Source organism: Hemibagrus wyckioides, linkage group LG03 (assembly GCF_019097595.1).
Source record: "Hemibagrus wyckioides isolate EC202008001 linkage group LG03, SWU_Hwy_1.0, whole genome shotgun sequence".
Taxonomy (NCBI): domain Eukaryota; kingdom Metazoa; phylum Chordata; class Actinopteri; order Siluriformes; family Bagridae; genus Hemibagrus; species Hemibagrus wyckioides.
In genome coordinates this window covers 28,796,256-29,084,613 of record NC_080712.1, presented here as the reverse complement: position 1 = coordinate 29,084,613, position 288,358 = coordinate 28,796,256, and the positions used below count along the sequence as shown (strand labels likewise).

At 40.4% G+C, this 288,358-nt stretch overlaps 13 protein-coding genes and 1 pseudogene across 20 annotated transcripts; 6 read left to right on the top strand and 8 right to left on the bottom strand.

Moving 5' to 3' along the window:
• Positions 1 to 7,334: 7,334 nt before the first annotated feature.
• Positions 7,335 to 8,707, top strand: LOC131351096 (cystatin-like; annotated as a pseudogene).
• Positions 8,708 to 10,125: 1,418 nt separating this feature from the next.
• LOC131351345 (cystatin-like) lies at positions 10,126 to 11,871 on the top strand. The gene is made up of 3 exons (XM_058386749.1): positions 10,126 to 10,435; positions 11,151 to 11,261; positions 11,391 to 11,871. The coding sequence occupies exons 1-3, from the start codon at positions 10,235 to 10,237 to the stop codon at positions 11,466 to 11,468; spliced, it is 390 nt and encodes a 129-aa protein (XP_058242732.1). The 5' UTR covers positions 10,126 to 10,234; the 3' UTR covers positions 11,469 to 11,871.
• A 1,935-nt stretch (positions 11,872 to 13,806) lies between these two features.
• On the top strand, positions 13,807 to 15,308 carry LOC131351371 (cystatin-like). Its single transcript, XM_058386792.1, has 3 exons — positions 13,807 to 14,101; positions 14,752 to 14,862; positions 14,992 to 15,308. Exons 1-3 carry the CDS (start codon positions 13,901 to 13,903, stop codon positions 15,067 to 15,069), a joined length of 390 nt encoding a protein of 129 aa, XP_058242775.1. The 5' UTR covers positions 13,807 to 13,900; the 3' UTR covers positions 15,070 to 15,308.
• Positions 15,309 to 18,351: 3,043 nt separating this feature from the next.
• si:dkey-76k16.6 (uncharacterized protein LOC566817 homolog) lies at positions 18,352 to 22,370 on the bottom strand. The gene is given in 6 exon segments (XM_058386818.1): positions 18,352 to 19,755; positions 19,758 to 20,089; positions 20,375 to 20,498; positions 21,475 to 21,583; positions 21,672 to 21,782; positions 22,201 to 22,370. Coding segments are annotated over 6 exon segments (807 nt in total). The 5' UTR covers positions 22,276 to 22,370; the 3' UTR covers positions 18,352 to 19,699.
• Positions 22,371 to 26,857: 4,487 nt separating this feature from the next.
• On the bottom strand, positions 26,858 to 37,447 carry LOC131351336 (glycine N-acyltransferase-like protein 3). Its single transcript, XM_058386738.1, has 5 exons — positions 36,607 to 37,447; positions 29,664 to 29,786; positions 29,460 to 29,568; positions 29,244 to 29,367; positions 26,858 to 28,719 (listed from the first exon to the last, which is right to left on the bottom strand). The coding sequence occupies exons 1-5, from the start codon at positions 36,772 to 36,774 to the stop codon at positions 28,377 to 28,379; spliced, it is 867 nt and encodes a 288-aa protein (XP_058242721.1). The 5' UTR covers positions 36,775 to 37,447; the 3' UTR covers positions 26,858 to 28,376.
• Positions 37,448 to 38,562: 1,115 nt separating this feature from the next.
• psap (prosaposin) lies at positions 38,563 to 48,530 on the bottom strand. 2 transcript variants are annotated; one of them, XM_058385666.1, is made up of 14 exons: positions 48,371 to 48,530; positions 44,703 to 44,836; positions 44,549 to 44,623; positions 44,223 to 44,348; positions 43,675 to 43,869; positions 43,447 to 43,590; positions 43,303 to 43,359; positions 41,688 to 41,840; positions 41,047 to 41,139; positions 40,733 to 40,916; positions 40,430 to 40,593; positions 40,138 to 40,218; positions 39,911 to 40,018; positions 38,563 to 39,379 (listed from the first exon to the last, which is right to left on the bottom strand). In XM_058385666.1, the coding sequence occupies exons 1-14, from the start codon at positions 48,399 to 48,401 to the stop codon at positions 39,344 to 39,346; spliced, it is 1,581 nt and encodes a 526-aa protein (XP_058241649.1). In that variant the 5' UTR covers positions 48,402 to 48,530; the 3' UTR covers positions 38,563 to 39,343. The 2 variants fall into 2 exon arrangements, with proteins under 2 accessions (XP_058241649.1, XP_058241648.1); XM_058385665.1 differs by lacking the exon at positions 48,371 to 48,530 and having other exon boundaries at positions 44,703 to 44,870.
• Positions 48,531 to 50,335: 1,805 nt separating this feature from the next.
• mrps6 (mitochondrial ribosomal protein S6) lies at positions 50,336 to 52,858 on the bottom strand. The gene is made up of 2 exons (XM_058378968.1): positions 52,338 to 52,858; positions 50,336 to 50,750 (listed from the first exon to the last, which is right to left on the bottom strand). The coding sequence occupies exon 1, from the start codon at positions 52,697 to 52,699 to the stop codon at positions 52,340 to 52,342; it is 360 nt and encodes a 119-aa protein (XP_058234951.1). The 5' UTR covers positions 52,700 to 52,858; the 3' UTR covers positions 50,336 to 50,750; positions 52,338 to 52,339.
• Positions 52,859 to 53,696: 838 nt separating this feature from the next.
• On the top strand, positions 53,697 to 63,002 carry nolc1 (nucleolar and coiled-body phosphoprotein 1). Of its 2 annotated transcripts, none has more exons than XM_058385873.1 (14): positions 53,697 to 53,854; positions 54,960 to 55,015; positions 55,133 to 55,287; positions 57,260 to 57,378; positions 57,472 to 57,592; positions 58,357 to 58,475; positions 58,661 to 58,796; positions 58,883 to 59,002; positions 59,142 to 59,207; positions 59,293 to 59,817; positions 60,023 to 60,853; positions 61,388 to 61,524; positions 62,041 to 62,124; positions 62,207 to 63,002. In XM_058385873.1, exons 1-14 carry the CDS (start codon positions 53,747 to 53,749, stop codon positions 62,363 to 62,365), a joined length of 2,736 nt encoding a protein of 911 aa, XP_058241856.1. In that variant the 5' UTR covers positions 53,697 to 53,746; the 3' UTR covers positions 62,366 to 63,002. The 2 variants fall into 2 exon arrangements, with proteins under 2 accessions (XP_058241856.1, XP_058241857.1); XM_058385874.1 differs by having other exon boundaries at positions 62,064 to 62,124; positions 62,207 to 62,345.
• A 1,291-nt stretch (positions 63,003 to 64,293) lies between these two features.
• On the bottom strand, positions 64,294 to 103,674 carry micu1 (mitochondrial calcium uptake 1). Its single transcript, XM_058385875.1, has 12 exons — positions 103,474 to 103,674; positions 95,146 to 95,310; positions 94,228 to 94,414; positions 89,958 to 90,120; positions 86,573 to 86,616; positions 75,917 to 76,031; positions 73,977 to 74,059; positions 72,226 to 72,426; positions 70,209 to 70,346; positions 68,851 to 68,959; positions 65,869 to 65,958; positions 64,294 to 65,787 (listed from the first exon to the last, which is right to left on the bottom strand). The coding sequence occupies exons 2-12, from the start codon at positions 95,307 to 95,309 to the stop codon at positions 65,624 to 65,626; spliced, it is 1,458 nt and encodes a 485-aa protein (XP_058241858.1). The 5' UTR covers position 95,310; positions 103,474 to 103,674; the 3' UTR covers positions 64,294 to 65,623.
• An 8,602-nt stretch (positions 103,675 to 112,276) lies between these two features.
• Positions 112,277 to 170,340, top strand: mcu (mitochondrial calcium uniporter). The gene is made up of 9 exons (XM_058378787.1): positions 112,277 to 112,459; positions 136,135 to 136,245; positions 160,801 to 160,864; positions 164,307 to 164,477; positions 165,040 to 165,144; positions 165,241 to 165,401; positions 165,909 to 166,112; positions 166,718 to 166,834; positions 167,001 to 170,340. Exons 1-9 carry the CDS (start codon positions 112,349 to 112,351, stop codon positions 167,079 to 167,081), a joined length of 1,125 nt encoding a protein of 374 aa, XP_058234770.1. The 5' UTR covers positions 112,277 to 112,348; the 3' UTR covers positions 167,082 to 170,340.
• Positions 170,341 to 171,299: 959 nt separating this feature from the next.
• Positions 171,300 to 178,781, top strand: oit3 (oncoprotein induced transcript 3). 2 transcript variants are annotated; one of them, XM_058378753.1, is made up of 9 exons: positions 171,300 to 171,701; positions 173,493 to 173,867; positions 173,961 to 174,074; positions 174,634 to 174,756; positions 174,831 to 174,953; positions 175,397 to 175,557; positions 176,075 to 176,487; positions 177,073 to 177,172; positions 178,147 to 178,781. In XM_058378753.1, exons 1-9 carry the CDS (start codon positions 171,626 to 171,628, stop codon positions 178,303 to 178,305), a joined length of 1,644 nt encoding a protein of 547 aa, XP_058234736.1. In that variant the 5' UTR covers positions 171,300 to 171,625; the 3' UTR covers positions 178,306 to 178,781. The 2 variants fall into 2 exon arrangements, with proteins under 2 accessions (XP_058234736.1, XP_058234745.1); XM_058378762.1 differs by having other exon boundaries at positions 171,302 to 171,701; positions 173,422 to 173,867.
• A 1,336-nt stretch (positions 178,782 to 180,117) lies between these two features.
• On the bottom strand, positions 180,118 to 182,958 carry pla2g12b (phospholipase A2, group XIIB). 2 transcript variants are annotated; one of them, XM_058378806.1, is made up of 4 exons: positions 182,583 to 182,958; positions 181,894 to 181,970; positions 181,070 to 181,235; positions 180,118 to 180,804 (listed from the first exon to the last, which is right to left on the bottom strand). In XM_058378806.1, exons 1-4 carry the CDS (start codon positions 182,911 to 182,913, stop codon positions 180,686 to 180,688), a joined length of 693 nt encoding a protein of 230 aa, XP_058234789.1. In that variant the 5' UTR covers positions 182,914 to 182,958; the 3' UTR covers positions 180,118 to 180,685. The 2 variants fall into 2 exon arrangements, with proteins under 2 accessions (XP_058234789.1, XP_058234781.1); XM_058378798.1 differs by having other exon boundaries at positions 181,882 to 181,970; positions 182,583 to 182,955.
• A 167-nt stretch (positions 182,959 to 183,125) lies between these two features.
• Positions 183,126 to 191,930, bottom strand: LOC131345731 (uncharacterized protein C6orf118-like). Its single transcript, XM_058378775.1, has 11 exons — positions 190,540 to 191,930; positions 190,283 to 190,386; positions 189,568 to 190,175; positions 188,723 to 188,845; positions 188,447 to 188,506; positions 187,869 to 187,981; positions 187,733 to 187,791; positions 187,218 to 187,426; positions 187,079 to 187,132; positions 184,962 to 185,023; positions 183,126 to 184,838 (listed from the first exon to the last, which is right to left on the bottom strand). Exons 3-11 carry the CDS (start codon positions 190,165 to 190,167, stop codon positions 184,793 to 184,795), a joined length of 1,326 nt encoding a protein of 441 aa, XP_058234758.1. The 5' UTR covers positions 190,168 to 190,175; positions 190,283 to 190,386; positions 190,540 to 191,930; the 3' UTR covers positions 183,126 to 184,792.
• Positions 191,931 to 197,719: 5,789 nt separating this feature from the next.
• On the bottom strand, positions 197,720 to 282,657 carry pde10a (phosphodiesterase 10A). 4 transcript variants are annotated; one of them, XM_058385353.1, is made up of 22 exons: positions 282,214 to 282,657; positions 229,529 to 229,660; positions 219,769 to 219,797; positions 218,586 to 218,709; positions 216,198 to 216,247; positions 215,468 to 215,608; positions 213,755 to 213,910; positions 212,605 to 212,655; positions 212,038 to 212,096; positions 211,042 to 211,093; positions 209,980 to 210,122; positions 209,119 to 209,211; positions 208,580 to 208,766; positions 207,159 to 207,301; positions 206,150 to 206,233; positions 205,037 to 205,187; positions 204,793 to 204,948; positions 203,389 to 203,561; positions 203,180 to 203,291; positions 202,985 to 203,065; positions 202,757 to 202,845; positions 197,720 to 200,530 (listed from the first exon to the last, which is right to left on the bottom strand). In XM_058385353.1, exons 1-22 carry the CDS (start codon positions 282,479 to 282,481, stop codon positions 200,410 to 200,412), a joined length of 2,595 nt encoding a protein of 864 aa, XP_058241336.1. In that variant the 5' UTR covers positions 282,482 to 282,657; the 3' UTR covers positions 197,720 to 200,409. The 4 variants fall into 4 exon arrangements, with proteins under 4 accessions (XP_058241336.1, XP_058241337.1, XP_058241339.1 ...); XM_058385354.1 differs by lacking the exon at positions 282,214 to 282,657 and adding an exon at positions 254,090 to 254,990 and having other exon boundaries at positions 197,721 to 200,530; positions 218,586 to 218,706; XM_058385356.1 differs by lacking the exons at positions 229,529 to 229,660; positions 282,214 to 282,657 and adding an exon at positions 254,090 to 254,991 and having other exon boundaries at positions 197,721 to 200,530.
• Positions 282,658 to 288,358: the final 5,701 nt, after the last annotated feature.

Here is a 288,358-nt window from a genome sequence, read left to right as displayed (position 1 = left end):
GATATATTAGGCAGCAAGTCAACATTTTGTCCTCAAAGTTGATGTGTTAGAAGCAGGAAAAATGTGCAAGCGTAAGAATTTGAGAGAGTTTCACGAGGGCCAATTTGTGATGGCTAGACCACTGGAACAGAGAATCTCCAAAACTGCAGCTCTTCTGGGGTGTTCCCAGTCTGCAGTGGTCAGTATCTATCAAAAGTATCCTTTAAGTCCTTTGGAGGCCCCAACTCACAACTTTCAAAGTTTTAAGGGACCTGCTGCTAACATCTTGGTGCCAGATACCACAGCACAACTTCAGGGATCAAGTGGAGTCCATATTAGGTCATAATGTTATGCCTGATCTTTTTTTTTTTTTAAATCTGTACTCTTTACTACTTAAATCCATTACAGTTATAATGTACTTGTGTTGGTTAAACTGTTTTTATATACTCTGAATATATATATATATATATATATATATATATATATATATATATATATATTAAGTGTTGCCAATTAAGTGTTGGAGGTTTCATGGCTAAATTTGACCAGCCTGGTGGCCAATCTTCATTGATTGCACATTCCACCAGTAAGAGCAGAGTGTGAAGGTTTAATTAGCAGAGTAATAGCACAGTTTTGCTTAAAATATTGCAATGCACACAACATTATGGGAGACATATCAGAGTTCAAAAGAGGACAAATTGTTGGTGCACGTCTCGCTGGCGCATCTGTGACTAAGACAGCAAGTCTTTGTGATATATCAAGAGCCACGGTATCCAGGGTAATGTCAGCATACCACCAAGAAGGACGAACCACATCCAACAGGAGTAACTGTGGATGCAAGAGGAAGCTGTCTGAAAGGGATGTAAGGGTGCTAACCCGGATTGTATCCAAAAAACATAAAACCACAGCTGCAGAATTAAATGTGCATCTCAACTCTCCTGTTTCCACCGAAACTGTCCGTCGGGAGCTCCACAGGGTCAATGTACATGGCCGGGCTGCTATAGCCAAACCTTTGGTCACTCGTGTGTATCGTCTCCAGGTCACTTGCTCATGGGGTCCGTTGCATCCTTCTCAAAAACTCAATTAACTATTACACAGCTCACAACTGAGCTATCACTACTTATAGTCATTTCATTATACCTCAGCCAACATGCTGTAACTCATGGAGCCAGGCTCCAGGATGTCTGATGGCTCTGGATAACCAATGACCCCCCCCAACGAGACTGGAGACAAAGGAGGAATCCTGCCTCCATGATTGTTGGAGTTCTGCAGACCATCAGCCCAGCCTCACACCCCTGGAACTTCCCATCAACTTGTGACCTTAACATGCAAATCACCCTGCGCCTAGCAGTTTTACTGCCTTTAAAAGTCAACAAGAATTCCCTAATCTAAACCAAATCAATGCCTTGACTGGGGGATGACCAAAGTTCTGACTGAAGACACACACACACACACACACCCACACACACACATGTACATACACACACACACACACACATACACACACAAACACACACCCAAAGCGTCTGGAAACGCTCATCCTGACCCCCACACGCACACACATAAGGAGAGTTCCTTGATTCAAGTTTCAATAAAACAATAGTAAAACCCTACCTGACCCATGCCTAACACACCTGTATATGTATTCCCCTTTTTGCCTTTATATTTTTATGGTTGTATCACCACTCATGACCTGTTGTTCTGTGTTTTCATGAAATAGAACATGTTTTATAAGATAAGCATGTATGTTTAATTGCTTATACCCAGTTTCCTTTCCTCCCATACTGTCTCTTTCGTGTCTACTATCAAAATGATCCGCTTTTACTTTTATAAGCAATAGTGTATGCCATGTGGTCATCCAAGTACATAATATGAGCCTACGTTACTTTAATTGAATCTTTATCCATTCCTGACTTCACCATAAAGTATGCAAATGAGTGACCAAGCGGAGACAAAGAAACTTTTCAATCCAAAAGTTTCAGGTATTGGATTGGTCACTCTGAAAAACTGGGCACGACCAAGGGATCAATAAAAACCCTAAGCACCCATCTATCGTGGCTTTTTTGTCCAGCTTTTTGGCTTTTTGTCCAGCCTTTTGGCTTTTTGCTCAGCTTTTTGCTCTGCTCAGCTCGGCTTGGCTCCACGGGGGCCAACCCCATCTCCGCTCTGCGGTCGGGAGGGGCCCCCGTGCGCCTTTTCTTCCCAGCACAACCTCTTCTATCGTCGCCCAACTCGACTCCGATCTTTCTTCGGGACAAGACTTTCAGTTTCTTCTGAGACTTTGCCGGCAGCTTCAACTGAAGAACTTTTGTTTGCACCACCGAAACCTTTTTCGTTCCAGCAGGATCTCTTGCTTACTCCGAGGACTTTGAATCCCCGAACCTCCTTGAATCCACTACATCAGGACTCTTATCAACGAACCAATGCAAGTAAAAGTTAATAATTATTTTAGATCGGCAATTTTAAGCTGAAGCCCCTTTATTAAGGCGAATCCTAATTACCTTGACGATTCTCAAGGTCTCATTCTCTTGGTCACGTGGTAACCAAAACTCGATCTGAAACTTGCCATATTTGATCTCTTCTCTGTTTCCTTATCTCTCTCTCTCACTCTCTCTCTCTCATTCTGATTTCCTCCGTATTCCCTTCCTTAATCTCAATCTCTCTTTGCCTACTTATCCCCTCTCCATAATCCTTATCCTGTCTTTTATGTATGTGTCGTAGTTAGTATGTGTTGTGTGTTTTTGTTTTATTAAATGCATTTTATTCACGAGTGATTGTCTCTGTACTTTGCTCCCTGAACATTGCTCTTGCTACATGCTAAATTACAGCTAGTACTTTATAAAGCAGTTATTCTTTCTTGGCCAGGAAGATTTCCCTGGAATTAATGCATAATTATACTGTCTGTTCGCTGGACAAACAAATCAAATAATTGTGTTATTGATTCTCTGACAGTTAGTTCTAAAACCCCAATCTGAATATTTATAATTAATTATAACCAGTTATAATTACACTTAAATATTTAAATTTTGAGCTAAATTCGCTACACGTGCCAATGCCAAACGTCGGTTTCAATGGTGCCAGCAGCGAAAATCTTGGGCTGTGGTCCACCTTCACTGTCTTTCCCACATCCGGGAGAGTTACGGTCAGGAGAAGCCCCAAAGAAGCATACCACCCAGACTGTTGCATGCCCAGAGCGAAGCATGGGGGTGGATCAGTGATGGTTTGGGCTGCAATATCATGGCATTCCCTAGGCCCAATACTTGTGCTAGATGGGCGCGTCACTGCCAAGGCCTACCGAACCATTCTGGAGGACCATGTGCACCCAATGGTTCAAACATTGTATCCTGAAGGCGGTGCCGTGTGCGGAAGAATGGGTCGCTCTCAGGAGCTCAGTGAATTCCAGCGTGGAACTGTGATAGGATGCCACCTGTGCAACAAATCCAGTCGTGAAATTTCCTCGCTCCTCAGTCAACTGTCAGCTGTATTATAAGAACGTGGAAGTGTTTGGGAACGACAGCAACTCATCGACAAAGTGGTAGGCCACGTAAACTGACGGAGCGGGGTCAGCGGATGCTGAGGCACATAGTGCGAAGAGGTCGCCAACTTTCTGCAGAGTCAATCGCTACAGACCTCCAAACTTCATGTGGCCTTCAGATTAGCTCAAGAACAGTGCGCAGAGAGCTTCATGAAATGGGTTTCCATGGCCGAGCAGCTGCATCCAAGCCATACATCACCAAGTGCAATGCAAAGCGTCGGATGCAGTGGTGTAAAGCACGCCGCCACTGGACTCTAGAGCAGTGGAGACGCGTTCTCTGGAGTGACGAATCGCGCTTCTCCATCTGGCAATCTGATGGACGAATCTGGGTTTGGCGGTTGCCAGGAGAACGGTACTTGTCTGACTGCATTGTGCCAAGTGTAAAGTTTGGTGGAGGGGGGATTATGGTGTGGGGTTGTTTTTCAGGAGCTGGGCTTGGCCCCTTAGTTCCAGTGAAAGGAACTCTGAATGCTTCAGCATACCAAGACATTTTGGACAATTCCATGCTCCCAACTTTGTGGGAACAGTTTGGAGCTCAACCCAGTAGAACACCTTTGGGATGAATTAGAGCGGAGACTGAGAGCCAGGCCTTCTCGTCCAACATCAGTGTGTGACCTCACAAATGCGCTTCTGGAAGAATGGTCAAAAATTCCCATAAACACACTCCTAAACCTTGTGGACAGCCTTCCCAGAAGAGTTGAAGCTGTTATACCGATGTCATATTGAACCCTATGGATTAGGAATGGGATGTCACTTAAGCTCATATTCGAGTCAAGGCAGGTGAGCGAATACTTTTGGCAATATAGTGTATCTATACACTCCTCACAAAAAGTTAAGGATATTGGGCTTTTGGGTGAAATTTCAGGATGCACCTAAAATGCACTATAACCTTTACAGGTGAACTTAATTTGACCTTCTCTACACTTTTGAATGCACATGTCCAACTGTTCAGTGTTTCAGTACCTTTTGCATAACTTGCTGTTCTCTAACAAGGTGCTTAACGGCAAAATTCAATTCAAACTGGTGTTTGATCCATGAATTGACCAATAAATTTTCTGGTTCAATTAGAATTGGTATTTAAACAGTCCTCTTCATCATGCTGTTCACATTTTGACATCATGAGACCAAGACAACACCTAACAATTGATCAACAGTACCTTGCCATTGCGATGCTTCAAACAGGATGTTCTCAGAGGGAAGTGGCCACTGAGCTTAGAGTGTCACAGAGTGTCATCAGCAGGTTGCGACAGAGATACATAGAGACTGGAAGAGTTACAGAAAGGCATAGAAGTGGACATCCTTTGGCCACATCCCATGTTGATGACCGCTTCATTGTGAATAGTGCCCTGCGGAACTGGATGATGAATGCCACTCAACTCCAGGCACATTTAAGGGAGGTGAGAGGCACCCAAGTGTCACGTCAGACCATTCGAAACCGTTTACATCAGCGTGGTCTGCGTGCTAGATGACCTGCAAGGGTACCTGACCACACCAGCAGGCACAGGAGTCGGTCCAGGGAGCATTTACGCTGGACGAGGGACTAGTGGGCCTCAGTGCTGTTCTCTGATGAAAGTTGATTCATGTTGAGCAGAAATGATGGACGCCAACGATGTTGGAGATGTCAAGGAGAGCGCTATGCATCAGCCACTGTTGTGGTGGTGTTACAGTCTGGGCAGGTGTGTCTACTCAATACAGAACTGCCCTACATCTTGTGAATGGTACAGTGACAAGCCAGTACTACCTGAATAACATCATTAATCCAGTCATTGTGCCCCTGCATGAACAACACAGGCCTAATTTCATCTTCATGGACGACAATGCTCCAGCTCATCGAGGTCGCATCATTAGGGAACGGCTGCTGGAGGCTGGGGTACCTCAAATGGAGTGGCCTGCACTTTCTCCAGACCTGAATCCCATAGAAAACCTATGGGATCAGCTGAGTCGCAGTGTAGAGGCTCGTAACCCTGCACCCAGGAACCTCAATGACCTGAGGGCCGCCCTTGAAGAAGAGTGGAATGCCATGCCTCAGCAGACAATAAGTCGACTCGTGAACAGCATGAGACGTCATTGTCAAGCTGTAATTGATGGTCAAGGGCACATGACAGATTATTGAGACACTGACATTTTTTGTTGTGGTATACCCACCACTGTTGTTTGCTTTTGTTTCAATAAATTGTTTGAGATGAGGAAATCACCATTGCATGCTTCTACTTAAATGCCCTACTTTCATGATATAATATCACTGTAGGGTGAACTTTTTACATTTTCCATAAATTTGTGAGTAGTGTAAATATATATATATATATATATATATATATATATATATATATATATATATATGAAACGAATGATATATTCACCTCATTTCTTGTCACTTGACTGGACACATGCAAGTTTCAGGGCAGGTTTCAACAGAAGTTGAATTCAACAGAACCCATTTTTAATAGTAAATATTTAATTAAATATTACATTGGGGTGTGGAAAGTACTTTCAGTAAACATGAAAATCCTGCTTAAATGTTTCATCACAAAAAAAGCTGCTCAAGGTGTTAAAGGTCTGTTGAATGTGGGTCACAGTGAAGAACACATGGCATTGTACAATGTTTGACTGATATAGTTGCTGACTAATGGAGAGGTCTTGTAAATCTCTTATAGTGCTGCAACATGTACTGCATCTCATCCAGGTTGCTGTGGAGATGAAGTCTGTCCTGGGAGAAGTTGGGAATATATGCTTAGTTGGATACCAGTCCATCACAGGGTGCCATGAACAAATATTAACACACTCATTCATACCTAGGGGCAAAATTTAGTAAAGCCAGTCAACCTACTAGTATTATTCTAAGAGGCAAAACAGGGAAAGCTGACAAACCAATTCTCACATAGAGATAAAAATAATTAAAATATAGTAGCTGTATATATTTTACTTTCTTGTCCATTTGTCCCAAAAGGAGGCATCAATCTATTATGAGTAATTAAATATAATTATATTGCCCATGTCTCTGACCCATGGCCCTGACTAGATATTAAAAATCACCAGGTCTGATAAAGAACTGGCTGTGCAGCATTTATCCCTTAGATTATTAACTTTTATCATATTCAAACAGGGCCCGTTAATCATTATGGCCTAAACACAAAAATCAAGATGGAAGCACACAGATGGTCATCGATTTTTCTCTGTTCTCCAGACATGCTCCTCCAACTACAATCAGTATTGTCTTATAAAAATTCACAGTGTCTCAAGACAACTGCACTTTCATATCACAGGATAAGCTCAAAGCTTTACAATCATGTTTATAAAGGGTGTAGCCTCAATCTTGGCAGTCTGCTTGGCCGTGACAAACTCTGCCCCTCTTGGAGCCCCAATGGATGCAGACATAAACAGCCCAGAAGTCCAAAATGCCCTTTGGTGTGCAGTCATTCAGCAGAACTCAGAGAGCGACAGCATTTACATCAGACAAGTTGTTAAAGTGATCAAGGCCCAGATGCAGGTAAGATATTTTACTGATATTTTATAACTTTACACAGAGAAACTTCAGTTTCCAAGGTTATTAATACAGCCATTAAATGCTATGCCTACACATAACTTAAATCTAAATTTGACCTCAGTAACCAAAAGGAAACCTGCTGGATGTGTGATAATTGAGTCAGCTAAGGATTTCAGACTAAGTACACCTTTGCATGTATCAGACATCAGTTTTCACCAAGACAAATGAACTATTGGCCAAAGTGTGGTTTCACATCCAAACATGTGGCTCAAACACGGAACTCCTGATACAAACAGACACACACCCTTTGTTTTGCTGACACACCCGTCCCACTACCTCCAATATTTAACCTTGGATCGTTTACGGGTTCCCCAGAGGATTGTATTTTCATACCTCGATAATCATGATTGTAAAGGTTGTAGCATCACTCTTCGCAGTCTTTCTGGCTGTGGAGAGCTTGGACCTTGTCGGATCGCCGGTGGATGCGGACATAAATAGCCCGGAAGTCCAGGATGCTCTGCGATTCGCAGTCGCTCAGTACAACGTGGCGAGCAAGAGCATTTACACCAGCCGAGTTGTTAAGGTGATCAGTGTCCAGACACAGGTAAGATATTTCATCAGGTACTCAAATTTACAAAGGTACTGATACAAATAAAATCTGTGTGTGTGTGTGTGTGAGTGAGTGAGAGATAGAGAGACATCTGATGCAGCTATTAGGTGTGTGATGAATACACCAAATACACACGTAGTTGGGCACATACTAGGTTCCAGTTATTGTCATGGTATGTGTATATTGGGCCAAAATGCCCAGCTGTACATTTTATACTGTTTGGTATCTGGAACAAATCTGGGCCTAAAATGCCCCCATACATAACCTTTCTAATTTTGGACCAGCTGTGGTCCAGTTATAAGTTCATGTAATGTTGAATACACAGTCTCATTAAAGGTGAGTTAAGGTTATTAAGGTTGTTAAGTATTCTGATAGCAGGTATCAATCCTGTGTTTGGTTTACTATCAGTGTCAGGTTTTGGATGTTCACCCCATTTTCATGTAGGTTTCCTCCATGTACTCTGGGTTTCTTCCCTCCTTTTACCTCCCAATGTGGTGATGGGTGCCTCTAAAAGGTTCTAATGAGTTCCAGCCCTTGTGTTTGTATTTTTTCTAAAGTTTTTTTTTTCATCCTTTAGGTTGTTCCTGGTATGAAATGCATCTTCAACGTTGAGATGGCCGAGACTACCTGTAAAAAAACCTGAACCAGAACCTGAAACTACATGTACCATCAATCCAGACGCTAACATTGCACAAGTTGGTTACATAAATATCTATGATTCATGTACCTGTTATAAATATAAATATATATTTGTTTTCTCATGCATCCTAACTTTTCTGCCTCTTTTTCACTTCTTTCAAGCCCCGTGAATGCAAGCTGGTAGTGTGGAGTCAGCCTTGGGTGAACTGCATGACACTGACTGAGAATACCTGCACATAAAGATCACATACAATCAAAACCATTGAGCTAGTTTAAGAGATTTAAAAAATATATATAAGTGCTTTAATAATTAGGCTGCATTTTGAGATATATATGTATATGTAGGGTTATTTCTTGAACATATTCTATCAACTGACACCAATAACCTAGGCTTTGAGATTAGAAAAGGATGGTTCTAGGAGAAGAAATGTAACAGAACTTATTAAATTGTGTGTACTACTGGATATCATTTACTGAAATCATTATAATAAAGTTTTTTTCTGAATGCTTTCTGAATGGCATGAGGAATGTTGTTTTCTCCTTTCTACTACAACTGTGCAGAGAGGTTAGTTATTGGCTGCAGCTGGAACGTCCAGTTATAAGTGCTGATAGAGATCATTCCAGAGATTCTCTATTAATGAGCATGTAACAGATAGAAGAACTGGGACATTGTGAGCTGTCGGGAATTGTGCATAGACTGTGCAAGACATGTAGCCATGCACTGTGCAGTATCTGTCAAAAGTGTCCTTTAAGTCCTGTAAGTATCCTTTAAGTCCTAAACTTACAGGATTTAAAGGATCTGCTGCTAACATCTTTGGTGCCATGTAGTGGAGTCAGTGCTTTGATGGGTCAGAGCTGTTTAGTCAGCAAAAGGGAGACCAACACAATATTAGGCAGGTGGTCATTATGTTATGCCTGATCCGTGTATTATTTTTCTACTCTGTATTCTCTTATGCTTAAACCTTATACAGTTACAATGTATTGATGTTGGTTTGATTTCCCTTTGAACTAAGATAAAGATATAAGATAAAGATAAAGAGTCTTTATTGTCATTGTAGTGATACAACGAAATTTGATTGGGGTGTGTAAAATTTACATTATAAAAATATAAAAGATATAAAATAAAAATATCAAAAATATTATTTAAAAAATATACTATATAAGAATAAAAAATATACAGAGAAATACAGAAGATGAACAAATACAGAGTGAGTGAGTGAGTGAGTGAGTGAGTGAGTGAGTGAGTGAATAAATACAGTGGGACATGAATAGTAGTGCAAAAACAGTTACAGTGCAAACAGGTATTAATGAGGGGAAGTATTGCACAGATTATAATAACAGTAGTACAGTTCTGGTTGTAAAGTGTTTAGCAGCTACTTGGTGGAGAAGGGGGGTGGTTAACATCTTAACTATAAGCCATTATATTTCTGTGTGTGTGTTGGGGGGGGCTTGGTGATGCAGGTTCCTTAGTCTGTTTGTGCATGTCTTTATTGTCCTGTATCTTTTGCCCGATGGGAGGGGCACAAACAGTCTGTGTACTGGGTGGGTTGGGTCCCTGATGTTGCTAGCCCTTTTGTGTAGGCGGCTAGATTGGGAAACTTGGTTCCTACACAGTGGCAGAGAATTCTCTCTATTGTACTCCTGTAGAAATTTACTAGGAGCTGAGAGGGTACTTGGGATTTGCTGAGTTTTCTTAGGAAGAAGAACCTTTGTTGAGCTTTCTTCACTTCATATATATATATATATATATATATATATATATATATATATATATATATATATATATATGCACACACATAGAGGGGGGGGATTTGTTTCACCACTATGACTGACAGAGCACATCTGACGCTATTTAGTGTCTTGTCACGTGACTGGACACACGCCCCGCCCACTAAGTCAGCTCTGTTTATGTAACGGTGTTTTCCTCTGTACTGTTCAGATCTGCGGCGGTTCCGCAAATCTCAGAGCTAGGATCTGAAATAAAAACATGTTTCTGAAGGTTGTAGCTCCACTTCTGGCGGTCTTCATGACCGTAACCAGTCTCGGCTTAACAGGAGGGCCGATCGATGCGGACGTGAACAGTGATGATGTCCAGAATGCCCTGAATTTCGCCGTCACTCAGCACAACAAAGCGAGCAACGACTTGTACCTGAGTCAGGTTTCGAAGGTGATCAAGGCACAGAAGCAGGTAGGAAAACTTTAAAAATGACCAAAATCACAACAAAATATGGAGTGGTTAAAAGTTTCACAAGCCTACACTCTGCAGGCCTAGTGAAAAAATGGGCCTGCTATTCCAGATGTTGTATACGTTTTTGCTATCTATCTATCTATCTATCTATCTATCTATCTATCTATCTATCTATCTATCTATCTATCTATCTATCTATCTATCTATCTATTTCCGGATGTTGTCTATGTTTATATGAATATATTTTGTTTAACATAGTCATCAAAATGATCAAAATGACATCCACACCATACAGTGTATCAATTGTTTACAATTAATATTAGTTATCATTTTTAAAAAATTCCAGTTTACATGGCCATACACCAAGAAATGCAAAAAGAGAGAGAAGGGAGGGATTAACAGAATGACTCTTGGTCTCAGCAATTCTGCCTTACTAAATTATAGTCTTACGAAATAATAGTCCACTTGTTTTTCTCCAGGAACCTTTTTGTTTGCAATAATGTCCACCTAGTATACCCCTGTCTTTTAGTCTTTAAAACAAACCTGGGATATAGTTCTTCTTTAGTCTAGAAATAAAATGTGCCACAAAAAAATGTAGACACATAACACAGCTTTTCCTGCATGATTAATACTCATGGTGTGGTTCTTCTTTTTTTTCTCCCCACCCAGTAACACATGTTTAATTACATTTACTTCATCTTCTCGCACACAAAAGGTTGTTTCTGGTGTGAACTATATTTTCACCGTTGAGATGGCTAGGACGTCCTGCAAAAAAGGTGGTATTGAGAAGGTGTGTGACGTCCATCCAGACCCAAATGTTGCAAACGTAAGTACAGTATTATTATAATTCACCTTAACACAATGCTGACTCCATGTCCTTTCTTCCTGTTGATCACTATGTATATTGCTGACATTCAATCAAGCTAACTTTCATACCTTTGCGTCTTCCCTAAAGCCTCGTGTGTGCAACCTGAAGGTGTGGAATCAGCCCTGGACAAGCACTATCCGAATTGTGGAGAACACCTGCCTGTAGAAATCCAGTCACACACCGCCCAGATTTGGTTTGGCATTCCTTAGAACCTGGAGAAACATGTGCTGTCAATTCGGATCCAGCCATCGCACAGATTAATTATACAAAACTCTCTAATTAATTTAGATATTTAATACTGGTTATATAAAATACTTTTTCTTTGCATGCTAACTCCTTTTTTGTCACTTTCCTCAAGCCTCATGAGTGCAAACTTATAGTGTTGAGTCAGCCTTGGTTGTAAGGCATGATTTTAATTGAGAATACCTGCTAAAAGAGATCATACTTGAAAAATAGAGACCACATCTTATCCTTTATCCCAGACTTTGTCGAGAGATTTAATTTAAAAGTGTGCCTTATTGCTCAGGCTGTATTTGTAGATGCTAATAAAAGGCTGCTTAGAATGTGAGTTGTGAATTTATTTGAGTTGTTTTTCATACATTTTTATACTGTAAAACTCATCAGCCTAATACAATGGTCTAACAGTACGGAACACAGCAGGTTCATTTACACCTCAACTGATAAAGACTTGTAATAATACAATGGTCTAACAGTACGGAACACAGCAGGTTCATTTACACCTCAACTGATAAAGACTTGATGAACAAATGTTTCTGTCCTTTACGTTTCATGTATATGGCTAAACAATTATAATAGGCAATAACTAATTACAGTGGAGTGGAGAAAAGGAGCTCCATCACAACAATATGCTCAGTATGCACAGTTAAAAATACTATGAACATTTTTTTTATTTAATTTCTAAAAAATCCTGGACAATCCATTGTATGTTATCTAAGCTGGCAGACTAGAGAAGAAGGCCCTCAAGCTGCCTAAACCTCAAGTTTCATTTTCAGAAATGAGAAAGTCGACTCATCTTTGTTGGAAAAAAAGTCTCAGAGCAGAGCTAAGCCACATCAAGACATAACCATTATGGTAAAGGTTTTCTTTACTGCTGCATGTAGCAGCATGATATCTTCCTAAAGTGCTGAATCGGTTGTTCACTGTAGCATGAGGAATGTTGTTTTCTCCTTTCTACTACAGCTGTGCAGAGAGGTATAAATAATTGACTGCAGCTGGAACATACAGTTATAAGTGCTGATGGAGATCATTCCAGAGATTCTCTATTAATGAGCATGTAACAGATAAAATAAACAAAATGGGAGCAGAATGAAAAGTGCTTCATCTATCTGTTCATTCAGCCTATTACATACAGAGTGGAGACACATCCCCCACCATATTATTTATGGTCTATTTCCTGGATAGAAATCTATATTTTATTGTGAATGTAAGCCACTTGCAAAATTGAAATCTTGGGTTTTTTGTTTAATTATCATTATTTTATTTATTTATTTATTTATTACGTTTCTGCATACTTAGTATTTATCTGATTACTTACCATTTGTTTTTCTACTCTGTATTCTTTACTGCTTAAATCCAATACAGTTATAATGTATAACATATTGTATGTATACACAGATCAGGCATAACATTATGAGCACTGTCCGGTGACGTGAATAACACTTATGATCTCCTCATCATGGCACCTGTTAGTGGGTGGGATATATTAGGCAGCAAGTCAACATTTTGTCCTCAAAGTTGATGTGTTAGAAGCAGGACGAGGGCTAAATTGTGATGGTTAAACGACTGGATCAGAGCATCTCCAAAACTGCAGCTCTTGTGGTCTGTAGTGGTCAGTACCTATCAAAAGTGGTCCAAGGAAGGAACAGTGGTGAACCGGCGACAGGGTCATGGGCGGTCGAGGCTCACGGATGCATGGGGAGCGAAGGCTGGTCCATGTGATCCGATCCAACAGACGAGCTACTGTTGCTCAAACTGCAAAAGAGGTTAATGCTGGTTCTAATAGAAAGGTGTCAGAATACACAGTGCATCGCAGTTTGTTTTGTATGGGGCTGCATAGCTGCAGACCAGTCAGGGTGAGCATGCTGACCCCTGTGCACTGCCGAAACACTGGGCATATGAGCATGAGAACTGGACCACGGAGCAATGAAAGAAGATGGCCTGGTCTGATGAATCACGTTTTCTTTTACATCACGTGGATGGCCGGGTAGGAGTGGTTTGTTTAGCACAAAGTTTGAGGTGTTATCTTGGCCTCCAAATTCCCCAGATCTCAATCCAATCGCGAGCATCTGTGGGATGTGCTGGACAAACAAGTCAGATCCATAGAGGCCCCGCCTCGCAGGATTTAAAGGATCTGGTGCTAACATTCAGGGATCTAGTGGAGTCTATATATATATATATATCGACATAGATATGGCATCCGGCCCCAATATGTATAACGCTAGGTCATTTCTTGTCACGTGACTGGACACACGCCCCGCCCACTAAGTCAGCTCTGTTTATGTAACGGTGTTTTCCTCTGTACTGTTCAGATCTGCGGCGGTTTCGAAGAGCTCAGAGCTAGGATCTGAAATAAAAACATGTTTCTGAAGGTTGTAGCTCCACTTCTGGCGGTCTTCATGACCGTAACCAGTAACATGATAACAGGAGGCTGGAGGGATGCGGACGTGAACAGTGATGATGTCCAGAATGCCCTGAATTTCGCCGTCACTGAGCACAACAAAGCGAGCAACGACTTGTACCTGAGTCAGGTTTCGAAGGTGATCAAGGCACAGAAGCAGGTAGGAAAACTTTACCAATGATGACAATCACAACAAAATATTCAGGGGTCCAAGAAATTTGGAGTGGTTAAAAGTTTCATAGGCCTACATTCCGTAGAAAGAACCAACAAGTATTGCAGACTGCATGTTTTGCATCATTTGCATCAGCATCATCGTTTTCTATCTATCTATCTATCTATCTATCTATCTATCTATCTATCTATCTATCTATCTATCTATCTATCTATCAGATGTCTATATGTTTTAGATATATTTTGTTTAAAATAGTCATCAGTTTAGTGCAAAATGACACATCATATAGTGCATTAATAATTAATATTAGTTATAATCACAAAATTACAGTTTTAATGCCATACACCAAAAAATGAAAAGAAAAGAGAGAGAGAGATGAGGGATTAACAGAATGATTCTTAATCTGGGTAACTCTGCCTTACGAAATACTAGTCCACTTGTTTTTTTCCAGGAAATTTTTTCCCCCTAGTGTACCCCTTTCCTTTAGCCTTTACAAGAAACCCTGGGTATAATGAATAGCAGGCTCTAGAAGTAAAATGTGGCACAAAAAAACCCCAGCTCCTCCTGCATGTGGTTCTTTTTTTCTCCTCACCCAGTAACACATGATTAATTACACTTCATCTTCTCATACGCTATAGGTTGTTTCTGGTATGAACTATTTATTCACCATTGAGATGGCCAGGACGTCCTGCAAAAAAGGTGGTATTGAGAAGGTGTGTGGAGTCCATCCAGACCCAAATGTTGCAAAGGTAAGTTAGTATTATTATAAATTCACCTAAACACAATGCTCTTTCTCTGTCCTTTCTTTAAGCTCTTAACTATGTATATTGCTGACATTTAAGCAAGCTAACTTTCATACCTTTACGTCTCTCCTAAAGCCCCGTGTATGCCGCCTGATGGTGTGGAATCAGCCCTGGACAAACACCATCAAACTTTTGCAGAATACCTGCAAGTAGAAGTCCAATCACAGATTTGGTGTGGCCTTCTGAGCAACTGCAATAACTGGTTTCTCCTACAGAAATATTTTAACTTGCATGAACATGTTTAACTCTTCTAATCATTAGTTTACATGTAGTGTCTAGTTGTCAGCATATTACTATAAGAATGCTTCACAAGCTTAAGCAATAATGTTCAAATGTATGAACTTTTTGTATACTTTTAAAAGATGAATGAAAATAAAATTTGTGCAAGAGTACGCTTACGTTTTAATTGCATCAAAAATGTGTGCTGCATTAATTCATCCATCCATTCTCTACACCACTTTTACTGGGTCATAGGGAACCTGGAACCTCTCCCACAATCACACACACTGATTCACACACTCCGGACAATTTACAGATGCCAAATCAGTCTATAATGCATTTTCTTTGGACTGGGGAGAAAACAGTAGGAGGCTCGGGGAGAGCATACACATGGCGGAGACGGGGATCCAGCCCCAAAACCTGGAGGTGTGAGGCTAATGTGCTAACCACCAAGCCACTGGTCCTCCTCCCCCTACTGCATTTATGTTTAAATGTCATGCATACCATTCTCATATATGTAATGTTTCATCAGTGAATCTACATTTGGTCAGTTTCATAGTAGCAAGTAAAACTACCCCACTCCAGCTTACCTTGCCTTAGATATGCCCTTCCTTAAGAAAATATACTTGCCAATACAATAATTTGAAGAAATTATGCTGTTTAAATTTGCATGTTGTCTGGGGCATGTCAATTAGAAGAGTAAATGGTACACGTGATTTCTGAGAGAGGCATTTCCACAAAAAAAACACACCACCCAGTTGTTTTGATTCTGTACTTGTAACTAGATTTTTTAAAAAAGGTAAAATCCCAGGATTGTCCTGAGATCCTAATTTTGCTGCTTATAGCTTATAGGTCTGTGTTTCCCTATTTGTACACGATATACTGCATATATAGTAAACCAGGCCTGGAAATTCAGTAAGAACGAAACAACCCCAGCAACTTCCTTTTCCCAGCTTCTAAAAAAGAAAGACTTTTGTTCGAGCTACTTCCACATCACTGCTGTGCAGATGTTGTAACTACTGTGTGATTTTGTCAAAGCCCTATATTTTAAAAGAATATGCATTCTAAGTGCAAATAAGACAATTTTGGATTAAAATTAGGACATGAGGGTTCCTTATCCTTTCACGGGTGTCAAAGATATTGGAACAATACGGTTCTGTTAATGTGGTGTTTTTAACATTGACATGAATATGTATGGAAAACAAAATATTTATACAGCCACTCTGTATGCGTCTAGTCCCTATGTTTTCAGAATTTTTGACATTGAAACTATTAAAAACTAAAAAAAAAAAAAAAACTAGTAATTTTTGATTCTATACATCCCACTCCCAAGCTCCCAGTGTTCTGAGGTTCCAGTGTAACCCCCGGCTCTACCCCTGGTTGGAGTCTCGTCGCTTGGTGGTGCTCACTGATGCTGTGGATGGATCTGTGTGGACAGCCTGTGACAGACCAGGAGACAGCCGTGTACAGAGCCACTTTAACACCTTCACGGATCTGCCATTACATCTGTCAGCTTGTGACAACAAGGAATTAGCGCCGATAATGAACTCAGAAACTACATTGACCTAATAGTTCCTCATGGGTCCTTGATTGCTGTTGTAGAAAAGACATTATTTAGTTACATTTACATTGTTTTCTGTCCAGTGTCACCCAAATGAGGATGGGTTCCCTTGTGAGCCTGGTTCCTCTCAAGGTTTCTTTCTCATATCATCACAGGGAGTTTTTCCACAGTCGCTGCAAGTTTCTCATTAGAGATAAAATAGAGATAAAATAGTTTAGTAAGTTTAATTTAATTTTAATTTAAGTTTAATTTAATTTTTAAATAGTTTAATTTAATATTTTTTTTCTCCTTTATCTGTTTCTCTATTTTTGTAAAGGTGCTTTGAGACAATGTCCATTGTAAAAAGCGCTATACAAATAAATTGAATGGAATTGAACTGAATTGAATTCTGGATCAGTTGTTTCGTCAAACACAATGTTGTACCTCATATGTTCAAATTTATTAGGGTTCTGCAGAATGAGGCGCAGCTGAATGCGCTTGTTATTTTACTACCATTCAGATAAGAAAAAAAAAAATCTCTGCTTTGGTTTAAAGCATATCTAAGTGCAGAGCAAAGTATTCCACCCCATGACTCACAGTCAGGCCACTTTAAGGGTAAGAAAGCAAAACGAAATGTTACATTACAAAGCTAATGCACTAATATCTCAACATATAGCTTGTTTGTCAATGCATTATGTTTAAATGTCATCTCCTTGCCTTCGCTAAGTACGTTATCCTCCCTGATGGTATCGCTTGCGTCAGTAAACATGTGCTATAGGCCTTTGCGATGACTAAAGAGGAACTGAGGCAAAATCCAGCATCTGATGACTCAGGAGCTACATTCTCAATGTGTGGTTACATTGCTTCATAGCTATCCTTTAAGTAGTTCATACAAACAGCAAAGTCATAGATCAGTGATAAAATACAGGTTCCACGCCCTCTAACATCCTCATTTATTGCAGTGTGAGCAAACATTTCACCAAGCCCTCAATCTAACCTTTTAAAAAATGTGCATATTAGGTGTATAACAATCACACCGTTTGGATCAATGCTTCTATTTATTTAAAAAGGTATAGATTGAGGCAACAGCCATAATTTGATTATCAATTATAACTGATCCTACATCTATTATCATCAGAAAAGACAATATTGCGCAGCTGGTTTTATTGTTATAGCTGAACAATGTATATCTCTAATGTATATGCTGTGTTCCTCTCACCCAGTGTAAATGGTATAATGTTTGTTTATCCAAAAAGCAGAAAATTACTCTTTATCTGGGTTTATGGGTAGTTTATGATTATTAGAGATATGTATTGTGTTTATTGTCTTTGGTACAAAGTAGCCAGAAACCCATTTTAGATTTGCCATTTAAAAGTGTATAAAAGTGCTGAGCAAGGACTGTCTGAAGAAAGCAGAGTGTGACTTTACTTTCTCTAGAGACATTACTTTTCTCATTCCCAACAGGTCATTAAGTCACATTAACCAATGTTTTCACTCACATGACTAAAAACAGTACTCTTTTGAAAGGGAAAAAAAAGATTAAACAGTTAAAAAGTTTCAGAAACAATAATTTTCCTCATACTCGCCAATACCTGGGTGTAAGAGCACCGGAAAGACCCAAAATTGGCACCACATTACAGAAAAGCTGAATTAAATATGAAATACAGTGGGGGAAATACTTCCACGTTGTTTAATTAAACACAGACCAAATGTAGCAATTCACTTGAAATTTTGACCAGACATTGATATTAATTCAATAAATCTACACAGATAGAAAATCATAATCCATAAAAAGTTATATTTAATAAAAAAAAAAAAAAGTATTGAACACACTAAGAAAAATCAGTGCACCAAGACAAAGAACGGCAGCAGCTGATTTCACTAAGCAGTTCTACATCCTACCTATGGAAACTAGAATCAGCTAAGGTTAATGCATCTCAAGATCTTTGCAAAAAGATCGTTGCGCTACATAACAGCAGCACTGGTTACAGACGGATTTCACAACTCCTGTAAGCATCTTCAGGGCCATTAACCACAAGTGGAAGAAGCATCATGCTACCATGAACTGACCAGGCACAGGAGCTTCTGATCAGGGAGTCAGAAGAGTAGCTCGAGAGCCAAGAAAAGAGCTCCAGACAGACTTGAAGGAAGCCGGTACAGGTCACAGGGAAAATAACAGGTGACTGACTCCACCACCACGGCCTCCATGTACACTCAAAGGCTCCATTCCCCCAGAGATTCACAGGCTTTTAAAAAATGTTTTGTAGTTGCAAGCTTCACTATGCCTTTTCTTCAATAATGGAGCATTTTGGTATGAAAAATTTCATGTGAACTGCTTCACAGGAACTGTGTTTAATAAAAAAAAAAATGCTAACGTTTTGAATCGCCTCATTTACAGTGGGGGGAATGAGTAATAGCTCATGGTTTGACATACAAATAGAGAACAAAAAAAATACAGTAGGCTACTAAGAAAAATGTCTTACAAATATTGTAATGGTGCTTTGAAAATTTTTACATAAAATCCTATAAAGTGTCTTGGTGACTCTCAGACAGAAATCCCTTGTGCCTTCCCTGAAAATCATGATGGAATATCAGAAGGGCATGTGTCAACTTGAACACTAGGGAGTATAAGACAGATCACATCTCTTTTTGAGACGTACCAGTAGCAGGAACTCTAAACATGGACAAAATACACTTGCTGTCCACCTGCTCGTTTATACCGTTCTCAGCCAATCATGTGGCATCAGAACAATGTTTAAAATCATGCAGGTCCATATCAAGAGCTTCGGGTAATGTTCAAACCAAACATCCGAATAAAGAAACTGTGTGATCTCTGTGACTTCAACTGTTTGGGTGAGTCTGTGCCCACAGTGTCCTGCCCTCTCGAGGACAATGGGCGCAGCCTTTCTAGAACAATTTCTCACTGATTAACAAAATAATTATGGGATTAATGTGATATCACCAAATAATCATCCAACAAATAATCAGAAGGAATAAATGAACTTGTTTGTATTATTTTACTGTTCACATATAAACCATGTAGCCCTGCAAGATGGATCTGCTGTGAAACCTAAACTGGAAAAGACTCTGTAGGACGCTTGGTTATTCAACTCAATGAAGCAGAACACTGGGTAGCCCTCAGAATGCAGTTTCTTTGCCAATGTCACGACCAGAGCTTTGGCGTATCCTTTCTGTCTGTACTCTGGCATTGTGTACAACATTCCCATCGCACCGGAAGCATAGGTCAAGATCCAGGACACTGGTTGACCCTCTGAGTCCAGCACGCAACACGAAGGATAATTCATGATCATTTCCCTAACATACCGGTCACTAAAATCACCACAGCCGAACTTCCAGGTGCTATTGACCAGAGCGACGTGCGACTCGTTGAGCGAGGACACTCGTAAGGGTGACCTGCAGATGGAAAATAATGCTGTAATGTTCATTTCAAAGTCTCTTAATATTAAAGTATTTGAATTTTTTTTTATTTATATATATTTATAGAGTATCATTTAATTTGTTGCCCAGATGTTGCAGTATAAATGTAAATCTAATAGTAATAACTAATAAATCTTTTGTATTTGTGAAACCCAGAATGAACATATGACTATAAACTGAGTTTAAATGACTCGTAGGTTAAAATACTGACTAGTTTTAGAGTTAACTATAAACAGAGACGCGTAATGGTAGATCCGTCACCTTTCCGTCGTAAGTTTCGAAGGATCTTGGAGCATCATCGTGTGGCACACATGGTTTCGAATATTTGGCACCCCTCTGTTCACAGCTATACTTCTTATCAGCTCCACATGGCACACGTCCAGACCTGAACAGATTTGTTTTGTTTGCAATATTATTATTAGATCAATATATTAGACCAATAAAAGGATGTATGTATGGACAGGGAACAAAATAAGCTTGTTCTAATTCACCACTCCTAATTACCAGGGGCAGTGTGGAACACATGCTGAGATCTTCCAGCATGATGCAGATAAATCCCTTGATGCAGATAAAATCCTTGATCTATTTGATGTGTTGTGTTGTGTCACTATGCCCTGAAGTAAGGCAAACTACACCGATCAGGAATAACATTATGACCACTGACAGGTGACGTGAATAACACTGATTATCTCCTGATCATGGCACCTGTTAGTGGGTGAGATATATTAGGCAGCAAGTGAACATTTTGTCCTCAAAGTTGATGTGTCTGAAACAGGAAAAATGGGCAAGTGGTCAGTATCTATCAAAAGTGTCCTATGTCTTGTAAGTCCTATAAGCAACTTACAGGACTTAAAGGATCTGCTGCTAACATCTTGGTGCCAGATACCACAGCACACCTTCAGGGATCTTGTAGCGTCCATACCTCGACAGGTCAGGACTGTTTTGGTGGCAAAAGGGGGACCAACATGATTAGGCAGGTGGTCATAATATTATGCATGATCTGTGTATAAGGTGGTTAATTGAAACCTCCCTCCAGGTAATGGTATAATTTGGCCAGGATTTGGACCAGCTTGGTTATACTCATAGTCCGTGATCTTTTCTAACTGATTCATGCTGTGGTCATTCTTTAGGTATGCCACCAATTAGCCTGCAGATAGGATGGTGCAGGCTTTGGTCACTACAGTGTCCTGAGCGTCCACAGAGTGGTGCAAAAAACCTAAGTGAGTGGCAGTTGTGTGGCATGTTGAAGAAAGAGAAAAATTCTAGTATGAGCTACAGCTGCATACTGTACCATAACTACCATTCTGGTAGCCCAATATGTTAGGAAACTTAAAATATAATAAAATAAGTCAAATGAATACTTAGACAGAAGTACTGCTTCCAGTCAAAAATGTCCGCACTGAGCAGTACGCTCCTGAGAGATGTTTCATCCTTGGTAAAAACACACATGTCTTTGAAAAGGTCTCCTTTCTGCATGTGAGAGAAACAGATCAGTACGGAAAAACTTAACAGTAGCTACCTCGCTGATACTTTATACTAAAGCTACGTCGTGAGATACCTCAAGCAGTTGTGGTCTGATGAATAGCACGTTAAAATCTGGCCAGCGGTCCACCAGCACGTCTTTGGGATCACCTTCTATTCGATTCATCATAAAAACAAAGCCATATACCTAAAGACATGATATCACAGTGATTTACACAAAACAAAACTTCAAAAAGGCTTCAGAATACTGGGATTAGTAGGATTTTGTATTGGAAGAGCAAAGAATTCACTTTGTCACTCTGTCTTTTGGCATTTATTCATTTCTCCTCTTTAGGTTCAAAGTCCATCTTTTACAAGGTTTTAAAAGGTTTATTCCTGTGCTTCCTGTTCACAGATATATATCACAGTCCAGCTCTAGTTAATGAGTCACAAAAGCCAGTATAGATTCCTTATGAATATGAATGACAGATTTAATTTAAATCATATTTTTCCCTTTCTCTCTTTCCACTTTATCTGTCCGACTGATGCAAGTTCCCAAAACACAGATTTTCATCATCCACTAAGTAAGAGACATTTATAGCGTACTAACGGTGCTGTATACAGACCTGCTGTGACTGGGGAAAGTAATGCCTGAGAACTTCCTCAGCTTTCTTCAGCTCCTCCTTGCCTAGCACCTTCATAGCTGCACCTAATTCAGTCACAAACAAAACCTAATTCAGTTGAAGATCCACTCACTCCTCTGAATCGACGTTTATAACCTCAGGCAGTGAATGAGCAATCTGATAGGTCGAAAGTTCCAGGCTACTTTTGGCGCAGCTTATCTTAGGTCATTCGGCCTTTTCCCAAGTCCAGCCTACTTTTTTTAAATACTTATTCAGCATAGTTTTTAGTAGATATACAGGAACATTGTGTGACACAGAGAGCTTACTACAGCAATGCAAGTGTTTTTTTGCATCAAGGGACTGTTTTATAACAAGGTGTACAAAAGCAATTTGGTTATGTAGCCTGTTGGGACTGTAGAGCTTTTTATTTCTGAACTTGTCATTAGGGTTCACTGAGATTTATAGAAGTCTTCATGAAACCTTAACAAGCTTAATTAAATTTAATCCAAGTAAGACAGATCCTAAACTGGTAAAGAGTCTGTAGGATAACGCCAGAAAACATACACAAAGCAAATGTTAGGTTGATGCAGTGTTTAAGCATGATGCCTACACAGAGATAAACAGCCTTCTAGTTGTCTAATAAGTGGTTCAAATATGTTAAACTTTGCTCCAATGACTTATACATTAATGAAGGCAATATATATTAATTAATTAAATAATTAATATAGTTTTGCAGGTTATTTTTTTATAACCGATGGTCTCAAGGAGAAAGTTCTCATTTCAGAAACATTTCATACAAGTCATCATAAGCATTTATTTTATGTCTGTTGACATGAAGTCTAAACACAGTTGCCTCCACTGAAGCAATCAATAATCAAATTTACTACAACACTGACCAGTAATCAGTCAAATGTACAACCACTTACCAATATTTATCCTGGACAAGACGAGCACCTGATGAAAAAGGGGGATTTGTAGAACAGGAAAGAGATTGATGAGGTCCAATTCAAGAATGACTGCAGGCAGATGACAGCAACAAAGACAGTAAGAAATATATTGCCTTAATTGAAAGTAAAATCATCTGAAGCATCTCGATGTAGGTTGTAAACTACAATCAAATGGCTATATTAAATAAATAAATGGCTAATCAAGTGCCTCACCTGGTAGAACTTGTACAACATACTGTTATTCAGGCAGTCAAGCTTTAGTTCCAGCTTAGGCCCTTTGCTGCAAATCATCCCATCTCTCTCCACTGTGTTTTTACTGCCACTGTCCAAAAAAGCAAAAATGCCAAAAATTTTTATATATTTGGCCTCATGTGATTGGAGCATTCTTAACGAGTCTCATTAACACTCAGCAGATTGTCAGTTAACAGCCGCCACTGAGTGTGATTCTTCTCCATTCACCGGGTGGGAAACAACCTCAACTAGCACTTTAAAAGATAATAGAGTATTTCACCTAACATTTCCTTAAATGAACTCAGGCTTTAATGAGCCTTAAACGATAGATATCTACAAGATATGTTTGGAACCATCTCCAAAACACTTAAATCAACAACGTGGTTCATTTCTGTGAAGCCTTCAATGAAGTACAAGTTGCAGCAACAAAAATAAACCGGGGCAATATCAGAGCCAAATAAACACAACATAAACACAAAACCACAAAACAACCACAAACACCCAAACAATTACAGCCTATAATCATTTTAATTGGATATAGCATATTAATTATCAGATTCAACCCATATTTAAACATATTTTAATTTGAAATCACCCTAATTTAACAAACACATTCCATATTTTTAACACCTTGTTTCTGTAGAAATGAAGGTATGTTTTTGCTGAATGGTGAAAGGTTTTATATCGTAAATTTAAATAAACATATCAGCAAAATCTGTAATTTAGACAGGGTAATACCTTTGATTTTAGGGTAATTACTTGTTTATGAAGTTATGGCATTTTACCATTAATTTTATCAAAATTTTCTATTTTCACAGTAACAATGTGTATTTTTTACATATTAGGACCGTAAAAATGAAAGTACATACTGTTTCTTTATTTACGGTAATTTGATGTATGTACTACGGTGATATACTATTTTTGACTTTACAGTCTTTTACTGTTGCTATTTCACAGTATTTTACTGTAATTTCCATGTACATTTTTTACAGTGTAGACTTTAAATTATTTTGATATTTGGGTCATTTTTACCAAACACAAAAAGAATTTAACAGCCATTTACTAGAAAAAAAAGCAACAAATGTCACATTTTAACAACTCAACAGCTTATAGGGCTAGGCAAGTTAAACTATAGCTTGTTTGGTTTGCATATAATCTGTTAACATCCTAACGGTAAATGAGTTACCATTCTGTAGTAAGGTTAGATGGATTCTGCAGTTTTATCATGGAGTACACATGATCTTCGCTCAGTGGCTCCCCTCTGGTCACTGCTACAAGCTTTAGCATCTACTCATAGCACAGGTCAATACCTGAACAGATGTTTGTAGAGTTAAATTAACTTATTATTTAATTTGGAGGAGAAATCTTTATAAAAGTGAATGTACATGCCTAGAAGGAGGGGCATATTTGTGATGTTAATTATTAAGAGGCTTGTGCCATCATGAGAAGTTCTGATTTGTGCTGATCTGTTCCATCGGAGTTGTTTCATCAAGGTTGGATTACTCTGTACTTTGGTCAGCACTTTGTCTGTTAATTCAGCACAGAATATAAAACATTTAATCAGTTAAATATTGAAGCTGTCTTGGGTAAACCTTCTGCCGTTTTGGTCAGATGAGCAACACACTGATATATGGCCACTGGTCCACCAGAACATCTATGGGCTCAGTTTCTGTTATTAGTTATACAAATATATCCATATATCTGAAGACTAAAAAAACTAAATATATGTTGGTGTGCATCAAAGGTGATTTGGTCTTGATTAGGCCAAGGTGCTCAGGACCTCCTGTCCTCTCCCTGGAGAGGAACTGCTACAATCTATGTGTGATCAGGGCAGAAGATCTAGGGTATAACATATTTTTTGTCACAAGAGCTCTGAAAGGAGAGGGATTCTCTGAGAACAGTTCAAATTTCCAACCCTTTAAAAAAATTAGCTTTGTGCTTTCCAGCGAATTCCTTCCAGGGCACTATCAATGTATTGTGTAAATAGTTCTCCCTACCACTTCTCTCATATCTCTTCTCAACAGCAGTCTGAGGAAGTGAGATAGAAACTTCCCAAAGCCGCTTTCCAAAACCTAAAAGAAGGCCTGTCTGCATAGCTGGTACTCTGGAACCCGAACTCTAGCCACTTCCAGGCTGACACTGAAACTGGAGGTGAGGAGCACACAGTTCTTGACATCAGCCACAGATCTCCTACAGTGTGTGGACACGACAGTGGACTGGTGGTACTAATGTAAGAATTGAATGAAAGAGATTCTATGTTTTGTTAATAATATTTTGTATTTATGAATGGATTTTTTTATTTTTACTGGGAAGATTGTAAGGGACTTTTTTTTGGCTGAAATATATTGAGCAGTGATATATATATATATATATATATATATATATATATATATATATATGTAATTAGGGTAGAAGAGAAAAATAAAAAAAGAGAGAAAAAGCTATGAATGAAGAGCTCATCATGGAGTCCATGTTTTATTATTGTTATTAAGCCCCATGAACACCCACAACACAACTATCACACTAGCAATAAAGTGGACAATACAGGATCTCTCGTACAACCCAAAAGAATGACCCTTTTTCCTTGCAATGGAGCTTTCACCCTACCAGTGAATGGCTAAAAATAATTACTGGATGACAAGAAGACGATGGTTCACGTCAGAGTTTAAGCATTCAGCCCCATACTGTACCTCATACTAACAGAAACCTTCCTTTCTTCATAAAATATCTCACTGTACAATTTGTTTTATTTGTTATGAACTTCCACCCTGTAGCTTAACCGAGTCTTTAACACTGCAGAACCATGTGGAATAATCTCTTCAAATGGTTTATAAAAGACAAGCAATAGTTTTTTTTTTTTTGTTGTTGCTGTGTCCAAAAATCTTCACAGTCAGTTACTAGTGAAGGATTCGAACATGGGTGTAAATGACCACACAGTCTCTGTTGAATGTCTTTCTGCGGAAACCGGTCAAGGTTCTATGTTGATCCCTACAGCTGTGTTTGCCTATCAGACATGCTTCCAGGCAGAACTGAATCTGGAAGCTTTAATAGTATTACAATAAGACATTACATTACTCAAAGCCTTTGACTGTAGATGAGTCTTTTATAGCACTGATCTCTGAAATATGATTTCTGCAAGCTGACATTGGGCAACGGTTTATGATCTGTAATATGTATGAGATGGAAAATTGGGTAAAACCAGTTTATTTCAGCCTAACGAGTTTTCTTTCACAACCTGAGTTCATTTTGGTTCAAACAGCCAGAGATGAACTTTGTACAGTTCTTTCATTCAGCAGTGTTTTACTTTTCACAGTTCAGTTACAGCTCATGCTGCTCCAGTATGTGTTGGTCTAATAATGAATGAATGAGTGAGTGAATAAAGGAAGGAATTAAACTGTTTATTTACACGAAGGGGGTTAGAGAAATGATCAGTTCATCGCCTGTGCTGTTTGCAGACCTGCTGTGCCTGAGGACAGGAATATCTGAGCTCTTCCTCTGCTTTCTTCAGCTCCTCCTTGTTCAACAGCTTCATGGCTTTTCACAGCTCCTTCATTCACAAACAATAAAACACTGAGTTTAAGGTTTAACTCGTTCTTTCAAGACAAAGCGTTTGAGATTTCAAAGAATAAACATGCTGTTGTTATTATCTGCAGTTTCATATCGGCACATTCGTTATTTCACGCCTCTGTCACTAGGTGGTGTTTTTCCTTTATTTCTAGAACGAGTTGGTTGTGAATGTTTGTAGGATTAACAGTGGATATAATAAGTCTACAAACCAGTTAAAATGACAGGTTTTAAGCATAATCATAAATACATATGATGTCTTTTTGTGTATAGATAAGGGGGAGAAAACACATGGTGGTGTGGTGTTAAAAGGAAAAGATCCATGAAGATGTGGTGTGATGGTCTAACATGGAGTGTAGTGACTGTTATTAACCTAAAGTGTATTATTTTACTATAACAGCACTGGGAAGGCACAGAGTGGGACTGTGAAGACTACATCTGTAGGGGTTGAGAGCTTTTACAGGCTAAAACTAATCAGCTACTGGCTATCTTTGAGCTGATTAAGTTGAATGAATTATTTACTTCCAGAATCTCCAGAACATTAGAGAAGATACAACGAGTTACAATACAAGAGCTGATCTGCAGCATTACATAACTTTACCACACCTTCAGTTTTCAGTATTGCTGTGTGTTTGTGTGTGTCTTGTCTGGTGTAGTCATAGGACACAGGAATTGGTTGATGCAGATCCTACATCAATAGCATCATCTGACTGGTGTGAAAAGTGAGATCAACTAGCAAGAAAACTGCAATAAGGCAGCAAGAAGGAGGTTGTGCTCCAAATCCCAGCTTCACTACCATGAGAAAGAGGGAAATGTATACCTTTGATAGAGATATCATGATTTGGATGGATGTTTGGTGTGAATTTAGTTTGCTAATCTACTGGAACAGCAAAAACACTTTTTTCTGGATAATCTGTAAGGCTGAGTTTAGTGATGAATTTGTTTAAGTGATAGATATTATTTGGTATGTATAACGTTTCCGCTATATATATAGATTGCATGTCCTTGTCCACAAAAAAATATCACATCAAGTTAAGTGAGCTGCAGGGGGATCATTTAATTTGCCTGGTTAGCTTACAGGCCACACATTTGCAACGTAATATAGGTTTGTCATGGTTTTATTATTTTACATAATGCAAAAACAAACAAAATAGTACTTCAACAGAATAATTCCCAAAGAAAACCAAGAAAATTCAATAAACAATTACATAAAAAAACACCACAAGACTACATGGAGATACATACTGATATGATAAAGGGGAACTAGACAGCCAACCAGTCATTTATAAGTCAAATGGATGAGATATTGGATCTGTGCTAACATTTAACACCACCTTCAATCATGCAATCATGACAGCCAAGTTCCTTGTCCTGTAGTACTTATGGAGTCAGACAATTAAAATAAATACAAGCATAAGACAGATCCTTAGTGAAGCCTTAACTGGTTAAGAGCCTGTAGGATGCTTGGTTCCCCTCCTCAAAGAAGCAGTAGACAGGGTAGCCCTCTGAATGCAGTTTCTTTGCTAATATGGTGGACAGGGCTTTGGCATAGCCTTTCTGTCTGTACTCTGGCAGTGTGTACATTACACCCATTGTACAGGAAGGATAAGTCAAGAGACATGACACAGGCCGACCCTCTGAGTCCAACACGCAACATGAAGGGAAATTCCTGATCATGCCCCTGATCAGGGGCTCAGTGAGTTCACTCATGCCCACCTTCCATTTGCTGTTAATCAGAGCAGCATGAGACTCCTTGACTGATGACGCCTGAAATGATAATCTGTAGAAAATAAAGGAGAGTTTGGTTCTTCTCACAACTTCGCCAGAAGGTGCTGATTAAATTTATATAACAACCGGCTCAGACAGTAGTACAAAGCTGGAAGTGTCTTAAGGTGCTGGTTCAAACAGGATACCATTTATACAGTAATAGCAAATTCTAAGGGGCTTGCATGGTGGACGCTCCACATAATCCAAGACGCAGGATCAAAATATTTTAACTATACCATAATGGCATTATAGGAAAAAGAAAGTACACCCTACTTCATTTCAAACTGAGTTGGGTTATAAGGCTATCTCCAAACACACATGTACTTTCTTTTCCCCATGAACATGTGACCCAAATAAAATGACCTACACATAGGACATAAATAGGCGAACGCTATTGGTAGCTGTATGATGATTTTAGGCTGCAGCTTTTAAAAAAAGCCCTGTTGAAGCAGGGAAGGCACTTTACTGTGTGAAATTCTTTACATTGTACATCTGGAAGGCTTTTTCTTCCAGTTGCGATGACAGTAAACCACTTACCTCTCAGCTGTAAGCTTAGATGGATCCTGCAATCTCATTAAGTGGCAGAAATATGTTTTGGTATTAGGTACACCTTTGTTCGCTGCTACAGCCTTTATGATTGGCTCATGCTGCAGTTCAACACCTAGACAGATATATTACAGGTTGCAGGGTTACTCAATGCTTCCCAGGTTGGGGATCTTTGTACTGGTGTAATGCGAAATCCAAAATTAATACTTAAAGTGAAGTTCTGTTTCCAGTCATGAACGTCTGTCCCGGTTAGTATGTTCCTGAGACGTGATTCGTCTTTGGTAAAAATGCTTACATATTTTAAAGTGTCTGCTTTCTGTATTTGAAAGAAACAGTTTGATTATTAAGAGTGTGTCTGTTACTCTAACACAGATTGTTATATTTAAGCCCCAATCAATCCATGCCAGTCACCTTGTGTAATACCTCCTGCTGTCCTGGTTTTACAAGCACCACACGGAAATCCGGCCACTGGTCCACCAACACCTCTCTGCGGTTACCTTCTACTCGATTAATAAGACAAACATATCCATACACCTGAAGACACAAAGTAAAAAATAAATTAACTACATAAATTTTAATTCTTTTACAAAACATATATACAGTTGTGCTCAAAATTATTCATACCCCTTGGACAAATCAATACGTTTTAATTTTTTCTCATCTATAAAAACTACTTTGGCGAAACTTCCATTGTATTCAATATATATATTAGCTGCTATGCACAACCCCACATATGTGTTAGCTAAACTTAATTTGTATACCAATAGATATGGCCAGAGATTCTCTTTTGAGCCTGTTCAAAAAGATCTGCTGCGATACAAACAACCCCCGTATCACCACCAAAGCTCTGATAGACACCCTCAACCAAGCAGGGGAGACGGTATCAAGATCCACCGTTCAGCGAATTCTGCATTAAGGTGGTCTCCATGGACATGTTTGGCGTAAGAAAGGAGAAGCCTTCAATCCTAAGAATACCATCCCAACGGTCAAGCATGGCGTTGGTCACATCATGCTATGGGGATGCTTCTCTGCCAGTGGTACAGGTAACCTTGTTAAGACAGATGGTATCATGAAAATGGAGGACTATGTCAAGATTCTTGATGAAAACCTGGTGGCGTCAGCACACAAGCACAACCCGCCAGAGAACTGGACCTACCAGCAGGATAATGACCCAAAGCATACGGCGCGAGTGGTCAAGCAATGTTTCAGGGACAACAACATAAATGTTCTGGCGTGGCCAAGTCAGAGCCCTGACCTGAACCCAACTGAGAATTTGTGGAGAGAGTTGAAGATCCAGGTCAGGGCTAGGAAGCCTTCCAATCTCTAACAACTGGAGGCTTTTGCGAAGGAAGAGTGGGGAAACATTCTGCAGCAGACCTGTAGAAATCTTGTGGACACCTACAAGAAGTGTTTGCAGGCCGTCATTAAGAACAAAGTCTTTTCTATTGATTATTGAAACATTGTAATATAAAGGGTATGAATAATTCTGAACATGGTGATTTTTGAATATCTGTTAATAAAAACCCATGAAATGTCATATTTCTTGAAACATCACATGCTGTTATTTCTTCAGTTGTTTGTCACATATTAAATATATGAAAGTATTATAAAATTCCAACTCAAAAACACTATAAAAATACCAAGGGTATGAATAATTTGAGCACAACTGTATGTATAACTCTTGTACATGAATCAGATTTAAGTAAATAAATCGCTGCCTGTTTTCTATATTTTCCTAAATTTTCAGCTGTATCTCTCTTCCCAAACAGACCTTTCTCTGACACTTCAGTCTCTACATTCTAATGAGAAAACACCTTTTGCACAACAATGAATGCCAGAAAATCCTCAAAGATTATTCTACAGACACTGAATTATGCAATGTAGTATGGTTTACAGACCTCTCGTGACTGGGGAAAGTAGCGTCTGAGTGCTTCCTCAAACTATTCATGATTCTGCTCCTGCAGCTAAAATAAAATAAACAAGTTTTGCTTGATTTGCAAAATATATGTACACGTTGTAACTGTGACAACTTCTTGTGCAACATAGCTAGGAGGTTAACATCCTCTGTTAACGTTCATGACAGCATGATCAGAAAAAAAAAAACTAAAGACCTGTAGCACTGACTTCATCACACCTTGATGAAGTTCCTCTAAAGACTTACCTTAGGTCACTTCGGTGTACAGAGAGGAGGTGAAACAGCCAGGTATCAACCTGTCTCTGAACATTGACAAGAGATGCTTTTTGTCTTCAGGAGAGGACAGAGTGACCATTCTCCACTGTACCTCTACAGATCCTACTTGGAGATCATCAAGAGCACCGAATTCCTTGGTTTTCAACTGGCAGAGAACCTCACCTGGTCCCTCAACACCAGCTCCGTCATCAGACACCATCTACCTCGCCCTTACCTCATTATGTTCTACAGGACCATCCTGACCATCGAGAGCATCTTGGGCAGCTGCATCAGTACCTGGTTTGGGAATTGCATCGTTTCTGACCCTACAGCGAATAGTGAGGACAGCTGAGAAGAGTCCTCAGACATTTAATTGTAGAGAATTTCTTGTATTTCTAAAAGTCTAATATGGGGGAAAATGGACACACTGTCCACTTTCAGCACACTGTTTCTCTGGCTTTATATAAAAGAAATCTTACTTCTCTTGTTTCATTGTTGAGTCTTCCACAACTGTACTAGCGGCATCTATATAATCGGTGTCTTATATCTTGTAAATTTAATTTTTTATCTTTTAAATTGAGAGAGAGAGAGAGAGAGAGAGAAAGAGAGAGACTGACTTTTAACATCTCTTTAATTACCAAAAGTTAAAAAACACCATTTGTGCAAATTAAAATCAATGCCAAGATGTAAGTAGGTGAATATATAAATATTAAAGGAATTTATATGTAAAGAAAGTAAAAGAGAAAGAAGGAAGGAGAGAAAGAAAGGGGGAAAAGGAACGTAAGGAAGGTACAGAAAAGAGAGAAAAAAGAAAGAAGGATTAAGAAAGTCAGAACTTAATATCATAGTGACAATTCCAAAAAATGAACACAAACCAAAAACCAGTCTTGTTCCACACAGAACTCATCATTAAACGGAAGAGAACAGAAAACCATCATCCTCCTCCTCCTCACAGTGTGAGTGTTTTATCTCTACCTGTACTTAAAGGTCTCATTGTTCATAATCAGCCTTTAAACCATCTATCCTTTAGCTAAACACTTAAAAAGGATTTTGCACTCAGAACAAAAAAAAAAAAAGTGTCTCCAGTTCTTTGAGGATGTTGGAACACGGTCTCTAGGAGCGCAGATAAAACTGCACACTTGCAACTCTTAGGAAAAAGTCCTTGACTGATGCATTCATGAAGAGTGATCACTTTCAGTGACATGTTCTTATAGAGTCCAACAGGAACTCTATTTATTCCTGACGTTTCAGCTGGAGAAGGTTTCATCACAGCAGCAGTCACTATTTACTAAATTCCTTTGGGGTTAAACAAAACATTAATAGACCAACTCATCATTTTAATCATACACTAGACTTAGTTATATCACATGGGACTGATGTTTCTGATATAACCGTTCTACCTCAAAGCGATGACACCACAGACCATCACCTCTTAGTGTACACTCTACCTGTAGAACATATTAGACACGTCTCTCCACATTATAAACTTGGTAGAACTATAACTCCGACCACTATAGACAGATTTACAAGCAGTCTGCCAGATCTGTCTCAACTTCTTACTAGACCCCTAAACGCAGATGATCTAGATGAAGTAACCAACAGCATAGGCACTATTCTCACCAGCACACTAGACACTGTTGCCCCCATCCCACTGTTGCCCTGCAAAAAAGGTCAGAGATAAACCACCTGCACCATGGTCAGTACTGGGTAGGTTACTTTGGAAATGTAATAGGTTACAGATTACGAGTTACTCTGTTTAAAATGTAATAAGTAGTGTAACTTTTCAATTCCTTTATAAAAGTAAAGTAACTGATTACATTTGATTACTTTTAAGTTTCTAACGGATATTGTCAACGAAATCATTTCCAAACATTTATCCCAGGCAGGGTTAACCTTACAGTAGAACTCAACTCTGTTTACTGTTAGAATTTTAAATGTTTCATCACTTGAATTAAGATTATATTAATTTAATTTTAAGCACAGCCACCACAAAACCAGACTTCAGAACAAAAATGGTTTAATACTGTTTTAGGAATCAAATCTTTGCATAGCTATGACAGGACACACTGGCAAGTAACAATGCCTTGAAAAAAAAAAACAATCTGAAGAGAGTTATCATAATGTTCATAATCATAAAGTTATATTACATCTGACATTACCAACACATTTTCAAGGAGGAAAAGTGTGAGCTATATATTTTCTGTCAAAGGGTTCATAAATAGAAGTGTGCCTGGTAAAGGCAGCTAGCAGCAGGGACGATTTTAGGATTTTCATTTAAGGGGGGCTCAGCCCCCAATGAGCTAATTTGTTCTGAATGTTATGAAAACAGGTCTTGAGTACACTATGGGCTTGATGAACGCGCAGGCGCCTTTTAGTGGATTTTTTCCACACAGCAGCTACAGTAAACCGACTGACCACTCCGTCACTTTTTATTATCAGAATGAATATATTCAGAAATGAGTAATATATCATTCCAAACTAAAGTGTCTGTTTTTATTTCTGTACACTCACAATAATGACAAAAATTTTACATTTTAAATATATTATAAAATAAAGAAAGGCTAGGTTACATACATTATTTTTAAATTTCCAGGACTGAAATGCATTTTTATCACTCGCCATGGTGGCAACTCTCAGACAGTGTAGTAGCCTAAAGCTTTCCGAGGCAATGTGGATTAACGTGATTGGCAGACGTGCCGCAAATTCAAACCAGAGAACCAATCAAAATCATCAGAATAGTACTGCTTTAACAAACTCTAACAACAAATTAATATTTATTCAACATATACTAGTTTTTTTTAAAGAAAATATTCAGATGTAACTCTATTTGTAATCTTTAACATTTTCATAAGTAACTGTAATTTAATTATATATTTTTCTAAGTAACTGTAACGAGTTACTGTTACATTTATTTTGTAATTAAGTTACGTAACGCCGTTACATGTAACTAGTTACTCCCCAACACTGACCATGGTACAATAGTCATACTCATACTGCGCAACCTGTAACCTCAAGAGAAAGTGGAGAAAAACCAAATTAGAAGTTTTTAGAATTGCGTATAAAGACAGTTTGTCCAATTATAGACAGGCTCTAAAAGCTGCTAGGGCTGAGCATCTGAGCCAACTGATAGAAATAAACTAGAACAATCCCAGACTCTTATTTAGTACAGTGGCTAGACTAACAAAACATCAGATTCTGGAGAGAGTATTTCAGCACAGTTTAGTAGTGAGGACTTTTATGAATTTCTTCACTAAAGAAATTGAGAGTATCAGGAACAAAATATTGGATGTTCAACCTTTGACGGCATCCGGTGATCCAGACCACCCTATAGCGCCACATTTAAAGCTACAATGCTTTACCAGCATAGGGCAGGAAGAGCTATTTAAACTTATCACCACGGCTAAACCGACAACGTGTTTGTTAGATCCAATTCCAACTAGATTGCTGAAAGAAGTGATACATGCAGCTGGAGAGCCTCTTCTCAATATTATTAACTCCTCGTTATATCTAGGTCATGTCCCAAAATCTCTCAAGTTAGCAGTTATTAAGCCTCTTCTTAAGAAACCGAAACTAGACCCTGATGAAATATCAAATTACAGACCGATCTCAAACCTTCCATTTATATCAAAAATATTAGATGTCAGCCCAATTACGCTTACGTACAAGGCTCTAAATGGTTTAGCTCCCACCTATCTATCCAGTCTTCTAACATGTTACAATCCACCACGCGCTTCAAGATCACAAAATTCCGTACTTCTAGAAGTTCCCAGAATATCAAAGTCCACAAAAGGGGGCAGAGCGTTTTCGTATTTAGCTCCTAAACTTTGGAATAGTCCTCCTGACAGTGTTCAGGGCTCAGACACAGTCTCCCAGTTTAAACGTAAGACGTATCTCTTTAGCCTGGCATACATTTAATACATCCCATAACCTTGTGCCCCAGTACATCTGATTAAATGCACATTATCTAGTGCTCATCTAGTATTGCTAATATTATGAACAGCAGCTACGCTAATGCTGTTCCATTGTTTCCCTTCTTCTACCCATCCTGAGGCATACAGAGACTGTGCCGGCTCCAGTGGCATCCGGAGATGGACCAGCTCCAGCCGGGTTCTGCTTTGTGAGAATTGGGGTATTCAAAGCAGCGCTGTGGACAACAACATTACATTACATTACATTCTACACATGCTGTATCTGCATCACACAGTTGTCACCCAAATGAGGATGGGTTCCCTTTTGAGTCTGGTTCCTCTCAAGCTTTCTTCCTCATACCATCTAAGGGAGTTTTTCCTTGCCACAGACGCCTCAGTCACCTCAGGCTTGCTCACTTGGGATAACATCTAGGACTGTCTGTCTGTTTATATGTTTGTTCTTTTCTTATGTTGTTTCTCATGTAAAGCTGCTTTGAGACAATGGTCTTTGTTAAAAGCGCTATACAAAAATAAATTGAATTGATATTGAATTGAACTACATCTACGATGAGTTCCACCTCCATGGAGTCGCTCTGCTCTGTGGTCAGACCAGGGAAACCCTGCAGGAGTTCACTTCTGCACCATTCCCCTGAGTTTTCAGCAGTGTCGAGGGCAGAGTAAAAATCCACAGCCAATCTACACATCTCCACAAGGTCAGAGGTCATATGTTCTTTTCTGTCCCTTAGACTTGTAGGTCTGTTTCTTTCCATACAGCTTTACGCTCCATCCATATCTCTTTATCTAAGGTCCATATGACAATAAGGAATATGAAGATGAAAAGTGATCCAGGAACAACAGCAGTGTTCTCATGTGTCTCAGTTTCTCATGTTCTGAGATAAATAAAACCAGTCCAAATGTACAGCAGAAATCAAACCGGCGCTAACTTTCAGCCAGGCGTACATCTCCATGAGAAATAGAGAGAGAAACAAGAGACAGTGTAGAAAGGAAAACACAGATATAGACCAACAGTCTTACTTTGTTTTCCTTCTCTTTAGCCTTTCTTCATGAGACAGTTTACCTTGTTGACTGATTGCGATGATGTACTTTTTAAGACGAGAGCGCTTCTGCTGTGAAAGTTGTTTATAATTACACACTTTTTGTGCTCGCATCACAGAAGAAACAAACTTATCGAGCTCAGGAAAGTAATCAGCAACTTCTACACCTGCTTTTCCATTTGTTTCAGCAAGAAAAAAAATTCTTCCCCATCCTCACTCACCTCCTCCTGTCCCTTCACCTCCTCATTCACCTGCACAGTACTCCTTCCTTCTTTATCTTCATTGGTTCCATTTACCTGCATAGAAGCTTCTCCTTCTTTGTCCTCAGTATTATGGTCAGTCTTATTTATATTAACGTTAGAGACAGACGTGCGAGGGTCAATATTCATGTCTCGAAAAGCGTTTATGGCCTTAAATCACCGCATTCAAAACACCGGAGATTTCATGTAGGAATTATTCCTACATGAATTAATAGGAAGGATACTTCTAGTGTGCGCGCTGGTGAGTGTAGACCTGCCGTCTAAAAGACAGGACATGTTTAAGCGCAGTGTTTTTTAACTGGGCTTGCGATCTTTCTGAAGCGCTTTAATTCCTTAGTGATGGCGTCGTTAGGGACAAAAAGGCGGAACATTAGAGACGGTGATTCTGGTGGCTGGGGCGGACAGAGGGGTCACAGTCACATGACCTCCTCTTACCCATATTCCGTTCACAGCCAACTGATTAACCAGCGATTCACTTTTTAGAAAAACAACAATCGCCTTATTCATGCGCGAGGCCGACAGACTGCTGCCGAACCCCACCTGGTCTCCTACAACCTCCAGCAGCTCCTCCACCGCGACACCGGGCTCCGGTACACACCTACACCCGTTACGGAGGGAGAGAGGCGGCGTTCCCTGAGCGGGGGGCAGCCGCCATACCGGCGTCTACTGCACCGCGTGACACGCCGAGAAACTCTTACACACACACACACACACACACACACACACACACACACACACACACACAGAACTCTCATCAAAAAACGACTAAAGAGAGAAAACCACTAAAGAAAGCACAGTTTTCTCCACTCACTCGTGCCGAAGCACCTCACACACACTCACTCACTCCCAGCATGCAACAGAGAGAGAATGAGAGTGAAAAAGAGAGAGAGAATGAGAGTGAAAAAGAGAGAGAGAATGAGAGTGAAAAAGAGAGAGAGAGAGAGAGAGAATGAGAGTGAAAGAGAGAGAGAGAGAGAATGAGAGTGAAAGAAAGAGAGAGAGAACACGAGCGAGAGAGAGATTCAATCATTGCCCAACCCCACAGCGACATCTGCTGGTCATGAGCTGAACTCAACGTAAGAAACTAAATTCCTTTTTCATCTTTTTTTTTGTTAGTATATTTTATTGTAACAGCGTGCTTTTACACTGCTTTTATGCCATAATTCAACCTTTATAACCATAATTCAGTTAGACTTTATGAAGCTTTATAGCGCAAGCCAGCCATTTTTAAAACTCAGAAACAAGCTAACCAAGCTAAAGCCTGTGATGGCGTGAATGATTATCTTCTCAAAACAGCGATTAAAATGGTCACTAATATAGATATTAACCACACCATGTCTCGGTGTTCACTGTTTTAAAGCCAATACTATTATAAAATTATTTAAAAACAAAAGAGGGACTTCAATCGTTTATGATAATGAACAGTCACGATTAGCTCAAATTTGAGGCATTGAACTTTATCCATCAACTTGAACAGAGATCTTTAGTTTCTTTTATTTCTCTCAATAAAAAGTATCAGCTGTGTTATAGGACTTAATAATGGTCATTTATCGTACTAATCCAGTCTGTATAATCCAGCCTTGTATTATTTTTGTCTTATTTTGAGCAAGTCATGAGTGTTTAAGCAGAATTGTTAAAGAAACTCCAGAGTTTTTATTCAAAAAGGACAAAACTGTTCCTTAAGGTCAAAGAATCCACACTGTATTTATAACATATGACTTCTTATAGCACTATATTGTATGATAATGAGCTAAAAATGAGCAGATTTCAGATGTAGTACAGTGAGAAGAGCCTGCAGATCACCTACAACACATCAGATACACCAAGCCTACAGGTTACGTAAATACACACTTCTCGCACTGCTGAACGTTTTAAGAACATTTTAACAGCATATATCTTTAAAATGACCACACCAGATAGATTTAGGACTGTTTAATTTCCACAGAAAAAAAAAAATTCAAACAAAATAGTTCAGTGTTAAGAGTGAAGCACAATACAGCTTAGAATCACTTGCTCAAGAAACCCAAAAAGGGGGGAAAAAATAAACAAAAAGCCACGGACACAAAGTGGATGTGAGGTCACATGAAATTCAGTATCTTCCATCTGATATGAACATGTACACCATTACAAAATGCTGCTAAATTGCAAACTTCCATTATTAATGAACACATTTGTCAGTAAAAACCATATCAGAACGCTCCTAAAATCATCTTCTCACTGGCCTTGTGCCTATAGCAGTTGCAGGAGCAGGGTTTCCTTTTAGTTAAGGGAGTTAAAACTGTTCATTCAGAGGAGTCAGACTTCCTCTTTGCTCAAGGCACAACCTCGTCTTTCATGACCACCTACAATTACACAATTAATCAGAAGATCAAAGTAATTTAAAGGGGGAAAAACCACAGTAAACATCAACATTTCAAGTTCAGTAAAAAAAAAAAAATTCAATAAAATAAACCTTCCCATTAGTCAAATTCACTCACTCATCTCCCATCCACCTCCTGCATAGTACTTTAACGCTCCCTTAAATGGTAACTTTAATCCTGTCCAGATCGCAAAAAATTGCTTAATTAGGTTTGATCACACTACTGAAATCTCCTTTAAAACAAAACAAGAGGAAGGGTTGATTTTTGGAATAAAAACAGACAACGCTACAGAAATTCTCCTTTAGTTCCTCAAGTCAGTTTGTGCACTTCACTCCTCTCTAACTCCAAACATGGCGTCTGCAGTGATTCACCGCCTAAAAAAAAAACACACACACCCGATATGGTAATCAGTTTCATTGTGTGATATGCTTTTGTTTACACTCACCATCCACTTAAACAAGTCCACCTGCTCATTTATGCAATGACCCAATCAGCCAATCACACAGCAGTAGCACAAGGCTTATTAAATATTCATTTAATAAATCATCCATATTAAGGCCAAGATCTTCGGTTCAGGTTCACATGGAGATGCTTTTCTGCTCATTATGGTTGTAAAGAGTGATAAATGAGTAGTGATTATATCCTTGGCTAACCGCATTAATGAGTAGGTGTACAGGTGTTCCTATTAAAGTGGACAGCAGATGTAGCAGTGTTTAAAGGTTTATTACACTTTACAAAGTACAAGCTGCTTTTTATAATGAATAGCCTACATCATTATTCAGAGTCTACCCAGACATAAAGAGATTGCATTAGACTAATTGTATTGTATTTTATCAGACCATACACTAATCAAACAGTCGAGAGCACAGGGTGTGTGTGTGTGTGTGTGTGTGTAGGATACTCACGTTACAGCGGGTGGCAGTATCCATGTTCTTGCACCAGAAGGCTGGGCCCCAGCTGCACTGCTCGACACCCAACAGCATCCGCAGTACTCCAGGGCACGCACCCAGCTTCTACATCAATACAACACACAAAAACACACTCAGAGCAAGCCCTCCGTTTTATTCTCCAACAGCTAAAAGACGACCAAAATCTTTCCTGTAGAGAATGCATGAGTGACAGGTGATCTTACCATGCAGACAAATTCAGGGTCCAGAGCCTGGAGCAGGAGCTGGACAATGAGAGGCTCATACTGGTCAATGAGCTGGTCACACTACACAGAGGAAGAGTCATTTAATGCAACTCAGAGCTTCAGGCTTATACTTGCTAAAGATATCATATTCTACAACACTGAACCTCATCAGACTACATCAAAATGTTTACAGAAGGACTTTTACTGAACACAGTGTGTGTGTTATATTTCATGATCTGTCTACACGCATCTATGAAATAATCTACCAAGGACTTTGCTTTATCCAACACACCTGAGTTTTGTATTCTTCAGGCAGGAAGTTGCAGACTTTCTTCACAGCCTCCTCGATCTGTGCCTCTGTGGCGTTCTTCTCTAGGATGCCATCTATATAACGCACGGCCATCTTGCACACATCACAGAATCCGCCAGCCTCGAACTCTGCCTTCTCCATCACAGCTAAAACACACATGTACACGGCAAGTCAAAAGGAGAGAAAACGGTTAAAATCAAAAACCTTCTCTGTTGTAGAAGTTGTAGCTGGAATCATAGGGCAGGAAGGAAAAGAAGCTTTTTACACATTTATGTAGAAACTTACGGATGAAGGCGCGACTTGCGTCCTTGCACAGGCCCAGAATGCTGCAGACAGTCTTGGGATCAGCTTCCTGAAGCAGCAGTTCAATGATTGCCTGGCCATAGGTCTCAATCAGGTCCTTGCACTGAGCAGAGAGGGTGGAGGGCAGGATGCTGCACACTTTCTCCACAGCTTGCACCACTTCAGACTGGAGGATCACAGTTAAACCCCAGAACATTAATAGGAAATAAAAGTTTTAGTGGAATGGACAGCAAATTATTCCAGAAAAACAATGAAATGCAACATTAAGCCAAATATGACAATGAGAAATTTCATACCTCAGTGGTCTGGTACTGGATTATGCGTTCAAGCTCTTTCATCACATACTCACAGATGGCACATTGTGGGGAGTCACGGGCACGCACCATCTTCTGCAGAACCATACAGAAACAAAATCAACATGCAAATTTCACTGTGGATAACAAACTACATCTAGAGTCTAAAGCAGGGATGAAAGTGTAGAGAAAAATAAAAACAAATTTAAAACTATGCAGTCCAACAGGGTGTGGGAATCACTGTGGGCAGCATTTAAGAGTGAACTGCTACATACATCATGTATTTTTCCTTGGCTTTGACAGACATGCTAAAAAAAACCCAACAACTATAATTGTAGGAATGTAAACATTTAAAAGCATGCAAAAGAATGACAAATTGGGTGATAAAGGGTCTTAAAGATTTATACTGGAATCATACTCCCGATATTTTTTTAAATTTTATATGCCCCAGAAACAAACTATGATTAATTTGCTTTATAATGTCCGGCCAAATATTAAATACTGCAAGGGCACCACATTCCAAAGCCCTATAACCCTGTTTCATATCACAGATCCATCAGTGCGCCCGTTACTGCACTTCCACATTTGACTGGAGTCTGTAGCATGACGGATATCTGTAGTAGAAGACACACTCGCCACTTTACCTTGGCAGGATTGATAGAGGAAGGCTTGACCAATTTAGTGGCAGGGAAGGTCTTTTTTGCAGGAATGGATTTAGCAGGAACAAGGTTCAGCAAGGGCACAGATTCAGGGGTGGCGTCACAGAACCCAGCACGGCAGCAGATGTCTTTGGCTTGCTAGAGGAGAAGCAGAGAGATCATGGATGAGAACGGTTAAGGAGGAGAACTCATGCACATTATGTTAAACAAGTATCTAGAAAAGGCTAGAAAAATGGTTCTGTTTGGTAAGATCAGGATGCGACTTAACCACAAAACTAGATCACCAGTTTAGTCCAAATACCTTGAGTTAAAGCTAATATTCATTAAATGTGGTGAACTCAAACACACTTCTTGAACCACAAGCTAAACTTCCTGTTTTTGAGCATGTCAGATCGAACACAGATAAACAGACTTAAACAGCAAGAACTTTGCTCAATATTTCAGCCTGCAGTCCTACTGTACCAGAGCATACAAATAAATTTGAACTGCTTGCTGTCGAGAATCTTTATTTCACAACAAACCCACGTTTGCTTAAATGCCTCGTGCATACTCCTAACACCTCAACCATCAATATCCTAGCATGATGTTAGAACTATATTAGGACCGAACTGCATCCAAACCAAATATCCAGCTGCATTATTGAAAGCAATCATGCAGGTTCTTCCAAGTTAGATCATGCAGCACTGTTTACAGCCTCCAGTGGAACTAGATAAACATGCAGTATACATGGGATATTTGTAATAGGTTATGTGAAATGGGGAAACAATATAATGTGTTTTCTAGTGGTAAAAAATACAGGAAGCCCAACTCCAGTCTCAGAGCCACATTTAACTGCTTTCAAAACAAGTAGTGACATTTAGGGATTTTGTTTCGTTAATGGAAAACATGGCATACTGCTGCCAAATTTGTGAATTTTATTTTGCACAAAATCTAAATATAGTTGTTTCCCGTTTCAATTCTGAGAACTAAATCAACCAGAACTTGAGTTGAGCCACCCAGTGTTTTCTTTAAAGAAAAAAAATGTTAAGAGTAATGGAAGCAACACGATAAAAAGTTAAGGGAGGTGTTATATATCTTGGGAAAGATTTATGGCTGTAGCAGGGGAGGTGAAGGCATCAGTCAGGTGGGACTATAAAAAAAAAAAAAAAAAAAAAACCAACAGTGAGTTCATATGGCAAGTCTACAAACATCACGGGTTAGCAGGTCAGCCACAGGCATGTAGCTCAACAAGAACAAAAAAAGAGAAACTAGCATGAAACTAGCAGAATGCTAGAGACCTACCTTTTCCTGTAGGCCAAAGAGAAAGCAGAGAGAGAGAGAGAGAGAGAGAGAGAGAGAGAGAGAGAGAGAGAGAAGGAAGGCAAATGAATGGGGGAATAAAATAAAGAGAAAAGTGATTAGAAAGACATGGCCAACAGACAAGCTGAGTGGCTGTAAGACTAGACATGGGCTTATCAGGAGTTCCAGTCTGGTTCAGTGTACAGCCTGAACTCTATATTTTAGACTTGCAACAAAAAAAGAAGTTGTATTATACAATACAAAGATAGATCTTGCGTTAAAGTTAAAATGAATCTGGGTGGAGGGAAGAAGGGGGGCTCACCATGGACATAAGCTGCTGGAAGATGAGAGGTGCGTACTGGCTGACGTACTGCTTGCACTGTGGAAAAGATAAACAACATTGATGGCATGTAAATAATCGTGACCTAGTTAGATATGAAATTTGAGAAACTAGTACTAAACTTACAATATCAGCAATACCAGGCCCCAGCAGGTCACACTGGCTTTCAATCTGTTCAATCATGGAGCTGATGAAGGTGGAGTTTTTCTTGGCTGCATCTTGAGTGTCGGTGATGAACTTGATGCAGTCCTCACACACTTGGCTATCCTCCTGCAGAAACACACACTGATTAGCTGTAATGATCCATACAACACAAAAAGCCCACAGGCTACAGACTGAGGAGAGCGAGCAGACCTTGGCACTGGTCTCCTTCTCCTTATTGAAATTCTCCCCGGGGTAAAGGAGCTGAGGGATGTTCAGGAGTAAAGGACTAATTCTCTGGGTCAGATCCATTTCAGGAATCTCATTGGACATGAGCTGAGCTTTGGCAAAAACCTCCTGCTGGGTTACACACAGGCCAAGAGCACTACATAACACTTCTGGGTTGTCCTGAAAAGAAAGAACAGAAGGATAGAAAGTGTAAAACCTTAAACACAACCTTTTAAAAATCATTCAAGTACACATGAAAGAGGAACATGCAAATTGGCTCATTAGGGAAGAGGAACAAAGAGCAGCTTGTTCCTCTGTCCGTCACAAAGCCATCTAATGTTCAAGAGTTTTCACTTCTCCAAATCTGAAAGAAGCCCCGGGTTAGGAAGCACGTTGAAATCGGAGGGTTTTAATAAATATTAATGGCAACTCCATCATTAGATATACAGTTCAGGCTGGATGGCAAAGCAAAAATTAGAGCCTTGAGATTAACCCATGCTGGATTGCAGTTGCTGTCATCTAGTCCAACTTACCAGCTCTCCTTTAATAATATCAACAAGGACGGGGAAGTAATTGTCCACAATTTCCTTGCACTGACTTGACAGGCCTTCATCAGGAACCAACTGGCACACTTTCTCAAGATAGCTCAGGACCTCAGCCTACAGACACAGGCACAGGCACAAGGAAGAAAAAAAAAAAAAGAGCTTAAAGACCATTAAAGATTTTCTTTATACATAGATTGTCATCAGAACACACAGATTTTGTATTCAATCAATTAATTTTGATTTTATTTGATTATCCTGTTTCAATCAAATGTACATCATGTATGGCATAATTTGTCATCTCTCCATCAGCTCACCTGTGTTGAATTGTCCTTCAGCAGTTTGTCCACCACAGCCACCACCTCTTTGCACAGGTCACATGGCACAGTTTTCTAGAAACAAAAAATAATTCAGAATCGGACAAATACAAGCAGGTGGTGATGGGCCATAACGAAAAAACAAAAAACTGACCACGTGAGGCTGGTTCCAGACGTTCTGTTGGCAGTGGGAGACGGCACCACAAATCGAAGCAGTCTTGGCGTTTTGGCACCAGTACGGGGGTCCACGAGCACACTGCTCAGTTCCCAGCAGAGGGGTGGCCACAGCTGAAACAGAAATCACCATCAGTTTCGTTAGCATATTTCACAGGGCTATCAATTTGTGTTCATCATCCTGATCCAAACAGTTTCAGGTAGTCAGGCTTCCTTTTGTTTTCATGTCACGGCATGCCTGAGGGCTCTGAACAATCAGTATAAAAAAAATGTCAGTATATTATTACTGACGAAATCTTTTCTGAAAGCAGTTAAGAGGTTTATCCATGTAATAGTCAGATGGCAGAAAAGGAGAAATACAAATACAGTAAGTTTTTTAGGGAAGAGCATTTATAAGGAACTTTTAATTCTGTTCTGTGTAACTGTGGCCTCAAAATTCCACTCATGACCTACAAACGCGTGTCTAGTTAGCAATCTATTACAACCACTCACTCTTACCCGCTCAACAATACAATTTCCTTAAGGTCACATCATAGATCTACAGAAAGAAAAAAGAAAAAAAAAAAAACGAATAAAGTGCCATGATTAATTATAGCTCAGTAAGGGAACATCCCCTTGGGCAAACATCACATGACACGAGACTGTTAACAGGGGAAAAAAGGGGCTTTTTAAGCAATCGACAGTCTCCAGATAAGCTTCAGTTTATTCTTGAGACTGCATCAGCTTAACCCTTCACCTAATCATTAAACATAACAGTGGAAAAGAAGGGAGATTTTGAAAGCAATATCAAAACACAAATCTAAAATAATAAAACTAAAAGATTCTAGCACAACTCTGTCCGTCTGTGAGAGTCACATGGCATGCAACTCATCAGCATGACTAAACATCTCATGCAGGATGAGCAACAGCAATCACAAAGCTGACATTTCAAAAAGCTTTCTTCTAATCTGTTTGTCGTTTCTTTTTTTCCGCACACATCCGCACTTTCACTCACTGCTGCAGTACGTCTTTGCAAATGGGATAAAGCCGTGTTGTTGCTCAAGAACAGAAGAAAAGCTGTGGGCTGTAGACACTGATTCAGCTAAGAATCTCAAAAGCTCTAAAAGCCCCACATTTTAGAATCATGAAAATGGACATTAATGGTATATTTTGTTGAATATATATAGTTGACTGACCCCTATAATTCATTTCATTTAGCTACATTATACACTGATCAGGCATAACATTATGACCACCTGCCTAATATTGTGTTGGTCCCCCTTTTGCTGCCAAAATAGCCCAGACTCTCCAAAGCATGGAGTCCACAAGATCCCTGAAGGTGTGCTGTGGTATCTGGTACGAAGATGTTAGTGGTAGATCCTTTAAGTCTTGTAAGTTACTCCATGGGCCCCACCTCACAAATTACAAGACCTGACTACCACAAGAGCTGCAGTTTTGGAGATGCTCTGATCCAGTCATCTAGCCATCACAATTTGGCCCTGGTCAAACTCACTCAAATCCTTACGCTTGCCCATTTTTCCTGCTTCTAACATCAACTTTGAGGACAAAGTGTTCACTTGCTGCCTAATATATCCCACCCACTAACAGGTACCATGATGAGGAGATAATCAGTCTTATTCACTTCACCTGTCACTGCTCATAACGTTATGCCTGATTGGTGTATTGTCTGGCAATGAAATATTGCGAATTGACTTTAGTGAGCAAAAACAAGATTTGCAACAAGATGAAATTTCACCACCAACCTGTTTTTTTGGGGAGTTTTTTTTTTTTTGCACTGCCTGCTTGGGCAGGAGGAAAGGGTTCACTAGACACCATTTACATTTTTCAAAAAAAAAAAAAACAACCCTTCCACTTATAAGGCAAACCACATTTATTAAAAAAAAAAAAAAGAAGCACCAATTCGTGTGTGCAAATCACTGGAGAAAGAAAGAGGAGAAAAAAAAAAAAAAAATTCAAGGATCAAGGGAGAAAACCAAAATAGCCTCCAACTTCATCCATGCACTCCTTTTACCACACGAGAATGACTGACCAACAGATCTTCTGGAAAACAAACAGCACAACTGCAGCAATTATGAAACACTATAATAATATAACAATACATGAAATTGTCAGCACTTTGACACCTTAGATTGATCTCGAACACGCTAGTCAATCTTTAACGCTGCACAATTTAGTCATGAGACAAATGAGTTTATAGACACAGATAAACAGCATGTTGGTAATCCCTTATTGACCACTAAACCTATTTAGCAAAAGCACAACAACACAGGCCATCATATCATATAGATCACACCACCAGTCATACTGCACACAATGACTACACCAAGAGGAAACCTGGCCTTGTCTAATCTAATGGGGTCAAGTATTCACAAACACATCTGCCTTTCAAAAGGCCACCGAATAAAGCTTGCCAAGTTGTACGACTGTGGGCCGAGTTCTCGCACCAGACACAAACAACCTTCCTCTTTATATAGATCACATGTCAGAAAAGCTGCAAAAGGTTTTTTTCCCCCCCTCACCTCTCAACTAGTGCACTTACTGATGACTCAAAGCTGAAGTGAAAACTGTGGTTGCAATGAAAAGGACAAACTGAGAGCCAAGAAAAAAAAAAAGAGGATGTGGCACTAATGGACTAGGTACAAATGTGTTACCTCTTCAAACGCAAATCACATCCAGGCTGCATGATTTATCTCCGTGTGCCATGCTAGTGTGTGTATATTAAAAACAACAACAGCTCAGGATAGCATTAACACACAGACACCTGATTATGTTCACTCCCAAGGCGCTATTAATGAAAAGCATGTTGTATATTGAACCTCTTTCAGTTACAGGAAACAAGGGGCTCTCTTATCTCTTAAGCTTTAATGTTGTTCCCTCACTTGCTTCTTTTGTGTTCCTTTTCCTGTTAAAAAAAAAAACCCACCACATAACTCTTTCCAGAAAACTGACTAAAAACAAAACACCGGTCATGGGAAACTCCGTCCACAAACAAACATCATGTCCATCCCTGCATGACTTTCTTTAATAAAGAACACACACCTGCACCATAGAAGGGACCTAAGGGTTACTATATTAAAAGATATCATATCTGAACAGGTGTGTGGACATAAACCTGTGCTTTGGATCAGAGCTGGAACTAGTCTCAGTGAAATGAATCACAGTCTGCTGACCAATCAGGACAGGAGGAAGCCAGGAGTGGTCAATATGTTGAGTCACGAGGAGAGGATGGCGATGAGGAGAAATATCAGTTTCACAAGCGGTCTATACTGTACATGTAAACACAATATACGAATTTATTAGGTTTCATAGCCTTTAAATCTTTCTGGGTTGGAAAATTAAAAGGAAGCGACGAAAAAAAAATGGCTGACTAAATGAATAACGTCACCCTTATCTTAAATCAGGTTTATACACCGGTTTAATACATGGTCGTTAATAATTTAACAAGAAATTAAACCTAACATCCAAACAAGACCAGGTGAAAATGAAATGTCTAGCAGTTTTTACAAGGTTTAAATAAAACACCCAAACTCGGTTACAGCGTCGTTCAAGTTGTTTACGCTCCGCCATGTTATAGCTAGCGGCTAATCAACTGCGCGTTACACAACAGCGTCACACAAAAAAATATACGGGAAATATGAATATTTTTACCCGTGGAGATGAAAAGAAGTGTCAGAAGCATGGTGAGATCTCCTCTGAGCTCCTTTTTTTTTGTAGCTGTATGGTTGTCTGAACTTTGTCTCAGGCAGTGTTTCCCTGGCCCTTCCTAGCTGCTGCACTGCGGTACACTGACACCAGCGCGAGCTTAAAACACTGCCCCGGTCAGGTGACTCGCCCTATCACGTGAGCTAGCCTGTGAGCTAGTTTCACTGAAGGATAAAAACACCTCATTAAAATATTTGTTTTAATCACGCTTAATGTGAAAGCACCCCAAGAGTTCTTTGTCATTTTGCTTTCTTAATAATTATTAAGAGTATTATTTCATTATGCTCAGTCAATTAGCAAATACTGTATGCCTGTTCTGTTAGCTGCTCTGAGGTAAAAAAGTTCCACAGAGGGGGAAAAAAATATTAAATATTAAATAAAATAAGAGTTAAATCAGCTTTATAGATATTATTTGATCAACTTAAGTGTAAAAGCACCCTGATAGTTTAAGAGTTTTATTCATTAAGAGTTTATTTAGTTAATGGAGTTCCTAACGCCTCTTTCTCTAAGGTCCTGAACTTAATCTCTGCAGGTTTCACACACTCTTAGACAAAACCCAACTTCATGGAATCAGAAACAGAGTGGATTTAAAGTCAAAAGTGTACATCGGTCATGTGTTTATTTATTTTCAATTACTAGCTGGTAATAAGGAATCATTTGCTGGTATGAAAATCAAGTGATTTCTGGGATTTTGTATGAGAAGCAGAAATAGTAGAGTACTGGAAAAAAAATTTCACAGAGCAGTCAAGAGGGAAAAAAAATAGCTTAATCGAGTTAAATCAGCTTTATAGATATTAGTTTGATCAAAAGCTGGGTGTGAAAGCACACTGATAGTTTAAGTGTTTTATTCATTAAGAGTTGATTTAGTTAATGGAGTTCCAGACGCCTCTTTCTCTGAGGTCCAGGAAAAATCTCTGCATGTTTCACACACTCTTAGACAAACCCAACTTCATGGAAATCAGACTCGCTTATTTGTGTGAAAAAGTGGATTTGTTGAGTGTAAAAACACTCCCGAGAAGTTATTTGAGTAATGACGTTTCAGGAAGCAAAAATATCTGATCCTCTGAGGTCCAGAAAAAATTCACCTAGGCACAGATTAATCATTATGGATGAACTTAATCGAGTTAAACTGGCTTAACAGATACATTTGTTTGATCAAGTTGATGTGTGAAAGCACCCTGATTGCTGAAGAGGTTTTATTTACAATTCTTGTATTGAGAATGTATTATTTAGTTAATAATGCTTCAGTTAGTAAGCAAACATGTCTCCTTCGCTGGCTCTTCCCAAGTCTTGGATTAAATCTTAAATACAATTATTAAGAGCAAAATAAGACCCGTTAGAAATGCAGTGAATCTGATGTGAAGTAATTGAGACAAAAAGAAAAGGGTTTGACAAAAAGGGTTAAACATAAATTATACTCAGGTGATCATGGACAACTGCAATTAAGTGTTTTATTTTTTAAAATTCGAAAGGTTTCTGCAAATAATTTCTCTCACACCGCAATCCTTTCTCCATGATGTTTTGGAAAAACATGAGTGTGTGTCACAGGAAGGCATGCAGCACACTAGGGAGTATATGGCACATTGCAGCTTAAGACACACTTGATCAGTCACTTAGTTACACACACACACCTTGTCATGTCCACCATCATACAATTCCAAGTGAACTAGTTATTATAAGAATGCTAACATATTGGAACAGGCATTGTAAATTGAATTACTGGCAGAGTTGCTACTCTCAGAGCTGCTGATAATAGAGAATAAATAAAAAAACCTTCTGCCTGAATCAGAATTGAGAACATCACTGTAGTATAAACTTATTTACTTCTAACTGGAGTGAAAGCGTACAATAATCTACTGTTAAACAACATTTTTCTTCACAATGATGTATTATAGAGAACAAGGCTTCTACTTCCCTTGAAAAGATTTATTTTCAGAGTTTATAAGAATCTAAACATTTAACTTGCATTTTAACACATTAAAGAGTTATCTTTTCCATCACACACGTGATTTAATCAGATCTATGATTAGAGTTGATGGCATTACTGAGTAAGTAAACATTCAACCCTAATCTCAACTCAAACTCTCAATTCTTTATTACAGTTCAACTATACTTGGGCTTAACGGCTTTTGTTTTATTTCTTCAATATTCAAGGTTTTATTTTGTAGAATTGTCGAATCCTGTGTCAGGGGTTAAAAAAAAAAAAAAAAAAAAGTGTTGACAGATTAACAAAGATTCATTTATTCATTTTTTTCATAATAAACTCTCACATGAACACGGTTGAAATTCAGGAAAAAACCAGCAGTGCATCCTCTTTCATAAAGACCTGAGGGGGGAAGAGAAAGAAGAAATTTCAATACACTGATCACAATTCTTGTTAAGTCACTGATCATGTGTTATCCAATATGATCCATCAGTTGCAAGACTAATGGCCTAATAGTTTTGATTAGAGAACACCTAAGAGAACGTCTTGTTAGGGGCCATGTACACAGACACATCAGTATAATAAAGAGCTTCTAGACAATTAAGGATTATACACGCATATGTTCTCAATGCATTATGGGTAACAGAGTACAGAATGCTAACAGTGATCTCTGATATTGCTTTGTCAACAATTTAGCATATCTAATAATGCAGATTTACATGTGATAGAGTGGATTTAAGGTCAAAAGTGTAAATCGGTCATGTGTTCATTCATTTTTAATTACTATCTGGTAATTAGGAATAATTTACAGGTATGACCATCAAGTGAAGCGGGATTACTGGGATTTTGTATGAGAGGCGCAAATAGTAGAGTACTGATTACAAGCAATTGATCCTAGGCAACAGCATTTAACTCTACACTTCCAAGCATTTAATCTGTATTTTTTTTTTTCCATTTCTATTCTTAATTCAGCAGTGAGACTGAGTACTAGAGCCAAGCACACAGCCAGTGGCAGAGCCAAGAGGTGTCCAAGGGTGGCTTTGGTCTTCCCATAGAGGTAATTGAGCAATTTGAATTGTACGCAACACACACCACCACATTTACAGTGAACATGTGATTCCCAGCAACCTGACATACTTGCAAAGGAGACAGTCAAGTAGCTCAGTGTTAGCACACTGAATTAACTAGTCAGTCCAATCCTGCAGTTAAAATCTGCCCAACTGACCACAAATCATCTATGCAGCCAAACTAATGTTATCTGTTTCCAGATCATTGTGATTAAGAATAACATAGTACTTGTAAGTACCCAAAAAGTGGACAATTTTCAGTGGTAATGCAGTGTTTAACAATGCAGCAATGTCAATCTTCTGAGAAGAGAAATCAATACATTTTACATTTCTGGCATTTGGCAGACGCCCTTATCGAGAGTAACTTACATTTTATCTCATTTAATACAACTGAGGGATAAGGGCCTTGCACAGGGACCCAGGGACCTTAACCACTAGGCTACCACATCTCCACATCATAAATTTAGGTAAAAGATCTGTGGACTTCCATTAAAGAGATAAAAAGTAGGTGTGAGGCAGTAGATCTGCTAGCGAATCCACCTACATGCATGCACCTACATATAAGTGGGAAGAAAACCAGCAAACCCTAATGCCCGGACTTTTACCAATTAATTTTCAATAAGAGAAATGCAAAGGAGTGGTTGCTATAGAAACTACAAAGCATTAGACAAGTGAATGAATGAGAACCAATTCATCACCTTCTGAATCAAGAAATCAGAAGCACTATATTTATATGTGTAGTATTCTATATTTATTTATATGTATTTACATGGGGGCTAATGAGCTGATGCCACACTAGATCCACCTGAGCCTAAAGACAATACTGTCTACTCGTATCCTTGACCAAATTTTTCGATTTCATGAGTTGTAATTATTCCACACGTGGTGTAGCATGAGGTACATGGTCGTTGTAAAGCCTCACGTTTACGTAGAAGTCGTCTTGTTTGTCTGAGAAGGTGATACACCGCAGCACGGGGCTTTAGGAGGCTCTGGGTCTTTCTTTAAGACGGTCTGCCGCACCACGTCCACATCTCTCTCCAGGTGATTGAGTAAAGCAGTCAGAATGGACGGAGAGGCGTGAAAGTCGATGAGGAAGTATCCTCCGCGTGTGTGCGGCTGGTTGTGTTTGCTGATCTTGTACGGTAGCCTTCTCTCGCCGAGGTTCTCCAGGTTTCTGACCACGGCGCCGCGCTGCATCAAGGTCTCCACCGTGCGCCTCAGCACCGCCGCGGTCTCCGGCCTCTGCATGGCCTTCAGCACGAGAGACAGCTCGTAACGGGGCATTGTTAACAGAGTCCAACCTGCCGGACGTATACAGTTCACATTCAAGGCTGAAAATCTGTTCGGGAAGGAAAGAAACGTGACTTTAGTACGAGATATAGGACGCCGCCATGATGGTTCGTGTTGATGGCGAAAGCCAGCGCTTGGGCTTGGTTCATTAGCGCCACCTGCTGGACTGGAGTGGGTAGCGAAGCGGTTGAACAAGCCTACAAGTCGAAATGGCATTTAACTTCTTTTTATTTTTCTTCTTTTTCTTAGTAGTAGTAATATTTTGTTATAGAGTAAAATATTGCTAAAAATAAAGAATTAAATAATTTACAATATATTATTGGTATTAGTGTTATGTTCTTTCTGATAAATATTGTAGAATATTTAGTGTTATTGTTAAATCTCTCTCTCACTCTATGTAGAATAATCCCCCCTCTCTCTGTAGAATAATTTCTTTCTTTCTTTCTTTCTTTCTTTCTTTCTTTCTTTCTTTCTTTCTTTCTTTCTTTCTTTCTCTCTATGTAGAATATTTGTAGAGTAATTTATTTCTCTCTCTCTCTCTCTATGTAGAATATTTGTAGAGTAATTTCTTTCTTTCTTTCTTTCTTTCTTTCTTTCTCTCTCTCTCTCTACAATAATTTCTAATTGCATTCCCTCTTTTTTATTACACTTTCACTCGAACTTTTTGCCTGCCTCTACATAACACACAGTCGGAATCCAAACGCCCGCTAGCTCCCTATCTAGGTTCCCTTCAGGTGTAGTTGTATAGTTCTCCTATCTAGTGCACTACATGTTTAACACTGAGCCGTTTGAGATTCAGCCTCAACCTACAGTATTACAGTCGCTATAAATTATCTAAACTCTGAACCCGCTTTGCTGTGAGGTTAAAAAAAAAGCTAATAAACTCCTATATACATTTACTAATTCTACTGAAACACTGACTTAAAGAGTCACATTCAAACAAACCCGTATTTTCCCCCCATGACGTATTTCTCGTGCGCCATTTCCCGTCTTCACGTGACCGCCCAATCGGCGTCGTCGCGCGTAACAGTTGCAGTGAAGATGGCGGAGAGCGCGGTACCCAGTGATCTCTACCAACACGTTTACACGTTTCTTTTAGAGAACAAGTTCAGCAAAGCCGCCAAGGAGTTTCTAAAGCAAGCTAAAGTCGTAAGTACACGTGGAGCGGTTTTATGTAGCGTGTGTAGGTTCGGGTAGGGGATTAAAGGGTCGTGCACGCGCAGCAGCATGCGCAGATTAGACTCAAACACGTGTCTAGGTGAGAGACAGAGCTGTAACGTGTTACTGCACCAGGTTTGTTCTGTAGTAGCTGAAGAGATGTTTTATAGCACGGAAATATTTCATTATATGTTAAAAAATATAAACAGCGGTGTATTTTTGAACAGGTTGCACGAGCTCAACATCTGTATGGATTATAGATTGTTTAAGATCTTCCGGGAGTATTTACTATTCCTATCTGATCGCTGTATGTTCAGTGTTCAATAAGTTCAAGATCATAGATAACGAAGACCATTCTCTTATATCTGTTATTTCTATGAGGATAACAGATTGGGGGGGGGGGGGGGTACGTGACTCTTGAGATCTTTTAAATACCACTGAAAAATTTCCAGAAGTTGCTATTTCTTTATTTTTTCCCCTTTCAGCAGATTTTGATTTTGTCTTAGCATTTTTAATGTTGGTCTAGGACCAAGGACATCAGAGGGACAGCTCATGTTGGACGTTTGGGGGACAATGTTAGGGAGGCCAGATTAAGACGGTTTGGACATGTTCAGAGGACGGAGAGTGAGTATATTGGTTAGAGAATGTTGGACATGGAGCTGCCAGGCAGGAGGCAAAGAGGAAGGCAAAAGAGGAGGTATATGGATGTAATAAATGAGGATATTAAGCTAATGAGTGCAAGTGTTGAGGATGCAGAAGCTAGGGATAGGTGGAGAGAGATGATTCGCTGTGGCCACCCCTGAAGGGAAAAGCTGAAAGAAGAAGATTTTTAATGTTGGTCTAATCCAGTCTAATCAGTCATGGTGGACGGCGTTGATTCAAAAATTATGGCTCTAATTCACAAGCAGCCACTGTTTGGCCCTTAAATGAGGCCCTTGTCTGTCTCTGCAGCCAGGGGCACCTTATTATGGCTGACCCTCAGCGTCCTAACAAAAGAATTTCACTGTGCTGTAACGACTGTGTGACAACTAAAGACGTCTAGGTCTATACCCCTTATATAGGTTCTAAGTTTACAAACACCTTTTTTCCTATTTAGAAACCTCAGGACCAAAATGAAGAAGGACTCGTAGACATCTTCAGTTTTTGGGTTAAGTAAGTACATGTTGTATAGCTCTGTAACCATGTTAGAATTATTATTATTATTATTATTATTTATTTTCCCCCCAATTGCTTATATCTGACCATTAATTTAATCCTGACTCACCTCAGGTCACGGGGGGCTACAAAACGGAAAGCGCTCCCCAAAAGTCCTGAGGTTAATGGACCGTGTGCGAAGAAGGCAAAGAAGGATGCGGAGAGTTCCAGTGAAGAGGACTCAAGCAGTGATGAGGAAGATGCAGCACCTGTCAAGAAACAAGCTCCAGGTAACTCACGATGTCACAAGTAGAGCTGTCAGGGTTAGAAATCAATTCAGTTTTATTTGTACACTTTTAACAATGGACATTGTATCAAAGCAGAACAGAACAGAAGAAATATAGTACAATAAGTTCAAGATTAATATTAGACTTACACTATATTGCCAAAAGTATTCGCTCACCCATCCAAATAATCAGAATCAGGTGTTCCAATCACACTTGGCCACAGGTGTATAAAATCAAGCACCTAGGCATGCAGACTGTTTTTACAAACATTTGTGAAAGAATGGGTCGCTCTCAGGAGCTCAGTGAATTCCAGCGTGGAACTGTGATAGGATGCCACCTGTGCAACAAATCCAGTCGTGAAATTTCCTCGCTCCTAAATATTCCACAGTCAACTGTCAGCTGTATTATAAGAACGTGGAAGTGTTTGGGAACGACAGCAACTCATCCACGAAGTGGTAGGCCACGTAAACTGACGGAGCGGGGTCAGCGGATGCTGAGGCGCATAGTGCAGAGGTCGCCAACTTTCTGCAGAGTCAATCGCTACAGACCTCCAAACTTCATGTGGCCTTCAGATTAGCTCAAGAACAGTTCGCAGAGAGCTTCATGGAATGGGTTTCCATGGCCGAGCAGCTGCATCCAAGCCATACATCACCAAGTGCAATGCAAAGCGTCGGGTGCAGTGGTGTAAAGCACGCCGCCACTGGACTCTAGAGCAGTGGAGACGCGTTCTCTGGAGTGACGAATCGCGCTTCTCCATCTGGCAATCTGATGGACGAGTCTGGGTTTGGCGGTTGCCAGGAGAACGGTACTTGTCTGACTGCATTGTGCCAAGTGTAAAGTTTGGTGGAGGGGGGATTATGGTGTGGGGTTGTTTTTCAGGAGCTGGGCTTGGCCCCTTAGTTCCAGTGAAAGGAACTCTGAATGCTTCAGCATACCAAGACATTTTGGACAATTCCATGCTCCCAACTTTGTGGGAACAGTTTGGAGCTGGCCCCTTCCCCTTCCAACATGACTGTGCACCAGTGCACAAAGCAAGGTCCATAAAGACATGGATGACCGAGTCTGGTGTGGATGAACTTGACTGGCCTGCACAGAGTCCTGACCTCAACCCGATAGAACACCTTTGGGATGAATTGGAGCGGAGACTGAGAGCCAGGCCTTCTCGTCCAACATCAGTGTGTGACCTCACAAATGCGCTTCTGGAAGAATGGTCAAAAATTCCCATAAACACACTCCTAAACCTTGTGGACAGCCTTCCCAGAAGAGTTGAAGCTGTTATAGCTGCAAAGGGTGGACCGACGTCATATTGAACCCTATGGATTAGGAATGGGATGTCACTTAAGTTCATATGCGAGTCAAGGCAGGTGAGCGAATACTTTTGGCAATATAGTGTATATTTACATTCATTTGTATTTATCCCTTTGAGGTGACTGTGGCAAGGAAAAAATTCCCATAGATGGTAAGAGGAAGAAACCTTGAGAGGAACTAGCCTCAAAAGGTATCATATATATAATAAATAATCTTTTTGGATTTTGTTCATTTATCCCTGGTTTAAAAATCTAGAGAAAATAGATCTTGTTTAAGGAAACATACTGATGAACGTGGTTGTGGAGCGCCTCCTTGTGTCCTGATCATGGATCAAATATTTCCTGTTTGATGGAACATGTTAGTGATTGACTAAAAGTTTCACTTTTGTTTTGTTCCTAAATTATTCCAGATGTTCCTTAAGCGTCTTTGGTGTAAAGGAAATACTACACTGTGCTAAAGTCTCTTAAAATAGTCTGTACATAGTACATCACTTTACTTTCAGCTGCTGGATACTAGTACAGTTACCACAAAAAGGTAATGGGGCATGGTGTTAAAGTGAATGTGTTACTGTAGGGAAATGGTCAAAGGGAAATGCTTTCTTTCTGTGGATCAGCAGTCAGTGTTTAGTATATGTGCATTTGGCTTAAGTGTGTGTGTGGGTTTACAGCTGCACCAGCAGTGAAAAAGGCGGCAGCTGCAGTGCCGGCGAAGAAGGCAGCAGAGTCCAGCAGCAGTGAAGACTCCAGTGACTCTGAAGATGAAGCCACCACTAAAGCCCCAGTAAAGGTAAACTCTTTGAGTTGTGCAAATCCACCTAAAAGCCGATGGACATCCGACATGTTCTTTCTAATTTGCCGGCTGTTTTGTTTGGCCTCTCAGAAAGTCACAGCTGTGAAGCCTGCAGCTTCCCCTGCTGCAGCAGCAGCCAGGAAGAAGGACACCAGCTCCAGCAGTGAGGAGTCTGACTCGGAGGAAGAACCAGCCAAGCCTGCAGCTACAGGTAAACGACGGCCAGCATGACGCTGAGTGAAACTACAGGAAGTTAGCAAGTGTTACAGGGGAGGCGAAATATAAGGAGGTCTGAGTAAGGCACAGAAAAGGCTCTGTAGCTAGAGCAATGTAGTCTTAACACATTTCATGATATCGCAGTATGTACAAAAAGTGTTTGGTACAAAAATGTCCTTCTGTTGTTTTGGAGATGTTCTGACTCAGTCGAAAAGCCATCACTTTTCTATGTGGCTCTAGTCACAGTCGCTCAGATCCTTATGATTGCCCATTTTTCCGGCTTCCAAAACTTTGAGAACTGACTGTTCATTGGATATTATCTCACCCCTTGCCTAGTCCCACTGTAGCGAGATAATCAATGGTATTAACTTTACCTCTCAGTTTTAATGGTTGATCAATGTATTTTAGGTGAACGTGTAGATGACTGTAATAATTAACACTATCAACATATCTAAATAATCCCAAAGTAGTATTTTTTTGTATCCTTGTTGTATCCTTCTTCAACAAAAGTAGTTATCTCTTATACTGTTTTTGTTTATATACACGGACCTCTCAAGGAGAGTTATATTTTATAATAAATGCTATATATATTTATAATAAATGGCTTTTCTTTTTTTTTTTTTTTTAAGTAGTTTGCATTTAATGGATTACACAGAGTTCAGTGCTTTATAATAAATAAATCACTAAATACCAAGATTGTAATTCTTACTCAGACTGGTTCTCATTAATTAATACGTCGATTTGTTCCGTGTTTCTCAGGAGCCAAGCCTACGACCCCTAAAGCCACGGCTGCTCCTAAAGCCCCAGCTCAGAAGAAGCAGGAGAGCAGCAGCAGTGAGGAAAGCTCAAGTGACTCTGAAGACGAGGCTCCAGCAAAGGTAGATATTACACCATGATATTCATTCACCCTGAAGCTTTCTGAGACATGAGTTTGTCCAGTTGGCACTGTAACCATCCAAACATGCAGTTCTGACAGTGGTAACACAGTACACAGATTTCTGATGTCTTGTAAGTGGGTGTGTGTATTCATAGATTTTGAATGTGTTTGATTTGTGCGTTAAAGGCACCTGTAAAAGCCGCTGCCCCGAAAAAGGTTCCAGCTCCGGCCAAAGCCGCCAGCAGCAGCAGCAGCGAGGACGACTCTTCAGATGAGGAGGAGGAGGAGAAGAAGGCTCCACCCAGTAAGAAACCCAAAGCAGGTAATGTCTTTCAGCCTTTTCAAAGCATAGTGTCCACACAGAATTCAAAAGCATCTGAAGGTTTGGGTTTTTTTTTTGGCATGCAGGTACATACAGTGCAGTTCCTCCACCTGTGGCTCAGAGTGCTCCTGCTCCAGCAGCTAAAAAGGACTCATCAGACAGCAGTGAAGAGAGCAGTGATGAGGAGGAAGAAAAGAAAGCCCCTGGTAAGAGTTTGGATAACTAGACTTTATATTAAATGCAGTTTCATATGATTGTCTAGTGGCTTGCTGTGTGAGGCTGCTGCTACTATAAACACGGGACTTGAATGGCTGAGATGATGCATACATTTGTGTCTTTATGCAGCACCTACAAAGACGGTGAATCCCAAACCTGTGGCTAAGAAAGATGAGTCGAGTTCAGACAGCTCTGGTATGACAGACTTTACCATTCCAGCTCATCAGTATTTATCTGAAGTTTGTATAGATTTTTTTTTTTTAACTGTTTGGTCTTACAGATTCAAGCTCAGAGGATGAAGCAGGGAAACCAGCTGCCAAAGCTCCTCCACCTAAAGCAGCTTCCTCTAAAGCCCCAGCTGTTACCAAGAAGACCGCAGCAGCTCCTGCGAAGGAGGAAGACGATTCTTCGTCGAGCTCCGAGGATGACGAAGAAGAGGCAAAGAAGCCGGCCACCAAGGCAACACCGGCAAAGACTGTCCCAGCTGCCAAGGCCACCCCTGCTAAGAAGGAAGATTCCTCCTCATCCTCTAGCTCTGAGGATTCAGATGATGAAGAAGAGAAACCAACAACAAAAGCTAAGGCCACTCCGGCTAAGGCCACTCCGGCTAAGGCCACTCCGGCTAAGGCCACTCCGGCTAAGGCTAAGGCCGCGGAAGAGTCGTCCTCTTCCAGTTCGGAGGAGTCTGATGATGAGGATGATAAAGCCAAACCGACTGCTAAATCCATCCCAGTTAAGACTCCACCAGCAAAGGCTACACCTGCAAAGAAAGCACCTGCAAAGAAAGCCGAGTCCTCAAGCTCAGGTGAGTACAGCAGATCCTCTTTAATAAGCTTGTTAAAGTTTGTATTTTTAAGACGGCATTCGTTAAGCAAGACCTCTTTCACTCTCACCTTGAGGGTTCGATTTGCTTCAGCATGTCCCATGTCCTTTGAGTTTGAAAGTTTGGTCCTTTCATATTGTCAATACAATAGAAAGTAACAAGGCAGCATTTTGTTTTTCACCACCAGACTCTGATAGCTCCGAAGATGAGGCTCCTGCCAAACCTGCACCTCAAACACAGAAAACCACGCCCAAACCAGCGGCCACTCCTAAAACTGCAGCTACACCCAAGACTCCATCCAAGCCTGCGGAGAGCAGCTCGGACTCGGACAGCTCTTCCGATGAAGAGGAGCCTCCGAAGAAAGCGGCCGCCCCTCCCGCAGCTAAAGCAGCACCGCCCAAACCTCAGCCAGCCAAGAGCAGCTCGAGCTCAGACAGCTCCGACTCTGAAGACGAGGCCCCTGCAGCTAAAAAGGCTAAACCTGCATCTTCCACAGCAAGCTCCACCCCTACTGCTAAAGCCAAACCCACCGCGTCCAAAGCCACACCCACAGCATCTAAACCCGCAGCCGAGTCCAGCAGCAGTGACTCGGACAGCTCCAGCGACGAAGACGAGAAGACTAAAGGGAAACCTGCTGCCACAGCTAAGCCTGCTGTGACTCCAACAAGCAAAAAGAAGGCTGAGAGCAGCAGCTCCGACTCTTCAGACAGCTCAGATTCAGAGGATGAAGCCCCAAAAACAACGCCGTCCAAACCTACTGTGACCAAAGCAACAACTCCTAAAACCCCAACAGCAAAAACTCCAGTCTCAAAGGCTGCAGAGTCGTCATCAAGCGAAGACAGCTCAGATGATGAAGAGAAGACAACCAAAGCACCAGTAAAAACCACACCTGCTGCAAAAAGCACACCCGCTTCTGCAGCAAAGCCGAAGCCCGAGAGCAGCTCGTCAGAGAGCTCTTCATCTGAGGAAGAGGAGGAGGTGAAGACTCCCAAGACTCCAACTGCTACTCCAGCAAACGGTAATGAAATGTCGTGTTATATATATTTTTAATCTCGATATTGACCAAAGTACTGATTCGTGTGTTATCTCTGTAGTCTTGACATTACTGTAACAAACAGTGTGTCACTGCTAACCTCCAGGGTATCAGTAAGCTAAGGAAATGGGTGTCTAAATTAGAAATGTGGTGTGCAGTGAAGTTACAAATCCCCAGAACTGGAGAATAAGAGGATTTTGGGACTGTTAGGCTTGTGAAAAAGCTTTACAAGAGGAAAATTGGTGTGGTCTCCAATTTCTATCAATTATCATATGCCAGGGTGAAATTCCACTTGTATGCGGATAAATTGCCTGAATAACTCTTAGTGGTGAAGCCAATGAACAGAGATTCCATTGACCCTCACTATTGAGCCTCTGCCCTCTTCTGTGCTAATATGGACAATGATTTCCAATGTCTTGGGTTTTTTTTTAATTCATTTTTTATAGTTACTTTGACCAGAAACTGGCTAAAAATATCTTTTGTCAATAGTTTAATAATAGTTTATTTTTTAAACCAAAGGTACTGGCGGCAAAAGAAAGAGGGCAGAGGAGGACGAGGAGGAGGAGGACGACGAAGAGGAAGCTTCGAAGAAAACACCCAAAAACAAAAAGCCTGTAAACGTCACACCTCATTCCTTCCCCAAGGCCAAACAGAAGGTAAGAATGATTATTGCAGGCTGCCTTTATGCCCCCTTTGCATTTTTTTTTTTCTACAGCTACATATTTGAGTCAAGGCTTTCAAGTAAGGTCAACTAATTTAGGGTTTTCTGTTGGGGTAATTCAAAAGGAGTGCAGTGGGGATGATTTCTACTGACTGAGGTGATGCTTTGTACCAGTCACAGTGTTTTATAGCAGCTTTGAGATGCATGACTAACCGCTTGGATATAAATCAGGGCAGCTGAAGTAAGCTCACAGGTACAGCTTTGGCTCTGATTTATCAGTCTGTGATTGTGTGAGTGTAGCGAATACTGCTGATAAGGTTTATTTTAAAGATGAAGCTCTATTTCTGGTTCGTGTTTGTGACTCGGCTTCAGTCACTCTGCTGTGACTGATATGTGAGTGCGACGTCTCTAAAATAAGTGCGTTTAGTCTAGGTAGTAATGATTTGTGTTAAAGCATGGTTATTAAGCTTCTTTTTTGTCCTTTGTGTCTATCCTGTTGTGTCCTTTAAAGAATGGCAATACTCCTTTCCGTAGAATAAGAGAGGAGGAGATTAAGGTAGACCCACGTCTGTCAGACAATTCCTTCGTAGCCAAGGTAAGCCACATTAAACTATTCCTACACTCCTACTACTAGTTTCTTTTACATTCTCTTTTAACACACACTTCTGTTCTTGAAGTTGGGAGCGACTGGAGATTGGGGCGAGAAGGCTAACGACGTGCTTAAGTACACCAAAGGCAAGTCCTTCAGGCACGAAAAGACGAAAAAGAAGCGCGGCAGCTACAGGGGAGGCGCCATCTCGACCACAGTCAACTCCATCAAATTTGACAGTGACTGAGAGCCCAACCCCGCGCTTCATTCATCTACCTGGACTGATTTTCTCCGTCTGACACTGTGGTGTCGTATTCTAGGATCTGGCCACCCAGACCCCTGCAGTGTGTTAGTGCTGTACTCAGGTCATTATGAATAATGAGCCAGCAACGCCTTGAGCAGAGACACAGCCTTGTCAGTTGCAGTTTCTTTTCTTAGCCACTAGGTGGTGACCTCGTTTCGCTCATGTCTTCTACTTCATTTATCCTTTCATTTGTACAATTTTCTCTCTTGTCAGATTTGTATTGCATCAGAGGCCTGGTCTCATGAGTTTGTTTGGAATTAGTTTTTTCTTCTTTTTTTATTGAGCTAATGAAGCGGTTGTATTCAATTCCTCATTCAGGACATTAAATGGATGAATGGTTTCTTTTATCTCTGTTAAAAGTTGATGTTGAATGGTGTGAGGATTGCTAAACTAATCGGTTCTATATTAATTATAATTAAACTAGATATCTCGTACGAATAGGAAGCTGCTGTTAACAGCACTCGCATCGTTCATACCGTGGCAATTTCAGTTTCTGTTTCTTATTTAACAGTTGTACTGGTTTCGTCCCAGTTCATGTATTCATTAAACTGTTTGTAATTAAAACCTGACCCAATCTTAACCTTTCTGGCTTTCTGTTTAATCACAGCTAGGTAGCATTGGACTCTCTCAGGTCCTTGTCTCTAGACCCGTGCACAGGACTGATCTATCATGGCAGAGGGCAGTACTGCCTAGAACTGTGTGGGAAAAGAAATCCCAAAAAGTCAGAAAAACATGAATTGTGTTTAACAAGTATCATGATAACATTCTCTTATCAATGTCATCCAAACCACTGGACTGTGCAACCCTTCAGCCGTTCATCTCTACAGACATTTCTCTTTAGTTTAGGAGGAAAAGCTTTTCAAACTTTTCAGATTTACATAACAGGAAAACAAACACATAACAGCTGAATAAAATACCCACTACACTGTCATCATTGCTCCACTACTGTACCCTACATATTTATTTCCCCATTCAGACGTTTGTGGCGTGCCGAGTTGCTGTTAAAACCTCAGCAGGCTTTCACGAATCATTTCTACATAGTGCAGGTTCTCTATATGCAAACTAAAAGACCAGTCATGGAGCCATAACGCTGGTTCAGCACATCTCGACTGGAGCCTCGAGAGTGCTTCTGCACTGTTTTACATAAAGCCTTGTTTACTATATTAGTCATAAACCTGCATTATATTGTGCAGCTGCTTCAGTGTTGTGTGGTTTAAAAGCTGCTGCATGCAGCCGTCACTGTGTGAGCATTAAGGTAAAGGTACAGGAAATGTACAGCAAAAGTACAGCTCTGTGGAAGCACTGATGCACTAAACAAGAGCTGAAAACTGCTCCACTACAGACCACATAAAACATATTAAAATGTAAAGTTCTCAGATGTGTTTGTAAGAGAATTAATGCAACGGCACTTTGAATGATTTAAACCTTGAGGGGCCATGGCTTAAACCAGAAAACCCAGAGGTAGAGCTGTGAGCATGGGGTGTGAATTCTGGCTCTGATAGTTCCTCAACCTCAGCTACATCACTCTTGTTCATAATTGGCCTCAGTTATTAGTTTTGTTTGTTTCCATAGTTAGTTTCCCAAAACACATGGTGTCCCAAAAGTCTCCATATAGAGGGGAAGTACAAAACTTATCATACTTGCATACTTCATGGCTGGATCAGAAAGCTGTGGCAAGGATGCGATGGATTTTAAAAGGAAACCTGGCAAGCACATCACACACAATGCCTGAGACTGGAACATCCACTGACACGAGGCACAACCAATGAAATCTGGCACAGATAATCCTTTACATTTGGATCGGTATAGAAGAACCTTACTGTTGTTTTCAAGCTGGGCTCCATGCACATTAAACCCAAACTCACACCAAGTCATGAAAAACGGTTTAATATAGTAACTCTGCATGTCAGACACATACTCATTCAGTAATAGATATTCATGTACATAACATTCTCAATGTAGTATTTTGTTTCTCACACCCACAGCCGCTTTATAATTATATAGATATATATTAAAAAAAAGAAGAGGGTGATAAAGTACACTGTAATGCTGAGTGCTAGGGTTTGGCTTTTCTGTACGCATCTTTTAAAACAGACAGCGTTTTGCTTCGTAAGAATCAGAGAGCTCCGAATAAAAGACCTTTTAAAGAGCGAGGGTGAGCGACCTGCTGTTTTTCAGTGTCTTAGAGCATGTCAACAACGCATGCAAAACATCCCACAATCCCCTCAGCCCTTAGGATTAGATCTCAACACATCTGAAGCAATGTGCCGCAGGCACGTTTTCCTGTACTAAGAAAAGAAGTGAAATCTGTTTACACAGAAGTCTAACCTTGATCTGGCTGACATGATGTGTGTTTTAAATATGCCATTGTACAGTGTAACCCAAGTTCAAGTTTACTGCTCTTACACTCTGTGGCAATAAAGGATGAGAGCACTAAAGTGCTAAACAGAAAGAAGTCACTTTCACTTCATGTTGTCTTCTTGTATCTGTACATAAACAGACCCACATGTATAATCAGAAATTCATGCTTCTGAAAAAGAATGAAATCAATTTGGGGTTTACATTAACGAATAACTTGACAATCATCATTATAAATCATTTATTCATCTTTAATAACTTCTGTATCCTGGTCAGGGCTGCAGCGGACCAAGTGGCCAGTAAACTGGAAATACGCTCTGTGTGGGACAGCAGTGCATCACAGGGCACCATGAACCCACATTCTCCAATCCCTCTATCAGAATGTTGTAGAAAACCCACATGAATGCTACACAGACCTGAGCTCAGGATCATACCGAAGTCATTATAAAAATTGTCAAACACAGATACATTTTGCATCCAAAACCCTCCTTATACTTGTATTAGAAGCGAATTTTTAATAGCTCTTTTCTCAGTATAGGTAAACATCTTGAAATTCTTGCCTGTGATATTTGCACATATGCTACAGATGTGGCAGACTCTATAAGAAGTGTGAGCTGGGAAGGGGCTAATGTGTAGAGGCTGGAGTCTCTCACACACACACACACACACACACACACACACTGCAGCAGTTTCCTCATGCAGCAGCACTGGCCACTATAGTGTGTGCACGATTTATTACATGCCATCTAAAGTTCATTTCTTAATTTAGTTGGCTTGTCTTCTTCTCACCCTCTTTGTTTTTTTACACCCTCTCCCTCTCTTTCTCTCACTCTCTCTATCCTGCTACTGCTGTTTAGGCATGGCAAAGTCCCACGCTGTGTCCTGCGCACACTTCCACATAGCGCGCACCAGCCGGGTGAAGCCCATGTCTTTTGGCTTCTCAAGTCCTCGCATCAGCCTCTGCTTCATGATGGATATGAACTCCTTGTTGCTCAGCTCGCCGTTACCTGAGACAAAGACGCTGTCAATTACTGCACTTTGGGTTTCATTCATATTTCATTTCTGGACAGAAGCAAGCACACACTTACCGTCACAATCGAATAAAGCGAACACCACGTCGCAGACATGGTCCGACAGCTCCACCTTGGCTACAGTGCGAGCCACTTGCTTCATTGTAGCTAGAGAGAGGGACAATAATATTAGCATGTTTGCCTGCACAAACTAGCAATCTCATATGAAGCAAAGCCCTATCTTAGATCATAGTCAGATATTGAGTCTTTAAGGATCAATAGAAGGCACTTTCTCCCTGATGAGTTTCATCCGACAAAAAATGGGTGTAAAAGTCAAAGGGGGTTTTAGGTTCATCAAGAATCAAAAAACTGGCACTGAGGATGACAGGATAACAATAAACTGCCACACAGAAGCCTCTGGGTCCCAGCTGAGCTGAAATAAAGAAAAAAAACAACAAAGACCATGACACGGTCTTTAGTCTCCATAAGAACCATTGATCTGCTTTGTTCTCCAATGAAGAGTGCAGGAGACAAGAGACAAAGAGATATGGAAGATGGAGGCTGGGTTATGATTTCTGCGCCAAGACGAATCAATTTCTACATTATCGGTTCTGCATGGCACTGAGCAGAAAATGTAATTCTCTTTCAGTCCAGAATAGAGTGGAAAAGGGATGCAGAGAGAGGAAGAGAGAGAGAGAGAGTGAGTGAGTGAGTGAGTGGGAGAGTGGGAGTGTGAAAGGTATTAAATGAGAAAGAAAATGAGGGGGAGTGTGAATTAGAGAAAGACAAGAGGCTGGCGTAATGGCATGAACCCCCCCATGTTGAAAGTGTAGACTTGATCTGTGTGTGTGTGTGTGTTTACTGGATGTGTCTCTAATGTCCACTCAGCATCTAATCCTTTGACGTTTGCCACATTTACACTCAGAATTTACACTCGCAATCAAAAGTGGCTCAAATTGGTGTCAGATATCAGTCACATTAAAATGATTTTTGAAAAAAAATGAAAAAAATGGGCTTGCAGTGTGAACTGCTTGTGAGCGGTTGTTTTTCTTCCGCCGACAATTACCGAGCCACTAGTGAGGCAGACTGTTATATAACAGCATCATAATTAGATATACAAATAAAAAAATAACTACAGATGAGCCTGAGAATTTTGCTACTAGAAAATATCTGCTAGGGAGCCCAAATCGTAATATGGACATCTTAATATGAGCAGACGAAGATTAATAAACATGGAGTGGAACTACATGTGGTCTTCCTGGACCCATCTGTCTCAAATTTTGATATGACGTGCCTTCTGACATGCTTTTCTGCTCACCATGACTGAAAAGAGCTGTTAAGTGGGTTTCCATAGCCTTCCTGTCAGCTCGAACTAGTCTGACCATTTTCATAAAACATGGGCTCATTATTAAAACATTTCTGCCCACAGAATCACCTCTGACTGGTTGATTTTTTTTTTTTTTTTATCTTTTTCCCCCATTCTGTAGTGTGTGGGATTTCAAAACATTGAAGCCCGCTCATCTAGCATCAACAGCTACACCATGGTTGGTCACTGAGATCAAATATTTTCCCATTCTGATGTATTATATGAATGTTAACTTTAAGCTTTTGACCTGGCTGAGTGGATAAAAGCAGGGGTGCAGGTGATCTTTTTATTAAATGCCAGTGAGAGTGTAAGCCAAAGTCATGTCAATTAGTGTCTGCAAATGCAGCATAGATTATTATTAGTCATATTAATACAATAATGATTAGAAAGATAATAGATAGCTATGTGAATTGAATAAAATACATTTATGAATGGTGTGAATAATACACTGATCAGGCATAACATTATGATCACCTGCCTAATATTACGTTGGTCCCCCTTTCGTGTCCAAAAACAGCCCTGACCTGTCACGCACTGTGTATTCTGACACCTTTCTATCAGAACCAGCATTAACAACTTCAGCAGTTTGACCAACAGTAGCTCATCTGTTGGATCAGATCACACGGGCCAGCCTTCACTCCCCATGTGCATCAATGAGCCTTAGCCGCCCATGACCCTGTCACCGGTTCACCACTGTTCCTTCCTTGGACCACTTTGGATAGATACTGACCACTGCAGACCGGGAACACCCCACAAGAGCTGCAGTTTTGGAGATGCTCTGATCCAGTCGTCCAGCCATCACAATTTGGCCCTTGTCAAACTCGCTCAAATCCTTACACTTGCCCATTTTTCCTGCTTCTAACACATCAACTTTGAGGACAAAATGTTCACTTGCTGCCTAATATATCCCACCCACTATAAGGTGCCATGATGAGGAGATAATCAGTGTAATTCACTTTACCTGGCACTGCTCATAATGTTATGCCTGATCGTTGTATGTGAATAACTGATCAGACTTGTTATCATAAACGAGTTAAGACATATGACGCACTCAAGGGCCAGAATGAATAGCTCCGAACATTGTGAAAGCTTCAGTGGTCCAGCAATTCATACAAGGCCACGCTGCCATAGCTACAGCAGACTCGCACACCTACACACCTACACTATATTTAATTATGTCACATAGTGAGGGGTGGAAAGTGTTTCTGAAAGCACATAGAGTAAGTGACATATAATATGAACAGCAACACATACAGCTCTCCAGATCAATAAAGGAAGAGTGGATAAAGAGAGTGCAGTAATTTGCTTTGGATTCTGGGAGTTGTGAGGGAATGAATGAAAACAATCTCTAACCCTGAAACACCAGGATATGAGCCAATCACCGGCACAAGCTTTTTCCTCCTTAGCTGTGATTGAAGATGAAATTGTTATTAATTACAATAATATAAAATATAGAGACAGAGTGTAACAGGGCAAAGACACAGAGAGACAGATAGAGAGAGACAGAAGGTACAGTGAGCTACAAGCTGGCTGATGGCTGATCAGGCTGGAGGCCAGAATGATGGAGAGAAGAGGGAGGAAATATGAGCACTGCCTGGGAAAAATGCTGAAGCTGATAAACGGCAGTTCCAAAAAAGTAAGACGTTTGCAAAAAACAACAACAAAAAAAAAAAGAGAGGTGTGTATGCGTGTACCTTTGTCTATAGAGGCACCAGCCATGTGGTAGAAACTCAGAGCCGTGTCCACGTCATTCACGTTCTTCAGAAACGTGAAAAAATTCTCCACTTCTTCAAACGTGATCCCCTAATTAATACAACAGAGACAAGCGAAAGATGAAGGAACGATGGCTGTCCATCGGTTTCAGCTAGCAGTGAAGCATGACTGATTTGTCTGTAGCTGGATCACGCAAAGGTCACTTCACACTAGCCAAAACAGGACACTAGGAATCTAGAAGCAGTGGAGTGTGCATGTACGGGCGACTGGTCACATACGGGTATGTGCGAGATGTTTTAGCTCAATGCCTCCTGAGAGGTGGCTAGGTGAGCAGGATACGGTTAGTTACATGATTGCAGTCATTAAGAGAGAAAAAAATGGCATAAAAGTACTCCATACCCAAAGGAGAAGATCTGAAATTGAGTTTTCGTATTCCTTAAAGCCCAATTCACTGCATTCTGAGTCATAAAAGCGCCTATTTGATTTCATTGCAACGCCGTTCTCCCAGACAAAATAAATACATCTCTCTTTTCTTAAGGTGAAGGAGCTGTTCTAACAAAAAAAATAATAAAGAATACCAGTCTTGTTTAACACTGATGTTAAAATCAGAACTGCTTCAGCACAATGGCTTGAAATGAATTTCTCAGTACAGGAAAACAATGCCTTTCAGATGGTATGCCACTGCAACTATTTGACAAGTTTTATTTTGTTAAAACCCCATGAAATGCTAAAGCAGAAATCTCTGTATCACTCGCTACAAGTATAAATACTCTTCTATGATACTGATTTATCGATATACGACACAAAACGATTTTAAGCTGACTCGCAGTTACAAATCTGAAGCTTTCCACTGTCTGCCTATTAAGCCAGCTAACGCCTCCGCATCACCAGATAGCGCTTATTCACTTGCCAAGTCAATGAACCACACTGTCCAGCCAAAGCAGTTCATAATCTCATCAATGGAAAGCAATGGAACCAGTCATGTCGAAACCTTATATTCATGAGCACCGAGTCATCAGTGGATTTCAATATTAGGCTGCTTTTGAGAAACAACAACCTACGGCCAAGAAAATTACCTTGTACTCACCTTTTCACCTTTAAGCTCGTCTGCCTTGGTAAACAGTAACACACTGAGAGCTTGAAAGCTAATTTGCCGATAAGCTGAGAGTCATGAGGAATAGATGGGTAATGATTCGTAGACGGAGTGAGTGAAGGAGAGAGAGGAGTACACAGTATCCCATCACATACCATCATACGGCAAAGCTAATGTTGCATTTGATCCTGACTGCTCTGTTCTGAGTCGTTCCTCTCTCTCTCTCTCTGTGCTTATCAGGCTTACCTGTGCATCTTTAAACATCTTCTTCAGTCCTTTTTGCATCTGTTTGAGTTTACGCGACTGGACACCACTGTAGGCCAGAAGCATGCCACCAAACTGCCTCTCTGAGATTCTGCCATCCGCTGGGTCATTCCTTTCAAACTACACACACACACACACACACACAGGATAAGACTGAGGAGTTTAATCACATGCTTATCTAACCCTTTTGTATGTTCATTATATATTTTCAGTATTAGACAGAAAAGCCCTGCTGCTAATTCTTTTCTTTCTGTTACACTCTCTGTCTCGCTCTGAAACTCCACCCTATCTGTATGTAAATCTCCTTTGTGCTGCGTGATGAGGCATAAGCTAGCACAGTCATGCATCATCCAGACAGCAGAGCAGCACTGGGACTGGTTTGTTCGTACACACTGTATGCTTAAAAAGCACTGAAATCACACACATGCAGCTTCGCCTTTCTACAAGCAAGTCAAGTACCATTAATCAAGGCACCATGAAAAAGAGAGAGAGAGAGAGAGAAACAAATAGGAATCCATAACACTATGGCTGATTCTGTGTGCTTTATTTCTTTGAATGCAGAATAAACATTATAGGTTTTGATCTGCATGCAATGTACTTCATCTACGCAGCTAACTACTTTCCGATCTAATCTTAACAGCACCGAGTCCCGGCTTTATGACTTTCCAAATGTATAAGAAACTCTGCAGGCTGCTCTTTCTTCTTTTTCCCCCCACTGTTAGACAACCAGACATGAGAAATAGCTCCATCTACTGCAGTCAACTAACTGTTACAGCACAATGAAGATAAACTTGGGATTTATGAGGCTAATCTTTGTAAAAATCTCAAACCTATTCTGAGCGGCGTATTAAAAATTCAGCCCAATAACTTGTTATCTTTTTAAGTGAGGGACTTGAAGTCAAATCAAGTCCCGTATTATCACCGCCCTCACAAATCCTCACCGGTCCTGTGACTTCAGTCACTTCCCCGCTGCACCAGAGATAAGCAGCCGGAGTCTAAACTCAATCCCCTTAAGTGAGAATGTCCATCAAATGGACAGTGGCGCCAGAGAGAGGCCAAAGAGAGACAGGAAACGGAAGTAACCCGGTGGAAACGTCTACATCATAACAGACTGGACAGCAAGCTAGGAAAAAAAAAAAAACCAGACCTGCTGCCTCAGCATTTACGTTAAAGAAGAGAAACAGTGACCGAGACAACATGAAACGATGACACATGCTGACTTTGTGCTGCCATCATAGAGACCGAGATCTGTCAGTCTGTGTGCCATTTCTGTTTATTCCTTTTTCTCTATTCGCCTCTTCTCTTTCAAAATTTAGGGCATTCCAGTGCACTGGGTTTTACAGCCAATCTCAAGTGGTTAAAATTTATAACAATCACACAAATAGTTTTGCAATGTAGAGACTCAATGCACAGGAGGCATAGATTTTGGAACATGCTTCAATATTTTCCTGCTAGGAACAAGCAAGTGAGATAAATCCAAGTGGCGGTCATTATCAGTTAATAGAACAACAGCTGAGATGTCTACAAAGCCGCCGTTTACACCCCGAGGCGTCATTACTGCCCTGATTTAGTTCTTCCACAAATCGCTGGAATGATGTCACCAGTAGAAACTGTGAAATGGCTCCACATGGTCGAGATTCTCTGAAAACGCTTGGCAAGCTTCTGATACACCTCTAAGAAATCTAGTCACACAATCCGAATTATATCCTTGTAAACATATGCGGATTTTATTTCACATGAATGACCTCAAACTATGCTCTATTGACCAGGACAGAAGATTAAAGCACTATAGCAGTGCGTCTTTCAAGCACCAATATACTAATACTAATGTGAGGCGGTGGAAAGGGGGCAGGGCTTCCAGATAGTGACGGCTAATAGATTCAAGTTCTAGCTTCAAATGTTGATTTGCTTGGCTGTTGTTTTTAAAATGGGGGGTGGGGGTTGCTGACATATTTTTGGCCTTATTTTTGCAGTGTAGCTCAGTCTAGAAGTGCTGTACCTCAAGCTTGAGAACATCGTGCTGCAGTTTCCTCTGGAATTCCAGGAAAGTGCCGATGGTGAGTTTGCCCTTCAGGTCGGCTCCGAAGAAGTAGGTGGTTAGAGCCGAGCTGCAGCCGGATGTCTTCAGAGTGTTGCCTGTGGTGGAGCGATCCCTATGCCTCATGCCCATGCTGGTCTGAGAACGGATTATACTCTGCACCTGTGATGCACACATACAAAGAAGTATTCTGAGACAGGGCTCTGTTGCAATATCACAAAATACTGGAGCTGGTTTCAAAACGTTAAACAACATTTTAAATAAATTCCAATTCACACTTAAACAAGCTGTGTAGACAAACACAGGCTTTTGAGTGAGTGGAGCCACATGAGCTGTAGGATCGTGAGCGGACATATGCTTATGAGCACTTAATGAGCAGTGTTGTAGTCTATCCAGCTCTGATTAATGCTCCATATCCTTCTGCATAACAGCTGGGGCAAAAACGCTAATATTTGCTTATGAGTAACTGGCTGGAGTCATTCATTAATTTCAGTCGGGCTGGATTTGTGGTTTATAATACACAGGATGTGCTTTATCAAGGTATTCTCGGGTGTGATGACGTGTGTATATTTAGAAGGGCTCCTTATCGTGTTTAATTACAAACCCCTAGTGGTTGGGAAAGTAATGGAGGAGATCCCACTTCCAGCATAATTTCCACGGTAATGGCAGACGGTGGTGCTCATAATGCCGTACAAACAGGTGACCGATAAACTAGAGAGTAAAAAGCATCTTAGATCTAAAAGACTCAATGGGATGGTGATGATAAATGGCGGATCTCACAACGGCTTGAATTTGTTTCCATAGGAAGCTCTTTGCTGAGAGAGATGAGTGGCTCATTAGCGGATTTCGAGTGCAATTTTGGTTTATCCCATCTAGCAACTCGTCCCACAACCAACCGCAATGATAGCATCGACAGGCTCACTCAAGTGCACGCTTTTCTTTAGCGTTTTTAACCACAGGAACATTTCAAAAACAAGAAACCGGAGACTGACATTTTCCATCCGGCTATGAGACGAATAATGACGCAAATCTTGCACGTGTCGCAACACGTTACATTTACACCATCGCAGCCTTTTCAAATGTAACTGGAATTTGCACGCATGTGGCCTTAAAATCACTCTTAAAGGCAAGCCATTATTTACCATATATGGTAAAAAAAATAAGGGGGAAGTTCTTAAAGCAAAAATGTATGTAGCAGCCACATATCAGTAGAGTTGTTTTCAATGTGTGGGATTCATCATTATTATTATTATTATTATTATTATTATTATTATTATTATGTGACTGTTCATATGCACAGAATTAAAGCAACCTTTGATGAAATCAGATACCTGGATATCACATGCCACGGTTTAAGAGCATACCAGATTTTACTTATAATTAATAGAATTCAATCTGAACGTCGTTCTGATTAAATAGTAGCAGTTCTACGCAGTTAACTATCTAAAATCCTCATACAGCCCCGAGCATGCCTGCTCGTGTGTGAAATAAAAGCTTTGTGAAATGTCAGGCTGCTTTGTGTCTGTGTCTCTGCTAAAGTGAATGGTCTAAAATCATTAAAAAAAAAAAGAAAAGGCAGCTGACGATGAGAATCTATATGGATGAGTGGGTTTAAGATCTCTGGGTTAAGAGAGAATGGAATATCTTCAAAGCTCATTGATGGTGTGTGTGTGTGTGTGTGTGTGTGTGTGTGTGTGTGTGTGTGTTCCTACCTGCTCGAACTCCTCCAGGTCCACCTCACCATCCCCATTTAAATCAAACATCTTGAAGGCGATCTCAAAGTTTCTCTGGGGCGCTGGAAGAAAAAGCAAACGCATGGCGAATAATGAATCAAAAAGGTAGCACTGATTTGTTATTGCATTCTACACAACAGAGCAGATTATACAAAACCCTGCAGCTTTTTAGCTTTTGTTAGCAGTTTAGTGTGCACAGTAAAAAGACTGAAATGAGTTTCGGATCATTACATTAACTGTATCTAGCGATCCGGCTCTGCTGTAGCATGACAATTAATACAACATGTGATCTGTTACTGAAAACACACACTCACTGTATTACCGGTTTCCATCTGTCAGACATATTGCTCAGTACACTTTAAATGAGTAGGTTATTTAGCGTCATATCACCTTTTTTTCTTTTTTAAATTACACTAAAATTGCGTCAGAGGCAATTTGAAACAAGAAGTCAGTGACACTGTGTTTGAAGCATTTGACTGATTTATACCTGGAAAATTTTGAGATGCTCAACACCTCTGCTGAATCTAAAAAGAACTTGACAGAAGCTTAGAAAACTAGCTAATATGGAGAACAGGTACACTATATTGCCAAAAGTTTTGGGACACCCCTCCAAATCATTGAATTCAGGTGTTGTTTTTCAGGGGCTGGGCTTGACCCATTAGTTCCAGTCAAAGCAACTCCAAGACATTTTGGACAATTTCATGCTCCCAACTTTGTGGGAACAGTTTAGGGATGAACCCCTTCCTGTTCCAACATGACTGCACACCAGTGCACAAAGCAAGGTCCATAAAGACATGGATGAGTGAGTTTGGTGTGGAGGAACTTGACAGGTCTGCACAGAGTCCTGACCTCAACCTGACAGAACACCTTTGGGATGAATTAGAGCAGAGACGCCATTCCAAAAATTCCAGAACTGGGACATCTGCCTTCACATGCACATGAATGTAATACGGAGTTGGCCCGCCCTTTGTAGCTATAACAGCTTCAACTCTTCTGGGAAGGCTTTCCACAAGGTTTAGGAGTGTGTTTATCGGACTTTTTGACCATTCCACTATAAGCGCATTTGTGAGGTCAGGCACTGATGCTGGACGAGAAGGTCTGGCTCTCAGTCTCTGCTCTAATTCATCCTAAAGGTGTTCTATCTGGTTGAGGTCAGGACTCTGTGAAGTTCCGCCACACCAAACTCTCTCATCCATGTCTTTATGGACCTTGCATTTTTGAAACTTTTAAGATGCTCCACACCTCTTCTGAATCTAAACAAACTTGACAGAAGCTTAGCTAAAACTAGTTAAATATGGAGAATAGGTAAAGCTTTAGTGAGTCATTTTTTAACCGTGGAGGATTTGTCACTGCCATGCCTGTCGCCTTTAAGAGGATGATATCATAGGTGATGAGTTGTACATGTCATACGGGGTTGATCTGAGGATGATGGTTAAAAGCTGTTTGAAAGCTACAACTGTAGAGCAAGACATGTCCCATAGGGCGGGACACAAACAGTCTAGAGATTTTTTTAATTGGATGATTACAAGACAAGAACAGAACGAGTCATTGAATATTTTAATTAACTTCAGATATATCAGCATTGATTTGTCCATAATAGTGAACATAAAGCTCTGTCAATCTTGATTTCAAGGGCACTTTGAGTGAATGGTGTCTTAATTAGAGATGCTTGTTGCTTTAATCCTATTAGACAGTGAGTAAGTGTGGATTAGATTAGATTAGATTAGATTAGATTAGATTAGATTAGGAAGGACACTAGACACATATGTTACATCCTGAGGGAACTGTGTTTAAATGTATTATGAGAAGCAGATGTTTTTACAACATTATATTCCTTTTGTCATGTTCCCTTGGCAACTCTTGCACAATGCGCAAATCCGAGATGATTAAAGGGCCAGAAAACAAAAGCACACACTCACTGGAGAGAACAGTGGTGAGGAATATGTAGTCGGAGAAGGAGATGAGGCCGCACTCCCCGAGCGTATAGAAGATGCTGTCCTCGTCTGCGAACTTCTCCCGCTCCTGAGAAATCTTCTGTTGGTCCCCAGAGAGAAAGATAGATAGGGTGTTATCTGAGCACCTGCGTTCGGTGAAACAGCTTACTGCAGTACGAATTCTATGTCCATTAGAACAACCGACACACACTAGCATGCTAATACACACACAAATGCGCACACAGTATACATGACATCTACCGACCATGCAAGTGCAGCATACTCATTCAGGCAGACACGGCAGAGTGGAAGAGGGAACATGAAGAGAACATGTTATCATCATCATTATCATCACAGTGGCACATAAATCAGTGTACAACAACAGTCTAATGTGAAACACTACCACAGAGTTGCATGTGAAACAAAAGACTACATAAACATCACAGACAGACAGTGAAGTGGTCCGTCCTACATTTGATCACGGTGACTGAACAACAACGACGTCTACACAGACTGCAGTGTATATCGCTCTCTCTCTCTCTCTCTCTCTCTCTCACACACACACACACACACATCATGCCAGAGTTCAATCTGTGTGTTACCTCCGTCTGGTGGAAATCCCATCAGAGTGTCAAGGAAGAAGAGAGAAGGGTTAAGAGAAAAAAAAAAAATAAACAGAAAAACCTCACCATTATTGACTTCATCAAGGACGGTGACATCACACACACACATTCACTATAGGTGTGCTGGATGATTTTTTACTTAACTGAAATAACATAACTTATTTAACTAGGACAGATAAAAAAAATACAGGCCTTTTTTAACAAAACAGACCAATCTGCATTATTCTGACAAATACGAATGTATAGTATATGTGCTATTTATCCCGTAGTCTACTCAAACATAGCCGAGAAAAAATAAAACTTTGTTCAGCTACACAGCTGCTTGATTCAAATGGCATCATAAGCAATAGGCGACCTAAATTTTACACTTTGGAGGAAAAATAGTCCTTGTTGTGCTGAACACTCTGTATAATGCAGTGTAAGAGTTTACAGGAAACTAGTTCAGCAGCACTCGGGAACAGAGAGCAACGACTGTCATTTGGCCCTGAAATAATAGTGACAACAGAGTGTTTGCACAACTAAAGAAAAAAATCCAGCTTGGAAGACTTGAATGTCTGTCCACATTTTATTTTTTCATCAACATGTTGATCCACTCTTACTTCAGCTAATGCTTTTCTTGATTCATTTCTATTTAGAAAGCGATGCAGCGGCGCTTTAATCCTCAAGCTCTCTCTCCCCCTCATCTTCATCCTTTGCTGAAACACATCTTCCAAAGCTTCGACTTTTGTGCTAATGCTGCAGTCTACACCACTAATCATCTCATACAGCACTAAACAGTCTCTCGACTTCTGACAGCAGAGTAGCAGACGACCTCTGCCTTGTTATGGCATCAACTAAAAGATTAGCCGCGGAATTTACCCATCACTAGGATGATTCATGGTGGTTACACTTCGTAAACCTATTACACAAATATGAATTCAGTTCTACGCTAGAATTTTTCAGAGCCTACACACTGTTACGTCACTGCGCTATAAAAATAGAGCTATGAGATTTACACCAAAACACTTATCAAGAACACGGCTCCGCTGCTCGCGGGAGTGATGCTGGAATAATTAAGTCTAAGAGCAAGGCTGAAGATGTGTGTTTTTGTGTTGAAATACCAGGAGAGCGCAAGTTATTTTTATTGCAGACGGGGAAGTCTGGGTAATAGCTACTGCAGCAAAAGCATCTGATTAGAGAATACGTGTGTGTGTGTGTGTGTGTGTGTGTGTGTGCGCTCTAGGCACCACATGTCCCTGCTGTCACCTTCAGAGATCCTCAGAGAACATGCAGCACCTTTCTCAGCCAGGAACACACAAACAACACTCAGCAGGCTACAAATGAACATAAAAAGGGAGCAAAACTTGCGAACCAACACCCACACAGATAACCATACACAAACACACACACACACAACTGCAAGACAGAAGGTATTTGAGCCTGTGAGGTGATCCTGCTCCATCAGTAACAGTCTATGCTCACAGATGAGAGAGAGAGAGAGAGAGAGAGAGAGCGAGAAAGGGAAAAGCAGGAGGATGAAGAGAAAGGGAAACTGACAGCTGGACTTGTACGTCTAATGGCTGCTGCTCTGTTCAGCACCACATGCCCTGGAGTCTCCGACCTGATACACAACACAAAGACTGTAGACGGCACTGAAGCACAGCGGAGATGACATGTACAGAACACGGAGACTCAGCTGAGACAGGATGAAGACAGCACCGAGACACGGGCAAAACTGCATGAAGACAGGATAGAGAAACAGCTGAGACAGGATAAAGAAAATACAGAGAAACAACCGAGACATAAAGACAGCACTGAGACATGGGCAACACTGCATGGTGGCAGCACTAAGAAACAGCTGAGATAGGATAAAGAAAATACTGAGACAGCCCTGAGACCCAGCAGAGACAGTATCAAGACAGCATTGAGACACAGCTGAGAAAGTATTGAGACAGCACTGAGACACAGCAGAGGCAGTATTGCAACAGGACTGAAACAGCATTGTGACAGCACTAAGACACAGCTGAGACAGTATTGAGACAGCACTAAGACAACTGAGACAGTATTGCAACAGCACTTAGACAGTACTAAGACACAGCTGAGATGGTATAGAGATAGCACTAAGGTACAGCTGAGGCAGCATTGAGACAGCACTAAGACACAGCTGAGACAGTATAGAGATAGCACTAAGGTACAGCTGAGGCAGCATTGAGACAGCACTAAAACACAACTGAGATGGTATAGAGATAGCACTAAGGTACAGCTGAGGCAGCATTGAGACAGCACTAAGACACAGCTGAGACAGTATTGCCACAGAACTGAGACAGTACTAAGACACAGCTGAGACAGTATTAAGACAGCATTGTGACAGCACTAAGACAGTATTGAGACAGCTGAGACAGTATTGAGACAGCACTAAGACACAGCTGAGACAGTATTGAGACAGTACTAAGACACAACTGCGACAGTATTGCCACAGCACTGAGACAGTATTGCCACAGCACTGAGACAGTATTGCCACAGCACTGAGACAGTACTAAGACACAGCTGAGACAGTATTGAGACAACATTGTGACAGCACTAAGACACAGCTGAGACAGTATTGAGACAACATTGTGACAGCACTAAGACACAGCCGAGACAGTATTGAGACAGTACTAAGACACAGCCTAGACAGTATTGCAACAGCACTAACACAGCAGAGACAATATTGAGACAGCACTGAGTCACAGCAGAGACAGTATTGCAACAACACAGACATATCTGAGACAGTATTGAGACAGCTGAGACAGTACTGAGACAGCACTAAGACACAACTGAGACAGTATTGCAACAGCACTGAGACAGTACTAAGACACAGCTGAGACAGTATAGAGACAGCACTAAGGCACAGCTGAGGCAGCATTGAGACAGCACTAAGACACAGCTGAGACAGTATCGAGACAGCACTAAGACACAGCTGAGACAGTATTACCACAGCACTAAGACACAGCTGAGACAGTATCGAGACAGCACTAAGACACAGCTGAGACAGTATTACCACAGCACTAAGACACAGCTGAGACAGTATTGAGACAGCACTAAAGCACAACTGAGACAGTATTACCACAGCACTAAGACACAGCTGAGACAGTATCGAGACAGCACTAAGACACAGCTGAGACAGTATTACCACAGCACTAAGACACAGCTGAGACAGTATTGAGACAGCACTAAAGCACAACTGAGACAGTATTACCACAGCACTAAGACACAGCTGAGACAGTATCGAGACAGCACTAAGACACAGCCGAGACAGTATTGAGACAGCACTAAAACACAACTGAGACAGTATTGCCACAGCACTGAGACAGTACTAAGACACAGCTGAGACAGTACTAAGACACAGCTGAGACAGTACTGAGACAGCATTGTGACAGCACCAACACAGCCACAGACAGCTGAGACAGTATTGAGAGAGTACTAAGACACAGCCGAGACAGAATTGCAACAGCACTAACACACAGCAGAGACAATATTGAGACAGCACTGAGACACAGCAGAGACAGTATTGCAACAACACAGACGTATCCGAGATAGCACTGAGACAGATGAGATTGCAGCTTGATCTAAAAGGCTTCACATGTATTTGTGCAGTAGCAAACTCATGGCACATTTTTCATAACTGCCAGTAAAAGCTGGATTGGTTGAAGTTGTAGAAGCTACACACTCAATAAAACAGCTATAATCAATATAAGCAGAACATAATCAGTGTCTATGGCAGTGTACTCTATATGTTGTGTAATGGCACTTCAGATGTCTTGTAAAAAGCTCCATGCTTGTTACTATTTTTGAACTGCGAGTAAGGAAACTCCCACGTCTGATTACATAACTGTTTCGCTAAATGTAAATGGTTAGCAGGTTAGCTGCCTAATTCAACATGAGCACCAGGGGTAGAATCTTATAGGATTCTGATGATTGGATGGGGGCAGAAAAGTCGAAAAAGGAGATGTGAGGGTGTCCTATGAAAAGCTGTAAGCTCTAAAGCCGAGCTCAGGTACAGAACGTGGTGTGTTCAGATTGAGGAGCAGTGTGCACTGGATGGAGGGAATGCTGGAGGGGGATTCCTGCCTCCCTTTCATTTCTTTCTCTTTTTGTTTGGCCTTGCTTCAGGGCTTCCATGTTGTTTGGGAAGACAGTATTGCTAGACATAAGGAGAAGCCCTCAGACCCTTGCTTACCAAGTATGTGAGCTGGGAAGAGGTTCCTGCGGTTTCACTAGCAGTGCTGCGAGGGTTCACTTTATTAGTTCTACTGATGGACAGATTCGTAACAGAGGAAGACAGTCTTGTGTGCAAGTGTGATTAAATCAATCCGTCAAGAAGACCTGATTGTGCAACCATGCCCGTGTGCGTCTGGCTCTCTCAATGAACACTATAAACGTGCGTCAAAGTAGAAATGCTCAGTGTACTTACAATGGGTTAATAGACTAGAGCTGATGACAATGTGAAGGATAATTAAAAGAAAGTGAGAAGTACATTCCCATTCCAGTCCTGGATCTTCTCAAGCTTCTGTCTCACAGGAACTTCCATCACTGGGCTGGAAGCACATTTCTAAACAGGTGTTTCATGACAACGTCTTCACCCGTTACAAAAGAAATTGAATAAGCAAGAAAGCTTGCAAAAAGGCATGAACGAATGAAAAACAAAAAATGCAAGACTAAAAGGAATAGGAGTCGTCTTGAGACGCCATATAAGCCATGCACAGTGACGAACAGCAATCAACATCCCAGATCATTCATCAGGGACTTTAGAAAAGGTCCTCCTTTTTTATCAAGGTCTTTCTCACACACACACACACACACACACACACACACACATTCACAACTCATTTCATTCTTCATCTTAATGCCATTTGGGAACAAATGAATTGCAAATGGTGTTTCTGTAGACCTTTGTGTGTGTGTGTGTGTGTGTGTGTGTGTGTTTGCCACACAAGAAATCTCAAAGCAGGTGTTCCATAGTGTTCAAGATATTAGGTTGTCATATACACCAATTACCATCAACTTACAGTCTGAGAGGAAAGTGTGTGTGTGTGAGAGCATGTTTTGATATCTTTGAGGAAACAAAGAATAAGAATATCTGACTATTTTGACTTTACGGGGAACTTTGGCTGGTCCCTCAGAGGAAAACTGTTTTATGAGAAAAGACTTCATGCAATAAAAAATAACAAAAGAGCTAAAATGTTTGCTAAAGTCTTCACATGAATAGTAAGACAAACGTGTGCGTGTGTGTGTATAGCACCTTCAACTGTCATCGAAGGGCTCCTGCCGAGACTGAAAGCCCAAAATAAGGTCAACAAAATTCAGCCACAAGCCATCACACCATTATCCACTGGCAGCAGCTCTATTAGCATGCCACAGGCTCATCACAACACCTGCCCCACCTTCCCCACCCCCTGCCTGTCCACCTAGGTCACCTGACACTAGGCAGATGATGTGACATCACAGTGCCCTACAACCATATAGGGATAGAGGTTAGAGGAGTGTAGCTCATTCCCTTTACACTTCTGCAGCATGCTAACAATGCGGTCTGGTACGTTATGTTTCCGTACATCGGAGGAAAGAACGAGCTTTCCTGAGATCAGGGCAAACTGTGGTGCCACAGAGTGCAGACAGGGGGTGCAACAGGCAACTCTACCACCCACTCCCGGCTTGCAGTGGCCGTCCTGCAGACATTCAGCAGGGCATGCACACACAAAGAGAGAAAAAGAGAGAGAGAGATAGAGAGAGAGAGAACAATTCAAGATCAGATACAGGATTTCTCTTGCCTGAGGGAAGCCTACTCACAACTAATGTTTAGAAAAGTTGATCTGATCTTCTGCTGGAAGTGCTGAATTATTCATGCGTGCACATGCACCTTCGCTCATTTCCCTTCAGATACACACACAACCGTACATACAAACTGAATGTGTATGTGTATGCATGGTTAATAATTCAGAGGCCACAGTCAGCTACATTGTTCCACCACTGAGAGCTTGCTTCTGCTAACGTCAGCTGGGTTTCAGGTGTGTGTGTGTTCACTGAAACACCTGTACACAACTGCTGTCCTTTTCCCTTCTTGTTGTCTGGTGAGTTGTGTGTGTGTCCTATACCTAAAACCAGAATCCAATACCAAGGAGTGTTTTTACTGAAAGCAGCAGTTATACTATCAGATACTAAGATCAGAGATTAGACACACTGTGTAATAAGGGTGCGTCTGTCAATAAAATAAAGACAAATTATTTGTCTGAGTAATCTCTGCGTGAAAAAATGTAAATATTTGCTGCTTTATTTAAGGTGCAGCGTGCAATGTTTGAAGGTTTTTTAAACCAATAATTACAAAGATTTAAAATATTATCTATTATCTAAATATTATTATATATTTAAACATTACAAGCTGTAAAAATAAATAAATAAATAAATAAATAAATAAATAAATAAATAAATAAATAAATAAATAAATAAAAGTTATTAAAATTATATGTATATAATTTCTGTTGATTTCTGGGTTGGTTTGCAGAAGAGGAATCCTGGTCAATTATTTTCTATTTAAATTACTATTTAGATTTAGTTTAGAATAAAATCAGTCCTTGGTTTTGAGTCATAAATGTTTAGGGTTTAACATTTAAATGTTTAGGGGTTTCTAAACCTGAAACTTATAATGTGAGCACAGCAGCATTTCCCCTCTCGATCTCTACACTGACACGCCAAGTTCAGCAAATTTGCATAAGATCATAAGCATTTGTGATGGAAAGTTGAGTCCCATCTATCTGTCTGTGTCAGTCTGCCTCTCTCTCTGTCTCTCAAACAGACCATTAGGGGAAAGATGCTCTGTCAGGAATCATTCCGTTCTCATTTCTGCTGAATCCAAAATTCTCACTTTCTGCTTGGCACCACGCTATATTCCCAAACCAATGATTATTAATGAAATTTATATAGCGGTAATGCGCTGCTTGGCTGCATTCCTGTGCAGTGTAATTGAGGACTAAGGTTTAGGTGAAAGGCTTGCTCAGGCAAAGAGAGACCAGCTCTGACAACTCTTGGAGAGAGAGAGAGAGAGAGAGAGAGAGAGAGAGGCATAAGGGAGTTTTTTTAGTGCAAAGGCTCTCAACTGCATCTACACACACAAGCGCACACACGCGCGCGCGCGCGCGCACACACACACTCGTGCGCACGCTCATGCAGCTCAGTATCATCCCCATACCTGCCAGAAGTCCTACACAGAGGGACGAGCATACAGGATGGATAGGAAAAAATTGGAAGGATGGAGGGTGGTTTGGATGAAATGGAAAAGAAGAAAGGATGGAGAGACAGGGACAAGAGAGAATGGAAGGTTTTATTGGTTACATGAGTGGAAAAGAAAATGAGAGACAATTGCAAGAGCACAAGATATATAATTAGCACAACAAGACAATTAAAAGTGTACGTTAGATCACGTTAGGTTACAGCACAACTGTAATGTAGCGTATAGCATAAAAATACGGAGACGCTGGCATTTTGAATTTTGCTAAAAATAAAAGACAGCGATGTCAGTACAGTTATATAGTTTAGACAGTAATAAGCACTTTTCCTTAGTGAGCACCCCACACACCTAACATGCACCTGAACAAACGCTGCAGTTTGGTGTTAACAGGCAGTCGAGCGCAGCGCCCGCCAAGCTGTAAAACACTGTTAAGAAAAAATATAAAGGGTTAGGACAAAACCTTTGTGCATCCTTAAAGCACGGTCCATTAGACTGTGACAAATTCTGGGCCAAATCCATTAGAGTGTCCTATTATACAGGGACAAGATGGGTTACACAAAAAGAGAAACAGAAAGAACGGGAGCAGGTGGATTGAATGGAGAAAGAGCCAAAAGGCTGGATAAACCTAATGAGAGGCGAGGATGGATGAAAGGAAAGACGACAATCACCGTCTCCACAGCTCAGGCCAATTGCCACATAGGAACTGGGAAGGGAAGGAGTGGGATTGGAGGGGAGAAAAGGGACAGAGAGAATGGAGAGCGAGTGATGTGCTATGCAAAAAACGCTGTGAAAGGAAAATTTGGGAGGGAAATAACTACCCCCAAAAGAACATAGATATTTGCCTGAGCTGGGAGGTTAGAAATCCCAGCTGAGCTCTGCAGGGTTTTTGAGTGTGTGTGTGTGAGAGAGAGAGAAAGAGAGAGAGATTTGTGTCCATGCCTTCAGACCAGCTCTGCCAGTTAACACTATATCACTTTCTTACAATGTATTGTTAAATGTACTTGGTCTTGTACTTAAGCTAATTGGGGGAAAAAAGGCAGAAAGTACAACTCTACAAAAGACTACAAGTCATTTGTATTCTTGTACCATAAAGTGAAAAGCTGGAAATCAGCAAAAAAGAGGGAAAAAGAGAGAGAAAATAGAAAGGAGGAACAGTAGAAGAAGAGTGTTCCTGTGTGGAGCTGCACGTCCTCGTCACAGGTCGTTTCCATTATTAAAAGCTCTGGAGCATCTCCCTCAGCCCTTTACCTAATGAAGAGGAAAATCCAGCACATTGTCAGCATACACTGTGACAAAATGTGACTAAATGTATGTGTATGCAAGATACTCATGCAAGTTATGCACGTCCCTTGAGGAGGGACATGTTCTACAGGCCATTTAACTGGACGGACACAAGACTAGAACAAAATGAGTCATTAAATTTGTTGCCCCGGAAAGGACAGACTGAAAGCTCTTCATTTTCAGACGCAACTTAATCCTCCGGCCGTACAAAAGGTACACGGGCGACTGTGCAAATAACACCGCTCACGCAACAGCTGTGCGCACACACACACACAAAAGCATAATGCAGGACTATAGGGTAAACACCTGGAAGACTATTCGGGTTTTAAGAGTCTACGAGCGGAAGCTATACATAAACAGATACTGACAGATACAATAGAGAAAAAATAAAGTGTAAGAAGGAAGGAGTGCGTGAGATGTACAGGTGTGAGAAAGTTGAGCTGGTGAAGACCGAATGCACAGATATGCTCTAACAGCAAAATAATGAATAAGCATTATTTAAAATATGATGATAATTTCTGCTTTCAGCGAGCAAACTCTACATGTGTGTGTGCGTTTGTTAAGGATGTATAATTAAAGAGCAGTAAAATGTTGTGCAAGGTTCCTCCAAGACAGAATTGTGATTTATGGTTTTCATCATATCTTTCGAGTGGGCTAATCAGCATGTGGGTGGCTGAGACAAGCCCGGCTCAGGCCAAAGACGAGAGCTTTGTCCAAGGTTCAGTTCATAAAGAGCTACTCCATTTGCACTTGTTACTGCACTGGATGCCTCCCACGGATAATGGCACTAATGGCTGGAGAGGGGAGAGCAGCAAGGCTAAGCCTCGTATCGCTCTTCATTGTGCGAGCTTGAGGACGTTCGGAGATCTGACAAAAACAAGGTTTCATCGAACACTCTCGAACTCTCCAGTGTGGATATTTTGCAGAAACCCACAGTTTCTGTGACAGATCTGTGATAGATGCCTAGGTGTGTCTCATTATCATGCATTAATATTCACCATATTCTAGAATGAAAATAAATTATGATTCAGACAACAGCATGGTGCACAGAACGGACATATGACTTTAAACATAGATGTGTCCAGCTCAGCAGTGCCACAGATCAGCAACAGTGCTTTAGGTGTCAGGTGTTTAGTGAGAGAGAGAGAGAGAGAGAGAGAGAGAGAGAAAGAGAAACACTTCTTCTGTCTTCAATACGTTCTCTTTCTTACAGAGGTCATAGAATTTGGTTAGGTAGTTACACAGACACACAAACAAAGAAAAAAACTACTTTCTCTGACTCAATGACCAAAGCTGAAAGAAAGCGAGAGAAAGACATCATGAGGGATCCAAGGCCTCGGGTCCTTCTAAAGAGAGAAATTAATGGCTTTATGAGAAGCGGCTTTTGAAACACACGTTCTCCGGCAACATCCTGCTGGGTAGAACAATAGCTAGGTAACCTCTTTGCTTCCACCCACTCGCCCACACACACACACACACGCACACAACAGAGCTTACCTTTCCATCATAGCGTTTCACCACAAACTGATCCAGACCTAGGTCTAAGAGACAGAAAGAGAGAGAGAGAGAGAGAGAGAGAGAGAGACAAAATGTTAATAAATCTTTACACTACCTCTATTCAGGGTTTTATCATCAATGTTTTAATAGTTACCGCTGATTAATATGGCACATTAAGACCTCTTTTCTATTCTCATGTGCCTCTGAATAAATGAAACGTTCACCTTTTTTCATCTTACAATGTGTTGATATTAATATATACACAGTAGATTTGCATTCTTATCCTCTGCATTTTGGATGCACTGTGATCATTTGGCAGAGTTTGCATACGTAAAGAAGGCAGGATTATGACGGACAAACAGCTTAATGCAGTCTAAACTTTTTTCTCAGGCAAGCTGCAAAGCTGTACTTGAAGTCAATCCTTTGAATGAAATATTTTTTGTAGTGTCCTTTGTTTTGTCCTTTTTTTTTAATAGCTTACTCATCTATGTATCCTGTCAGCAGGGATTTTATCTCCATAGCCAGATTGATGTAATCACATTGAACAGACCTCAGACTGCACCTCAGATCCCAGCACGGGAGTCATAATACCTCTAGAGGTCTGGCTTATATGTGCGTTTTTTTCAAACCTAATCATAATCAGATTCCTGAAAGTGCATGATCATGCATTTGATTAAGTTTTTCAATTCTTTATTAATCATTAGTATAGCACACTACACCGCGGTAAATAAGAAGACGCCCTCCCCAACACATACTGTACCCCCCTTATTTCACTCCTCACTGGCAAATTTATTCCTCCTTTTTCTAAAGGTGCTCTTTAGTCTGCGGCGGATGATTGATATAATCAGTCAGGCCAAAGATGGTACCAGAAAAGCCAAGCGTGAACGGCTGCGAGAGAAATGGAGGCCAATGCTGAAGGGCCAAAACTGAAGAGATCAATGTAATTCTGCTGTGCAAAGATGATGAATTATGGAGCAGCATTTCTGGCACTTCAATGAATAATGGATTACATGTTTATGTTCGCCATTAGTCCTACTTTTGCTTTTGTCTTTTTTCTTTACCTGTCCGTCCATCTAAATAAGGAGGCTTGAATGACAATGAATATGTGAAACAGATGACGACCTGCAAGGACGTAATCTCCTCTAGATGTGAAGAACTTTCTAGTGTACATGAGAACGATTTTCAACATCAAGACAAAAAGGAGGAGAAGGTACTGACACTGCAGACTTCTTCCGTTAATGTTACATCATCATCTCCATGCAGGATACTTTCACCTGATCAATGAGTATACGTCATCTTTGTTAAATAATAACGAAAGTTCCTAAAGCTTATATCATTAGGCTTAAGATTATGTAGAGCGTCTGCCATACACATCCTTATGAATGATCCGTTAGTATAGAAAAGATGACGTATTTGTACGTTAATATAAACCTGTTAATATAATCCCAGGGGAGATTATGGTCAGAGCTGCTGTTATACAAAACGCCTTCTGACCAATCAGATTCGAGAACCCGACTGATACATATTTATTACATATTCTGATCTTCTGAATTGATTTTGTTGTTGTTAATGCAGTATTTTTCCTCCAACACTGAAGGGATACGTTTTAGAGACATGAAAACAGACTATTGTTTGAAGTGTGTGTGTGTCCTCAAAAAGTGCCCTTGTTCTCGACAGCTGTGTTTCTGATGAATGCGCGATTGAATGCCTGCCTTAAGCGACTCCATCATTGTTTGAGTGAGTTAATGAGTCACATCAATAAAGTCAAGTAGACCTACTTCACAGCAAAAGAGCGCATTTATACCTGGACATAACTCTCGCGTTTTGGATCGACTGATTTATCTCCAGTCACCTTTCATTACAGTTCCAATGAAAATACTATACCATAAAGTTCATGAATATTTGATATTTTTTCCTATATCCCTATTTTGGCTCAGCTCTCTAAAAGTAAGTGTGAAAAAAAAAAAGACAACGCCTACGAACAATATTTAGTCCAAGGTCAAATGATGAGTGTGGAACACCTACCTATCAGCACTCACATGAGAGCGCTTTGCTCCTGATATCAGTAGCTCGTTGCAGATAAGAACTGGACGACAAAATCTCCTTGGCCCACTTTTAATTAAAGAGCATAGACTGCAGGCAAAACCCCAGTGGCAAGCGAACTTCGATAGAGCCTGGCTATCAGGGGATCAATATGTTAAAAGCAATACCACTCGTCTGTGCCAACCTGCGCACGACTCGGAGAAACGAGCAGTCAGCATAATATGAGGGGATTTGAGCATCTGCCCTCTGGACTGTCCTTCAGAAACTTTAATATGCATACAGCTTTGTCATTTATTCAATCAGATTCGATGTCTGGAGGCATCAGAGAGTTTGTCGATGGTAAAAAGGCTTCCAGTGTGCACCATGGTGAGGCTCTGAAGTCTAATAATGACAGCAAGGCTGTGTTGGGTAATTGCACTGACGGGGCTTTAGCTAGGAAGGAAAAAAAAGCCAGAAGCGCTCATGCATTTCACACTGACTCTCTCTCACACTGACTCTCTCTCTCTCTCTCTCTCTCTCTGTTTTTCTCACTGACAGTTGGTGTTAAATCCTCATCCTCACATGCAGACCAAAAGATCCCTGCATTATTTAATTTGACTAAGAGAGAAAGAGAATATTTACAGATAGGATCTCTGTGTGAAAACTGAGCCAGGCTGCAATTCAGTCAGGCTTCCACGTGTGTAGTCGCTTTCATGAATCACGCATAAATTAATTTGAGTGAGAAATTTATTATGAGGCATGTTATTAAAAAAAAATTAACCCTGGCTGTGGGAATTCACAGAATGATTCTCTTGCACATGCCGGTAACTGCAGGCTGGAGATCAAATCTCTGTCATCAGCTGGCTCAGCACATGAACTGCTAATTTATTTACCGGCTGCCTAATAGCCAGTCACCCTCACGACCTGCTCCACCCGCCACTCAACTAGTCCGGTCAGCCTGTCAGACGTTCACCCTGTCCGAGGAATCGTCTGACTGAGGCAGTGGTAGTCTGCGGAAAGCAGCTGTTTGCTGTCACTCATCCTGTCAACCATATAAAAGATGTGGATGCGGTTACACGAGTTTTAGTCCGGTCAAGTTGCGCTGGCCTCCGTTTAATAGATACAAGATACAGCAGGAGGAAACCGGAGAGCCCTGATGATCGCATGTACTGCTGGTAAGGACACATCTGTTGTTCCGTAAATATGGTTGCAGTGACAAAGCAGAGGACATTAATCAGTTAGAGCGACGTGTTTATAAGGTGTATTTATAAGTGTGCCGTGTTTCGTGACTACTCAAGGTATAGGAACGGAGAATCGCTTTACTGAAGCACTTCTAGAAATCAAACAAACAGAGATCACTCACTCTCCGGTTGCTTCTCATTAGGTGTGATGGAGCGGATAAAGTCCTGTGGCGTCATGTACACCTCGGCGTCCCCGTGCTCGCTGATGATCTTCAGCGTGGCAAAGTAGCGGAAGATCTTGTCGGGGGTCGAGTAGGCTCGGATACGGTTCTCGTACTCCATCACCTGCAGCGGGAACAATGTTATGAGACGGCAGGAAAAGGTTTCGCAAGACCAATGCAAAATTTTTATAGGATCACATTACAGTTTAACAAGAGCAATGCGGCATCTTTCAGACACTACAGAACTAGCCAAGCGGGTGTGCTAAACTAGAAAGGTTTAAATACATAAACTACTTTATATGGCAGCCTTTTCTCCTGTCGCACCTACTGTAAAAACTAATATAGCTCATACATGTTCCGTGCATTTAGAAACGGTTTCAGTTGTCACAATTGAGCAGGAAGCTGTCAATGACAAGGAGGGTAGATATTAACCTGCAGACTCACACACTCCATTAACAGGCATTCAGGAGACAGATGTGCTAGTCAGAGAGCAGCATCAGAACAGTGAGTGCGTCTGTCACTGTTCTGATCTACAGGGAAAAAGGTAGAGGAACACGTTGTGACAGGAAGCCATCACGGCACCGATACCATCTGCTACTGAAGCTGAAGCCACAAAAAAAACGATACCAGATACACACACACACACACTCGGAATATATGGACATGCACGCACACACACTCGGCACGAGCAAATAAATAACACGATAATAAACATGTTTTAAAATATCCAACCAGCAAGCGATTATTTTGCATAGTTTTGAAACTAGTATAGAACTAGGATCAATTCTTGAAGGATTTTTTATCCAAAAGTCAAATAAAAGTCGGGATTGTGTTGAAGACTTAATGCTTTAATCAATGTTTTATTAGCAGGTGAATTAGTCACACGTTTGGACACATCCACTGTTTACATCTGTTAATGAGAATTAAACTCTCCGGCTGCAAGAAAACCACAACCATTACTGTGAGAAATGCTGCACTATAGACTTCTATATACAAACAAAAAAAAAAAACCATGAGAATGCAGTGAGTTTATTGATAATCAAACACTGGGAAGTCTCGCCCCGCTGCAGAAAGATGAGTGATTCCTTTATTTATTTTGACCTGCTTAATATTGGCTGACAACAGCGCTGAAGAAATATATATATGATGCACAACACCGCTAATCCTAGATCAGCAAAACTAAAAGTCATTGCACAGCCCTAATAATATTCTCCTATCAAATGGCTTCATAAACAGAGAACAAGATAAACTGCTTGTGAAAACTCGCCTCATTGAGGACAACGTCCCATTTTGAAGACTTTCTTTTTATTTCTCTCTTGGTGAAGAGCTTGTCTGATGCAGTGAGGATAAAATCGGTACGTCTGGGAGTAAGTCAGTCTGCCATTTTCATTTCACTGGTATGATTCCAAACGAGCTATTTGTGGCCCTTTTGTTAATGCAGTTGTAAAATAAAAAGTCTGGGTGCACCTTAATTAGTAGTCCTACACAGGCTACAATTTACATTCCCAGCTTCTTTTTAAGCCACACTGTTAAAGCTACACATTTTTGGTAAGCCTTGGCCCTGTATAGCCTCAATTTCCTGTTCCTGACTGACAGGAGTGGAAACTACAGTGTCTCCTATCTGCTGTGCTCCTATCTGAGCTGCTTTTCTGCTCACAACAGATGTAAAGAGCTGTTACATGAGTTACGTAGTCTTCCTTTTAACTGGAACAAGTCTGGCCATTGTCCCCTGACCTCTCTTTTCAACAAGGAGTTTCTGCTCACTGGATGTCCGTGTTGTGTTTTGAACCATTTAGTGTAACGACCACACCATGTTTACATTTCCTCCGCATTTTAATGTCTGATGTTAGCATGCAAACAAACCTGTATCTATAGGATTCTATGCACTGTGCTGCTGCAATATAACAGATTTACAGGAATCATTGCATGAATAAACAGGTGTTCCTATTAAAGTGGCCAGGGAGTTTGAATATGTATATGTATATGCAGAACTAGCATATTTGCATCTTTAAATCTTTACTTGGAGGCAACTTGTTCTTGGATGGGTCAGGCATGGCGAGGAAACGGAGGAATCCGTCAATGTGATTGGTTTTAGTGTCTAAACTCAAGCATAAAAAGTAATCGCTCATTTTTTTTCACGCTTTTATTAGGGCAGCTGTCCTTCATTTCACAAGCTGCTCCGTCGTCCCGGCCTGTATTTATTCAGCTCTAAATTACAGATGTCATTTGAACCTTGTAAATCCAGAACCAATAGCTTATTAATGAAATTCAGATTCCACGGCATGATGTTAAATACTGCCAACAGTCGCTCTCGGATTGAGGAGTGCCGCGCATCAGCTCACAAGCAATGACAAGCGTGTGTGAGCTGGACAATGTATCGTGAATGCTAAACTGTGAATGCTCGGACACTGTGTGTCCGAAAGAGCCTAGGTGGGATCGGATGTCGTCTTCCCTCTCCTTATAAACACAACCTTGTACAAACATAAACGCGCTATCATCTCCACCGAGATCCTCTCCAATCATTTTACTCCAGGGCTCGTCCTCATTTTAAATGGATGAGAAAGAATGATGAAGTACCCCGCTATAATCCTGAACCCAGCAGTCAATAGAAAGGCTGCTCGAGTCAATACGTCTAGCGATTCAACTTCCTGTGCAGCGGCACATTTGTAAATAAACGTGCGTTTGTGTGAACTGCTGAATTTGTTTTGCCAAGCAGCACTGACTTAAGCCTGTTTAACATGAATTATAAATGGAAACATATTTACAAATCTACTGCTGCGGAGGTATTCGTTATATTTATTCCACGCTGTAAGACTTCTGTTTCTCACCTGTGCCACAGTGGTTTACACAACTTAACCAGTTCAGAATGACAACAGTTATTGCTCATCAAGGTAATAACAAACATTGTATTAAGAATCAAGTGTATGCAAAATTTTGGCCCAAATCTGCATAAAAAAAATCTGAAAAAAAACCACTGATTATCTCCTCATCATGGCACCCATTAGTGGGTGGGATATATTAGGCAGCAAGTGAACATTTTGTCCTCAGAGTTGATGTGTTAGAAGCAGGAAAAATGGACAAGCGTAAGGATTGACAAGGACCAAACTTTAAATAGTAAAAATATTTCTACGGATGTTAAATAACAAATGTCATTAGTGAAAAGCTCTCTCCTTTTGAGATGATGTGTATCCCAATATGCCCAATGAGGCGACACTTTCAAAGCCGTAGCCAATTTACAGCTACGTCCATGAAAAGTACTCCAGCACAACAGCGTGTGTTACAGCAGCAATCATTAGTAGGCAGACAGTTCAATGGTTTTGCTTTGAAGAGCGGGGAAACCACGTTTCATTCACTGAGACTGTCACACACAGAACAACATGGAAAGGGAGGGAGAATGAGAGTAATAAAGAACCATGCTGTGCTGATGTCAATTTAATAACGCTTGAAAAAAAATTATACTTTGCCTCACAACTTTTCCGAGACACAATTTTGTGAATCGGTGCGCTGCATATTAGACTGTAGATGCACCATTCATACAGTAAGCAGACCAGTCCACCTACCTAATATTGTCCCCCTTTTGCTGCCAAAACAGCCCTGACCCACCATGCACTGTGACACCTTTCTATCAGAACAAGCATTACCTTATTCAGCAGTTTGACCAACAGTAGCTTGTCTGTTGGATCAGAACACACGGGCCAGCCTTCTCTCCCCACGTGCATCAATGAGCCTTGACCGCCCATGACCCTGTCGCCGGTTCACCACTGTTCCTTCCTTGGATAGATACTGACCACTGCAGACCGGGAACACCCCACAAGAGCTGCAGTTTTGGAGATGCTCTGATCCAGTTGTCTAGCCATCACAATTCATCCCTTTGTCAAATTCCCTCAAATCCTTACGCTTGTCCATTTTTCCTGCTTCTAACACATCAACTTTGAGGACAAAATGTTCACTTGCTGCCTAATATATCCCACCCACTAACAGGTGCCATGATGAGGAGATAATCAGTGTTATCCGCTTCACCTGAGTGGTCATAATGTTATGCCTGATTGGTGTATATCTTAAATGTAACCAAAAAACAACAGCATGGCGTTTTCAGAGCAAAAAAAAAAAGCCTTGCTGCATAGAAATTCCAGTTAGGCAGCATGGCTTACTCACATTAGTGTTACGAATGCAGATTTGCCTTGGGCAGAGCAGGTGAGGAGGTCAGTCGCTATGTCATGTCAATGATTACCTTGCGGTCACGGAAGCCAACTCTCTGTTTCTTCTTCTTGCCCTCTGAGCTGTCGTCCTCCTCGGCTTCCTCATCGCTACTGCCGGACTCCAGCATGCTGTCCGAATCAGAGTTCGCGTCTTTCGCTGCTTCCTCCTCATGCAGCTCCTCCTCGAGCTTGACGGACGAGGCTGCCTCGGCATAAGCCCTGCCAGTCAGGATATAGATCTCGGTTACTGAAGCACTCTTGAAATAATGACGTACAATTTCACACTGAGACAGAAACCTATAGCTGATGCTGCATGGCCTATATACTAGTTTTATGTTTCAGTCCTATGAATCATGGGATACAATGACGGAAGATATGACTGCACAGAAAAGCTATGTATTGTATGCTGTATCAAAATCCCACCCACGACTGCACATAACACACACAACCTTGGATTTAATAACAAAAGCAGCAGCACTAAAGGGTAAGAGTAATACTCGAAACCTAATTAAAATGCGGCCGGACAAATAGCTGCACCACAAGCAGCTGTTACTTCTCAGTTGGATGCCTCCCTTCTGGAGCAGTGCTACACTTTAGACTATTTCTTTCTACCAAATTGTTTCTAAATAATGTCAACAAACTGATGAGCACTTAGCTCGATCCTGCACGTACATCTGTCAGCAATGGGATTCTGGCAGTGTGTATATTGTTATAACACAGCTACATATGAAGAAGAAGAAGAAAAAAAAAAGCAGGTCCAAAATCAGGAGATGGTCATAGATGATTGAGACTCCTACTGTATAACAGCTGACCTGAAGAATTTGAAAAATCCTGCATTTTCCATCCGTACCTCAAGCACGCAGTGTGTCTTGTTTATTTACTACACCATTATGTGTGTGAGGTAGTGGTAGCAGAAATGAACAGTGTGCAGCAGGATAATGTGTTGTTACTTTGTCCAGAGCAGTCCTGTAGTTGCAGAGATGCCAGTCACTCCCGCCAGAGCAGCCAGTAGCAGTCTGCGATGCTGAGGTGAGCGTGCGCTGGCTCGGTGCACGCGCCGTGAACACTGCACCATCCCAAACGTGACTGCTGTCCACGCCCGCACGCGGTACATGCTGTCAAACAGAGACAGAGGCAGTGGGAGAAACGTCCCGATTAGAGCAATGATCAAAATTCACAGCATGCCAACTGCGGCTACAGCCCAATTTTACAGCTCTTGAGTACATCACAGCATCTGTTTATGACTTCCAAGATGATTTTTTTTCTTAAAGGATGACACTAAATGGCACATTTTAGCAGCAGGAAAGGTATTATTTCAAAACGGTTAGATCATATTGTGTGCTTTTTCTTGTAAATCAATACATATGATATAACATAACAATACGGCTTAACTCATTCACATTTCCTCTGCATAGTGTACCATCTATTGCTGCTGGATATTTGGAATTTCCTTCGGGATCAAAAAAGTATCTGTCTATCTGTCTATCTATCTATCTATCTATCTAACCATCTATCTAACCATCTATCTAACCATCTATCTAACCATCTATCTATCTATCTAACCATCTATATATCTAACCATCTATCGATCCATCCATCCATCACTCTGATACTCTGCTTATAAAGCCCAGAAATTAGTTGCGTATTTACACTCAACATAAACACACACACACTTAATTCAACGTTATATGCAAGCCGCTTTTTATAATAGCTACACAGCAGTTTTACAGAACACTGGATGTAGATTTAGATCCCTGATTAGCAAGCCAGAGGCGAGAACGAAAGAAAAACCTCCCCGAGAAGACATGAGAAATGGAGGACAGGATTTTCATCATTTATTTTTATTACCACTGACACTTTAATGCCCTTAATCAAACAGTAAACTCTAAAGGTATGGTAATGAATGCTAATTTATTATACAGGTTCGCGTACTTATTTACAGAAAAGGTCATCTTAAAGCAAGGGTAAACTTTAGACATTATACTGGAATTCAGGCTGAATATTTCCAAGACGCAGGGAGTGTTTCTTAATTAATAACCGGCAAAAAGATTAATTTACGCATGGCCCACTTTGAAGCGATTGATTTAACTCCCAAAGAAACACCTTGTTCCTTAAGTTTGAGTCGCCGATTGGAAGCAATATTCTCAATTATCTATTCTAAACGTAATGATGATGATGATGATAAAGAGACGTTCTGTGCGACTTTACAATCATCACTAATCTCTAAATTTCATTTGCTGAATTACTGAAGTCATCAGCGTGTCACAGGACGTGGAACGGTAATTAAAGCAGGGGTTTGCAACAGCCACCTGTCGATACTCTCTTCCTGATTGCTTCAGCCCAATCCCAGCGCCTGGTTCAGCATTAGGGAACGACGGAAGGGACCCGGTGTTAATTGGAGCGAGCTCTGACGCGTGACTTCGGAGGATTACGGAGATATCCTCTAGACGTTGAGAGGTTTTGAATGGGCCTTTTTTCTTTCACAGTGTGTGTGTAGGTGTACAGGAACATGTACCTTGTCTACAAGTTTAAAAAACACCATATTGTGGAGGACATTTCCAACATAACCATATGTGACTTTCATTTGCAACAGAAAGCACTAACCTCGCTGCGTTTTTTCTCTCTCTTAGGTCTTACGCCAGGCTTTAAGAACTGAAAGCTCACTGAAGTGTTATAACCACCTCCGCTGTAATAAACGCTCCTTTTAAACCCAGTGCACTGGAAGCAGCATTGTGGTAAACTTGGTTTTTTTTTGTCAAGCTGATAAACTTTTTGCCTGAACTGCATAATAAATAAAGATTTAGGCGCCTTTTCTGCTGATTTTTGTTTGTTTGGCACTGATTAAAATCCATTTGGACGGTTTATTTACTCGGCAGAAGCGTATTCGTACCTGGATCTATACGCCGCATTCTGAACAGCAAAGTAAACCTATACAGCAGTTTTAAAACAAGATCAAAACAATGGCAACAGAAACAGGATTTTAAAATCTCCAGTTTATGTAGTTTTTTGTTTGTTTGTCTGTTTATTTTTTTTAGCCTACTGGTGAATCTGACACCACTAACTCTGAATGAAGTTTTTTTTTTATTATTATTATTTAATAGCACAGGAATTAAACAAGACACCGTACACTAATCAGGCATAACATTATGACCACCTGCCTAACCTGCCCTTTGCTGCCAAAACAGCCCTGACCCGTCATGCACTGTGTATTCTGACACCTTTCTATCAGAACCAGCATTAACTTCTTCAGCAGAAAGCAGCTCATCTGTTGGATCGGATCACATGGGCCAGCCTTCGCTCCCCCGTGCATCAATGAGCCTTGGCTGCCCATGAACCTATCGCCGGTTCACCACTGTTCCTCCCTATTGATAGATACTGACCATTGCAGACCGCGAACACCCCACAAGAGCTGCAGTTTTGGAGATGCTCTGATCCAGTCGTCTAGCCATCACAATTTGGCCCTTGTCAAACTCGCTCAAATCCATACACTTGCCCATTTTTCCTGCTTCTAACTCATCAACTTGTTCACTTGCTGCCTAATATATCTCAACTACTAACAGGTGCCATGATGAGGAGATAATCAGTGGTATTCACTTCACCTGGCACTGCTCATAACGTTATAACTGATCGTTGTATGTGACTGTGCATTGTAATTTATGATACAAAATGAAAGTGTTTAACTGAGTACCGTTTACTGTGGGGCAGATCTGTAATGCGTGTGAGTGACACTATAGCATTAAGGCACCAGGCTGCTGCTAGACTCTGATTAATCGCTTGAAGAAAGACAGGGAACAAGCATGCTGTTCAAACAATTACACAGACACATGGAAGCTTTTTAGCTCTTGGATGTCCTGCCAGCAGCACTCTGTCCACAAAGTGTGAGGCAAGTACACTTGGGCTTTGGGAAAGGCGTCAACTGAAAATGAATGTCTTGCTCAATTCTCGATTACTATTTAGATTCTAGATCTCAATCCAATTGAGCATCTTGGTGCCAGATACCACAGCACACCTTCTGGGAACTAGTGGAGTCCATGCCTCGATGGGTCAGGGCTGTTTTGGCTGAAAAAGAAGGACGAACACAATATTTGGCAGGTGGTCATAATGTTATGCTTGATCAGGATATAGTATAAATTACACAAACTTTTGCTCTATAAAATAGCCTGCAAAGTTTGCAGAAACCACACACATACACACAAAAACTAAATGAATATCCATGAGCGCTAACCAATATATTTAATATGATTAATCCTGATCCTGTGCTCTCATCACCAAAACATGGGTTTGATTCCCGATCTAACTTTCCTGTCTGGAATGCTTCTTTGTGTCTGGCTGTACCACATATCTATCACTTTATAGACACTCTATCAGTCCCTCCAGTATTTTGCGATCACAGAAATTAACTCAAAAACAAGTAAACTCTACTTTATGAGAAGATTCTGAAGAAATTTCAGGGCCAAGACGTGTTGTGTGACATCATCACAATGAGCAACTCAATGCATTCAGCCAAATTCAGCATTGAACATGAGTAGAGCCTTCATAGAAGTAATTACATTTGTTTCCACTGGTAGGAGTTTTAAAGAAGACTCCTGTGCATGGCAAATCTTTGAGAAATAAATTTAGCAAACTAACGCATTTTGGCACTCTACATCCTGGACCAGAGAGGTGCGAAGATGAATCAGGAAATTGACGCTGAGCTCAACGAGTTAATCAGATGTCTAAGCCGCAAAGTTTCAGTGACTGTCAAAGAAGTTTCTAGCAACTATTGCACCGATTCTGAAAGTGTTGCATAGCTCTCTTCACTCTAAAGGCAGGTTAAGCTTCACGCGAGGCTGAAAGCCTTAATAAGCTCCGTCAATCCTCTGATCAGAGACGAAACCAGACGACCGTTGGATCACGTCACACCGATCTCACACCCCTCGGAGCTCGCCCCTCTCTCCAACGCCTCCAGATGTGTGATTTCTGAAGTACAGGATACACACAGGCAAAGAGATGGTTATGTTCTTAAACAAAGAGTCATGATTTTCTTTACGTTTGGCTGAACCAATTACTACACACCAGCTGGAGGAGCAGGGGGACCCCCTGTGAGTAAGACATAAAAAATTGGCTGAGTTTTGAGCTGCAGTCTGCTTCAGAAAATTATTGGCACCCTTTTTACATTTGCTCATGTTTGTTCATCTTAAACAAACTGAATTAGAACTGAGAAACATAAATGACATGCTGAGAGCATTTTCCAGGAATATATATATATTTATATATTATAACAAAACCATACCCTTGTGCGCTGACACCGGAAATCATGTTCAAACATATGGAACCGAGGCAAGCTTTCATTTACATATTCCTTTGTTTAAAATATTAGAAGGCGTCCTAAGCAATCGTTCATGACTTCCTGTTTCACCAGAGCACAAGCATGAGGTGCTGAACTCCATCACATTCATTAACATTGGGAAAATGAGAAAATATGCAAATGAAATGAGACAAAAAAGTCTGATTATCTCTATAAATCAGGCAAAATGGCTACATGTCTGAAAATGCCCTGAATATATCCACTGTCAAGGAAACAGGGAAGGTTGTAGCGTATCCACCTGGACGAGGAGTGAATAAAATTCATCGCTTTAAAACTGTGAGGGCAAGGGACGACGGTTTGCAAGATGACGTAGCCTCCAAATCTGTAATTAAACATTTCCTTCGTTCCAACAATGTAGAAGGCGTGTCAGAAGAAAAGCCTTTTCATTCATCTACCCACAAACAAACGACCGGAGTTCACTAGACGTGACTGGAATTGTGAGGTGTAAACAATGTGTCAGGCTGATAAACACCACCCTGTTGAGTATTTTCCCGTCTCAGCACATTCCTTCAATATTTTCTTTCTTACCTAACTGTCTCCAATTCTCCACCCGACGATGACATTTATGGCATTAGGGTGTTATCCCTGAAATTTTCAGAAATGCTGCTGTGCCTGAATGATGAGCGGCACCACCACGCCATCGCCAGCTAGGCTGTTGTAAACTCATCCGCTGTAATCTGTTGTAGTTACTGACTTGTGTGAATGATTATAACATGGCTACCATGGCAACCTGATGCTATGACTCTAATCCATCATCAGGTCATAGAGAAGATCCGGGATTATTTTGCAGTATGCCTTTTTTCCCCCCCTCTCGAGCTGTCTTTCTTCAATATTTGATGTCCTAGATTATTTAATAGAGTCGTTTTATTCAGTACCGAAATGTTAGTTAGTAATAATGCAGTATTATCAAGTAATTCAGCCTGTCACACAATCCACTGCACCATCACATACATCCAAGCCACGAGATAATGCACCAAGCCACGAACTAAACTGAATGAATAACACCGATTTATTTCAAACGTTTTCTCTCTTAGATTTCTACAGTCGCTGCATGTTCTCTCACATTTATCAAAATAAATGTCCAACCATTTTCTCTACTGTTTATCCTACACAGGGTCACAGGAAGCCTGGAGTCTATCCCACTGGGACTCGGGGTACAAAGTCGGGGACCAACTCACAATCGCACACATTAAGAACGATTTAGAGATTCCGATTAGCTATATATTTAATGCATGTTTTTGGACTGCGGGAGGAGTACCCAGAAGAAACCCCGGAAGCACTGGGAGTGCATGCAAACTCCGCCCACACAGGACAAGGGATCGAACCATCAACCCCAGAGATACAAAGCAAACACACTGAAGTCCTGTGGTTCTCAAGATGTTATGGTTGAATTAAAACTCTTCAAGGTTGCATCCTTAGATTTTGTCAAATTTGCTTTGGCCTAATCCAAAGGAGTGGCACATGTTTAAAAAAATAGATGATGTTAAGCATTGTTGTATTCAGCTGTATGCTAACTGATCACGGACTTTCTGCTAAATATGGATAAAAGAATGCTTTGGCCTAATCCAAAAAGAGTGGCACATGTTTTAAAAAATAGTAGATCTTAGAGATTGTTGCATTCAACTGTAAGTCACAGCCTTTCTGCTACATATGGGTAAAAAATGACATGTCGGTTCTTCATGCAGGGATGATATAGGGATGGAGAAATGTGGGAAATTATTGTGGGAGTCGGACTGGCCACGAGTGTCTGTCACATACATTAACAAGCTACTGCCTTCTATAGTACCAGCTCATTCACAGGGAGTTGTACAGCACAGTACGCTGTACAGTATATTAATTATTACTGTTTAACAAAGTTGATATAAGTTTTCTGTTACAAGACGTTTATTTGACATTCATGGAAGGAGCCTCCAGTGTCAGATTATATAACGGTGACTAAGTTGTACTCCATGGGAAAGCCTTCAAAATGTAATGTTTTTAATGTTTTAATCTTATTAACTTCAAGACAGAGCAAACATGAAATTTATGAGGTAACTGAGTGCTATAACGTAAGTGATAATAGAAGCTAACATGTCTTGAAGACGTCCCATGATACTGAAGTTAAATATAACATGTTAAAAAGGCATGACAAGTCATTTATTAGTAATCTTTGACGAGAAGAAGAATAAAACACTTTAGGGCATGCTGTTAGTGGAAAATAAACCAGATTTGTATTGTTAAATTTATCATAAATAAAGGACTTGTTAAACTCTTTTCATTAAGGTAAGTTACACTATATTGCCAAACATTTTGGGACAAAGCAAGCAAGGTCCATAAAGACATAAATGACTGAGTTTGGTGTGGAGGAACTTGACTGGCCTTAGTCCTGACCTCAACCCGATAGAACACCTTTGGGACGAATTAGAGTGGAGACTGTGAGCCAAGCCAAAACTGGGATGTCTGTCTTTACATGCACATGAATGTAATATGGAGTTGGCCTGCACTTTGCAGCTATAACAGCTTCAACTCTTCTGGGAAGGCTTTCCACAAGGTTTAGGAGTGTGTTTATGGGAATTTTTGACCATTCCTCTAAAAGCGCATTTGTGAGGTCAGACACTGATGTTGGACGAGAAGGTCTGGCTCGCAGTCTCCTCTCTAATTCATCCCAAAGGTGTTCTATCGGGTTGAGGTCAGGACTCTTTGCAGACCTGTCAAGTTCCTCCACACCAAACTCACTCATCCATGTCTTTATGGACCTTGCTTTGTGCACTGGTGTGCAGTCATGTTGGAACAGGAAGGGGTTCATCCCTAAACTGTTCCCACAAAGTTGGGAGCATGAAATTGTCCAAAATGTCTTGGTATGCTGAAGCATTAAGAGTTCCTTTCACTGGAACTAAAGGGCCGAGTACAACCCCTGAATTCATTGATTTGGAGTGGTGTCCCAAAACTTTTGGCAATATAGTGTAAGTAGTCTTTATTTGTCACATATACATAACTGCACAGTTAAATTCTTTCTTTCTTTCTTTCTTTCTTTGCATAGCCCATCCTTGGAGGGTTGGGGTCAGAGTGCAGGGACAGCCGTGATACAGCACCCCTGGAGCAGGGTGGGCTGGGGGCCTTGTTCAAGGGCCAGCCCGAACCCCGATCCTTTGGTCAACGACCCGGAGCCCTAACCACTTGAGCCACCACCATGGAAAAAGGTGACATGATTAAGTGATAAACCTGCATCCTTACTTCTAATTTCTGTTTCTGCAGGTGTTTGACTATTTCTAGTTTTCAGAAACTTGCATATCACTTGAGGGAAAGAAATTAAACTGTCAACTGAACAGAAAGCACATTAGTTTGCAGAGACAATTTCCACCGTCTCAGAAACACTAGTCTTTATCCAGACTCTTTGTTGGAGAGCCCAACCAATTTTAGGACTAAATAAGCATTTCTTACTCCAGATATCTTACTCCAAGTTTTTTATCCCCACAATCTGATCTATTAAAACATCATAGAAGTCCATCATGACCTGGAGCAGTGTAGAAAAGATGAAAATACGCAGAGTAACTCATTTACCTTTCATTTACGTTATTAACTAAAGAAAACACTAATTTTATTATCTTTATATTGTCTTTTTTCTGTTTTAAACACAACAGCATGAGCTCAGAAGAGCAGGAGCTAGCTACAGAAGGAAACATCCACCTGGACATATGAACTGACAGCTAGCAAGGAGGCTAACTCTGAAATGCAAAGCTGACCGCATTAGCTAGCTCACACGCTTGAAAGTATATTTTCCCCGGCTAACAAGACGATGTTTGATTGTTTTTTTTAACTTTTATCCCAAGATATCTCAGCTAATAACACGTACTCACACAAGCGAAAGCTAGCTTGCAAACTAGCCGTGCTAGCATACTACCCTCAGCAAGCTGCGCTAGCTCGCGCTTCTCTTAACGGACTGTTTACTCACTTTGCTCCGATGAAGCCCCGGGAAAAGCAGGTATAAAACGCCGGGCTCTAGTGGCTTAATGAAGAAAGAATATAACTTCGCTTGGGCTAATTCCTTCAGTGTCAGTCTGTGTTTACTTCCGTAATGGAAACGAGAAGTTGTGCGTCCATAGAAGAGCCGCAAATTAAAGGTGAAGGGACAGAAGATCCTCCTCCGCGCTCGAGACCGCATACTACCCTACTACATAGTGCGCTCACGGCTGCGGTTGCGTACTACATTCACATACTGTTTAGTATGCTAGTATGCTTCGGGGTGTAGCTACTTCAAGGAGTCAAAGAATTGGATGATGAAATGAAGTGAAATTAAACTAAATTCATTCAATTAAATAATAAATATAAATGTTGTGCCTGTATATCACATGCACTGTATATAGTTTTCTTATTAAGTTAATTATAAATGAAAGTGGTGCATACATTTCTCCTATATAGTATGTACACCGATCTGGCATAACATTATGACTACTCAGGTGACGTGAAGAACACTGATTATCTCCTCATCATGGCACGTGTTAGTGGGTGGGATATATTTTAACATATAAAATATATAACATTTTGCGATCAAAGTTGATGTGTTAGAAGCAGGGGAAATGGGCAAGCGTAAGTTTGAGCGAGTTTGACGAAGGACCAAATTATGATGCCTAGACAACTGGATCAGAGCATCTCCAAAACTGCAGCTCTTGTGGGGTGTTCCCAGTATGCAATGGTCAGTATCTATCAAAAGTGGTCCAAGGATGGATCAGTGGTGAACCGGTGACAGGGTCATGGGCGGTCAAGGCACACTGATGCACGTGGGGAGAGAAGGCTGGCCGTGTGATCCGATCCAACACATGAGCTACTGTTGCTCAAATTGTTGAAGAAGTTAATGCTGGTTCTGATAGAACGGTGTCAGAATACACAGTGCATCGCCGTTTGTTGCTTATGGGCCTGCATAGCTGCAAACCAGTCAGGGTGCCCATGCTAACCCCTGTGCGCACCAACAATGAGCACGTGAGCATCAGAACTGGACCATGGAGCAATGGTCTGATGAATCACGTTTTCTTTTACATCACGTGGATGGCCGGGTGCTATGTCTTCTAAATACGATTTGCATAGGCAATTCTATTCTTAATTTTAATATCATCAATAAAAGTGTTTCATGAATTGGTAATATGACAAGGTCATATCCCGATACTTGAGGACATTTCTATGAAACATAATATACATCACACTTTCCGTTAATGTCTAGAACACTTATGCTATTTAATACCACAAATGAAAATTCTGTAAATAAATATGTATTATTTAGATGTTATTACTCAAAAAACACATACAGTATTTGTCAAAAAAGTTATCATGACCACTGCGATATCTCATATCTTCATATCTATCATAATTGATCACAATGTTGATATTCCTTTGTTATATTGCTCAGTACTTTATCTCTAAATCTCCTGAAAGCATGTGTTGTATTTGTAAATTGATTTAAGATTTAATGAAATTCACAAATGTGGTGCTTTCAGAAACCTGCTGAAAATCATTCTTGTAGCATTTATTTATCCTTGTAGCCTTATGGTCAAAAACAAAAACTGTAAAACTGCTGTAATGTCTACCACAGCTGGACTGCTGACATACTGTATTACTGTAATATCATCTGGCTGGTTGCACTTGACTGTCTTATTATGCAATTAAAGTTATGCGCTTATGTGATTATGTTATGTGCTTCTATAAAATAACATTCTATCATCACATTCTATTATAGGAAGAAGAATACACACACGCGCACACACACACACACACACACTTCTGTAGTAATCTGTAATCCACAGGTGTCTGGTTCAAATCAGGATCATCAGAAAATCTCTCTCAGCTTCTCAAACGCTCACTTATACTGTACACAAGCATTGTTTCTCAGTAACTTTGACAGCCATTATCATGAATTATTGACCAGGACTGAAATGCTATGTCAACAACATTCTCTCCACTTTTCTGTGTGATGTGTGTTGACTTAAGACCCAGTCACTCAGTATTTCTAACATTATGCAAAAATATAGATCCAGACTCAGCCTTTTATAGAGCGATAGAAAACTCCACTCAACTTGGCACTACTAGTTTAGTTTCTGTGTAGATTGTATGGACGTTTTAGTGTGGACATCTTGAACTGTCCTGTGTGAATACATAGTCAATTCAATTTTATTTGTATTGTGCTTTAACAATGTACATGGTTTCAAAGCACCTTTACAGGAATATTATAAAATGGCATTGCTTTTGTCAATCTATTGTCGTATATTATCTTCTGGGACATTGGACATTCGATACTTTACTTTAGACACACTATATTACCAAAGGTTTTGGGACACCACTCCAGTTCAATGAATTCAGGTGTCTTTATTCAGGTATTTGGCTTGGCCGCTTAGTTCCAGTGAAAGGAACTCTTAATGCTTCATCATACCAAGACATTTTGGACAATTACATGCTCCAAACTTTGTGGGAACTGTTTGGGGATGACCCCTTCCTGTTCCAACATGACTGTACACCAGTGCACAAAGCAAGGTCCATAAAGACATGGATGAGTGAGTTTGGTGTGGAGGAACTTGACTGTCCTGCACAGAGTCCTGACATCAACCCAATAGAACACTTTTGGGATGAATTAGAGCGGAGACTGTGAGCCAGACCTTCTCGTCCAACTTCAGTGCCTGACCTCACAAATGTGCTTTTACAGGAATGGTCAAAAATTCCCATAAACACACTCCTAAACATAGTGGAAAGCCTTCCCAGAAGAGTTGAAGCTGTTATAGCTGCAAATGGATGGGCCAAATCCATATTAAACTCATGTGTATGTAAAGGCAGATGTCCCAGTTTTGGCCTGGCTCTCAGTCTCCACTCCAATTCATCCCAAAGGTGCTGAATTCAATCAGTTGGAGGGGTGACCCAAAATCTTCTGCAATATAGTGTAGATTGGACCATGCATTGGACATATCTCACTGTCTGCATGTATTGGAAAAGGATTACTATAAAAATTTATGAGGGTCATGACAGAAGCCCTAATGAAAGTGCAGGCATGGAAAACGGTTCAATAGCATTGTCACTGTGGAAGATTCACACCTTTGGACCTAATATTGTACATGTAGGGACTATGGCCAGCCCAATAAAAGCATGGACAACATTATATATTGTCCTGCTGTAATAACAGCTTACAGTTTTAATTGCTAATTTGCTTGGTCAGATCCATGAATCCTTTTTTTAATGCCAGAACGTCAAAGCTTCATCTGTTGGAGCTTTAAGCAAAGCTGTGAACTTCTCCAGGGACTTCAGCTGACTAACAAGGAAGAAATGAATTCATTCTACTGTACACGTACATGTGAAAATATAACCAATGTTGTTGTTGCTGTAATGAGCGCTCCTCTTGGTTTAGTCTCATGTCTCGCCACATTAACCTTGCAATTTCTAGACCATGACATTGTGGTTTCAGTTTGCATTACAGAGTCTTCTGAAGGGGAATATCCACTAACTTTGATTCTGACTCAGAAAAAAAAATCAGTATAACATCACTGGCGGGAATTACCTACTGGTGGGAGTCAAAATGCTGGGTAATTTCTCACCACTCAATTGGAACTAATTGAGCACCATTGACTGAAATCCCTCCAGTGACAGGATGGCAGTCTGTTTTTTTTATTATATCTATAGACAATTTGCTGACCTGGATGAATGAAAACCTTCAGAAATGTATCATACTCCTATCAGCACATTGCAGACTAGAGCAGATCGTGCATATTCATAGATTACCAAAAGTGAGACTGGGAAGCAGAAAATAGCAGTTATCTCTGTCCTTTAATAGGCATTTGGCTCTGCACTGAGATGTAATTTACAGGCTGGTGTTATCACACACTCGGAGTAAAATTAGGGTCTCTTCAGCACATTTGTTTGCCCATTAACTAAGTACAGAAACAAGATCCTCCTACATCGAAGCATGCTTTTCTGTACTTCTGAAACATCTCCATAACAAGTGCTGAGTTGAAGAGACCCAGTGGACTTGGACGGGTGAAATTATAGAGCTTTGAATCTGATTTGAATATACGCCTAGATTTGGTACTATTTCACTTCAGAAAGACAATTGGGCAGGTTTGGAGAGAGGAAAATGATCCGGATCAGACTGACATCTGTGTGGATCAACACAAATATGTTATTCTGAATGAACAGATATTAAAGGGAGGAGAAAGGTTCACAAGGGATCAGGTTGAAAGCAGATGTGTGAAGGAACTGTAAAAGCCAGATTCCACGACACTACTGCATTCATTTTAGTTATGGAAAAAACTTCGAATGCAGATATTGATATTTGAAGCTCCTAACAGGTACAGATATAGATATATTGGCATTGTGTTACACCCCTAGAACTGAAGCTGGAGCTGAAGAAAACCACACTGACAATCATACACTTTGTTCCGTGATCTAAGATTTTCACAGTCTTATCTAATGAAGCACAGCTGATTAGCACTACACCAGATCTGTGTCTGTCTCATCACACTGACAACAAAACACTCTGGCAAACTGCAAGTAGGTGCAAATGTGGTGTGCATCACCCACCCGAAGGTTTGCAAGTACACGCTATGACTAGCTTGGTTAAGAAGGTCTTCACTGCGCAGTAACGATTGCAGTGAAACCAGGAACTATGCCGTCGCACACGGTTGAATCATGGAAAACTACAATAGCCCTCAAGTTACATGTTCCACGCGACCTGAAATGTGCAGGTATGTGGGTGTGCGTGTTTGCAGAAGTGAACAAGTAGTGCAGGTTTGAGAGTCCACTTATCTCACTTGGACTCTGACACTGAGCACACACCCTTGATTTATACTGAAAGCCTTATTTTTTTTGTCCCTGTCATCACCTTGTTGATCACCTAAAGGTAAAGCACTGTACACATTATTACAAAAGCAACACCACGTAATGTGCCACATACTGTCCGTATTTCCTTTGGTGTAAAACTTAACTGAAATAAAACAAACGTTCCTCGTGTAAGCGTACGTGTTTTCGCAACCCAAGGTGCCCAGGTAGTAGTAGTCAGGTGTGGAATAGGTGCAGAGGAGTGTCTAATTACAACAACTCTGTATAATAGATGAAGTCTTGCTTTGTTCGCGTTTTACTACGATGAATATTTCATGTGGACTAAGTGAGGTATGTTGTCTGCTTTCCCTGTTGGGCAACCACGCCTGCCAGGTGCTGCTTTTAGTTGTAGTGCATTCCTGAATCCTGACTTTAAGGTGTGGCCATGCGAAAGGGTTGCATCATGGAAAGTTCAGGAGACAAGGCAGGGTTGTACTTTTCTATTTGCCTGTCTATTATGGGCTTGAGCTTGTCTGAAAAAGTGTGAGAAAAAGACCAGCGTGAGAAGGCGTGAGACAATGAGAATGGTTATCTTTTCTAAATCTTTAATTTAGCTTATCAGTCAATCTCGCTGCTCATAGTGTGTCCATGCCAGAAACCTTCAGAGTCAGACACGGCCTCTCGTTTTTATTACTGTCGTCGGCTTGTATCTCCTCTTCGATTTCCACATCAACGGTGGAAATGACGGTGGCGTATTTTCATCTCCGTGAGTGTCAATGACTCAGATGCAAAGTAGCCAAAGTATCAGCCTTGTATGCAGCCTCCTGTTGTTAGGCAAGGGCCTCATGGGCTGAGCAACAGGTGTGAGGCAGAAACGGCGTGACTGTTTTAGTAACAGTAAACACCCAGAGCACAGTGAAAGCTGCACCTCTCATTAATGGTAATATGTATTTATATATTCCATATCCAACAGCTGTGTGTGAGGAAAACATCAGAAAAGACATCACCCTATTTGTTTAACATCAGGGTGACTTCAATTCAATTTAACAAGTGATTCATATTTGTCATTCAGATATAACCCCGAGATAATTCAAGGGTTAGGCCATATTAATGGCTTCCTGTGGTGAAATGGCATCATTTTGTTGCACTACAGAGCCAGGGCAATAAAAAGCCTTAAGACTTTATTAGCTATGCCTTGGTCTACTGCACACAAGGATGACGAAGTCCCGAACAGTCCATTCTCACTCTCAGCTCATTTCATTTGCTCATTTTGCTCGTTGTGAATTGTGTATTGATTACCTGAAAATAAAATGATTCCCTTTGCAACAGCATGAGTTTTCATGTGTGCTATTTATCGATTTTTACATTTAAAAAAAAGGGAAGACACAGAAGAACAAATTGCATAATTCTGATGCAGTTTTATTAACAGCATAATTGGACTGCATGAGAAAGCAGTCTGTAGCTGCAAACACCACACGTTATCTCTAGTGGGCTTATAAATCCATAGAGACAGAAATGTAATAAAAGATAGACTAAGCATAAATCAGTCTATACAGTAGTATTGTTTTTCTAAATGAGAATATAAAAGAAACATTGTATGTATGACATGCGATGATCTACAAGATACTAGACACTGAAGGTTTAAATAATATGTCTCAATGATAGTGTGTTTGCCCCCAATGAATACTGAATACACTAGAAACTAAATCCAACACCCATCTATCTGGGGATGACCAGTTCCACAGTGGCCTGCATCGTGGTCCATGACTCTTCCAACTGATTTGCATTTAAATTGCATCACCCCTGCACTGCAGCACATTGCAACCGGGAGACGATGAGACCTGGACAGCTGGGGCAAGACAAGCAATGAGAGACACTTGAGTTACACCCAGAAAGCTTCTCATTTCCCACCTGAACCCACTTTTTCAAGCTACAAGGGTGTGGATCTACAATTGTTCACAAGCAACATTTCTGGTCTGTACCTAATGAAGGACGCACTGGAAAAAGAAAGATGATCACAACTGATAACAGTGGGTGTGAGACATTGGACGTGATATCAGTGCATTAGTCCAACAGTCCAAGGGAGCATACACAAACACATACCTAGGTACAATCTATCAAAGCTACTCCAAGTAAATGCATGTTTTTGTCAATTGAGAGGAAACCAAAGAACCTAAAGACATCGGAGAACATCCAATACTCTGCACAGACATTAACCAAAGGTTACTGCTCAGGATCGAACCCTGTCCTTGAAAGTGTAAGTTAAAAACACAGTTATATGTATGTACACTATCTTATCTCCATCTGACACTGTATCTCAGTTTACCTGAAGTGTTTGAGTATTCAGATTTCTCTTCTTCAGTTTTGCACTGGCAAAGATTTGCTAACTTGGTTAACAAGTAATACAAGTCTCATAGCTCTGGTACAAAACAGAAAAATAAAAACTCCCAAGCAAGGGTAAATTAGATCTCCCCCTCCCAACCATTTCTTTAATGAGTGTAGTGCCTTGAGCACAGTTTAGAAGATATTCCTCGGTAGCCTATTCTTCACTTCAGTCATTAGTCATGCTAGAGAAGGACTCATTAACTGGTCGAGATACACTAATGAATCATCATATTGATAAACTGTAAGCACAGGCTCAATATTTTACATTAGACTGTTGTGCATGTGTGAGGAGAATGAAGCAAGTGGTTTGTCTGATCAATCAAATCAAACAGCGACTTCCCCACAGAGCGGATTGAACGATGATCTAATAGTAGAAAAGTAATAATATGATGGAAAAGACAGAAGTGCTGCCAAGAGAAAAGGACAGCAGTGCCTCAGCGTGACATGACTCCTGCCTATTGAGATATACACTATATTGCCAAATATTTTGGGATGCCTGCCTTCACATGCACATGAATGCAATATGGAGTTAACCCGCCCTTTGCAGCTATAACAGCTTCAACTCTTCTGGGAAACCTTTCCACAAGGTTTAGGAGTGGGTTTATGGGATTTTTTGACCATTCCTCTAGAAGCGCATTTGTGAGGTCAGGCACTGATGTTGGACGAGAACTTCTGGCTCACAGTCTCCGCTCTAATTCATCCCAAAGGTGTTCTATCAGGTTGAGGATCAGGACACCATGTAGGACAGTCATGTTCCTCCACACCAAACTCGCTCATCCATGTCCTTGCTTTGTGCACTGGTGTACAGTCATGTTGGAACAGGAAGGGGTTCATCCCCAAACTGTTCCCACAAAGTTTGGAGCATGAAATTGTCCAAAATGTCTTGGTATACTGAAGTTCCTTTCACTGGAACTAAGGGGCCGAGCCCAACCCCTGAAAAACAACACCTAAATTCAATGATTTGGAGGGGTGTCCCAAAAGTTTTGGCAATATAGTGTAGGTATAAATGTTTCTAATATTTAAAATGTGTCAATATTACATGACATCATGAAAAATAATTTAGATATTTTAAAATGTCATACGATAATGAAGATTGATTTCAGTAAACAATACAGGAGTTCTTTTCCCTCAGTGCCTTCACTTGCTTGCAGGACTTCCCTCTGATTACAGACATGACGAGCGTCCCGCGCGCTCTGATTGGCTGAACGGTCCTTAAGCACCGCCCATTTGAAGTTGTCAAACTGAGGCATGCGCCGGTCTAGGCGTCTTTTCATTGGATGAAAAACACACAGTGCCCGCGCTCGGGTAACTACCCTGACCAATCAAATCGTTACTTTCCATACTTCACTTTGAACGTTGAAAAAAAAAACGGCTATGAATTTAAAAAGACTAAGCGACGGTTTTTTGTTGTTATGGTAACGCATAGGCTCAATGCGGAAGGAGAAAATCTGTAGTTTATTCCGCATTTCTGTAATAAAATTATCTTTCCGCTCTCTCTCTCTCTCTCTCTCTCTCCCTCTCTGTGTGTGTGTGTGTGTAGCAGCCCAGCCCAAGCAGCCCGCCTTATTCCCCCTCCCTCCCTCTCTTCCCTCTCTGGTCTCCCTCAGTTCACCCCGCAGCAGTTGCCGTCCGGCTCCAAGGTTTCTCTTTCAGACATGGCCGCGAAAGTGTGCAGACTCCTGCTGTCCCGGAGCAGCGTCGCCGTAGCTTCTCCTTTTCCCGTGCTTGGTGTCTCCTCACATCGGCAACACCAGCACACAGGAACGGTAAGGAAGGAGTGTGTGGACGTAACGAGAGGAAAAAAAAAGAACCGGGAGGGAGTGGGATAAGGACGGAAGGAAGGGATATATATATGAGGGGTGGATTCTTCTGGTACAGTACCGTCCTGATGATAAGGAAGTAGCGAGCTAACGACTTATACGAGTGTTGTTTTTTTTGTTGTTTGTTGACGCTAGCGGTGGTGTTTATTTCATATGTATATTTTTTTTGTACGCAGTATTCAGTTGTGACATTGCAAATATTGGCTCGTGAGCTCGGTGTGTTTCGGCGTGTACTGTACTACATACAGCGACGAGCTTTACGCTAACGCAGATGCTGTACATTTCCATTCTTATCACGTTTCCGTGTTAACACAACAGTAAAGTCAGTTATGATGAACAGACCACCGGTCCGTTTCCGGTATAACCTTGAATGCAACAGTGTCAGGGTGCAGTGGCTCTCAACTTTATTTGGTGAATGGACGAAGGGCACACATGCACATATATGCACGCGCGCACACATCATCTGTGCACACACACATATATATATGTCCAACAGTGTTGGTGAGGACCTTCCACTGAAATAATAATAATTATTAAATTAAATGCCTACACGTAAAAATCATCTAACCCTAACATTTAGTAAACACAATGAATCCTTTTGGCTATTTAGTTTGTTCTGCACAAGGCAGTTTTCATTATAAGGACCAGGCAAATGTCCCCCAGAAGGTCCTTGTGTGGACATGTGGTCCCCAAAAACACGCATGCTGACATTCCCCAGCTTCGGTCAGGTTTTGTCTAGAATGCTGCCTCGTAGTATAGATCGATTACGTGGCAGTGATTTGTTTAACCTGTTAATCGGGTAAGGTGAGCAGTGTGTTTCCTGTGCCTCTGCAGTGTGTGTGTGTATGAGAGAGAGCGTGTGTGAGTGGTGAGATGGTGCCGCAGAACTCTTCAGTGACCCTCAAGCAATCCATTTCTCTCTCCCTCTCTCTCACTCTCATATTCTCTCACACACTCACTGCGCCCTCCCTTCCCCCTCCCCCTCGACTTGTATTCGTTCTCCTACAGAACTGACACATGATTGACTCTGTTCCGGGTTTCCCTTTATGGCTTCCTGGGTTTTCCCGTTTGGAGTGGATTTCCGTTTCTGAACTTGTGCTTTGCTTGATCCTTGCGAAAGCACGAGGCACACTAACTGGCCCAGTTTGTTTAAGCATGAATATCCACCAAATATCCTTGCTGTGGTTTTTTTTTTTTTTTTTTTTTTCTTTTTCCCCTGACACCATATCTCATCTCTCCACTACTTGGAACGAACCCCAGTTTGACCATGAATCCATCTGTAGCTTCATATATCAAAGCTTTTATTTCACGTCACACGTGTGGTATTTTTGGCCCTGTCTGCCTTTGCAGGGGTTTCTCATAAGGGGAGGTGACGCAAAGCTTTACAGGAGCCTGGAAGCATATGACCGCGCAGTGACAGCGGGGCTAGGCAAAAGAAAAGAGCAATAAAGAGTTATAATGATGGTCGTCCATAGCGGCGACTCTTGTGACAGAGTAGTACTCACCTGGCAGATGACACGTTTGTTCTCAGGTGGGCTAATCCAGTCCAAAAGGCTTTAATTCACACATCCTTATCTGCAGAAGCACCAAGGGAAATATGACAGAGCACTCAAATTCCCCAGTACTTAGGGCTCTGATCCTGCTCTTGACACTCATATTAGGCCTCAGAGATAGACACTTAACCTGCTCTACCTCTGTTATTTATGCAGCTGCCCTATAAAGGTGCCCCCATTTGGGGGGAAAAAAGGCTGGCGAGTGACTCAGAAAAGCAACCTGCCATAAATCATGATGTGGGTGTGGGCTCGGCACAGTTCTATCCATTATACTGGGGCAGCGTCTTGATGTAATTCAGTTCCTCCTCTCCACCTTTCAGCTTGATCAATTAAGAACAAGCCTGAAGTTTTCTGTTTATGCACGTGAAGGAACCAGACAGGCACGCTCATCCCCGACAACCTTACGACGCATTAATCCAATCAGGATTAGAATAAGTTAATTAACCCCTGCTACTCGGATTGACTGGGAAGCTCTGGATTAACGCTAGAAAGAAAGCAGCAGTGCTGCACCGTGGAAGAACAGCACTGAACACATCATCCTTGATCTGCTTGCAAGTGACACATTGATTTCATGTAGCCTTCATGGTGCGTCTTGACATTTCGAGCCATGGACTGAAAGGCTGCCTTTGTCAGTGGCAATGATGAATGGATCAGGTACTTACATAAATACTTACCGATATTACATATTTAGTGTAGATCAGGAGATCCAGTGCCCACTGGATTTTAACCCAGTCTGGTCTTTTTCTGTTCCGCCTTCAAAGTTTCCATGCTGTGTGCTCTGAGATTCTTTTCTGTTCATAATGCTTGTAAAGAGTAGCTATTCCAGTTACCTTAGCCTGTCAGTCAGCCAAAACCAGTCTGGTCATTCTCCTCTGATCTCTGTTGTCTCACTAAAGGTGTTTAAGCCTTTAGAGATTATTGTATATGAAAATGTCAGGAGGTCATGGCACGTACAAGCATGCTAATAGTTGTAATTCTAATGCTCAATGTGTGAACAGTAACTGAAGCGCTTTATTCGAATAATGATTCCCTGATTAGATAATTGCATGAATGAGCAGTTTTGCATATGTTCCTATTAAATTGGCCTCTGTGTGTGTCTTCCAGTGCTTGTGGTAGTGTGCCCTGATTTTTATTATCCCTTAACTCTGTACACAGATTGCACTCCCTAGCTTTATTATACTGGACTTTGAAATGTGAAGGCTCTAATCAGCTCATGGTATCCTCTGTTATGGGAGATTCGACGTGCCTGGTTTATAACTCTCTGTAGGGCTTTTATTATTATTATTATTTTCAATTTTTCTTTTGCTTCGTATTTCCTCCCGCTATATGCTCCACATGGGTAATAACCGAGGTGCCCCAGGTAAAATGTGCTTACAAGCGTTCTTAGCCAGCTGAATAAATGCTGATAGCCGAGCTTAAAAATCATTGACCCCGCCTTTTATATAGAGCAAAACCGATCAGGTTCCAGGGCGTAAGTCGGAGCACATTCGGTAATATCCGATAAGGTTCTCGTTCTATTGTTGCAGCCGCCAACAAAATACATGATTTAAAGGACGGACTCCGGTCTCCGTGGAGCTCAGACCTCTGTAAACTGGAGAGAAAATAAATGATGTCCAACCAGCACAACTCACTCGACTGAGCTCGTCCTCTCACACTGGCTATCAGGTGCCGCATTTACACAGAGCGTTATCTAAACACCAAGACTTCTTCTACGGTCTTATTCCGATTGGATTTGTTTGTCAGCGGGACGTCTGTAATAAATATAAATATCCCTGAGGTCATCTCCTTTGTGATAAAACCCTCGTATCCGGACACAAAATAAAACCATCACAGCAGGGGTGAGTTTCTAGCTGATCAGAGAAGTGTATCGAGGACTGAAACAATCAGGCGCCTTTCTGAGGACGACGGAGAAAAACACTGAAATAGCTGACCGGGAAGGAGATAATATCAGAGTAGCCCCTCTAAAATAAGATATTACCCCATGACATCATGCAGATTTGCATGACTGAATATGGCTTTTGTGGTACTAAATGAAATAACAGGAACTTCCGTGTTCTTACTACAGGCATGTTTGTGAGTGTATATCAGCAGTGATTGTCTGTGAGATAAACCAAACGTAATTCATTCTTTCTTTCGTCTTTAGTAAGCCTTTTTTTTTTGTCCTGGTCTGGCCCATGAAGCATAACTCGGGGACACACAGGGAACGGGATGCCAGTTCATGGCAGTGTACCATACGCACACACACTAACACGTCCACGCATTAGGAGTTGGAAAATAATCAACAATGAGGAGGTGTGATTCAACGAACTCTGATTATTTTTCTAATAATGTTATATATTTCTGCTATACAAGTCCCTGTTACCGTGGAAACTGTAATGCATTCGAACAAACCCATTAATATACACCTGTGAATGCAGCACACCCTTTGACCAATCAGGAAAGAGAATTGAACAGTATGATTATGTATAATTATGATGTACGAGTTGACTAGTTTTATAACGTTGTTCTATATTAAATTTAATGCCGTGAAAGAAATGATAACATCTACATAACCTTTTTTTTTTTAGTCCCGACTTCTCATTTAGGCAGCGGGTGGATGTGTACCATCTGGACTGTAAACTCTGAAACAGTGAGGAACTTTACTGAGGAAAGCGTTCACTTACTGTAATCTCAGCCTCACGGGTTCAGCAGGATTTCCCAGCTTCTTTTCATTCATGAATATTAATGATGTTAATAAAATGATTATTTGTCCATGACCTTTAATTAGATTGGCAGTAAGATTTGCCGAGATATTGAAGCTGGCTGAACCTTTCGGCGGTACAATTTTGCAGTGCATAAGAGGCCTGAGACCTCGGCTTCATTAGATGGGGATTTTTCCATGCGGAAATCATCCTCAAGTAACTTATTAATTAGCTGTTTGTCAAAAGTTGCTTGAATTGGGTTTAAGATTTTGGTGTGTGTGTGTGTGTGGAGATTATTTGGAGAAGTGATGCCGAGTGGCCAAGGATGTGCTTTCTGTGATGAAGGTTAAAAAAAAACAAAAACAAGTCATCATTCAGCTCCCAATATGCTTTAATCACCAAAAGTATGTGGACACCTGACCCTCACTCCCATATATCATTGCCACAATGTTTGAAGCGCACACTTGTCTAGAAAGTTCCCTAAGAGGTCCATACCTGTTCCAGCCTGATGCTGCATCCATACATAAAGCCAGCTCCATTAACCCATGGTTTGCTGAGGTTGCAGTGGAATAATTCAGATGTCCTGCATAGAGCCTTGAGCTCAACCCCACTGAACATGTGATCTCACTAATGCTCTTGTAGCTGAATGGAAACAAATCCCCACAGCTACATTCCAACTACTAGTAAAAGCCTTCCAAGAAGAGTGGAGCTTATTATAAGTCTGGAAGGTGTCCATAAACCTTTGGACATGTTGTGTATGTAAGTGAGCTAGAATGTAAAAATTATGATATTCCTCGGTTTTCCATTCACTCTGTTCAGTGTAGAGGAATCAGGCTTTCAGCTAAAATCAGGCTTTCAGCTGTGTGTGTGTGTGTGTTTATGATGACCTCCGATCCAGGCTGTGTTCCCAGCACACCCCCTGTGTTCCAGGTATATCCACCTTGACCCCGATGCAGGAAGATGAGTGAATTATTTAATGCTGCCATTTTTTTTAAAAATAGTGCACATTTCTTCTTTCCCAGAAAATATTTAAATAGCAGTATAGTTGCTGACTAATGTGTAACATTTTGTAGGACAGAGCAGGTAGGGTTATGATGATCACCTCCAGCGTAATCGAGCTAAGTGAAAGCTCATCGCTCTGGGCGGCGTGCCTCTCGCTGAAGCTCTTTCGCTTTTAATGGAGACCAGCGCCTGCAAAAGCCTTGATGGATCTCTTAAAATGTCCTGTCAGTTCCCTCTCTCATCCGATGATGCTAATGTGGCCGGCGTGTGTCGGGCTGCACGGTGTAGATATGCCACTGGATTGCACTTGATGAGAAAACAACCATTCTCCCTTAGCGACTGAAGATCTAAATAGGCTTGCTAATTTCGTCCCTGACAGGAAGGTTACCTAGCTCGTCTCTGCGTTAAATGAGTTTGAGATGATAGCTGACTGGAATTGTGGCCTGCTGATTGAGTATGTGGGTGAGCGTGTTGCATGATTGCATGCTTGTAAGCCGGTCTGTTTGCCCCGTGTTCAGCGTCGCGCGTTCGCTCGTGTGATCATGTGTCTGTGACACTGCAGCGATCGATCGCTTCAGGCTTGTCCTTGTGTACCGAGAACCAGACCATCTCTGCGTGACGAGCCCACGTGCTGTTCAAGGAAAATCATCCACGCCGGAGCTGAGAAATGATAACGCATTAACGAGCACATTAATATACGAGAGCGTTAATATAAACAAATTATAGCTGGGACGATCGTCAGTGCTGCTGCTCTAGAAAATGAATTAAATTAAAGTTTTAACCACCTGTATGGGGAATCTGTAATGATGAGCAATGGATTCTTCCTGGGATATTGACTTGTTTTGACTTTCCTCACACGTAACTGCTTCCTGGAGCTTCCGTGTTTTTCCATTCATAACATTAACATACACAAAATATTGCTTGTGTATTAGCGAAACAAGCTGCACTTCCACTACAACAGGTTTAACACCAAACACCATTGTGTTATGTGTGTGGATGTAGGTGTGTCGCTCTTACAGCTAATGTCCAGCATTTGGGTTTTGTGCTTAGGGGACAACTTAAGTGCATGGCATCTCGAATATAAAACACTCAGCACCTGTTCCTGTTTTTAAAGTGATATTGTGCAGCATACACATGACACTTAACACGTACATGACTTCCAGAGAGGGAAGCAATAAGGAGAAATGCAGCATGAGGAAATTTTGTGTTCGATATTACTCAAAGTGCTCGTGTTTGCTCAGACTCACGCTGTGCACACAATCTAAATGACTTTCTCTCAAGCATGACCAGAGCCACCTCCCAGCTCAAGGGTCATCGCTTTAGTGATGAGCTCTATGGAGTTTCACATGTTCTCTGCATGTCAGTGGAGTCATCTCGTGTCCCAGGAACATGCTGCTAGGCTGGATTGGCTAGGCTTGGTGTGAATGAGTGTGTGAATGTGTGTGTGTGTCTCATCCAGAGCGTGTCCCTGCCTCATGCTCACTGCTAAACTAGTTTCTTTCTAACCATTGCTCACAAATCTAGTTTTCATGCCACAGGGATGGAAGTGCCATTGTGATGTACACAGGGACGCTCTGCACTATACACACACACACCTCGTTTTAATACACAGTTCCTGTAGTGCACATTGCTCTTAAGTTGAAGTACTCCACATGTACCTGTACTATGAAACCAGTCCTTTTGTTTAGATTATATTGTTCTGCATTTTAAACTTGGTTTTGTTTTGGAGACAATAAACATGGGCCAGTTTTTCCTGTCTGCATCTACACTGATCAGGCATAACATTATGACCACTCATGTGAAGTGATCATCTCCTCACCATGGCATCTGTTAGTGGGTGGGATATATTAGGCAGCAAGTGAACATTTTGTCCTCAGGGTTTATGAGTTAGAAGCAGGAAAAATGGGCAAGCGTAAGGATTTGAGAAAGTTTGACAAGGACCAAATTGTGATGGCGGATAGACGAGTGGATCAGAGCACCTCCAAAACTGCAGCTCTTGTGGGGTGTTCGCGGTCTGCAGTGGTCAGTATCTATCAAAAGTGGTCAGAGGAAGGAACAGTGGTGAACCGGCGACAGGGTCATGGGCGGCCAAGGCTCAATGTTGCACGAGCGAACGCTGGCCCATGTGATCCGATCTAACAGATGAGCTACTCAAATTGCTAAAGACATTAATGCTGGTTCTGATAGAAAGGTGTCAGAATACACCGTGCATGACGGGTCAGGGCTGTTTTGGCAGCGAAAGGGGGACCGACACAATATTAGGCAGGTGGTCATGATATTGTCTGGTCAGTGTATGAATGCATGTTTGTTGCCTGGGATTATCAGTGCCAGGTTACTGGGCAATCTGCAGTCTGACATCAAACTAAAATCCCTGAGAGACAAAACCAGCATCCCATGCACAACTCGTCCAAGCCAAACAGTGAGCCAGTCGGTGTCTTGACATCTGTGTTTGCGTTGGAATTAGTTGCCAGAACAACTGTACGAGAGAAAGCTGGCATGTATTTGAGCATTCGAGCTGGCTCTATGGATACCTGCCTAACATCGCTTGTGCTTTGTGTAAACCTGATTACCTGCTCTAGCCTTACCACCAGCAAATATCCCCCGCATGTGTGGTGCAGTGTCCCCCCCTTGGTTTTGCCACCACACTCTCTCTCTCTGTGTGTGTGGAGGTGTGTGTGTGTGTGTGTGTGTGTGGAGGTGTGTGTGTGGGTGACCTGAAAGTCCCAAGGACGCAGCCAGCCTGTCTCGTTCCATTTGCCCTGCTTAGCCAGACATTCACTCCCCCTGTGAAGCTACAGATTCAGGAAGAGAGGATACTCTCACACACTTAACGCCTGTATCCCAGCAGAAAATCAATATAATTACTCGCTCATCATCTAACACGAGTGGAGAGGTACTGAAATTGAAGGGGAAAGACGATTTTTATTATTATTTTATTATAATTTTTTTCCACACTTTCTCTCAGATAAGACAGGGCTAGAACCGTGGTGCAGTGACAGTGGTGTCGGACTGTCCAAACCACTCCTAGCTCTCCTTAACAACATCTTGTTTATGTATCACGTGAGAAACGGACGCACTTCACCTTACGTCATTTTTTTTTTTTTAATGTGGTTATGCTCACCATTGTGTTTCTTTTGTTATTGTAACTTGAACCTTCTGCCTTACCGTTGTTAGGGAGATGTTGCCAAGGTGTATTACAGAAAATCAGTCCAGCATGATAAAAGTTATATTTATTATTGAGCTCTTATAGCAGGTAGGCTGTGTGAATTGTAATGATTTCAGCCACAAAAAAAAGAAGCTATAAATAATGTCAGCTTAAGGTTTTGTTTGTGGGGGGAAAAAAAAAAAAAAAGCTGGAATATTAATGCACACCTTTTAGTATTTAGTCTATTACTCCGAATCAGAATCATTTCATTCGCCAAATACATAAACAAATACACCGATCAGGCATAACATTATGACCACCTGTCTAACATTGTGTTGGTCCCCCTTTTGCTGCCAAAAAAGCCCTGACCGGTTATGCACTGTGTATTCTGACACCTTCTTCTAACACATCAGAACCAGCATTAACTTCTTCAGCAATTTGAGCAACAGTAGCTCGTCTGTTGTATCGGATCACACGGGCCAGCCTTCGCTCCTCACAACAATGCATCAATGAGCCTTGACCCTGTCTCCAGTTCACCACTGTTCCTTCCTCGGACCACTTTTGATAGAGACTGACCACTGCAGACCGGGAACACCCCACAAGAGCTGCAGTTTCGGAGATGCTCTGATACAGTCGTCTAGCCATCACAATTTGGCCCTTCATCAAACTCCCTCAAATCCTTACACTTGTTCATTTTTTTTTTTTGTAGATTCAGGATTCAAGTGTTTATTGTTGTACGTACAGGAAACAGTCTGTTACACAATACAGTGAGCCACTTATTCTGAGTCTCTGACTCCTCCAGCAACCTCAGACATAATTTAAACAGGAGATGAAGAAAGTGCAAGTGGGAAAAAAGACATACATTTGCAAGGAAAAGTGTAAACATTATGTGTACAGTTATTCACCTTTATAGTGCACCTTAAGTGAAATCTGTGGAGGTAGGAGCAGCTGAATGAAGTTGTCTTGTATATGTTTTAAAAATAGTAATATTTGTGAACATTATTGTTGTTATTATCATTTATAATCCTGCAGTTCACCAAGTACAGCTCTTCCTGTTTAATCATGGCTGCCCTAAGCGGTGGCTTAAACATCATACACTAGACCGTGATTGAAGCCGAGTGTCATGGATCAAGCTCAGATTAGCGCTCGCTGTTATCCAGACTCATGTATACATGACGTCTGTGAAGCAGAACGCTAATATGCTCTATCAGCATCGACGGGACTTGATTAGCGCGATTCGTCGCTCACCTTGTGTTCCATGCCAAGAAAAGGCCAACCCGGCTTCACAGCTCATCTGAAATCCGCCCTGAGGGGTGGATTTCTATGTGTGTGTGTGTGTGTGTGTTTGTGTGATCCAAGTCTGCTGTGTGATTCTGTTTGGGGCACAGGAAGAGATATTAAGAGATAAGGAAAAAGGGAGAGCGAGTGTGATGGAGAAAGTTCTAGAGGTTCCTGTGGGGGTGTAACTGGTGCGTACACAGAAGTACAGAAAAACGATTTTTTACAACTCAACAAATGCTCTCCAGGCTTAGGAGCTACCGAAGAACTCGAGTAGAGCTGTGTCTGGTGACAGTAAAAACATATCTGCCACATTTATTCATTTTACGCCTCTCCAGCCGTTTAAATCGTAGCATCAGTGAGAAGGTTCTAGAAACACAGCTCTCAGTAAGCATCCTATGGTCTCAAGTAGCTTCATTTCAACCTGCATAATAAGATACACTGTAGAAAATAATAATAAGGAGAACACATCGTCTTTAAACATCTTTACATTTGAAGAAAAATAAAAACAGAAGATATGACAAAGTATAAAAAGAACTCTGCTGTGGTTTTTTTGTTATTTTATGCGAGAGTCTTGAAAGTATTTTTTTTTTTAATAATCAAGGGCAGCCTGAGCTCGCAGAGAAGCTCGCGGAGAAGTATGAGCTGAGCATGATCGATAAAAATGAGTGCGAGGTGCCGTGACTTGTGTATTTATTCACACAAAGGTATTCGTGAGAGTCGAGCAGGTCAGTTCTGCAAGCACTGAGCACTACACACACACACACTCTTTCTGCTGTCTACAGTTCTTTTGCAAGTCAGGTCTGTTAAAGTCTGAGAGCCATGAGAGGCATTACACAATAAGATATAGTCTTATTGTGTAAAAAAAAAAAAAAGTAAGACTAACTGAGAATGTGTGTTTCTTTATGGTAAATAAATAAATGAATAAATCATGGCCTTCTAAGTGAAATCTACATCAGCACCCAGCTCCCTGGCCTCCACTCCATTTCACCACAGCTATTTTCCACACAGTTAGCTGAATCAGATGATTGTGTTACCGGTAAAGAAGTGGAACAACTTCTCTCTGTTTGTGTCTCTGTTTTTTATCCCCCTCTCTGTGTTTCAGTGCTCTGGAATGTAGATGTATGATAGATAGATTTCAGCACAGTGAAGCCCTTAGACTGTAGTAATGTTAATCCTTGAATAGAACAGAAGTAGTTTATTTTCTTTAATAGGGTGTGATGTGCACAGGAAAAAAAAAATTCCAAGATTTAATCTCCTGCCCTGCTTGTGTTATTTTTAATCAGAAAAGCGAGCATGCTGACATTCCTCGCTGATGAGAAAGTGCTGGTGGGATTGGTATCACTGGCAGCTTGCTTCTATTATGTTATAGAACACTCCCAGGAAGCACAGTGTAGGATAAGAGTGCATACGAACTCCATACAAGGAACAGAAGTAGTACAAGATCACAATTCTGGAAGTTCTACCCAACTTTTTTTCTGCCCACTTGTGACGCTCACCATTACACCGATCAGGATCTCCTAATCATGGCACCTGTTAGTGGGTGGGATATATTAGGCAGCAAGTGAACATTTTGTCCTCAAAGTCGATGTGTTGGAAGCATGATGGCTAGACGACTGGATCAGAGCATCTCCAGAACTGCAGCTCTTGTGGGGTGTTCCCGGTCTGCAGTGGTCAGTATCTATCAAAAGTGGTCCAAGGAAGGAACAGTGGTGAACCGGCGACAGGGTCATGGGCGGCCAAGGCTCACTGATGCACGTGGGGAGAGGAGGCTGGCCCGTGTGATCCGATCCAACAGACGAGGTACTGTTGCTCAAATTGCTGAAGAAGTTAACGTTCTGATAGAATAATGTCAGAATACACAGTGCGTGACGGGTCAGGGATGCTTTGGCAGCAAAAGAAGGACCAACACAATATTAGGCGGGTGGTCATAATCTTATGCATGATCTGTGTAACTCTTCCTGTTCTATTCTGGATGAGCTGGTGACACCTCGTTCAGCTCTCGAGCTGCGAACACAACCTCCTCCTCCTTCCTCATTCCACACCACGGCTCTCCATTTCTGTAATTACTATGAGGATCAGATTTCAGTCGACACATGCGGCCTTCAGTCTGCTGCAGTGTTCAGTCCCTCTGTTCACCCTCTCAGCTGCCAAACTGCTCTTAGCTGTCGAGTAAGAAGCAGTGTCACTGCAGTAACCCAGAGAGAAAAAATAAAATGGAGTGTGTGTCTGTGTGTGTGTGAGAGGTTGCTTTAGGGTGGGGCTTGACGTGACAGCAGCTTTGTGGTGCCTGGGCGGCTGCAGGGTTAACAAGCAACGGTTTGTTGTTTTTCTGGGTGGGTCTTGTGGGGGAAGGAGGCTACTCCATGAGAGAATTTTGCACCATGTCTGTGTGTCAGAATGTCAGCGGAACAGGAAGTATGCTGCCTGGCTCCTTCTGTGAGCTGTCAGGGAGATACAAGTTCAGCATCACACACACATATACATACACACACACAGACCATTCATTCTCACACACTTTGTGCTTCAGCTTGTCAAACTGTCACTGATGCTATAGGGATGGTAGTATGAAGCGATACAGTCAATTCTACCATACAGGAAAGCCCTGAAACATGAAATATGTTTAGATTTAAATATTCATGATGTTCATAATGATTTGTTGGCTGATTTTGTGCTTCCTTTGAGAAGACATGAGGACATTACTAGTAGTGGAGGCAGCAAACACCTTACACTGTACAGCAAACACTGTACTTGAAGTTCCGGCATACAAAGCCGTTTGTTTCACTGCTAGTTAGTGCTCTGTGTGATGATCCACTGACCACACTATTTGCTGGTCAGTATAAGCTTGAACGTTGAGGCTTTAGAAGCTGACCTGTTTGAGCAGAATGTACATATGAAGAGGTGCAAGTGCTGGACAGACTAAAGGACTAACGGACTAAAGCGCCACTGCATTGCACTCTTTTTAAGATTTCCTTCCCATCGGTGCCTGAAAATATGATTGCGAGCAAAGTTTTTAACTAAGAGATGAGAAATCTTGGATGACTTTGAATGTCACATTTAGTTCTAAAGATTCCTACGCATGTTGTTCAGGGTGGATTTCGACTTGCACTTGGACTGACCTTTATGCCTTGTATTTCTCAAAACAATAATATTCCATTCCTAACTCTACTCTCTGTATCATGCTCCAGTGGCTAATTCATTCTCCACAGTACAGCAGCGAAAAAAGTGAAGGTGAACCCGCAGCGTATTCGAGCCGAGAGCACAACCTTGAAACACAGCGTACCGAGCGGCAGTGTTCTTACGCGCTCTGAAGAGGTCATGTGACCATGTCGACTATCCCCAAGAAACAACTCTGCTTTTAAACACGGAGTAGCCTACTTTCTCCATCAAGAACTGTCCTGAGCAAGAACTAACCTTGTGGTACATCACATGCAATGCTGCTGCAGTCGACTGAAGGCGGTTAGTCTTAGCTCTATTCTCTGAGAAAGAACGTTAGGACTTATTTATTTATCATCAGTGTTGATTGAGAGCGTTGAACCCAGCGGACCGTACAAGAGAGTGTTCTCGGATTGGCCGTTCAGTCTCATTTCTCTTTTCAACTTCTGCTGTGGACAGATACCATTTCACAACCAAATCGCTGAGCTGGGGTTTCATCAGACTGTTGAAATAGTAGCTAGGCTAGTTCGTCTGGCTTGGCTCCAAACCATACATTACTGCACTTATATAGAGTATAGTACAGAAATCCAGTGAAGTAAGCCACTCTAATACATAATATATTATTTGTAGGCAATTTGGAACACGGCCTCATTTTGCATAGTGCAACATTTTTGAGTACTTTGCTAAATAGCTTGGGGAAAAAAATCTGTAATGGTTAGCAGGTTCCAACTATCTTGCTTAATATTTGAGAGTCTTTGCTCAGAAGTGTTTTTTATACACACATTAGGAATTTGGTATCGGCTGTTGGTGACCCTCAAATGTACAGACTTAAATATCACTTAATTTAATTTTAACAGACCATGCTGTACAGATGTGGTCTCACTGTTCCTTAAGCTGAATGGGGAATGTTTTGGTGTGTGCACATATACCGGGTTTAAGGAACCATAGAGCACTTGGGAGGGATACACAGCTGCCTCTTCTAACATTTTCACTAAAACAGATGAGCGGTCTTTTCCCCCTCCATCTGCCTGGTGGTTACCGTCGAACCCTGTACTTCTGATGTGGAATGTTACTTCCTGTCACTCAGCACAGAATGTGTGTGTACCTTGCCTCTCAGCTGTAATCTCTGCAGTGCTTTTGAGTGCACAACAATCATTCAGCCTTGTTTGAAGCTGGTTTTCTAGTTCCTCGACGTCTGCTCGGTGTGTCAAGGCCCTTAACCGTAATTAATTGAGTTTAGCTGTGACGGTAGTCGGCGTTGCCGGCGGCAGTAGAGGTTTGTTTGTATTCCGCTCGTTCTCCTTGTGCACCATTTCTGCAGCTGCTACGTAAGGAACAGCGCTCTCACAAAGCACCTTTTTTTTTTTCTTTTTTTTTTTACACGCGTCAATAAAAAAATATGCTGCTGCATTCCCAGGCTGTGAGGAACAGTCTTTTGAGGACATCGTATCCATCACACTTGCCTGTGACTTGCCTGTGCTTCAGGACGAGCTGTGAGACACGATGCAAATGAAGGTGCGATAGAGAGCTGGAGAGGCAGAGAGAGAGAGAGAAATAAGAAGTTGAAGTAGTGGCAAGAGGTAAATCTGTAGAGCGAATCAGCGCCGCTGACAGCAAAGCCTGCATGTCTAAAACTCCATTTCATCAGTCAGTCCTGAGGGATTTCCCTCTCCGCTGAGAGACAGAGACTGAGAAACAAATAACGAGAGGGACAGACTTAAAGAGCGCAGTATACAACTAAACCCAAGAATAACATTCGGTGCACCTGCTTTTAAATTCACTGCAAACTAATTTAGCGGAACTGCAATTTTCCATCACTTAGTGAGGAGTGTGACTGGCCAGCTTGTTGTCTTCTAGCCAAGGTGCTCATGAGAGAGAAAGCTTTTACAGTACATCTCTGACCTCACGCCTCCTCTCAGTCGCCATGGAGTTGCTGTGGAAACACTGCGACACGGAGAAAGTCCCTGCGCAGCCCGATGTGTGGCCAGCTCCGTGCAAAAGACATTTCTCACTCTGATCACGCCATAATTGGGCACTTATTTCCAATCCAAGTACCGGCCCGCTACCGCGCTAATTACGCTCATGAAAACGCTGCGACGGCGACATCCGACACCGCGTCATGTAAGCCTGGTGTGCGTGGTTGCTGTAACGAAGCAATAATGACCAGCAAAGCAGACTGCAAACTGTGCTTAGTGAAAATATCCGACAGTGGAACTACAGAATCTTCCTAGGATGCATTATAGCAAGATCTTAACCATAAAACTTGGTGTGAGGAGAACAAACGAAAAGCAAATCTACCGTCAACACAAAGGGAGTGAAAATAAAGGACAATGAAAACAGCACTTATGCCTGCCTTTAAGTCCTCCTGGGAAGTTTGTGTGTGGGAGTTCAGAGTGCTTTTAGATCAGAAGAAAATGGACAGAGTGAGCGAGACTTTTCTTCATCCAAGACAGTAACAAAGATGAAGCGAGGTGTCGACATGCATGTAGACAAAATAGTCATATCTGCAGTCATCATGAGTGTTATTGAAATGTCAGAAAGTTGAGAAACAATGAGGTTTCATCAGGACAATGAAGCAAGCCTACACCATGCTCAATGCAAGTCATCTAATATAGAAATCTTCTAAAGCATGAACAAGCATACAGTATTTTCAACTAAACCTGAAGAATATAAACGGATCTAACTGAAATGTTCTTTCAGAGAAAACACTGTGGGGGGGCGTCCTGATTTCTGCTCATTGTATTCACTGGGATTTCTTCCTTTCCTTGCCGCTGTATCCTGCTCCATGATCTCCGAGTCGACTGTGGCTAACGATTAATCTCTGATGACGCTCCGTCTCGTTAAAGCCCGTGACTGATGACTACCAACCAAACCCATGCTTTTGTCTGAGGAAATCCTCACCTCCCTTACACCTGGTTACGCAATCCAAAGCAAACAGATTCACGATCTGTGCTGTTAGTCAGAGTAACTGACGCTAGGCTCTCTCAAAATATTTCACCTTCTCTACGCCATTCTCTAGGCTCACTATGCCTCCCACGTTAAGAGGAGAGTACTGTTGACTTATTCAAGCCTGCATTAAAGCCTCAGGTACTTTCTTCAAACTGGAGAAAGGCAAGAGGCAAACTTCTGCTGCTACGATATAATTGAGGTGCGTTCAACTGCTTTGCAGTTTGCTGCCTTTTAAAAGAGTTCGAAAATGGTCCGCAAGTTCAGTTTTTCATAGAACCGGAACCAAAAACTGCTGCTGATTTGACCTATAGATGAAAACTGGGGGAGCGTTTTCTGTTACTTTTCCAGGTTGGATGTGGGAAGTCACAACCATGAGTCGCATGCAGCATTAAACTTCAGAAAGCATTAAATAGCTTCATATTAATGTATCTGCCTAGTGAAGCTGGTGCTAACTTGTTAGTTCACATCACCCTGCTAGGGCAGATTCAATATAGTTTGCTCCTAAAAATAAACAGAGCAGCTTCTTTTGTCACTCACCGTTTCCTGATAACACTCAATGTCATATTATGTCAAAGAATGCAATGCAGCTCTGGTGCTTATGGCAGCTATATAAGCATGAAGGTTGAATCTTGTGGAAACTGACCTGTTTGTGCGTCGCTCTGTTTAAAGCGATGTTAACCAATGTGAAAACAGGCGCTTTAAAGAGCATGTGTTCTGTATAAACTCCTTGCGTTTGTCTTTGGCTCACTCACACATCTTGAAAGCAGCATGTGTTGCATAAAATCTGTGTTACATAACAGCTCGTATTTTACATTTGAAATGTGCAAGGCTGGTCACAGGATTCCCCGCGCTGATGCAGTACTGCTAATGACCGTGTCATGTAATTACAGCTCTCATTCATGCAACGCTGATTACAGAGCTGATGTTTCGAAGTGGAATTGGCACTGGGATACGACTGCGGCTGCGACCGACTCCTTTCACTGAAATTCGTCCAGGGATATCTTTCAAATTGTAAAAACAACAGTCTGTGATTTCAGCCGGAGCGTTACGCAGTCAGACGAGAGACGTTTTGTAAATGGGATCCTTTACACTGCTGTGTGGAAATCCTTAACATAACACCAGGAACTACCACTCGCTCACGATTTCTCACACCTCTGTAAGGGTCACGACCGACACAGAAGCCGAAGACAGGCTTTGTTTTATAATCTCCCTCTGCAGCATGGTGTCAGCGTAGCGATGGGACTTTTTTCTCCGATCGCTGTGTCTTTGTTAACAGATGCAGCAGTTATGCTCTAATTAAACCACACTGAGTGTAAAGGGAATCCAGCGGTATCTCTCTCTATCTGTCTGTCTGTAACTGTCTTTAATTCTAGCTGTATGTCAGTCTGCTCTGTCTCACTCTGTGTGTGTGTGTGTCTCTCATACAGCTCTTGTGTTATGAATGGAGAAGCATTGCGACTCAGTCATTCATCCCTGCTGCTTCAAATGTGCCCTGGCTGACAGATGAGCTCCTGCACCGACACGACCGAATGTCTTTTTAAAGTTTAGATCCTGTCTAGCCTCTTTGCGCGTGTGTGTGTGTATGTGTGTGTGTGTGTGTGTGTGTGTGTGTGTGTGCATTTCTCATCCAGCTGAGCTCAGGCAACTCTGATGTGTCACTGATGGATCACCACACATTAGCAAGCCAATGCTAGACCTCTCACACCACACTGTGTCCTTGACACACAATGCCAGTCAAAAGTTTTGGACCAATCGAAATAATACAGAAGATCAGAAGCTAAATATTCAGTTTATTATCATATTTCTAGGAAACAGTTTGTTACACAATACAGTGAAATTCTTCCTCTGCAATTCTTCCAGCAAGCTCAGACATTATTAAACAGGACCTAAGGAAAGAAATATGTAAAATATATAATGAAAATATATAAATTGTCTGGAAGTAATTCATCGGTCCCTCTCAGATCCTAGTGATTTATTAAATACCGGTGTTCTTGGAAAGGAAAGCAATTAATGCTCTATTTAATAGTCCCATAGACAGTGAAACATAAATATGTGGGGCGAGACAAGTGCCTGATTTAATGTGATAAAGATTTTACAGATTTGATTAGATCTAGATTGTTCCTTGTTCGGATCACAGAACATTTAATACATTTTTTTCTTGATTGACATGGAGATCAATCCTGTTCTTGATATTTTTTTTAATAAAAAAAGCAAAATGAAGCCAAAAAAGTGTACACCGATTGTATTCCAATCACAGAATGATGGTGGTCATACACCAACCAGGCATAACATTATGACCACCTGCCTAATATTGTGTTGGTGCCCTTTTTGCTGCCAAAACAGCCCTGACCCATCATGCACTGTGTATTCTGACACCTTTCTATCAGAACCAGCATTCATTTCTTCAGCTGTTTGAGCAACAGTAGCTCGTCTGCTGGATTTGATCACACGGGCCAGCCTTCTCTCCCCACGTGAATCATTGAGCTTTGGCCGGCCATGACCCTGTCGCCAGTTCACCACTGTTCCTTCCTTGGACCACTTTTGATGGATACTGTCCACTGCAGACCGGGAACACCCCAAGGGAAAAGGGATTCCCCTTTTCTAGACTTGCAGCGTACATGTCCACAGCATCTGAACACACACACACACCTTCATCGTCTAACTGCCACTCTGTCGTTTGCTCATACTGTGTAAGAGGTTGCTTAAAGTTCTGAAAAAGCCCTTCTCCTGTGCATTGTGCATACACGGCTGAAGATGAAGAGATGTTCCTCACTACTTCCATTTTTTTTCACTCCTCCTTTCACTTTGGGACACATGAGCAAACCTTTGAGCATGTTTGTGTCCAGAACCCTTTCTGCTTCTGCATTAGTGCAGTAGGAAGGATTGAGGAAAGGCAAAAAAGGGGGAAGTATTTAAAGGGCAGAAGGTCAAAGAAATCTGCCCATAGGCTGAGGCTTTCATTATTGTACTCTCCCAACCACAGTGTGTAAAAGAAAACTGCTTCTTCCTCCTGTTTGTTCTGGTTTCTGTTCTATGGCTGAGAGTTAACCTCTTAGCTTCTTTTGTTTTTAGCTGTAGGAGGAGTGTCTGCAAATTGTCATTGTATTTTCCACATATTGTTAAAAAACATCGCTCTCCTGCCTCAGGTAGGTTATTTTTCTGTTGATCCAGTTTGCCATGTCTATGCTGATGCAGTATGTGTTCACAATGTGCACAATGTGTTTGTTGTGAATGGGTAAACACACACACACACAGGCCCTGAACCAGCCTGCGTTTCGTTTTAGTCGTGACTATATTTAGCAATGCAGCACATTTTGTGAAAAAGGGCATCTCATTACCAGCCGTTTAGCGCGCTAACTCGAGAGACAGATCACATATTAACTTCTTTGTTGCACATCTCTTTAAAGTGTGCACGGCTTTTGTTGTGCCGGTTCGCAGGAGCGTGTGTCTGTGGGAAACGCTGTTGTACCGACGATCCATCAAGGAAAAGCTGCATACAGTGCATACAGGTCTGAATACTAATCAAATAGCACTGAAATTCAGAGTGGCCTCACTAAGATTAGTGCAGTTACCTGTGTGTGTGTGTGTGTGTGTGTGTGCGCATGTGCTTTGGGTGGCATTAACAGCATTCATCACTATAATAAGTTGTGTAGCATTATCTGCCTTTTTTTACTTTCATTTTGGAACCTGGCCACGTCTAAGCACTATGGACTAAGACGACATTTAAGTTTTTATTTTGTGTGGAAGATTTTCCTTCATTTCATTTTTTATTTCTAGCACCACCTAATAGCGAATGACCCAGCAGTTATTAATTACCTTTGCGTGACTTTACACCGATCAGCCATAACATTCTGACCACTGATAGGTGAAGTGAATAACACTGATGATCTCCTCATCATGGCACCTGTTAGTGGGTGGGATATATTAGACAGCAAGTGAACATTTTCTCCTCAAAGTTGATGTGTTAGAAGCAGGAAAAATGGGCAAGAGTAAGGATTTGAGCGAGTTTGACGCAGGGCCAAATTGTGATGGCTAGACGACTGGATCAGAGCATCTCCAAAACTGCAGCTCTTGTGGGGTGTTCCCGGTCTGCAGTGGTCAGTATCTATCAAAAGTGGTCCAAGGAAGGAACAGTGGCGACCCGGAGGGTCATGGATGGCCAAGGCTCATTGATGCAGATGGGGAGTGAAGGCTGGCCTGCGTGATCCGATCCAACAGACGAGCTACTGTTGCTCAAACTGCTGAAGAAGTTAATGCTGGTACTGATAGAAAGGTGTCAGAATACACAGTACATGGCGGGCTGTTTTGGCGGCAAACTGGGGACCAACACAATATTAGGTAGGTGGTCATAATTTTATGCCTGGTCTGTGTGTAACCATCTACCAAGTTTAATGGCAATACAACAAAGCTTCCCTGAAATACACAATCACTTCCTGTTTGGTGTCAGTTCCTGTTTGGAGTACCAGTCTTATGATCAGCTGATTTAGGTTTGAGGCAATTCAAGATGGCAGTCACTCCATTGTGGCAGGCTTTTAAACAGTCATGTGTGGATGTGTTTTGATCTAAGGAATTGCAGCCACAAAGTTATTGGCAAATAAAAATGTACTGAACGATTCTGTGGCAAGCCGTTACTAGAGCCATGGACAGAAATGTCTGTCTGAGGTGAACATTTCTATGTTGTTCAGATCCTACATCTATCTGAGGTAGTAAAATGCTTATAAAATGAGGTTTATTGGTTTTGATGTACTGCTACACCCCAGTTTTGGAGTTTGAAACAGAAGCTACATATGTGGATGGACATCACATTGACCTCAAGGTGCATGTTGACTGGAGTCGCGAAACCAGTAAAAAGAAACGGTGCTCTTTGGTTTGTCATTTTAATCTGTGACTAGCAGGCGCTTTATTCACTGTGACAAGCTAATCATGGGCAATAGGCTGGGCTGTCCCTCTTGGGAGAAGTGCTAGATTAAAAGGAAATCTTCCTGTGCCTTTAATGACACATGCACTGCTCAAGTGCAGCTGAACTTTGAAATGTCGATGACCAGAGGGATCATTTTCTCTGGTATTTCTACATGGGTGAATTTAGCAGTGGTATTCAGAAGCTTATGATCGGTACATCGTGTGTGAAATAACAGAAACTGAAGTGGAATATTTCAGGACAACACCCCATGCATGGCGACTGTGATAAGCGCGAAGAGCCACTTTCTACACCAGCGACTTCACACATTTTGCTGATGCTGTTGGCGCTCATTAGAACCTTTCTCACACAGCTCATAGCTTAAGCATCATCACAGAGCATGTTCAGCAAACCTCAAGCCATGACCAGCAATAACTACTTCAATACTGGGTTAATTGGAGGCTGTTATCTGAGCCCTAGCTACCCACACATAGGTCTACATTTTATGCTCCATTACCCCCATTGCCTCAACACACATGTAAAGGACTGTGTGGGTGGACGGATGGCTTTTGTATGTATTACAGCCACAGCATGCTCATATGTTGGCTTTCCTGTGAGTTTTAATCGAAGCCTTTTCTATTTAGACCTAAAAGTCTTGGAAGATGAAAGACAGTTTACACAGAAAAATATTAAAGTTTTATGTTTGTCAGCACTTGAAGGGAGTGGTTTGTCATTTTTACAGCTCTCTGCTGTTCTCACTGTGACCCCACCCACTTGCCTTTTATGGAAACTCGTCTTTTCAGCCGAGGCGGAGCCTTGCCTGGTCTAGAAAACAGGGTTTCATAAGCATACAACAGAGAAACTAGCCAAATGTCTTGCATGGCAATATTCAGGCAAGTCAATTTTCAAGCAACAGCATGCTGTAGAGCTACATAATTAGATGCATGGTTGTGTGTGTGTCAGTCGGCTTTAAACAAGGAGACCGCTATCAATATTTTAGCTGACTGTCAACCATGGGTTTAAAAATCATGTCCTGTGAATAGCTATCTAACGCATTTAATCGTGCCCATTCCAATGATTTGTTTACCTGGAAACTTAAATGACTATTAGCAGCTAATAACATATGATCAGCTAGTTAGCTAGCTAAGTGCTTTAATGGGGATTTGTATAAGTAGGATTCTCTGTGAGGTGAGGACTGTGTAGCTTTAGTGCTTATCCTCTGCTTAGAAAGTGTCCAGTGTTGCACATTGTGATATTGACTAGTCATAATGATGTTTGAGGTGTTTTGGTGTGTCAGTGTGCATTCTGACCAATAACCAAAAAACAACAAAAAAAAAAACATACATTATATTGCCAAATGTTTTGGGACACCCCTCCAATTCATTGAATTCAGGTGTTGTGTTTCAGGGGTTGGGCTTGGCCCCTTAGTTCGAGTTTTGTGAATTTGGTGTGGAGAAACTTGACTGGCCTGACCTCAACCCCATAGAACACCTTTGGGGTGAATTAGAGCAGAGACTGCGAACAACAGTGTCTGACCTCACAAATGCACTTCTAGATGAATGGTCAAAAATTCCCATAAACACACTCCTACACCTTGTGGAAAGCCTTCCCAGAAGAGTTGAAGCTGTTATAGCTGCAAAGGGTGGGCCATCTCCATATTATATTCATGTGCATGTGAAGACAGACGTCCCAGTTTTGGCCTCGCTCACAGTCTCCACTCTAATTCATCCCAAAGGTGTTCTATCGGGTTGAGGTCAGGACTATCCAGGCAGGGCAAGTTTCTCCAATGTGAGCAATGTGAACACAGCAGCGACTCAGTGCTCCCCTAGATAGTCGTGCAGTGTGAAAACAACTGTGATCCAACAACTTTGAAAATTGCGCAGTGTGAACTTGGCATAAAGGGCCAAGCCCTTTCAATGATTTGGAGGGGTGTCCCAAAACATTTGCCAATATAGTGTATGCTTGTGTTGGATGTTCGGGCTTGTGATTTGTCCATCCCTGATCATGTATCTTGGCATGATTTTTTTTAAAACTTCAACATATATATATATATATATATATATATATATATATATATATATATATATATATATATATATATATATATATATATATAACGTCTAATGTCTTCTGTTTAAAGTTAATGAGACGACAGCTTTCAGTTGAAGGTGTATGTGAGATGATGCTCTCAGTTATCTCAGTATTTCCTCACACGATTGATCTGTTTCTCTAGAGAAGAAAGAGTTTTACAGACTTTTGAGTTTTGCAGTCTGTTTTTTTTTTTTTTCCTTCTGAGACTCTCATTGCCTTACATGAACTTTTCTTCTCACTCCCGTTGTATCTAGAAGACTTTTAGCGTAATTAATTGAGAATGAGTCTAATTGGTGTTAATGTAGGCTCTGATGGGGCACAGCTGGCATGATTGCTACAGTTGGAGAAGAAGGAGGGAGTAGTTGTTCCCTTCTAAACACAGAGAACCAGCAGAGCCGAAAGAGCTCAAAGCTTTCTTATTTATTTTATTTATTTTTTTGCAGTTTCACTTAAAGCATTTGGCTAAAAACAAACTGGCAAAGCTGTTCCAACACCAGCTTTAATGCAAGCTCCTAATAAGAGCAATACAATGAAAATGTGCTAAATATGTTTGCAAATATTCCATTTGAAGCTTTCTCTGCTATAATAATGCTTAACATGTGGTAACAATTTTCATGCCAATTAACTAGTTATAGATAAATAAATTCATTTAATCATTGAAGGAGTGGCACAAAAGATAGAGTTCATGCATTCTCTAATAGATTTTCCTCCTGATATTTAAAGGAATAGTAATTAATTTCTTAATTGTTGCTTCCTTTACATTTTTATTGCATAATCGTATTGAATGATGAACCTGTGTACTGTATTATTCAGTACTTGATTCTTCAACACCCTGCCTCATGATTTCATTCTGGACTTCTCTTCTGCAGGACACGCTGTCTGGACCCTTTGTCCACCAGAGTGTGAGAAGAGGACACAGCCTGAGGTCCTCTGGCAGGGCAACACTTTTCAGCCAGCCCAGGGCTCCTCTACCTCCACAGGTTAGTGCGAAGAGTTGTGTGTCAAAAACTGAACCTGGATTTTTTTTAAATTTTTTTATTTTTCTGAGCTCTATAGGATTTTTAAAGATATTGTGTGTAAGCTACAATGATTCCCCACCTAAGCCTTATCTAATACCAAAGATAACCAAGTCCTTCCTGAATGTGCTAGATATGGTTTCCTCTGCGCCGCTACAAATGTTTTTGTCTCCTCTTGACACCAAAAGAAATCAAACCCCGATTCGTTTAATGAGGCCATTATAACCTCATTAACACCTTGTTTATTAGAGGAAGTCATTTTGATAGATTTAATAGAAAACACAGCCGTTGAAAAATCACATTTCTGAAGTGACCTTGTAACAAATCAATATAAGCTGTCATGTTTTCATCATCAATCAAACTAAACAGCAGCAAATGTTTGTGTAACATTTCGACTGTTAGCTGAGATGCTGTCATTGTCTCACTGTGGTCAAAAGTGTTATTCTAGTCTAGCAAGCTACAGCCGGTTTGAGAGAATGCATCTCTGCAATTGTAAGAGCTGTACAATTATTATTACTTTACATTGATTGACGTAAAAAGTGTTTGTTGATGTTCACAAAGTTAGCAGGTTTTCATTAGGGTGCATCAGTACAGTGTGTGTGAGTTGTTTTTCTTTCCTCTTTTTCAGAATTTTTTAGTAATTGTTAAAACTGATAATGACACTGATACTGAAATGCCTCCTGGTGGTCCTACGGCAGGATCCCGCGCTCTTATTGCCGCGGCCCGGGTTCAATTCCCAGGCGCTAACCCAGCCACTGAAGAGTTAACTTTCAGTGCCGGTCCCAAGCCCGGATAAAATGGGAGGGTTACGTCAGGACGGACATCCAGCATAAAACCTGTGCCAAATGATCCACTGTGGCGACCCGGACAGGGAGCAGAAAGAACAGCATACTGAAATGAGTAACCTGCTCAGTATTAACCAATCATGGTGTCATGGAACTTTATTTTTAACTTCTGCTTATATCAGTTGCTGTCATGTGCTGCTAACAATGAGCTCTTAATGCTGAAATTGATTAAGCTGTTATCCTGTGGAAACCTCCTCTAAGCTTGTGGGTGCAAAGTGATATCTGACCAGGGGGCATTAAAAATTTGCGCCTTGACCCATGAGCAAAGCAAGATTCTCAGAGTGCAAGGGGGAAATGAAGCACCACAGTGCTCAGTGCTCGCTGAAGTTACGTGCTCTCGTCCATAGCTCAGCATTGACATCACTGTGTTATGATCGATTACTGCTGAATAAATATGATGTGTTTGTATGTATGTTAATATGGCATAGTCATAATCCTTCCTGCTCTATACACTACACACACACCAGCTTTGATATGTCACTGATGGTATCCATCACACAGAGATCCTTCTTTATACTTGGAGAAGGTGGCGCTTGTGTGGAACTTTTGCTTGTATTTTTTTTTTTTTGTCCTTAGTTCTCTATTTTTATATCCTGCTTGTTTAAGTTTTCAGCTTATGAACAACTGAATGAGCTTTTTTCCGTGCTCAATGAAGACCAGGTCTGAGGGAAAAAAAGTGTAAGATTTACAGCAACTCCAAAGGAAATTCAATTTCATCTCACTTTCCATATTAGGGTTGAACTTTCCTGTCTGTTTATTTATAAAATTTTCAGGGCTTTTTCTAGGCCAGTGGCCATGGTAACAGCATTTCCTGACCTGACGCTGAATGAAGCGAATTTGATTTCCGTCTCAGTGCAGATTGTTTGGCTGATGAAGCTCGGTGTTGCAGCTGCAGTACGTTCAGAAGATGAGCTCAAGGTTAAGTGTCTGCATTTTTAATACTGCGATTTTTTATTTTTTTTTCCTTCTCCCCTCCACTGGCTGAGTTTCAACGGGCATATGCGCTATAAATTTCTTTATACAGAATAGCCTATTTGATCCCGTGCCATCTCTGTTGCTGAGCAGCACATTAGTGTGCGTACGCTTGTGTACGCGCAAGCTAAAGCGGCTCAGATATTCACGACGAGTGATTGTTAGATAGCAGAGAGAGAAGAGGAGATGAGATGTGGCGCAGACGAAAAGGTGGCGCCATGACAGCAATGCATTAGTTTTACCTTCGCACCTTGTCTAGTTTTGCTGCAGTCCATTCAAATGCCTAAGATTTCATATCTGTGTGCATTTCATTGCTTATGTCCGCTTATTAGGGGTGTGTAGGTGAGGGAATCTCTGCACACCTCATCATCTGATTCCTTTTTGGTACAAGATGCCTTTCTAAAAATATTTTAGGGTATTATGTTTTTGGCATAATGTTTAATTAAAGCTGATTGATTGAAACATAATTATTGTTGCTGACAAATTTCTGGATGTGTTCAAATGTTTCAAGAGGTGTGTTCAAGGCTTAAAACCTCTCTATGTACTCAAGAAATGAAGCATGCTGATTAATGTGACAAGGAAAGTTACAGCTGATGTATTGGATGCTATTTAAAGCAAACAACAATATACAGAATCATCTGACACTGGAAATGGCTCCAGAAATGAGTACAGAAATTGTTATTGACCTTAAAGCTGTAAGATGTACGAGTTTGGAATTTTGCCCTTTCACAAGCTACTTGGCCAAGAACATTTTGTAAAGCTGCACATTAATCTCACAACTGTTCAGCAACTCGATCAGTCCTGAATCCCTTTTTCCTTTTAGAGCATGGAGGGAGTCACTCTCTCACTCATTCACTCTCTCACTTCCATTTGCTGTTGTCTGTCTGTCTCTCTCTCTCTCTCTCTCTCTCTCTGTCTCTCTCCTGCAAACACAGGGTACTGAGACCTCTGTATCTGAGTCAGCATATGACATGAGCTTTTCTCTCTAATGCTGATTCAATATCTGTGACACGGTATTAACTATTTCAAGGCCGGCAGGGTGACCCTTGACTTCCTGTTTCTTTTTACACAGCTTTAAATCAATGATTCAGTGTGCTTTAGCTCTTCATTTGAATCTATTCCATCTGGTAAGGTAGGATTCTGACTTTGTGTACTATTTGTTTAACTTGGTTGGTTCTAGAGTTATTTGAACTGTGTTATATTGTGTAGCTTGTAGGGATGCCCCCAATACTCCATATAATATTGAACCGTTCGGTACGACCTCCACGGTTCAATACGCGTATGTGGACCGCAGTTTTTCGGTTTTTCCATAAAACAATAATAACCATGTGTTTTATTACTCTCTGAACCGCCTGTTTGTGTTTGCCTGTACTGTATATCTACACGCTGAGACAGACGCGCCTCCCCCGAGTAAATATCCAATCAGTGAGCGCTAAAGTTAGGGGCGGTAACCATGCTTGCGATGCTGGTGTGAGATTTCACTCTAACCCTGGAGAGCGGTGAAGCGAGACAAATATGAGGAAGCAGCTCCGTCAACTCCGTCAAATCTGTGGTGTGGGAACATTTTGGATTTGTTGTTGACTATGATGCCGATGAAACAAAAATGCTAAACAAAAAAAATGACTGTGTTTAAGCACTGTTCCACACGAGTTACATACTGACATGGAAATACTTCCAACATGACCACACATTTGCAGCTCCATCACCCAGAGATATCACTGTGTGGAAGCAGGATGGCAGAGCAGGTAACACAGGAACCCAAAAACAACAGTCCCTAGCTGATTCCTTCCAGCATTCATACAGAACTGGTTCCCGAGAGACACAAAAAATAATTATAACATCATAATTGCTAAAGATTTGCAGCCGTTTTCTGTGATTGGTGATGTGGGCTTTCGGCAACTAAAAGTGCTCGAACCGCGTTACACACTACCGACACGGACTTTTTCCCCGATCTCTATGAAAAAACGTGCAAAAAAATCTAAAACCAATTGGCTAAAGCGCAAAGCCTTGCTCTAATAACAGATAGTTGGACCTCGCGGGCAACAGAGTTGTCTCACCCTTACTGTTCATTACATAGCGGATTGGGGAAAAAAAGAGCGCAACTAAAACCAGTTTTTTTTTTGTTCTTAACATACTTACTGTTCCTGTCACCTAAGCAAAGAATAATGGAAAAAAAACTTTAATTTGCCAAGCCATCCGAACCGAACCGAAAACCGTGGTTAAAAACCGCAGTACGTATTGAACCGTGGGTTGACTGTATTGTTGCATCCCTAATAGCTTGTTGATCCTTTAGTGTTGGTCTATGCTTAGTTGTCTCAGTTGGCTTAGTGATTAATCAAGAATAGTTTCAGTCTCCCTTGAGGTGTGAATTGTGGGAAGGGCTTACTAATTTATATTGAAGGCTCTCACTCGTGTCTGTAGCGGTTTGCATCTAGCCCGGTCAAGACCTGTTTATAGTAAGTGTCTACTAACATACTTTCTTTCTTGTCCTGTTACATTTTAACTTGCACTTTACCTCACTTTGACCAAACCAGACATGTGTCTCAAACCCATCTCTGTTCTTACCTCTTACAGACACAGGCATTATTACCCACGAAGCAAAGGTTGTGTTTCCAGCAATCTCATCTACCCTCCCCTGTTGTCTCAGTCTCAAACAGCGGTGGTAGGTGGGCTCTGGAACTGCCAGTCTGCTGTAAGGAAGGCTGATTTCAGCTCAGCTTTAGCTTCCCACTATTCCTTTGATTTTCTGGCACTAACTAACACTGCTACACCGACTGCTCTATCCTCTGCCTATGCTTTCTCTTACTCACCACAAGAATCAGGCAGGGGTGGTGGCACAGGTCTGCTGTTGTCCCGGAGATGGTGTTTCACACCTCTCCCCTTGTCTCATCTCACCATTTCTTCTTTTGAATTCCATGCAGTTTCAGTTACATCTCCAATCAACCTCTCCATCATTGTCATCTATCGTCCTCCTGGTCCCATTGGAGACTTCATGGAAGAAATGCACACACTCCTCAGCATCTTCCCTTCTGACAGCACCCCTCTGACGGTCCTTGGAGATTTCAACCTCCCATCTGACAAGCTTCAGTCTTCTGGCCTTCTGACTCTTCTGAATTCGTTCTCCTTGTCATTTAACAGCTGCCCTCCAACACACAAGGGAGGAAACGTCTTGGACTTGGTCTTCACCTACCCTTCCCCAGCTACAGACATGACTGCTACCCCACTTCATATCTCAGATCATCACTTGGTATCCTTCACTATCATTCTCCCTGTACTACCCAAATGTAACTCCCAACATCCCTCTCTCATCCGTCAGAACCTTCACTCTATCTCTCCTTCCTCTGTAGCTTCCTACACTCTTTCATCTCTTCCTGACTATGACTCCTTTTCCTCCTTACCCCTAGACTCAGCTACAGACACTATTATCTCCTCTCTTTCATCAACCATGGACCTTCTCTGCCCTTTATCCACTAAACGCAGGAAGACTTCTTGTCCTGCTCCTTGGCTGTCAGATGTGCTTCGCAACAATCAAAGAGAACTACGAACAGCAGAGAGGAAGTGGAAGAAATCTCAACTGGACGCAGATCTCACCTCTTATTGAATGCTTCTGTCCAGATTCTCTTCGGATGTGACTTCTGCCAAGACTTCCTTCTACAAGGAAAAGCTTGAGGCTTCTGCACAAGATCCCCGAAAGCTCCACAACATCATCTCTGCACACCCTCCAACTCCACCTGCTCCATCCTCCCTGACCGCTGAAGATTTTGCCACTTTTTACACATAGAAGATTGAGAACATCTGCCAGACCTACACGCTCAGCTACTCCTTCACTGAAGCATCTCTCAACCATAGCAGCAGAAGAGGTTTTGCAAATCATCCACTCCTCCAATCCCACCACCTGCCCACTGGATCCAATCCCTTCCACTATGCTCCAGACCATCTCACCTGACCTCCTGCCCTTCATCACCACAGTCATCAATAGATCCATTACATCAGGACAGGTACCAACTGCCTTTAAGCAAGCAAGGGTTATCCCTATACTAAAGAAACCTGCTTTGGATCCCTCTGACATCAATAATTACAGACCAGTATCACTCCTCTCCTTTCTTTCAAAAATTCTCGAACGAATTGTTTATAATCAGCTGTCTGACTATCTCTTGCAGAATAACCTCCATGATCCCAACCAGTCTGGCTTCAAAGCAGCAAATTCTACAGAGACTGCCCTTTTGGCAGTCACCTGAGAAACTACATACTGCTAGATCAGCCAAGCTGTCATTGGTCCTCATCCTCCTTGACCTTACTGCAGTGTTAACCGTGTTATTTGACACGGTTAACCACAAGACTCTCTTGTCCACCCTCAGGAGTCTTGGAATTTGTGGAATAGCATAGGAATGGTTTGCTTCCTACCTGGATGGTCGCTCATATCAGGTAACATGTAAGGGATTGACATCAGCCCCACGCAGACTCTCTACTGGTGTCCCACAAGGCTCAGTACTTGGTCCTCTCCTTTTCTCCCTCTACACTCACACTCTTGGCAAAGTTATATCCTCACACGGCTTTTCATACCACTGCTATGCTGATGACACCCAACTTATCTTCTCCTTCCCTCCCTCAGATACCACAGCTTCTGCCCGAATCTCAGCGTGTCTGGCGGACATTTCATCCTGGATGACAGCTCATCAGCTGAAACTTAATCCCAGCAAAACTGAACTGCTGGTCATCCCAGGTGATTCATCCCCAGACAAGGATCTTGCATTGTCTCTGGACAACTCGATGATCTCCCCTTCAGCCACTGCTCTCAACCTTGGGGTAACCATGGACAATCAACTGTCCTTTTCCTCCCATGTTGCCAATGTGACACACTCATGTCGGTTTCTTCTGTACAACATCAGAAGGATCCGACCATTTCTATCCACACAGGCTACTCAAGTGCTTGTTCAGTCTCTGGTTATTTCGAGACTGGACTACTGCAACTCTTTATTGGCAGGTCTTCCTCTGAATGCAACTCGTCCACTGCAAATGATCCAAAATGCAGCTGCACGGCTTGTATTCAACCTGCCTAAGTTCTCCCACACCTCCCCACTGCTGCGTTCCCTCCACTGGCTTCCGGTAGCTGCACGCATCAAATTCAAAACACTGATGCTTGCCTACAAAGGCAAGAATGGACCAGCACCATCTTACCTCAAAGACCTCATTACTCCTCGCACTGCTCCTCGCTCCCTCCGATCCACTAGCACTGCCCGACTGGTCCCACCATCTCTCAGGGTAAAAGGTAGGTATTCATCTAGACTCTTCTCTGTTCTGGCACAGAGGTGGTGGAATGAACTTCCCCTAGATGTCCGCACACCAGAATCTCTGACTGTCTTCAAACGACGTCTTAAGACTTATCTTTTCCTGAGGCACTTAAACTAGCTCTTACCTTTCCCTGTTTATGTATCGTTATATGGTTTATTTAAAAAAAAAAAAATCCAATTTTAGGCGAATGGTATCCCAAGTCTGTAACCTATTGAACCAGTGTTAATGTTTTCAATGATACTTAAAGCCCTTTTGTATGTCGCTCTGGATAAGAGTGTCTGCCAAATGCCAGAAATGTAAATGTATTTTAACTCAGTAATCCTGACTCATTCATATATTTTGCTCTAATAAAAACGACACCTCCAGACCATGAACAAGTGTCCATGACCTCCTGACCAATCAACTAAATGAAAAATATACAAGATCTGACATGCCTAAAAGTGCACCCAGGTACAGACTTTATCAAACAAGCCAAGTGGAAACAGTTATTATTTACCTTGTGCTGTTTAGACTTTTAATTGCTCTCTCTCAGAGCAACACCTGAGATCCTGTTTTAGCTCTGGGACTCAACATTGAGCTCCCGAGCCTCACTTTCTCTGTTTAATAACACTTTGTTATATCTGCGATTCTCCCGTGTTAATTTGATTCCGTTTTCAGATCTGTATTGCCACACATCAGATAGCATTACTCAGGACAAGCGTCTCGTTCTGTAGTTAATGTCTTGTGAGAATTCCGTGCAGACACGATTTCAATATCTCATTCCATGCCGCTGAGGGTTCAAATGAATGTGTAGCTCTATCTCTCTAGACATTTAGTAAGATTGTGTCTCAGTTTTACCCTCACTTCCATCCATCTCTCTCTCTCTCTCTCTCTCTCTCTCTCTCGTGCTCTCACATTCCCTCTGTCTTTCTCTCTACCCGCATTGCTGTAGCCAATGTAGGGGCCAGATGTGGCATCGATCGTCAGGGTCTGCAGCTCTTAGCCTCTGCTGCGCTGACAGGTTATCGCTCCTGTCAGAGCTCTGCTGAGCAGTGTTCTCACAGATTACCTTATCATCCTCATCGTCTTTCAGAATGACAAAGAGTTTGCATTACAGAATAACATGAAAGCGGGATTGTTAAACCTTCATATATTTCTCCTTCAAGCCCTGCTTTCACTTCCCTCCTTCCTTGTCTCTTTCTTTTTCACTACCTCCTTCTGTCACTACAGTGCATACAGTTTCCAAAAAAACCACAAACTCATCCATAGACGTGGCATTGGGCGTGTTTGGTTATTCTATTAGTAAAACCCGCAACACCCAAGCACCATATATGGAGGGATCCTGAATCATCTCTGGCAGCTTAGTACATTCTGCTTCCTTATTTGAGCCGAGTTACAGGGAGCTTCTATCACTTCCACTCTGTCCTTGGCAGAAGCTGCTACTTAGCTGTATCATAATCCTCTAAGTGAAGGGGAGAGAGAGAGAGAGAGAGAGAGAGAGAGAGAGAGACTGTGTGTGCGTGTGTGTGTACTCTATGGCAATGCAGAGTACATTAGGTTCTCTAGTGTTTGCTTATCACAGCCCGTGATCAGGGTTTCCCCTGGTCTATTTCATCCTCCTGTGAGCACTGAATATGACTTCATTAAATATCTTCTGCCTGTTTAAAAGAGAAATAATTTATATTATTATTAGCAGTCTCGTCTCAAATCAGTGGAATTGCATTGCCATGGTGTAGCTGTAGGAAAAGTGTAGCTGTAGTCTTGCTGTCACTGTAGTCATGGTGTTACTGTAGTCTTGCTGTCACTGTAGTCATGGTGTTACAGTTGTAATGGTGTAGCTGTAGTCATGGTGTTACAGTTGTAATGATGTTACTGTAGTCTTGCTGTCACTGTAGTCTTGCTGTCACTGTAGTCATGGTGTTGCTGTAGTCATGGTGTTACAGTTGTAATGATGTTACTGTAGTCTTGCTGTCACTGTAGTCTTGCTGTCACTGTAGTCTTGCTGTCACTGTAGTCATGGTGTTGCTGTAGTCATGGTGTTACAGTTGTAATGGTGTTGCTGTAGTCATGGTGTTACAGTTGTAATGGTGTTGCTGTAGTCATGGTGTTACAGTTGTATTGGTGTCACTGTAGTCTTGCTGTCACTGTAGTCTTGCTGTCACTGTAGTCATGGTGTTACAGTTGTAATGGTGTTGCTGTAGTCATGGTGTTACAGTTGTAATGATGTTACTGTAGTCATGGTGTTACAGTTGTATTGGTGTTACTGTAGTCTTGCTGTCACTGTAGTCTTGCTGTCACTGTAGTCTTGCTGTCACTGTAGTCATGGTGTTGCTGTAGTCATGGTGTTACAGTTGTATTGGTGTAGCTGTAGTCATGGTGTTACAGTTGTAATGGTGTTACTGTAGTCATGGTGTTACAGTTGTAATGGTGTTGCTGTAGTCATGGTGTTACAGTTGTAATGGTGTAGCTGTAGTCATGGTGTTACTGTTGTAATGGTGTTGCTGTAGTCATGGTGTTACAGTTGTAATGGTGTTGCTGTAGTCATGGTGTTACAGTTGTAATGGTGTAGCTGTAGTCATGGTGTAACAGCTGTAATGGTGTTACTGTAGTCTTGCTGTCACTGTAGTCATGGTGTTACAGTTGTAATGGTGTTACTGTAGTCATGGTGTTACAGCTGTAATGGTGTTACTGTAGTCATGATGTTACAGTTGTAATGGTGTTGCTGTAGCCATGGTGTTACAGTTGTAATGGTGTTGTTGTAGTCATGGTGTTACAGCTGTAATGGTGTTACTGTAGTCATGGTGTTACAGCTGTAATGGTGTTACTGTAGTCATGGTGTTACAGTTGTAATGGTGTAGCTGTAGTCATGGTGTTACAGTTGTAATGGTGTCACTGTAGTCTTGCTGTCACTGTAGTCTTGCTGTCACTGTAGTCTTGCTGTCACTGTAGTCATGGTGTTGCTGTAGCCATGGTGTTACAGTTGTAATGGTGTTACTGTAGTCATGGTGTTACAGTTGTAATGGTGTTACTGTAGTCATGGTGTTACAGCTGTAATGGTGTTACTGTAGTCATGATGTTACAGTTGTAATGGTGTAGCTGTAGTCATGGTGTTACAGTTGTAATGGTGTAGCTGTAGTCATGGTGTTACAGTTGTAATGGTGTAGCTGTAGTCATGGTGTTACAGTTGTAATGGTGTCACTGTAGTCTTGCTGTCACTGTAGTCATGGTGTTACAGTTGTAATGGTGTTGCTGTAGTCATGGTGTTACAGTTGTAATGGTGTAGCTGTAGTCATGGTGTTACAGTTGTAATGGTGTCACTGTAGTCTTGCTGTCACTGTAGCCATGGTGTTACAGTTGTAATGGTGTTACAGTTGTAATGGTGTTACTGTAGTCATGATGTTACAGTTGTAATGGTGTAGCTGTAGTCATGGTGTTACAGTAGTCATGATGTTACTGTTGTAATGGTGTTACAGTTGTAATGGTGTAGCTGTAGTCATGGTGTTACAGTTGTAATGGTGTTACAGTGGTAATAGTGTTACTGTTGTAATGGTGTTGCTGTAGTCATGATGTTACAGTTGTAATGGTGTTACAGTAGTCATGATGTTACAGTTGTAATGGTGTTACAGTAGTCATGGCGTGGTGGTGCTTGTTCTTCAGTAACTTTAGAACACTTGCTAAAAACGGTAACAGCAGTATGTGAGACTGTACCCACACTCAAAGTGGCAAAGTCATACCTTTCTCATTTTAAAAGAATCCATACTGCTTCCGTTGGAGTATAAATGAGTTAAAATGGTAATAACAATGTGGTATTTCCTCCATCTGTTTAATACAAGGCTTAATTGCACTCTGTGCAGTTGCACATGCTCCAACTCATTATGCTGTTTTACTCAATTAATGGACGATATCCAAGATTAGGATGCCTTGGGTGTGGGAAAATAAGTGTGTGTGTCTGTGTGTGTGTGTGTGTACCCATGACAGTGCAAATATGAGAAAGATTACAGAAACACTGCAGCGTATACACCCAAACATTCTCCTGCTCATTGAAGATATTGCAAAATCAATAATAGTCAAGTTTCTTTTCTTTCTTTTTTTTATCTGCCAAGCTAATATTCCCTATCATTCTCAGCTCACGGTCTTCACAAAGAACGTCAGGTTATTGACCAAAGCCTTTTTTTTTTGTTCATCTCTCTCTCTCTCTCTGTGTCTCTGTCTCTGTCTGTCTCTCTCTCTATGCTGGCAGCTTGTTCTTTGAGCAGATAAAAAGGATGACTCAGGTGCTAGCAGAAGATGTAGTGTGAGTGTTATTTCATTGTGCTTCTGAGTCTGTGGAAATCAAAACCAGTTCCCACTTCACGTCAGTCCACATCACACACCACCCCATGGATTATTTTCCTAGAACAGCAGGACCCTGTTGTGTTGTCCTCTTTATGAATACCCTGCGCCGAACATTCACCAGATTGACTGTGAGTTTAAAATGGGTACGTGAATATGTCAGCAGGAGAGGGATGATGAATAAAGTGTGGAGGAGAGAAGGATAAAAGCCGCCAGATTAGCCAGAGTGAAACTGTCCTATGCTTGTTTTAATGAGCTCTTTTACTGAAAGCAGTTACAGTCTTCCTCCTCAAGTATCCAGGCTTTAACCTTTCTTCCTCCAGCCTGCACTCGACATGTACAAGACACAGTGGAGATACATCCTCCTTAAGGTATCCTGGGCTGTGTTCACATTACATGCTCCGTTGCACCTTCTCCTCACTCGGTATTGACGGTTCACATTCGTCTCATACTTCCTTATTCGCACTTTGATTTCTTGGACCCTTGTTTTGGACGCTACTCTGTGTCTCTCCAATCTTGTGTGAATTGTTTCCCCAAAATATGAAGTGCCTCACCAACTCTTCCTCGCTTCTTCCCCTGAATGCTGTTGCTCTTGGCGACAGTGATACGAACAGGTGGGTTGAGGAAAAGCTGATTTATTTATTTTTTTTGTCTGCATGTCTGATTCAAGGGTGTGGTCATCTTTTTATGATGTCCATGCTGTGTTATGGAGAAGGAGAAATGCAACCTTTGATGAAAAGAGCTTGACACACTGATACTGAGTGAATGGTTTCATAATACGAAACAAAGTACAGTAGAGGAGGTGTGTGTGTGTGTGTGTGTGTGTGTGCAGAGCACAGATGATGGGCAATCTCCACGGCTGCTCAGGCAGAGTTTCCGACGAAGGGATGAACGGAGGGTGCAGCTGATTAAACGCAGCCCATTTGCTACTATTGGAAGAGGCTGAAGCAAAGTGAGCCTGTCTCTGTTGGCTTGGTCGTGTCTTTTATCTGTGCCTCCTAGTGAGCTCTAAGGCTCAGGCTTTTGGGATGGGGAAATAACTCGTCTTGATTTCCACAGATAGACGTCTTTAAAGCTTTTGCTTAATGAGAGTGTCTGGCATGTTCAGAAGCTTTGCACAGCTGATTAAATTCAAGTGCATTACAGTCAATGGATGTGCATTAAGTATATTGATATTCCCACTGTATATTCCATGGATACGGTGTGATACGTTATAGAGCTGACCAGTCGCATTCCTCATCAAAATGTTTAAAGCATGAGGCATAAAGTATTGATTCACTCTTGTGTCTCTTTTGTGGGGTGAATAAGAATGTGAAGGACCAAGCAGATTGCTGTGTTTCATGTGCATGAGCGCCATCCTGTTTTTTTTTTAATTTATTTATTTATTTATTTTATATTAATTCTCGCTCTCTGAAATGTTCTCTCCACCCCTAGCGTTTATTTCGGTTGCTGAAGCTGTGACTACATCTTTCTTAATTAATGTTGCGAGGCTGAACGTTCACTCTGAGGATGAATTTGTTGTGTAAGCTCGGAAAGGCCTACACACGGCTCCGTGCCGGGGCGTATTATTTATTGGCAGCACTGTTGTGCTTTGAGGCTCTAAGGCTGTATTTCCTCCGCGCATTTCTAAACAGGAATCCGCATTGTGAAGGATTTCGAATGATTTCCAGTCAATTGCTGATTTTCAAAATATTGAAATAAAAAGAGCATTACGAGCGCAATAAAGCCTCGGTGGAGTCAGCAAACCATATACGGAGGAAATGGTGTGTGTTTATTGTGTCATGGTTACGGTTCAAAGCCGCTTAACTTGTCTGTATTGGATACCAAAAATATATTTGCTGATGAATAATCTTGATATGTGTGGCAGCATGGGGAATCCCTTCGCACGATGAAAGGAAGCTTTACTGAGCTGGTGCATGCTTCTCTTTTATATTTATTTTATTCACAAATGCTTTTTAAATTCTCTTTCCTTTTTTTTTTTTTTATCTAATAAATGAAATATAAAAATAATATAAATATCTTCTCAATACTGTGGCTGTCGCCTTTATTTTGTTCTTTTTGTTTTTTAGGCAGTTTTTTTCCAGGATTAATTTCACAGCACTGTTAATTACCTGGGTTTGTCCAGGTAATTAATAAGCAAACATACAAAGAAATAAATGAATAGATAAATAGATAGATAGATAGATATAAATGAAAAAAAGAAATCACGATCTATTTTCACTTATTTTATAGATTGTATGTGTGTGTAAGTAGCAAGCTTAGACTAATACATAATTTATTAATCTAATAATTAAGTAAAAGACCCAAACGGTAACATGTGCATCCTGTGACTCATGAATCCAGGATGTGTAATTATTGTGTTAAATTAAAGCACAGTTCATAATTCCTGTTAGAAATTGTTTTAGTGTTAGAAATCAGCACTGTGTATTCAGAGAGGTTTACTGCTCAGCGGCATTCCCCTCTTCCCCACAGCACCAGCTGATTAGAAAGCACACCCCGTGGTGCTGAGGGTTGGATCGGTGTGTAGGAGGTAGGGGAGGGCAGTTGCAGTAAGATGTGTGTTGAAGCGGGACAAAATGCCAAGTCCAGTCATTGAATTAATTAATTAATGTCCAGCATCATCAGTGAACTGCTGGTCATTAATTAATTAATTAATGTCCAGCATCATCAGTGAACTGCTGGTCACTATGAAACAGAGAGATGGAGAGTGTGTGTGTGTGTGTGTGTGTGTGTGTAGGCTAATGAACACAAGTTGAGGTCCAACACCATATGTCTGTATACGCAAACACAGTGCTTCAAACTGAGCAGTCCACAGGCTACCTCGCACATAAAAAAAGCAGGACATGTCTCAGTAAGTCATTGAGTTGTCTGTTTCCTAGTGAATGAGCAGGTTCAGTAAGCTGTTGATCTAATCATCTGAATCTGTATTAATCATGTTTACAGAATCAGGGTGCAGCCCAAAATCTGTAAATGGAACTTAGTCACAAGCAGTTTATTGAGTGAAAATGAACATGAAAGCACAAATAGCGTCTTTGTTCACAACCAGTGAACAGCACAGCCTTTTTATCGACGGTATGAACAATACTTCATCATCAGAGATATAATCAGCAAAGGAGATGGACTGGACTTCCTGTTGCATGCTTGCTTTACATCATCTGTATTAATACACATTCAAAACATTTGAGTTAAATTGCATGAAGCAGAGCTTTTTAGTTATTGGACTTCTAGGCTAAGCACAATGGAGCTTTCACTAACTGCCTAATGAGTTGATTTCCATAGTGAGCAAACAAGATAGTTTAGTAAAAGACGTTTGTTGTTAGAAATGAAAGCATCTTTCTTTCCAAAAAGTTGTTGGATTTCGGTTTAGTGCACTGTTGACACTAGCACTCCATCTTAAACTGTTTTTGTGTGTTTGTTTCTGTGTGTGTGTGTGTTAGGGGGTGTATCAGTGTCATGGTTAAATCAATAATGCAAGCAGTGCTGTGGCCATGTGAATGGTCTTTAGCTGACTGGTGTCAGGATAAACAATAAGTGAAAAGAAGCCCCATTAATTGGGTTTGTTCAGTCTTTTGAGCTCATAGATTAGGGAAGTTGAGAAGCGCTAAAGAAAAAGATTGGACTACCCTAATCGCCTTAACGACTGACTGTCCAAGTGGCCTATATTAGATATGTTTGTTGTTTGTGTGTGTGTGTGTGAGAACTCCTGACCCATTGTGATTGGATGAATAATTGAGATTATCACAATATCAGTAATTACCTTCAACACTGCACAGCATTTCCTTATGCCACTGTTAGCTGATTATTTTCCTATAGCATCAGTCCCAAAGTGAGTAATTTCTCTAAAACCACAGTAATTTGCCACAACTTGACTTTATTAACGAATGATGTAGTTATGATCGTCACGTACATTCGAGGAGCTATATACAAGCGTTTCCTCTCCATCCTGTCTATTCTCTCTCTCTCTCGAAGGTAATACGACAAAGAAATACAGCTTGTGATGTCAGTATGAGTTCTTGGTTGTGGCTGAATCACAATTTTATTATCATTATGTATGATATAGTGACAGCACAATAATAAGACTAACAGAAGCAGCAGCTGAGTAATGATTACACCCAGAACATTGAAACATGCTTGAAAGACTAGAACATGAATGATGAAGAATATCCATGCAGTAATATATGCAAATGAAAAGGGTACATCCGTGCAGACTGGAGAACGATCAGTCAGATGTGGCAAGAGGAAACGGGGGGAAAAAAACAACACAGATTTCTGTCACAGATCCTCCTGAAGGAAACTTTATTATTAAAACAATATTTTACTGTCTAACAGTTCCTCTTTTGATGAAATACAAATAAATGACACAATATAGATTTTATAATATATTTTACACTCTCTGTCTTGTCCTTGGATCTAAAATGCTTAAATAATCAAAAAATCTTATAAACAGGAATGGCAATAAGCAAACCTTTTTTTTTTCCTGGCCAGACCACAGATTTTTAATTACATCTCCATAGCAAGAGACATTACTTATTTCCACCAGTAATCCTCTCAAGCCTTGCTATTCCCTCCGGGTTTATTCTTGGTCCTTTTTTCCTCTTTCTTTGTTTTATTTTTTATTTTAAAGGTGTATACCCCTCAGCTACTGCACAGAAATCCCGAGCGACTCCAGCACATGACGGGTTTCGAAAGATTTACCGCCGGCATTCTGTTCATCCAACAGAAAAATAAGACAGGAAGAGATATATGCCTTAACATAAACAGGAATAAACAATGTTGCAGGAAACAAACGCCTGTACTTTTTCTTTTTTCTTTTAAAGTATGGTCATTATCTGTCCATAAAATATATAACTAGTCATGAAGCACTGAAGCATACAGCAAGAGAATCCTTGCAGCCCCACACACACACACACATACACACACGTGCCAGCTTCTAAAATTCATTGGGAATACTAACAGCCTGCAAAATTGTCACATCCTTCAATTTCTTAAGAACCATTTCCCAGCCTGTGTATAAATAATACACCGCTAAAAGCTTGCTGTTCTACTTTGACAGAACAAATCTTCTCTCAGCTTTCCTTAGCTTAGGGTTTGACCATATTTAATAGCATATTATTGTACACGTAATATATACACACTACACACACACACTTATGTGGTTGGAGGCATCTCTACTACAGGATTATATTCTATTCCACTCAGGGGACAGATTTTGCACCACAACCTGAGCTCCAGGGATTCCTGGACTTATTGATTCGACAGAGTCAATGAAGGTGTGTGTGTGTGTGTGTGTGTTAAGTCTTGAGAATTTCACTCACCCGCTCTGGACTCTTTAGAGCACCTACATATAGAAGGGGGAAATCCATCTCTGGCTGTAAATGGCTTTGTGAGTGAAATGCAGGAGTTATTTCAGAGAGGGGCAGCAGACTCGTGTGATTTAGGGTGATTAGGATGATGATGGCCATCAGGCTTGGGGCAGGATCATTTGTGAAGTGCACGAGCGTGGACGAGTGTTTATGCAGCGATATCAGGCCGAAAAATGAATGAGGCACTTCAGGAGATGAATAGCAGGTCGTAGCTCAGCGTTAGAATGACATTGAGAATAAAAGCGTCTAATTCTCTGTCTTACAATTTAGCTGAAAACCAGCACCATCTAGAACTTTATTGGACTGAAAGAATACTCAAACTGGAGATTAATTGGTGGCACTCGGGCTTTTTTTTCATCCCTCACCCAATAACAGGATCGCAGTATTTTAATAGAGAGGTCTGACCAATCCACACCATGAATGACGAATATGGGAGGAAGGAAAAATTCTGCAAACGAGTGCAGAATTTTTATTAGACATATATTGAAGGTTGATTTTTATCTAAACATTTCAACTAAAGAAAAAATCAATATACCGAGAAAAAGAGATTCACATCTATGCAGGTGCTTAAGTCTTAAGTTTTCTGAGCTCCACTGTTCACACCTCAGAGATTATTTCTTGACCAGAAGCGTTTAGACTAGGGTTTTTTCAACCAACCCCTAGATTTGTGGAGCACTTAGAGATATGGGGGAGACCATGAAGAGCATGTCAATGACAAAATTCAATTCTAACAATGTACATTGTTGCTAGAATTTATGTTAATCTGCTTGGTCAGGAACACAAGCACCTTAAACCTGAATAAAAATCCATAGAAAATACAGACTGTTTATTTCCTTTGCAGTCCATCCAATACGATGTAACATAAAAGCTGAAGACAGCATAAAAAAGATGAACATGATGGTAGACAAGTTAGAAGAACATAAGAGAGTAAGAGTAAAGTCTATTATATTTGCCTGTATATTATGCGTGATTACTTCTTGGTGTAATTATTAATTAATGACTGCACATTAGGTTAAATTAAACAATTATTTTTCATTATTATTATTTTTCATTTAACTTAATGAATCAAAATGAAGATTTTATTTGATCATGCTTTTTTTTTTTTTGATTTGTCAAACTAATAAAATGGCAATGTTTTTGTTCATTCAATCCTTTCTCTTGTAGTCAGAATCCATGCACAGTACTATTAATTCCTTTACACTGTCTTATTTATGCATTTAATATGTGCATTTACAGCCCTCACGTTCCTTTCAGCGTGAAATATCGTGGTTAGGTGAAACCGTCAGACAGCCGAGCGGATTGTTTTTAGTGTACAGCGATCATTTCACTCTACTTTCATTTACACCCCCAGCACTGATGATGATAGTGGCGACATCTGTGCCACAGATCTGATCTATTTGATGAAACGGTGCAGTGATTAGTCGTAATGCCGGGATAGTCTGAAAGGTTGTGTGTTGATGGACACACGCTAATATACTAACGTGCTATGCTGAGTCTAGTTCTAAGCGCAGTAAAGCGGCACAAAGGGACATGACGCATAGCAAACAGGGGAACACCGGGTTTCAGACAGCAGCAGGACAAGGATAAAGAAAGAGAGAGAGAGGAGAAGGAGGGGATGCCAGCATAAAGAGAAGTAAGGGGTAACCCCCCTCTCCAGGCAAGGGATTCCACTGCTGCAGTGCTCAGCATTTCCTGCAGTCACTCTCCCTCCCACCTCTGTGCTGCTGCAGAGTACACACACTCACATCCTCTCTGTCACTCCCTCACATTTCTGCATTCTCTCTCTCTCTCTCTCTCTCTCTCTCTCTGTCTGAATGCAATTGACTTCAGGGTTGCTGCACTATTGACTGCTCTGCTGTTTAATATTTCAGCTCGTGCACGAGCGCCGTCCATCGTCTTGTTCTGAACAGAGCTTCCACATTCCAAGTCTGCTCCACATTCTCCACAGTACAATTTACAACTACAATGTTGCATTTCCAGAAGAAAATGAGAGTGTGATTGCGAATATGTTGCTTAAACTATTGCAAGACATGCTCAAATAATATTTAAAAGCTAAAGTCACAGTTTAAAAGGTTTAAGGTAGTTTATGTGGCTGTAAGAATTCAAGCTGTAGGAAAGACGATGGGGCCTTAAAAAAACCTCTTCCCTCAGTCTAGCTGACGTCACACACACACACACACACAGAGCAGCGGTCTGAAGTCCGTGAAAAATACATTTAAAAATCCATATAAAAACTATAATACTTATCAGCATGAAAAGTAATAGCACACCTAAGAAGCATTTTAGCGTTGTAAGCATGTTTCTAGTTATTATCGTATTATCGGGCGCTCTACCAAAGAAGCTAAGCTGCAGCTTATAACACTACTGAGATCAATGCAGTAATGTTTTACATCCTTGTTTACGGCACCTACCGAAAACCTCCGAGAAAGACCGAACTGTACGGAAAACCAGGAAGTGAAGTCCGTAAAAATGCATTTACAAATTAATATAAAATAAACTACACTACTTATCAGCATGAAAAGTAATGGCACGCTTAAGCACAACATGGGCAACATTTTAGCGTTGGCACCATGTTTCTAGCTATTACCGTTTAGGACTAGTAATGTTTTACATGCTTGTTTACGGCATTTTTCCCGAACATCTCCGAGAAAAACCGAACTGTGCGCGCTCTCCTTAAATGTCCGTGCGGAAACCAGGTAGTCCGTAAAAAATGCATTTTAAATTAATATAAAATAAACTACAATACTTATCAGTATGAAAAGTAATAGCACACTTAAGCAACACATGATGCACATTTTAGCGTTGGATCCATGTTTTTAGTTATTACCGTTTAGGACTAGTAGCGCGCACAGGAAACGGAATAATAACTAGAATGTTGCATTTCCAGATGAAAATGCAAGTGTGATTGCGAATATGTTGCTTAAACTATTGCAAGACATGCTCAAATAATATTTAAAAGCTAAAGTCACAGTTTAAAAAGTTTAAGGTAGTTTATGTGGCTGTAGAGTAAGAATTCCGAGTTAACTGATTATAGCATGGGAGGCGGGTGCTCTAACAAATACGCTAAACTGCAGACTGCAGTCCGTGAAAAATCCATTTAAAAATCCATTTAAAATAAACTATAATACTTACCAGCATGAAAAGTAATAGCACACCTAAGCAGCATTTTAGCGTTGGAACCATGTTTCTAGCTATTACCGTTTAAGCGATATGTTGCTTAAACTATTGCAAGAAATTCTGAAATTATATATAAATACCACTCCGACCGGGTCTCCAGCATGGGAGGCGGGCGCTCTAACAAATAAGTTAAACTGCAGCTTGTAATGTTATTGACATCAGTGGTACTAATATTTTACAATATTTTACACGTGTCTCCAGCACGGGAGGCGGGCGCGTTAAGTGCCACAAGCGATGAACGTTACAAATATAAAAGCTATACATACTTAAACTAGTGCAAGAAATCTTCAAATAATAAATCCAATCTAACGTCACAGTTAAAATATGAAGTCTAAACGAACCAGCGTCCGCGCTAATCTGAAATGTCCGGGAAGCCCAGGGAGTGAAGCAGAGCTGAAGTTTAAGGTAGCATGTAGCTGTACCCTTAGAATCTAAGCTGTAGCAACCGTTTAAAGACGATACGACCTTAAATAACAAACCTCCTGTTTTCGGCAGCTACCGATAACGTCCGACAAAAGCCGAACTGTGTGCACTCTTTTTAAATGTCTAATGTCACTCTTTTTAAATGTATGGAAACCAGGAAGTGAAGTCCGTAAAAAATGGATTTAAAAATTAATATAAAATAAACTACAATACTTATCAGCATGAAAAGTAATAGCACACTTAAGCATAACATGATGAACACTTTAGCGTTGGAACCATGTTTTTAGCGATTACCGTTTAGGACTAGTAGCGAGTCCAGGAACCGGAATAATAATAATAATAATAATAAAGAGTGACGATAACAAGATAATAACACAGTGGCTGTACGTGTTGCACATGACATGCTCTTTTCCCTATCGAGAACTACCACACATTCATGTTTTTCCAGCTCTGACATTGATTATCAGGGTTCAGGGATGAGATCAACAACCTGTTTCTTGAGATATGATATGACAGGGTGCATGAATTCTGTTAGATATATAAATGTGCTACTTTAGATAAAAAGGTGTGTGTGTGTGTTTTGTTCCATAGCATGTGTGCTGAAACCTGTGTGTGAGAGAGTGAGAGCTGACATGGCTCTCTGCTGGGAGATCGGCTTGTTAACTCCTCATCACTAATTAATGCCAGTCCTAAGTTAAGATCTGCAGTCAGCAGCCCACCACTGCAACTCCTGCAGGGAAAACACACACACACACACACGGACACACAAGGCTGCATCACAGCTGTCTAAATTAATTTTATTGTTTGAAATAACTATTCTGATTGGAAATCTGAACACCATGGTATTGGGCGTCTACAGATTTTTGAACACAGTTATGCTGTACCATATGCAGTGGGCATAAAGTCGAGTGCGAATGTTTGCATATCAATTTTAGTAGCAAGAACGTGTTAATTTCCCAGATGACAACGTGCACAGATGTGCTCTCACTTCTGTTCCTGAATGTGATATAAGTATTCTCTATTCGCTTATAAGAAATGGAAAGTTTCGGTTCTGTGCACAGTTGTGACCATGTGATGAGAAATGAGTTCTGTGTTCATGTGTCAGATTTATTCAATTAATAAAACGGTTCCCCTTTAGCTATAGTGCTTCTCTCTATAAAATGTCATGTTTCCTCATTGTGCTGTGATAAAGAACTGTTAACGCACACCGTCTCATGTTTTATTGCATTTAGAAGACGTTATTTTAGTCATATATACATTACAGCACAGAGAAATTCTTTCTTCAGGATGTGGAGGCTTAGTGGTTAAGGTGTTGGACTACTGATCAGAAAGTTGTGAGTTTGAATGCCAGGTCCACCAAGTTGCCACTGCAAGGCCCTTAACCCTTAATTGCTCAGTTGTATAAAATGAGATGAATTGCAAGTCGCTCTGGATAATAAATAAAAAATGTAATAAAAATACATATTTCAACTTTGGAGGTTGGGGAGAGAGCCACAGGTTCAGCCATGATGCAGACAGGGTTAAGGGCCTTGCTTAGTGGCCCAGCAGCAGCTTGACCTTCTGCTCAACAACTCAGAGTTTTAACCACTTGAGCCACCACTGTAAATGTTCTTGAGCTATTCTTCCACTATGTAGTGTAGTCCGTTTACATTCCAAGCATGGATTAGATCAGATTTTAAAGCTTAATCTAACATATGCTCATCATTTGGCTTTGTAACAGCCTCCATCCTTCTACTGAGCCGCTATTCGATCCCCTCAGTGTCATTCCTAAATATCAGCATTAATGTGGGGTTAAATAGAATGAGTCTAATTCTTTGTTTGCTTCTAAATGACTTGCTACAATTTCAGTTTATTTGGTTTATGCAACCTGAACACACGGTGTAAAATTACTGCTCTGTCTGTGACGGTTTAGGATTATTACATCATTAATATTTCAATGCATGTGAACGCTTGAAGTAATTAAATCCCATTGTAAAGGAATGTGTAACTCTTCCCTGCTCTGTCCGGTGACTGGGGAGAAAAAACTGATGTGTTAAGTGTGTTGGAGTGTAAATTGACAAGCTGAGTGTTTACTGTGTGTGTGTGAAATGCTGGCAGGACGTTATGGTGCACCCGTGGGGCAGATCTCATGCTCTAGGATCTAAATAGAAGACAGTTAGTCAGTTACTGTGGGCAGCTGCCTGTGGGAGCTGTGTGCTGTCAGTAAACCATCCTGTCACCTTTATCCAGGCTATTTTTAGACTGTTGTGTGCTTTGATTGGTTTGTTCAAAGTGTGGAGTGTGGTTGCGTGTGAAAGTGTATGTGTGTGTATTCATGTGAGAATGAGTGGGTGGTTAGTGGTCTCCTTGAAGCAGATGTGTCTGTCAAACAGCTCGACTGCACATGACCAGTTTGTTGCGCTTCCGGATCTGATGGACGTTCAGCTGCATCACCGGTCAGTCGTTCAATAGGAGGGTAACATACCTAAAATAATCTAACCCAAGATTTTTTTTTTTTTTTTTAGTGGCATTTAAGATATAATTTTAGTTGTTGTGCAGGATGTAATTAATGCGAGGCATGTTGACAGAGCTTTTTCTAGAACTAATAATTATTTTCAAAGAAAATTAGTATTGCTATGCAGTGCAGCATTTCAGCCTCCGCACAAAATTAGCTGGATATAGTTGCAGTGTAGCTCTAGGGTTATTAGATGGAAAAGGAACACTGGTGTCAGTGAAATCGTGGTTTGCCTCCCAGGCAGCCAAGGGCTATAAAAATTCCAGCTCATTCAAATTTTCCTCTTTTTATTCTGATCAGTTGAACAAATAAACCTTTTAGTGATCCAAATGTTTATGGCTCTGATCACTGTAGATCAGTTGTGTACTTTCACATTCATTCTCAAATCCCTTTTAAATCAAGCCCTGGTGTGTTTACCCACTTAGTTCTGTTTGTTTGTGTTGATGACAACACCGCAGAACAACACGGCCAGTCTGAGCGAGGTGCCCTCCGTCCACCACCGAGTGGACTCCAGCGTGGCTCGAATGCAGCGAGAAAGTGATGCAACCCTGAATCGATCGAACTGCAGGAAATGAACCAAATATCCTAAGCCAAACTAGCACACATTATATATCTGCATTTCTGGAATTGGAATGCAGATTATACTGGATACAGTCTGCTAAATGTTGTGAGCTAGTTGTTTTATTAAATTGCTTGCAATTTGTATTGTGTAATTGAATCACTTAACCACCAGCTTAGAAGCGCGGAAGAGCCAGCTGGTCATTCTTTGTCCTGCCGCTTTGCTTTTGACCAACAATTGCTTAAAACTATCTTTTCAGCCCTGCCTATTACAACAGCATTTTTTTTTGGTTTGCTTTTTGATCTATTTTTTATATGCAGAATAAAACCAATTCATAGGAAATAGCATATTAACCAAATAAAAGACTCACCAAAATTGCTTAATCAGTGAGTAAAGCTCTTAATACCACAAGCTTCTTTTAGGTGAGGGAAAACTCACTGGACGATCTTCCTGTCAGGCACTCAATACAGAAATTCTTTCCCTGTGAGTCTCTCTCTCTCGTGCTCTCTCTCTCTCTCTCTCTCTCTCTCTCCATCTGGCTGTGTCTGTGCACAGCTCAGTGGAAAACTTGACGTGTTTCCCCACTACTCATCGCAGTTCCCATCTGGATGCCGTTCACCAGAGAACATCAGTAACCTATACCAAAATAGAAAGAAGAATGAGGGTTAAAGTTGAGCAGTTTCTCATACCACACCCCTTACTAGCCCCCCCCCCCATGCCTCTCTGAGCTCTTCTTCATCCTCGTTCTTCTTTCCTCAGACCCCAGTGACACTAATTTAACATGTTTTCCGGCATCAATTGGTCTATTCTGAACTCTGTCCAAAGTCCTAGATGAATACATTTCTGTTTTAGTCTAATAATGACAGTTATTAGTTAAATAATTTAATATTTTAAAATATGTAATTATGTAATTGTCTTAAATTAGAATGCGAGTGCATCAGTGGAGATCAGGATGCTCATTATGGTCATGGAGTGAGCATCTTGGGCTCATTCAGCATAAACCAGTGTTTCTGCTACAACAAATTGAGATGTCTAATGTGTGTTTCATTGATAAATCAGCTGCTTGTGTTTGTGTCTCTTCAGGGCTGGAAGGGAACTCCGACATGGCCGACTCAGAGGCTGCTGTGCTCACCTGCTGTTTCAGAAGGTGAGAGGAAAGTGCAAGTGTGTGTGTGTGTTTTGTTCAGACCTGGTATTAAGATCTGTCTCCGTGATCCAATCACCAGCGGACAGCCGAGAGACATAACTATTCACACCCTGGTATTTTTTAACAACTCTGACACTGACCACTCGAGATCTCGATTCGTCCGTCGCAGGGATTCCAAAAACCTGTAACCCTACCTCACTCCTAAACCAGATCCATATAACTAGCCAACACAACACAACAGGAACACTTATAAATATAAACGATGTGTTTATATTTAGCTGTTGGATGTCAGTTCTTATTTGACTCATAGAGCGCTCTGATTCATTTATAAACACCGTGGCCTGCTCATACTCTTCTCTGGATGTGTGCAATTTTGCTCAGATAATCACAGTCCGTGTCCCTTCAAATAAACACAAGCAGGAATAAACCGGGAGTGTGTACATAAATGGATTCAAAAAACAGACATTCCACAAGTGTAAAAGAATAAAGTGCATGATGACATGCTTCTGTGACACGAATACATAAATAAAAATTGGAGCTGTTGGCGAGTCACTGTTTGTTTAAGAGGAATAAACATTTTGATGCATGGTGTTAAAGGAAAACAATCCACTTCCCTGAGGTTTACTTTGTGTCAGGCCACATCACACTATTTCATACTGGAATATTTTCCTATAACATATATTTTTTTCCATAAGTAAAGAATACCTGTGAGAATGAATAGAAGCAAGAAGAAGAGAGGGCACTTTGCATAGTCAGTATGCATATTTAATACTAATATAGAAATGTAGTTATTATAAGATATGCCAAACGACCAAGCCCTTGACAAAGCCTGCAAGCTGCTAGCAACTTCCACAGGAAGACCACAAACCTGGCAACCTGGTGATGCTTATATAGAGCATATACTTATATATACTTATATAGCATGCATCCTACACCTACTTTGGGGTTAATGTGCAAACCTGTCCCAGATCCACCTCAACAATTGTTCTGTGCTCTCAGAAGACTCATCTGACCCGGTTCGCACCTGCATTTAGTCCTGTCCACTTATCATCGTCCAGAGACCAAGCACTAAACTTCATTTGTCTTAACCGCGTGTAAATCTAACTGCTCTGTATATCTCCTAGTCACTAAGCCACAACACGAGCTGAACAATGGTAATGGACAGGAAACCACACTCCACTTGCCTAAACAATAAGCACTAATATATATATATATATATATATATATATATATATATATATATATATATATATATATATATATATATATATATATATATATATATATATATATATATATATATATATATTTTTGTTCCAGTCCTACTGCATTTTCAATTTAGCTAATTATTCATTAACAGTTTGAACCATCGTTTACATTAACAACAACAAACAGTAATAGCCTGGAGTTATTCAACATTCGCCCACTCGAGAGCTTAATTGCACCACTTTTTGGTGAGCACATAGTTGTCCTATTATCACAAATTACCAGGGAAGTGAATAGAAGTGGCATGGCTCCGACTGAAAGAGCTTCACACACAGGGCGTTATTGCTCATTGACTGTATGCACAAGAATATTTACACACTTATGTTTGCGGTATTTATCAATAACAGAGCGAGCCTTCACCTGCGCACTTCTATAAGGCAGCGATGATTCAAAAGTCTTCTGAATAATTTATACACGCGTAAGAGAGCTGCACTTGATAATAACTCAACCTAACTATCCGCTTTAAGGTTTCTAGAAACTGCAGTTATGTGGTGAATAGCAGGGCACACGGCTGTAGTTCTGCTCTGTTTATAAGACGCATACAAATACGACTGGATCGCATTGAGTGATGCAGCGTCTTAAAGTGCACACCGGAGGCGTGATGAGTCAGAGTCAGAATGCACTCCAGATAGCGTGCATGGAGGTTATAACAGCATCTGCTTAGATCGAGGGAAATGCTGACCAGATTCCAGCAGATGGGCCTCGCTGAAAGCACAGCCGTGCTGCAGAGTCGGCTTTTTATTTATTTTTTTCTCGAAAGCTACATTTTACTAGCAGTGCTATTAAAACAGAGTGGCTTCTTGTGGCACCAATTACAAAGAAGAAAGGCTCGTGATAGTAAAGGGTTAAAAAGACAGTGAGTGAGTAGAAGAGGGATTAGATTGATGTGAGTAGCAGTCTGAAATACGGCAGATTTACTACAGGTCTTTCACATCATTTCAATGACGCTCCTACTTAACGGTCCTCTGCCTCGAAGAGACCTTTGAGGCAGCGATATTTTATTCCTCAGACATCTGCACTTAAAGACACAATCTCCTGAAATGACTCCTCATTAAGCCTAACACAGGCTCTAATTATGCCACACGGAAAAATAAAAGCACATCCCTCTCAGCATTTCAGGAAGTAACCAAGTGTAATGATTTAAAGTTGACAGACACACTGCCTCAGTAATAAACGTGTTGCACGCTGAGACCCTGTTGATGATGCCTCCAAGACAGACAGACTTCCACGGAGCTTGATTTATTTCTGCGCATATTTTCGAGCGTAATGAAATAAAATTGCTTTGTAATGACTTGAGGAGTTTTATTGACACTAAATAATTCCTTATAAATATGATAATTTAGTCATTTTTCAGTTTTCTCTCACACTCAAGCTCTCTGCCTGCGGTGTCAAAGTAGTGGAAGAACAACAGCTGTAATGCAAAGCAAAGCTCATGCACACAGCTGGCTAGGTACTGAATGTGACGGTTTTGTGTAATCAGTCTTCCTTTTAACGTTCAATTAGGTGTGTGCTTGTTTATCTTTGCCTTATAATAGGCTTGCATTAATAAAACACTGTGAATGTTAACTGCCTTAAAAGTTATTTAGACCAAATCATTTTCCTAATCAAGCAGCCGCCATGACCGATTATTGCTCAGTGAGGGGAAAAATGTAGCTGTATCTATTGATGAAGGTAATTGAGCTTGATTGATGCTCGTCACTGAATTGGCCAAAAGACATGATTAAAATCTTGGATCGAGACTTGAATTAGACCGTTTGCATTGTCCGGCTACATGAATCTTTCTCACCGTCCTGCAAAGGGTGCATGCAGAAAGACTTGGATGTCACTCATGATCCTGCAGCACACCTCCTCTCTCAGCAGCGCTCCCCTTTTACTGCAACACTGCCCTCTACTGCTAGTCGTAGGTTTGTCTCTCTGTATCGCAGTCTGCATCATAAAACCGCAGTTACCATGACCCGTGACATACTACCAAATAGAGCACACCAGTGTCTGCTCCAAATCCTTATCTAGCACTAAGTAGAAGCCATAGCAGTCAGACACACACACACACACACACACACACACACACACTGTCCTGTGGTCCATCATTAAGCGACAGCAATAGCTAACAGTCTGTCCTGTGTGGGTGGCCATTCAGCGAGAGCTGTAACAATACTGTTTGCGTTTGTCTTGTCAGAGGTGACGGTGGTGTATCATAACAGCCTGCCGGTGATCTCGGTGAGGCTGCCGTCTCGAAGGGAGCGCTGTCAGTTCACTCTAAAGCCCCTCAGCGACAGCGTGGGCATCTTCCTTCAGCAACTGCAAGCCGAGGACCGGGGTATCGACCGAGTCGCTATCTATACCACAGGTATAACCACTCACACACTAATACACGTGTTCTACTAGTATACTATGGAATCTGGATTCACAACACATTGGGCTCTGGTTCTCTGCCAGGCGACTATGACAGCCACAACTTTAATCACTGAAGTCAGCCCCAAACTAAATAAATAAAGAAAATGCTTTGTTTCATAAGCACCCTTTAGTTCTGGCACACAGAGCTGACTCTTGGCCATGGAGCGGTTATTGTGCGCCTGCGGCTGATTCGCTGCCCGTAGTGTTGGCAGTAGTCTGCTTTTATTAGCGGCTGTCAACACTGATTGAGCGTTGCAGGCTAGCAATGAGAGGGAGTTCTCTTACTGCCTGTTCCTCTTTGCAAAGTATTTGCAGGACAAGAGAAACAGAAGGGAGCAAACTGTGTTCAAGTTTAACTTTTCACAGAAGATGATCAGTTATTTGGCTCTTTGTGTATTGTGTTCCTTTTGTGTTATTAACAGTTTTTTTCAACAGTTATTGCATGAAAACTGATTTAGTTTTGCTCAGTCAAGTTGGAAAAAATTTACTTCTACTTCTTCCACTCCTACGTGTAGATGGCGCGAGGATAGCTTCCTCTACGGGGATTGACATTTTGCTGCTGGATGACTTCAAGCTGGTCATCAATGACACCACGCACCTTGTGCGGCCACCCAGAAGAGGTGAGAGTTAAGAAGATACATTCAGCATTCATCATTTTTGTCCTTATATTACATATAGCTAAAGTGTGTGTGTGTGTGTGTGTGTGTGTGTGTCAGAACTGTTGGCACACGAGGAGGCAGAGCGGCTGAACGACGTTAAGCTTCTGGTGCAGCAGCTCTACACTACTCTGCGCATAGAGGAGCATCAGCTGAACAAAGAGAAGGAGCTGATTGGCCGACTGGAGGATCTGAACTCCCAGCTCCGTCCACTGGAAAAGGTATTGGAGTTCTGAAAGAAACATGTATCACTACAGCATAATTGTTATCTATAGGTTGCTAATGCTTTATAAGCTTATCATAATAACACTACATTTGATTAGAGAAGAATTAAAGAGCTTTCAGGTTCGATGACAGGTTACAGCAGGGCTAGAACATCACATGATCAATTTGATTCATTTCTATACAAATAATTTACCACAAAAAAAGCATTATGTATAAACTACAGTATATTCTATCATCTAATCAGCAATCGATTTCTATTAAAGATTTTTATTTTAAAAACCCTCACGTCACTAGACCTAGTTTGTAGTTGCACTGGTCATTCTGTGGTCATAACCATTATACGTCGATTCATGTCAGCATAACCAAAATGTAAGCAAATTCTCCATTCCCGGATCTAGCACTGAGGAAACCTATTTCAATTTAAAAAATCTAAATCAATTCCATCAGATGTTCACGTCACTGTAGACTTGGCACATAAACCCGCACCTCACTGTTCGTTTCAGGTGAAAGAGGAGCTGAGCAGGAAAGCAGAGCGTCGGACCACCTGGGTGCTGTGGGGAGGCATGGCGTATATGGCCACCCAGTTTGGCGTGCTGGCACGGCTAACCTGGTGGGAATACTCGTGGGATATCATGGAGCCCGTCACTTATTTCATCACCTATGGCACAGCCATGGCCATGTATGCTTACTTTGTGCTCACACGCCAGGTAAGTAGGAACATTTACACACCATGTATCCTCCTCATACTCCTGACTTTCATATAAAGAGAATCCTTAATGTGAACCTCAGCTGCCTCTTTACACTGTCAAGTATAAATTGCTTATTTATTCAACTACACACACAAATCTAATGAGAATTTTGTCATTCATATTTATAACTTGAGAGAAACCAATCTAAAACAAATCCATAAATTGAGACAAATAAGACAAACAACTATTCAAATGAGTTATGATATAAACTCCACAGCAAGAACACATCGCTTCCCACCAAATTGCAGAACAAATAAATGTCATTACCTGTTCAGCAAAAAACTACGACTCAATCGGTTCTGTCTTGTGAGGAATCTGAAAAGACTGTGAGGTTATGCAAAAATTAATGCACACTGGGTGGAGTATGTTATAGACCTCTCATGTACTTTCAGGCATTTGCCAAAGTACATAATGATGGATTTATTACTGAATAACACGGTGTGCTTTTTAACAGTTTATTGTTACATTTATTGTCGTGCAACATCTGAGAGAAGTTATACGTTATAGCCCTTATTAGCTTATTAGAATCTCTCTCATTCTCTCATTCCTTCACTCACACACAGGAGTACATCTACCCTGATGCCAGAGATAGACAGTATCTGCTGTTCTTCCACAAGGGAGTGAAGAGGACACGCTTTGACATCGAAAAGTACAACAAACTGAAGGACGCTATCGCTGAGGTGTGCTCACACACACACACACACCCCCACACCCCACACCCAATTATCCCTGCACTTAAAAATAACACTCCTCTGCCTGAATGACCCTGACTCTCTCCTTCCCAAATTCCTCCCTCCTTGACTCCTCTCTCTTTCACTACTCCTCCACAATCTCCCTGTTTCTCAGGCCGAGTTGGACCTGAAGCGCCTGAGAGATCCTCTCCAGCTGCACCTCCCCATCCAGCAGATTAGCACCAGCAAGGATTGATCTGAGGAAGTGAAAGCCTCCCTTCCTCCTTCCCTCTTTCCTTCTCCCTTCTCTTTCCTTCCCTCTTTCCTCTCTTTCTCCTTTTTCCCTTTATCTCTTTCAGCCCATTCTTCTTTCTTTTTGTTTTGTTTGTTTCCCCTGCCACCTCTTTCAATTTTTTTTTCCTTTCTGAAATGAAATGGAGTTTGTTTTAATTACTACTGTTTTTATGTTCTATAATTTGATTTTGAAAACTGCTTCAAACACGGCGAGTCAAAGTAGAGGAGGAGGGGACGGAATGAAATCCAACGAAAGAAAGAATGACACCTGAAGCCCCTCTGCTGGAGGTGCTGGAGGGCAAACTTGCTGGTTGTGCCTGCAGACCTGTGCGCTCTGGTAACGCTACAGGATCACAGAGAGAACAGCAGCAGCCTACAGGAAGCTCCTGATGCCTAACAGGAAGTGACCTCTGGGTACGGACACACTATCTCCCAGACATGCTGAAAACAATACATGCAGACACATGCTCTGTGGTTCAGCACCTCTTAAACGTACTTTTAAAATAAAAACCTCTAAAGACCTATTTTTTACAGTGGAGTTGTATATCTGGCACAGGAAAGATCTTGGGCCTTTGGGCTTTTTTTTCTCCAGCCCTGGACATTGTTGTTGGGGGGACAATCAAATGCAGGAGAGCTATTTTTGACCCAACGTCCCTGCGTGTGGAGCAGAGTTGTCCTCTGTCTTCCCCTCTGTCCCCTCCTGTCCTTTAGTGGCTGGGACTCTGGACTGCCGCCACATCTCCCTGTGTCTCCAGTTGCATTCTTAGCATGACTGACACGCTCTGCCGTGCAAACGACAGGGCAGTAACAGAAGTCCAACCACACTGCTGCTAAGTGTGTACAAGGGGGGAAAAAAGGGGTCACGTGATGAGCATCATTTCCTGTACAGACCTGTTGCAAGCTGCAGACCAGAGATCTACCGGCTAAACATCACTGTGTGTTCAATTATTCAAAAGAAAAAAAACAGAGAGGAAAACAAAATAAAAAAAAAACAAAACAATTTTGGCACTTTTTATTTTGAAAGCCATATTATATTATATTATATTATTATATTATATTATTATATTTGTTATGATGGGTGAGGAAATCTGTTTCTTTAATATTGGTGGAGGAGTTCTTTTTTTTCTTCTTCTTCTTCTTGTCATGTTGTCAGCATTGCACATCAGTACACCGCCCGGATCAGGCCATTTTCCTCATACGTGAAGCTACGGATATCAGTTTTCAAAATTAGCACGCTTCCAGCGCACATAATGTTTCAACACAAATGCAGTCTATGAACGGTGACAGAGAACGAGTCCACATATGCGCCTTTTTCTTTGAAACCTGTGGAGATTAACAGAGGATTACACAAGTGACAGATTCAGAAGGTTTCCTCTTCTTTTCTGTGCCAGAAAACTGTTACCCACAGTGCCTCACAGCACCCCGTGCAGCATGCTGATCAGGGCGCTCCTATTCCCCTGTGCAGCCACGTTCTGGTCTCTCAGCCTCAGCCCCTCTACGAGCCAGACACATCCATCCTTCAAGATTTTTTCCTGGGCTGTTTACTGTATCATACAATTGCGTGTCAAATAAAAATAAAATAAAAAAAAGAGTGACAAAATCTAGCTGTACAGCTGCACAGCTCCTCTGTATGCCAAGAATATACCGAAGTGTGAAGAGAACCGTGTAATATATTAGATCCTAGACTTAGTTGGTTTCTCGCACTATTTTACGGCATGCTGTAGCGCGTGACTTTTGCATCCTTTCATCTAGAACATGGCGTCTTTAGGGGACAGGCTTTAGAGCAGACGCATTCTGAAGTAGTAAAATCTGTGGACGGAATATCGGACCGCTTGGATACGCACATTTTTTGTTTTCTTTCATTTTAAATAGTTTCACAACAAGACATCAGTGTATTTCTTCTGGACATGGTGCTCTGTTTAAAACCGAGTAGGAACAGCTTTCAGATATCTAACAGCCATGCCCTCGCAGTAATATTTCAAAAGCCTAACTCTGCATGTTGGCCTTGTGTGCTACAAATGAGAAGTGTTTTTTTTCTTTTCTTACCTAAAATGACCTTCTCTTCATGTAGTTTAAAATCAGTCCAGGCCTCCAGGCAGTCACAGCACTCAAGTCCAGTGGCTCGACATCGCAAAGTGAGCTCCGGGATTGTCATGTTTCATAGACCTGAAGCAGAACGGTGCTGTTTGATGTAATACATGGCTTATTATTTAATCAGCGAAATGTCATAGACCGTGCATGACTGCAAGCCTGGAAAATATTTCACCGTGATCCGAAGGAATGTGTCTGGCAAAGTTTGACATTTATAGCAAAAAAGCACAATCATATCAATCCTAGAAAAAGGCCAGATCTGAATAGGCAAGCTGAAATGGAGTTGTTGTGGAGACGGCTAGCCTGGATGTGTGAAATTGTATTGGTGTATGGTGTATGGTGCATGATGATCCAGCTGAAGCTGTCACAGGTGGCTCGATAACGGCTTCTGTATTTCATGAGGAAGAGGTTTTGCTGCTCTCAGCTGTCATTTAGAAATGCTGTCACAGTAAGAACGCATCACCGATATACGGCTTTGTCGATAAGTACAGGCTGATTGTCAGCGTAACTGTTTTTTTGTACAACTCCATGAATGCATTTGAGTAATTTCCATCCATACTGGTCCTAATCAATAGGAGTAAATCAATCCCCTCCTGTGGCCCCTTGGCCTCTTGTCCTCATATGGTCAATAATCATAAATCCTTGTATGCTGTTGCACGCGCAGAGGAAAGCGAGGGCAGGGACAGTGTCCAAAAAACACTTCCTGGAATGACCTGCAAAGCTGATACCAAAATCATTCTCACTGTTCAATGCCTCAGTCGTTATCATCATTGAGCTTTTGGACTTTTTTGGTTGCTTGTTTTCTATAAGGGTTTGCCTTTATTTGCTTTGCCTTTTATTTTATACAAGAGTATATGTAATATATGGAATTTATTCTAAAGCGGGTGTTGCATGAATGTAATGTTTACATGGGGAAATTATATACAAATGACCCAAAAAAGCTGCAAAGATTACAGAATACTGGTTTGTTGAGGATTTAGTGCAGTTTTAATTCCTTCCATGTGCTCCGAGACTGCCCTGAAAGATAGATAGGCAGCCAACGTCCAGCCATGCAACTCTTTTTCATTATTTAATCATTCTCTCTCTCTCTCTCTCTCTCTCTCTCTGTCTCTCTCTCTCTCCATTTATATCTTTCAAATACCTCTTCATAAGCCCACAACTTTTTCCATAGCACATGAATTAAGTTTCGAAAGAGTGCATTATTTTACATTTTTACCACGTGCACTTACAAAAATAAAGATAAAAATATAAATATATCCATATGAGTTAAGCAGGTTTCTCATTGTTTTCACACTGATGCATTTCCTTCATTTCATGTTTGTTTTTATCAATGGCATCAGATGCTGTGATATTGGAAGACTATAAAAATAAAAATGTAAACTCCTGTATCATTTATGAAATGTGTATAAAAGAGAAATGTAATTCACTTATCAATAAATACTTATCCAGTTTTGGAACTGAGAGTCATGATTTTTTTTTTTTTTTCTTTTTTTTGGTCTTTGTAATTCTGATTTTCTTTCAAACTCCAAATTCATGTATACAGTACTGTGTGATAACGGTAGTCAGTATCTATGCTGCAAATGTTGTGATTTGTAATACTGTGTAAAAATCCACGGTTACTCAAGCCCTGATCGTGAGAATAGAGCAGTTGAGCTGACCACATGGTTGAGAAACCAGGTTTGAGGTTCAACTTGATTTCACATGTTTACATCAGGACTGAACAGCTAAGCCTTGACCTTCTCAAATCTGTATCCTTTGCTCTTGTTCTTCCTGTAGTCCTTCATTGCTTCCTATCCAATAAGAATGGAATTTGCAGCTATGATGTCTGCACAAATGTTAAATTCTATGCATGAATGCGTACAAACAAATGGTGATGTGAGGGTCCTCAACCAACATATATATATAAATATATATACCCCCCTTTAGCACCCAATGACTGGTGCAAAGATTTAATGAAGATGCCCCTATTGAACCACATGCAGTGATCTCATATGACATATGACACATTCCAGCTTGTGCTTATTAATGACCTCACTCATTAAAGAAGCAATTTGTTTAATTAAACACTGGCGAATCTTGCTTTGGTCAGGCCTTTGCTGCCAGAACTGATAGAAAATGCGGTGTCAATGATTAAAGGGAGCTCTGGGCAGCTGCCAGGATCGGTATGTGGATTATATATGAGCTCAATGGAGGACTGATTGGTTTGGAAACAATGAAAGGATGATCCTGTCACTGGCCGGAGGTGTGTGTTGTATGGGGCTAGAGGATAGGACTGAAGGTCAAGGTGAGACAGATGTCCTATCTTCTTCTGCACAATACACGACACGGATCCATCCTACATGTAGTGCTTTTAAAGACCCTGCCCTTTTCCCACAAATCTCACAACAGACCCACTTGTGTTAGACTGAAGTCACCATGCTGTTGATTTGGCTGATGCATGTGCTCTTAGCTTTGTCGGCCCTCCAGATTGTGGCCACTGATAAGATCACAGGTATGTGCAGTGCATTTTTAATGTTTTTTCCATATAGATGTTTCTTATTGTCAATTGTCTCTATGGGTCCAGAATGTTCTATACATTTATGAAGGACATTTGATCTCAAGGTAGCCAGTCAGGAAACTAGTTAATACTGATTTGCTGAATTTAAAATGCAGCAGTTTGGAAAAACATGTAGGTTTTAAGACTTTGCTGGACCAAGTTCTGGACCAAGAGTGTTAAACATACAACTTGTGGGTTCAGACTGACCCAGTAATTAGCCCCCTTAAATAAAGATTTTTTTTTTTTTTTTTTTAATTAAAATTATCTTGTGGGCTTTAATTGAAATGCAAATATGGAAGAGTTAGTGGCCTTCTCGGCTATTGTACAAAAAATATCAAATTTTTCTTTCATTTCCACACTGTAACTCTACAAAGTGTCAGAAAAGTACAAGGGGCGATTATTCATGTTTTTTAACATAATTAGGACAATTAATTTTTTTGGTAATAAATAGCGGTCATTTGATTTGTTTTGTGAATGAGAAATATTATGTTTGGTCATGAACGCAGTAAATTTAATAATTATAGGGAGCTAATAATTTTAAGTAGATAAAAATTGTAATGTAGGCTTTCATGTCTAAATACATTTCTCAATAAATATCACTTTATGATGCAGAGTTCAACTTGTGTTAAATTCACTGGTTTAAAAGTACTTTTCTTTTTTGACCCAGGACAAGTCATGTGACTTATGTTATATAATGTCTTAGCCACATCATTTCAACCTAATCCTCCCAGACTCCAGTTATCTAGGGTTTACTCTGGCCATCAGAAAAAACAAGGATATGTCACTAGTTGCTAGATGGAGTTAAGGGAGTAGAAATGATTTATTTTGGCAGTGTACGGGAATCTTGTGTTTACAGCATGTCACCTTGACCTGATCCTTGGCCTCTGTTACTTCCCGTATTAGCAGAACATCCTATAGAGATAGACTTCTTCGCAGTTTGCCTGCTTTCACTAGATTGCACTCGACTGCACTGACTGCTTTTGATGGTGCAAAGGAAGTGCAGGGACGAGGAATACTACACACTGGGTGTGTCCAGAGTAATAGCTTTGTATGTGGACTCTCTAGTTTAAATCTATAAAGGTCAAGCATTTGCAAAACTCTGTCTTTGCATCATCTTAACAAGACAGTTGAAACAGTCCAAGTAAGTTTTATCTCTTAATACCTGGAGCTGGAGCCAGACTATAGCAAAAAGCCAGGTTTTACCCAAATCCTATAGCATCAGTTGATCTCAAAAACCCACTAGACGACTGCTCTGTAGGTTATTCTACATATTACTCTGTTCACTCCACTTCATTTGTCATTTACAGCAGGACGCATGCACTAGCTACTTACCATCTTAATGGGTTTGCAGAGAGAAAGATATTGATACGTCAGTACTTATTCTCTCTGAATTGAGGCGTTCTCTGAAACCTGCTCACCTGACTGAGAAGAAAAGATTCAACGTTATTGAGTCTGACTTCACAAGTCCAGTTTTTTCTCACACACTGTTTCACTGGCTAACAATTTTCTGTGTTTAGTTAGTTATCTTCGGTTAAGCTTTTATTGATTATTCCCTCCTGAGGGTTAGGATGGATTTATTAAGTCAGTGTTGAGGAAAAAAATATTTTTGTCCAAACTTGCATTTTCTCCACACTGTGATGCACTATTTCAAAATTTTTTTTTTTTTTTTTTTTAGATATTCCTGTGTTTGTACTTTCATTTTTTGGTAAATTACACTACCATTTTTATACCTTCATCCATGGCCAGCTCCAGATCCCTGCTCGGCCTACATCAGCCTGAACGAACCCTGGAGGAATACCGACTACCATGTCAACAACTCGGCTGGTGTGCCCTTGTGTGACCGCCATGTAGACGGTGAGTGGTACCGCTTCACTGGTTTGGCCGGTGACGCCATGCCCACCTTTTGCATCGAGGAGAACCACTGTGGCACCCACGCACCAATCTGGCTCAACGGCACCCACCCACAGCCTTCCGATGGCATCATCACATTGCCTACATGTGCAAGCTTCAATGATGACTGTTGCCACTGGTGTGGGATGGTGGATGTGAAAGCATGCCCCAGGGGTTACTATGTATACCGCCTGCCGCGTCCGTCAGTATGCTTCCACGTGTACTGTGGCCGTAAGTCTGCCTGCCTGCCTGCCTTATGTTTCTACATTTTTGTTTATCTCTTTGATTTAATTGCTGAGAATATGAACATGGATCATTTGGTAGATTTCTACGACATCTGTGATGAGGTGGAGTGCACTGGTCCAGACTGTCCACTGCAACTAGAGTGCCGTTGTCCTGCTGGAACTGTTCTGGGGCCAGACTCCCAAACTTGTCTGGGTGGGTAAGCCAAGAGAATGTGAGGGATGGATAATTGGAAAATGTCTAAGAAGTTTTCTTGTCGTTTTTGAAATGTTGAGTATTAATGCAGTCAGGGGAATTGGTTTAATCGTGAAGTTTAATGTTTCTGATTTTACTGTGAAATCCAGACTAAGGGTAATTTAAATTTTTCTAAGCCCTGCAGACAAAAGTGAAAGAATACTTGTCCACTGAGTGATAACAGTAGAGATTAATACAGACAACAGGGCAGAATCAAACAAGGAAGAAGACTGGGTAGATATAACAGTGTTGTTTAATTTGGGGTGACAGCCATTTTGCAGAATCCCTGTCATTGTGTAATTACTGTCTTATCAACTAGAATGCAAATTTTTAATCTCCATTCTCTCTTTGAATGAGAGTGAAATAGGAGAAAGTATTGGATTTCATTACTCCTAAATCACCACTTAGGATTAAATAACTACTAGCTCCATTCTGTCACATGGTAAATCATCGTTTAGTTATTTAGCCTCCCTGCTGTCATTTACTCACAATTGTCTTTCTCTCTTGTTTTTCACACAAGACATAAATGAGTGTGAGAGTAGCAATGGCAGATGTGCTGAGATGTGTGTGAACACCAAGGGCTCATGGCGGTGTGAGTGTGGTCCAGGCCGAGTACTGGATGCCAATGGCCAGACCTGCAATGGTAAGACTAATATAGCTTAAAGTAAATACAAAACACTTTACACAGATAAGGATGTTGATTTACGGTGTTTGCAGAGATCGCAGGCTGCCACAATGTGAACGGAGGCTGTAGCCATGGCTGCTCATCAGAGGATGACTCTTATTACTGTCACTGTCCAAGAGGCCTGATGCTGGGGGAGGACAAGCGAAGCTGCCAGGGTCAGTTAAGTCTACACTGATATGTATGTACACTGATATATCTGTGGGAACTAAATACCTAAATTTATTTAGAAACCTTTCCTTTTCACAATGAGAAATTCTTAGGTTTAGAGTGGACTTGGGTTAGACTCAAGGTTTAGGCTTTGGCAAGACTTATGGTTGGTTTGGGATTGATCTTGGTTTAGGATTAGGCTAAAGTTAGAATTTGAATTTGCATTTGGGGTAAAAAGTGTTGAAATTGCCCCAGGCTTAGGTTTGGTGCAGGGTTTGTGATAGTGTTGGGGTTATGTTGGGCCTAGGGTGATGGATTTACTAGGATTACTCTGGCTCTAGACTTAGAATTGGGGAAGCGTTGACATAGGGTTTAGCAGCTTTTCTTGAAAACCAGTAAGATTTTTCCATTGGATTACTGTTATTAAAAAGGTGTGTCTATTCCTGTCCAGTGCCTGTGCAGTGCGATCCCAGCTCTATTGATGTGTCTGTTCCCAAAGACCTTGTGGGTGGCCTGGAGCTCTTTTTGTCAAATTCCTCATGTCGCGGTGTCTCTAATGGCACTCACATCAACCTTCATTTCAGCCTGAAGACCTGCGGCACCGTGGTCAAGGTGAGGAGAAACAATAAAACCACTAATAATCTTCATTTGTCATTGAAGGTGTTTTGGGCTCACTCAGGAACTCATCTGAGTAAAACTTCCATAAGAAAATACAGGACTTTGATTTGGTGCAAGAAGGCTTTTAGCTGTATTAGACTATGTTAACAATGTAGAAGAGTAAATAATAGTATAAAGATTTTGACTATAGTGGTCAGGTAAGCTCCTTGAAACATTCAAGCAGTATCTTGTAATAGACTGTACTTAGTATAGAAACAGGAAGCCGCTTTATAATCTTCTTTATAGGATTGTACACTTTGGTTTTAATAAAGTTCTAATCCAGAGACAAAGATGGATGAGTAATTGTTCCTTTAATCATTGTTGTTTTGATTTGGTGTGTACTTGGGGTCATTATCTTATCTTATCAGTTGGCAGAGGCAACATGATTTTGGGCTGAAATATCCTGGTCATCAGTCTTTGCAAGAGCCTCTGGAACACTAGCTACAATTTTTCTGTCTCTTTCTCTCTCTAGGTAATTGATGACAAAATTATTGCCACAAATTTGGTCACCGGGCTTCCAAAGTCAAGTCCAACCAGCAGTGGAGATCTAATTGTACGCACCAGCAAGCTTTTGCTGCCCATAACGTGTGAGTTCCCAGGCCATTATGATGTATCAGATGGTTACCTTCCCAGTGTACGCAGCTCTGCACTGGAGCTGTCAGGACACAGTGAGGGCGTCTTCCCGTTCACACTGGAGCTGTTTAAGAGCGCAGAGTTTTCCGAGCCGTACAACAGTCCTCCTCAGCTACGTCTACGTGACGCACTGTACTTTGGCATAGAGCCACGAGAGCGTGTGGAGGGCCTTGCTGCACTTGTAGAGACCTGCTTTGCCACACCTGGCCCTAACTCTGACCAAGTCCTCAAATATTACCTCATTAAAGACGGGTGAGTGAGTTGGGTTCTCCAAAATGGTTTACTTTGGAAAAGGACACAGTCCAGTAGCTCTTTAACAAGCTCTGACTTACTAGCCAACAGTGACAGCATGTTAAATCTTCTTTGGCACATTTTAGTTTGTACTCACAGTTTGATTGACACAGTTCTACTTTTTTTTGTGGTTATCTAGGTCCAGTTAAAACATTTAGGACCTAACTGACCACTTATTGGTTACAAATTCACACGCCAAACATTTTTCCAAGTTCTGCGGCTATACATTCATTGGCTCGGGTATAATGATTAATTTACTTCAACCATGATGGTCAAGAGCCTACTAGTGGTCTGGGCATGTGACCAGTAGGGCCAATTGGTAATCTGTTTTTAGTCCTCAAATAGCCTCAGTAATTCTTCCATAGTTGATTTTTCTGGCTATATTTTAGCTGTTTGTAGTTAGTGCTTGATTATGACCTCCGAGCTGAAGAACATCAGTAACTACAGAGTTAAGTGGAGGTCTGGTTACACATGTGATGTTCAGTGTCACAATGTCCCACTAGAACAGAAGATGTCGACTATTTTAGCCTGTTTTCTTTCTCTCAGCTGTATTTCAGATGAGACCCTTCGCCAGCTCTCAGCTAAAGACCAGCTCTCCAAACACTACCAGGTTCCTGTCTTCAAGTTCATAGGCAGTGACAACAGAGTGAGTGAATGTGCACACAGATAGACCTTCCCATAGTCAACTGTTTGAGATTGAGAAGCCCTTTTTCCATATATTACCCTAAGTCCTGCTTTGATGACACGGTAAGATAACCCTTGAGTCTTCCAGGGTGGATGGATATAACAGCAAAAGGAGGATGCTTGGGCGATGTCTGATGAATCATTTTCCCCCAAACTCATTTTCTATTTCTATTTTTTTTCTTCAGTGAATTAACCTTATGCGGCTCACATAATGCACATAATTTGCACATTTATGCAGATCACATTAGCTGTAAATTACATAATGAAGACTGCAGATGAAATTAGGTAACAAGTCATGCTCTGTTCAGTCAGATGTTTTATATTTGTGCAAACCTAATTATTCTCAGTGCAACCACAAAATAAATGAATTGAAGTATCTTTCTGCTGGGATCTGCAACTAACAATCGCAATGGGTTTTAGCGATTTAAGAGAACACTATTGAGTCTCCATTGATGTAGACGTTGCCAGAGGTCTTACTGAGGGTGCTTCTAAGCGTCATTTTGAAGTCTAAAATGAGAAATGGCCTTACAAACCGTGCTGGCACGCAGACACACACACACGGGAATCAAACGAGAAGTTTGCCATTAGGGACAGAAAGCGAGAGAAAGAAGAGGTGAAATAAATCTTTACTGTTGTGTGTGGGTGGCCAGGTTTTTATAACACAGCGTTTTAGATATTGTAAGGACATTAGGTTGTCCCTTACAACAACAACACAAAAAATCATTTTTATGTATTGTTTTTTAAGAACCAAAGTATTTCCTGAGGTAATCATTAGACAATATAGAAGTCAATAAACCTGCGTACAGCAATACTAAAGTCGATAATAAAAATACTCCACATAAATAGTAAAACTAATATGTGAATGTGATTTTATGCTTGCTGCTTCTGACAGTGACTCAATGCCTTTTGTTTGTGTGTGTGTGCGTGTGTGTGTAGGAGGTGTACCTGCACTGCCGGGTATTAGTGTGCGGTGAGGGAGAGTCACGCTGTACACAGGGCTGTCGCACACGTCTGAGACGAGACCTCTGGACTGATCAACACCAGGAGAAACGCACACTGACTGGAGGACCCATTCTCATTCTGCCAGATGTGTAACACACACTCACAACTCCATCTATAACCTTGATTCTGTGTTCACTCAAACATCATCATACCATGCCTTGTACATAGACTCCATTAACCCCATAATTTCACCAGCCAACTGGAAACTGCATTAGTGTGCACATGCATCTCAGCCTCAATTCATCCACATCACTCAGAAATGCGCTGACATCACACTCACGTATATCTCAGCCAATGACACGCTCTCTTGTTTCATCATAACTTCATCTTTTCTCCGGGGTTAATGGAAGCACTGAAACATGAACATATCCATTTACTCAGCCTCATATTTATATAACCGTTAATATGGATTGTACATTTATGTCTATTGACAGCACTTTTACTATGCATGTCAGATTTTTTTACACAATAAATTCTCTATATTTTGTAACAGTTCATAGATAGATACTATGGCAGGTTTCACATGGATTAATATTATTTCGCCCAAAATAAACACATTTTGCTTGCAACCTCACCGGGCATGTTAACATGCAAAAGAGTTACTGTGTTAAAGTTCTGTGTTAATGAATTCAGTGCTTATGTCACAGCTATGACACACAGTATATCTATAATAGGGTGTACCATTTTCTAGATCTGTATCTGTTAATTTCCATAGTAAGTTCCAAATATCCATATCTATACTCGGATTTAAACCCAATATACACTGATTAGGCATAACATTATGACTGGTAAAGTGAATAACACTGATTATCTCCTCATCATGGCACCTGTTAGTGGGTGGGATATATTAGGCAGCAAGTGAACATTTTGTGCTCAAAGTTGGTGTTAGAAGCAGGAAAAATGGACAAGGGTAAGGATTTGAGCGAGTTTGATGAAGGGCCAAATTGTGATGGCTAGACGACTGGATCAGATCTCCAAAACTGCAGCTCTTGTGGGGTGTTCCCGGTCTGCAGTGATAAGTATCTATTAAAAGTGGTCCAAGGAAGGAACAGTGGTGAACCGGCGACAGGATCATGGGTGGCCAAGGCTTATTAATGCACATGGAGAGCGAAGGCTGGCCCGTGTGATCCGATCCAACAGATGAGCTACTGTTGCTCAAATTGCTGAAGAAGTTAATGCTGGTTCTGATAGAAAGGTGTCAGAATACACAGTGCATGATGGGTCAAAGCTGTTTTGGCAGCAAAAGGGGGACCAACACAATATCAGACAGGTGGTCATAATGTTATGCCTGGTCTGTGTATGTGTGGCTGTGTATGTATATATATATATATATATATATATATATATATATATATATATATATATATATATATATATATATATATATATATGAGAACCCTACCACTATGTTCCTGGAAGCACAGGAATTTTTTGGGGAAAATGTAAGCATTGTTAGCACTGGGTGTGAATTCCTCAACCTCAGCTACTCTGGATCACTCTGGTTCATAATTAGTTTCAACTGGAGGACTCTTTTTAATCCTTTATGTGCCGGTATTATTATTTTTTTTTTTTGTGCATGCCTTCGATCATTTATACCAGCGTGATCATTACAAATGAACATGGTCATGCATCGTATCTGACCACATGTATGAAAGTAAAAACCTCCTGCTCATGTGTTTTTTTGTTGCAAGTCCTGATGCACACCTCTGGTCCCAGCCGGATGCCCTGTGAATGTTCCTGGCAATCATTTTAATCATTTCATTCTGAGAGAACACATCTCTTCAATCTGAATAACATATTCATATCCGGTTACTATGCTAAATTAGTAGAAACAGATTTACCCTTGTTCCTTCCTAGACCTACACCATTTTAGACATGTATATTAGAAAAAGACTTACAACAATGTGAGTTTCCAATTTATTCAGAATAAAGTTCAAAATAACTTAGGAATGTTTAGAAGATGCAAAAGTCATGTGTCTTACAATGTGCTTAGTCTGTGTGAAATAAAACCAGTCTGAATTGTATAAATGACTAAAAGATTCATTTGAGTAGCAGCGCTACACTTTAATAAATTACGAAAATATATTGAATTTAGTCTGAAGGGCACACTGACACTGGAAAGAAGCCAGTCGTAATGTGTTGTTTGAATGATCTTTCCACTTTTGGACAAAAATTCTTCTTCTCATTCAGAAAAACTTCACCATAAATTAGGAATGTTATAGAAATGCTCCCCTCCCACAGAACCATAGGAGTTTACCTGTAAACACAAACCTATAGCTACATTTCTATGTGTATAATATTAAAAAGGCATGAACAGAACGCTGGGATTCAAGCATTTCATTGTTGTTCGCTCCACATGAGTCTTTCGCACCATTGGCCTCTCTTTGGAGTCCGCTGAGCTCTTTCTGCTTGAGTTTGAAGGCGGCACTTGGTAATGGTGAGTCATTGTGCTTGGCAGGAGGAGTGGTAGTTCTTACAGCTCGTCTTTCTCCTCTCCCTCACAGATACATGCTGCCCTCTGGCTGTTCATGAACGGCCTGCAGCCCAGAGTCCATACCGTGTTGTACATGGTGTCTGCAAATGCCTCGCAAGCTGAGAGAGAGAAAGAGAAAAACGAGAAGCAGTTTATACTCTCATTAATAATACTCAAGTGCACAAAAAAGCTATAAGATAAGCCAAAGAGCAAGATAAGACGTCAGAGCGTACAAAGTTCAATAGAAATGTCATCATGCAAAGGAACAGGCAGCTTATCTTTAACAGTATCGATATCACAAGTTTGCTCCTATGAGACTCCTCTCTTGTTTACTTCAAGCAAGCACAAATGTGTCATGGGTATGCGAACTGAAGCACTTCTCACCTTCGACCTTTGACACGAAGCCCAAACTCTTCTTCAGATCCCCGCAGATGCTGTGGAGGCACCAGCGGAACTTGGTGTCGCAGCGGTACTTGTTGGAACCGCACGTGTCGTAGCACATGTCCAGCTGGTTACAGCACTTGGTCATGGCTGGGATGCCCATGTCGATCTATGTGTGGGAGAACATTGTGTAGAATTAGTGCATGCTGGAAATTTTAAAACTACTATGTGTTTTTGTTAGATGCTCTTGGAAAAGGTGTTGCTTGGTGGTGTGGATACGGGTCCTAACTTCCTAAGGAGGTTTTAATTTTTCTGTAAGAGAAACACTTAAGAGAAATAGAAACCAAGAGATCTCCATCTCCTAATTGCTTCCCAACCCCAGGTGGAAAATTTACTCTTCATAACCTTCATAAATAAAGATAACTGGCTGTAATGTATCATGGGTGGAACCATCAAGGGTGCATGATTTTTAGCTTTAGTATCATTTATCTATAGCTTTAATTAGCTTTCAGAGTAGTAGGTAAGGTCTGATTATGTATGACTGATTATTTCGCACTAAAGGTACAAATATGTCCGCTTGATGGTACCATCCCTGTAGCAAAAAAAAAAGTGTCGTTTGGTACCGTTATTTTCAGAAGTGTTAATGGATCAACTTAAGCATTCTCTTTCAAGTCTTTCTCTTCCTTTAGTTATTCACCGAGCCCTTAAAAAACCCTGGTTGGAAAAAAACACCATAATGTATTTGTGAGCTCTGTCGTGAAAATGGAAAGACATGCTGGTGTTAGTCTGTTAGTAATGTTTCAGAAGACACATACACTATCCGGTACCTGGAAACCAAGCAAAGAGGAGGTGCAGCCATTGGGTTCAGGCATCTGGTAGCCTGGACGAGCTTGTGGAGCTTTACCTGTCAATCAACAAACATGCCTGTGTTACCTTACATGCAGGAGAAAACGCAGTCCAAGACATGCTCAGATTTATCCTGTATGCGTAGCAAAACAATATATATATATATCAATCAGAGGGTTTTCCCTTTCAGAGACAATTCTAGGTAGCTCCTATAAAGCTAGTCTTTTCCTAAGACTGTATTCTCTGTTACAAGCATAATAATAAACTAGGTCTATCACCCCTAGAGTGTTGTGTATTCCCAGGAAAGGACGAAAGGTTCAGTAATCAATAAAGACTTGAGCAATGATCTTGAGCTTTGTCTGCATAAATATGATATTATCTGCTAAGTTATATGAGTGCTGAACTCATTCTGATAGAGATAATACTCTGAAGCAATAGTTTTGTAAGACTTAGCAAACACCTAAGACTCTCCAGTGTTAGTTTAATGAACCAACACACCAGCATTGATCAAGTCAAAATGAACAGCAGAACCAGGCTTTGCCCTCTCACTTCCCTTCAGAATGACTTTCAAGGGGTGTCCATGGCCAAGAGTGTTAAAGTAAAGGCCGAGCCATTCACTGAAACTACGTCACAATTCTGTCAACATCAACATTTAGCTTGGCTTGCTTACCATATCTACAGCGGTACTGGCACACACCATCACGGCCTCCCATCAGCTCCAGCAGCGAGTCAAAATACCCATTGACGGCTTGAAAGCTGCCTCTGATGGAGCTCAAGCCCCATTCAGAGTTGTCCTCTGTGTCCTGAGTAGAGCTAGCCTGGTTTCCCCCTGCAGGAGCTTCTGCTTTAGCTGCTTCAGCCTCTGGCACTTTGTTCAACTCTTCAGCTGCTGCATGATCAGGAGATGAAGGAAGCTTCTCGGCAGCAATGGAAGGGATGAGTGTGGCAGCCAGGCCCGTGGAGAGGCAGAGCAGAAGAACGAGGGCACAGCGAGAGAACATGGTGTGGGACAAGTGTCTGTGGAGTGAAAGAGTGTAACAGCCTGCCACTGATAGTGCCTCATGGATAGGACTTTGAGCCCTGATTAGATCAAGCAGACAGCGAGGCACTGACTGGTGCTAAGGTCAAAGGGCACAGTAGTATCATGCTAGGGGAGAGAGCATGTTTTTGAGCCACACACCTCCTTTATTCTAATTTTTTTTTTTTTTTAAAATACAATCCTCTTCACTCCATCTTCTTTAGCTGAAGAGACTAATTCTGTCTTTTTTTTTAATTTTTTTAAAAAAATTTTTTTTAAACCATGGTGATCAATATCTCATACTAAAACAATCTAAAGTGCCAGTGTTTGAAGCTGAAGCTATATTTCAGAATACAGTATGCAGTGTTTGGGATGGGCGATTTATTGCAATCCATTGGCAAGGTTCTGGGTACATCTAGTGGTTAAACAGATGAACAACATAAACATACAATCACTGCAAGCCAGCAAACGGTCAAAGGGCAGCATGTATGGAACTGCTGGCTGTGGTCATTGTTCCTCATGATGGCACGTCCTCAGAGTTCCTCGTCACCGTATCTGTTATGTAGCTGATTCCAAAAGTACATGCTGTATGAAAAGTGATGCTATCAGTTGCTTTGTGTCTGACTGATAAACCACAGACTTTATTGTCTGACACTCTCTCATTAGTCCAAATGTTTTTGGCCTCTTCAGAACAGCAGAGACTGAGTCATTCACACAATATGGTGACAAACCCTGTTCCTTTATAACACATCCTCATGACATGGTTTCTCTTACTCTTTCAAGAACTGTATAATTTTAAATGTTCCTAAGCAAAATGAATCAGTATCAGTGTATACATTCTTTGAAACTGAAAGTGTTGTGAACATTCACTAGTGCTTAAAAGTTTGTGTACCCTTTAGAATTTTCTATATAGGATCTAGAGATCTCAATTAAACACAGGAGATAAAAATATTATTTTTGGTCATTTACTTATTGAAGAAAAGTATCTTCATTCAGTAGCCAGTATTTTTCTATTCGGTTTTTGCAGGCATAAAAAATTTGTCATTTATACATTTGTGTTTATAAGAAAAAATATTAATACAAGCTATAATATTAACATAAGAATGGGGTCTATGATATATGTATATTAATAATATTTAATATGATAAATTATTTAAAAAAAGAATATTTGTTCCTGCATTTCTTGTCAATGGTATTAATTATTTAAAAAGAAACTCATGGCCAAATTTTAGAACAATTTGCCATTTTAACCAGCACCAGTAGATTTACACTCTACTTGTCTCTACACAAGAAGTTATTATTTACTTTTATTATAATATTACTATTATTATTATTATTATTATTATTATCTATTTTTTATAATTTAAAACCTTTCTGTCTTTCAGTAAAATATTATTTACCAAAAAAAAAATTGAAGAGGATTTAATTAAAGAATATATTGATGCTGGAGTGTTTTGAGAGGCTGTTGATGCAGTCTTGGAAAGTACATCTAGCTTATGCTTGTAACACAGTGACAATGAATAACTCCAGTGATTCATCCAGTAACGTCAAACAACAAGAAAATCATGAGCATTTTGCTGGTAAGTGACCATCATTTGAGAATCACCCATTAATAAAGTGTTATGAAGTAACCAATTGGAAGCAGATTACAAAAAGTTATTCCTTAGTCAGGACAGATGTATAAAGGATCCTATTTAGAGCAATAGTTTCTCACATATTGGTATTAACAAGCCACTTCCTGTCATGCGCAAGACCTGCTGCCTCTCTATTTAGTTTGCCGTCATTAAAGAGCTAAAAATTTTCACCCCATGCAGATGTTTACACAGAAGTCAGAGTCACAAAGTAGCTCATTCTTGAGTGTCCTAATCATGTCCATTCAGTGTGGTCCATATCTCCTCCCAAACCTGCCTGTAAATGAGACAAATCAAAGTCTGGACAAGCCTGGACCAAGGACCATGAATGATGCTTAATAAATTCTAAATATTGATTCTCATGCTGTGAAAAAAGTTATGATTGTAAAACAGTACATACATTGATGTCTCCTCGCTGAGTTTTGCTTTTCTTAGGATTGTTGAAATGTTTTGTTCAAGATCCTTTAAAGGAAGGAAAGGACTCTTTATATATATATATATATATACACCGATCAGCCATAACATTATGAGCACTGATGAGAGAGGTGAAGTGAATAACACTGAGTATCTCCTCATCATGGCACCTGTTAGTGGGTGGGATATATTAGGCAGCAAGTGAACATTTTGTCTTCAAAGTTGATGTGTTAGAAGCAGGAAAGCTGGGCAAGTGTAAGGAGCGAGTTTGATGAAGGGCCAAATTGTGATTGCTAGACCACTGGATCAGTGAATCTCCAAAACTGCAGCTCTTGTGGCGTGTTCCCGGTCTGCAGTGGTCAGTATCTATCAAAAGTGGTCCAAGGAAGAAACAGTGGTGAACCGGCGATAGGGTCATGGGCGGCCAATTCTCACTGATGCACGTGGGGAGCAAAGGATGCGAAGGTATTAAAATACACCATGCATGATGGGTCAGGACTGTTTTGGCAGCAAAAGGGGGACGAATACAGTACTGTTCATCATAATGTATGATGTCATAATAGGTCATAATGTTATGCCTGACTGGTATATACACTACTGAAACAGTTAAGGATATTTGGCTTTTGGGTGAAATTTATGGAAAACGGAAAAAGTTCACACTACAGTGATATTATATCATGAAAGTAGGGCATTTAAGTAGAAGCATGCAATGGTGATTTCCTCATCTCAAACAATTTACTGAAACAAAAGCCAGTGGTGGGTATACCACAACAAGTGCCCTTAACCATCAATTACAGCTTGAAAACGATGTCTCATGCTGTTCACGAGTCGACTTATTGTCTGCTGAGGCATGGCATTCTACTCTTCTTGAAGGGCGGCCCTCAGGTCATTGAGGTTCCTGGGTGCAGGGTTACGAGCCTCTACACTGCGACTCAGCTGATCCCATAGGTTTTCTATGGGATTCAGGTCTGGAGAAAGTGCAGGCCACTCCATTTGAGGTACCCCAGCCTCCAGCAGCCGTTCCCTAATGATGCAACCTCGATGAGCTGGAGCATTGTCGTCCATGAAGATGAAATTAGGCCTGTGTTGTTCATGCAGGGGCACAATGACTGGATTAATGATGTTATTCAGGTAGTATTGGCTTGTCACTGTACCATTCACAAGATGTAGGGCAGTTCTGTATTGAGTAGACACACCTGCCCAGACTGTAACACCACCACAACAGTGGCTGATGCATAGCGCTCTCCTTGACGTCTCCAACATCGTTGGCGTCCATCATTTCTGCTCAACATGAATCGACTTTCATCAGAGAACAGGACTGAGGCCCACTGGTCCCTCGTCCAGCGTAAATGCTCCCTGGCCCATGCAAGACGATGACGCCTGTGCCTGGTGGTGTGGTCAGGTACCCTTGCAGGACATCTAGCACGCAGACCACACTGATGTAAACAGTTTTGAATGGTCTGACGTGACACTTGGGTGCCTCTCACCTCCCTTAAATGTGCCTGGAGTTGAGTGGCATTCATCATCCGGTTCCACAGGGCACTGTTCACAATGAAGCGGTCATCAACGTGGGATGTAGCCAAAGGACGTCCAGTTCTATGCCTTTCTGTGACTCTTCCAGTCTCTATGTATCTCTGTCGCAACCTGCTGATGACACTCTGTGACACTCTAAGCTCAGTGGCCACTTCCCTCTGAGAACATCCTGTTTGAAGCCTCGCAATGGCGAGGTACTGTTGATCAATTGTTAGGTGTGGTCTTGGTCTCATGATATCGAAATGTGAACAGCATGATGAAGAGGACTGTTTAAATACCAATTCTAATTGAACCAGAAAATGTATTGGTCGATTCATGGATCAAACACCAGTTGTGAATTTTGCCGTTAAGCACCTTGTTAGAGAACAGCAAGTTATGCAAAAAGTACTGAAACACTGAACAGTTGGACATGTGCATTCAAAAGTGTAGAGAAGGTCAAATTAAGTTCACCTGTAAAGGTTATAGTGCATTTTAGGTGCATCCTGAAATTTCACCCAAAAGCCGAATATCCTTAACTTTTTGTGAGTAGTGTATATATACATATATACATATAATCTTGTCCATGATTACCTTATTGGTTCTCTGAAGAAACACATTTGAAGCAGCAAAGTTCATGATTTCATCCTAGAGACAGAAAAAGCAAAACGTACATGAAAACATAAAGTTCCCAATGTTGTACTCTTAACTGAGTGTAAAAAAAAGACAGTACTTCTGTGTCTATGATGCCGTTCTCAAGAGCGCTGGTGGTAACAGTGGACACCATCGTCTCTCGGATGTCTTTCTGGAGCCTCTGCACCTCATTCCACACTTTCCACACCTGCCAGCTTTTAGCCTCCAGCTGACCGAGGGAGGACAATTCACACTGGTTCACTCCTGAGAACACACTCTCATCACATGGACCTACTGACTCGCAGCTTTCTTAAAAAAATAAAAAACAAACTGACATTAAATGTAATGATTTAGAAACACCCATTACTTTGTTTTAATACAATGAGTTATAAAATATGACTGCGCTGTAAATATATTCAGCTGATGATTATAGTTTGTTTTAGAAATAATACTGGGAAATTAAAACATCTGAGAAATCCTCTTGGCTAACTGTGTGATGCTTAGTTGTAAGTGTTTGTCCTAAACATCTGTGTGACAGTAAAACATGGTGAGTGTGGTGAGTGCTGAATGATTTGCTCGGGGTTATGGGTAAACATCTGTTGTAGTGCTTTGTACCATTTTCCTTCTGGTCTACCAGAGCTTTGGCTTGAGCATCTTCATACTCTATTCGGACTCTGAAAGGGGGGAAAAAAACCCATCTTCTATTATTAGTTTTGAGCAAAATGAAATGAAAATGACTTTAAAATAATACCTGTCATTTTCCTCTAGAGCTCTCTTGGCTTCCTGTTCCAGTAATAACACATGGCTTGCTGCTTCCTTTAACTCTGTTGCTTCTGTGGAGACTCCGGAGGAGGTAGACACAGACTAAACACAAGATATACTTGTAAGGACTTTACCTAATAATGCTTACACTTAAGCTTAATCTTAACTCTAACCTAAAGCAAGATGAAGCCAGTTTCTTTATAGGGTCCAGCCTGATGCCTAAACTGACAGATATTCTTATTCTTAGGAGGACATTTGGTGCTCACACACACAGACACACACATTATCAGATGACTGATAAATGAGGGCTTTGACATCTGTCTCAAACGTCAGCATTGTACCTTAAAGGAACTCCTAACCAGGTATAAACCTTAAGTATACCCCTGCCATTTTGATGCATTTTATAGAAATAATCCCAATATCTAATTAACTCTAACCATGTCAAGACCATTTACTTTCAGAGATCGTCTTCTTTTATTGTTATTTATACATTTTTACAAACAACTATTGACTGCTGTATTTTTTTTTTTCTTCTTTGACCTGAGATCTGCAATGTAAAGCTCTCACCTCATTCTGGAGAGATGACTGGGAGGAAAGGAGTGACTCCAAGTACAAATCATACTCGGTCTGTATACAACAGGTCAAATAGTGCTTAGTTCATACTTAAAAGTGATCTAAGATTAATTAAGGGTGGAAAAGTGAAATGGATCACTTTTATAACATTCGTGAGATTAATATGTGTGTAAATGACTGGAAAATAAATCCAGTGAGATTTGCTCATTAGTCAAAGATGTGGGTGTCTGACGCGTGTCTGTGTTTTAACAAGGCATTATAGAGTCTCACCTTGATTTCTCGGAGGACGCTGCCGAATGCAGGTGAGCCGTCACACACGTCATCAAAGACATCACTAAATACGGTGAGGCGCTCTCTGCAGGGACCTCCACTGGCAGGAAGTTTCCTCAGTGCCTAACACACACGCACACACGCATTAACAATTTCCTGTGTCGGAAATGTGCATCAGTCTCTTGCTGTCCTCCGAGATGACTAAGTAGAGTGTAATTTGTCTGCGTACTGAAGCACAGACATTCGCCGAGCCTGGAACCCATCAGTCAAGCTCAAGAGATTCACAGTGGCCCTAATATGGCTTCAGAGTTTAAACATGAAATAAAATATTTAACATTTTCATGTCTGAAATGTTTTCATTCAAGATGGACCTTGGTTATTTATCAGTGAGGTTATTTATCAATGAGTTATCAGTCATTTATTTCACTGTTTACTTTCAAATCAATGAAATAAGACTTAGACGCTGCAGTCAGTTTTCTGTGAGAGGTCATGTTCATGCGTCACATGGGCCAGGAAAACATTTCACAAGACTTAATATAAGGAAAATATTGGCCTTTCAAAGAGCTGGAGAAAGGGATTAAAAGATATCCGTGTTTAAAGAATTCAAAAACGTGGACACTTCCAAGGAATTAAAGACTAATAACTAAAAAACTGCCAGGGAGATTTGCAAAAAATCCAATACAAACATCAGGAGAGTTGGAGAAATGAAAAGTCCTCAGAGACAAGAGGAACAGTCCACATTTCTGTAATCATCTGATCATTTGTCCAGTTATATAACTTGCATTAATAACAGAACATGTCAAAAGTAAAGTAATGCAAACTTTTGCACTCTCTGTAATTCTGACCTGTTGAAGCCTGCGCTCATGCCGCTTCGCTGCTTCTCGACCGCTCAAACACTTCCTGGTGGTCAAGTCTTTTGTCCTTAAAACCTGCATCCTCCGATACCCTGGATCACTCCAGGTAAGCCCAGCTTTGTGAGAGTGTGTGAACCAGCAGCTGTCCTGTTCCACCGTGTCAGACTCTGCACACCTGTTTTCCTGTATTACTCTTCTCAGCTTAGCTAGCTCGGCCACATCCTGAACTCCTGTCAGATCAGAGGTCAGCAATTCCTTACCAGGACTTTCTGGCCTTTCCTGGATCCTAGGCTTCTGTAGTGTGGTGTCTATAGTGAAGCTGTGCAGGGCATCAGTCATTTCATCCATGCTAGCTTCCATTTTGCTCCTTTTCTGAACTGACTGACCCTTGTCTTTACACTTGGGGTTGTTCCATATGGGCTTGCATGGCCTGCAGTTAAGGGCTCTATGAGCCAGACTGTTAGGACCCAGGTGACCTGAGCTGTAGGTCTGTATGTCAGCTTTGTGCGCTTTTTCCACACTATGAATAAGTTCCTTTAACTGGCGCTGCATGTCTGAGCGCCTCAGAGTTTGGCTGCCTGATACAGACATGGCTAAAGCTGACAAAGGAGAGAATTCATCATTTTTTCTGGATCACCTTCAGCACGGGACTGACACAATGCACTGGTAAGAGTATATTACTGATGATTTTATTAGATACACCTACCTCCTTGGTTCAGCTTGTAGGTTTACTAAAGCTTTTTCTATGCACGTGGAGTGTTAATTATCTTCTAGTCCTTTTTCTGATTCTGATCACAGGACTGCTGTTAGCTGGATGGATAAAAGTGTAAAAAGGTGGTTAAAACACTAGCAACACGTTATAATATATACACAATATGGTGCTTTCTTTCCACAGGATGAGCTTGAGATAGCAGCAGATCACACTCAGTATTTGTACACTTTAATGATTGCTGATAAACTGACCTGTGAAGGTGGAGGTGGGTGGATTGATCTCTGTCTGTCTATAAACCTTACTGTATTTCATTCAAGGGCGACACAACAGGTCACGTTGTCAGCACACAGGGTCCCCGCTTCGATCCTGACCTTGGGTTACTGTGTGTGTGGACTTTCAAATGTGTCTGTGTGTTTTTCCTCCACTGTCCAAATTGGCTGTGCTTAACTGAGCATAGGTGTGAATGAGCTGTGCTGGACCGCCATCCTGTCCGAGTTGTGTCCCTACCGCACGCCCAGTGTTCCCAGGATAAAGTGTTTCCTGAATGTGAATGAATGTGAATCTATCAAATCACATGTATTTGAATAGCAAATCAGAGAGAATGTTCTCTTTTTTAATTATTATATCACATCAACCCAGAATGTATTAATATTTAACTGCACATTGTACCCAAATCAATCATTCAAAACACTGGGTGAAAATGGGAATTTACAAATATAATAGACAATATACACCGATCAGGCACAGCATTCTGAGCACTGAGAGGTGAAGTGAATAACACTGATTATCTCCTTATCATGGCACCTGTTAGTGTGTGGGATATATTAGGCAGCAAGTGAACATTATGTCCTCAAAGTTGATGTGTTAGAAGCAGGAAAAATGAACTAGCGTAAGGATTTGAGCGAGTGTGATAAGGGCCAAATTGTGATGGATAGACGACTGGATCAGAGCATCACCAAAACTGCAGATCTTGTGGGGTGTTCCCAGTCTGCAGTAGTCAGTATCTATCAAAAGTGGTCCAAGGAAGGAACAGTGGTGAACCGGAGACAGGGTCATGGGTGGCCAAGGCTCACTGATGCACATGGGGAGTGAAGACTGGCCCGTGTGGTCTAACAGACGAGCTACTGTTGCTCAAACTGCTGAAGAAGTTAATGCTGGTTCTTCTAGAAAGGTGTCACCGTGCATGACGGGTCAGGGCTGTTTTGGCAGCAAAAGATGGACCAACACAATATTAGGCAGGTGGTCATAATGTTATGCCTGAGTTGCTAATAAACCAAATGAGAAAATGTCTAATACTCTCCATATAAGGAATCTTCTGTAATAAATTTCCAGTCTGGTCTATCCTCAATTTAGCAGAACTGTTTTTATGATACAATAATTAACCAGTGTAAAAATAATAATTGATAAACATGTATAATGTAGGCAAGATACAGTTTGTTTACTCGCCTTGCGTGTAGAACTGGGCGTCCAGCATTACCAGTACCTGTTAGGTTCTAACACAGGTTGCTATAGCAGCGCGTTCTGATCTGTTATTGGTTGTCTTTCAGTCACGTGGTTAAAGCCCTAAACACGATTACTTATTTATTGAATTTAATTTATTTCAATTGAATATGTTTTAATAATCTCTCCCGTTAATTCTGGCTGAAACTAAACTCTGAGAACCGCAGGTCGCCAGTACTTTCTGTAAGGGACCGTCTAAAAAGTGCATGACGTAGACTTCTACGCAAAAGTCTGTAGTCGCCTACCCTCAAGCATGAGTACTTGTAGTATTAGAATAGTTACACGTATAGTATATAATATACAATAAAAATATAATAAAATTATATATGTGTGTATAACTTTAATACTTTAAAAGGATGCAATTTTGCTCTTCTATTCATACATCCCACCAGGAAGGCTAACCATTAGAATTGTCTTAAAATCTCTGGATTTGTATTTTTAGTTTAATTTGTACTCAGTTTTTGTGATATTGCACTTGAAATAAGTCATAAATCCTTCTGTACTGTACTATAAAACTACAGTAATTCAGATAACCTGTAAAGTACTACAGTCCTGAATCTTTCGTCGTTGTTTGTGGCATTAATTTTTGTTGACGGTCCCTTACTCATTATTCTTTATCAGTTTATTATTTTATTTCCTCCAAGGTTGCTCTAAAACTAGTTGGACAATAGTGTGCACCTCTTCTATAAAATATGACAATTTACTTTGGACAGTTGTATGTTTTTTTTTTTAATTCTGTCCTCTATAGTTACTGTTTGTTTTTTGGTGACTAAATGTGTATTATTAAGCCAGACAAGTCAATTGAAAGCAACAAGAATCAAATGTTTGACTATTTGTTGATTATTGCTGATCCATTAAGGATTTTGGCTTTAACAGAACGGCTTTCTAAAAGATTTTGAGGTAGTTTGTCAGGGCAGCAGATAAGATCAGACTTTGTGCAAGATCTAAGTTCTCCCATGAGCAGAGCAGTTGGAACAATCTGGTTTTCATGTCGGAAAAATTTGTTCACGTTCCTCTCCATTCCTTGACACTGAGAAGAGAAGAGAATTGTGCATTGCTCTTCAAGGGATGAAATTTGGTATGAATTTCTAGATGACTTCTTCACTTGAGGACTTCTGGAACAAAGGCATGTTTTTCTTGGGGATTACGTCAGTGACTTGTCTTGAACACTTCACAAATCCCAAAGTCTCGTATTGGCTTTGGTCAATACTCTTGATAGTCTGGACAGACATTACTGCTTGTTCTGTTATGACTTGGTTTGTGTCATGTACTATCAATTCTTGGCTGTCTTCAGTGAAGGGGCTTGAAATACACAGCCATTGACGTCTTGCACAAATTGAGCCTGTGTAGAGGCTCCCTGGTTTGGTTATGTTAGGTTAGGTACTGACCAGTAAGAAAATGTTTATTAGAGAAAAGTAATCGGGCAAAGCAAACTCGGCAAGATCCGTTCATTTGTTGGGATTCATTTGTTAGGGTAAAATACGTTTGAGGCATAAACAATTAGAAATCAGCAAAAATTGTGTAACATAGTGTTCATTTGCATGCTTTAAGAATTTGGTTTCTGGGATGCAGCATTCCAGTTATTCCCATGTAGTAGCATTATTTTTCATTTGTTCCTGTTCACAGAGGAGTCTAATATTGTTGCATGTGATTCTATAACCTTAGTGACCTGAGCAAAGCAAGCCGGTTGGCTGGGTGTTGTGGGAACAGTGTTGTACCTTTTGCATTTTTGCTAATCATAATGTTGTCATTTTGCTGTATTGTTGCAACTAGTGGTTCTCTATTCAAAGCAAATACGTGTGTAGAAAGATGGAGACATCCTTTACGACTCTCTCGTTTTATACGGTTATTCCATTAGTAATTATTGTGGCCATGGGTGCATGATCTACTGCTGAAATTATCCAGTGAAGAAATTATTTCTTGAAACCAAAATTCCTGTCTAGCAGCAATGAAGAAAAGAAACTGTAATTTATTCATCCTTATTCAGTGTATTCAGGGTTGCCAGTGGTTTAGATCTTAAACCATCTGTGAAGTCCATCAGCCATCAACTGTTGGTTGTTGACTTTGACACAGATTCACCGATTCAGGCATAACATTATGACCACTGACAGGTGAAGTGAATAACACTGATTATCTCCTCATCATGGCACCTGTTAGTGGGTGGGATATATTAGGCAGCAAGTGAACATTTTGTCCTCAAAGTTGATGTGTTAGAAGCAGGAAAAATGGACAAGAGTAAGGATTTGAGCGAGTTTGACAAGGGCCAAATTGTGATGGCTAGACGACTGGATCAGAGCATCTCCAAAACCGCAGCTTTTGTGGTGTGTTCCTGGTCTGCAGTGGTCAGTATCCATGAAAAATATCTGTTAAGTCAAGTAAGTACCCTTTAAGTCCCGTAAATTGCTTGACTTAAAGGATCTGCTGCTAACATCTTGGTGCCAGATACCACAGCACACCTTCAGGGATCTAGTGGAGTCCATGCCTCGACGGGTCAGGGCAGTTTTGGCAGGAAAAGGGAGACCAACACAAAATTAGGCAGGTGGTCATAATGCTATGCCTGATCAGTGTTCCGATGTTTACTTCATGGAAGGTGTTCTGGAGATGGCCAGCGGTTGTGAAAGGGGTTTTTATTTGCTAGGGAAAGAGTTCCTCTCTCATCTACTTCTGTTGTTTTCCCAAGTCTTCTGAGCCTTTTACTTTTCCTGAACTCACATCATATTCTTCCTGTTTAAGAACATACAGAGTAGCTGATTTGGCCTCAACAAATGTTTCTGCCATCATTCTGATGGGCTTGTTTTGATTTTTCACCTTAATGGTGGCTTGCTTCACTGACAGTACCAGCTCTTTGGACTTCATACTGAGAGTTTACAGCAACATTTTCCTAATACAAACACCACACTTGACCATCTGGCCATGGAACAGTTTAGCAGCCAACTGTCCAATTACTTTTGTTTTCTTAAAAAGGGAGAAAGTGTGGGAGTGCTTGTAATCGGACTGTAATTCCTATACGGTTTAGCAGATTTGGATGTAAAAAACTGTAAAAGATAGTAATGATTTTATTTAAAGCACCAGTATACTATAGTAGACAGCTAACATAGCAATAACAAACAATAACTGATGTGGCTGTATAATAATCATTTTTGCTGTGATCTGGGAAATTAGATATAACTGTCCTGATTGTGGAAGTTAATGCTTTGCTGATTATTTTAATCTCAGTGTTGATTTGTACAATGGGCTGCTTTCTTGTGCAAAGAGTTCAGAAGAACTGAAATTAAAGCAGTATCCATATGTGACGGGATAAATGCTGTTTTATTAATATTATTATTATTTACTGTGCTTTTATACTTATGTACTTTTATAAATTAGTCAAATTGTTGTTTAATAATCTTTATGAAACCTGAAATCATTTGTGTCTAACAGTTTGTTCTCTGACACTTATTGTGTACATTAAATCTCTCTTTGCTCAGTATTTAGTATGGAAGTGATCTGGTATTCAAGCTTTTTTTGTTTCTATATTTGTGTCCATTATCTGAGGTGTACACTATATTGCCAAAAGTTTTGGGACACGCCTCCAAATCATTCAGTTCAGGGGCTGGGCTTGACCCATTAGTTCCAGTGAAAGGAACTCTTAATGCTTCATCATACCAAGACATTTTGGACAATTTCATGCTCTCAACTTTGTGGTAACAGTTTGTGGATGACCCCTTCCTGTTCCAACATGACTGCACACCAGTGCACAAAGCAAGGTCCATAAAGACATGGATGAGTGAGTTTGGTGTGGAGGAACTTGACTGGCCTGCACAGAGTCCTGATCCTCAACCCCATAGAACACCTTTGGGATGAATTAGAGCGGAGACTGCGAGCCAGACCAAAACTGGGACGTCTGCCTTCACATGCAGAAGAATTTAATATGGAGTTGGTGAGCCCACTCGCTCATCCATGTCTTTATGGACCTTGCTTTGTGCACTGGTGTGCAGTCATGTTGGAACAGGAAGGAGTCATCCACAAAGTTGGGAGCATGAAATTGTCCAAAATGTTTTGGTATGCTGAAGCATTGAGTTCCTTTCACTAGAACTAAGGGGCCAAGCCCAACCCCTGAATTCAATGATTTAGTGTGGTGTCCCAAAACTTTTGGCAATATAGTGCATGTAAAGCTATTGGTTCGAAGAATCATGTTTCCATTTACGTCTTTAATCGTTATTACTGTTGATCTTGGTTGAAGTTGATTTGTTGGGTAATTTCTTGACTAAGCCTTTGTATATTCAGCATGGAGAGGTGTTTAGTATTTTTTTGTGTTTGTGGGATTTATGTCGTTTTTTTTCCATCTTGTGTGTAGAGTATGAGAGAAATCTTCCCTCTCCCATTTCCCAGAGATGAGTGGGTGAGATTTCTAGGGAATCGTTGGTTTCGCTTGCAAGGAAGAAGTTTAAAGAAGAGGAGTGGTGAAATGATGAGAAAATTGTGTATTCTTTTGCGGACGAATTTTCTCAAGTCTGAAGTAGTTCATGTAACGTTTCATTACATCTGAGTGGCAGTATCTGAGGTTGTGTTGAAGTTCGGTCGTATTTTGAGGTTAAGGGCTTTGTTTAAATCCCAATGATGACAATTGATGCTGAGGAGAATTCTCGTAGTATGAAAGGAAACGTGTGGTCATCTGAATTTGGGTCTTTATATATGATGGAATCGCTGATTAGACACGTTATTGATGATGTATCGGATTTTTGTGGAATAAGTCTAAGCTCCTCAGCTTAGAGTTGTATGATGTATAATAGATTTGATTGAAGTGAATGGATGGTTGAACTGCACTTGGTGGGAAAAATCTAAATGTACAGTTATTTTAAAACATTTAGGAAGGAGGGGAAAAAGAGGTAAGATGCTAAGGCTGCAGCTTTTCCCATATTCCCACGCTGATCCTTCATTGCTGGACTTTCATGTAGAGGTCACGTAGTTTGTCTCTCATCAGCGAAACACGTTTGCCTGGCCAGTTTGAACAGGGGATACAGTATGTTGTGCCATTTATCTGTTCGCAGTGGAATTAGTCACCGAGGTCATTTCCTTTCGTTCCACTTGTGGGATGATGGGTTCGGGTCAAATTTGTGGTCTGGCTCAGACACAGTGGACGCTGTGAAATCTCATGTTTTGCAACTGCTTCAGCTTGAAGCTTTAGTTTGTGTTGCAAGAAAGGTTTGACGAGATATTTCAGGCTGTCACTGTGGCTTTCCTGGTATTCCTGTTAATATTAGCGTCTCTTGTGCTTCTGTTCTTTTCATTTCTCTAAAAGAAAGAAGTGAAAGTGACTCTCCTAGAACTTCCGTCAGTTCTTTCTTATGCTACGTAAAGTCAAGGCTAGGTCTTTTATTTCTTGTTTTAATATCTGACGAAGTTTGTTTATTGATTGTAGTCCAGTGACCTTTAAGGCCGCTCGCTGCTATCAGTAGTTATTTCGGCTTTTCTCTTTTAGGCTTGGTTGTGGTTTGTCTTTTTCCACGATGTCATAAAAATAGCTGTCATTGTTAAATCCCTGGACAGATTCACTGCTTGGATGATGTCCAGACGCAAGTTTTTTTTTTACATCCATTTGTATTCCCAAGAGCAGCATAAGTTATATTTGGTGTGTAGCAGCAGGGCACGGCCATGCCGAGTCTTGCCTCTGTAATTTTGTGACCTTAAGCTTCACACTTGCTTGGTGGCTATGCATTAACTTTTATAGCATAAAATGTGCTCAAGGAACCACAGCTGGATATGAAACTAGCAATTTAGCACTACTTTTTAATGTGTAATCTCTAAAGAGTGTGTGTTTCTTTTAAATTAGAGTTCCTGAAAATATATGGGGGGGGGGGGGGGTGCACAAACGTTTGAGTCCCCAACTTAAAACAATAACACTTGAAATCAAACTAGACAGTAAATAATATGCAACTTTTTTTTTTCCAGAAATATTTAATAAAATTACTGCTCTTATATTTACAGTCAAGACATTCCTCATTATTCATGGGCAACAGTGGGTCTACATGACCGTTCACTTTAATGATGCACAACTTTGCTCTGTACAAAACAAACAAACAAACAAACAAAAAAAAAAACGCTAACTTTTTTTTTTGTATAAAAAATATAAGTTAATTTAATTCTAATTAAGAAAATAACAATGCTAATAATCATTGAAGGTTGCATTAATAATAATAGCAATATAATAGGAGCCATAATAAAATTAAGGACAACATAATAGTATTAATAATAATAATAATAATAATAATAATAGTCTCTAAACATAGTGCATATGAGGGGAGAAAAAGAAGCTGTGGATGAGCTCAGTCACTGAGGTGGATAATGCTGTGAAGTTCCTCTTAACTCGGATTCTTGTTTTAAGGGGTTTATGGTGGGCACACATGCATGCATACACACACACACAATCTGAAAGTGCATGGCTGCCTAAGACCTAAGGTAGCACCATAAGAGTGTAGCTTACGTCCGTGAATACAAACACATTTTCACACACACACACACACACACATTGCACATGTGCCAAAAGGATGGAGGGGAAGAGAAAATCTGTCACACACACACACTCTAATGGAAGCTGTACTTACTGAACATACATGACCATATCAGACATTGTACTCCTTTGGTAACCCAACCCCCCCCCCCCTCCCCCCTACAGGCATGGTTAAGCAGTGCCACTGTGTCGCTTACATTCACTCATCAGTTCTGCAGGATTTACACGAAGGCGCTCAGAGCTCTGGCCACGTCCCAGCGTATTACAGGCTGAAAAACAGAAACGCAAGCCAAATCAAACCATGCATGACACTGCTCTATTTTCGGGAACAAACCATTTAATCGGAGAAGACGCTGTACAGGCGTCTCCGACTTCATAGGCGATTCGAATTAGTCTTTGGCCGTGTTGTTTGTTTCAAGTGTAGCCCAATTGCGTGCGACTCGAATGTATTGTTTTGAACAATTAAGAGCACAGTGTGTGTTTTAACACAGTGTTTCATTATTCCACACATAATGATTTGAAAATCATTGCGATTTGAGAATACGCCGAAGGGTTTGACTGTTTTTTATTACTCGGAATTTTATTACTCCTCACACTCCATGTTTTTTTTTGTTCCATTCAGTGTTTCTAAATAATTTTCTTAATGAAATATTCACTTATTGCTTTAAGATGTTCTCTAAGATCTCTCTAATAGTCATTCATGTCACTATTATTCTATTAATCATCATGGTAGCATTATAAGTTTCTCCTATTTAGTTTTAACCCAGATAGAACTATTAAGGTCAGGGAATGTTTCGAAACAGTAATTATGAGTGCCATGTGTTGCTTTTTTGTGGGGAAAAAAAAAACAAACAGCTAGGCAGAAATGTTAGTAAGCCAGACTGCATCAGTCATAGTGGTTGTTTTTCTTTCCTGTCCTACATATACAGTACTACAACTTTTTCTCCAAATTCAGAGGACTAAGAGCGCTAAGCACTAATGAGCCGTGTGTAAGTCTTGTGCATAAGTATGACAGTAATATAAAAATGAACAATAAACAGCTCTATTTTAGAGTGCAGTGAACATTTCGGAAGTCTATATAAATACAAATGAAATATTACCGTTTAATGAGAATCTCTAGGTTACGTTTGTGTGTCTGTCACTACAGCGTCACTGTGTAGAACATTTATTACTGTTTGCCTTAAAAAAAAAAAAAAAAAAAAAAAAAAAAAAAGTCAATTGCCCAAGGTCCAGCACTTTTAGGACGAGAGGATCAAAAGCTGATTTGTACATCAGGTTGAATGGTCATAGATTTTTTTTTAGAGAGGAACATTGTGACTCTCGTGTGACTACAGTAAGGTTCGTCACAACAGCTCTCTTACTTCAGACGGATACACTGCAGGGTTTGTTTTTCTCCCCCTGCCCCCGAACTCCCTCCCCACACAGAATAGGCTGTATTTCTTCATTCAAGTACTGCAAAACATCTTTGCACAAATGAAAAGAACACGTCCACGAGTCTGCCACCGTGCTCGGCCTTGCCTCGCGCACCTTTAACGCTCCCTACCGTCTCTCCCGAAACTTCCCGAGTAGGTTTCGCGTTGGATGTTTTGATCACAGCAGGAATTAAAGTACCGTTTCAGACGATCTGAACCTTCTCCAGTTACAAGTCATTTAGTAGGAACTGCAAGGTTCAGATTTTAAGGCCTCTTCAAATATAAGACCACAAAAGAAACCGTTTTGAAAAACAAACAAACAAAAAATTAGATTTCACCTCAAAACTAAACATTAAAAAAAAAAAGCAAAAAAAAAAGCCACCATCCGAGGAAAACTCGAAGCTAAAGAAGTCCATTCAGACCAAAGGCGGTCCCACACTGAGCAGATTTGAGGCAATCGAATCCTGCTTCCTGGGAGAGCCATTATAATTAGAGTCTCTAGCCTCTGTCACCCACTGAGGTAACGCTTGTTTTGCTTTGTCTTTTTTTTTTTCTTTTTAAAGATTCTTCCTTTAGTTGCTTGGTGAATATCACCTCTCCTGCCTGGCCTCTCTGCTCCCTCCCATCTCCAGAGGAAGTGGGATTGTTCTAAAGGAAGTGCAGTGTCTCTGGCAGGGTGTGGATGGTGTCGTGTTCAAGGCTGAAGGTCTCAGGCTGAGTCAGTTGTCCACTTTGACTGGTCCAGACTCTAGCAGCTCACTCTGCTCCGGTTCCTCACATGGAGTCCACGCGCATGGCTCTTCCCCTCGAACGATACGCTCCCACTGGCCCAGGTTTTCCCTGCATGCACATAATGATACGCTTTAGAAAACATTCTGAAGAACTGCTACATAAATACAACAACCAACAAAATTCAAGTGAAAAATAAGTAGAAACATTTTAGTACCTTCCTTATTTTACTTAAATTTTGGTTGCTATGTTTTATTAAAGGTGGAAAAAGATCTGACAAAACTGCAAGGCTTCTAAATCTGTGCTGCTAAATCTTAAGATGTGTTGTAGGCTTTTGTTACACCCTTGTACACCTAGATATGATCTTGTGCACAAAAAATTTACTGCATGTGCCTAATGTATCTTCACTATGGCTTCTAGAAACTACCTCGAGAACCCCTGGAGATTATCTGGGATTCACATCTAGGAAATTTCTTATACCTTCTGCATGATCTCTCCTGGACACAGACTAGTCCAGTGCTTCATTTTGCTGACCAGGAGGTAAGATGAGCTTATTTGAGGAGCTTATGTGTAGGGCGAAGAGCATTAATGAGCTCGTACTGCTGAGGTGATTTATGCATCTCTCTTTGCCGGGATCACATCAGTACATCTGAAGTTCAGGCTAGTCCTGCTAACATCTGACATACTAGCTTTATGCCACAGCACCTAGGCATGTAATGGTGGCCACTGAAAAACACGCCACATAGCAGTCAACGTAATCCTTGCATTAAGGTACATCAAAGGAACACAGCGAGTGAGAGCACATATGGTATTAGTGGCTGAATCACGGGATCTGACCCTATTTGTGCCAGCTCTATTTAAAGGTGAATGTCACGGTTGGTCCAAAACCTGACGACTAGTGTGAGCTGATTGAGCACCAAGAGAAGGAATTGGGCAGTGAAGCTCCACTGAAGGACATGAGCCATTGTGTGTGACTGCATGAGCCACTGTGATCATCATTTTACAATCAGTGAGCCTACAGAAACAGTAGGTTGTCAAACAAATACAGTTATATGACTCATGTCCTTTAGTGGTGCTTTAATGCCTAAGTCCTCCTCTTGGTGCTCAGTCAGCTCACACCAGTTGTCACGTTTCGGGCTGGCCCGTGATTCGACGGCTAATGTGGCATGGTTTTCAGTGGTCATCAGCATTAAGTTATTATGTCTGGTGCTAGCAGGACCATGATGTATTACCACATGTCTGACATCCACGGGTCATTTCTGGTGACTCTCCAGCACTGCACTCAGTAAAGAATCAAGCATTTTCACTGTAACTACACAAACGACCCAGAGTTCTGTTCTAAACACGTACTAAACCATCCACATTAATAGAAACACCTGCACATTCATGCAGTTATCCACTCAGCCAATCAAGTGGCAACAGAACAGTGCAAAAAGAAATATCAGCAGATACAGGTCAAGAGCTTCAGTTAATGCTCACATCAATCATTAGACTGGAAGAAAGTGTGATCTCTGTGACTTTGACTGTGGCTTGGTATTTCAGAAACCACTAATTTCCTGGGATTTTCACACAAAGTCGCTAAAGATTACACAGAAGACTGGTGCAAAAAACAAAACACATCCTGTGAGCAACAGTTCTGCAGAGGGAAACATCTTGTTGATAATAGATGTCTGAGGAGCTGCCGTAAGACTACAATAATTTAAATAAGCACTCTTTACAACCATGATGAGAAGATGATCATCTCACCATGCACAAAATCCAAGTGGATGGAAAGTTAAGACTCATCAAAGCTAGACAGTTTCGGTCAGTGAGCCTGTAGCCATTATGTGCCTCAGATTTCTTATCAGACAGGAGAGGAACCTGATGTGGTCTTCTGCTGTTGTGGCTCATGCACCTCAAGGTTGGATGCGATGTGTGTTCTGAGATGCTTTTGTGCTCAATATAGCTTTAAAGAGTGCGGTCAGGATCTTTTGTTTTTCACACCATTCTGTGTAAACTCTTGTTTTGTGTTTCTGAAATACTCAAACCAGCAATTCTGTCACCAACCACCACATCATGGTTCAAGTCACAGTGATCACACTTTCCCCCTAAACTAATAATTGATATGAACAATTAACTGAAGCGCTTGATGAGTTTTTGCATTGCACTGCTGCCATACGATCGACTGCATTATGTGCAGGTGGATAAAGAGTGGATGTGTTTAATTTACTGGACAGCTAGTTTATACCTGTTGAACTACTGTTTCAATCATCCTACCTTATCACAGTGAAGTGTTTCCATATCTCTGACATGACTTTCTTAATGGAAGATTTAAAGCTGTTGCCTTGAATAACTGACCTGCAGGCTCGAAGAAGAGGATCAGATGGAGGGAACAGCTCAGACAGTGTGGTGTAACAGGGAATGGCCACTGCATTGTAAAACCCCACCTACAAACACACACAGCTGTGAGACAGTGGAAAAAACAACAGTAACTAAAGTAACAAATCAACTTAGTTCAGACATTTAAACTTCAGAATAAGGTTCTGAAGCAGTGTCCCTTTTTTTCTTTTTCAGGTCTGGTGCTACCTGTCCCTGAGGAACCTCATCCTTCTTATCCCTGTCCATCATGGGAATGGGCTGCATTCCTATCTTCTTCATCTCATCCCCCTGGTGAATAAGAGAGACATGTTTCATGCTCTATTTATTTCCTGTTTCACCAAGCTGAATATGTGTGCAATAAGTGTGCACTGAATTGTAACATGAAACTGTAATAAAGCTTACCTCAGCCCAGAACTCTGCATAGATGTCATTGGCTGTGAGGCGAGTGACAGGCCACAGTTTAGTAACAGAGCAGAGATCACACGCCGTCATCATCAGGCCTATTACGCGGTCCCTGGTATGGATGAGTAATCATGACACTGATCAGCCTCATAATGTCATGTGACATTCTTTTTACACATGCAAAGGTGTTATAGTGCGTGACCTCTGACCTGTGGGCGTGGTTGTTCAGGTCCAGCGCTCCTGTGCTCAGCAGATCAGCAAGCTGTTTGCGGTTGCCGAAGTAGAGTGCCAGGTCGGTGGCGATGATGGCTTTGCGGATGATCTCTAGCACCTGCTCGTACTCGCTGGAAGTCAGGTTGGAGAAAATATTGTGCCCTTCCAGCTATGGGAAACAAAGAGATCAATAAAAAAGCAAAAGCTCCACTTAGGAGGCATACGGCTCAGCTAGGGGCAGCAGCAAAGCCAGAAAAAAAGGGTCCCAAGACTGAGCAGGTGAGATGGGAGTTTACATAAGCAACTGGGAATCAGGTTTGGGGGGGGGTTTCATGTTTCACTGGACAGTCCGTACTTCTGCCTAAATCTACAAATACAGAGAAATTGTTCAACTAGAAGCTCTTCACTAGTGTGAGAAAAAGAAGCTCCTCTCTTGATCATTTCACATTTTCCCCCTTCATCCAAACATGTGGAAATCCTGCTCCTACACCCTTCGGTGTTTTGCTAAGTATCTCACTTCAGAACAGTACCATTACTGTGAAAGGATCAAAGAGGGATTACTTTCTTTGCTGGGGTGAGGCGTGATCTAGCATTTTTCCACTGGACAGCGTGACGTGGCTGATTCATAATCCGCCATGTTGTCACTATATTCAAGCCTTAGTGTATTTAGATACAAGCCAATTCAGGACATATGGGTGGAGCTAAAAAATAGACCATCACAGACCATCAACTGGTCAAACAGTCACATAGATGTCCTGTAAAGTTCTCACTGGCAGCACAAAAAGTCCTTTTTGTCTGGCAGCAAGGGGATGTGGTACTGTAGCTTAGTGGTTAAGGTGTTGGACTACTGATTGGGAGTTTGTAAGTTCGAATCCCAGGTCCATTAAGCTGCCACTGCTGGGCACCTCAGCAAGGCCCTTGACCCTCAGTTGATCAGTTTTATATGTGGTGAGATAAATATAAGTGAGAGAAATTGTAAGTCGCCCTGGATATGGGCATCTGCCAAATGCCAGAAATGTAAATGTAATTTTATATTTCTTCTGTTTGAAGTAAAATCTATCGAATCCAAAAATGTTTCCTAATCATGTTGTGCTCTTTACATAGGTCAGAATTAATTCAAATGAACTTATTTGAATTTTAAGTAGTATTTGCACCCATCAAGTCGCTACCTGATGGCTTCCAAGGAAACTTCTGACTCTCAGTAATAGTTATGCAGTGGGAAAGTGGTGCCTCTCGGCCAGGATACAGACAGCTCTGAGTTTGCATGTCACTGAGCTGTGACGAGTAGCGCTGTTCGGTGGAAAAGTGCTAATAAAAAAGGCGATGAAGTCAGGAACGGGACACAGCTCACCAGGAAAGAAGCCAAGAGTGTGTAGATGCAGTGTGATGCAGAGCTCTACCTGCAGGATAGACACCGTCTGGGAGAAATGATGCTGTTCCATGGTGGACGTGGAGTACAGCGCCGCCAGCGGGTGGTCAAACTTCTGCAGGTAGCTGTTACTGTAACCTCGGTGGTCGAGATCATGACACAAGCAGGCTATGAGCAGACCTTTCCTCTGGGTGAATGGAGAAAGAGCAAAACATGAGACTGTATGTAAGAAAACTACTTCCAAAAAAAAAAAAAAGTTTGGTTCATGCACTGACCTCCAGTTCAGTGAAGATTCCAGAGGTTTTCTGGAGAATGACGTACATGCAGTGGGCCACCGTCACCGCATGCTTCCAGTTGTGGTATGGAACCCGTCTGTAATTCTTTCGCACTGACATGGTGAAGCGACACAACTTCTCCAGCTCAAAACTTTACAAATACACACAAAACAGCCAGATCACAAATGATACAGAGCCATTCACACAATGTAGGCATTTTAATTGATCACAAAGGAGCTCTGGTCATTTTACAAAGACCATAGTATACACACACACACACACACAAACAGTATTAATTATTAATTACAATTACACTGAAAGAAGAAACTGCTTTTAATCTTTTGTACAATATTCCAGCTTGTAATCTTACTTGAGTCAATTTAAAGACAGAAATGCACTTTGAATGTGTTACATTCACTATATATAGTGTACTATGTGGGGTGTACAGCTAGATGTACATGCTATTGTGTGTGTAAGTAAAAAAAATAAAAAATTAGGAACCTTGCCAAAGTGCATGTGAGTGATGAAATTAAATAAAATTTTCTGTGTGAAAGCATGATGATGGTGAATGATGAGTTATAGGCCTCATAGGAAACTGAACAGTGTTTCAAAAACTACTTATTTTACAATACATAAAGGCTAACAACTACTGAAAACAGAAGGATAAAGTGCCGAGAGTCACGCAGAAGAGCCTGAAGAAAATCTGAAATGAAGGAAGTGTTGCTCATTCATGCTAAGGATGAAACTGGACATCCGGTATGATTAATGCTACAGTACAGAAGTGAATCATGTCAATGCCGTGGCATTAGCACAGAAAATAAAATAGTGATAAACAAATTCTTGTGTTTGGAAACATGAATTCCATTTATCAGTCATCATTTCCTGTGTAACCGGACTTTTCTGGGAACTATGGTGTAAAGGCTGTAAGTGTGAATGACTCAAAAATCAGAATATTAGTTGTAAAGGATGATCTGCTGAAAAATTCATGGCTTGTTTGTGAAAACAGAGCAAACAGGTTCTTTTATTGTTTTTATGTAAGGCTGCTAATTTTCCTGTCTTTAAACCTGTTTTCGATCCTGTACAGAGGTCTTAGGTGTGACTTCTTGTTCTCACCTGTTTTTCCCACATGAACTGTGAACCATGTACACAAAGACTGCAGGCCAGAGTTCCTCATAAGGGCTAATGTCAAAGTGGAACCTATTAAGAGAAGCAGAGAGTCAATGAACTGCATATGATCATCTTTTGGCAAAAAAATCGCTGTCTATTTTTTTTTTTTATTATTATTTCTCAGTGAAGCCTGTCACTTTGACCTGAGCCTGAGACAGCTGCTGATCTTTACTCTATCACTTTACAGTGTGTCCCTAGGAGATTTGATTCGATTTGTTTCCTAATTTTATGTCAGTGTTAATCGCCTGCTTGCATAGTGTACATCGACTCATCCTCCCCAGTTTATTAAATAAAATTCAAGTAAACAGGAAAAATTGTGACATTTTTGTTGTACTATTGCTCACACGAAATGGAAAGAATAGATATTCAAGATTCAAAGAACTTTAAAGTTATTTAATTTTATTTAGTTTTATTTAATCACAGCTCTGGCAGCACAAATCACAGCTTCATATTAATGCACTTTGTTCTAATATTTTATTGTGTCTAATTAATTCACAGGGAATTGTCAAACCAATGCTCATAAGAGGCTGTGTGGGAATGGCTCTATCGCTACTATAACGTAAATGATAACAGGAGCCAACTTTATAACTATTGTGTACATTCCATAACATCGTTATGAATTTATGAATGTTTCAGTCTTCTAACATCAAACTACTGTACATAAATTTCTCAGGTAAACCTACTGTACCATATAGATCATTTTCTGAGTACATTATTAGGTATACAAAAAATATTGTATATAATATCTGTTGCAGTGTATTTAACTCAAAAAGCCTGATTAATTATGAATACAAAAAAAAGGTTAACCTAACATTACAGTAAAAATCTGGACTTGCAAGGAAAGTGTCCAGAAAGAATCTTTATATGAGCGCTACATGGTAGGTGTACCTAATAAATTGGCCAATTCGTCTTATATACCTAAGCATTTCCACATGCTCCAGCAGTGTTTACTCACAGTTCAATCTCTTTGTATATAGGGGTAGGAAGGGAAAGCTGTGTGAGAGTCTTCCACTCCTCAGATGTGCAGATGCTGTGGTATGAAAGTTTCTCCATCGTCACTCTGTAGATGCACTCTGAATGTCTGATCCGATGATACATCTACACACACACACACACACACACACACACACCATCAGGCTATTGAGTAGCTTTTCCTTTACAGACACATGAGGTACATAACTGAATATCAGTGCATTATTCAGGCTAAACACATGATGTTTCTAAACAGATTCAAATGATATGGACAGGAATCTGATTTTTTTTTCTTTCTTCTCCAAGCTTGACAGAAAGGTTCACAGGACATCTGATTGAGACTAGATGTGTGCATCAGAACTGACAGAAGCCATGTGAGTGGGAGGTTTTTTTGCATTTATGTGGGCGAGCGTTTTGATATGTAGCTCGCATGACGAAAAGCCTGGACTGACCAACAGGAAAGCAGGAACAACTAAAAATATCAGGGTAAGTACAAACAAAACTATTAACTAGACGAGGGGGGAATTTTAAAAACAAACACCCTCCTGGATTGGAAATCTGAATACAAATATCGATAGGAATTTGTGAATTTAAAGTGCAAATTAGATTGCTTTAGACCGGTAACACACACACACACATTCTTATGGGTGATGGTTTCTCCACAGATATTCACAGAAACATACACTTTGTGGAACTCTATTGTTAAATGTGTAATACAAATAAAAGTGAATTGAAATCCAGCAGTTGTGGCTCGGTGTGCGCCCGAGTACGCACATGTAAAATTCACACCCAAAAATCCCAGCCCAGCTGTGTCATTTCTAACCGTTTCAGCAGTGGCTACAGAGGGCATTATTTATTGTTTTTTCCTCGGCAACTGTTTAGCCACTAAACCTGATCCCTGTCAAAGGAAAAAATAACCCTGAAGCCAAATTTCCAAAACTAAACCACATTTTCGCCAAACCCAAGGAACAATTGCTACTCTGTACACAAGACTAAACACCACTTCTCTTTATACACACACGCCGCGGCTGAGTCTGTTTGTCTTCTGACTGTGTTTAGCACTTAACAGTAAGAAGAGGCTTCAAAATCTTACACAGCCTAGACAGAGAGTTTGACTTTAACATTTAATTGGGAATCAATGTACTATAATGACTGCATGATAAATCTTCATGATTAATGTCTTAGTGATGAGAATTCAATTCCACAGCACCTTAGACATGCACAGAAACACACACATTATGTAAATTCAGTCTGTGAAGGCTGATGCTATTGCTTTAAATCAGAATCTCATTGCTGTGTTTGTGGTTATTAAACATTTCTGCAAGGATTTAACTCCGGAGAGTGCCCGGTTCCGTCCGCCCTGAAAGGGTTTAGTTTAACACACTGGACTGGTCTGTCACTCACATTTGCACAGTGTAAGGCCAGAGCACAAAAGACAGCGAACATCTTAAAGTTGTTCTCGTCAGTTTTAGTGAAGGCACTTCCGTTCAGCTTGTTCACCATCTGTACCACGCCTATTACGGTCCCTCGGCTGACGATGGGCATGCACAGGATGTTCCGTGTTGTGTAGCCAGTATACAGGTCCACTTCTCTGTGAAAAGTGAGAAACGCAAGAAAAGGATGAACAAAAACAGAAAATCACATTTAATCAGGTACATTATATTATATATATATATAAATATATAATTATATATATATATATATATATATATATATATATATATATATATACATATATTATATAGAGAGAGTAATATACATGAGAGAGAATCTAGTGGTTAGTGTTGTGTCGCCTCACAGCAGAGTTACTGTCTGTGTAGGGTTCGGGACGTTCTCCTCATATCACATACCAGCATGAATTTAAGAGGTGGATGAAAGGAAGAAAGTCATGCGGTCACAAGAAGTTGACACTTTACACATTGCAAATTAGGGATTTGTGTTACCTGTTGAACCGTGGGTCTGCATAGGCATCTGGAATATTCAAGACCTCTCCTGTTCGTGCCACTTGACCCGCTATGCCCTTCTCTATAGAAAACCTAAGTGAAGACAGACCGAGTTCAATTTGAGTATGCGGTTTTTTCCCCTGCACAATTAAACTGAACATTCACACAAAGCAGCTCTACAGATATCTTGGCCCAGACCCCTAACATATTGTAACGCTTTTGAATATTATAGTACTTAATTGCATATCACAGGGGAGGCCTTTTCGATTTGTAGAGCATGGTGTATGATCTCTGGAGCAGTCACTAATGAAGGAAAATCAGTTCTAGGCTACTGTTCTGCTTAAACCATTCCGGAGGAGGGGGCTGGTGGTTTGTTCATGTCTCATTACATACATTTATACTATGACATGGATTTCCATGCCACACTGCCAATGCCAGGGTAGTGCTGGAAGAGGCCAGAGTGTAGGGCAGCGAGTGCGGAAAGATATTCACTAGTGAAGCGAGAGTGTTTGTGAGAGTGCTTCACTTCAGCGAGCACTGAGACCCACATGCTCTCCAGGGTCCATACTTGAGTCACAGCACATCGTGCTCATGTTTGATGAAGACACTCGCTGATACTGTTCTGATTCAGCTACTCACTTTTATAAATACTATTTAAGCACCAAAACATCTTGAAAATAGCAGTCAGCATGCAAGCAGCACGAATAAACAGAGCTAAATAAAACCTTCTGTGTCGCATTAATACTAAGCAAGTTACTCATTTCAGTATCAGTATCATCTGAAAAAAGGCACTGATGCATCCCTAATAAGAACAATGTTCAGTACATAGAATACCTAGAATACGTTTACGTTGGTACTCACCTAATTTCTTTGGTTTTCTTAAATACCGGCTTCCCTTCATTCTCCTCCCCGATATCGAAGAGGTCAGAGTACAGCTCTTTGTTATTGTGATCGACCTGGAAGAGGGCGCATCTGTCTGCATTCACCAGGTTTTTTGCATATATCTGGAACACAAATCAGCGCAGCACTCATCTCTCCGCGTTCCTGTTTGACAGTTTAAAATGTCCAACAAAGTTCAACAGTATGACTAATGCTGCCTAGTGAGAATACACTGCAATCCCAGTCATTAGAAATACATTTCGAACATTTGTGTTAATATCTGGGCAGGGATCTGATGAGCACATGGGAAGTATTTCCCTGTTTCCCTACTCTCTCCATAATTTTTCCCTTGGCTACTGAACAGATATGTGTGTGTGAGAGAAAGAGAAAGAGAGGGGGAAGCACCAGTGGGGAAACTATTCCTTCAACTTTTTACCATTATGTTGGACCTATTTCTAACACGGATTATCATCAGATTGGAAAAATTCTGGCGCTTGGCTCCTGAATCAGTCAGGCTCTCATTAGCGCAGGTACTCCAGGCTTAAATGTGGCCAGGAACAAACTGACTCTGATAAAATTACAGCTGTTCGATGCTCTGTCCCCGCTCTGACCTGTCAACATCACTTCCTGTAATGCTTGGCTCAGCAGGAAGAGAGGCAGACAGGAGTGGGTCAGTGATCTGATACCTGGTGTGTGCTTGATGTCTCTTTAAGGAGAAGAACAAAGGAACTAGAGGATGAGGGAGTGGAAGTGTGGCCTGAAAGGATAGAGATCAAGACAGCAAAAAAAAATGAGAGCGAAATGAGCATGCGAACAAAAAAAAAAAAAAAAAAAAGAGTAAAGGGAAAAAAGCCCAAGGGGAATGGCATGAGCAGTTTCTGGAAAGGGACTTTCACTGAACCCAACAAACAAATAAGAGGAGTTCTTTCATTGCTCATATTTCTTCACTAGTGATGTCAACACACATGAGCGACAAAAACACAGAATGTTTTCTCCTCATGACAAGGTGTGTGACCCTGCTGAGAAAAGCAAAACTATACTCACCATGATATGTTCAAGTAGAGAATCTATTGCCACAATGTTGTCGAAGTACGTTCTGTAGGGAGGAGAGAGGAAGAGTTTCAAATAAATACAACTGCATGTATAATATTAAAAGAAACTGTACAGTATTACTATTAAAATGAATTGAGATGACGTGTGTGTGTGTGTGTGTTAGTAGTAGTCGTAGTAGTAATAGTAATAGTAGTAGTAATAGTAATAGTAGTAGTAGTAATAAGTAATAGTAGTAGTAGTAGTAGTAATAGTAATAATAGTAGTAGTAGTAGTAGTAGTAATAGTAATAGTAGTAGTAGTAGACTGGGAAAACCCATCAGATGTCACTGCAACTCAAAAAGCCGAAAATGACTAAGTAAAATAAATAATATTACTTTATAATCCTGCCTAGTCTTTCTGCATGATCATCTTGAACCAGTTTAACAAAAAAAAAAAAAAGACGATGAACCAACCAATCAGTCTTCTAAACTTCTTGTCTAAACCTAGCTAGCCAAGCATGATTTCTTCACACTGAATCAATGTCTTAAAATCATTTTTTTTTTGGATAGTTGGATAAAATGGGTGTAAGCTTTAATCAGTTCAGTCTGTAATCATATAAAGACTGTCAAAATGTCTGTGACAGAAAAGAAAAGTGCTGACACACTGAACAGAAGACGTCTTTTTATAGAAGAAAAAAGCTTTTTACATTTTTCGGGGAAACAGAAATATGGGAAATTCAGGTAACAGTGAATAAATCAGTGAATATTTCAAGCACAGAGAATGGTAAATGCTGTAACTGAACTTGGGTGATGGTTCATCTAATGCAGATGATGAACCCACATTAAAGTTCCCTAATATTTTTTTTAAAGATTATTATACTCAATGCATTTTATTAAGGATTAAGTATATATTTTTATTTATTTTATTCATATTTTATTTATTGTTTATTTTTATGTGAAGGATATTATTTTATTAACATCTTTTACATCCCCTCACGCAATCACTTACTTTGACACATCTAGGAGGAAGTCGTTGAGCTCTGTCTGCTTTGCTAAACCTCTGCAGACCTGGAATAGAAAAACAGAAATGTGTTAAAGACGTCAGGCAGTTCAGTAGTTTCACCTTCAGTAAAGATGTTTGTTTTGGTGCAACAAGTCTGTCTCCCACTGACAGGCGCCATCTATACTGTTCAGACCGAAAACTATGATGAACTATTTATCAAAAAAAAAAAAAATAAAAAAAAAAACGCACACACACAGGGTCTCTAATATAGGACAAAAAGCTTTTCTAGCCATTCAAAAAAGCAAGCCAGACCCTCAGTGGGCCCTGAGCCACCGTGGGATGCCATCAACCAGAGTGTTACTGCTCATGTTTAAACAGGTTGCGACTTCATAATTGTCTCCCTGAGGTGCATGTGTGCGTTGATTCAATGGCCAGGTTGCATATGCTGGACCTCTGAGGCTGTTCCGTGCTTTTACCCAGGGGCTTGGCATTGAAGAGATAGAGAGTCTGTGTGTGTGTGTGTGTAAACAGAAAAACTCGGCACAGCTCGTGCAAAAGGAAGAGTGAACTCACCTGCACTTGGTGAATAGCTACAGAAGCCCATGCTAAATTTGCAGTGGCAACCTAAAAAAGAAAAATACAGAAAAAATACAGATATTTACTTCAAATATAGATCCTTATGTGTGTTATTTTATAATCTGACACTCAAACATCTGCACTGTCATGTTAACTGCTTACTACTGGTTCAGTGTCTGCATTTTTTTTTTTTTTTTTACTCTGGAGCTTTTATTTAAAATAAAATAAAAATAAAAATAATTAATAAGAACAAAACACAACAGTGAGTGCTGTAATAGGAAAAGAATTCGTGCCAGTGTTATTTTAACACTGTTATAACACATTGTTATAACAGCACGCCCCATAGTCAAATTATTCCTCTGTGATAGGCTGGAAATTACAATGTTAATGTATTAATCAACATCACATCATGCTTTTTAACCATTTATAGTTACATGTAATTTCCCCTCAGTCCCTGTTATCACTTATGCTATAAACAGTTGTTGCTTCAGCAGCCTCTCTTATTTTTCCGACACATACAGAACATACAAACTCCTAGATGTTACATCTGCTTACAGAAAACTCTACGTCTCTGTTTTAGCAACAATATGTTTTTTAAAATTATTATTAACTTTAAATTAAGTAAAACATCTCTGTGAACGATAGGTTTAGATTAATGCATTTGTTCTATGTTTCTATAGTAACCCATCATCATCTAACAGAGTTAGGAGCTGCTACAACAGACTTCACTAAAATTCATCCTTATGCCTTATAAGAGTTTCCAATCGCACTTGAAGTACATGCTGCAACACTTTTTCCACTGCTTTATAGTGTCAGACAATGTGGAAATGATTGAAAGGTTTTCTTGAATGACTACGTGATATGTATAATTTCATTCGAATTAGGATCCCTTTTAATTCTGACAGATTTATAGCCTTAAGATTACACTAATGCAGGCTTAAGTCATTCTCCTTACTTCTGGTGCTCCACACCGCACCCCATGACATCACATGCTTAAAGCAACGCTATTCTGACTTGATGAAGTAACATGCACTTCTTAGAACAAGAAGAGCACGAGTGTCTGATGTTACCCGAGTTCACCCTGCTTTAACCACTACTATTTGTCACTCTCCAAACAGCTATAGTGGGTGGTGTAATGTCTGCGCACCTCCTGGTGGCTGAGGTTGAAGGGCTCTCGGCCCAGGTGGCGGTGCAGCTCCAGCACAGCAATCAGGTCTCCGATGGCCGTGAGGATGGGGAGACACAGAACAGAGTGAACATGGATCCCTGAGTCCTGCCCTGTGCCATGAGGGAACCGCTCGTCCTGTGCACACACACACACAAGTTTCAACAATGCAAGTGTATTTCTGCTAAACCAGTGTTTCTGCATTCCAGCTCTGAGATTCCCCTCCATTGTGCTGCTCTGTATTGTACCTGCTCCACCACAACTGATCTGCGTCATTGCTTAATTACCATAATTACCTGTAATCAGAGTTGAGTTAAGCATGCATAATGAGGAGTTAATATCACAATTGCTCATTCAGACCTCAGGCGTAGCTACAGATTTCCAGTCTACTCGGACAGGAGCGTATGCCATGCTGGGGAGGAGACAGTTCTGTCTCAGTTCTGTAAAGTTCTTAACCATGAACTTCAATTTTCTTTTTAATTTTTCTTCCTAAATACAGAGTGCTGAACAGTATCAAGTCCACCACCACTGCCTGACTGACTGTTGTGACCACAATATTTAATCCTGAAACGTTTCCAAATCGAAATATTTGCGCAACACAAATAATGATCCTGTTAAACGTATATGCATGACATTATTGACAATTAATTAATTGTATAGGGATCATCCGTATAATTTTTTAAATTAGTGCACATGCAGGAGCTCTGAGGAGATGCCATCTTAATCGGAGACAATAATTCGAGGACTCTTACAGTTGTTTCTTACAGTAAATGTGTAAATCGAACTTCTGTACACTGAGCTGCAGCCACAACAGTGGAGTACTTGCTCATTTTGGCCATTAAACTATCAGCTTCTTTTCTTTAAAAGAGAAATAAATAAAAAGAGACATACAAAATTAAGGTCATGTTTCCATGCATTATTTTGTACATCATCACGACATTCGATTGTGTCCGCAGTATGGCACACTGACGCACAAAATAAACAATGAAATACTAATTTAATGATTTGTTCTGTGATTTCTGCAGTCCTGTCAACAGAAGACACAATGTTTTCCACTTCCCCTACCCCACTTTGTAACATCTGCCCTGAGAAGAATAACCACACTCTTTCTGTAATCTCCAACAATGCTGGAGAAATCGCAGTCCACTCCTTCATGCTGAACAGTTTAAGCTCATTTATATTGTTGGGTTTGTGCATCTGGACGTCTGTCTTCAATTCTGACCGCAGGTTTTCGGTAGGGTTCAAGTCCAGAGACTGAGAAGTCCATTGCCAAACTCTGGTTTTGTTTTGCTTGTACCATTTTTACAACTATGTTTGGCTCATTATCTTATTGAAAGCTCTATCTATAGCCCAGCCTGAACCTCCTGGCAGAGGCAACAAGGTTTCAGGCCTAGTGCTTGGCAGAGTTCAATATTCTGTGAACTACCATATTTTACGTATTCATTCTGTTGCCTTCTGGGGTGTTTACTCCTGTTGGTGTTAACAGGAACAACAATAAAAAGCTGCATGTTATAAGGTAATTCCTATATTACTTCAACTAAGCCCCATTTCCATCGTGAAACTGTTAAAATGACCAACCTCTACAGATTTCTACATAACCAACGACAGGCAACTAATGACAGATGACCATCACCTTAAACAGGAATATTAAAAGACATTGCAGCTTTCCAGTCAGCATGGTGCACTGTGACTCACCCCCATGATGTCTTCTACAAGTAGTGTCTTGCGTGTCTTGGCAACGTGAGCAGCTATGGTGGTACCGAACGCAATGGGACCGGAGGGGATGAGCCCAGGAAGCCCCTCCTTCGCCCCGGTTGGCGTGAATAAACACAGGGTCTGGTCCAGAGAAAAGGACATCATTAAGTCAACATATGATTCAGGATGCATCAGTATTATTCAACAATCTTATAGTGGTGAGTCAAATTAAAAACTTAAAAGTGTGTTTAAAAATTAGAAGACTTTCTAGAAGAATCTAAACAAGTTAAGAGCTGAAACACTTGTAGAAACGTGACAGACTTCACTAATGCCCCTTAGTAATAATAAACAAAGCAACATAAAAAAGTAAAGGATTTCATTTGACTCACTCTCATATGATCACTGATCGTTCTAGCGATTGTTTAAATATATAAATGTAATAAGTGTACGGAAATAGCTATCCCAACCCTCAGATATGTTTATCTGTTGCAGATAGGGCCGTAATGATGACACAGCTACTCTGGTAATGAAGTAAAAGAGACAAATTGCTGTTTGCAAATTCATGCATTTGTTTGCACTAGCCTAGAGTAAAGAGAGGCTTGTTCCTTCCTGTTTTCTCTCACAATACCATCACCTTCACCTCTGTGAAAATTCTATTGCTATATGAACATCACAAAAAAAAAAACCTATAATAATAAAAGAAATTTTGTAGATATAGGGATCCACTTACATTGTTGCATTCTCCAAGGAAGTATAGTGCAAAACCATCAGCTTTTGTGGCTGTGGGGGGGGAAGCAAAAAAACGATGAAACTTTAAATGTCACCTTTAGGATTGGATGGGACTCTCTATCAAAACAGCACAACTTCTTCAATCATGTGTATAAACTTTTAAGATTTGGGTTCAGATTTGTAAGCTAGAGGTCTAATTATATAAGACGGATTTGTTTTCGTGGGCTGTGAAGAATCATGAATGTGCGAGTGGTGTGGCAAGTTTCCAGTTTGTGGTGTTCATGTTTATGTGAATGCACACGTCTAAGAGACAGCGTGTGTACAGGTCTGTGTACGCGTATGTGCAGGGGGCAGGGCTGTGTCCCCGAGCTCTGCAGTGCTGCAGTGTGCTGATGAGGCGTGGGTGGATGAAATGTGACAGCCTGTGCACTGCTCACCCAAAGAGAGAGAGAGAGAGAGAGAGAGAGAGAGAGAGGGGCACAGTGTCAGAGAGAGAGATGAAGAACATGCACTGGGGCAAGGCCTGCTAACCAGGGTCAACCCCACCAGCGCCCAGAACTCTCTCTGTGCTGCACCATTAACCCATAAATTGACTACAGTGTCTGCTGGTGGAGGAAGCACTGAGGCCTTATGGAGACGTCCAGCACACAGGATTTGGAAGGCCAAGCTAGATCACTGAACACACAGTGTACAATGTCACTTCACTGAAAAGATCAGTGTTCTCTAATGTAAGGCAAGCTCTCAAGAGAGACAGCTATACACTGATGAGCCATAACATTATGACCACTCAGGTGACGTGAACACTGATTATTTCCTGGCCATGGCACCTGTTAGTGGGTGGGATATATTAGGCAACAAGTGAACATTTTGCCCTCAAAGTTGATGTGTTAGAAGCAGGAAAAATGGGCAAGCATAAGGATTTGAGCGAGTTTGACGAAGGGCCAAATTGTGATGGCTAGATGACTGGATCAGAGCATCTCCAAAACTGCAGCTCTTGTGGGGTGTTCCCGGTCTGCAGTGGTCAGTATCTATCAAAAGTGGTCCAAGAAAGGAAAAGTGGTGATTCGGCAACAGGGTCATGGGCGGCCAAGACTCAGTGATGCACGTAAGGAGTAAAGGCTGGCCCGTGGGATCCAATCTAACAGATGAGCTACTGTTGATCAGATTGCTGAAGAAGTTAATGCTGGTTCTGATAGAAAGGTGTCAGAATACAGTGCATGACGGGTCAGGGCTGTTTTGGCAGCAAAAGGAGGACCAATACAATTTTAGGCAGGTGGTCGATGTATAGTACATTCCATTTCAGAACTCTTTGTGAAAATAATACTGACTGATTCTTCTGTACAACATCTATACAATACTAGCACTTATGTATGTAAAACACTAGTTCAAACTGAATGCCATGCTTCTCTTCATGTCAGAATAACAGCACTGATTCTCTTCCTGAACTCCTCATCAAGGCTCGTAGAAGAATCCTGGACTCTTTCATGTACAATATTTCAAGCAAACTTTATGTGGATTTCCTTTTTCAATTCAGTACACAGGTCCAACTCGAGAGACTGAATCGGCCCTTTGCCAAACATTAATTTGTTTCCTGTAATTATTTCAAAATATTCTCCTCATTTGATCACAGACTAATTCCTATTACCCACCAGATATTTGTCTCTTATATCATGAGATGCTCCCTCTCCTCTGAGACTCAAATGAAACTATGTACCATCTACCCTCTTTCCTAGACGTGACCTCACAGACACACATGATTGGCTAGTGTCACTGTGATTGACAGGATGAAAAGAATATGCTCCTCCAGCATCTCGATGAGATCTTCAACACTTTACTTTTGCAGCCACATTGTACTAGTGGCCAAATCTGAACCTCCTGGCAGAGGCAACAAGGTTCTGGGATAAAATATCCTGGTGTTCAGCAGAATTCATAATGCCATCAATCACAAGACAAATAAGCTGTGTATATGTATATATCTGAAACAATGACCTTCATTTCTCTACTCTTCTGGCACGTCTGGACTTTTGAAAGTTTTTGATTGTCCTTAATGGTATTTTTAACGTGGCTTGTGCAATGCAACAAACATCTGTCTCTTTGTGTTGAAAGCTATTTGTGATGGATGACAGCGAGACATATTAATATTCCAGAAACAAGAGGGCATGGCCAAAGACAAAAACAAAGGGAGGACAATATTTTAAGGATGAAAAAATTTCCAGTAAATGTAAGAAATGCTTCAGGTATGCTTTGCGGAGAAAAAACAATTAATGTAACTTCATATAACTTCAAAATAAACATTTAAAACACAAAGATGGATTTGCATTGTTATCAAACGTGTAATCTTAGTAATGTAGTAATGTGTGTGTGTGTGTGTGTGAGAGAGAGGCCTGACCTGTTTTGATGATGTTGCACAATTCGTACAGCAGGAGTTTGTTGTCTCCGCCTGTGTCCAGCCGCTGCTCCATGTAGCTGTTCAGCTCGTAAACCACGCCCTGCATATTAGTGTCCTGGTACTGCTGGACACAAGAGACACACACAGTATGCAACTAGCCAAACACAAACAACATGCACTGCATACAAACACATGTTAGAACTCTCTACGAATTCCGGGCAGTGAAACAGGTCAGTGGATACATTGAGGAATCCCATAACCACTGAGAGAATAGGCCTGTGTGTTTGTATTATGCAACAGCAGGCACAGTTTACTTCTGTGAGGCTTTTAGCCTCCTAACCACACCCACAAGTCTCCATACTTCCTTGTTTCAACTCATCCTCTCTCATCCAGGCATCTCAAAGATTCCGATGCTTCTTTCTAGATGCTTTTCTCTTCATTACAGGTAGATTTATAACTGTGACTGATCTGGAGGATGATCTGAAGCACTACATTTTTGGTGTTTTGTCTACCTTAAAGAAGGGGACATGAGCCATCTGCGTACTTGTGATCGTTTCACACATTTAGGATATAATGAATGAAAGCTGAATAAAATATGAACCTACTAATAGGAAGATAAAACAAAAACTGTTTTTATGTACGTCTCTTTGTGAGTAAACCATGTGTGTCTCTATGTCAAGACAGACTTTTCATTAAAAACTGCATATTCTGGGACCATTTTTGAGCATTTTTTCAACAGTATGCCATGGTTAAACACCTCAAATCAGGACAAACAGGTGTTTTCCACTCTGAAAAGCTACTATGATGTTAATTTTAATAGTATCTGTTCCTTGTCTCATTTGGAACATCCTGACTAACATATGACGGCCAACTATATTCATAAATAAGCCCCTTCTCCCAGTGGCACTACTGTAATGACTGGAAATTGAGCCTAGTAAATCACAAATACTGTGCTGTTTAGCTTCTAAAGACACCTCCAGAAATGCACATGCTCAAAATCACTCACACACACACACACACACCCCAACATGTAATCAAAAGTAAAGTCAAGCAATAAGGGAGTGAGAAGAAAATACACTGTGGCTGGACTGGCATTTGTGTGGGTTTTACCCCTGAGGAAAGTTTCACAGCAAACACCAGACACGCACAGTAAAACTATTCAAAAAGAAGTCACCTCACTTACCCTGCTTACTTCTTTAGTTGAAGACTCATCTGTGTGGAGACAAAAGAAAAAAACATGTGCAATGGAATAAATAACAGGTTAAATGATTGCATGCTATACTGTCACTGGTGTTGCTTCTCTAAAAACCCTAAAAACCTTCCTAAATACTGCTGACTATTCAGGAGATAAATCACAGTTACACAGTGAGAGTGCAGAGTGCTTTAGTCTTGCCAGACCTTTTGGTGTCTCTACAAGTCGGGAAGTGACAGAATATGAATACATTATTGAACAGATAATGATTTCTAAAGACTGATATTATATATGTTTAAAGAAAGTTTCTCAGTGCACACAAGTGTGCATCAGGTACGAGCAAGAGGTTGGATATGAAGTGGACAAACAAAAGATCTTAAACATGGACATACATTCATCCTTAGTCACTGCCTGGTCAGGGTCACAGCAGAGTAAATTAGGCTAATAGTTTGTTTAGGATCTAGAGCAAAGAAGACAGATTCACAACAATAAAAAAAAAAAGGTGCATAAGTCTGGCATATGTCTCTAGTTGAACTTGAGTGATGTAGTTTAGACAGTTTAGAGAAACTGTTAGACCCAGAATTCACCCATTAGACTCACATTTCTACTGTTTCCAGGATTTCCAAAGCTTAGTGTTAAAAAACAATAATAATAAAAATATATAAATAAGAATATAATTTAAACATTATATTAATATTGAATATATATTAATATCTTCGATTATTTACTATTTAATTAATATATTAATTATGAAAAATTATTCTATGTCCACCTTGGGTTTAAAAAATAAGAACAGGCACACAAATATTATGAGCTTTAAAAGAGATACAGATAGTGGCACTGTGTCAGAATCATAGCCAGACAGAACGCACCAAGCAAACATATACAAAATAAATAAAATGACTTTTTGTCATCCAGTCAACAGACATGCGTTTGAGCAGAACCTTCTCCTCAGTGAAAGACAGCTACAGAATCGAGGCTGGAGAGGAAGAAAGCACTTTCCATGGCACAAGGTGCACAGATGTGGGCCAGAAAACAAGACGCATAAGGCTCCTCTCTACTCTGAGGTAATGTGATTTAGTGTACATTAGTGGCTGCCATGGCAGACGCATCTCACTCACTGCGTCATTAAGCAACATGTGACCCAACATGTGACGAGTCACTCTCTCCGAAGCGGAAATACAACGGACAGAGGAAGCGTCGAGAAGACTAATTAGTGACATCACACACATACTGTACAGCATATGTATATATTAAAAAAATGTATGCTGTTATAAAGAAGCGTTTAAATGAAAAAATATTCAGTTTTAAATTATATTTAACTTACAGCAACCCCGTCTCTGGTATGATGAGGATGCTGGGAAATCTGTCCTTGATCATGTGAAATATGACGCAGCAGGCATGTCCCAGCCTGACCCTGTGTTCACGCTAGCAGACGACGGACAACAGGCCACACTTTATTTTGGATGCAAGTACACAACCTGGAGCTGTGATTCTGATGACCGCAGCAGAGCGACATTTCAACTGACATTTCTCTGTTCTATGTAAACGACAGGCTCGGACCGACCATACGACATGTCCCATATCTGCTGTCTCACACAACCTCTGCTCCTCTACAGAGATGATGTGATACCGCTTCTCCTTTTTTACTCTGAAACCTTGAGTATTAGCAGATATCGATACTCTTCTGATTTTTTTTCTCTTTAAAATGTACTTTAAAGCTTTAAAATCATTTTTATTGCTGCACTTATTGAAATACAGGGAAAAAAAACTTGCTACAAACATTGCACAAAAAAATTGCTTTCATTAGAAATATATTAAATACAAATGTTTTTCCCTGAAATATTAGATCCACTGCTAATGGATCCTCGATGTCTGATCAGTCCCCATCTCTACTCATAACTTTTTTTTCCCAGTTTCTGTTCTAACTTTCAGGCTTATGTTAAACAGAGGGAACAGTTGTGTGTATACAATTTCAAGACTTCGTCATGGGGAAATTAATGTGTTGCAGCCGGATGACGGCAGGAACAGCAAGGCAGAAAATAGTGAGTAAGTAAACAAACAATTATTTTAGACAAGGGCGTACATGTTGGCTATTAGTGTCATATCAGGCAATCATATAAAAGACCACACCACAAAGACAGATTTGCATTTAGCCTCTCTCGTACTATTACAGGGTCATGTGATTACACACTGGGAAGGAAGCTACAGGTCTGAATGAATGCCATGATCCAAAAAAAAAAAAAATTACTAGTTTAATTAATTAAATTATTTATTAATTAATTAGTTAACTTCACATTACACACTAAAACTGACAAAATATAAATGTATTTATTTTTAATTGTAACCAATAAGCTAATTCATCAGTGTGTTATTTATCAATTATTTTTTCAATTTTTATTTGTCAATAAACCAAGACAGGGCATGCTGTTGTAGGAAAAGAACCAACATAAGCATGGAGAGTCACCAAGTCGACCATTTACCAATAGATAACACATCCTGAAGTGTTTAATTTTACCATCGATAACTATTTAAGCTTTTTTTTTTAATAGTTTTGTTTTTTAACAAGTTGCTTCCTGTTCTCACTTATGCTATTGCAGCTACACTATATTGCCAAAAGTATTCACTCACCCATCCAAATAATCAGAATCAGGTGTTCCAATCACTTCCATGGCCACAGGTGTATAAAATCAAGCACCTAGGCATGCAGACTGTTTTTACAAACATTTGTGAAAGAATGGGTTGCTCTCAGGAGCTCAGCGAATTCCAGCGTGGAACTGTGATAGGATGCCACCTGTGCAACAAATCCAGTCGTGAAATTTCCTCGCTCCTAAATATTCCACAGTCAACTGTCAGCTGTATTATAAGAACGTGGAAGTGTTTGGGAACGACAGCAACTCAGCCACGAAGTGGTAGGCCACGTAAACTGACGGAGCGGGGTCAGCGGATGCTGAGGCGCATAGTGCGAAGAGGTCGCCAACTTTCTGCAGAGTCAATCGCTACAGACCTCCAAACTTCATGTGGCCTTCAGATTAGCTCAAGAACAGTGCGCAGAGAGCTTCATGGAATGGGTTTCCATGGCCGAGCAGCTGCATCCAAGCCATACATCACCAAGTGCAATGCAAAGCGTCGGATGCAGTGGTGTAAAGCACGCTGCCACTGGACTCTAGAGCAGTGGAGACGCGTTCTCTGGAGTGACGAATCGCGCTTCTCCATCTGGCAATCTGATGGACAAGTCTGGGTTTGGCGGTTGCCAGGAGAACGGTACTTGTCTGACTGCATTGTGCCAAGTGTAAAGTTTGGTGGAGGGGGGATTATGGTGTGGGGTTGTTTTTCAGGAGCTGGGCTTGGCCCCTTAGTTCCAGTGAAAGGAACTCTGAATGCTTCAGCATACCAAGACATTTTGGACAATTCCATGCTCCCAACTTTGTGGGAACAGTTTGGAGCTGGCCCCTTCCTCTTCCAACATGACTGTGCACCAGTGACCAAAGCAAGGTCCATAAAGAAATGGATGACAGAGTCTGGTGTGGATGAACTTGACTGGCCTGCACAGAGTCCTGACCTCAACCCGATAGAACACCTTTGGGATGAATTAGAGCGGAGACTGAGAGCCAGGCCTTCTCGTCCAACATCAGTGTGTGACCTCACAAATGCGCTTCTGGAAGAATGGTCAAAAATTCCCCTAAACACACTCCTAAACCTTGTGGACAGCCTTCCCAGAAGAGTTGAAACTGTTATAGCTGCAAAGGGTGGACCAACGTCATATTGAACCCTATGGATTAGGAATGGGATGTCACTTAAGTTCATATGCGAGTCAAGACAGGTGAGCGAATACTTTTGGCAATATAGTGTATCATCAGATGCTCCCTCAGCATCCAACCTCAAAATGGTCAGGAGAACAACTTTACAGAGTCGTAGATGTCAGTAAAGAATATCAAACACATTTATTAATAGAGGTCTAGAATGTCTGGGATCTAAAGCCATCATGAGCCAAAGAAAAAGTTGTTTATTGCTTTTCATAAGCATTTAAAAAAATATCTATTTCTTAACACTTCATTTCATTATTTTGAAAGTATTTGCTTTTCAGATTTCTTTATATATGCCTGCTACAGCTTTCTCTAATTGGTTTTTATTATCAGATAAAAAGTTAGAGTGTGAATGTGGTTGTACGCTGCAGATGTCTCACTCTTGGTGTCGTATGGCTCTGGATGTGAAAAACAGCTATCTTTGATCTTTCAGGTAAACCACGCTGGCCTCATCTTCCCAGGCTACCAGATTCCGCCGCACAAGCTGATCTTTGTTGCACTTGTGGCCAGCGTCCAAACACAGCCGACAAACAGCATCAGCTGCCTCGCGAAGCCTGACGCACCACCCAGTCCCCCTGCTGCTGTCTTTCTGTATCTTCCTTATTGCCTGGTGGTGGTGGTGGTGGGAGCCCGAAGACCGAGCGCTCAGGCGGAGGGCGCTACTGTTCCATCTGTGAGTGTGTGTGTTTGGCTCTGAGCTCGGTGGGAAGGTACTGGGTAAGCCAGGATCACAGTGAGAGCCGCACCACAGGCTACGACAGATGATACACCTGGGATTCCCGAACAAATAGTGGGATAAAAGTCGAGACCTTTCGCTGACCCTTAATATACGTCATCTGCTGTAATGAGTACGATTTACACTGAAGTCAATCAGGAGTCACGCATTATCTCAATTCCTACACCACATAACTGTATTAACATACTGCTAATATTTAATCCTCATTCTAAAATCCTGATCTCTGCAACAGTCTGTACTCTAAACAAGGCGCCCTGAACAAATCTTATGAAGGGTTTCATTTTTACATGGAGGAAATCGATTAAAGTAATGCAGCCGAGTGGAGTTGCAATTAATGACTACAGTAAGAAATGCAGGAAGCAAAAACAAATAGAAGGAAGGTATCAAATAGCTGTGTTAATAAGAAAGCAAGAAATCATGGAAGAAAGCAGGGATTAAAAAGAAATTAATCAATTAATAAATAAATGGAGAAACTGGAAACAAATTGCACGTTGAGGCCGAGTGGCTCTTTTTTTGCTATAACTAAATTATGGCACATTTCAGCCATTTTTCCCGAGCACGTCATCCATAGCGCTCTGCTTTAGTGCCAAAGTGATTAGAGCCACACAGCCGCAGACAGTCTGACTGGGTCATAAATCACAGTGTGTGTATGCATATGTGCGAGTGAGAGAGAGAGAGAGAGAGATTAGAACAAGAATGACAAACAGAAATAGAGAAAGCAATAGTGTAGCAGAGAACAAGAGTTACACGCTGTATATCCCAGCTGTGTTGGTCCTCTAGAAATGGTGCCCTGAAGAGTTGGGAATTTATTAAGTACCTAGCACATGTGTGTGTGTGTGTGTGTGTGTGTGTGTGTGTGTGTATATAGTCCACAGAGCCAGGGGGGAGTGGGTAGGGGGCCACTGACGTCAGTAAGGCCTGAGGGTGCTCATTAGTCACAGCCAAACTACACACACGCAGACAGGCAGGATAACACCTCACCAGTTTCACACACCTCAGTAGTCAGTCACACACATGCACACACTTTCAACATGTCTCTAGTCCTGTACTTGCACCTTTGCTGGTTTGTTGACTGCCAATACTCTCACACACATTCTGTATGGATTATACACCCAAAAACTGTGGAGAGAAAATTCATTTAGAAACACACACACACACACAGAAAAATTACCCATTGTACTGCAATCTAGTGGTTACACGCCGTCAGAGGGGCAATGTGTTAGGAATGTGTGCTTCGAGGGTAAATGCAGTCACAAGATACAAAACATGACTGTTCACATTTTGCAGGAGCGGACTCCAGCTGCTCACACTGTTCAACCTCTGTTTACACTCCAGACCAGGAGATTCGCCTCAGACACTGTTTGCGTTTAACCTTAATTACACAACAGTTAGTAGTGTACACGCAAACTGATTGGTTGAAAAAGTGTTCTAGCAGTTATGTTGTATCTGATAACAGCACAGAACCCCCCCCCACCCCCTTAACCAAATTTGGTAAGTATCAGCAATGGTCACTTTAATCTAAGCTGTTGAAGCTGCTGCATTATTATTGGAAAAGGTGGACAAAAACAATAGTACTGATCTAGCAAGATGCAAGAAATGAAGAGAAACACAGTTTGCATCGCATGATTCGACAGCACTGGCACCAGTTGCCTGACTAAAGAATGAGTGTTATTTTCCTCCGTGTTTGGAAGGCTAGGAAAGATGTGTGGGGACCTGCACACACTCGGGCGCATAAATGTTACAACTGAGGTCATGTGATGATCCACGCAGCTTGAGCTATGGAAAGACAAACCAACATGGCAGAGCCTTCTGCCCCAGTACTGCTTCCTGTACCACTACAATCCACCACAGGTGATCGTTTATCCTACACAATGCATTGTTCTACTGTTTCACTGCCTGAGTAAGGAATGTTAGTCAGGAATTTGTCATCGCAGAACCCACACTGCCCACACTGCCCAACATGGCATAAACAATCAGTATCACATCTCTTTACTCACTGTCCTCTTAGCTACAGCTGATGCATGTGAAAATGCCTGAATCTGCATAAAATATTAACATAAGACAGAACTTTATTAATCCTGAAAGAAAATTCTTAGCCAGAGTCTCCTTCAGAAGGCTACACAAGAGAAATAAATACAAATGACATCATTAATGAAAAAAGTATCATCAATTCTAAAAACAGACAAATTACTATTGAATAAATAATATTTCAGATGCAATATGCCCCAATTGTTTTCATTTTCCAAAGATGGCACAGCTGGATTGATTATTTTGTGTCATAACAAACTAGAATTATAATTTTATGTCCTGAACACAGACAAGCAGGAGTGAAAGGTACCTGTGCTGTTGAATGAAAATATCAGAATATTGAATGGAATGCCATTCAATTTGTCAGTCCACAGCACTATAAAATGCCTTGGGCTTATCCACAAATACATCAGACGTTCACTGTTGTAACAAGGTTGAAGGTAAGGTTTCCTTCTGATGACTCTTCCATGCAGATCAGTGTACCAACACTCCTGTTTCAGCTCAACCTTCTCCAGATCCTTACATTAGTTCTATCTGATATTTCTCTTGGTTTTCCAGATCTTTCCTCGACTTCCTTGATTTCCTTTTCTTCATGACAGTGGGAATTGTGAGCTGGAAGCAGTTTGATATCCTCTGGTTTGTAGGCATTGATTAGCTTCGTTTTCAGATCCTCAATCAACTGCTTAGGAGAGAGTAACTGTGCTTGAACATTTGCTGAAAAATGATATGGGTACATTTATTTTCCTGCAGTTGGAACATGCACACACATTTTGTTCAGGAGATCTGTGTAAATGGTCCACGCCTCCAGATTTGGGGATCGGACGCCACATTTGTTTAAAAAGTCCTTTGAGATGGCTTTCTATGTGCTAAGAAAAGTATAGATGACAGCACACAAGAACAGTGGATTAACTTCTGAAAACTGTTTTCTACAGCGACCGAGAAGTGCAAAACAAAAGAACAATTCAGACAAACCTGGAAAAAATAGGTATAATTTGTAAATAGAATTCTTACTGCTGACTGGACGAGGCATCTGCCACTCAGGATATACAGGATGTCCATCAGGCTGCAGCAGTATAAAGTGGATTGGTGTGCGTATGAACGCAGCTCTGCTCTTAAAGTACTCCTGACATTGTTTAATCTGTAATTGTCTTCTAAACATACCTGCGTTTTTGTTCAGGTGTGCTTTCAGACATTGCAAACTAATCTTTATGCCATTATTCACTATCAATATATCCAAAATTACAAGTAGCCTTAAAAGAATTCTATTCTCTCCTTGCTTGCCAGTTGACATTTTTGTTATTTTCTTAGATTTACAATTGGACTATCGAAAAAAAAAATGGACACAGATCTCCAAACATGTACAAGAAGAAATTCTTGCTTCTTGTATATCTTGAGTAACAGATGTCTAGTAGTTTTCTGCTCTTCAAAACAGCTGTTCATTTATTAGTGAAAGACAAATCAGACTTTTTACCAGTTTTAGTCCCATACAATGTTGGAGAAAATGTTACTTCTGTTTATCGTTAATATTCTAGCAGATAAAATGTACAAAAAATTGGTCAGTTGGAGTAAATGACAGATGATGGGTACAATTGACTTTCATGGCTAATTTTTTTTTGAAAACTCATACAGGAATGTACATCAGGATGGACACCCAAATTACATCCCAACCAGTCCTAATGCTAGCTATAATAGCTTAGCAAGCCATGCTAACAGCTCAACACCTCCAACAATTAATTTGGTCACGTCATCAGACACAGCCTATCACTGTACACAAGGGTGTGACTATGGGAAGCCAAAAGGGTCATACAAAACACTGTTTTTAAAAAAATAATTGATTTGTTTAATTATATTACCCTAATATAAGCATGATTTACAGTTCTAGATTGCATTAACCCATATTGGATGCAATATTTAATAAATATTAAAGTTAAAAAAAAAAAAAAAAAAAAAAAAAACAGTAATAAATCTGGTGTCTGATACTGTCTGTGGAAATACGGGAAAATATATCAATGGCTTCGGGTTCAACAGCGGTGTGGAATAATCCCATTTTAATGGCAACAAATTTGTCCCTGCGCTAAGTATAAACACTCATGTGGATGGGATGACGTCTTGGAGCTGACATCTTGTCTGACTGTTGTATTATTAACAAAGCTGAAGAGTCAGTGCCTGGACCAGGGCTAGGCATTCGGACTGCACACTCGACATTTGCATCAAGGGCAACATGCTGACGTATATAAAAGCATCACTAAATAAATTCAGCTTTGATATAGTCTCTCATGCTCTTAAAAGCGCACACACAATCCATCCTCTGGCTCTGCTGCTGCGCTCATGCAGAAAACATTTCCAAAATGCGACACGCTGCCCCCTCCCCACACCTCGACTGCCTGCATGCCCCTGGAGGTTGCTATGACGTCAGAGGCTGAGTTTAGGCTGGCTGCCAGCTCTGATGGTTGTGGTGGGTCTGGTACAGTGGACGCAATGCGGGCAGCACATGGCAATGCCAGGCCTGTAATGACCTGTATGTGTTCGGAAGGGTTTCTCTTTCTCTGCAGCCTCAAGCGTTCTCTCCTCAGCTCTGGTTACTCAAACATACAGATTTGTCCGTGAAAAGAAACGCGGCGTATTTAACGGATTGGTTGCAAACCTAGAAGTTTACTCTGCTCTTTCTAGGAGGTTGTATTTATTTGGGGAGGAAGATGTACGACTACGAGTTTGGCATTTCATTTTAATGAACCACGCAAGTGTATATGTTCCAAGTTGAGCGGATGTGGTGAGGTCACTCTTTCTCCTCGCCAGGAGCGTTTCTCTGCCAGTCTGATTCCATTCAAAACGCCAAACACCACAAGCTGCACCATGTAGAAAATGACAGAACACATTTTTGTAGCTCCACAATGAATAGAGCGTAATAAAATTTTATGTGAAAACCAAGGAAGATGCAAGTCTTACAAAAACAACCACTACTCCCCTAGAAGCTATGCTTACATTTACAAGCATTGAAAACAGTTTATAAAATCACAGGGAGGTTGGAAAACCCTAGAAAATTAAAAAAGAAAAAGAAAAAAAAGAAAAAGACTGCACACCTCCGGAAAGGCAGCACAGATCGTGGCACAAACAGCAAGTGGACACGGGGGGAGACTGTTGATAACCGCAGAGCTCATGTTGCTTTTGCAGGACAGCATACCTGTAGGAGGGCTGCTGCTCTTGCGCTTCAGCCATCTGTCCACCGTCTCCGCGCTCACGCTCTCCAGCACAAACTCGTCCAGCATCTGCGGGTGCAGGGAAAGGTACGCCTTCACTTTCTCATCCGTCAGACCTGCAAGACAGCCAGCGCCATCAGTCCCTGTGCTTCACTTGTATATAGAAAACATCAGAGCAGTGAGGGGAAAAACAGTCACTTTTGATTAAGAGTTTATCAAGTGGGAATGAAACTTGAGGCACCCGTTAGCATGAGGCTGCGATAACTGACTCGGCAAGAGCAGAAAAATCTAAGCAAGACTTGATTAAATATAGCACACTGCTTCCCATATTAGATTAAAATCCACAAGTCAGAAAATTTCCATACAAGACGCTACGTCCAATAAGGAGTCGGTTAGTATTTAATTACTTTTTTCAAAGCATACTTTTCTACTAAAACGGTCTATTTATTTGCATTTTATAGAATAACGAATAAATTAATCATATCATTTTCAGGGTTGTATGGCGTGAGCTTCAGTGTTGGTGAACACAGGCTTAAAAAATCTTTAACTTTAGTTTTTTTTTTTTTTTTTCTTTCATTCCACAATATTGACATGTATTTCTTCATGCTAGCTCAACACAACAATAGCAAAAATAAGCTTCAGATTTCAGCCACACACACACAGCCGGTATTCTGCAGTATAATTGAGTGGGACATGATGTGAAACCTGATTCAACTGCATGAAAAAAATATTAGGACTCCAGAGAATCCTAAAAATCTTTGCAATCCTGCAAATGTGAAGACAAAACGTTCATATTTTCAATCCTGTGTGCGCAAACACAAAACCACTATGACCTCTAGAACGTTCCCATAAACTGGGTTTTAAGCGAATGCAAATGTCCGGTTAGTGTCAGGTATGGTCTGACGCACGGAGCTTTGATATCGTTGCGGTATCGAAAACGGAGAAAATGGAAATTCTGGAATTGCTCGATGGGACTCGTGTTTATTGTATTGCTGCATCTCCAGGGAAAGACAGGCCGTCCCGACGGAGCTGAGGGAAGAAGACGCCCAACTTGATTGTGTTTAATAGGCAATTAAGTCCTTGTGTGTTTGCTAAGTGCTGCCGTTTATTGTCTTTGTTGTCAGCGCGGGCAGCCATTTGCAGCGCTAGTGTGGGGTTTTAATGCACTCCGTGGCGTCTGAGAGCCAACGCTGACGTACGAGCTCGGATGTGGCCTAGCCTCTGGAGAAGCCATCCTTTAACGTTAACGTTGTAATGTAGGGCAAGCATTGGAGTCGGAGTCTGGATTGTATTTCTCAGTGTCTTTTCATTAGGGATCGTTTGGTCAGGCTAAACAAGTCATTGGACATATTGGCTTTAGTCACGAAAACGAAACCAGCATACAGGAGTGAAACGACTGAAATAAGGAACCATAAAAGCAGGTCAGAGGAAAAGAGAAGGAACTGTAAGGATATTAGATTATGACTTAATACTTCTATTTCTGGCACAATTTTAGATGACGATCAGATGCCTGGATTATTATTCTATAAATACGAAGTGCTGTTACATTTTCGCTGTTATTAGTTGTGGATCTGCGTCAGGGTGATTTACCTGCTGCATGTTGGATATAAGTAGAGGAAAAAAAACAAAACAAAAGATGGTGTGCTGATGTAGCAAAGAATATGTTTAGCGAGTCCTGAAGTGATCTATTCCTCTTACACCTCAATTTTACATTAAACACCACCACATCATACTTTTTATCCATTTATTGTTACTCTTAATGTTATGGAACGTCCATGAGACGAGGCAGTTCCTGCTATCACTTCAAGCTGCAATATATGCAGTCATTTTATCTTATTGTTTTTATACAACTGAGGGTTAAGGGCCTTGCTCAGGGGCCCAGCAGTGGCAGCTTGGTGGTCCTGGAATTCACAACCCTCTGATCATTTGTCCAACACCTTAACCACTAAGTCTCCACATCTGCCTTTACCCTGAAGTTGATGAGACAAAAAAATGCCGCTTGTCACATGATTATGAACTCCCAAAGCCCAAAGTAGTGAAATTTTTCCTGTGCTAAAAAGCTTAGCTTCTTTAACCAGCTTTACCTCGGTTTCAAAGAACAAAAACTGGAAACACCTTCTAGAACTTTGTCAAATGTTCAAATATTAAATTATACTCTTCACAAGTCCTGCTGTTGCTATAGAAACGATAAAGCATTATAAGTGGCATGCTAATATAAACCTGTGATTTGATAATACAGTCAGAACGGCTGCCTGAGCTGCTGCTTTAGGAAATTAATCACATTCTGACCAATAAGAACTGAGAATTTAGTTGTCAAGGTAGGAATCAGTATCTATTGCTGTATTTTGATATAAAATCAAAAATATTTGCGTTTTTCAAAACACAAAGTTGAACTTTATATTCTTGTATTATTTGTATTTCATCACTGAGTGTGTAAGCTTGAAGGGAATCACAGCTGGGAGGCATGTGCACCACGAGGAGAGGCGCTCTCACACACACACACACACACACACACACACTAACACAGAAACTACGAGGGATCCCACACCCGAGCCACGTCCTTTGTCTGGACTTCAATAGAAACTCCAATGGGGTAGCAAATGGCTACAGACTGGTTTTGGTGAACAACAACAAAAGCCAAACAGACGAGGAAGGCAGAGGCTCTACGCTTTGAACACTAAAGTCGAACCAGATGCACGAGTCATCCAGGCTCACAGACTTAACAGCAAATCTTGGAAAAATAAGCAAAGTAGTGTCATTTTGATAGCCTGCAGCCAGCTATGAGCTCGGTGTGTGCGTCTCTTCTTTTTGGTCCTCGCACAGAGGCTGTGTTCATTAGGTTCTTTCACAGACGCCCAGGTCTTCGCACAAAACCGTGTGTGTGTGTGTGTGTGTGCGCGCATGTGCTCAGGACAGAGTTAGGGGGGTCGACTGACGTTGTCCAGACACGAGACAGTGCTCTTGAGCAGCGTACGGCCTCACGAGACTCCTCGAGTCAGTGCTGACGCACATGGACAGAGCGCACTGCTTAATAAATCGACAACTGGAGGGGATGCAGAGATGCACAACAGCAAAAGCGAGAGCAGGGCAGGGGAGCGTCTCGCCTCGTCTGTCTTCATTTCTCTGGAAAGCGAAAAAGACTTCCTGAGCCTCTGAATTTATGAAGTGCGCTCAGTTTTAGGCTGCTGAAAAATGCTGCCAAAATAAAACTGTCCCTATTAATTGGTTTACGTCAAACTGTCCCTGCCGAGCACTCGGTCAAAGCCACACTCTTACTCACTGACAGCAAGTACACGCTTCAGCCAAGAGGAGGGGTTTTTCTTTCTTTCTTTTTTTTTTTTTAAGGCTTTAGTCAGGTTTTTGATTTATCATCCTGCTGCCAACTAGACCTCAATCCTTCTCTTCTTCCAACAATACAAGCCTCTGCCCCTTTAAAGCCACACAATAAAAAAAAAAAAAAAAAAAAAAAACTAGGGCACTTAGCTTCCAACCTTCCCCTGCCTTAACCCTGCGTCCTTCATCGTTCTGGTTATTTCTTTTCGGTTTTGGTGAGAATGCCATTTTAAGGGACTATAGATGTGGTGATCTCAGGTATTTGCTACACCACATGTTCTTGTTCATTTTCTCTAATAGATTTTTTTTTTTAAAACAGTCATGAGATTCGTCTGAGATTCGGGTTTGCCTTCGATCCTTCTCCACTAAACCATACTTTAGGTTCTCTAGCTTGGACTAACGCAATGACACGCTCGGTATCTGTAGCTAAACTGGAAGTGGGTGTGGCTTAGGTTAACCTGAAGGTTTTTGGTACTCTCTAAAACCTGGCCCAGCTCCTGGAAAAAAGATTCACAAATTCATTCATAAATTTAAACAACACTGACTTTTGCTTTAGGTTCTGCTACATTCCAGAAAGTTTACTGGACATGACATCAGATCACACTATAAAGCTGGAAGTGCTGCTGCTAGACAAAATGAGGTCCTTTATGCTCCGTTTCTAAAAACTGGACACAGACTTATGTCCAGATATTTGTCATCTTTCTGATCGTTTTCATTTTTTTTTATGCTGTACGTTCACACTAGAAGATTGCCCGTTTTTTTCTTACTCACTATTGTGGGTTCCTCCTGTCAGATTTGAATAGGAGGGAAAAGTGAAGCAAGTGTTCATGGGAAAAGCCGGTTGCACAACAGCCTGCAAGCTGTGCTTTTTGAGAAGACACTGGCCCTTTACAATTGTAGCGTCCTCATTAAAAGCTCAACCTGGAGCTACACAAGCACTTCTTGTTCAGAAGAGTGTTTTTTATTTAGTGTGTGTGTGTGTGTGTGTGGGGGGGGTCCTGGGAATTGAGTGCAAATCTTTTACGTCTCACAATAAAAGAACACAATAAATATGATCTTGTGCATTGGAAAGAGAAAGTTGATTCATAGAGTTTCTGAAATTTCTTCACCATTGACACTTTAGTATCTTGTCCTAATATTATTTTAATGGGCGTTATTTTAAAACACTATTCAATCATCCGTAATGGTACCAGAACTCCCTTGAACACAAGCGGTTGCAAAACAAGCGACGAACACTTTCAATTACAATAAATAAATGAATCTTGGCTAAATAAACACACATACATTCCTGCATACTAACATTCCTTCTTTACGTCAGATCTCCGAGGTCTGCCCTGACCACAGTCCTTCCCTTTTTTGCGCATAGAATGAGAGCATGTGACTCAGGAGGACATCAGGATCTCATGGGTTTAGTGCAAACGCTTGTCATCCCACACTGACCCCGCTGGCATGATTGCTGCTGGACAGCTCAAGAGCCACACAGTCACACGAGTGGCACAGACCGCTGACCCTCAGTGAGTGACACGGGGCCGAGGCTGGAGCGGTGCTGGCACGGGAGACCAGTTTAACCTCGAGTCAGGAGCCGTATTAATACTAGCACTACTGTCTGTCAGTTTGTCGTAACTGCAGTATGTCACTAAAATTTATGGCTTGCCCTGTAAGAGGCATAAAAAAATGTGGAATGCTATTTAAGGGAAATCTAGGCAAAGGGAGGGAAATATGACATGAGTAATTAATAGTATTGTGTCTGTAAAGTCCATGATTGAAATTTTTCATGGATAAAATTATAGATATTTTGAGCTGATGCTTGGTCAGCTTACTCTTCAAATCATTATCTTTAACAGAGAACAAATAAAATTAATAATAAATAATAAAGAGCAAGTCTGATACACACACACACACACACACACATTAATATCATGTGTACATAAAGTATCTCATAGCTTCATGAAATGTGCACGTAAGTATCACGGAGTATGAAAATTTAAAAAAATAAATAAAATCAATCGCAAATGAATAGGGTGTACAAGATCAGGTCTTTTCACAAGTCAGCCAATAAAGTGGATGGAAGCCATTTTGTTAAATTTTGCCAGATTTGCAGTGAGTAATGTTTGTGTCATGATTATGACTAGGACTAATCATTTCCACATATACATCATGCTAGTCTTTTTTTTCCATTGTTTCTTGCATTAATAACATCTGACAGAAAAAAAAAGAAAATCTGTATCTGTACAGATCTAATCTATATACACTATCTAATCTCTCTCTCATATATATTTCCTGCATTGTCTGTCCCCTGATTTTTTTTTAAAGGTGCTTGTCTAGATGTCCTATTTATTTATTTATTTATTTATTCATTTATTTATTTATTCATTCATTCATTCATTCATTCATTCATTCATTCATTCATTAATTAATAAATAAAAACAAAAACAAACCTGCATTGTCTATCCCCTGATACTTTTAAAAGGGAAATACTTGTATTTAAAGGTGGTTTTCTAGATGACTGATTTATTTATTTGTTTATTTATTTATTTGTTAGTTTATTTATTTTCTTCAGCAGAATGAACGATACAGAGGCAGTTTGCATAATCTGAAGAACCTTGAAAACAGAGCTATGAGACTTAAGCGATGTAAGCAGCATTTGAATAATTTTTGATAAAATAAAAATTGATAATACTTTTTGATGAGGAGTCTAAATACATTTTCTTTTATTTTGAAATGTCTTATATCCTTACAGAATTTCTCTGATTCTCCAATGAAAAAAAAAAAAAAAACCCTTTATAAATCAATTATTTTTTATGGTTCATTCCATTCTGCATCATCTCTATTGTCTAATCATTACTAACCAAAACACTTCCATCATCTTTCCAGATTTACAAAATGGAACTCAAGTTCAATTACAACCCAATATTTGAACACAATATTCCAAGTCGGTGATTCACAGTCTAGATACGCACTTTTCATAAAGCTTAACTGCTCCAATCTCCTCAGCTCTTCCACCATTCCATACGACTGTCAACACACCAAATTACAGGAGTGCATCTTCTAGGATTCACGCTTCACAAAAATATTTGCTCTTGAAACATTGACTTGTTTGGCCAAAACGGTTTGGCTGCTCCTGCACCGGGAAAGTCTTCTAAAGACTTGCGCATTTATCTGCTGCTCGAACATAGTCCAGGTCAGCCAGGGTGAACGCTATCAGCGTCATTGATAAAACGCTGTATAAATGACCTGCATACTAGCCATATCTCACGCTTACAGAACAGCTAGTTGTACAGGAGCGAGATAAGACGAGCAGGGTATAGAATACTGGCTCTTTTGGATCATTTCGTCTTGGGGTCACAGACGGAGTTAAGCGTAGACTTCAGAAGATTCAGGTCAAGGTCAAGTATCCAAGAACTGATAGGATTTAAGCCAGTACAATAATGATTAAATAGATTTACTGTAGAAACTGATATGCAATAATAAAACTTAACAGTTTCTGTCTTTTAAGACTTAAAAGGTTTTGAGTTTTTGAGTGTGAACTTTCTGGGCTAGAGGATACTACATTTTAGATACCGCCATAAAAAGTCCCTTTGTGAATAATGAGAAAAGATCAGGTTTCCGTGCCAGTCATACAGGGCCATCCACTATGTTTCACATATGGCGTGATACAACAAGTGTTTATCCCACAGTTTCCTCATTCCATCACACTGATACAGGGTAAACCATCTCAAGATTCAATAAAAAGATGTTCCAGGGGTTTTGAGAGATGATACTGGTGTGTTGCTGTAAACTCTATGCAAGTGTGCAGAATTGAAGATGAGCATGCACCACACTGAGAAAACCAATCTGGCAACCCGGAAGAGCGGCTTTTGTAAGGCTTCAAAAAAAAAGAAAAAAGAAAGATAAAATGTGGTAATGTACAAAATTGTAGCAGCAGGAACAACAATAAAAACATCAACAAGAATAAAAAGCAACAGCAGAACTCACAGTAGGAGTTGTAGTAGTACTTGTAATAATAAAAAGAAACAAATGATATATGTACAACAAATTTTCCTATTATTTATAAAACAAAAACAACAATAATAATAATATTAAGAAGAAGAAGAAAAAAGGAAAAAGAAACTTAAAAAGAAAAAGAAAAGTACTTTGTGTTATAAAATCTAATCTGGCAACCCTGAATATAATTGTTTACCAGTGATGTGAAAAGTGGCGGAAAACAAAATCCTGTAGCAATACAGAAATGTGATTTATTTATTTATTTATTTATTTTTTGCCAAATCTAACATTTAGTTTATGTTACTGATTACGTTACATCATGATCGCATAATTTACAGGCACTGACATTTTTCTGGTCAATAGTAATAGAGTACACAAACTAATGATACATGGCACATATGGCCAAGAAACAAATGAGTCAAACAAATGACTTTATGCAATTGTACCCTTCATTTCTAATTCGTGTTAGTCCCATTACAGAACCCTTCTGAGACCCACAGACTACAGTGGAAAACTGTGTCCTGTTAAATTACTCAGGATCCAGCTAGTCTTCCAGCGAGTGGGCAAACCCATGCCCTCATTATGCCAAACAGAGGATTCATAAAACACACAGGTCCTAATAACTGTGCTGAACTGTACGAGTTTGACCTCCTGTTCCGTCCCAAATTAAAGGAGGCCTCATTTCCTTCCTGACTTCCTGACGATTGTCCTTATTCCACGACGCTGATCCTTTTTGTCTTTTTTAGATCAGTTCAGCAGAGTCTAAGATCCCCCCAGACGTTTGGATTGCGTCACTGAGGGGTTTTTATTTTAGTTCTGCTTTGAGTAAAAGAGCAGCGGTTCTCGAGAGGGAGGGCTCGGACGTCAGCGTTCCGCTGTGACACATGGCCTTCGGTGACGATGCGCTGGAGATGTGAGAAGAACCAGCGCTGCGCTCAGCTGTTTAACAGGTTGTGGTCAATCACTCAAACTGCAGAGGTGCACCACTGTAATATTTACTTAAGATTATTTACACGTTCCCGCTCAATTTACTGACGTTTGGTTTAATAGTACAATTGTAAATAACTGCTGATTATTATAAAGATGATCTCCTCCCATTGTTGTTACTGCTGCTATGGGTTGCATGTCTGCTTTTCGTTGCTGGGGGGTTAAAACTACTATACTTATACTCCTATTGGCAAAGCGAGACAGAATGCTCTTACACTGTTTTATTTACATCACTTATAATGAAGTGTACAGCGCTTTTAGGCACATGTACTGAAACTCTGTTACATTAAAGGAAAAAAAATCAAATAAGGAAAAAAACACAACTTGAGCAATGAGATAATTAATATAATATAATATATATGAAATCAATGTTGGAAATAAGCAAAGCCGTGAATTGGTAGACAAATTCAAGCTTGAATGGGTAAAACAAAAACGACAAAAGAAACAAAACAAAAACAAGGTTTTTAAACTTTTGCATGATATTGTATATGTCAACCTACAAATAGCAGTTTGAAACAATTATGCTATGACAAGCTAACTGATCGTTTACACCGATCACATTTTCTGAAGAAAGACCTGCAGGTATAAACTCCAGTCCTGAAAGCAAATATACTTCCCTCTGATTCCCCTGCATAATTTATACCAAGCCAATAAAAGTGGTTTCCGCTGTCAATTAGATTGGACCTTGCTGATGGGGAGTACGATAACAGACCTCCTTCATCACAGCCTTCACAGGAGCCATGCCTTTTAGAGAGTTTATTTGATGAGGTGAGCTCCGAGACTAAGAGCTGTGTGTGCGGTCAGCTTTATGCCGCCTATGTCCAGGAAGTGCGCAACTCTAAAGCTTTACAGTAATAAATAAAGGCAGCAGAGGTGGTGGGGTTCCGATACAGCGAAGCGCAACAGAGGGAGGGGGGGGAAAGAAAGAAAAAAAAGGCGGCTTTTTGTGAACGGTTCTCTTTCTGGCACCGTGTCAAAGGCACTCTGCCAAGGTAGTACTTTTTCACTTGCCTGCCATGAGAGCGAAGCAGGCTCGGGTGGGTGTGTAAGAGGCTGCGTGCGTCAGCAGGTCCAGCTGGGACTCCCTCGCCAGGAGGTGGGAAGAGCATGTGTTTCTTATCTTATCTACGGGAGGGCTGCAGGGACACTGCCTGCCCGTGCAAATGAAAAAAGGAAGGAGCAGGAGGGGAAGGGTGGAGGGCAGTTACCTCTGCACCCTAAATGCAGACCTGCTGGGATTTCAGCTGTGTACAGTTTCTCCCCGGCACTTCGTTTACAGGTTTGCTGGCGATAAGGTGAAGAGAAATGGCGTCAGAGCGAGTGATAAGAGGCTGTATCTTGGTAGCGTCATTTTCAAGGCTGCGTGGAGTCACTGAGATCTGAACAAAAATGTTTGAGATTAGTAAGTGGAAGAGCACAATGCTGATAATATGGTAAAATGGTATAAACTGAAGCTTGCTTAAAAATCACTACATCTGTGTTGATTAAATACTAGCAATACGCACTGTACATAAGCCAGAGTGAGTGGTAGTAGTAGTGGCAAGCAGAATTTATTATTTTAAAATTTTTAAAATTTTAATAATTAAAAAATAAATAAATTTTAATATTTTAAACAATTATTTTTTTCAATTAACCCTCACTTTAAAAACACAAACCTGTAAAAACTTTAAATGTTGTCATCACTTAAGCAAGTAAACTTTCGCCATTACTAACACACACACACACACACTTTATTTCAAAAATTCAGTCCAACTCGCCCGTCATCTCCACCAGCACCAAAAAGTAAACAGTAAAAACCGTGAGGTGACGCTACTACTGTTTTGCTTCCACCTCCTCCAGCCTTACACACGCTCCAACACATATGTGAACAAATGTGCAAACCCAAAGTGTGCTCCTGCACTGAAACATGCACACATACAGATTTCCATGGAAAGGTAATCTGCATTATTTCCACTCTCGTGGCGATGCTCATTAGGCAGAAAGTGTACAGGCTATAAAATACGGGTTCATATGGAGATAAGGCATGAATGTGCACGAGACCATGTTCCTCTTTCTCTGGAGTCTTTGCTACCGAGGCTGTGATTATACACACGTTTTATTTTCTTTGCTCTTTTAACATCCAGTAGCTTATACGGAATGATAACTATAATCTCTGGCCACAACATGCTGTACTCTGTTTAAAATGTGCTATACGCTTATTACCTGAGGACGCGCTGCTGACCACGTTTAAGACTGCTGTTATTAATATTTACTTGATGTAAGCCGAACCAGTCAGCCATATAGTTTTAGCATTTAAATCAGCTGTTTCATTCCACACGCACACATACCTCACGAGATCTGAAAAAAACATAAGATGAATAACGTTCATTCATAAACATCTGGAGAACGCTAAAGCTCGCTCGCCCAGTGAGACTAGGATACCACTGATGAGAAGTGCAGAGTTTTTCGCTGCCTTCACAGAGCCTTGAACGTTAGGAACACCAAACAGCTCGATGACGTAAAAGGGGTTTAAACTAAAAGCATGTCCTGCTGATCGGTAAGTGGCTAGGACACATGGTCATGCTGACAAGCTCTCACTGCCACGTCCGAGCCATTGCCCTGAGCTTAATCTAGACCGTGTTCACATTTACTAGCTGTGCTGCACTGGTTTTCTCTCAGGATAAGCCATGGACATATTATATTACACACAGCAGATAATACAGCAATCTACAGGACGCATATATTACATAAAAGCTCAGTCTCAGTTTACACGGTTAACCGGAAGATTGGAGTTTAATTCGCTGAATTGTTCAAATTCTATTCACAGTTGCTTTTGGGGAAAAAAAAAAAATATATAGATAATTTTATTAAGAAAAGAATAAAACAGATATAAGGTTACAGTAAAATAATCAAATGCTTTTTTTATTTCTCTTATTCCAGAGTGAATTCCATACAATATAATTATTACATAATTATTACATACAAAAACTTGTTCACTCACCAGTCTTTGTTCTTTTGTCTCTCTCTGTTAATTTAACAGAAGTTAATAAAACAAAAAACACAAAAGCAGCTTCTCATGCATCATGAGAAACTAGAAAGCCCGAAGTCATCTTGTTCTGGTGTACGGAACTGACAACACTGACCGTAAACAAAATGCTGACACTGGAGACTCCTTGCATAAATGCTAAATAAACCTTAAACAGAAAACGTTGCCATATCACCAATCATCTATCATTCCCTGTGAATGAGCTGTTACTACGCAAACACTAATGTAAAAGATTGAGTGTCTAGAAATAAATAAACCCACCATTTAACCTACATCTGGATCTAGAGTCAGAGCCAAGCGTTCAGAACATTTTTAAACACCTCCAAATCAATCAAGCCAGCATGTTTGTGCTACACCTTTCAAGAGACTTTGCATCAGTCCACTATTTATAAAATATAAATCGGGCCATGTCAAAAAGACTAGTGCTGTTACTGCTGACCCAGTCGATTTTCACCCTGTAACGATGTTTGCGAAGCACACTGTAACATTAAGCCGTGGAGGTCCTGCGTTTCTAGACAAGATGTGCATCATCTTTATTGACTTCTCTGCGGAAAAAGAGAGGCCGTTTGGGGAAAGGAAATCGCCGCGATGATTAAACGACATCCAGCTGAGACAGGAAGCATGATTCCTTCTTTGAGGAGTGTTTCCTGCATGACAATACAGCCTCATTGTTTGTTTTGCTCTGGAGTTGTTGGTCCAATTGGGGATGAGAATGCCTGTCAGATTATATTAGTGTTGCCCTAGAGTAGCCTTAAAACAATGACCTCCACAAAGGAGCATGTACAAGCACACACACGCTGAAATAAGCATGGAAAAAAACAGTGCAAAAACATCTGGATTTAGTGCTGTGTCAATTTGGAACGCCACCAGATGTACATTCTGGTGGGGTCAAAAATAATTTAGACTGGTGAAGGAACATCAACGGTTTTATTTTCTCCCAAGAAAACTGAGCAAATTCCACAACAAATTCACAACGTGCTAATGATCTCTCCTCTCATTGGTCACCTCAGTGGGTGGTGGTGATGGTGGTAGAGCAGGATTGATATGGTGTGTTGGTGGAAAGCTCAGATGTATTTGCAGAAATGAGCTGAAATCATAACTGCAATGGAAATCACTTTGAGGTCATACATGTCTGAGCCGGTGTCAAACCTAGACCCAAAATACTTTCGTGGCCCAGCAGAAACACTACTGCATGGCCTAGACGTGGTTTGCAGACATTTTGGAAAGCCCTGCACAAAAAAACCCTTCACTAAATAAGAAAAGTAAGCGCTGTATGAATAAAATTCTACAATGTTTGATGCAAGCTTTCAGATACGCTTCATGTATGAACTTTTAGAAGCGGGTTTAAAACAGCTGGGTACTGACCATGTGAATACCGGCAGACCAATGCTTACACAATTACATCAAATTTTGTCACTTAGATTACATTTGTTTTCTTGGGAGAGAATAAAATGTGACTCATAGTAATCATCGCCGCAATGACGGCACAATTAAGTCTATTTACGTTGGTCGAGATGCAAGCTGGGTAATGTGAACACCAGCAACTCAAGGAAGGAGAAGAATAATCCAAGATTTGTTCACCCCAAGCTCGTAGACTTTTATAGACGAAAACATTTGCTGTTCAAATTCCAGCGACTGGCTTGCAAGTTAAAGCAGGTGAAATATCAGCAGTCAGAGGTCCTGGTTAACAATCTGAAGTATGCAGCTGGATTCACTGGCTGTTGGAAAGACTGCATGGTTATATGGAAAAATGTGAAAGCTTTATATCCTCTGTGATTCAATGAAAATGAACCGGAGCCATAGGGCCAGACGTTAAGAGATGAAGGCGCAACATAGTTGATGATGGAATTCCCCTTTATCCTTAAAGTGTTTGGCTTTCTTGGCAATAGCATTATGCAATAACACAAATGACGCACCAACCGACATTGTAGAGCAGGAACAGGGCTCGCTGGCCTAAATGAAAGTAAATTCTATAGCATGACTCATTTTTTTGCTGCACTCCTCCTTCATCGGTGAATTCTTAAGAAAACGTACTACATAAACTTTCCTACTCACTCACCCATCTTTGCCCTTGTTCAATACATAGACAGAAATAGGTCTGCCTCTCTTATTAAACAATCATCTAATCATCATTGTTTGTGATTGTTTCAGGTGTCTATGATTAGTCATTAGATTCCAGTATTATATGTTCGCACATGTTAAGGCAGTCATTGAGCCTGATTGTATGAAGTGTATAAATCCAGCATTATAAACATCTTCAATGAATTTCAATAACTATTCTTGGCCTCGCGTAACAGCAGTGTAAAATTTAGAAGAGGTTAAGATTTAAAAAAGTAATAAAACATCCAAAGAAAATATCAAAATCGATCAAAGTTAACTATTCATCAGCAGAAGCCATGTTTCAAGCAGAAATCATTTTGTAGTAGTAATAATAATAGCTAATTTTTTGTTGGAACAGTATTACTAGTATGATAATATGAAATCTTTTCTTTGTCTTTTTAAAGCCTCTAACAACACAATTTCTGATAGTAACAATAATTTAATAAACATTCATCACTGTTAGATGAACATAACTATCAAGACTATAATGCGCATAGTTTGTGTTTTACTAAGGAGCTAAGGTTATACATTAATGAACGCAGCTAAGAAAAGAGAATCTACATGCTTTGACCCAACACCCTTGTGTAAACGGCTACTGTTCTCACTTGAGCATGAAAAGTTGTAAAGTAATTGAAGTAGAGGGACCGAAGTAGAGGCTCTGCCAGTGTTTTAGCAGCTGTAGACAGTGGCGCACATTACTGTAGGGACCGGGGGAGGAAATGTCTTCCCTGTTTTTGACAGAATATTAAAGCAGACATTGAGTAGCGTGAGCAGTGGCACAATAAGATTTGCATAGAAGCCTTATTGTAGCCTAGTTTGCATGGAAAACAGTGTGCTGACCTGTGACTATTTTTTTTCCAGGTAGCATAGTGCTCAGTAATCATATTCACGTGCTGTAGACTATGAAGTGACTGCCATGCAAAAGTTAGCTTGAATGTATCGGAAATATGACGATCACGGAGCAAATCACGTTGATCATGCTTCCCAAAACACTTTCATGTCCTTAGGTATTTTTTAGTGATTTTTTTTCCTATAAGGATTTTGCACATAACTTGCACCCAACATTAGACCTCTGCATGAACATTTTCTTTTCAAACTGTCTGATAATTAAAATCATGCAATTTCTGCTATTAGGTACAACATAAGAAGATATTTAGCCAGATCATTCTGTGTTCATGAAAGTCAGACTAAGAATTTTCACTGACGGGAAATGAAAAAGAAAAGAACTGCCAATCCAGTAGGTAAAAATTCTTCCACACATTTTTCTTCTTCTATTATTATTATTCATTAAATATAATAACATTAAGGTAACAAATTTAACATCCAACCCAACGTTTTGAAATTTATGTAAGTATTGCATTTCACCTGACAATTCTGAGTGACTGTCCTTTAACATTCATAAAGTACAGATTCATCTTTGCTTTTAAACAAATAATAAAAATAAATAATAATTTCATAATAAAAGAATGCAGTGATATTTAAAAATATTATGCAGTGAGTAACACTGCTGTCTCACAGCTCTACAAGTCGATCCTAAGCTCAGGTTACTGCCTGCCCAGAGTTCTCTCAGTGTCCATGTGGGTTCCCTTCAGGTTCCTACAGGTTCATGATCATGGTGGAAAGCTCAGACGTATTTGCAGAAGTGAAATGAAATTAAAACTGCAATGGAAACCAATACGACGAGGTCATACATGTTTAAGCCGGTGTTAGCCTAGACCTAAAATACTTTTGTGGCCCAGGAGAAACTACTGCATGGCCTAGATGTAGTCTGGAGATGTGCTGGAAAGACCTGCATTAAAAAACTCAAAGAGCCAACACTCAATAAGAAACCTAAGTGCTATACAAATGGAATGCTATTAAGCTACAGTACACTGTGGGCTACAACACAATCCTTACATTCACATGAATGCCTTCTGATACACTTCATGTATGAACATTATGAATACGTTTTTCCGAAGAAGGTTTAAACCAGCTTGGTACTGGTACTATGTGTATTCCAGCAGATTGGAATATGGCAAAAATATGGCAAATTTTGTCACTTAGGTTATATTTGCGGTTCTGGAGTTTTCTCCTAAACCCCAAAATCATGTCAGGAGATGACCTGAACCCTCAATAACCCCCAAAAGTCTTGGTATTGACTGTATTTATTATGGTCCTGAACAGGACAAAGTGGTTTTAAAGATGGATGGATGGACAGACAGTTTAATGAATTAATATTATGTATTATTCTGCTGCTTAATTACAATGAAGTGAAAATCTTGATGCTAAAGCATCTAAAGACATTGCTGACAAATGTGTGGCAAGAGTTTGTCAAAGGCAGATATATGTGCTAGTCACCAGTCCACATATTTTGGTCACATGGTATTGTTGGAAACAATTATTTATTATTTATTGGAAAAACTAATTCCCATAACAAAAGCATCATGCTGAAATACTGTATTGTGATCTTTTGCATGTTCCTAATTCACATTGTTTAGTAGAGGCACATGCAAATAATTAAGGGAAATGAATGACGTACAAAAAAAATTAACTGCAAGAGCAATTCATTTGTTTGCACTATACAAAGACATTTGAGTTGGAGACCAAAAGATCGATATGAGATGGAGAATATTTCCTGTTATTTAGAGGTGTTATATAAACAACATAAAAAGACAGAACCTTTTGTATCAGACCATCTAATTTTTAAAGCAAGCAAAAGTATAGGAACAGATAACTCTTGATTGATAGCTTCATGCCTGCCCTGTGGAGGACATTGGTGTGGTCACTGGATTTTGGATTTTCTTCACGTTTTTTGGGTTTTTCTTTCCGAAATCGGCCATTGTTTTCCTTGGAGGACCTGTTCAGTGTTTATTGCTCAGTACACTAGTGGTTTCTTTCTTTTTCAGGACTTTCCATTCTATGCCCAACATTTTTGCAATGCCTTTGACTGGGTTTGCAGTGTTCTCTGAGTGGCATACTAAAGATTTTAAACTGGTGCCAAAACCTGGAAACTCACAAAGAACCTGTTGATCCCTTTTTCCCCTCCTGTGATTCCACCAGTAAACTCCTCTCCCCAATCAGGCTGAAACACAGAGTGCCATAAAACAGCTCATGCAGGTACACAAGATACCTCAAAATTACCTGAAAATTAGCAAGTACAATTCAAGGTCACAGTTCATTTTTATTCAAACATGCATATATGACCCATGACCATTGGCAAACTGGCTAATCACCATAGTACAAGGATAAATGACCATAACTACCCATTTTGCTCATACCACTTTTCATGCCTCCATTTAGTCAAATCAGAGCACTAGCTATGTTTCAAAAATGGATGTACTGGGTGCAACTGAACTTTTCCATTCAGTCTGTTTAGAGGCCTCACAATGTATAAGCGTTGTACTCTTGTTTAATTAGAAGACAACCATGTACAGTAACAATTAGCAGTGGCATTAGAGGACAATCCCGAAGTTCCTGAAACAAGCTGACCTCACAGCGAACCTGGTGAAATGTGCATTTGGATGGGGAGGTACAGTATCTGGCTTTCCACTGGGTTCATGGGCAGATGCTTCCCCATAGTGATAAGACTATTGTGATTGTGGTCTCTCTGCGACCAAGTCCAAAAAAGGTAAGACAGCTGCTGGGGATATTATTTTATGCCTCATTAGGCCATTTCAGTAAAAAGAGTGCCAGATCATGTCCGGTGAGCTAGCCTTTGTGAGTAAAAAGGTGGTGTCAAACCCCAGACTTTCCCTCTTTAATGTATCGCAGACTGATGCATCAGTCAGAAAGCTGGCAGCAGGGAGAGCTGACGGGTAGCTCTGCCCATTGCTGTACATCCCTGGAATGCTTCCCTTGCATGAGCCAAAGTACATCATCATCAAAAAGGAGTGTCTGGCCCTCAAATAGGCAGTTCTGAATCTGTGTTATAATTGTGCTGCTCCCTCATGCTCTGTTCAGACCACATTCCTCCTATAGTGACTCCACATGCATGAAGGATGCCAGAGTACAGAACACTCCTTGGTATCTGGCAGCGCAGACTTGTAAGTTCACAGTGGACCACAGGCCAAGGTTCCAGATGGTAACGGGCGACTTCCTTTTTCGTCAGGTTGGGCGGAGGGGTTATGGGTAGTGCTAGCGGAGTAGTACTAGCTTTAATGAGAATGTGTACTTCATTCAGAAAGGCATAATTGCCAAAGGAAAAATTTTGCTTTTAGCATCAATCCATCTGTGTCTGTAACCATCACTGAGCTGTGCTGTATCTATACCATGAATCCTATTGAAGATAATGTCTACTGCATTTTAAAAAACTGAGACACTAAACACTTGTCTTTATTAGACTGCTATAAGATTTGCCTAATTAGAAATCTTATTAAAGCATCACACAGTTGATTCCAGTCCACTAATTTGGATGACTAGTGTTCCAAAAGTGCTTATATTTAGTACTAGGATGTTTCACTGTATCTCTCTGCTCGACCTTGTTAAACACATAAAATTCCTAGTTAGAAAAGTGAGTGTTTTTTGGGATCTGTTTCCACTAGCAGAGTAAAAGATAAATGAAAGATATGCTCATATTGTGTCTCGGCTTATTTCAGTACCATCAAGCTAGAATATTCATGACCCACTTAAAACAGGTCTTAAACCACAAAAACAGGAAATTATTGTTTTTTCTCACTCTCTAACTTGGCACTGTGATGTGTATACCACAATACAATTCAAGCTGGTTGGGTGAATGTTGACTGGGTGGTGAGTGTTAGGATGCTGTTGGATCAGGTGTGTGTGTGTGTGTGTGTGACATGGCAGCTCCAGACCGCAGTGTTCCCGATTCCTCGGTATTTTTGACGTGTTAGCGTATGACATGTTATGCTTGTTTGCAAAGAGATAAAGAGGAACAGATGAGTTGGAATAGTAGTGAAGAATAATACAAGTGATAGAATAAAAGAGGAAGAAGGAACAGAAGTGATGGATTTCCCCTCGTTATTCAAATGTACATGTTGAAAAACAAGAGAAATTCATTTTAGTTCGTTGATGAAACATTTCTGCTGAGCAGTAAGAATTTTTTTTTTTTATAAAGAATAAATCGGAGAATTTTACATATGCATATTTAAATGTTTAATATGTTTATTTGGAAAAATAAATAAATAATTAAATAATGTATGGAAATGTCAACATCCGGGGGAGGGGGGGGGGCTCAAAACTGAAGATGCAGTTCTGTCTGTGTGTTCAGGGTGCGGCTCAGGACTCGTTGTGAAAGCTGGCTAGAGTTTCAAAATGCTGACTGATGCCGATTCTGTTAGTTTCCATTTTCAGAGCTTTCCTGAACATGAACTGAAACACTGCTCACTGCTCTTGCCTCATCTGTGGTGTTAAAAAACAAAAAAAACAAAAAAAAAAAAAACATGACGGATAAATAATAGATGAGAACAGTGCAATACAGCACAAAACATCACAAACATACAGCACAAATAATCTGATTGCAGAGGAAGCAGATTACCGTTGGTGGTCATTTCGAAGCTGACCATCTTTACTTCACTTATTCACACACTTTATGAGACTTCATCCCAAAAACACTTTTCTATTCACTCTGGGCTTTATTTAAAGTCGCTTTATGTGTGAATTGTGAGCAGTTAATGCCAAAACTGCACACGTGAGTATTCAGACATCATAAATAACTACAGACTTAGCTGCACTGGATGTTTCTGCATGATCAAAGGTATAGTATATACTCGTGTATGTGTGTGTGTGCATTAGTATGTATGTGATACTGACCTTAAACTAAAGTCAGATTTCCTTCTAAATCAATAAACACTACAATTGCTTCAACTTGGCAATGTACCTCTACTTCATCATGCAAAAAAAGGCTGTGCTGGATCAAGTGCTATTTTATAAGTAGCTGACTAATGAGGGTAAAAACCTTAAAAGTAAAATTAATACAGATGTGCCATAAATGAATAAATACAACTATAATTATTCATCCAGAAATATTCTGGACTGCATTTAAATACAGAAGATTGTCTTCTTTTATATTGTTTTATTCTTTAAATTATTCCCTTGCTTTTGTTACATCACATTTCTGCCAAGATAAAATAAATTATCTCCAGATGTTTAAGAGTCTAAAGCAAAAAAATTTGGCCAGTTATTCTCTAAAAAAAAAAAAAAAAAAAAAAAAACTCTGGCCACCACAAATACCAGTAGCAGACCCTGAAGTGTGAATTGTTTCTTGCATTAATGCTGATCTATCTTTTGAACTTGAGTCACTTAATCTGAATAAAGCCCTATAAGCACACTACATAGGTAATACAACACCAAGCAATACACACAGTCAATATGATACCATGAAGGTTTTTGGAAATGAATTTGAATTTTTTTTAGACTTTATTCATTTTTACATTAAATTAAAAAGATATATAAATTAAGAAAGAAAAAAATTCAACATTTAAAATTAAAAAAATTTTTTTTTTTACTAGTAAAAACTAGAACGTTTCAAACGAAACCCAAAATCACTTAAAAATAGTCACTGCAATATTTCCACATAATGACGTAATTTATTCTACCATTCAAGAGGATTTGTTAAAAACATGATTCACACCCTGGACGTTATGCACATGTGATACCATCACACACTTAATTTTTCAGATGTACATTAATGGTGTTTAAACATGTGCACATCTGCAGACCTCCGGCAGTCTGACGGTTCATTTCGGTGCACAAGACCACACTTGAGTGCGTATTAAAGCAGCTGATTGCAGCGTGAATGCGATTCAGCATGATTCAACCCAAATACAGGAAGTGAACCAAACATAAGGAGGATTTGGGGTTGTGGCTTAGAGGTTTGCAGCAGGTCCGGGAATCCCACCCGACCTCCAGGGCCACCAGGGTGATGCGAGCAAAAGATATGCGACCAAATTTTATTTGTTAATTTTAAGACCATCAGTTTTTTTTCCTCCACATAAATATAGGGTGGTTATGCCACGAGTTATTTAACACATCTAGATGTAAATATCAAGAAATTTTTAGATCCCAAACCTAAATGTCATCTGTGTATATAGCAAACTAAAAAAGATTGACCTTGATGTTATGAATTCCCTTGAATTATTAATTTGGGGAAATTGTAAAGACAGTGCTGATTAAATTCTATAGAAAATATTAGCAACTCCAAACAAAATTAATAAGAGAGTGGGATTGAATCTTTTTTAACAATTCTGTGTAAACTCCATCCTCAAATCTGCCACAGCGTGCACATTTTCCTCATCCACTCTTTAGCCTGGACCTGACTGGCTGATTTGGATAGCTGTATGAATGACCAGGTGAATCTAATAAAGTGGCCAGTATGTGTCATTATGTCATGGTTTATTCAGCAGTGTTTTCTGTGTTCTTTTTAGACAAAAAAAAAATTATTTACTTACCTGAAAATCATCATGTATATGATGCCACTTCATTCAAGTGTCTCAAATATTTCAAATATAAAAATTTACATAATTACTGAATTTTTTTTTTGCATGATGTTTCAATAAAAAAAAAGTAATATATTATTAAAATTCTCTTAAATATTGACAAAACTATTTTCAACGCTGACCGGCCCGACAGATGTCAACTATTCATTCATTATTCAGGATTTACTCTTCCACCCCGTATGAATTATTCACAATAATATTTTTTCAAAGCAACGGAAAGATGTTTCAACAATCACTTTCAACGTAAACATCTTTCCGTTTAAGGGTGCATCACTTTAAATTTTTAAGAGTCTTGACATTTTTTTTCCTCAAGGGTTTTAAGAGGCAGCTTGTTAGTGTCTGGTGTGGACATGTTCCACTAGAACGTAAATAAAGTAAAGTAAAATAAACACAAAGGCCACCTCTCCGGTACAGCCGTGAGACACGCACGCACGCACACACACACACACGAGTGTATTACATGTGTTTATTCTTAAATTTATTCAAGCAAACAATTTATATAAATTTTCATCTTAGACACATAAATATCATCCTTCTTGAGTAGAAGTGAACTCAGAGTTTCAAATTTTATTTATTTATTAACAAAAATGCCATTGACAAAGAGCACAAAACAAGATGTCAGTAGAAATGCCTCTAATATACATGAGTGTTTTCTGAGGGTTCCTATAGCAGCACATTATTCACTTAAAGACTATATAACACAGTGTATAGAAATAGTGACCAGAGCATACTAAAATCAAATACTCAGTCCAGTTTTCCACTTCAGTGTATTCGCGAATAGCTATCCATGAATGATTTGATCTTTGACTTTAAAGCATTTAGCATTGTGATATACATGAAAGCTGTGCATTTCATTTCATAGTCATTCTCAGTCTCAATGCAGTGACGCATTGCTTGTTTTTATTTTTTCCTAATGATCGCCTGGTATAATGAACGTGACGCAGGGACGTCAATCACCGCTTTGATCATGTGACATCACCAATTGTCTTCTTTTCATTTCATGTCAACATGCTGCTAACAGGTTTTAAATCATACAATAGTGAGCTGGGGAGCTTATTGTGTGGGTCAAACCAGTATACTCTGCCCAGAAGTATGTTAAGCTAAAGAAGTGAAAAGAAAAGCTAGCGTTAATGTCAAGTCAGGATTCCAATCCTGATCGAGTGTAAGGACATGCGTGTCTTCTTTATTCAGCAGGACCAAAACAAGATCATTAATATTCTGGCATGCCTGAAAGTCATTAGTCTGTGATTAAGGTATTGAAAGGAGCCTAAATATCTTCAGAGTTAATGATGATAAAAGCTATCTTTAAAGCAGTATTATAAAAGTCTTCACTTATTTATGAGGATACGATTAAACAAAAGTACTTTGTGTAGGTATTCATTTTTTTAATTTATTTTTTTAATCTTCAAGCGAACAAACTTCCCTTCAAACTCGATCGAAAAAAAAAACACCTACGCTGATGATTTAAATGTGGTTTTGTTTCTGCGCTCACTATCTGATCACTATACACAAAGCAAACCTTACAAAACAGTTACACCTTTGAGTCTTCAAAGTGCTGTGACGCAAATCCGAGCGTGGTAAACCACAAATGTGCTGCAAGTGTCTAATAGCATGAAGACTGCTGACAATCACCAGTCACTATAACCACAAAGTAAACTTTTATTAGAATATACACTGCCTGTCAAAAGTTCCCTTATATCGTTTAACACCTTATATCAGGGTTATTAAACGAAGAAGAAATGTCCTTGCCTACAAAGTGTTACCTTTTAGGACTGAACTAGCTTGTAAAATTTGAAAAAGAGAAAACTTTGAACAAGTTTGCACACATTTTGCTTTTCTCATCAATTTTCTTCACCATTTCTTTCAAACAAACCATATCTTTTCTATCTTTCTCATCAGACCTGAGAGAGCAAATTAAAATGTATAAATGTAAAAATAAAAAGTCAGTTTTGTATCTGAACAGCATTTTTTTTTGCTCCGCTTGAGCTGCTTGTCTAACGAAGGAATAAACCAAGAAACGTTTATTAGCCATGTTCAAGTGAATTGATTCTACTGGAACAACAGAAATCTAATCAGATAAAATCCTCACCACTCTGATCCTGCACCTGGAGCACTATACATCTTTGTGAAGTCATTTCCTTTTAAACTAAACACACTGCACCTGACATTAACAAAGCACTCATTTTAACATCTCATTAGGAAACCCGGGCAGATCCACAAATGTTTACGGTTTATTTTATTAATTCTTGTTTGGCATTATATTTGGAAATCAAAGCGTAGAAACTTAAGGGGCTCAAAAACTTACAAGCGGCAGCATACACCAGCGCAATCACTGATTATCAAAGCAGCTCGTGTGAATAAAGCATTGACTTGTCGAGTGATACCGAACAGGCCGTGTTCAGTTTAAACGCGCCGACACGCAAAGCTCCGATAAAACAATGTATTGGAGATAACACAATATGATTAAATCCCGCTTCAACACTGGTCACAGACAATACACACCTGTTGTACTGCAACATATCACTGGAGAAATTAAATAAAAATAAATTTTTTTCTGGTATGGTACGCATTATAAAAATATTTCAGAACTGCATGCCACAGAAGAGAGAAGTTGTGTATTAAAATGTAAGGAAAAGCAGTTTTATACACAAGGTCTTTTCATGTGTGATAATTATTTGAAGGATTTTACCACCTATGAAATTGGCTTGGAGGTTTTTGTGTATGGCAAAGAGAGCACACAGGCCTGTTCTGTAGAAAAAGAGCTCATTCAACTTTTAACACATGGCTAAAATGTATTTTTTTAAAAAAAAAAAAAAAAAAAGAAAGAAAGAAAATAAATAGAAAAACCTTCATGTGCTGAAAAGACAAACTTTAGGAGAATCTACAACTTGTGTGTGTTTCTGAAGAGCAGGCAGCAACCAAAGATGGGCCTACTGGGCAAATACGTAAACAAACCAGGTGATGAGTGAGGATGTGAAGCTTTCTGACAGACATGTAGCTTTCAAAATAGTGCTGAAGGCACATGAGATTAGGCTGATACCAAACCGAGGATTAGGAGCACAATATCAGGACGGATATTTACTATAACTGAAGAACTTGATGTGTTCTAGGTGTATTGACGCAAACAAACATCCAAATGACACATATGGAGTGAAATGTTGTGCTTCACTTGGGAATTTTAGTTAAAAGCAGTTAAAATCAAAGGGGGGTTGATGAGTGAATCTTATGCGGTGATGGGTACTCCTAGTGTTTGCTGGAAGTCTTGAGTTTATTTTTCGTGTCATGTTCTCGGCTGTAAATCACACAGCACGGTGTGAATAGAACATGCTCGACTTGTTTGGATTTCAGTCACTTGTCTCACTGCAGCTCCTCTATAAACACTGAGCAAGTTACAAAGCGTGTTAAAAAAGATGACTAGTGATAGCTATATGACAGACGTGCCGCCGGCTATTTCCATGAAACTTGCATCGGAAACTTTCCAAGAACAAACAAAAACAAACAAACAAACAAACAAACAAACAAAAAACGCTCGCGCCTGCTGACTTGGGAGCATTAATATGCTGGCAAAGCGGGCAAACACAAAAGTTTGTAAACAAGAAAAGAAGAACTACAGCGGTATTTTCCAACACTAAACGACATGCGCTTGTCGGTGAGAGAGAGGCAAATAACCGAAATGTACCTACTTGAGCCGAGGAAACAGTCCGCGAGCCTTCTGAAGCAGCTTGTCGAAGGCGGCCCATCTTCCATGTCGGACTGGAAAGCGCGACAGCACGGGAGAGGATGTGGAGGAGGCGGAGGAGAAAAACGGTGTAATGAAAAGTCTTGCTGAAGACAGACTCCGGCGGCTCATCAAGTCAAACGGAGAAGGAAGCGGACAATCCGGGTACCGCAGTCCGAGCCGGCTGCTAGTGAAGAGGGGGGAATGCCGGAAACGGCGAAGCGCGCGAGCGATACCTCGTGTTCTCCGCGTCCTCCTGTTCCTCGCACGAGAACCGGAACCGGACCGCAAAACTCCCGCAGATGAAAAAAAAAAAAAAACCAACAAAACAAAAAAAACCCCACCGACGTCCACACTCCTCCTCGTTCCCTGGGTGTCCGCGGAGGAGAAACAAAACAAAGCGTTAAATAAAAAGGAGCTCCTGGTCGCGCGCCGTGAGCGGACAGACTGGCGGCGTAGACGCAAAAGTTATGTGTGTGTGTGTATATATATGTGTGTTGTGTTTTCCCTGGAGTCGGGGGGCTATTGGGGGCGTGATGAGAGTAATTTCACTGGGTTGGACGTCTTTTTTTTATAGGAGCTCAGAATGAACGCGAGAACAGAGCGAGCACATTTTATGCTTTGCGCAAAAACAACAACCCAAATGTCCCCTTCATTTCTTGCGTTTTCTTCTCTCTGTGTTCTGCTGCCGGTTTGCACTGCTCTCTGCTAAACGGAAATCGCCCACGGCACGATCAAACCGATATGCAGGCATTATAATGGAGGCATTTTACTGACCGACACCGCTCCGGTGAATGAATTAACACAAGGTGGCCATAAAAGCACATTCCTGCTCGCCACACCCATATGAGCGCGATTAAACGGAGCCATAAGTAGAAGTCAAACTGTTTGCTAGTGCTGCGGCAGGCGGTCTGATGCGCTCCTTACGTCAGCACGCGTCAGTCTGTGTGTTTATGTGTGTGTGTGTGTGTAGGGGAGAGAGAGAGGGAGAAAGAGTCAGAGAAAGAAAGTGTGTGTGTGTGTGTAGGGGAGAGAGGGAGAGTCAGAAAAGGAAAGTGTGTGTGTGTGTTGGGGAGAGAGAGAGGGAGAGAGAGTCAGAGAAAGAAAGGGGGGGGGGGTCAGAGAAAGAAAGAGTGTGTGTGTAGGGGTGAGAGAGAGGGAGAGTCAGAGGAAGAAAGTGTGTGTGTGTGTATGTGTGTTCGAGTTCGCGACATCTTCTAAAATGACTTCATATTTTTCCCATGTAACATTACACCTTTTGCTATCAGAAGGTACACTCTGTCACCAAATATCATTTCTCCAACTTAAATTGCAAATTTTAATTTTAGTAAATAACCGCGTAGGTTACACCAACATTGAGGAGGCAATGCACTAAACAGGTAAAAAAAAAATACATTATGCAGTGATGATTATTAATTAAAAATATTTTCAAAAATCCTGCACAGATTTTTATCAATAGGTTATGTTGTATTTGTTCATGTTCAACACTGCACACTACATAGAAATGATTCTGCAGTGACATTATGCAATTGCAGCTATGCTAGAGAGGAAAAAATAGCAAATACTGAAAGAAAAAAAAGATGTAATTATAACATGATATTTCCCATTTCCCTCATGCATGCTACGTAACAATTTAGAAATGTAGATGTATTTATTTGTGAAATCACGGAAGGTTTAACTACTAGCGAACAGCCTACTAGTGAACTCCCATCCATCTTGTGGTGTTAAATAATCCTACACTTAGACTCCCTGATTATTCCTCTGTGATCATAAACCAGAACTTGAACCCTCTGCCCATGTTATCAATCTGGCTTTGCTCGCATGAGAAACTGCACTTGGTTATTTAAACATGCAGACGTTTGCCATCCAGTCCTTTGTAATTATCACACGCGTTTGGTTTCTGTTCCACGAGTTGTGTTTTTTTAAACTTTGAGGTTTACTCAAAGGATTTCCTGTGTCATTTTTTTGACGTCCTGCTGACGTCTTTCAGGCCCGCACACAGCTCGCAAAACGTTAAGATGTTTCTTAAAATCTGAGCGATTCAGTCTCGGCGGATAAACTCATCTAGTGCAAAAAGGTGTTTTGTTAGCTAATCGACACAGGAAGTGACCCAGAAGTTGTAGAACATCTGTAACGGACCAATCAAGAGACTGCTTGACACCTCAACCATATCTTCTAAAGCTTTTATTATGGATAACGTCTTACAGACCTGAAACCACATTTCATAGGGTACGGTAACATGTGGTGTGCATTGTGCATGTGCATGTGCACGATCATGATGAAAGTAAAATGAGCTCTGAGATGGTGGCAAAATGATCTGTTACATAATAATTTTCTTTTTATCCATTCTGTGGACTGGGCAATAAATGATATATCATTATCACACCATATGATATATTTTATGCACCACTTGTATCGCATAGCATTTTGCTGAGGTTTTGATGGCAACGTGGCAGCATGGGTCACTGTATGTCCAGAAACTTTGTCCAGCATTTACAAACAAATATTTCAAGAAAAAACTTTTTAAACTAAGAATTTTTCAAATGTCGAGTCATATTCATATTCATATTATGTAGCATATTAATCTGCATCTGTGCATCAATCGCGTTTACCAATATGTTACACGAGTTCTGAGTAAATGTTGCATGTCTGAGTATTAACAGGGCAACCTGTTCTTATACTAGTCAGAGGAAATCTGATATGTAAGCGCTATTGTAGTGGAATTCCTGCAAACGCTACGCCTCCAAGCCTCTGCCTTAGGCGCATTAGTCACAATTCATATGTCAACTTATTATCAGTTCTTATGTGACTATGTTGAATAATCCTAAAACCAGAATAATTTCTATCTTTTTATCTCTCTCTCTCTATACATAGAATAATTTCTCTCTCTCTCTCTCTCTCTCTCTATGTAGAATAATTTTTTTATCTTCACTCTAGAATCATCTTTCTCTCTCTCTTTCTCTCTCTCTCTCTCTCTCTCTCTCTCTCTCTCTCCCTCTCTTTCTATTTAGAAACATTTCTCTCTTTTTCCCTCTCTCTATGTAGAATAATCTTTCTCTCTACAGTCACCTCTCATTCTCTCTCTCTACATAGAATAATTTCTTTCTCTCTCTCTTCCTCTCTAGAATAATCTCTCTCTCTATCTCTCTCTATGTAGAATAATTTCTCTCTCCCTCTCTCTCTATGTAGAATAATTTCTTTCCCTCTCTTTCTTGCTCTCTAGAATCATCTCTATCTCTTCTCTCTCTTATTTGCTCTCTCTATATATATGTAGAATAATTTCTCTTTCTCTCTCTCTCTCTCTCTCTCTCTCTCATGATTAACAGAATTAGAATTTGCAGATAACAGAAGGAAGTGTTTGTCAGATACTTTTACACAGTTTCATGTTGCACGGAAAGGTCTAAATAATCTGACAAACCTCTCGGATCAAATTCAGCATTATATCCATCAATTTTCATCAGCTGATAAATATAAGGATATTTATTAAGCAAGAAATGTCTAAAAAATAACAGCAAGAAGCTGCTTAAATTTCTAATTCAGCATCTCATTGCCTTTGTGAATATAACAACACTCAGCTGCAGTTTTGCTAAAAAAGAGAAGGACAAGGTAATAATCATGTGCGGAGGAAGCTTCTCTATAACAAACTGTGCCACCACATGTGGGTGGGAACACACCAGTGTTCAAAGCCAATGCATTAAGAAGACCTAAAGCAGAAAATGTCAGCCAGGGCTTTTGTCAAATGTGACTTAAAAGAGGCATTTTATGCCATTTTCCCTCTTTTATGTCACATCGCTCCTTCTGTTATTAAGCACCATGTGCAGAGGCTCATAATGAGGAGTCGTCTGCGAGGCGGCCGTTATGATGTCATCTTCCTCTGTTTAGGCTTCACCAAGCCATGTGTCCGGTATGTCCAATGCTTCTAAACCTCAACGTCAAATAAATCAGCAAAAGATATGTGGAGGGCTAATCATGAATACTCAAACACTGTCCCAGAAATGATTTCATAGTGAATTCAATCACAGTACATGAAGAAAAAAGCATGTTACAAGTAGAAAACAGATAGGAATAGGTAGCAAATAAGTTGACAAGGAAAATGTAAATACAAAAGAAATGCAGTAACTGTGTTGAAGGTATCGTAAAGTGTTGTGGAAAACTGCTGAATCACTGATTCTCTCAGGTCCTGTACGGATTCCTCATTTTGTCAGAATTTTAATTAGTACCCCATGCATGCTGAGGAGACTCAACTGGGGTAAAATTAGGACATGACAGCACTGAAAACCAAACAAACCAAATGCACAGACAAATAACTGCTGCACCACAAGAACTGAGAACAAAAATATAATATCATTATACATAATATTCTGTATATATATAATCTAGCAGGACATTATTATTATTATTATTATTATTATTATTATTATTATTGCATTATTATTATTATTGCATTATATTTGATATATTCTCACTGCAGCAAAAATAAACATTGCCTGAATATATGCCTTAGGTGTACATTTTCGATTTAGAACAAAAACACATAATGACTGTTTGTGTGAGTCTTAGCAGCGTATAAGAAAACAAAAGCTGTGCATGAAATATGGCTAATTAAACATCCGAGTCAGGTTTTTTTTTCTTTAATTAAAACAAAGTCAGGTAGCTCTAAATGTGTTTTTATATTCTGCATATTCCTCTATTAAGAAGATATCTGCTTATTGGTGTGGGGTTTTGTATGCAGTATCCTTATTTGGCATTCTTGGCATCACCAGTTGGCCAATCCTGATCCAAGATAAACAGGAAAAAGAGCAAGCAAGTGAGTGTGGGCTTGATTAGCTATAAATGTTTATTACACACACAATATAAGCAGTATTTTAAATCGAGAGCCTTGTATCAAAGGACACAATGCAATATGCCAGATTGGTACACCCCGAGACAGAGTTGTAGTGAAATCTACAGTGTCTACTTTTAAAAAAATGAATTTCTCACAGTTGTTAAATGCAACGAAGCCACCATTAAACATTGCATGGCTTTATGTCAATCAATCGATTTTTATTCATTGACTTACTCACACCCCAAGCAACTTTCTATTTCTGCTGACCTCCTTGAAATAATAACTAGCTGCGCTGCTTCCTTTGTCAAGTGTCAAGTTTGTATAGACATAATCCAGGTCACTGTAGATGCCATCATAACCCAAACCCACTTTCTAACGTCGAGATGCTCCTGGAGGTCGTGACTAGCTGAATGAGGTGGGAGCCGGAGTTTGAAGTAGATTAGGGATGAGTGCTTGATGGGGGATGGGACGATGAAACATATGGAAGTAATTTATAATCCAATAACTATTGCGGTGCCTATGTGCCTGCGTTAGCAATGATGTAAGCATTTGTGACAAGACCGTGAGCCCGAGACCGCATAGCTGCCCTGTTTAAATTCTTTTTGTTATGATTGTGAAACACTTAGAAGCAAAGTCTATTGCATGCTGTATGAAATACTGTAGAGCAAGGTTTTTTTTTCAGTTCGCAGCCCAATCCTGCACAACACAATCTATTTTAGAAATGAGCTTCTCTCATTTGTTTAAATGACTTGTAATGTAATAAAGTAATCTTTAAAGTGTATTAATTTTTGCATGGCTGATGAAAGTGCTTATAGTATCTTTAGGCTATTCACTGATAGACCGACTCCATGATTTGCCTATGCCGGAGTCGCCCAGGATCATTAAAAAAAAACCCTGTGGAGTGTTGCTTTATCATCCAAACAAAATAGGAAAATACTTTTACTTCTAAAAACTGTAACGCTACAAGTGGATTAGTGTCATGCCCACAAATCATTGGCTGATGCATATGGTACAAAAAACTGGAGTCACTTCAGGAATTTCGAAGTCGTCATCTGATCAGTTGGATTGCAGAGGATTTCGGGAGACGCTGTTTGTCGCGTTTTTGTAACGGTCCACTTGGAAACAAAGCCAATGTTGCGCTTTACTTCCCTCATGGAAGAAGGAAGCCGTTGTGTTTACAACTGTGACGGTGAGTTTTTATGAGAATGCTGGATTTTCCAAATGATATGCAGTTCATTATATAGATAGATAGATAGATAGATAGATAGATAGATAGATAGATAGATAGATAGATAGATAGATAGATAGATACATAGATATACTTCAGTGACCCCATGAGGGAGATTCATGCATAAATCAATGATTTATAGTCGCACGCCAGTCTGTTTTTGTATGGACATCAACTTTACATTTTCACGCCTCTAAACATGGCGCTGACCAAAACAAACTGTGATTGGCTGCTTTACATGTCAGTCAGATATCCGCTAGGCGGTCCTTGGCCAGTAAAAGCTGCTATGGATTCCAGACCTTCTGCCGTCAGTCTGAAGATCTGGCTACGTGATACTACATGTGGATTTGCAACTGTCTGCCTTTAAAGCACTCATCTCTTCGACGCAGCACAATTTAATGGAAAGTCTATAAACTATTAGGTAATATGTAAGACGTGATCTTTCATGGTGCCAGTGCCAACAGACTTTTTAGTGGGTTAACTTATCCATAAACTCTGATATGAAGAGATGTAAAAAGAACTATTGAGTTATTTCCCTTGCACAAATAATGCCTCCTGCACTATGATGGTTCCTTCTCCTGTGTTCGTAGGTCTTTCGTCACAAGAAGCCTGCTGACTGGTCAGTTAAAAAAGAAGAAAAAATAAATAAATCTCAAGTTCCACTGTTTTGCTAATGTTTTTACAATGATGCAAAATGGCGTCTCAGTTATTTGACTGATGAAATACACTATGCTAGATGTTTTTAAACACCTCATAGTTTTGTTCAGTCTTATAAGTTGGTCCTTGCTAAAATGCATCTCTTGGATTTTGGACCACTTCCAACTAAGCTCGTAACCTGGATGATTATTAGGATTTTGATTGTGTTTAACTTTAATACTGTTATTAATTTCTGCTGAACCAGAGCAATGTCATGATGATGATTGACATTATTTATTAAAGTCCATACTTATAATACATATTACTCATTTATGGACGTTAAGCTTGCTTGTAAAGCTCTTGAGGGTTGACATGATTACAAAAAAAGTAAAAGCAGAAAAAATTAAATTAATAAGCAATGAATTTTGCTAATGGTTCAATCTGATTCTACAGATAATGTTTCTCAAATTTCCAATTACACAAATAGTATAAACTTCCATCTCTGTAACATCTCATACAAAAACCGAGTTGTGAAAGTTATAGGATGTGTTCCAAATCATATACCTGCACTGTTCTACTCCATTCTGTAGAATAAATGGTGTAAGATGTGTGCTCAGAGTGAAAATTCCGACAAAAAGAAGTGCATTTCAAGTGTGTGGATGATGCAGATATTCATCCAAAGTGTGGAATGTTGGACACTTCATTCACTCAACAGTTGCAGCTTTGCTTATGTCTTGGAAAAGGGGCGGGGCTACCAGGCGCTGACGCTGGAGGAGAAAACATTTTGAAGATGGCTGACGACACTTCAGTGGACAAGACATCTTACAAAAGGTCTTTTAAATTATCCCATGTTGTGATTTATTTATTTTTTCTTTAGAAAGCTTTGAATCTGGTTGAGACTTGCGGTGTGAAGGTCATGCTAGGTTTTTATTTTTGTGAGTGATCAGATATGAAGTTCGAGAGAAAAAACAAGACCATGTTCGTTCATTAATTTATTACAGACTGCTCGGTCATTCAGTTAGGCTACGAGTTTGGAGCAGAACTAAACACAATTAGAAACAAACAAATGAGAATAACTGAGCGATACAGGAGAAGAAAAAATCCACAATCCGGTGCTTAGTTCCAATTGAACCCGAGTGATGAGTAATGAACCTGAGTGTGAAGCTGCCAGAGTCAGAATTCACAGCCCATCCTGACAGAGCTGCCGTTTCTATCCCACAGTGTCTTTTTTTTATTTATTTATTTATTTATTTATTTCATTATGCCACACCCACTTTGGGTTTAAATCTGATTATATAGATCTAGATACAGATACTGAAGCAACAAACAGATACAGACACGGATACAGAGTGTTGTTGGTTAGCTGAGGAAGATTTCCATTGCCATTTGTTAACAGCTTACTTACTTCCAAGATGCACATTCTGTTCACAAGGAAACCATTCTGTTGTGACCGTCCAGAATAACTGTATCAACGGAGATGACACAATGAGCAAAAAATAAATAAATAAAAATAAGCTAGAGGATTTGATTTGATGAAATTAGTCTGAGATCAGAACTCATTTCTCGGCGTTATTATAGATACACGACCATGACTAAAGTCCACAATACTGCCAGAACAACGCTATTGTATATTTAACAGTTCTCATGATACACAAACTCCTGATTGCCCCACTGCACCATCCCCAGTTCATAGACAAGCTGCATGTTGGCTCAGCACCAGAACACTGCTGTGGTTTTGGGTCGCAAGACGAACATTACAAAAATGCGACAAGTCGTTTTTCTGTAACTACAGATGCAAAGTTACTGATGACTACTGACGTTCTCTAAATAAAAGATAATCAGTACAGTTATGGTACAATACAGAGTGGGTTGGAATGACTGGACGTTCACGTTAAACACTGAAAGTCACAACAATGTTTAGAAAAATGCTCTGATTTTGGTTAAACAGCATGATTTGAATTTTAAATAAATCATTTCTGTCATGCAGTGATGAAATTCATGGAAAAAATCCTAAAGCATAACCGAAAAACTGACAAACCCAAAAAATGACTATAATGAATAATAACGTTTGATCCTGTTCCTCTTCTGTGATCCATCTTGCTTACCACGCCTCATCACTGTGTGTTTTCTGTAATGAACGTCGACCTCGGCATCAAGCACCTGGTTTTAAGTGCCACACGAATGCTTTATCACCGTGTTGTCCCATCCTGACACCCCCCCCCCAAATAAAACACACACCTATTCTTGCTCGGTAACAAAATGCATCTTTTCAACATGGTATGCTTTTGCAGCAGGTTACAGTCTTGAGGGCAGACTGCAGTCTTTGCACACTCCCAAACACACACACACATTAAGATACACACATTCTCTCTCTCGCTCGCTCGCTCTCTTTCTCTCAACGTCTGCTGTGACGATCCACAGGACAGCCAGAGCATTGACGTCAGAGACAGGCGTATGAAAAAACTGGTCCCTTGGGGCTCGGCAAAGTTATGCTTGTGCTCACAGCTCTGCTTGCAACTATTTCAGCAACGGCACTGCCTGTTAGAAGTCAATCGCTTAGCATCTGCTTTTCACATGGGAAATTCTACCATTGTGCCATAAAAATGAAATGGCCAAATTTTATGAAGAGTTCTCCATGCACATGTTGCCTTATGAGCAGAAAGAAATTCTGTGTTTTGCGCAGTGCTTTCATCATTTTCACTATTTTAATTGTTGATCTATGGCTTTGTGGAACGGAACTAGCGAACTCTCGTGAATGTTTTTAACAGTAAAGAAAATAGTCTCTAGTATCTAAAAAAAAACAAACCTTTTGATAGGTGGTAATATATTGAGTACTGGGGATGATGTACTGGGTATGTATATGGACGTTAGAGTGACGCTGAGTCAACGTTAAAACACTGTGTGTGTGTGTGTGTGTTATAAAGAGCATGTGAGAAGAAGGTGCTATAATGAGAAAAAGGAGCCGATAAAACTCTCTGTATGTAAGGCTCTGCTATTCTGTGGTGACCCCCCCCCCCCCCCCAAAAAAAAAAAAAAAAAAACCACACAAAAAAACCGAACAGCACAAACCCTTTCTGGTGCAATACACAACAGACACATAATTAACATAGGTATTTTACATAAAATAACAATTATGCATGTACTTGTTGCAATGATGTTATTTTCATCATAATATATTCATTCGTGTAAAATAATATGGCATGACCATGTCTAATTTAACCCTGAGCAAGTGAGGAGAACAGAACACACAGGAGAGAAAGAGAAGAGAAAGATTCGGCTTGGACTGTAGAAAGAAAGAGGGTCGAGTATTTGAAGGAGAAATAAATAGATGAATGAAAGAGGAACGGAAAGGCACAAAAACAAGCGTTGCTCTCAAGCAGAGGTGAACGTTGCAGTGGGAGGAAGTGCAGAAAGCACATGAATCAAAAACCCATCTAAGCCAGCCAGAGAAAAAAAAAGGATGAAAAAAAAAGGAGTGGGGGAGGGAGGGGAGGAGAGGAGGGAGGGGGGCTATCTGCGTCAGAGCTGCAGCCAATGCAGTGAGAGATGGGCCAGGCTGGAACGGAGAGACGCTGTTACTGCCACTCACATTGCCTTCCAGGACCTCGTGTCCCCCCCAACGACAGGGAAATGGCACGCATTGCTGCAGCTTCTACTACTGGAACATGCACATAGACACACACTCCTGGGTGGAATATAGGTGCACACACACACACTTTCATTTATATTTATATAAGCAATTAATAACACCACAACTGACGTAGGCACAATCCAGTCTGTCGTATTATATATCACCGCTTCGGAAACAAAAGGCACCAAATTCTGCTTTACTGCACAATTCCAACCAAGGTGAATAGAAATAAAAAGGAAGGAAATATTAATTCAAAAAGAAGTCAAGGCTCACAGTCGCCTGTAAGCTGGGGAAGCCTCGATTTAGGCTACAATGGCTCAGCTGATTGGGTACTTCCTATTTGGCCTTCATGATAAGGCATTTGTTCAGTCAAATGACCACACCAAAAATAGTAAGAGGCTCAAACCATATGCAAAAAAGTAATAATAATACTTTTAATAATAATAATAAAATGAAAAAATAAATAAATAAATACATAAATTTCTTGAAAAAAAATATAAATAAAAAATAAAATAAAAAATAACAATAAAGTAAGAAAAAATTAAAATAATAATAATAATAATAATAATAATAATAATAATAAAAAGACGGTGCAATTTTCTGCCAAATTATCAATTTTCTGTTTGTTTTCAAGAGGTGACAAAAAGCCCATTCATTTGCTCTACTTAAATCAATATATTGTCAAAAATACAGAGCCACTGTACTCTACACTACAGTAGAAGTCATGAAGCTGTGCCAGTGTACACAACATTATGGTGTTTACATGCAACATTATTAGACATCATTATTGAATGCTTAACACTGACAGTTAAAGTAAATGAGTTATCTGGGTCATGTTGTGTAGGATGCTTCATTTCCAGCAGCTGAGCAAGAAGTAGATGCTTTTATCCACCTCAAAAGTAGTTCAAAGCTTCAATCTACCTCAAAGATGAACTAATAAATCTACAGTAACAGCTGTTAGTCATCCAGTGTTTATTTCCACAACCGAGTTCAGTTAAACACAAGTATGAAAATATGTCCTGAGTGGTTTAAGTTATGTGCTACGGTTTGCCAGAAGTCAAATCCCAGGACTCTATGCTTCGATTGTGTTTGGCAAATTTTATAAATATATATATATATGCAAGAGCCACTTTAATAGGGATACCGGTATCCCTGCTTATTTACATCACCTAGACTTTTTCCAGTCTTCACCTGTCTGGTCTCAGTGCCCACTGCAGTCTCAGATTCTTGTCAAAATGGTCTTTTGCTGTCGGTTCAACGTGTTGTGCGTTCTGAAATGTTTTTCTGCTCATGAGATGCTTTTCTGCTTTCTGTCATAAAAAGTAGTCATTAGTGTTACTGTAATCTCTAGAGGCTCGAGAGACTGTGCGGGAAAATCCCAGGAGATCAACAGTTTCTAAACTATTCAAACCAGTCCTTCAGTGAAATGACACTTTTCTTCCTTCTGATGTTTGATAAGAACATAGACTGATACTCATCATGATACTGACATGTGATTGGATAACTGCATAATTTAGCTAATCAAAAGCAATCTGCCGTATTACCCAAATATGCACTTGAAACAAAATATCGCTGTCTGAGCCAGTTTGTAGATGAGGCAACGGTCTACAATAAAAAATAAAATAAAATCCATGCACATCACCAAACTTAACATTAATCAGGTATATTGTTGTGGTGGCTAATGTGTAGGATCTAATTTGTAAGTAAATCTATGACCTGTGAAGCATAAGTAAAAATATAACCCTGAAATATTCCAGAAACTGAGCAGAAGCTCCATAATCATGTGCTACACATAAAAAAATTCATTAAATTATGGATGCTTAAATAATATGTAAATTGCCAGTAAATGGTCCGTATCTACGTCAAGCTCATCCTATGTTCTCGTTACCCTGACTAACCCAAGAGGAGGGCTAACCCCTAAGCATCATCTATTGTCTTATAAGCAATGCACATCAGAGAGTAAGTTGCTATCTATCTCCTGTAGGTGCTCCATATTTGTCACTCCTTATGGTACAGGTCTGCTGTGAGACATTATTGGGTTTGTCAGTGCAGCAGGGAGGCAGCTCTTTTTCCTGTAGCTTCCATGCATCCTTTTCCAGATCTTCTTCCAGAACTTTCTTGCTCAACTACAACTCCAAGTATTGCTTGGAATTAATGAATAACCGCAATCCAGGATCCAACTTTCAAAATTTTGAAAAAACTCCCCCACACCTTGTCATGAAATCCAAGAAGTTTAATTCACAAAAATTATGAAATGAGTTACTCCTCAGGGCAGCATGGTGGCTTAGTGGTTAGCACTGTTGCCTCACAGCAAGAAGGTCCTGGGTTTGAGTCCTGGGTTTGAACAGGCAGGGGCCTTTCTGTGGGGAGTTTGCATGTTCTCCCTGTGCCTGAGTGGGGGTACTCTGGTTTCCTCCCACAGTCCAAAAACATGTACATCAGGTTGACTGGTAATTCTAAATTGCCTCTGTGTGTAATTGTCTGTCTATATGTGGCCCTGTGATGGACTGGTGACTTGTCCAGGGTGTACCCCTGCCTTTTGCCCAATGTGTGCTGGGATAGGCTCCAGCAGACCCCCGTGACCCTGCTTAGGAATAAGCGGGTATAGACAATGGATGGAGTTACTCCTCACCCGCTGCACCCATATTATGAAGACGGAAAAACCATGGCGACAATAGTAAGATGTTAAACGCCTTAGAATTACCATCACCCATGTTGTGCATCAAAATCAAAATACACTTCTTTGATAGCGCAGACAAACAGGATTTATTTTAAGCAGCAGTAGAATCGTCACCACCTTCTGAAACTTTCTAAAACATCCCTAACGCAAGCTAAAACCTTAAAAACCTCATCCACATAAGATAATAGCAGGTTACTGTTGTGTAAATGATCGCAACAGTGAGGCAAAAATGTGGAAAGACCACTGTTTAATAGGCTAAAAACATTTTCACCACAAAATCTCACCACAAAATAGAGTGCATTGTCTCCAGCCTGGCTCTGAGTCTTCTTCACATCATGAAGTGTTACACTATGTTTTATAAAACGCCAAGTCGACTGTATGAAATGTTAAAAGATTATTGGAAAACAAAATTCCATCCTGAACCGTTGTATGTTTAGGTTAAAAGCACACACTGAAGAAAAGCAAGTCCTGTCTGTCCTGATGTGAAGCTTTTGTGTTACTATAATGTTGTTTTTCTTTTAACATGGTCTTTCTGTTGTAGGAAACACAGCCCATGGCAATGGTGTCACCAGACACTATTTTTACACAATTCTTGGAAAGTCATGCTTGGTTTCAGGTTGAACTTGGTTATGCAGGTGAACACAAGACAGGCATCCACACCTTATGCACGCCACTTCTTCTCCACTTTTTTTAAATACATATTTGGATCAGATCATTATCTTGGGTCAGTATATCAACCCTGATCTCAGATTTGTTTTTATGTTATACCTGTCTCTAATGCTTTGCTTATAATATTTTTAAATTGAAGTAAATCTGTTTCTGGGCCATTTCTTCCTACAAGGTGGATCAATTCCAGCAAAATCCGGTGCTCATGAGCTACTCTACTTTTTTTTTAATTACTGCACATGCATTGGTGTGCTATCAATTTGCTGCAATATGTAATATGTATTTAGCCTCCAAACGTCAACACGTTTTTCACCATGGAGGATATTTTAGTAGTGATTTTCTTTATTTTTATTTGCCACACACAGTGAAGAAACACCCTATTGTTTTATTTGTGTCATGATAATGCATGCATTCATAATGTAGTCTTTCATTTGCTCTATACACATTGATCAGGCATAACATTATGAGCACTGAGAGGTGATGTGAATAACACTGATGATCTCATCATGGCACCTGTTAGTGGGTGGGATATATTAGGCAGCAAGTGAACATTTTGTCCTCAAAGTTGATGTGTTAGAAGCAGGAAAAATGGGCAAGCGTAAGGATTTGAGCGAGTTTGACAAGGGCCAAGTTATGAAGGCTAGATGACTGGATCAGAGCATCTCCAAAACTGCAGATCTTGTGGGGTGTTCCCGGTCTGCAGTGGTCAGTATCTATCAAAAGTGGTCCAAGGAAGGAACAGTAGTGAACCGGCGACAGGGTCATGGGTGGCCAAGGCTCATTGATCCACTTGGGGAGCGAAGGCTGGCTGTGTGATCCGATCCAACAGATGAGCTACTGTTGCTCAAAATGCTGAAGAAGTTAATACTGGTTCTGAGAGAAAGGTGTCAGAATACACAGTGCATGACGGGTCAGGGCTGTTTTTGGCAGCAAAAGGGGGACCAACACCAATATTAGGCAGGTGGTCATAATGTTATGGATGATTGGTGTATAAGTGGTCACTGACTATAGTCAATTTGCAGTTATTCTGTTTTGTGAAAAATATTTTCTTGTGTTTTTATCCTAAAACGGACATTTATTAGTCTACATGAAAAACACATTTGTCCTGCCATGCTAAATTCCAAGATACTAAACAGTCCAGGTGAGTCATTCTGGATAATATTAACACAGTGTATAGAAGCTCCGACCTGCTAAAACTGCACCTCAAGTCCTTGAGCCTGAAATGCGCCTCTCACCACTCTGAAAGAAACGAATGGCTCACTGAGGATACATAGCTGTCACACAAGCATCTATGCCCTCATGAGTGAAACTGTGATCCACTTGCCAGTCTGGGAGGTTACATTCAGTCACTCTGTGTGCTATGCGCATACACACTTCTAAAACGCTAGCAATATGAAGGACTCACATGTCCAGGTGATTATATACATATATATTCTTTAAATGAGCTTAAATGCAGCCTTATGTTTAATTTGTTTAATTAGCCTCTATTATGTTGTGAAATTTTTCTATTTTATTATATTTAAGTGTATATATTTACAGTATCAATATCTCCAATATTCCCAACACTGAATATTTATGTTTGCAGTTTTAGTAACCACTTGATCAGAGTTGGATCCGGAGCCTATTCCAGACAAAACGGACACACGGGAGAAATCAGTGCATCACAAATTAGACTGAATATTTCAGACTCAGTTATTCTACTGACAAACAAAACAAAGAAGAATGAGAAATTATTACTCGAGTATTAAAGCTGCAATGTAAACTAAAATGGTTGGATTAAATTAAATTGCATAGCTACTAAAAAATTGCATGACTTTGTTAATGTAATATGTAAATTTTAAATTTTATTATATAAATTTTATTTCCAATCATGTGCTTACGAGTCAAATGACGTGCAGCAGTACACAAAACACAGTGTCTTAAATTAAAATGAACTAAAAGTAAAATGACATTCCATGCTAAACTTTAAAAATAACCTAAAACTGGAATTAAAATAAAAAAATGATAATATAGACAAATATTCCAAATAAATTATTAATAATCAATAATAATATTAATTTAAAAAAAAAAAAAACTAGGACAGCCTCAGCGGTGAAAGTAAAACCACAAGCATCAAAAAATACTGAACTAAGATTATGAAATTGTAAACATGACAAAAAGAATAATGCGGAAAATACTCATAACAATCTTTACTACGAGCCAAACAAGCAATACCACACTACATGTTCATGCCAAACATGATCATTTCATTTCAAATATTTTTAATAATCTCAAATTTTGAAATATAATCCTTCCATTTTAGCATATTTAAACAAGGAACTTTTTAAGCTGGTTCATTCAAACATGCTTGTCAGTATAATGAAGATGTTGGGTTTTTTTTTTCAAGGGCAGATGTGTTGTTTTCTTTGTACTCTGTATCTGGCTTTGTTTGTGGAGCTGCTGCTCCCAGACTGTATTTATAAAACCTGGAGAAATCATGCATTGAAAAGTCTACATAAACCTTACTGTCAAACTAATCAAGCAGAAGAGTTGAAAGCTGAACTGTTACACATGTCCTTATAATACGCTTTATATATATATATATATAACGTCATAATGCACTCCATTGAAGCACAGATCCTTTGTTAGACTGCGGGAACACCTGTGATTCATTTTTTTAAAGAAATAAATAAATAAATACATTTCACAGAACAGTCAGCAGGAAAGTATGTTTGTAAGTAAGTTTGATGACTGCACTGTGAGGGTGTTCACTGTCTCTGTCTCTCTCTCTCTCACACACACACACACACACACACACACAGAAGTAATGTCTCTGATTCTATATTTTATATATATGTATTCAAGTGATTCTGTGAACCCACATCAAAGTGAGGCTAGAATGTCAAATGTCATTGTGCACTGCATGTTTCACACACACACACACACACACCCCGTCCACCGAGACCAGTGACCTGGAATTTTTTCACAGAGGCTGCTCTCAAACCTCAATCTCTGCCCTCATTAACTTTGAAAGATGATGATGATGATGATGATGATGTGTGTGACACACGTCAGCACCTCCCAGAGGGTAGAGAGTGCTCGAGAAAGGGAGAGCGTGAGACAGAGAGAGAGAGAGAGAGAGAGAGAGAAAAACAAACAGCAGATTTAGGCTTGAATGTGTTTCCCACTGCTGTCTGCTTACGTCTGTAAGAGACGTCTAAATGGACTCAGTGTGTGCCGTCACATCAAAGCCCTCGATATTAGAGCCATGCACATGCTCAGGCCTTTACGCATGACACTTGGCCATGCGTCCATTCACACACACACACGCACACACACACACACACACACACTCCCTGCCTTCATTTATGCATTTCTCTAAAAAAAAAACACACAGCCTTTGATTTACTAACATCACAACTGTAGGCCTGCATTCATTTTATTTCCACAGAGGGTTTATTTATTTATTTATTTATTTAAATCCGAACATATAAATGATACTCATTCATTTTATGAATAGTTTAACTGTTTACACTCTGGGCTGCAATTAATTAATTTCCATGCTAATCAAACTACATGTACTGAACATGCTACACTGCACAGTAAACTACAAGTGCAACAGTTACTCATGTATTAATATATGTTTTTAAAGATGGATTAAAACTTAAATCTAACTAAAAGTCAGATTCAGTCAGAATATTATCCAGATCCAGAACATGGAGATCTGACATTTATCATTAAATAAAATATGTAATATACAAGGAATTATATATTTAGTAAATCAAAATCTATAATAATTCAAATTCTAAATGCTAGACATGTCATATAGTTATACATTTTTCATCAAATTTGCTTAAACAATCTGCTTCTAAAACTGATGAGCTAACAAAAGCACTCGAAGTCAAAGACAGAATCTTTGCTCTCTCTAGAATGCCTAGAAATACCACCTGTCTGTCCCTTTACCTTTTCCCCTGCCCTTTAGTCATTTTGTTTCTCGCTCTCTTGCTCCCTCATGTCTTCTCTTGCTCACCAAGTGCATTTGTATTTTATCTTAAAATGCCACACTGCGTAAACCCCAGCAGTGGACATTAATAAGACGGCTCCTGTGCAACAAATCCTCAGCAGAAGAAATTAGACTCCGGCTAGTCTGCCGTTAGCACGGTGTGTCCTGCCTCACTGATATTTAGTTGTGTGTTACTGCCCTCACCTACGTCTATGGCAGCGGTCCAGCTGTGGGTTTACACCCCTGTGATGTCAGAAAGCTCTGCACAGTGATAGCAGAGTCCTTGCTGGCTGGCATGGCATTCTTAGTACGTGCACAAAGGTGCCAAAAAGACAAGTTATACAAGCCGACCTCTCACGCTCTCTACTTTTCCGCCAGCCGTGGAAAGCACGTGCCATTCTTAATGTGCTGCTGGAGAACAAACACAACAACTCCCCTTTTAGTCTCTTATACAAGGTGATTTGGGTGAAGAACAGAGGTGTTTAACTGAGAAATACTCTCAGATACTTTGCTTTCCTAAAGGGAATTAAATCCTTTACAATCCTTTCACTCTAAACATATTCATATATATATATATATATATATATATATATATATATATATATATATATATATATATATATATATATATATGTATATATATGTATGTATATCTATATATATATATATATATATATATATATATATATATATATATATATATATATATATATATATATATATATGTGTGTGTGTGTGTGTGTGTGTATGTTTGTACAATCACATTATTCTATACACACAGGTAATATTATTACAAATACAGATACCATCAAGAGGTGCACTTTTTTTTAGACAGATTTGAATGTCATCTGGTTAAGCCTAGACAAAAGTAGGCAGATAAAAAGCTAATCTTTTCTACACATATGAAAACCCTGAAAGAAATAGCATGAGTAATGCATTTACTGCAATGTTTTTATAGAGGTTATTCATGCATCTTTAGTAATCGCCTCGTCAGGGTCATGCTGGTTTAATTTAGATTACGAGTTTGGTCATACTTTTGGAAAAACTATGTGAACTGGACACATCCCATTCCTAATTGTGATACAGATACAGAAGATTCAAAGCACTAAACTGATAAAACAGCAGAATTGCAGTACACATCTATCACCAATATCTGTTACACATAGGCTTTATTTCTGCTCCCTGAAAACAGCATCCTGCTGAAAATATTTGCATACACTGTATAAAGATTTAGCATTTGTGTCATATGAAAATATTACAAAGCTCAATGCAAAGTCTTCCAAGCTGAGTATAACGCTCATTTAGCCATCTGAGCTTTAGAATAAAAAGAGCCACTTCTCTTAATCACACAAGTGTAGTAATTATTATTGTTAGTTAAGGATTTTTATACATTATCCTAAATATGTGCACACTTAAAAATTTAATATACTTATAGTCAAATGTATCACTTTTGTAATGAAAAGTTTCTCTCGCTGTGTTTGTGTGCGTATATAACCCAAATTTGACCAAGTATAAAAAGTCACTTATTGCCACGTTAACAGGAATAAAATACATTGCTGGACAAGCTGGTTTGAAAAACTACTATTCTCATAAAATTCTACACAGTCAAACAGTAACAGTCTAAACATTAAAAACAACCAAAAACACCAAGTGAGCAGCAAATATACACCCATCCAATTTCTGTAGCACAAGGTCGCAGGGAACCTGGACTCTATCCCATGCAAGGCAAAGAGCAGAAGTCAGGGGACACACCGGACAGGGTGCCAACCCATTACAGAGCACAATCACACACACACACACACACACACACACACACATAAACATGCTCACATGCCTGTTCACAGACAATATAGAGATTCCAGTCAACCTACAATGTATGTAGGGGGAGAAACCTGAGGACCTGGAAGAAACTCCTAAAGCACAGAGAGAACATGTAAACTCCACACACACACACACACACATTGATTCAGTGTCACAGAGAACATTAAAGGAGATCATTCATACCATTCGCAGTAACATACATACAATAGTTCACCTGTGTGTGACAGGTGATAACACTCTCACACTACACTACTACAACTATTAACGCTGTTTTCTAGACTCTCGAGGTAATTCATATTTATTATCTACTGCTAGTTTGCACATGTGTACTGTACTGTGGTGTAAATAATGATGTAAATTTGTTTAAATCCACAACTGTGTTTCATATGTGCACTGCTTTTAATTTAACTTACTGTAACTTACTGTCAGTTGTTATTTTAAGACACGAAGGTCAGGTGTTCTGGAATAGTTCTTGCAAGAACAGTATTGTCAAGTGCATTTGCAAAACCCATCAAGCACCATGATGAAACTGGCTCACATGAAGACCATCCCAGTAAAGCAAGACCAAAACTTACCTCTGCCTCAGAGGGGAAGTTCATTTAGAGTTACCAGCCTCAGAAATCACCAATTAACAGCACCTCAGATTAGAGCCGTTATGAAGGCTTTACAGAGCATCAGTAGCAGACATATCTCAAGATCAACCGTTCAAAGGACATTATTGTGTATTTCGGCCGCCTTCAGCATTGTTTAACAATGTAGAAAGAAATAAACATCAGGAAAGACCATGGAATTAGAAGATGTGTCCAAACTTTTGACTGGTAGTGTATAGGTGTACCTTCCACAAGGTTTAGGAGTGTGTTTAAGAATTTCTGACCATTCTTCTAGAAGCACATTTGTGAGGTCAGGCACTGATGCTGGACGAGAAGGTCTGTCTCACAGTCTCTGCTCTAATTCATTCCAAAGGTGTTCTATCTGGTTGAGGTCAGGACTCAGTCAAGTTCCTCCACACCAAACTCTCTCACCCATGCCTTTATGGACCTTGCTTTGTGCACTGGTGTGCAGTCATGTTGGAACAGGAAGGGGTCATCCCCAAACTGTTCCCACAAAGTTGGGAGCATGAAATTGTCTAAAATGTCTTGGTATGCTGAAGCATTAAGAGTTCCTTTCACTGGAACTAAGGGGACAAGCCTAACCCCTGAGAAACAACACCTGAATTCAATGATTTGGAGGGGTGTTTGCGATCGATCGATCTATCTATCTATCTATCTATCTATCTATCTATCTATCTATCTATCTATCTATCTATCTATCTATCTATCTATCTATCTATCTATCTATCTATCTATCACACACACACACACACCACACCGGACAACAATTTTCACATGAGGTGACTGTGGTTTATCATGTTATCATGTGGGTGAAAACCATCAGTGTTTCAGGGGAACCCAGAAAATTTGCTTTTCTTAAGAAAATGTGAACAAAAACTGATTCTGTGTGTAAACTCCTTGCCTTACAAGTAAAAGTAACTGGACCTGGTGCACCCCCACCCCCCTTCTTCTAGCAGGCCACACAAATTAGGTGGGTGTGTGAAATGTGACAGACGTTCATTATAAACTATAAAATCGGTATGACGAGAAAGCAGTGGTACTTCAGAATTCTGCAGGATGACAGATTTGTGATCTACGGAAACCACATCAAGCGAAGCGATGCTGAAGAAGCAGAAATGTGACGAGCGTCGTCATCATTAGACAGAGGAAACGTATCAATACAATCCTGCACACAGTCATCTGATCCTCCTGCACCACACACACACACACTTTTTATCTTTTAATCCCAGCTCTGTATTTTTTCTGCCTTTCAAATTCCCTAAATGTCTGTTTTTAATTAAAGAGCACAAAACAAAACATGACTCAAACAAAAAGGACATAAAAAGACAGATTTTAGAGATTAAAATGAATTGTGCTGGAATTAAAATGAATAAAATGTTCATCAATAAATGGTGACCAGCAGTAAGAAAATGAAGATTAAAATAACAGGCTGTTTTACTTAATGTTTCTACAAATGAATGACTCACAAAGGAGTGAGCAAAAGGAATTTAAAAAAAAAACAGAAAAATAAAAATATTATTATAATTATTACTGACTGTCAGCATAATGCAATAAACTTTTTGTTAAAAGAAAATTATATGATAAATAAATAGAAGTCTAATATAATCTATGAGAGCTTCACCCTCTCTGATTTTTTTATTTTTTATTTTAAATCCTTCAATTTAACCTTAATATCTTACATATATTAACAAATAATCTACTGATTTGTCATTAGAGTTATTACCGTGTTTGACTGGTCAATGAATTGAACAGGTTTAAACCAAATAACAAAAAAATATTCAACTTAATTCAATTCAATTTTATTTGTATAGCGTTTTTAACAATGAACAATGTCTCAAAGCAGCTTTACAGAACATAGAAAAACAAAAAACCATAGTGCAAAAAGTCCTAGATATTAGACAAAATCATCCCTAGTGAGCAAGCCTGAGGCAAATGTCTAAAGGAAAAAACTCCCATAGCAGAACTATAAATAACGTCAAACTTAATCTAAAACAATTATAATACAATATCACAATTATTATTATAATAATAATAATAATTATTATTATTATAATTATAATAATAATAACTATTATTATTAATAATAATAATAAATAGATTTATTTAAAAAATAAAAACATAATTATGATTTTATAAAAAAATAACTAAATTGTTCCAAGCAACAGCAATTATATTATTGCGCACATTTCAATAATTACCTTAATAATTACATTTAAACTATGTTCGTAAAATACATGTACAAAGAGGGAATTATTATTTTATTTAGCTGTATATAAAGCAGCTCTACACAACACACGACGCTTGTTGTTCAGCTTGAATGCATTATATTAGTTCCTGTGCTGCCATCTAGTGGTTATTGTGCAGAACTGCAACGCACGCTCACGCGCACCATACTGACCATAATGCTTTGCGGCACGCAGTTCATTGCGGTGATGGAAGCTCAGTGACGACAGCAATGAAATCAGAGCAGCTATGTCTTCTGTATTGAAGCATAAATCATTTTGCTGACTCCAATAGTACATTCACAACGAATAGCTGATTATAAAGCATGATTTTAATATTTAGAATAAAGCATTTCTTTCGGTATATTGTCTCTTTTATACGATCAGCGTTAACGCTGTATCCCAGTCACTTGTTTCCATATAATATTTGATTTCTAAATTCACCATCGTTCTCGTCTAAAGGAAAAAAATGAAAACTTTCCCTCTGGTATTACTTATTCCCATTTTACCTGCCTTATTAACGTGAGAACCAGAGTACAGCCTTTTTCTTGCACTAGTGGCTGGAATTCCGGCTCTTTTCAGTGAGTCAAATTATATGGCTCAGAGTCGACTCTTTGAGCTCCCAAACGACTCACTAACCCCCTCCCCCCCAACCGAACTAATGATTATTATTCTTTGCCCAGCAATGGCTGAAACGGTGTAATGAAATATTATTCTACTTTAATAATTAACAAAACAATATTACTATGCATTGCTCTTTATAAACTTTATAAAAATTTGTTTAAATATTATTCAGATTTGAGGCAACTTTGCAACAACTACATTTCAATGGACAATGTTGTCTGTTATTTGTATTTTTTTAAACTATAAGAAAGAAAGAAAGAAAGAAAGAAAGAAAGAAATGCACCTTCATGTCCAAGGTGCAGTTGGTCCAGAATGAGAAATGCACCTAGAGAGGGTTCATTAAACTGGAATGATTTGATGCTGTACTTTCTCCTACTCAGTTCCTGTTAATTCTTCATCTGGAGCATTCTGCACTCTTTATTTGGTTCATCTCAGAACGATTACTTCATTTCATTCGGCAAAACTGAACTTAATTCACTTCGACTGAATAGAATTGAAAAGAACTGACACTTCTGTACTGTCACTATTACTGTATGAAAACATACTTGTTCGAAGTTACATTGTTGTATGTTGAAATCTGTGGGGTCTGTAAAGGTTATTACCTTTGCAACAGCATAATAATTAAGAAGATTATTATTAAAAAACGTCTGGTGGCTTAAGTCAAGATAATTATTTTGCTGTCATGGGGTTTGTGATGTCATACAAACGGATCAAACAATGGTGGCATAGGATATAGGATTAGCCATAGCTCGGTAACACTATACTCCTGCTCTACTAGTTCTCAATTGATCTGAAAAGGGTAGGCCTTTCTCAAGCCTTGTTTCAATGATGTTGCTATTTACATAAACTGCTTTTGTACCAGATAAATATGCTGACAAAATTCTGTTATTAGGGTTGGAGAATCAGTAGTAGTTTACTTGCCAAGTCACATGATAGGTGCCTACAAACCATATATAGCCAGAATCCTTCACCATCACAATCTATATTTCAATTCAAATTCCTTCCTGTAAAGGGTATCAGATTTCTTTTTAAAACCTCATCTTTGTAAACCCAATAAACCTAATTTTTAATATTCATAAACAAACACCACTAACAAGGTATGTTCCGTTAAACAAGTTTCTTTTGTTGCCTAATATCATCCATCCATTGTCTATACCCGCTTTTTATTAAGGTCACAAGGATCTGCTGGAGCCTACATTGGGCAAAAGGCAGGGGTACACCCTGGACAGGTCACATATAGACAGACAACCACACACTCACTGTTATGGGCAATTTAGAATTACCAACCAACCTAATGTACATGTTTTTGGACTGTGGGAGGAAACCAGAGTAACCTAGGGCAAGCATGGGGAGAACATGCAAACTCCACACAGAAAGGCCCTTGCCTGTTCGAACCCAGGATTTGGACCCAGGACCTTCTTGCTGTGAGGTAACAGTGCTTACCACTAAGCCACCGTGCTGCCCTTACCTAATATCAAGTCAGACAAAACCCTGTAGGATTACAAATTCTTTAAAAGGACATTTTTTTGCTTGTTATATTTTTCAGAATGATTAGTCACTACATCTGTTATGGAGTTGTATTTGTTGTAAGAATTTGGCTTCTTTTGAAGCAAATAATCTTTGCGCGTAATCATATTAAAGCTATCAAATCACTACTCAAGTAATGCCAATTACTGTTAAATAATGTTAGCTGGTCAGGGAACATTAGTCTGGTACATTTTGTCCCATGCAGAATTATAATAATCCACCTTACACACAGTGTTCAGCCACAACCCCACCTATCAGCTACAATGAATGAATAAATAAAATTATTATTATGTACATGTCAAAATATGGTGTTATTATTATCATGTTGGTGCTAATACACTAGGGTTGATTAGAGACACTGACCAGCTGTAAAATTCTCCGCTCTCTTAAAAGAAATCTCGATGTAGACTAGGAGGTTTGCATTAGTAGAAATTTACTAGTTACCATCAAAAAAAACAACAACAATCTACTAGGCTAAAAAGTACCAAAAGAAACTACTAAAAAACAGACACTAGCGATACCAACTACTGACAGTATAATATTAATGACAAAAAAACCCTACTTGCACTAGATACTGATAGAAATCATTTTTTATCCAAACCTCGCATGGTTATATACACTATATTGTCAAATATTTTGGGACACCCCTCCAAATCATTGAATTCACGTGTTGTTTTTCAGGGGTTGGGCTTGGCTCCTTAGTTCCAGTCAAAGGAACTCTTAATGCTTCAGCATACCAAGACATTTTGGACAATTTCATGCTCCCAACTTTGTTTGAACAGTTTGGGGATGACCCCTTCCTGTTCCAACATGACTGCACACCAGTGTACAAAGCAAGGTCCATAAAGACATGGATGAGTGAGTTTGGTGTGGAGGAACTTGACTGGCCTGGACAGAGTCCTGACCTCATCCCGATTGAACACCTTTAGGATGAATTAGAGCGGAGACTGTGAGCCAGACCTTCTCGTCCAACATCAGTGCCTGACCTCACAAATGCACTTCTAGAGGAATGGTCAAAAATTCCCATAAACCCACTCCTAAACCTTGTGGAAAGCCTTCCCAGAAGAGTTGAAGCTGTTATAGCTGTAAAGGGCGGGCTAACTCCATATTAAAATGTGCATGTAAGGGCAGACGTTCCAGTTTTGGTCTGGCTTGCAATCTCCGCTCTAATTCATTCCAAAGGTGCTCCTTCAGTTGAGGTCAGGACTCTGTTCAGGCCAGTCAAGTTCCTCCACACCAAACTCACTCATCCATGTCTTTATGGACCTTGCTTTGTGCACTGGTGTGCAGTCATGTTGGAACAGGAAGGGGTCATCCCTAAACAGTTCCCACAAAGTTTCGGAGCATGAAATTGTCCAAAATGTCTTGGTATGCTGAAGCATTAAGAGTTCCTTTGAATGGAACTAAGGGGCCGAGCCCAACACCTGTAAAACCCCTTTTGGCAATATAGTGTATCTTTTTATACTATGCGCAATATACACAGCTCAATAATGCTTTCAGATAACCAAGAAATTACACTTATGTGCAAACGTACATATAAATATATATTTTGTACAGCATATCTATTTATTGTAAATGCTCTTTTTTACTTTTAACTTAAATTCTAAAGTCTATTCTCATGGTGATTACTAGTGATGCATTTGTCTTAACGAAACTCTAAATGCCAATAATGAAGCATTAATGTACTCAACTCTAGCTGAAAATCCTAAACATACCAGTTTTAATACGATTCAACAAGCCGGACAGTTTTAAAATATAAAAGTAGCATCAATGAAGTAGTCATTTTGTGAGAATCTGAACATCTCATTATCATTGCCTTGCCAAAACAAATTATTTGGATCAAATTGGCTTGCAATTGTTTAAGCATGATTGATGTGTTGATTGATACAACTGGCATTCTTAAAGGCCTTGACTAATCGTTTGAGCTCAGCTCTTTATTTGAGCATTTGCTTCCACTGAGGCACAGAGGTTTTGGAAACAATAGTGCCACCAGCAACTGGAACCATCCCTAACCTGTAATCAGTAAACAAGACATGATGTAATGATTATTAGCTACTGTGTTTGCTATTTTTTAATGTCTCTTTGGCTGTGAAGGATCATGTGATAAATGTTGAACAGTGATTTGACATGGCTATAGAGTCTCAACATTCGTGGGAAACAAGTCCGATCTGGTCTGCAACCTGGGGAGAGTTCCCCTCATGGACAGGTCGAGCCTTTGCTTCAGTTAGACAGACAAAAAGGCTTTTGTGGCTCCTGATATGAATCTCAATGGATCTCTTTCTAAGCCTGCACTCTTTCTCTTGGCCACAGGGTTCAATGAGGGAAAAAAATGCAAGATTGCAACACTGAGCCAGTGACCACTGTTTTTAAGGCTGCTTTGTGTGACATGTTTCACCTGGCACAAGCTATTTCTAATGCTAGAAAAAAAAAAACCGTGAAGAGCACAATCTTCTAAGCAATTTGTATATACACTGAAAGGGCAGTATTTGATGCAAATGCCCAGATGCCACGCTCAACAGGCTAAAGGAAGTGCCCGCATCCCCCTCCATGCCAGCCAAGGGAGACACACAATCTGGCTTGGCCTCTTAAGAACATTCATGTGGGGTCACACAATGTGTGCAAACAACACAGCCAGACTCCCTTCTATTCAAAGGCCTGATTGTGCCAGGCCTGGACGTTGCACTATGTCCACATAGCAGACAAGAGCCATGTGACAGAAAGGTCAGTGGACGCAGGGCCTGGCATAACATTATTAAAGAAGGAAACTTGTTAACAATGTTAACACACTTTCAGAGAGGAACTTGTACTCTGTATATAGTGTTAGGGAGAAGCTAGCTACAATGGTCATGTTCACTAACATTACTACATGTTTAATAGCGTGCTATTTTCAAAATAGCAGTGTTTCATAGGTCATGCTACACTACTCCAACAAACACTGGTGCAAGGTGGAAGAATACACCCCCAGATGTGGCCAGTCTACACAGTGGCACACACACACACACACACACACACACAATCATATAGTCATTTACAACTAGGGACAATTCTTCATTGCCAATCCACTAACCAGTATGTTATTGGGAGGTCGGAGGAAACCGGTGAACCTGGAGGAAACCCAAACAAGGCAGAACAGCAAAACTCCACATAGACATTAATCCAAGCTCAGGATGAACCTGGAACTGCAATTTATATTCAGATGGTGTGTAAATATGTATTACAAAGGAATACGACACATTTTGCTCCATCACAATGCTGTTGTCCATGGAGTTATATAAAACCCGATTCCAGCTGAAATGCTGGCACGCAGGAGCCGTTCAAAGGCTTCCTCGTGGTGTAGGCCTACTCATGATACAGGGATTTTATTTATACTATCATTTCTTGTTCTCAGTGTACTCCATGTGTTTGTCCTCTACTCTACCTGAATCAGTGACTTAATCAGTACATTTGAGCGGGAAATCCAAGGCTGCATTGATCTCATGCCCCTGTCCATAAGCAATTTACATCAACATGTAGGTGCAATTTCTGGCATCCCAAGCGTCTTTAGAGGATTTTCATGTAACAACACATCACCCGCACTGACTGGATAACGCTCAAAGGTTTGAGTCAAACCACCAGTTAAGGTTCGAGTTTTCATACCTTGGTCAGCGCAGCTTGAACGCGGGAAATCCTCTGCTCTCGCGAGCTCTCCTACTCCTCCTCCTCCTCCTCCTCCGTCGTCGTCGTCCGGAGTTTTTCGTTTCTTCGACATCGGGTGTTCTAGATAGGACACAATGTTTTGGAAATGCCCTCTGAGCTCGAAAGGGAGACGTGAGTGAAAGCGAGGCACTCTGCACTGTGCAGTTATGCACATGCGTTTGGCCGCGAGGCGAAAAGCAGGAGCTCCGCGCGCCGAGATTTCGTGCATTCAGACTCCAGCGGTTTCCCGTCCAAAAATCGGCGCGCTCAGGGAAAAGTTGGCAGGTGCGCAAGCGATTAGAGAAACGAAAGGAGACACATGCACGGGCGACTATAGGAAAACCAAACGAAAAAACGACCAGTTTTCCTATTGCTCGGAAACAAGCTTCCCCTGACAAGAGATGGAATACCTATACGAAGTGACTTGCTCAGTCACGTGTGCCCAGGATTATACTGAAGCAGGAAAAAAGTACACGTCCACGATAAAGCACGGCTAAACTCTCGCTCTCCTGTTCCTGGCGGCACACACATCCACGCGGGTCGCTCTTTTATTCTGCTGCTCCACTGAAGCATGTCCATAGCGTTCATTTGCATGGTCAGCTGTGAACTCTGAGAAAAAAAGTGCACAGATATGATAGATGCTGCCCTATGTTTTTGACTGAATACGACTGAAATGCCCAAAGGATGCTGTCAACATCTTGCGTGTTTTTGAACCGACTTTATATCAGATCAGTGTCAGACCTTACTAATTACTCACAAGTAAGGGACAGATGCAGTAACATCTGTGCCGTCAGGGAGAAGCTTTTGATATTCTTGTGTGGCCAGTGGAGATGGACACACGAGCCAAATCGCTAAGCTATGGACGGCTGAGCACCGCGTCGCACCTTTGGCTCTTGCGTACATATCGATGGTCCAACGACGATTTAAAAGCGTTGCGCGCGCCCTCATCAATCTCTCCGCCGAACTGCCTGATCCAGTTGCCAGGGAAACGCGGACCGAGCAAGCGGGCATGGTTTCAGCAACCGGCGCTTTAAGTACTTCAACTTTGCGCAGCGGTGAGCTCCCTGTAGTAGCTAACTCTCAGGGACTTCCAGTGGTCAGAGTGGGTTTTTTTTGGCACGAGGCGACCAGTTTTCTGTAAATAAAGGGCTGTGTGTGTGTGTGTGGAGGGGGAAAGGGGGTGGTTGTTGCTTTTCCGTTCACGATCCAATGACGTCAGTGGCCTCCTCCGCAAACGGCACCAAGGCTGCAGCTCAAATTGACTTCAATGATAACCTCACTTAGTTCTTTACGCAAGCCGTTACATCTGTGTACGCGCGCTGGACGAGCCTCTGACCGGAGGACGCATGTGCGAAGAAGACACAACTGTTAAACTGTTAAGAAAGAGCACAAAGCACAAACGCAACAAAAACGTGTCTCTTTAAAAATCAATAAAAGTACATACATTATTGTAGGTTTTTTTTTTTGGAGGATTTTACATATTATGACTCGTGATTGGATTCTTGCGGCATGGCATTCGGTGATAAAGTTGTGCACAAAGAGCGCGAGCACCTGTTGAATGAGATGTGCGAGAGAAGCGGTTGGAGCCCAAGATGAATAAGGCTGTGCGTTCTTACTCACTCCCTGTACTGCTCAAATTCAACTGGAATCTAGTTCACTTTAGAGGGGGGCACATGTTATGCATGTGAAATAATAATAATAATAATAATAATAATAATAATAATAATAATAATAGCAGCTATTGCCAGCTGCTCTGTTGCAAGGGTTCGAAAATAATAAGCAAAACACATGAGCTGGTGTTACTTCTAAATCCTGCTTTGAGGATTAAATTTTAAATCACACCCTAGCGAGCTGTTTTATTGCACTTCTGCGTTTATCAATTCGTATGAAGGTTTCGTGCAAATGCTCGCCTTTAGAATTCTTCACTAATGCCATTGACGAACGCTCCAGTCCAACAGGCTCTTGGCGCTCTGCTCTCCCCCCATTCACTGCAGCTACTGACGTCAAAGCTGCTTGCGTCAATGCGCTCTCTTTGACAGAAGGAGATTTTTTTCCCTCATAGGGACCTAATGAGATTAGCAACAAAAATCCAGAAAAGCACCATTCGATTCTTCATATGCAACGTGAGAAGAAAAGTAGGCTTTTAACCTACAGCATCCTTATTTTGTACCTCTTCCTGTCATTTGGAAATCGTCACGAGACCTCTGGGAGAGTCATTAAGGATCTGTGTAGTATTGTGTTAAAGCAGGAATTTCAGTTTTTTGCAAATGCATGGACCTCTTTGTAGGATGTATCTAGGGTAGCACATCAGGCCCGTGTTTACGCCTCCTCCACGGAGCACACGTGTCGCGATGGTACCAAGTTAATCAGTCTTGCGTCGCTGCGTCTCGCGCCTGTATGACGCGCGTGCTCGCGCCGTCTGAAAAGCGCGTCACAAAATGGCTTGGCAGCCGCGCGTGACATGCAAGCACACAAAGAAAAATGACCAAGTGCGATCGATTCATTCACTCAGTGATTTGCAAGGTGCAATAAATGACCTCGCATTGACCCGCACAGAACGGTGATTATTCTATGAATGAGCAGCTGAATATGGACTCTGTTGCAAAAAAAAAAAGAATAACAAATTCAACAACAGCACGGGATCCACAAATAAACAGTAATTCATTCAAAAAGGTCATACGCACAAATAAATATAAAAATATGCACAAATATTTAGTTTCATATATCTCTTAAAAATGATTTTTGTAGAGCATTTAACACACTCATCTATTATGTATTTGCAGAATTGGCTGCATTTTTTTGTAGCAGATTACTTCACACATATGAAAAGGCTTTTGTATTCATGACATGGAAAACAGTAACACTGAAAAGCAAAACCATCACTGCATTGTTCTTAGGTGTAGCTTAACATCATTTACAAGAAAAGTATCAGCATGCGACTGGCAGCATGGCCTGCTTAATACACATAGGTGCATGTGGTAGCTTAGTGGTGAAGGTGTTCTCCTCCTGATTGAAAGGTAGTCAGTTCAAATCCCTGGTCCACCAAGCTGCCACTGCTGGGCCCTTGAGCAAGGGCTTTAACATTTAATTTCTCAGTTGTATAAAATAAATTGTAAGTCACTCTGGATAAAAGCGTATGCTAGAAGTGTAAATATAGTGCTTAACTTTCTGTAAATACAATGCAATAATTCATTCTACAATTCTTTATTAAAGATAACTAAAAACGTTAGCCTACCTTACAGTTGGACTCGACATGATTTTTTTTCTCAGGCAAATCTAGTAAAGACATCATTGAACACCAATTTTCCTTGTTGGATATGGACAGTAAAAAAGAATTGATGGTCCTTCCTGTTGTGACAAGGTGAATCTCAGATGATATAATAAATAAACACATAAATCCATTTCAACTCTGGCAACAGAACTGGAAAGTTAGGAAGACTTGGCGTGCGGTTTGGAAACGCTGATTTCATGTCTTTGCTGAGTGAATAATGCAGATATATTAAGGTCCTTGAGGAGCAGATGAGCCAAAAACAACTTTAATTCTGTTGCCAAATCCCTTTCAGGAATGTCTCTTAGTAAGAAGGCAAGTTTGCCTGCAGGTTTCAAACGAGATTGTACCGATGCTTTAAATCAATTAAAAAACCAAAGCGACTGTCCTCTATTTCACTCATGTCCCGGAGGCAACCGAAAAAAAAAAGCTTTCTTTTCAAAATTTCCCCATGTCAAAACGACATTTTTTGTATATTAGTACACCTTGCTAACCAAATTTAGTTTAGGTTTACAGGTTGACATGTGATATTGTTTGTTATCCAATAGCAATTAAACCACTTAAAATGGTGAGATTTTTTTAACCTAACCCCCCCCCCATATCAGAAAATGCCATTGTATGATACCCTCTTTGTTAGATGCCCACTTACACCAATCAGGCATAACATTATGACAATCTGCCTAATATTGTATTAGTCCCCCTTTTGCTCTCAAAACAGTCCTGACCCATCATGCACTGTGTATTCTGACACAGCATTAACTTCTTCAGCAATTTGAGCAACAGTAGCTTGTCTGTTGGATCGGATCACATGGGCCAGTCTTCACTACCCACGTGCATCAGTGAGCCTTGGCCGCCCATGACCCTGTCGCTGGTTCACCACTGTTCCTTCCTTGGACCACTTTTGATAGATACTGACCACTGCAGACCGGGAACACCCCAGAATAGCTGCAGTTTTGGAGATTCACTGATCCAGTGGTCTAGCCATCACGCTTTGGCCCTTGTCAAACTCGCTCAAATCCTTACGCTTGCCCATTTTTCCTGCTTCTAACACATCAACTTTCAGGACAAAATGTTCACTTGCTGCTGTAATATATCCCACCCACTAAAAGGTGCCATGATGATGAGGAGATAATCAGTGTTATTCACTTCACCTGAGTGGTCATAATGTTATGCCTGATTGGTAAATAGTTCACTGTGAAAAACACACATTTGTGGAATGATTTTAACTCGACTATTGAGATTTGTTTCTGATATCCACACATGATCTCAGACAGCTCGCGTATGTATTGCAATGCACATGGAGAGATCCATCATTAAATGAAGTTCATTGTAGACGAGTGATTTTGTGCACTCCAAACGTTTGGACTAAGTTTACATTTTGTGAAATGAAATCATTTTTTTTTAATATCTCTTGTATTACAGGGCACAATGACGAGATGTATGCCGCAAAGCCACCCTAGCAGGACCGATGCCCTGCTTGGGATTGGATTATCTTCAACAAGCACTTACACAGCCTTGCCTTAATTGCAGCATAATGCAGGAAGCACATTTTGCAGACTATGGAAGAACTGCTGCCTATTCAGCAACCTCCCCTGATGCTGTAGGAGTGCAGCCTGAAGTGAAGCAGACGATCAGGAAGGCAAGCATTAAAGGTTCAATCCAAGCAGCCAACTCAGGTGTTAGGCTCCTCAGCCCTGCTCAGAGAGAAAGAAAACACATTCATCTTAGCTGATTGTGTTACCAAGAGGAATACTGACATGAAATTCAACATCCACCGTCACCAGATTCTACAGATTAATTAAATCAGACCTTAGTGGCTCTGTGATGAGTGTGAGTGACTTGAACCACCAATCTGGAACAGTTTCGAAGCCAGAGCAATCCTCTGTTAAAAACAGTATTGCTATGTCAAGTGATTCTTATCATGTCCTCAACTATGGTCAGTATCAGCACTTGAGTGAGTTTCAGCTTCAGTAAAAGACTGTACATAGCGAGCTTCACATCCTCAATAGAGTACAATAATAAATGAATGATTGACATCATCAACAATGAGTAGTATTAGTGGTTTAATACATCTTATCCACAATATCAGCAGTTGATCTAACCCTAAACATCATAGATCAACACCATGTCCTAGGGAACGACATATTGTACCACGACGAGTCAAACAGGAACACAATCTGACAGAAACAGTAAATGTATCTATGCTCGAGATGAAGAAATGCAGTTCTGGCAGAGTATCATTTCCTTCACATGTCTGTCTCTCACTGTAGTTAATTTAACAATGTATAGATACACTGTGCTTTACAATAAAGTAGTGATTCAGATTATCCGTTTTGTTATGCAGTGATGTCATGTTGGAACAAAAAGAATAAATACATTAAATGGCAGAATCAAGTATGGCGTTACAATAGTAGTTTTAATGATGAATCTTGTCAAGTCACATTACTCACAATCACTTAAGTGCTTGTTGTGCAATTGTAGTTTATTTTATGATCCCTTAGAGTTATGTCAATATTGAATGTGCCATGACAAATGGTGTATTTCAGTGAGGTGACCTTGTGTGGTGATCATAGGCCACATAAATACTACTGACGTACATTATACTGTTCACAAAATAAAAGAAAACAATTAAAGAGTAGTTATAAATTTACAGAGTAGTTATGACGTTGGAAAAGTTATAAATAGACCATATTTATAAGAAATTGCTGCAGAAAATGCTCATGTCGTTAAAACTGTTTAAAATTGCTGTACTTAGTTAGCAGACACGAACTGATTATATATCCTGGACAGACTTGGATCAGTGGATCTGGAATCTATCCTGGGAACACTGGCACCAAC

What these genes read in the sequence shown, in the direction of transcription:
- micu1 (XM_058385875.1), bottom strand. Translation starts at nt 95,309, where the DNA reads ATGTACCGCGTGCGGGCGTGGACAGCAGTCACGTTTGGGATGGTGCAG. An exon ending in TAATGAGAAGCAACCGGAGA is followed by an intron (nt 86,617 to 89,957) that starts GTGAGTGATCTC and finishes TCTGTCTCTTAG; the next exon opens with ACCTAGGTCTGGATCAGTTT. An exon ending in ACGATGTTCTCAAGCTTGAG is followed by an intron (nt 70,347 to 72,225) that starts GTACAGCACTTC and finishes GTGTGTGTGTAG; the next exon opens with TTTGAAAGGAATGACCCAGC.
- LOC131351371 (XM_058386792.1), top strand. Translation starts at nt 13,901, where the DNA reads ATGTTTCTGAAGGTTGTAGCTCCACTTCTGGCGGTCTTCATGACCGTA. An exon ending in TGATCAAGGCACAGAAGCAG is followed by an intron (nt 14,102 to 14,751) that starts GTAGGAAAACTT and finishes CATACGCTATAG; the next exon opens with GTTGTTTCTGGTATGAACTA. An exon ending in CAGACCCAAATGTTGCAAAG is followed by an intron (nt 14,863 to 14,991) that starts GTAAGTTAGTAT and finishes TCTCTCCTAAAG; the next exon opens with CCCCGTGTATGCCGCCTGAT.
- LOC131351336 (XM_058386738.1), bottom strand. Translation starts at nt 36,774, where the DNA reads ATGAATATTGACCCTCGCACGTCTGTCTCTAACGTTAATATAAATAAG. An exon ending in AGCAGGAGGTATTACACAAG is followed by an intron (nt 29,569 to 29,663) that starts GTGACTGGCATG and finishes TTTCAAATACAG; the next exon opens with AAAGCAGACACTTTAAAATA. An exon ending in TCTAAGCTTACAGCTGAGAG is followed by an intron (nt 28,720 to 29,243) that starts GTAAGTGGTTTA and finishes TATTTTCTACAG; the next exon opens with ATTATCATTTCAGGCGTCAT.
- LOC131345731 (XM_058378775.1), bottom strand. Translation starts at nt 190,167, where the DNA reads ATGTCTGTATCAGGCAGCCAAACTCTGAGGCGCTCAGACATGCAGCGC. An exon ending in ACGGCATCATAGACACAGAA is followed by an intron (nt 187,133 to 187,217) that starts GTACTGTCTTTT and finishes TTCTGTCTCTAG; the next exon opens with GATGAAATCATGAACTTTGC. An exon ending in CTCAGCGAGGAGACATCAAT is followed by an intron (nt 184,839 to 184,961) that starts GTATGTACTGTT and finishes TCTCATTTACAG; the next exon opens with GCAGGTTTGGGAGGAGATAT.
- nolc1 (XM_058385873.1), top strand. Translation starts at nt 53,747, where the DNA reads ATGGCGGAGAGCGCGGTACCCAGTGATCTCTACCAACACGTTTACACG. An exon ending in AGCCAAGCCTGCAGCTACAG is followed by an intron (nt 57,593 to 58,356) that starts GTAAACGACGGC and finishes CGTGTTTCTCAG; the next exon opens with GAGCCAAGCCTACGACCCCT. An exon ending in GTCGAGTTCAGACAGCTCTG is followed by an intron (nt 59,208 to 59,292) that starts GTATGACAGACT and finishes TTGGTCTTACAG; the next exon opens with ATTCAAGCTCAGAGGATGAA.
- LOC131351345 (XM_058386749.1), top strand. Translation starts at nt 10,235, where the DNA reads ATGTTTCTGAAGGTTGTAGCTCCACTTCTGGCGGTCTTCATGACCGTA. An exon ending in TGATCAAGGCACAGAAGCAG is followed by an intron (nt 10,436 to 11,150) that starts GTAGGAAAACTT and finishes CGCACACAAAAG; the next exon opens with GTTGTTTCTGGTGTGAACTA. An exon ending in CAGACCCAAATGTTGCAAAC is followed by an intron (nt 11,262 to 11,390) that starts GTAAGTACAGTA and finishes TCTTCCCTAAAG; the next exon opens with CCTCGTGTGTGCAACCTGAA.
- mcu (XM_058378787.1), top strand. Translation starts at nt 112,349, where the DNA reads ATGGCCGCGAAAGTGTGCAGACTCCTGCTGTCCCGGAGCAGCGTCGCC. An exon ending in ACTTTGTGCTCACACGCCAG is followed by an intron (nt 166,113 to 166,717) that starts GTAAGTAGGAAC and finishes ACTCACACACAG; the next exon opens with GAGTACATCTACCCTGATGC. An exon ending in TGAAGGACGCTATCGCTGAG is followed by an intron (nt 166,835 to 167,000) that starts GTGTGCTCACAC and finishes CCTGTTTCTCAG; the next exon opens with GCCGAGTTGGACCTGAAGCG.
- oit3 (XM_058378753.1), top strand. Translation starts at nt 171,626, where the DNA reads ATGCTGTTGATTTGGCTGATGCATGTGCTCTTAGCTTTGTCGGCCCTC. An exon ending in TATTACCTCATTAAAGACGG is followed by an intron (nt 176,488 to 177,072) that starts GTGAGTGAGTTG and finishes TCTTTCTCTCAG; the next exon opens with CTGTATTTCAGATGAGACCC. An exon ending in TCATAGGCAGTGACAACAGA is followed by an intron (nt 177,173 to 178,146) that starts GTGAGTGAATGT and finishes GTGTGTGTGTAG; the next exon opens with GAGGTGTACCTGCACTGCCG.
- pde10a (XM_058385353.1), bottom strand. Translation starts at nt 282,481, where the DNA reads ATGCACGAAATCTCGGCGCGCGGAGCTCCTGCTTTTCGCCTCGCGGCC. An exon ending in CAACTAAAGAAGTAAGCAGG is followed by an intron (nt 218,710 to 219,768) that starts GTAAGTGAGGTG and finishes TCTTGTGTCCAG; the next exon opens with CAGTACCAGGACACTAATAT. An exon ending in AAGAAAACCAAAGAAATTAG is followed by an intron (nt 209,212 to 209,979) that starts GTGAGTACCAAC and finishes GTCTTCACTTAG; the next exon opens with GTTTTCTATAGAGAAGGGCA.
- psap (XM_058385665.1), bottom strand. Translation starts at nt 44,870, where the DNA reads ATGCTAACGAAACTGATGGTGATTTCTGTTTCAGCTGTGGCCACCCCT. An exon ending in CGCAAGTCGCGCCTTCATCC is followed by an intron (nt 40,594 to 40,732) that starts GTAAGTTTCTAC and finishes TGTGTGTTTTAG; the next exon opens with CTGTGATGGAGAAGGCAGAG. An exon ending in CTGAAGAATACAAAACTCAG is followed by an intron (nt 40,219 to 40,429) that starts GTGTGTTGGATA and finishes TCCTCTGTGTAG; the next exon opens with TGTGACCAGCTCATTGACCA.
- mrps6 (XM_058378968.1), bottom strand. Translation starts at nt 52,699, where the DNA reads ATGCCCCGTTACGAGCTGTCTCTCGTGCTGAAGGCCATGCAGAGGCCG.
- pla2g12b (XM_058378798.1), bottom strand. Translation starts at nt 182,913, where the DNA reads ATGTTCTCTCGCTGTGCCCTCGTTCTTCTGCTCTGCCTCTCCACGGGC. An exon ending in CCAGTACCGCTGTAGATATG is followed by an intron (nt 181,971 to 182,582) that starts GTAAGCAAGCCA and finishes GTTGATTGACAG; the next exon opens with GTAAAGCTCCACAAGCTCGT. An exon ending in CTTCGTGTCAAAGGTCGAAG is followed by an intron (nt 180,805 to 181,069) that starts GTGAGAAGTGCT and finishes TCTCTCTCTCAG; the next exon opens with CTTGCGAGGCATTTGCAGAC.